Raw genomic sequence first — 288358 nt, 5'->3', positions numbered from 1 at the left:
TTTTAAATAGTTAAACCTGAATTAACTGATCTGTTTGGCCATGAAAAAGTTATGAATATCTCTCTGACCTCTTATCACCTTTTGAGCCTCATGGCTACTGTGCTACAGCAAACAGTTGGCTGTGTGTAGCTTCTTCAGTGAAAGCACCTAGACAGTGATGATGAGAGCAGTGTTGTTATAACACTAAACTCTATTATGTCATGCAATTGCTCCTGTGTTTTCACATGCGTCATGTCTTCAAATTAAGAGTTACAGTGGATTTAGTTTATCAGAGAGCATTGGCTCTGTGCTATGGGAAAATACATGTTGTGACGTTGGCATTATTCTTTTATATACAGTATGTGACAGTTGACGGTCCTGTCACTGAGCCTCCAATTGATCATGTGTCCTGGCTATTTGGCCAAAAAAAATATCCTTTTAGTCGAATGGTCAGCGTGCATGACTCTTACCCAGGAGACTAGGGTTCAAACCCCGCCCGGGCCGTCCTTCGTCCTGCCACATATAGTATAGCATATATAGTTTTTTTTATACAAGTGTTTCTTTTATTGCACTGACTTGAGTGGCACCTTGAATTTCGTCATGTTGAGGCACTGTGTTAAAGGGATACTTCACCCAAAATCAGTAATTCACCAATCATCTACTCACTGTCATGCCAAGGAGGGGTTTGGAGAACTTCATGAGTCAAAACGCTTTAGGAGTTCCAGGGGGGGTCCAGCTGGCAGCGGATTTTCATATAATGGCGGCGGATAGAGTTCACTTTTGAATCGCCCAAACCACACACTATGAAACATCCAGATACCTCCATACTGCTCGTCTGTACTGACCCAAGTGTCCTGAAGCCGCCACATGAAAAAGTTGTTTAGAAAAGAATAATTAGCTACTACTACCACAAGGCTAAAAACAGAGATCAAATTCATTTTTTCCGAACAACTTTTTCATGTGGCGGCTTCAGGACACTTGGGTCAGTACAGACGAGCAGTATGGAGGTATCTGGATGTTTCATAGTGTGTGTTTTGGACGATTCAAAAGTGAGCACAATCCACCACTCTATTTGCACCAACGACCGCATGTATCACCTCCTTCCCTCTGCTCCTGAACCCACCAGCCCTCCCTGCTTATGAACCAGCCTACTCACTATTCCCATTAACCTTCCCTGATCCTCCTGCTTTCCCTGTATATGACCCAGCCTGCTCACCAGAAGCAGCCTTCATCGTGTTTTCTTGACTTTTCCATCCCATTTCCCATATTTTCCCAGATTCCATGCTGTAAATTGTTTTTCATGTTTTCTTGGGAGTTTCTCCTCAGTCGATGTGAGGGTCTAAGGGCAAGAGGATGTTGTTATGATGCTGTGTTTGAGACAAACTGTATGAAAAAATGGTCTACTGCTCTATACAAATACATTTCTCTTGCTAGCAGTAAAGACAGTTGCAGTTGGTGTCTGAAAGTTAAAGGGGTTTTTAAAGATGTGTGGTAGAATAGGAGACAGGATATCAGTGGGGTCCTGTGCAATGAATACAAGCCAAGCTGTACAGTTTGTCATTGAGCTTGTTTGTTCGCCCAGAGACAGATGTTAGATCTTGAGCAGCATGCTGCAGGTGATATATACGCATGTCTGAGCAGCTACAAAGTGAACCACACACACTCCACATTATACCTCAGTCCTTTGTTTCTGTGAAACCTGAGAGTGGCCACGGAGAAAATTTCATTTTTATTTGTTCAGATTGGAGATTTGGCAGGGTGAGGTGAAGGCAAGTACAGTAAGTAATAAAAAAAAGTAGTGGGAGGTATTTGTATTTCCAATAATCATTGTTTACAGTATCGTCTGTGGAGTATAATATTGTTTCAGGAAAGAGACAGTTCTGTCGGGATTTTCAAACAACAGGTAGATGTTTTGAAGGCTGGAGGAATCAAATCCAAACTAAGTGCATGACCAGGAGTGATAAGAAAAGAAAGGAAAAACAGCTTTTATTAAATAGTTGAGCCAAATGGAGATGAGACAGTAAATTAAAAGTTACTCTTTGCTTCACTCTTAAAAGAGCTGAAATTGTCAGAGGAGTCATTTTGTGAATCGTGGGCATGTGGGATTTCTTTGCCATGGCAGCCAGGCAAAGATCAGTGATATCTGAAAGATTCTTGGATATTACAATCACAGGACATCTGCTGCTACTAATGCTGTGAGTCCCTCCCCCGAGGACTCACAGGGACTGAATATTAAGGAATGCGTGGTGACGGTAAGAAAACAGTGAGTGATTACTATATTTAAATCACGTCTAAGCTACAACTACTCCGAGGTTTGTGCTGGGAGAGGAACACACAGCGGGTAGGCAGCAAACACACACACAAGCGCATTGATAAACAAACTCATAAAAAAGTGACCTTCACAGTTAATATGCGGGTGACAGATGACATTCAACCCATGGAGCCCTAGGGTGAGCAGATCCCATAAAAACAAACGATTTTTATGTGAGACACTGTAGGAAAACCATTATCAGTGAGAGGTACTGTAGTCTAAAATGTTGATAGAGTCTAAGTTACTATACTATAAAATAAACACACAGACTGCAGGTTTCATTCATAATACTGGTGCTTTCATCCTTCAAATGCATGGAAGACACTGGTGGGATGTGATCTCTGCCAACATGGGAATTGAACCCAAATGCCCACTCAACCTTAAAGGGATAGTTCAACATTTTGGCAAATTGGCCCACTGCCATAATCCCTATAGTTTTAGCAGTAGGTTCGTTACCTTTAATTGTTGGTGCAAGCTCCGTTACCAGACAGAGTTGTTTTAGAGGTAAATACAGAGACTGCTTGCTGAAAAACTGTCCCTGAAGGCAACGCACATCATCGGTTTTGCATGAATTTACCTCTAAAACAACTCTGTCTCGTAACGTTCTGTTATTATCTCATAGCGTGGTGAATGTGCAGGTCACAACTTGTCCACCAGAGCGTTTTGGAGTTTTTGGATTGTGTATTTGATGAGTTTGATGAGGGAAACCAAGAAATCCCATGAGCCTCCGTAGCTTAGCTAATAATAGGTAACAAACCTACTGCTAAAACTAGGGATTATGGCAATGGGCCAATTTACCAAAATGTTGAACTATCCCTTTAACATCTGGAGTCACACTTTGCACAGACAGAGCTAATCTGAGAGACACATGAACTGCTCTCTCTCTGAACACTGACATGTAGGAGGTGTCAACCCGCCTGTGTGCATTCATGTTTTCTCATAATATGAATATATGTGAAATGTATTTGCTGTAATCAAAACGATTTGTGATTTGTGTCATTATCCCGAGGTATTATCAGAAAGTATAAAGTACGATAATAGTCTGGTGAAGCTGAGGGCTCAACTCATCCAGCCATAGCTCAGTAGGAAATGGGACTGACTCCCAAAAGTTTCTTTTCCAGTATAGTTATCATTAGATCATTATCTTCTTTACGTGCTCACCCACTCAAACACAATTATTTTACTTTTATACACACCCATGATTTTATTTTGACTCTTTTTGTTATAAATAGGCATTTGAATTGCTTGCTTTTTTATTGTTGTTGCTTTTGAATTTTTTTTTTTTAGGTGTTTTTTATAAGCCCATACAGTATATGGTTTTTAACCTCTCCTGCACTTACTTACTTCATTTCTGCTTTTGTAATTGTCCTTCTTTTTATGGTGCAAATAATAATAACTAACGTAAACTAGACTTTGAATAGGCAGGCTGAGGTTCAAATCCCAGTCATTATCCTCTACTCTGTTGCCGCAGTCAAAGAGATCTGTAATAGAGGGGCTTATTTTCTTTTATAAATAATGTGAAAAGTATTTCCTGTAATCACAGTGATTTGTGTTTTGAGTCATTATCTGTAGATATTATCAGTAAGTGCAATGTCCGATAATAGCACGGTGGATGTGATGGAGCAACACAACTGGACAGCTCGTTGGGAAATGGTACTGCCTCTGGGTTTAGGGGGCTGGGAGGAAGAAGAAGAAGAATGATGATGAAAACCCTGAACAAAGCAGAACACCTACTCACCCTATGGAGCCCCCATGTGAGACTCTGCAATCGCTGAAAGAGCCTTACTACACACACATACTACACACTTTGCAGCTACGTTTCTGCATCAGTAGCACCACCAGCACAAATACAGTTTTATTTACATGTCAGTTCCCTGTGAAAATCTGAATAAAACAGCCGACAGCTGAGGATTTCATAACGTCTGCCAGTGCACTGAAGCCACGATTCAATCTATCTTGATATTCAGTGTTTCAGCGCGTCTGTGTGCGTGCCAGGGTGTGTTGCAATTAGCCAAGAAAAAGTGGTTACTGCGTGGCCTCCAAGCTGAAAATTCATGTAGCTAATTATTTTCTCACAAGTCCTGCTGGACACAGACTCCTCGCAGCTTCCTGTGTGTGCGTTTTTGCAAATGCAGTACAGTATGTGTGTGTGTGTGTGCATTGTATGCAAACACAAATCAATAGAGAGACATTAATCAATGGCTGCATTGAAGTCTAATTTGCTAACAATGCATCACCCAAGACACATGAACAATGCTTCAAAGGAGCGCACATTATAGAACCAAATTATTGATTATTGTCTATAGATTTGTACCTCAAAATGTGCAGATTCAACATTTGCAAACCACACGCAAACATGAGCACACACACCAGATGAAGTCTACACCTCAACGAAAGCATCCAATTCCAGTGAAAATACGAATGCATGTAGCGCCGGGACAGTACATGTGTCTCACTAGCGAAACAAACGGCACTTTACAGAAGATGATGCAGCAGATTTCTCGAATGTTCCCTCACAAATACAAAACAACTGCGCTCCGTTTGATGATTAAGCTCAATAAAAATGAATAAACACGGAGCGCTGATGAGGAGAAACGCTGTAAATGTGTAAGTTGAGGCGGAACGACTCCTGTGATCATTGTTGAACTCTACTGTAAAGAAAAACAGTACGATCCATAAAGCAGCTTTTCTTGTGTAGCTGCAGGCTATAAAGTGCATGTGCTCTGTGTTTATAGGCCAAGCACGCCCATACAACAGGCCGAGGTGAAAGGTGGTTTGTATGGCTCTCTGCCTGATCAAAAGCCATAAGAACTTTTCTCTTATTATATTTCTCCTTTTCTTTATGGTCTGCAGTAGCTCGCTTTTGTATCCTGATCACTTTGCTGCACTGAAACGTGTTTCCTTTTTGGATTTCTCCTCGCAGCTTTCTGAGCTGAAAGCTGTTTTTCAGTCTGAACTCTCCGCCAGTCGAACAAAAGGTTCCTGCTGAGGTCCTTTTCACAGGGCATGGAAATAAGATCTCTGCCATTTTAAGTGTGGCTCCAATCAGTGGGGGTCATGTGTGACCACGGCTACGACACCTCCAATCTCCACAGCGTTACAAGACATGGCCCTTTTAGGGGAAATGGGAGGATGTTTTACAGATGATACAATCAAACATATCTCAAGGCATGATAGCTGTTTACATATGAGGAATAGTATGTGTAAATTATTGATATATTCAGACCATAAAACAGGGTCAGACCGGTGTTTACACAGGATTTAATGAAATAATTTAAAAGGATGGGACATACCTTAAAGGGATAGTTCAACATTTTGGCAAATTGGACCATTTCCATAATCCCTATAGTCATAGGAGTAGGTTCGTTACCTTTGATTGTCTGTGCAAGTTATTTTTAGAACGACAGAGCAGAGCTGCGAGCTGCTCAGAGCTACGCTACAGAGGCTAGTTGTTTTCAAGGCATATTCAGAGACTGCTTGCCGGAAAACTGCTCTCGACAGGAACGCGCATCAGCGCTTTTGCATTAATTTACCTCCAAATCAACTCTGTCTCGTAACGTTCTGTTATTATCTCATAGCGTGGTGAATGTGCAGGTCACAACTTGTCCACCAGAGCGTTTTGGAGTTGTTGGATTGTGTATTTGATGAGTTTGATGAAGGAAACCAAGAAATCCCATGAGCCTCTGTAGCGTAGCTCTGAGCAGCTCGTGGCTCTGCTCCACCGTTCTAAAAATAGCTTGCACCGACAATTAAAGGTAACGAACCTACTGCTATGACTATAGGGATTATGGCAATGGGCCAATTTGCCAAAATGTTGAACTATCCCTTTAAAACAGATGGGATTGGATTTTACTGCTTCTTGGAGGGATTATACCTTCACTCATGTATCAGAAATACTTATTTAATCTACATAAATGTATTGATTTATAGATAAAACCAAAGCCTGTGATGTCTCAGTTTGTCCTTGTATTTCTTAGACCTTTGGTTAAAGAATCGGTGACATTCAACGTTTCTGTCTAACAAATACAAAGCATCTCCCACCGAAGGTCATTGACAATACAGAATTAAATAATGTCCCTTTTCTACAAATGGGACAGTTGGAATCACAGTGGATTTTCTTTATTTCTATTTTTTTTAAAAGCCTGACATTTTCATTGCGAATAAGATCATGATCATTTTTTTCCCAAGCAATGGCACAGTCACGGTAACCTGGGTCCTGCATATTTAAAAAAAAAAAACGAGCCTCAATAATATACGTTTGGCAGTATGAGGAAAGACAAATTAGAGATGGAAATCATGTGCACAGACAGGCGGTGACTTTGGAAAGCTTTACTGCCAGTTTCAAAGTAGTTTTTTTCTTTCTTCCTGGAACTGTCTCTCCTGACCGTCCAGGATTTATTTTGATGGCATCTGTTGCATTATTATACCACACCAGTGTTGATATTAAACCAGGGGAAGATTGCTGGCACGTATGCACGCACATGGCTCAGGCGGTACAGTGGGTCCTTCACTAACCACAAGGTTGGTGGTTCGATTCCCGTCTCCACTGTCTGCGTGTGTGTCATTGTGTGTGAATGAGTAGAGCTGTGTGTGAAAGGGTGAATGCAACAAACAGTGTAAAGCGCTTTGAGTGATCCTTGAGACCAGAAAAGGATTATATAGGTGCAAGTCCATTTTCCATTTACTCAGGTCACAGAAACACATTAGTGACAATGGACAGCAATAATCAATAGTCACATACAGACAGTGTAAAATATACAGCATGACTGTAAATTAAAAAAAATATATCAAAAAGGTAATACAATCACCTAAAATAATGCTTCTTTAGAAATCAAATTAGGATCAGGTGAAGCAAAAATGAAAATTAGATCCCATTAAGAGTAACAGCAATCACATGCAGATGTGCCCTTGATTGGAGCATTTTAAGAACCAGCGAAGCTTTACTCACAACAGATGTCTTGAAACACAGCTGCACCTTCATCACTTTGCTGGCTTCTGTGACCCGCTCAGCCTGCCTGCCGTCACTTAGCTGAGTGAAACAAACAAACTGAACAGTCTAATGATATAAGAAATGGCAGGTGAATTTCGTGTCTTTTAGAAAATTCATCTCGTTTTCTTTATCAGATTGTGGTAAAGTCATATATACGTAGCTTTGGTGAAACTCAAGCTCAGTGCACAAGCTTTCACTGACCTGCTGGGATAATCTAAATAGGCTATTATCAATATTTCTGAAGGGTGATTAATAGATATTGGAGCTGCATACATTTGTAATCAGTAAAAGAATGAATGATCAGCTGATCAGTATAATTTACCGTCAGAGAAAAGGTGGGGAGCCTCTCGTACCTAAACTCAAAGATGATGTTATGTCTGCAAGTCTTAAAGGGATAGTTCACCCAAAATTCACATTTCACTCATTATCTATAAGGGCTGGGAGAAGTTTCAGAGTCCTCCGTGCCTTCTCTGAGTTACAGTGGGGCTCCGTGCAGCACTGCATGTCCATATGACGGTTGCGAACGGGCTCACTCTTCTTCGTCCAAAAAGACACACCAAAAACCATCCAAATACCTCCACACAGCTCGTCTGTAATGTCCCTCAGTGCAAATGTCAGTGCAAATCTCGCGCGACCCAGTTCACGGCTCCGCCGGTGTCAGGGCAAATCTTGCGCGATTTGCACTGACACCGGCACAGGCAGAGCAGTGAACTGACACACTGGGAGCTTCTGCTACAAACAAGCTTAAAATATAAACTTATTTAATTTTTTTCGGAACAATTTCTCATGTCGGGGCTTCAATACAAGAGGGACATTACAGACGAGCACTATGGAGGTATTTGGATGTTTTTTGGTGTGTCTTTTTGGACGAAGAAAAGTGGTGTCCGTTTGCTACTGTCATATGGACATGCAGTGCTGCACGGAGCCCCGTTGTAACTCAGAGAAGGCACGGAGGACTCTGAAACTTCTCCCAGCCTTTAGTCGACATGAGGATGAGGAGATAATGAGATTTGAATTTTGGGTGAACTATCCCTTTAATGCTCAATTCAGATCAGATTCTTTTGTTTGGCTGTTCACATATCTTTTAAAATGTGGTTTATCAGATCCCAGTGTGAACTTATTGTGGTTCTGCAAAACAGGAGAAATTAAAAAGAAAATCTTCAGATTCCTTCTTTTAGACCTAAAATATTAGGAAACTATAGGTCCAGGTTGAATTTGTCTGGGATTGTCCTTTAACGTAGCCTTATATTCCTTTATGAGTGTCTGTATTTTTGTGTGTGTGGCTGTATATGAGGGAAGCTGCAGGTAAACCTCAGGGGGGGTATGCGAAGTGAAACGCCACTGTAAGCTAAAATAAAGACAAAAAAAGTTTCTCCACATGCAGTTAAAATGCTTAGCCAGGAGAAACTGGGCTAAATTACTCAGTGGTAATAAAGGAAACCAGAGATACTGGGACAGAACAATTAATACACAGCAACAATTTTATTTCTATTTTTTCAAATCTCCTGAGAAACCCAGAAGCTGAAAGAAAAACAACACTTTTCAGTATCGTGGCAACATTCAAATATTTTTCCACGTCCATTTCCCTGTGAGCGGAGGTTCAAAGTTTATTGTTAATATTGGAAACTCACCATGCAAAAGGCCCAATTAGTAGCTGTTCTGGTGCGTTTGATCACTTCATAATATCACAGTTCATGTACAAAGCACAAAGAGGAGGGCTGGGAGGCAGCAGAGAGGTGCAGGGTAGAGATGGATGAAATGAAAAAGGAGGCAGGTGGAAACATGGAGCAGGTGCACGGAGCAGGTACATGGAGTCAGCTGAAATCTGGAAATGAAGATTGTGTAATATTAAAGCTGCATGATGATAACAGAAAATGAAAAAAAAAATGGTTAGGAAAAGTTTTTTAAGGATGTATTTGTAAGTTTAGTTAAGAAGAAGCTTTTGAGTTTAACATCAAACTTCACTCATTTTACTCACAGAGCATCTCCAGTGGTGGAAAACATTAGGTCCTACCACTATTTTGCATTGCTGATTATACTGAAACTAGCATGCTAACTGGCTAACAGGCGACCTATATGTGCCTTGAAACCACATGTGGTCAGTTTTATGCAACAGTGTATTAGCCTCAAGAGATTGACTTTCCAAATTTACAAATATAAAACTCAGAATTTTCTGGTTAAGTTTCAAATTTACAAGAAAAACATGGTTTAAACTCACAAATTTGTGAAAAACTTCAAAATTTATATTGAAATTCAATCACACAAGGAAATAAAAAAGTTTTAGTTTTAATTTTTTTTTTTAAATCAAGGACAATCTATGACCTACAAACTGTATTCATTTGCTGTTGTATCTCCTCACTAACTTGCATGGTGTAGCTGTAGCTTGGTGTCAGTTTTTTCTCTTGTAAATATCATTTCCACAGAAAACACTTTCCAGATGAGGACTGTAACCAGTGTGTGTGTGTGTGTGTGTGTGTGTGTGTGTGTGTGTGTGTGTTGTCGCTGTGGCTGTGGTTGTGGCTCTGGTCCAATAAAAACAGTAAATGTCACTAACCAAACCTCTGGTTGCTTCCAGGAGGACCAGCTTCAACACATGGGGACATACACAGCTAATTATTATTAACTGCTGTAGCCTATATACTCTTGGCTTTGAGGATAATAATAGGTATGTTAGCATTATAATTAGCCTGACATGCTAACGATTGCATCTTATGTAACAGCAGACAAACACACTATTTATTCCATCACTCTGATTTTTTCCTCCTTTGCTTTTTGATTTTATCCAGGCTATAAAAAACAAAACAAAACAAATAAAAAAAGACGCCAGTGTCCAAACTCTCAAAATGTCAAGCATCGCTCCTTCGCCGTTTGAACATGTGGCGAAATCATAAGCTTGACAGGCCTGCCATGCCTAGTTACAGTTACAAAGCTATGATATGATAATCGCTGCTCGGGGAGGAGGTTTAGTGAACATTCAATCGAGTCAATTGCAGTTGGAGCATGAGACAATACCATTGGTTTTAATGAGCTAAAATCTAAATTGTTCATAATCTGCCTCTGCTCTCTCTCCTCCCACACACACAGCACAACCACCCACAGCCCATCTTGGTTGTGTCTGTGTCTGCTAATTCTTGCCTCCTCTTTGCTTTGTGGTTGTATTAAAAAAAAAAGAAAAGAAAGAGAAAGTTCCCTTGTTTGTATTTATTGACAGGTTCAACAGTAAAGTGTCCTGATTTTTGCTCATGTGCAGCAACAACAACAGTCTCGATCTCCACAGACTCAGCCATGTGCTGGAGTATGTGCAGCATAGTGTGACGTCTGAGAGATGCAGGGAAAAGACCACATTGTTATATCCATCTCCTCCAGCAGACTAAACAAAGGCTACCAGCACTGACATTAAACAAACAGGATTTTTTTTTTTTTTTTTTTTTGGAGCAGTGAAGGTTTCTGATTGTGCTGATTGCCTCTGGGAAGGATTTATTAAGGACAGACAGAGGAACGGTGACAATCTAACGCTGTCCCCTGAAGAGAGGAGTGTTTGGACAAGGCTCGGACGGGGATTCGCCTGCAGCCCTACTAAGAAACAGAAGGAACAGCTGTCCTTGACACATACACTGCACACAAATATCTGCACAGTGCACACGGACAAAGACATGTCCACGGACACGTTCATCATGCACATGCACACTATGCTCAAACTAAGCCTGTCTATTATTGCCCGAGGGTGCGTTCTTTTTCTTTTTTTTTTGCAGGGAGTAATTCCACAGGATGGGCGCATGGAAAAGCCCACGAGGCCGACGCTCTCATATCACAACCTCACATCTCCTGCGCTGCCTGACAGGTGGAGATGTGAGTTTCACATTACGTATGCTCCTCGTATACGTGCCTTTGTTTGAACACAACCACTTTAATAGTGTGAAATCATGAATAGGAAACCTTCTCCTCCACCTAATGGCTCTACAGTATCTCTCAATATTCTTCTCTTTCGGTCCCCTGACCTCTCTCTATTTGTCTCTTTTCTCTTGTTTAAATAACTCTCCTCCTCCAGAGTCCTGCAGCACTTGTTAACATAGGAGGCCATTAAATGGGTTCATTTAAAAGAAACACCGCTTAAATCGTCTGAGAGCGGATAAATCAATGTCACATGCATGCATGGTCTTGAGGGAAGGGTTAAAGTGCCGGTGAGTTATGGCAGCCATTAGGGTTTTCCTATGAAGCGTTTCTTGCATATTGGCTTCTGTTGCTTTCACCGAAACTGTTAATTCTTCTCCTCAATCAGACTTTACACAAAGCTACAGTTGGTGCTTTCAAAATAATAAATATTTTCTGACAGTCGTTTGAATTAAGGGGCCAAATAAAACTAGTAGTATACAGAGAATCTTTAAATAACAAGCACGATGGGACAGTCATCTTGTCATCTTGGAAGTTTACTATAAAAATGATAATGATCTCTATTAGATGTTACATCCCACACATAGTGATTCAATCAGCTTTCACTGAAGCTGTTCACGTTGGCGAGCAGCTCAAATCTTCACTATGTATTACAGATTTTTTTTATGAAGATGTTCACCTCCCTCCCTGGAAGGTAAAACTTTATCAGGCATTGCAATATTTTTCAGCATCTGTGCCGCGGATAATTAGAAGCTTGTTGGGTTGAAGTGGAGAGAGAAATAAATTCTTCCTGGTGGTAGCTGTGGAAGGAAGTCTTTTTGTGAGGTGGGATCTGAGAGAGAAGCGACCTCAGGCTGATTCTTACATGGCTCCCAAAAACTTTACGACTACAGATCATGACCCTCAAGCGCAAAAAGCTTAACATCGGAGCAGTGATGTGTCTGAAACAGGAAACTGTATTACAAAACGTAGCCCTGCAACCACACGTCTATCACAATGCTCAGTAATCCAGGTTGGATATTTCCAGTATGAAGACAAAAGCAGCTGGACTGGAATAAATTGCTATATACTAGGAACACCTGCAACAGCTGCATTAGACCTAGAACCTCTAGAGCATTGTTTATAAGATGAGGGTCACGACCCATACAAACGATTGTGAGATGAATTGGAAGGATCACAAGGTGAACACACTATGCAAACAAGTAATAGTCCAGGAGGGGGAAAGAAAAAAATCAATCTTTAATGTATTTGATTCATAGATGTGCAACGCTTTAGCTCTGATGAAAAATGTTGGAGCGTTTCAGCGTGCGGTGGTGTTGTGGGATGGAGACGGGTCTAAGGCTACATTTTCAAGGTCTTGGTCTTGTCTCGGCAGTGGCGAACCAGCACTAAAAAGAGGCTCTGGCATTTTTGATAGACAGAGGCCACACATTACAAAAACACTACACATAGCAGTGACCATAATGATGATGAGACAAGAAAATGCATTGACCTCCAATAGCAGGATTTAAACGCACTGGACCATAGCACTTGAAGCTGAACTACCAGGTAAGCTATACACACTTAAAGCTGTACAGAAAATACAATTGAATTTGATTCCACTGTGGGTCTTAAGTGTAAATTAGTGTAAATTAGTGTAATAATTCATCTATCAGACGATGTAGGCCAAACTTTGTGCAAAATTCTATTTTCGAGTAAATCCGGGATGAAAGTGTGGTCATTTCTGAACACCTTTAACCCCATTTGTGTTCAGTATTTTAGAGTTGGCTGGCTGTAAACGGCTGGCCCCGACCGACCTTTTCTTTTCTTTTTTTAATGCAGTCACATCAGCATCTTCACACACCGCCACCTAGGTTGTGTCTTTACGTGGCCGTTGTGGCATTTGCCCATATTGCCATATGGCCATGCAGTCCTTCCCTGTGTCTCGGTCTCAGTCGAGCTGGACTGGATTCTCAAGAACAGTCAAGACCACAGCTGCAGTGACATCTGCAAATTTCTCTCTGCCACTCGCTCATTTTGGTTTATGTAATGTAATTCAGTAGCTTTAAGACAATTAAAACATTTCTACAAAAGTATATGCTTGTGTAACCTTCTGAAAAACTTGGTTGCACCAGTGCACAAAGTAGAAAAGACTTTAGCAGGTTCTGTGCTGTGTTATTCTGTGCAGTCCGTGGGGGGGTTTAAATTTGGCAGGAAGACGGACGGTCCAGTGGTCGTAGATTTGGAAAGATTTTTACTTCCAGATGGACCTGCTGCTCGTGACGTTGTTGTGCAATTAAAACAGCCCGAAGCCTGTACAGATGTTCCTCAGAAAACTGCAGAATCATAATAAAGGCAAAAAAAAAGAAATAAAAAAAGAAGTGTTCATCTTTGCCAGGCATGTTTCATGTAGTTTATTCTCTATCTCTCCTCCTGTATCTAATGCATACAGACAATACCCTTATGCAAAGCTGTTTTTGAAGCTATACCTGCAGAACTCACAGCATGTCCCTGATCTCAAACCCTGAAGCTGAAGACATATGGTGCAGAAATCCTGAATGTCCTTCAGGATTTCTTACATATATCATATTAATATTCAGACTGAGTAGCGCACAACACCGTGTGTTCATGTGAAACATAGGGGAAGATTGTGAAGGATCCTAAAATAAGGATCAGATTGGAGAGAGAGGAGACAAACGAGTGAAAGGAAGATCTGTCAGAGTCTCTCAAACACAAAATTGGAAAAAGATCATATCAAGATTGAATTAAAAAATATTGTAAGAACTGATTCAGGGCACGTTGGGTGCACAATCATAGTTTTTCATTTTTGGAAACAACTGGATTTAATTTCAGTCCACTCTCCCTCTCAGAAGGGGGCGATAATGCACCTGAAAGCTTCATGTCACAACAACACCAGATGAAGAAGGAAAAAAAAGGGCAACACCTGTGGTTGTGGGCGGGGCTAAGCTGCACCAAACAAACCAAAATGGAGGAAACCAGAAAGTAGAGGAGAAAAGAGGTCTTATTGAAGATCTTAAAAAAAGAAGAAGATGAAGATCTGTGTAACCTAGCTGCTCTGTGAAAGGGAAGCAGAGAAAACCCACTGGATCGGGACTGAGAGGAAGAAGAACAGCTGGAGAAATGTCAGTGTCAGTTTGTATGCAGAGCTGGATGGATTTCCTGCTTGGGCAACCATGTGCTGCTCGACAGAGTGCTGATCCCTGGAGTAGCTAGCTGTGATTGATTTTCTTTCTTTCTTTTTTTTTTTTTTTTTTAAATCTTCACCTTTTTCTGCTTGGATTTAACCCTAAATATTTCTTCTACTTCTTCGCTTTATTGGATTGGATATTTTCATTTGCCCAAAGGAACCATCAACAGTAAGTCTTTTGCTTTATTGGATTCTGCGTTAGCTTCTCAGACCTTTGACACTGTTTGGCCTTTAATTTACTATCCTAACAGTTTCTGCTGCTTCCCCGAACTGAGCCAAGCTGGCTTTTGCAAACTTGTGTTACTTTTTTTCCACAGTTATATTTCAATACAATATACATTACTCTCTCTGGGGTTTCTGCCAGTTTCTCATCTGCATATTTAGTTGGTTCGCATGAATCTGATTTATTACTTGAATTTGAGACAGAAAAGTGCTCAACATTTTTTGGATATTGGAAAACTCTCTACATTTATGTGCATATTCATAACTCCAAGCTACAGACAAACACACATTTCCTACACTACACCAAATTTAAAGGTGATCAATAGGCTATATGCAGATTAACTAATGAACATAGTGAAGCATTTAGCAGTTTTTAGAGCCCAGTTTCCCCCTTAAAGAGTTGGTAGAGACCAGAAACAGAACAAGACTCCAGATGAATGACTGTGTTGCTGTCTGTGCATTGTGGTTTCCATTGGTGTCTGTTGTGGCCAGGTTGGTTGTTTTCAAATGCATGTAGCTGTGATAATTTCAGTGGGATTGGATGATGCATGAAAAACAATCATATTGGATTTCTTAGATGAGGTGATGTATGACGGTCAGTTGGCCTGGTTTAGATCCAGGGCCATTGTGATGGCTGCCACTCCTCTGAGATGTATAGATCTACAGTATGATCACTTTTAGACTGAGTGAATGAACTCAAATGTACAAAGTTGATCTGAATCTGTGAACCATCAGGCGAAGAACAGCAATTTGCAGTGACATGAGATAACAATAATGAGTTATACATATAGCCTAGAATATGAACGGTATGTAAGAGTTTGATTGAAAAACTCCACAGATGATGTATTATGTTTTTTTTTGTTTCACTATTGGGTGGTTTCCTGTGTTTATGTCCATTGGAATAGACAGGAAAAAAGAGATAATTAAGTAGTTTAACTCTGTATTTTGAGTAGAAATCCACCATTTAAATTCTACACTGTTCATAATTGGCTTCTAATTGGATTAAAGACTAGAAATTATTGGGGGAAAAGACGCCTGGCTCTGTCTGAAGGCAACAACATCCACCTACCTCGACCTCTGGAGCTCACTAATTAATACCCCGTGTCTTGTTTGTTTAATCTGCACAGAAACCAAAGTGTAAAAGTGTCAATGTGATATTTTGTGAGGGCTCTGTCCTGGACTATTTTTTTTTTGGCAGCAAACGGCTACTTCCTAGAGTCTCTGGTGGTCGGATGCCAACTGCCAAAGAAATAGTCCAGTTAGTGGAGGATATAGCTCTTCTCCCCTCTTGTTTACAGCCTCTGTGCTAAGTGAGCTTAGCATGGAAACAGCTGCTTCAGCTTCTCGCTCACCACACAGATGTGGCGTCAATCCTCTCGCTTCCAAAACGTCAAACTGTTCCTTTAACTCGGGAAGTTACATGATTAGCAGCAAATGATGTGGGCTACACTACAAAAGACGAGTGGGCTTCATTCAAACGCACGTGCACGCGCACACAAACATGCATACAAACACACACACGCGTGCACACGCCACACACACACACACACACACATCCTCTGGTGAATATTAATGAGAGTTGATGCTTCCTAGTGGGATGACAGACTGTTTTCAACCCCCTTTGATCTGTATGCTGGCTCCCATATCCTCCATACACACACACACGCACACATATGCATGCACATACACATATACACACACACAAACAAACACACTGTCCCTTTGAACCCCGGCCAAGATGGTGGGTCAGGAGCACACAGTGTCCAAACAGGACAGGAAATGGATCTGGTCCATGCAGAAAACAGCTTCAACGAACTCCTGTGCACATGTTGGAGAGAGAGAGACAGAGACAGAGAGAGAGAAAGAGAGACAGAGAGAGAGAGAGAAGGAGAGAGAGACACTGAGAGAGAGAGAGAGATGGACACAGAGAGACAGGGACGAGGGACGAGGGGACAATGAGGGAGAAATGACAGCAGAGGAGAGTGTGATATCTGTCGAGCCTTTCTAGTACAGCTGCTGAGATTCTTGAGGGTTGACAGTAAACGCAGCTAAGTATATTTTGCGCGCATGCACAGTTTGTGTGCGAGTGTGTGTTACTGTATGTGTGTCTGTGTGTTTGCGCTGCTCTCGTGTGCACACCGCTGCAAGTGTTTGTGTACTTTTAACTTGTGTGTCTGCATGTATCTGTCTGTTGAATAGGCTTCTTGTCATTGACCTAAAAACAGTGTGAGAGGCTGCCAGTGTCGCTTAAATCCTCTTTTCTTCTCCATTCCCCCAGTCTCTGTCTTCTAGTCGGCACACACTCACACTCACACTCACACACACTAGTCGGTGTGTACGTGTGTGAGTGTTTCTCCGAGTGTGTGTGTGCGCACGCGTCAGTTGCTGTCTCTATTTAAACATCATACAGACTCACAAATGGCGTTCCTGCCAACAGAGATGAGAGCGTACTGTTCACAAAGACTCTTACTCTCCCACTCTATCTCTCTCCCACTCTCCTTCTTCAGTCCCTCCTTTATACTTTGTAGGTACCCATGGGATATCATTAGTGTTATTACTGTATTGAGATAAATGAGCGCACGTACGTCTCAATGTGTGCGTGCGCTTATACACATGTGTTGTTCCAGTGTGATAGAGGTGGTGAGATGCTGCATGTCCAAACCCACCCTGAAGGGCCGGGGATAATTACACAGTGAGACAGATTACAGTTGCTGCTTTCAACATGTCATGTGTTATGTTTTTTTTTTTTTTCTCTCTCCCCTGCATCCTGTGACTCCTTCCTTAAGGTCTAATGGCTCCATCAACAGAGTGTGTGTGCTCCTGTCTCTATGTGTTTTTGTGCTTTTGGCCCTGTCAGTGAAAGGTATAGGCTATAGAGCGAGGTGCTGGTGTCGTATTATAGCCTGGTAACGGCGGCGTGATGTTGCATCACCAAATCTCTCCTCGCAGGCTCAGGGTTCAGCATAATTACAGATGCCGCTTTCATGTTTTTTTTTCTCTCCGTGCGGCCGCGGCGAGTCTTCGCTGCCACCGCTGGCCTTTCGCTCCGAATCAAAGGAGACTTTGGTCGTCTGGGGTGGGGAGGTGGGGAGGGGAGGGGGCTGCAGAACCAGACACACATTGACACAGATTATACACACTTGAACTGTCCACACATGCACGCACACACAGAATTGTATGTACACTTTCATACTGTATCATCGATTTTGAGCCATAATCAGATCAGCTTTGTTCTGGTGGCTTCACCAGGATCATTTTATTCCTTCACCGCCTCAATATCATGAAGCATCTGAATGACATCACCCTAAGATTTTCATATACAGTGGGGAAAATTAGTATAAATATGAATATTGAAATATTATTAAAATATGATGATATTATTTCTGTTGATATTCTGTCTCTCTCTGTTGAAATAAACTTGCCTGTGTGGGGGAGCAAACTTACAAACTCAGCAGGGGATCAAATACTTGTTTTCCCCACTGTATAATGGTAATGATAATGAGGCAGATTAACAGCTCAAAGTTATTAGTCATTTACAAATCAACAAGTCTTTTATTTTCAGATGGAGTTGACAAAACCTGGCTTCTCATTTTTTATCTGGCAACTGTCAATTTTGGCAAAAAAGAGAGGCACATTTCTCTCCATATTTCCTAAACTGTAATTACATAGCAGCTTAAACCAACATTATTTAAACGAGTTGGTTTAGAGCAACAGCTGACTTTTAACTGTTCCCATCCTACTTGTTGTAAAACCGGGAATCCAGTTGTTGAGTGTTTTTTTAATGGATACTTGGAGGATGTCACGCTAAAAGGCTGAGGGTGAAGCTGCATGTCCCAGAAATGATGATCTCCATGGGAATAAAGAAATGCCAGTGCAGTGTAGATAGCGATGTAGTGGTAATCTATATTGTTCTTGTTCTGTTGTAACTTTTCTTCTTAAAGGGATACTTCATCCAAAGTCCATAATTCACCAATTTTCTACTCACCGTCATGCCAAGGAAGGGTTTGGAGAACTTTCTGAGTCATCAAAACGCTTTAGGAGTTCCAGGGGGGGTCCGGCTGGCAACGGGTTTTCATATAATGGCGGCGGATAGAGTTCACTTTTGAATCGTCCAAAACACACACTATGAAACATCCAGATACCTCCGTACTGCTCGTCTGTACTGACCCAAATGTCCTGAAGCCGCAACATGAAAAAGTTGTTCGTAAAAAAATAATTTGATCTTTGTTTTTATCCTTGTTGTAGCAGTAGCTCCCAGTGGCTCTGTTGATGTTTGTGCACATGCGCGAGATTTGCTGCGAGAATTTGTTCGTCGTTGTAAACCATTGGATGTTTGATGTAAACACGGAAGAACATCTTGCAGCAAATCTCACACAGCCACTGCTACTGCTACAACAAGGATAAAAACAGAGATCACATTATTTGGAACTCCTAAAGCATTTTGATGACTCTGAAAGTTCTCCAAACCCTTCCTTGGCATGACGGTCAGTAGATGATTGGTGAATTATCGACTTTGGGTGAAGTATCCCACAACACAAGACTCAATTACATGTTGAGTCGGCTTGGTGGCAACGCCGATGGTAAAAACAACCACGCTGCTCCACCGTCCACTCGTTTATTCCTTCAACTGAACTTTCACAGTGATATTTCCGCTTCCTGTTGCTTTGTTACAGATTTACGGAAGCCGTACACAACAACAACAACAACTTGAATATCTAAAAATATGTGAATGAATTCTGCATGAATATACAACAGCATTATCTGAAACAAAGAAATAATACAAATACAACAGCCAAATAACTTGTGAATGATAAATGGCACTTAGAAGTAAGATAATGTTGTTCCAGCATGATGCTGTTCGTGCTGTTTTCAAGTAGGCCTAACGTTATAGAAAAGACTTTGAGGTCTAAATGATCACTATTTGGTGTGACATTGATTATAGCTCATGGAGTGTGACCAACAGGCCAGAGCTGCCAGAATGAAACCTAAACCAGAGGAAAAGTCGTCATTTTCCCCTCCACATCAGGACAAAACCCGCAGAAGTGAATAGATGTTTTGTGCTGCACCACAAACGCAGAGAGAGAGACACAATGTAATTGCCAAGTCGTCCGCAAATAATGAACAGTGACTGCTTCATTTCTGGTTCAATGACACTATTGATGTTTTTCATGGTCAAATGGGCTCGATATGATTTACCTGTGTTATTCATAGTGTAGGTTTATTAGACTTCACTTCAAACAGCATCCGAAAACCATGAATTCATATTTATTTTCAGTTTATATGATCTTCGTATTGATGTTTTTATCAGTGGGGTTATAAAGAAGAAAACAAAAAGCTTTTTGATGAAAACTAATCTTTGTAGTAACGACACATTAATGATTACAGGCACACCGCAAACACACTGATCAATCAATTCCTTACTTGTTTGCTTGTGTAGTTTTGATTTTGTAAAGGTGGGTAAAAAAAGAAAAAAAGAAACCACACACACCTGCCAGACTCTCTGTGTGTTGGTTGTTTCCACATGCTGAGAGATCCAACTGGGGTTTTGACAGGAAGACGGGTTCAGTAAAACAGTTTCAGATTTTCTCCTCTCTCGTACTAAAACAGTGGATATGATGATGATTTTTTATTTTATTTCTCATATAGAGCAGCTGTGCTTTGGTTTAACTTTCCCACCTTTTAATTAACATACAACATGTGATCTACATAATCCCCAGTAACGTGGTCACAGGGGTTTAAAATAGCTCCACAGAGACTGAGTGTGACTTCCCTCTTTACCTCCACCATCTTCTCCCCTTCTTCTACCATCTGTCTGTCTGTCTGTCTGTCTGTCTGTCTGTCTGTCTGTCTGTCTGTCTGTCTGTCTGTCTGTCTGTCTGTCTGTCTGTCTGTCTGTCTGTCTGTCTGGCGGCGGCTCACTCTCAGCCCTGTCAGTGTGTTTCCCTGTCGGTGTCTGTTGGCATGACACTACTGACTGCAGGCTTGTGATGTGCACGTGTTTGTCTGTATCTTTCCTGCACAGGATGGAAATACACACAGCATGGAAAAATATGTGAATATACGGGACCTTGATAAATGTTGGTATAGAGAGTGATACAGGGATATTTTTGGCAACGTGTCATATATGATGGACACTTCTATATTGTACCATGCATACTGCATACTAAATACTTTGCTTTATATTCTTGCAATGGTAGTACAACTTGAACCTCATTCAGTTTGACCTTGTGCAACTTAAATGTTCAATGTTTGACTAATAATATCTTATTCATGGCCTTCATCAGTGGATGAAGATGTATTTACTGTAAATAAATACTTCATTTTCCCTTATAAATAAAAATAAAAATACTGTTTAATTATGAAGACATACAGTATATGTATGTATAACACCACATAGACACACAATCGCAATTATGAAAGCCTCACAGGAGTTCGAACTATTGACACTGCATCACTTAACATTTCAAATGATCTTTATATCGCCGTACAGTCACATTAAAGCCTATTTCAGACTGTTTTTAAACCTTGTATTGATCTCACTTACACTACTGATAAATGCTTCACGTGGGGGTGGACGTAAAGTGTTGTCAAGAAATTGATGTCGAGCGTTAACATACACTTGCATAACTGGTTCCATTATTATGCAAACGTGTTCGTAAATGTTACGGTGTAGCCCCAGCGGCGATGTGGAAATATATGAGCTGTGGTTGCTGTGGTTGTAGTACAAATAATTTCTCTGGTTTGCATTTATGTGCATAAATAATACATAATGTGCACATGTAGCATTTATTTGTGATGGTCCACACAGACTTGAGACGTACAAGTATTATGTATAATACATAATAGATACAGTTAAATCAGTTTCAACCATGTTACGCAATGATTCATTATATATGAGACACAGATACTGTACATATCTGGACATATATAATTATAAAGTATACAGTGATATGGTGTGCACACAGTGTACCTGACTATCTAATGGGCGCATGCCTACTCTTTACTGCTGTAATCCAGAAGGCACTTTTCACTCACTATTAATCAAATCACAGTCTGCAGAAATGAGAGTATAGCCCATGCAGTAATCCTGCAGTCAGTGAGATCATGTTTAATTAATGACGCTCAAACACACACACACACACACACACACACACATGATATGGTGAAAGTGAAGAGCTTAGACAGCGACTGTGACCTCTGATTATGGAGAAGACGCTGCTCAGAGGAGACGTCCGGTCAGTTTAGCAGCATTTTTGTTGCTCCGTCTTGTTTTGCTGGATCCATTTTTTGTTGTTTTTGTTGTTGTTTATTGTTCAGAAAAGTGGCCAAAGGTGGTGAAATATGTTGATGTGGTGCGACAGAGCCTGAGAGCTTTTAGCATTTTTGTTTTTTTTAAGCTTTTTGGGACCTCAGTCAGCAGCAAACCATCAGATCACTGTGGTCCGTCTCAGAGCATCAAAGAGCAAACTCTTCACCCCAGAACCACGACGCTCAACGATCGCACAGGGACAGAGAGAGCTTCTTCCCCCTTTATACAGCCACAGTAAAACCACAGCAACACGTCGACTTTCAGGCCACAGCTCTCACTTTTGACATCTGTCAAAGTCCCGTCTGCAGATTTAAACTCACAGCTGAGGCCACGACTTCCTGAATAGTTTTCAGGTGTTGTGAAAAAGTCGCTCTGTGAAAAGGTGGTGGAGGCAGAAAAAGGTGTGAAGACAAAACGTGTGACAACAAACTGTCACATCCACAACACCAGGGGTGCGAATAATTGTTTTTTTTTAGCCCAAAACAGGTTTCATCATGTGTTTTTTTATTTTATTCACAAAGGGTTATTCTTCGATTTGATCACCTGTATATTATCAGTTAGCTGGATAACTGAAATTATGCGAGTGTCCCTATTGTGAGGTCAAAAAGTGGATCGCAGACTTCAAATAGGAGTTCATCACTTTCAACTCTGTATCATGTGGATGCTGAAGTCTGATGTATGGAGATACATGTGTGTCTTTATTATTCAATCAAAAAGAAAGTTGATTTATACAAAAAATATATTTTCAATCAAAACAAACTTTACTTAAATAAAAAAAAAACCTTCCAATCACAAAAAAGTGTTTGAATACAAAAAATGTTGAGGCCCAAAAAAAATGCATTTGAACCCTTTTTTCTTTGATTGAAAAGGTTTTTTTTTTTGATTGAAGTGAGTTATTATTTGATTGAAAATATCTTTTTATTTAAATCAACTTTTTTTGATTGAATAATCAAAAAAACCATAATATGCCCCAAATAAAAAAAAGATTACTTTAATCCCAAAAAATATTTTCAATCAAATTATAACTCAACTCAATCAAAAAAAAAAATTTCTTTGATTGAAATGTTTTTTTTTTTTTATTGAAGTGAAGTTTATTTTGATTGAAAACATCTTTTTTGATTGAAGTGAAATTTCTTGGGATTGAATAATAAAGACATAAATGGATCTCCATACTGATGAGGTTTGAGATTTCCAATGTGCACAGGGGACGGGTTTGTTTTGATTCAATTAGATCTTTAAGACAAGTTTTCATATCGACATTGAAAAAAAAAAAGAGTTGAATTGATTATGTGTGTAAGCAGATGTACTATGTATTGGGTTGACATAATGTATAATCAATGTGAGGAATTAATCATTACACCTCTCATTAAAACACATTGATCACAAATAAAGTATTAGGGGACACTCAACATCACGCATGTGTAGAGTCAGATAGTGGTCAGTGATTATAGATGTTTTTATATCATATTTTCAAATTTCTTTTTGATACATGAAGAGATCTTCAAGCTTGTGTCAGTATGGTTTAGATTTTTTGCCCAAAAACTATACGGAGGGCATCCACATTGTTTCATTTTTATGTTTTAATTTCATTTCTCAGGTGAATAATTCCTTTTACAATTAACAAACAACATTACTGAGTGAGAGACATTTGCTTGTGTCGCCTCAATTTGCAGAACTCAGAGTTCCAGCTCATTATTTAGCTGTCAGGACCGCAAATCTGTACTGTTGTGATTCACTCTCAGTACTCCCATATATACAGTAGTGTTGGTTTTGGTTATATTTATTTAGATAAAAGCCCTAAGAACCCACCTGTCGTTCACCAAACGACCGATATTCCCTGAGAGAGCGAGAGAGCAAGAAATGAAGATTAAATGTTTGACTTGTGTTTGCTGGGTGGCCAGAGACATGATTTAAATTAAAGCTATGTTTAGCAACTCAATATCAAGTTAATATTGTGTTGGTTCAAAACATATTTTGCCTCGAGGTTGTGAAAAATAACATTACAGATTTAATTCTAATAAATTCTGTTTGAAAACTTTCCCCATGCTGCTGTTTTTTGGAAAAAAAAACCAACAACAACCTTTATTTTAGAGGAGAAACATATTCAGATTTAAACCTGCGGTGGAAAGAAGGTCTTATCACAACTTTTGAAGTTGATTTAGTGAATAAATCATGTAGCATCATTATCATGTATGTGAAGCTCTGTCTCTGTCCACCTGAAGACAGTATAAGTCCATTATTGATTCTTCTCTTAGCTCATGGTTTTGGTCTCCACCTGCTACCGGACAGAAACGTCTGTTTTTTGAGCTGTTAAATGCTGCACCAGCTACTCCCTCACTGTTTGCTACAACTGTTAGCTGTTCAGTGCACTGCAGCTGATACACCCTGTGAGTTTGGTGTCTGAAATTGGCTGCCCCGCTGAGATACGAGAGCAGTGAGAGTGAACCACTGCTGTAAAGGTGTGGGTTATAAAAAGCAAAACAATGAGCTAAAACAGTCGTTTTCAAAGTGAGGGCCGCTGCACCCCTCATATTGATATCTCATTTGCCATGCTCATCTTCCTAATTGCCTGTCAGTCAAAACCATGCCCTCATAACCTGTCATGAAGTGTTCACCTGGTTGCACTTAACATCAAGCTGCTCTACTCCTCAAACTAGCATGTAGTCGTCTAGTGCTACAAAAATGGACAGGTTTTTGAAAAGGAAAAGACCTGATGAACAGACCAGCAGCCCTGCTGTCGAAGACGAAGTGTGACGCAGCATAGCTTAAAGGGATAGTTCAACATTTTGGCAAATTCGCCTATTGCTATAATCCCTATAGTCATAGCAGTAGGTTCATGACCTTTAATTATTGGTGCATGTTGTTTTGAGATCTGCGGGGCAGAGACGTGAGCTGCTCAGTGAACACAATGGAGGTGAACGGTACAGGTCCCCTGTCCCTCATCAAACTCATCAAATACACAATCCAGCAACTCCAAAACGCTACAAAAAAAGTTGTGACCTGCACATTCACCACGCTATGAAATGATCATGTAACATTACGAGACAGAGTTGTTTTCGAGGCAAATACAGCTGGAACTACATTCCAGACACGGCGGAGTGATTTCAAAAGCACAAGTAGTTCAGAATATTTGCTTCATGTGTCGTAATGTTACATAATTGTACATGATTATTTCATAGCGTGGTGAATGTGCAGGTCACAACTTGTCCACCAGAGCGTTTTGGAGTTGTTGGATTGTGTATTTGATGAGTTTGATGAGGGACAGGGGACCTGTACCGTTCACCTCCATTGTGTTCACTGAGCAGCTCATGTCTCTGCCCCGCCGATCTCAAAACAACATGCACCAATAATTAAAGGTAATGAACCTACTGCTATGACTATAGGGATTATGGGGATAGGAGAATTTGTCCCTTTAAGTATGTCGCCTCAAGACCCTCTCAAATGAGAGCTTAAAACCTTCAAAAACTTCAGCTTTACTCTACTGTGACTGTTGTTTAGACAGTGCCCATCAATAAACAAATCTAAACAAATGTAGTATTGCACTATAGGAAAATCTATTAAAACGTTACTGTATATAATTTGTAGTAGGTCAGTGGGTTCGCAGAAGGGGGTCCCCAGCCAGAGGCTAATGCTATTCATGGGGGGTCTTGGCATGGAAGAGTTTGGGAACCCCACTAAAAGCTGCAGATGATCATTTTCTGTTGGTTTATTCCCATTATTCTTTAGAAAATAGCAACTTATTAAACATATTCGGTCCAGATCAATGGATGCCCACTGTGTGCAGGTCCCTGTCTGTTGTTGCCCCCCCCCACCACCACCACACACACACACACACACACACACACACGACACCTCTGCAAATGAGAACCTGCACTGTCATCTACTTGACTTTTTAATTCCATCAATAATAATGTGATGATTCGTTATGTATTCATCCCCCGCGGCGAAATTATCCAGCAGGTCAGATGATTTGAGGTCAAAGGTCGGCCTCTAACAGCGCCGCTGGAGCAGATGCAAATGATGTCCTATTATTCATAAACACCTCAGCATGGTGGGTCTGGGTCTGTGTCTTTGTCTGTCGTTGGTGGACATAGTAGACGCAGAGACAGACGAGAGGACGGATTTCTGCGAGTGTTTGTCGTCTCTTTTCTGTTTCTTCCCTTTTTTCCCTCCCTCCTCCTCCTCCTCTGACCTCATCTGCCTCTTTATCCCCCCTCTCTAATTCCTAATTACTCAGTCGTGCATTATAAGGGTCACCGGGGTATGGTTCACTCCAATGTCAGCCATCACCTACAGCCATATAGCCCCAGATTACAGGGTTTATATATAGTCTTTACATCCACTAATACGACATATGATGTAAGTCAGCGAGCACATACATCTGTGGATTTGTGCAATGTCTGGATAACAGGGCGCAAGACTCTGCGCAGGAGTTTCTACATGTTATAGAGTGCATGCACATACAATAGGTTAGTTAATATAGCCTATATGCCTTGCATTCATTTCCCCCCTCCTCATTTATCATCCTCTATGTCTCCGAGTGTACATTTGCATCTGTGCCTCTTCACTAAAGAGACAGTTAATCTGGCCGTGTCTGCTGGCAGGACATCAGGTTGCCCCATAGTGCATTTAGGCAAACAGCCAAGCTCAAATAACATTGGACATTGGGACAGTTCATCCTGGTAAGCTACTGTAGGTCTGCCCTCCCTCCCTGGAGCAGAGACCTGATGCATCCAACAGTAGAAGTATAGAAATACCCAGAAATGTAGATTCCCATCATAACAAAAACACAGTGTCTCTCCATTTCATTCTCCAAAGGAACTCCTATAGTCTGAATTTCACACAATTTCGTCAAGAACTTTCCCAGCTCATGGTTTGATAGTAGCTACAGCACTTATCTGGCTATCTCGCTCTCCAAAATGGGAAAGGATCTAAATCTAAATGACTGTCTGCAGCGCTTCAAGTGCAATGGGAGCCTCTCTCGTCGTCCTCTTTCTCTCTCTGCCTCTCTGTTTCTCTCTCCTTCTCTCTCCTCCACCGGAACAGCTGGCTGACGAGTCGCCTCAGTTCAGAGGAGAGAGGCAGCGACGGATTGAGGCTGATTGAGGCACATATAGAAAAAAGAGAGAGGGGACTGAGAGGGAGAAACTGAATTCCAGCGAATTAATCACCGTCTGTTCCACTATATGTATGTGTGAGATGATGAGTGTGTGTGTGTGTGTGTGTGAGATGGAGAGAGAAAGAGAGTCAAAGACAGTCAACTAGAGAGAGAGGGAGAGAGAGAGAGAGAGGGAGGGGAGGGGGGAGCGGAGCCTGACGCAGTGTGAAAGGCAGAAACTGAGAGGAGAGAGACAGAGAGCGAGGGAGACAGAGGAGAGGAGGCAGCACATCACATCAGGCGCCGTTTTGCATCCCCCCCCCAAAAAAAAAAAAAAAAAAATCTTGACGCGGGTGAATCGCCACACTGGCCGCTGCTGCTGCTGCTGCTGCTGCTGCTGCTGCCGCTGCTGCTGCTGCTGCGTCCACCGGTCTCTGCTCTTCACAGAGACCGCAGAGGAGACAGGAGCGAGCCGGGAGCACATCAGTGACAGAGAGAGACTAAAAAAAAAAAAAAGAAAGAAAGAAGAAGGAGAAGAAGGAAGAGAAACACACATATCAACACAGCCACAGATTCACTGCCAGAGGCAACAAGCGGAGCGTTTCTGTTTGTTTCTCTTTTCGGCCGAGGAGAAGCGGCGGTGTTCCTCCTCCTCCTCCTCCACGCTGGCATCTCATCTGGAGCAGGTAAAGTGGAAACGGGCAGCGGACATGTGTGTGTGGATAATATTGCGCACAGAGCTTCATGTGCCTGTATATGTGCTGTGTGTGTGATGGCTGGACTCGCGTTGCGTAGGCAACTTTGAATTACGCCAACAACAGCTCAGGCATTCCTGCGGTTCAGTCAAAATCAAAGACACTGAACCCATCCGTGTGTGTGTGTGTGTCTGTGCGTGTCTATGTGTGTGTGTGTGTGTGCGTGGAGAGGAATTTGCTGGTTGACTGTTCTCCATAGCATCCTTTGATTGCCTTATCTTCCAATCCTTGTGTGTCCATTGATAATGCGGGCGCAGATAGCTACATACATCCACATTTACATTATCGGCTCCTTGGGAACGTGTGCGGTGCTTGAACGTGCAGCTGCTGTGTGTGTGTGTGTGTTTGTGTGTGTGTGTGCACCCCTATGGCAGAGCAGCTCCGGGCATTTAAAGCTGTGTCTGAGACATGTCCCATGTTGTCAGCATTAAGGGTGGTCAGTCACTTGGTTATTCATTTAGTTTTTGTCCCGGGACAGGGCTGCAGGAGACCGGCGTGGTCGAGGTTTTCATGCCCGCATCGCGTTCCAGCGGGCTGGGTGTTCAGCACCCTGGACAGCGGCTCCACACGGTCCCGTTTGCATGCACTGTGAGAAGGGGGAAAAAAAACGCAGCCCTGTGAAGTGAAGTCTTCTTTTCCCTCAGAGATGTCATGGTTGTTTCATTTTTCTGCGTGTTTAATTTCAGATTGATCTGTGGAGGGTAAAACTTTAACGCATACTGCTCTGAAAAATCTACTGTAAGCTGTCAGGAGAAGGATGATGTATTCACTTAATAGCTTTTCAGTTAACCCATGCATCAATCAGAACATGCAGATCAGTGCAGACACCAGCAAGGGTGCTTGTGCATGCAGGAGATGGCCATGTGCACACAGGTGACACATTTGCAAAAGAATCACATACAGAATAATTATGATAAAAAAACAGCAGAAACCTCCAATGCTGATTTTTCTACAATTCAAGCATCGTGCGTTAGATGAAAACATTTTCCTCGCAGCTACAGTAATTCCCAGCCTGTGTAAGAAGCCTGCGCCTCATGACATGACAGGTAAACTGAACTTCATGTGAGAAATTGGTGTCATGCCCCTTTAAAGGGGAAAAAAAAGGTGAATAAAGGAGAGGAGGGAGATAATGAATGTAGATGCTTCCATATAGGGCAGAGGGGTCACCAGATGGTTTAATGAGCGAGAAAATGATGGCCTTTGCCGTCACCAGATCTCAGCTCAGGTTAAACACCTATGGGAGACGAAACGATGGAGTGACCTGTTAGACGGCGGCGCTCTCTCCACCGCCGTCCTCACAGCACAGTGAGGTAATATCATTTGGAGGAAGGGTGTTCATCCCTGCAACAGAGCTCCAGCTTGTGTAGGATCAATGTTAAGGGGCATGTGGTGGTGGTGGTGGTGGTGCAGCACTTTACCAATAAAGTTTATGCTGGTTTTCTCACCCATCTGTGTCTTTATCACACTGGAAGGCAAACTCCAGTCTGGCATGAACGCAGGCAGAGCTGTTACCCAGTGAAATCGTGGGCTGTGTGTGCGGCCAACGGCACAGCACAGGCCTGTTAAAAACGGTCTCGATGCGCAGTTAAAGCCGTGCTGTGGATGTGTGTGTGACACAAAAGTCGCTCAACCAGTTAAATTTTGGCTGCTGTGTCCTGCGCCTCCTGCCTACTGCCCCACTATCTGTTGTAACGGATGTTGTTGCCACTTTGTCCCATAGGGCATGGACTACTAACAGAGTTTTTCCACTGACTGACTCCAATTGTTGGCCGAGTGCCACAGAGGGAGAGAGGGAAAGAAGAAGAAGAGGAAGAGTAGGACAGAAAGATTGATAGAAATGAAGAGAGGGAAAAGGGTCCCTCTCCCTCCCTCAGCACCATGAATAGACATGAGGTAGCGCCAGTAAAACGGAGCACTTCCAATGACTCATTTTAGGGCATAATGCGTTTGAGTATGAAAAATGGTCGGCGGGGATGTTTTTCAAGGCCAGAGATCCTCGGTCACTGCGAAGACTTTAGTTGTCCCGGGAATTCATTGATAACTATCTTAGAGGTCGCTCATCTTGCTTTCATCCTGCATTAGTACTGCAGTGCTCGCTCGCTGCAGCAGCACACTTCTCCCGTCTCCAGAGTTGTAAGAGCAGGACACTTCAGATCGGGGGGGAGAGCTGTGGAAACAAAAGAGTCCTTAAAACCGTGGTTACCAAACTGCTCCGTTTGATTCTCGGCAGCTAAAAACTCCACTCAACGAAAACTAAACAAGCTCTCCCTCGCTCTCTAGCTGTCTGTACAAGCAGCTCCACACGGTGAAAGCTTTTTTGTGCTGCAGCAGCAGAAATGTCAAAAACGGTGAGACTCTAATGGTTACATCTGTAATAAAGCAGGTGCAGGCAACATTAAGAATCAGCCGTAATGAAAAGTGACAACTTTCCTCAACTGTGAAGAGGAGCTGCCAGAATGTCTGCAAGTACAAAATGAACCAAATGTGATGGTTTTAATGTCTGCAGTGTTGCTATATATGTGAACCTTCACCCTTCAGCTGCACGGGGGCATCTTTTTCTTTTTCTTTTTCTTTTTCTACTCTCTGTATCGTTTACCGCAGACCTAGGAGTGAGCTATCCATCCATGGTACAATCTCAGTACCTAGAGGCATCACTGTGGGGCAAGTTCTCCAGGAATACTAAAAGAAACACTGCTGTGTAATGGGAGATCCCTCCCCACTCTCCCATCCATTTACTGCACTTTTAGCCCCCCCCCCCCCTTCAGCTGCGTCTGCGAGGGAGCGACACGGAGCACGTCTCTGTTGAAATCCCAAGCTAAATTTTTAGAATCAACCCTCATCAGTTGTTATTTGTCAAAGCCCATCCATATTTAAGCAGAACCCAGCTCCCCATACTAAGCATGTTGGTTGGTGCACAGAGCCGGCAGTATGACTTGTCATAATGTTGATCTTTGTCGAGAAGGAATACCCCCGTGGTGTGGCGGCGAATCTGCATGCATAGTTAACGTGACGCCTCCCTGATGACTGGGGGATGAATGTGGGGATATTTTTATTTATTTATTTTTACTGTGCCATTGTTGAGGAATTGTCTACTGTTACATTTATTCATCGCTACAGAAACACTATCAGAATACAAATGAGTTGTAAACAAATCTTAGATCATGCAACTTGTCACGAGAAAAGTAGCCAAACACACACACACACACACACACACACACACACACACACACACACACACACACACACAGACACACACACACACACACAATAATCTGGTGTGACATTTTCATTCCACAAACACACCCCCGTGCCTGCTAACATGACACTCCGTATTATCGCCCCAACATACACGGCAGCACATATGATTGCAGCATCTGTGGCTATAAGAGGGTATAAGTGGGATGTAGAGTGACATGCAAACAGACAACGGGTATATGCACAAATGCACAGACGCGTAGGAACGCACATATACGCTGCACATAGCCTATACACTTCCCAGCAGCACAGGATGCATGCATGTGCTCAAGCTAGCACATGGATTAATAATGTACCACATTCCCTGCAGGAGGCTAGTTAGCATTTCAGGAAGATTGCACTAACACTAGGGAACTGTAATTAGGAAGTTATTGTTACAAGTTGCAGCTCAGACACACACACACACACAAACATGCACGGACACGCACACACACACAAATGCAGGCTCACAGTATGCTAATAGTGAGGATGGTGGGGGGTGTGGTTTACTGTCTGCTACTCTTAATCTGTGTTTTATTTGTGTTTAAATACACTTTGCCCTTGTTTGAATCCACGTGATACCTTGATATATATGAAAATATCAATGTCTGTGCAGAGATTTAAAGGGTCAGTTCACCTATTTTTCTAAAAACATTTTGTTAGTGCAGTTATTTTCGTCGGATATTCTGTGGTTTTGGGATGTTTCTCTTCATCTTGATTTATTTATTCGGTTATTTAAATCAATTTCACCTTTATTTAATCAGGAAAACCTTGCTGAGATTTAATAAAAAACAACCTTTTCAAGACTGTCCTAGCAGAGACAGGCAGCAGTAACTGAGTTAGAGATGGGTAACATTCAAATCACACAGTAAATCAGGAATAAAACAGACTTCTAAATTTAAAAACACACTTTATCCTAGAAATAACGTAAATGGCACCTTAAGTCAAGCCAGGAGCTGCCTCAAATACCTCAAAACATGAGCCACCAGCAAAGACAGCAACACAGTTCCCGCTGTACAATAAAACATGTGCAAAGGGAATATAGTTTAGTGGTGTGCACTGCATTGAAAAATCACAGTTATAAAACCCAACAGTAACATCTCCTTTCACAGTCTGGCTGTCAGAAGAAAGTAGTTCCACTCAGGAGTGTTCAAAGACACTCCATTCATCACATTACAATGGTGGCAGCAATCCGAAACATGGATCTCACAATCATTGATAAATAATAAAATCCAGACTCTCTGCACAAACACGGCGAGAGGTAAGTGAGGAAGTACATCTCCTGATTCTTGAGATGATGAACCGTAGCCTAGGCGTAGGTAATTCGCGGTCACAGATCCAACGCTCTCATAACCCCTGAATCTTACCTCATTCTCTGTGTTTGACATGGCGCCTAAACTTTCCAGGGCTCCGAGCTCATGAAATTTTGATTTGCTTCTTTTTCGCCGGGGAATCCTAAAAACTAGAAACGTTTCGGGTCTTGAACTGTAGTTTGAGGATTTCTGAGAGGCGGTGTCATTAACCAGAGCGTTACATTTTGAAACGATGAGACATCCTAACGGTGACCTCATACCTCATGTTCGCAGCGTGAATGATGAATGAGCTGCTTAATGTATGCTGACGCATGTCTTGCTGATGCCAGCATGCCAGAACTAGAGCTAATCCCAACCTAAACTCTCCAGCAAAGGTCTGACACCTTCTTCTTTTCTCTCCATATCCCCTCCCCTAACACCTTCTCCCCTCCTCTCTCTGTTTCCTCTCATCTCTCGCCATCTATGCCTCCATCTCTCCAAAACCGCCACAATGCACACACCCTATTCATGCAGCCCCTTGTATGTGTGTGTGTATTGAGTCAGCTAGTTTGTATGCCGGCTGCTGCTATACCAGCCTCTCTCTGGAAATCAAGGAGAGATCGTGGTGTGTATGCTGAGAGAGCGAGACGGAGAGGAAGAAAGAGCAAGGGGAAGAGGGAAGGGGAAGAGAGGGCAAGAGGTGGTTGAGACAGAAAAGAGAGATGGAGCGAGGGATAGGGATGCCACAGGGTGAAATGAAAAGGCAGAGGACGGAGGGGAAAAAAATAACAAAGAGTTGGGGGGGGGGAATGGAGAAAGCGTTCAATAGATGTTTTCTTCCCAGGCTGCTCGTCTCTATTCTGTTTCATTACCCCTGCCCTCTGTTCTGCAGACAGCACTGTCTCTGTGGCAGAGGTAGTTTGGAGACAATGTGGCCATGGCAGAGACTTGAAAAAACCCTCTCATGCTCTGTTCTGAGGTGCTCTTCAGGGCTAAGAGGAGAAATCTCTCTGGCTGTCCCATTAACTACTAGAGACTGGACTATTGAAATGGTATTACCTCCCCTGACTGAGCAGCTCCCTCCATTTCCCAACAAAGACATGTCGTTCAGACCCACAGGGAGATTGTTTTTTGATTGGTCTCTCCTCTCTCATCTTTCAGGGATCTCTCTGTTTTCTCTCCTCTTTGGTGACAGATTTCTCTAGGGTTTGGGTGTGATTTGTATCCCCTTTCCTGTTGCTTGAAATATACTGAGAGCCGCTCTGACAGAGATGATGATAGAGGAGCGGGGTGAAGATGATTCTCTCTGTTGGCTTACAGATAACTTTCACATATGAGGTACTGCTTGAATCCTGAAATGGTTTTATTCTCTGCTTGAAAATCTATTAGTGGGACCATTTAATACCCCACCTAGATGCTTCTCCTGCAGCCACTTGACAATGTTCAGCTCTGTGAAGAGATAAGATATAAAGACTTTCTATATTTGTGAACTTCATATTTAGTTTCACTCCTGGTTTTGCTGGGCATTCAGAAATGAAACTAGATCTTTTGCTAAACACCCTCCCAATTTTATAACTTAGAAAACTGGCAGTTGTTTTTCTCAGCGTGGTGAATTAATGTGCATGGAGCTACTGTATTTTGAAAGCAATGGTCTGCATCAAACAGCTGGGAAGGTTGTGATTCTTTTTTTAAAGGCATTCCAATACAAAAAATACAAAAAAATACAAGTGGAGTGGATTTGTGTGTCCACTGTAGCAGATCTAGACAACACGTCTTAACATGACCAAGCTATTCTCACGATACATGTGGCTCACGGTTGCACGCTAAACCAGGGGTGTCATACTTAATGTTGTGTTACATGTTATGCTAATGTATTGCATGTTGCATGTGATCTGCATGGGGCCATAAAAAGTGGTGGTCTGCAAAAAGCAAAACATGGCCAAGCGAAAGTGTATTTGGAGTGGATTAAATGCTGTGCAGCCTACGTACGGTACTGTAGCTGATGTAGGCAACATATGTTCGCATGTCGTATCTAATTAGCTCACTTTACAAACAGCTTCAAGCTAATCCTAGCATTTCATAAATGTACTTTGCAGGATAACAGATGTTGAAAGTACAGTAGCACTGTATATCCCAACAGACTGGACGCTATATTTTAAGATAACATTAGTGTCTGTCTTCCTGTTGAATTTGGGGATTTTTTTTTCTTCTTTTAACCAAAGTAACCACAACCAAACCTATTGTACTAGAAAGAGTCATTAGAATTCAATTAGTTTACCTAATGTTACACAAATTGAAAATAAGAAGATTTAAGCATAAATTCATCTAAACTCTGTCCTGGTTGTTCAAGTAGCCTATATGATAAACAGCCAAATGGCTTAGTTGTAGTTGTTATACTCATTATCTTTGATCATTTTATGGTTTTATTTGGTTCTTTATTAATAAACATGGGCCTCATTTGCTCGACACTGAGAGCAATACTGTTTTTTTTCTTCCCAAATGTCTCCTGGTACATTCAGTTGATCATAAACTGTGGAGGCTGCTGACTTTTTGCCTGGGACATAAAGCTTTAGCCTCAACCTTTTAGCACAATATCATTTAATGTGGCCATTATGTGCACATAAGACCCCTTCTGAAACATAAAAGTCAGCCAGAGAAGCGACCAATTCACAGAGCTCAAGGAACAAGTATTTCAAGAATTACTAAGAAACTTGATGGTAAATCTGCTCAAGATATCACTATAACCTGCAAACCTGCGGTATACGAGATTGAAAACTTTGACAAGTGCAACATAAACCGAGGCTAGTGAATAGTTAATGATGGTCAATTTATAGAAACAAGCAATTATTTTGACCGCATTCATATCTGAAATCTCTGAGCAGGGTTGGCGAGTAAGCTCTTTATGTCTTTCCTTTGGTGTTATGATGAAGGATCAAAAGGAATCACAGTGGGACTGCGGAAGCTACTTATGTGCATTTGTGATACATGCGTGAACTGGGCATCTACAAAGGGAAAAATCATATTTTTTGTGGTTTCAGTCTGTCAAGTCACGTCACATCAAGTTTGTTTGTGTAGCCCAATATCCTATTCAGTGTCTCAATGGGCTTTACAGGCCCACAACAGCAACGGCTTTGAGCCCGGGCTTTCTTAGAAGACAAGAAAAAAAGAAAACTCTCCCCAAAAAATGTAAGCACATGAAAAATGGAGCAAACTTTGAGATGAAATTTAAAAAGAGTCTACTTCAGGTGCTGCTACACTACAGTATGTATAGGAACAGCAGGAAACTTCAGATGTGGCCTATATAAACATGTTCTTGAATATCTCTACTTCAATTTTGTGTTTGTGTGAAATAGCTTGTGCAGTCCAGTTTGACAGGAGCTCGGGCGTGCGACACTGATCATGACATTACAAATAATCTGGGCACAAAGTTGAGGAAGGGTCAACTGTGCCCCGGCTCCAACTGTGCCACTGCAGTAGTTGGAAATGAATTGATTCATGGTGCAGGGCCACTGCTGCTGGTCTGGTCTGGTCTGAATGCAATCTAACTTTAGCAGTGACATTCACCAAACAGTGACATTTACTTACTAAGCATCTGAAATGGAGAGCAGCTCATAATCCTGTAATGAAAAGTAAAGTTGAGTCACAGTTTAATGTTTTTAGATGAATGATATCTGCTACATGGTAACGTCTCTCTGCCGGGTCTGAGTCATCCAGATCAAGGCTGTCGTTAAGTGCTAAAACTGCAGGCAACTGGACTCCTTTACGGGCCATAAAGGAATACAGTCCAGTTGATATCCTATATTACTATCTCCACATTATCAAGTATTCTTCTCTTCAATTTGACCCATAAGCTTGCTCTTCTTTAAAATAAATTGCAATGGAAATATGTTGCCAGATGTGATTAAACTCCCTCTAGTCGTTATTGATATATTTGCATTCATACGAATGTCAGGTTGCCATGATCTTGAATCAAAATGTACTCAGATCATCTTTGTTGAAGTGAATCTTTGTGACAGATCTGGAAGAAATGCTCTCAAGGTGGGAGGTCTTGAGATGTCACAAGAGGTCGAGTGCGTGTTCGACCTTTAGTCAGCTAAAACCTGGATCTGATCATCCTTGAGTACAAATGAACATTGATGGTAAATCTGAAGGGAATTCTCTGGAGGAAGTCCAAAATCTTTACAAGTAAAGGTGACTGTGATCTTTGACCTTCGATCACCAAAATCCAATCGCTTCATCAACTTCACTGTAACAGCGTAACGACGTGTGTGTCGGTTTCTGTTTGTAATATCTCAATGACACCTTGAGGGAATTTCTTCAACTTAACGGATGAGTTGGACAGTGCATGTGCTGCAAACACACACAACACACTCAGATCAGATATTGTCATGGCACACATCTTGTGGCCTCTAGAGGTGTCATTTTAGTCTCGTTTTGTTGCAATCTGTCCTGAAAGAGACTATTTTGTTAAGTGTTTCCCTATTGGTCAGTTAAGGTCATGTGCTCCTCTCCTCTTTTCTGCGACGTGAGTGCCTTGGAGAGCCTTTGCTTGTGTGTTTTTTCTTAAGCTGGATTTAAAAACAAAATAACTGTGATAATATAATTTGCTAAATGCTAAGCAAAGCTGAACGTATCTTATTGTTATGGATTGTGCATTGAGACTGTAATCAATGTAAATTCATTCTGGGTTGTATTTTTGTGAGTTACTAAAAGCACTGTAACTTTATATTCATTTCAGTTTTACAAAAAGGGATGGAAAGAAGAGTAAAAAAGGACTCAGTAAAGAAACGTAAACATATGTCCGACTTTCTCTAAATCCTGCTGTTATCTATTATGTCTCTTTGTGCGTGTATGATACACGCCTCAGGGACAGAATAGATATTCACCCATAATCTATCAATAATCACAGTTATATGATAATGGGAAACTCAGAACATTGCAGAAGTATTGCTGCCAAAGTGTTTAGTCCCTTTTGCTTCGGGGACTCCCGGCTCCTGTCAGCTCCTCTTCCTGTTTGCCTTATTTATCCTTGAGATGTGCCTCCGTCTTGATGGAAGTCCACCTGTGGCAAATTGAATTGAATTAGACTTTTGGGCCACTGATTGGCAATTACTAGACTTGATAGGATGGAGATTTGATTTGGGAATTTTAATACAAAACTGGCAACTGCAGTCCATAAACTTTAATGGTGTAAACTGATGCTGATATTTAATGGTGGACGTGACATTAACCGATTCTTACAGAGCTTTATTTATTTATTTTTTCTTCATGTTTCCACTCCACTGGTGTTGTGCTCTATGTAGTTTCTGTATCACGCCCCCACCCTTACCCCCCCAATACCCCCTCAGGTTTTTGTTCAATTTCGCTCTCTAGTTATTCACAAGCTTTGTGAAATCAGCCAATTGGCAATCACAACAGGAGCTAAACCATACAAACCTTTTGTCAATTAGTGCTCAGTAACACCAGGGGAAAATACCAGTGCTTGGCAGCCAAGTGTGTATGTGTGTAATCAGGGTGGGGAGTGTGTGCGTGCGAGCGTGCGTGTGTGTTTATGAGCGGATATGTGTATTTTGGTGAATTATTTAATGAGTCTATGAGTGGGTTGGCTTCTTCTTTTTATGTGCATGAGGGTGATGAGAGGTCAAGTGTGTGTGAAAGTTTATGTCAGTGTGGGTCTATAATCTGTGTGTGCTTGTGCGTGCATGTGTGTGTGTGTGCAGAGACAAACGAAATATCTCTCCTTGTATAATCCTCTAATTTCCCAGAGTGCCGTACATTTTATCCACTTTTTCTAGCCAAGTTACAGAGACACTTGTGTGTGTGTGTGTGAGTGTGGGAAAGGGAGGGAGTGTGTGCATATACTATGAGTCTGTTTCTGAGAGTAGAAACCAAAGGAAAGAAAAAGGAAGCATGAAAGAAACAGTGCAAATATCTGACAGCTGTTGGCAGTATGTACTCTAGGTGTTGGGTGTGTGACATGCTCTGTGTGTGTGTAGGTGTGTGTGTGTATGTGCTGAGGCATCTGTTGGCTGTTAAATGTGTGAGTGAAAGCAATATTAGGTGTATATGATTTAATAATGGTTGCCTGTAGTCAGCCTATTATTTCCTCCCTTTGTCACTGTCACTCCTCCGTCTCTCAGGCACAGAGACATTGTGTTGTGATGTGACATGTTGTCTTCAAGTATTTTCAGATTAGTTTTGTTTGGAGAGTTTTTACACAAAACCTCAAGAAAGCACACGCCTTAATTTCATCTCATCTGAGGAGATAAAAACATGCTGTTCACAGTTGTGAGTATTAGAGCAGCAGCCTTCCCGTCTGGAGCCGCCACCGACAATTTCTTCATCAATGAATCTGTCAGTTATTTCCTCAATCGACTAATTAGCAGTTTGGTTCATGAAGTGTCAGAATTTAAAAACATCTCCATCATTTCTTCTTTCTTTTTTCACACATCACATCTTTAAAATGTCTTGCTTTGAACAGTCCACTATACTGTTTATATAGAACAAAGACAAGCAGCAAATCCTCACACTGGAAAAGCTGAAACCACAGAAAATGTTCTCATGTTTGAAAATTAATCAATAAATGGGAATCAATGGGAAATGTTCTGCTGACCCACGAGTTGATTCAGACAGTTTTAATATCTCAGCTTTGATGAGGAGCAAAAACCCTCACAGCAGGACTAGAAAGGAAGTTAGAGTTAGATGGGTCGACTGACAACACTGTGGAAAACATGCAAAGCTACAGTCAGGCTGTTAGCTTAACCTAGCTTACAGCCTGAGTCTCAGTTCAGGCTGCAGCTATATTGAAGACTGATTGCATCACAGTGGCACGACTAAGGCGATAACTGTGGCCAAGGAATGCAGTCGTCTCTTTTGCAAAGAAAGAAGGATCCATTGTGGTCCAGCTTATTCCCAGGGTTCACTGCACACCAAAGAAGCAAACAACACCATTGACACATTGAGCCTTTTTTTTAAATTTATTTTTTATTTTTTACATGTAGCGATTGAGTTTTAGCTCAGTTTAACAGTTGTGGCTTTAACAAATGTTAAGGAGCTATAGCCTATGCAAGAGTTTTACCTCAATTAAACAGCTATGGAGTAATTGTGATGGTTAAATGACTTGTTGCAACCTCGGCTGAAAACAAACCTTGCAAGATCAGCGCCTCTAACCCGGTGTCCCAGCTCTCGTCTTGGTGGCACCACGACACAAACACGCCCTGTAATCCACAATCTCTATAAGACTACACAATATAGCTACACACTGTAAAACAAAACGTATATGATATAAATGTGGTTAGGCTACCCACCACTCCATGGGTTGTCTTCTCGTTAGCTTTGTTGAAAACAAATGCAAGTGGGGGGGACCATACTTGCATAGTTGCCCTTTAAAGACTAGAAACATGGAGAACAACAAAGGTAACAGAGCCAAAACCCACTAATTAAAATGCTGTATCCTTTTTTTACAGAAACAACCACTTAGCCTACTGTGTGTCTTGGCTGGGTACAGAAATGTAAGTGAAATTTTAAACCACAACAAGACAAGTTTACACTTTGGTTTTTGAACATCAGAGATTTTGTCATGGGCAAGTTTTTGTTTTTTTGTTTGGATCGAGCCAAGTGGGCTGTTTGCAGTATGCTAAGCTAAACAAACTAGCTGCCTCCAATTTAGCACAGAGACGTCGGCACAGCATTGATCTTCTAATCTCACTCTTGGCAGGGAAGCAAATAAATACGTTTCAAAATGTTCTCCTCCTTTTTATAAATAGATGAAATACAAATCTTGGATTCTGATTTTATTTTCACCCATCAGCTGGAAGTTTTCTTGTTAAACTAAAATTTAAATTTATGTAATCATTTGATAATTAAACTTGCAGCCAGAGTTTGTATCCGGTTTCAGCACCACGCTGACGCCTGCGGAGCTGAAACACTGGAGCAGGTTCAAAAAAAAAGGGAGAAAAAAAGAGCTCCGACAAAGGCAAAGAGTTTCTAAAACGTATCACAACAGCTCCGTGTTGGATATTCTCGAATCCTTATTTCTCTATCCTTCTCCTTAGATCTCACACAGACATGCATTACCATGACAACCCTGAGAATCCTGGGTAACGACAAACAAGCGGCGCTGTCAACCGCTCAGGACTGTTGCAGTAATTCGGAGCTACAGCAGGCATTGCTCTGCAGACAAACTTAACCAAGGCCCCCATCTTTTTTTTTTTTTTTTACCGAGATTACAATTTAGTTTGACTTGTTCCTTCTTTTCCCCCAAATATTTGGTGAGCAGTGCGCTACAAAAAGCATGTGCTACCTGTATCAGAGTGAATAATGCCTTGACATTTTTTCCATTTTCTGTGAATTCTTCTTTCTCTGCCTCTTTTCTGGGAGCACACACCGTCCAAATTATTAGGTGCCAAGATGTTACGAGACTGACTAGACTTTTCTTCTCTGCAACATCAAGCCTGTAAGTCATTAAATCTATCTGGTAGTGAAAGTCCGTTCCTGGCCTTGGTGAGAGCAGCTGACAAAACAATATAACACAAGGTCAACTCGGTGCCTGCTGTGCAGCTTTTCTGAATGGTTGTGAAAATTGTACGTTGGTTGTTCCTATAAAGGTGTGACATGTAAAGTGTTTATACAAAATGGAAATCTGAACGTCTGCTATTTCTGCAGCTGCTGTGCTGAAAATTTTGGAGAAAAAATGTCAAATAATTGTTCCAAGGCAAAACACATTTTACTGCAGTGGCTTTTAAAGGGGAACTATGCAAGACTGGTCGCTTTTTCACAGTTTTACTAACTCTCCTCCAGTTGTTTGAAGAATCTGGCGAGAAGGCAATCAATGGAGTAATCGATAATCGATATATATCATATACGTGTTACGATGTGTATATTTGTGTAGTCTTATCTGTCATAAACAAGACGTCGGATTATGGGGTGTGTTTGTGTCATGGTGCCATTGAAACAAGATCTGTATACTGATCTTGCACAGTTGGTTTTTGGCCAAGAGATGCTAGGTTGAAGCCAGAGAACCCTCTATTTTACCCATAACAAATCATTTAACCATCACAATTACTCCAAAGCTGTTCAATCAAGGTCCTCGACCTCTAGCACGAGAATATTTAATAAATAAAAATCTGAATCAGACTATATTTATTTTCAATGGAGGTAGAAGCTCTTAGATTCAGTGTTCTTTAAAAGGAGGTTAGTAAAAAGGTAAAGCAGAGTTCAAAAAACAAACATATATACGTATATCAGGGTTTTTCCTGGATGAAAATAAGGTGGTGGTGGTACCTGAAGCACCCTCCCCAGCTGCAGCGACACTGGGTTCGATTCCACCCAACAGTCCCTTTGCTGTGTGTCAGTTAGGGTTGTCACGATACCAGAATTTCAGTAGTTGATACCAATACCTGTGAATTTCCACGATTCTCGATACTAATTCGATACCACGATTAAAAAACAAAACAGAACCCATGTACTTTTAAATTCACTACTTTATTGAAAACTGTTTCAAACTGTCACTATTTAACATAACTATGCTTGAACATCTTTTTGCACAGAATTTACAGTAATCTGGCTGCAAATTCTCTATGCAGAAAAAACCCTGTAGGCTATATAGCCTGTAATAAAATGATTATTAAGAGCAAATAAAACCCACCATCGCTATGCACAGTAAAGAAGTTACACAACCAGAGCAACGAGCACATGTTACAACAGTATGAGAAAAGATTTTTCTTTGATTTGTGCTATATGTAGCCTACTGCATATAGATACTGTACAGCTACTATAACCCAAACGAGTGCTTGTTGCTACGCGACCATGGTGAAGAGTGCACTGCTGTTTGGACAACAACAGCTGGACAGAAGAAAGTTGGGGACAGTTGACACTGACCTGTTCAGACATGAAGATGAAGTAATTTAGGAATTTGAAGTCTGACTTGAATTTGTGAATCAGATATTTAGTAATGAATAATGTGAAACATCACCACTGCCTGACCTGTCGCTCTGCCCTCATGCCATCTGTGATGATGCTGCAATGTTTGCATGAATATTTCTTCATCATCATCATCATCATGATGTTGGGATGTCAGTGTATTTTGCACGCTGCGTTTTTATTTCTAAAAGCCTTCGAATGTACGAATCCAGAAAAGCAAAGAGTAACTTTAAAGAGCATAAAATAATACTGTGATCTCTATCTTCTATCATGCACATGAAAATATTGAGATGCAACTTTAGCTGCAGCTCGCCGATAAAAATCAGAGGAGCATATTATGGAGCATGAAGCAATCACACACACACACACACACATGGAGACACACAGACACACAGCAGCATGATGATGTCAGGACCAAAGTCACATCATCTTGGAGAGAAAACAGGCCAAAATCTCATCACAGCATCCTGAAATGAGATTACCACCCCAGCCTTGCTTTTATATAGAAGTCAATATATCATTCATCCGTCTCTGCCTCCTTCCCCTGCAAATTGTATTAAATCCCAGATATGTCCCTTAGAATCAGGACCGGATTGCTGGGTGGGGTGGTCGGGCGAGAGACACACACTGAGAGACAGAGGAGAGAGAGACGTGAGTGTTGGGGACTTTAGAGAGTGCAGAGCTTCTTTGTGCGTCACTCAGAGCGAACACAGTCAAGGACACATTGAGACGTGTAAACTCAAAATATCACACGCAGGAGTTTGTATCTGTTGTGTGTCAGTGTCTGTATGCATGTCACACGGAGCCGGGTGCACCATGGTGATGTCTCTATGCCACACACACACACACACACACATGGAGCTGACACTCTGAACAAAACTGCTGCACCCAAATCCCTGCACTCACATTGACTGCTGATCCACTAACTGGCCAAAAGTATTGGGACAGTTGTGTCCATGTACTCATACATGAAGGTGAGACTACGTTCACACAACAGGCCAAGTGGCTGTTCGTATTATTTTAAAAATGAGACCTGGATCAGACTGCAATGTGAACAGTTTAAGGCCCAGATGTGACCCTCCACACAGCATGATGTTTCTGGAAGTGAAAATACAAATATATCGATGGCGAACATGGAGACGATGCAAGTGTTTATAGTTTCTGCCCAAGTACTGATATCTGAGGATGTTACACATCCCTGTCGCGGAAATTTTGGTTCTGCCGTCCACCACATCGCTTAAACTCAGAGTTCGAACTGCTTCCATACGGCCGAAGATTCAGAGTTCCCAGGATGAGCCGGGACATTTTTAAGAGATCCTTTATTCCACAGGCCATACAAGCTCTGAATATGTCATGATTGTTTGACTGCACCTAGAAACCCCCTTAGAGGGCTGTTGTAACTGCTGCTGTTGTGGTCTATGCCTGTTTTGCACAATGTTTCAGTTCGTTTCTTGTTTCTATGGTTTTTTATGTGTATGCTCATGCTGTGGAGTGCTTTGATTTGTCTTGTGCTTTGTTGTCTTGGAGAGGCTGAAGACAAATTTCCGCTACGGTGGACAATAAAGTCTTTCTATTCTATTCTATTCTATTCTATTCTACTGTACTTATGAGGTCTAAAACCTTGTTGTCCCACCTCCACTGACTATCGACGTCGCTGCTGTTGTCCATGTTTGTTGTGAAGTGTCTCCAGTGCTCCCACCTGCGCATAATTGTGACGAATGTCAACCAAGAGTGACGTCAATGTCGCATTGAATAATGATACTGGTCGATTGCTGTTCAGACTGAGGTCGCATAAAAAAAAATCGTATCTATATCTGATTTCGAACCACAAAGTGGCCCAAATATTAGAGATATTGGTCACGTAAGGGGGAAAAAATCTATCTGATTCAGGCAACTTGGTTCGTAGTCAGAGTTAATCATTTGTGACTTTTTGCTGTTATCACACCTATAAGATGAACTTTCCATAATAACCGTAATAGATTAAGCAGAAAATCATCATAGCAGGTGAGCTGCAAAAGATTGAATCTCAAATAAAACGTAATCTGCTCAATGTTTCTAACAACTTATAAAAATTATGTTTTTCAGTAATGATTTGTCGGACTATCATTTTCTCAATTCATTTTGTCATCAATAGACTAAAATTTCCCCAAATATAAATACAGAAAGTGATGTTTTATCTTGTTTAAGTGTCAAATGTGTTTATTCATTTCCTGTTGATTAATTTATTGATTAACTAATGGCTGCTGGAAAGGTTGAGTCAAGGTTACTTACATTTAAATAAGAGACATCTCAATGTTTCTGTGTGTAATTATATTCAATAGCATCAATAGTAGTAGTTTGGAGGAGTTAGGGTTGTATCCTTTTCCCTAGTTCATGAAGAGACTCTGTCTGAAAACAACATTCAGAGTGAAACATCTGTTGGTCTCTGTGCCCAACCCTGCTGTTCATACTGGCTTTAAGAGCTCCCTGGTATGAGCTGATGTTAGGATTTACTAGTATGAGGAGAAAAAATAAAAAAAATAAAGTTTTTGTTATTATTCCTCCACCAAAGCTCAGTGAGAAAACAGACTGTAGAAGCCTTTTATTTGTGCAGAAACAGGACTCTGGGGATTTTGCCCACATCTCTTATGTTGGAATTGCATTAGGAAGGATTGGACATGCAAAGAGAGAGAGAGAGAGAGAGAGAGAGAGAGAGAGAGAGAGAGAGAGAGATGCTTAAGATAGACTTGGGGAGAGAAAAAAAAATGCAAACCTAATCCTTTGCCAACTGTGTACCAGGCGTTATCGCTCCACATCAGTGGTCGACCTCGCTAATGCTCTTGTGGCTGAATGGGAGCAAATCCCTGCAGCGACGTAGGTACCAGAGCCGGTGGAAAAGCCTTTTCCAGGGAGGAAACGGGGAAAAAAGGGGCGTGTGCGGGTGTCTGTGTTTGTATATATAATATACCTTTGACCATCTGGTGTATTTGATTTGATTAGTCTCTTGAGATTTGGGCGTATTTTATCCTGACCGACTATAAAAACCATGACAACAACAAATAGAGAAGCCCCACATGGCGGGGACATGGAGCTCGCTGTGTTTCCAACACAACCCCACAGGAAGAAGCAGAACAACTCCACTGTCCTTCCTTACACTGTACCTCATCACACAGCAGTGTGACTCACCCACCCATCCACCCCTCTCCCCCCTCCTCCCCCCCACTGCTCTACAGTTGCCAACTCAGCTATTTAGCTCACGTCTGCCCTCTCTGACCATGCATGGCCTCACCCCTCCCTTCTCTCCCGTCTCTCGTCCTCCTCTGTTCTCCTCCCTGTCTCCCTCTCTTTTGGCTTCTGCTGCTCCATAACTCCTCGCACAAACCTGCTCACGCACACACATAGGACACATACAGTACATATACGCGCCCACACTGCACACACACGTGCATTTAAGGCACTTTATATACTTAAGATGCAAATGCAACATAAAAGAGTGTCCTGATCAGCAAAAGGTCCCAAAGCCAATCACAGTAATGAGATCCTCTGGGACGTACAGGCACATGTAGATGTCTTTTCTTGCATATGATTGGGCTTTACTATGGGTATGTGAGGTTTTTTTTACTTTTTTTTTTGTGTGTGTGTGCGACTGTGCATGTGTCCTCATGTGTCATGTGCGTCTGTGTGAATGGAGCTCTCTATGACGGCTGAACAGTTGAGTACTGTCCGTCTGTCCACGTTTTCTACAATTAGAACTGAGTGACTGTCAGAATATTTGGCTGCTCTTCCTCCATCCTCAAAGCCCTTTGATGTGTGCAGCCAGCAGCTGTGTATCAACGGGCCGGGAGCCAATCAGAAGCCAACTAGGGCTCCTTCTACTTTGGCCCAATACCGCAAAACACTGGACTCCTTTGATTTGAGTGACATGATCCTTTTTTTTTTTTGCTTTCAGAAGATGATAAAATGGAACAGAAAGCAAGAGAGCCACTGTCGATCCATCCAGGAGTTTTTGATGAGTCTGTGTCCACATTGCCCACATCCAGGCTCTATTTATAGTGACGTGGCAGCAGGAGCCGCTCTGTAATGTGCATGTACAGTAGAGCTGCACGTTATTGCACAAAGTTACTGTACTTTAATCAGAGTCTGGGACTTTTTTCTCTGTAGCCAACTGTTCAGACTGAATGAGCCTCAGTGGTGTTGCAACAACATGGTAAAGCTACGAAATTCAAATCCTTAAATCCACAAGGGTCAATTGAAATCCCAACACTGTAAATGGTGGACACCACAACTAATGACCTCTGGGTAATGTGTAGACGATAATGTGACTCAAAATTCACACAAACTTGTTGATTTAAGTGGAAAAATGACAATTTAAACTCACTGATCAATGTTTATCGTCTATTTATTGCCCCGTTTTTATTGATATTTGGTTTTGTTGTGTGCCTTGGAAAACTGTGACAATCTTGTCATCTTCCACCCATCCTTTACTGCTCATCCTTATAGCAGACACACACTCTGGCTGACTTTTATTTATAAAGCTCTTGTTGGTCCAGTTCCTACTTACTTATCTTCTTATCTTCAGCTAGCCAAAAGTCACTCTGCATTGCTTTCTTGTGATGTCTTTCAGCTGTCTGTTCTTGAGTTGGGGTAAAGAACATTAGGTTATTAGTTATAACTTGCTCTAAAAAGACATAAAACTGCCTAATATTCCTCCGTACCAAGCTTTTCGCTCTACTTTAATTAACAGACAATGTGAAACCATTGAATGGTGCTATGTTCATTGAAAAAAAAAAATTTTTCAGTGCTTTTTCTTCACCTTATTCTGTTTAAATTGCTGCACTTTAGCTTGTAAATTATTTATACATAGAGTTTAAATGCTGTAATGTTTAATATTTTTAGGATGTACGCAGCTGCTTTCTTAGCTCTTCATTGAAAAAGAGATTTTCGATCTCAATGGGTTTCACCGGCTGCTGAAGTAATGAACAGATAAAACAGTGAGTGATTTGTCTGACCAGTGCAATGATTGATTGCAGAAGCATCAGCGTTTTTCTGCTTCGGTGGATCCAAATTTTTGATATGGTTGTGATTGTATCTTTTTTATTGGTGGATTTTAGGTTTGATTATTGGCATTTTCCATGGTTGTCTTCCTTCTGTCTTGTTAAAATGATTGTCTGAAAGATGGTGAGCATGACAGTGATCAAATTCAAGCCGCATTTAATAGAATATTCATACGAAAGTGTGGAAAGCATTGAGTAGAGACTTAACTCTTCAAAGCTGGTTGGTCCCAGTGTTAGGAGTAGCTCATTTGAAAATTATGAAATAATTATGTCTGGAATAATGAGCTTGTTAAACTGCATCAAGTTTAATTGTGAGCTGGCACCATTAGTGTGGTGGTGTAGCAATAGTAAAAATAGTAAAATGTACTTTTCCTTTTTACATTAAACAGATCTGAACTAAAAATCACATCCATTGTGCTTTGTATTCACAGAACAACCTATTTTCTCATGCCAAGTTTAAAACTCACAGAAATGCTTCCTATTCATTTGGACGTGTTCTCTGCTTGGCACAAAGACTTGATGCTCCCAAAAACCTGGAAACACACAATAATGTCTGAGTGTATTGCTAAACCTGGGGCACTTTGGTGAATAATGATGTTAACAGGGTCCAATAAGCTACTGAAGCATCCGCATTTCCTCAGAAGGACTTAAAAAAAAACAAAAAAACAAGCTAAGACCTTAAATGTATTCAGCTCTTTTACCTTGTTGATGTTGATGCATACACAGTAGGTAATATATGGAAACAGGCATTCAGAGTATATAAGTGGAAAATGTTTACAATAGCTTGTTGGTTGGTGTATTAGGGCATTCACATGACAGTAATATGTTATAAAAATTCAAAGTCTGTTTATACTTAATCTGCTCAACAATAACCACACAGGCCGTTGTTGTCCATCCGTATCATTGGGAAGATGCAGAAATGTAAAAATATATACAGTAGCTGTAGCTGTATGCTCAGCAGGCCAGAGCTGCAGCGGAGACAACATGATGTCATAATGTGAAAGGCATGGTTGTAAACAATCACGGCCAGTTTCATGCCATTTCATTAAACAGGCAGGGATATGACTTGATTTCTTGGTGGTGTACCTTTGCAGCCAGTTTCGATCAGTTCTGACAGACGAACGCTTCTGCAGATCAAAAAAGTCGACTAATGGATTTTGTCAGGCGTTGGTGTGAGCGGGTTTTTGCAGTTTTGAAGAACGTGGATTGGTTTTTATTGAGGAAAGTGCATCAATCGGCCCTTTTCCACTTTAACTACTCAGCTCTACTCAACTTTTTTAGTTTTTTTGTTTCCACTAAGGACACCTTCCTGGTACCTTGTATTTTTTTTGGTAACGACTCAGCCGAGGTTTCAAGTTCCAACTAAAACTTGACGTCAACAGACTGCTGGTCACTGATTGGCCAGAGTGTCGTCACTGGAAGATGTGAGTGCGACGTCCGATACGAGAATCAAACCGGCTATTTTTAAAAATACGCCGGCAACACTGACTAATGATCTGTAGGCTACTAAGACTGTTTTTGTTTTTTTTCATGCGTGTTAAAATAAAAAAACACACAAAACGAGACAAGTGTGTTTGGAGCTGATGAGGGGATCGAATAAAAAGAGCAAGACAGAGCAAGCGAAGACGCCCACGCCCACATTGAGGACCAAAAGTCGAGTTGAGTCAAGTAGAGCTGTAACTGTGTGGTGAAAAAATATTTATCAGGCTGAATGTAAATGTCCTGATTGCAGCGCCCCCTAGAGGTCAGGGAACACCAGATTTCATGAGCTGACTCTATATTTGAGCTTTCCAAACCGATGATATGATCTCACTTCCTGTTTGCCGGCTTTGCCACAGTTTTTGATGAGTGACACTTTGGAAACTGAAGAATCCACTTTTGTGCAGCTCGGTCTGACGATTGTCTGTAACAGAGCTGATGCATTAAGTACAAAGTCATTAGTGACTAAAGCTGTCAGATACGTGTCATGAAGAAAAGGTGAACAGCGCCGGGTTTGGAGGGGGATCGGAAAAAGGGCACTGACGTATAAAGTGGCACAAAATGGAGATGAACTGAGTTAATATTCCTCCAGTGTTCGGGGGCTCTGAGCGACTCTGACAGAAACAAATCTGTGACTGTTACTGCTCATCTTTTCCACATCATCTTGTATGTGCATCACTTTGAAAAGGTCAGTCGTTTCCTGTAAACTGACCTGTTTTCTCAACCCGTTAAGCTCACACTCCATCAGGCTCCTCGCCGTCTCCCCGCACGACCGGCAGACATATCTCCCGAACAGGTTCCTCCTAGGCCATCTGCCGCTTGTCACCAGTTGATTACCGAGCTTGTCTCCTTGCTTTCTTTCTTCTTTTTTTTTGTCTGTCACCTGGTTGCCACAGTAACGCTGTGTCTTGACCGGGAGAATCTGTGTCTGCCGAGGCGTCCTTGAGCAAAAGGGACTGACTTTTCCTACCAGCTCTAAATGAGGCTACTGCTCTGTAGCCGGAGGGCGTCTGAAAAGAGGATCTCCCCAGAGGGATAAACAGGGGTATCACATTATTGCTAATTATTATCAGTGGCCCTGATGTGCCGATGATGAACATCTGATTTAATTATCATTGAAGAGTCTTTTCTTATCAGACTTATCGCAGCACTGAGGTGCTAAAAGAGCAGGGAGATTAGGATGTAGAATCGGGAAGTGCTGTTTTCACAGTCCGGCCTCTAAAAACCTAAAAAAAAATAATCATCTTCAGATGGATCTTGTTAACTGATCACACAAAGCTTTGATAAATACAAAATCCTAAATGCCCAGATAAGTGAATAAATGCCAAAGCAATACTTCTAATATTTGTCTCCGTAGGTCCATAATTAGTCGAGGTACTCCGGAAAGAGAAGAGGGGGGCACATAGGTCGAGCTCAGAAAGACTGGCATTGCCATAGGAACCAGCTGCACCCACGCATTCATGGAGCGAAGGCAGGGAGAGTCACCGAGAGACGAGGAGAACAAGAGAGAGGGAAAAAGAGAAAGAGAGGGAGAGAGATGTGATGTCTTTGATGTGACTAGCAGCCCCAGGTCTCTAATCTCTTCCTTCTAAATATTTTTCTGCTTATGCGATGAGATTTACCCTCTTTTTAAAAATCTCCCCCCGCCCCTCCCTCTTCCATTTACATGTTCTTTGCATCCGTGACAGATGTCCTTGGGCAGAGTGAACGTGGAGACGAGAGTTGAGTCAGAGATACAGAACAGCAAGCGTGGTTTTTAAAACAAGAAATGGTGTCAGTCAGTGCAGTGCACCTCTGTGTGGAGGGAGGGAGGGAGGAGAGGGAGGGGATAGAGGGAGGGAGGGAGTGATAATACCAGCAGGGTGCCCTGAGCGGAGGAAGCCTTCAGGGAAGTAGAAATGCACTGTAGGATTTTATATGCATTGGACATGTGGTGGCCCATGTGTCACATCTTATCAGGCGGCCCAGAGTATCTTAGCAGCCGCCCCGAGTCCACTGCGTGATAGCTCTGTCTGTCACATTCGGTAGCTGTACTGAAATACTGCGCTGTCATTTTGTTTGGCTGAACATTGATCTCCCTCATCTCGCTCACAGCAAACCCATCAAAAAATCCCTTTTATCAAATCGGAGCCTCCATCATTTACTAACTAGGCCCCTGTGTGTGTTGCTTTTCTTTTAGCTTTATCAACATGTTTCCGTTACGGTACGGACAAAGTGTGGTTGTGTCTGTGAATCCAGGAGGCAACGTCTCATAAATTGCTGTAAAACAAGATGATTTTGGAGAGAAAGAGATTGTGAGCATTTGCTGTGGAATATATGGCACCAGGACTGGAGTCTATTGAAATGCAGAAACCCTTTTGGTAGGCTATCAATCGAAATATTGAAAAAGTCAAGTACTGAACGCTAACATCAAATGTCGGCATCGCATTTCTTGCATCACTTTCCTTTCATCTAATCTCTCATCTCTTTCATCTTATTTCGTCAATTTCTTGTCGTTTTTAACAACCTCTTTTCATGTTATCTCTTTAATCTCACTTGGCAACCCAACCTCATTTCTTAAACCTCATTTCTCTGTTATCACTGGATGTCTGTCTCTCATGAGGCCCTCGTTCCTCTATCTCGTGCCTCTAGCTCATCGAATAGCTTCATGCTTGTTTAGCTGTCTTCCATCCATCCATCCATCCATCCATCCATCCATCCATCCATCCATCCATCCATCCATCCATCCATCCATCCATCCATCCATCAACACATTGTGGTTCCTCAAAGGACGAGATGTTCTTTGACTGGGCCTCCTACTGTACCAGTTGTACAACCTCTTATTGAAGTCTGCCTAAACTACCTCAGCTGACTCTTAAAGGTTGGGTTGTAGATCTTATTCTGGATCTTTTTTTTTTTACTAATCTGATAGAAATCCTCTTAACGCCCGATTGCAACTGAGTAAATGAAGGCTTTTTTTTTGCCTGGGGAACGAACAAGCCTAAAAAAACACCATCCAATCATGTACAATGTCATGTTGTAGTCAATTGGACCGTGATGTGACTTGTGTATTTTCAAAATGTGGCCCGATAGAACCGATTTTCCAGGATCTCCAACCCTACCTTTAATGAGGACCGACTCCTTGCACTCTCCTCATATCCTCCTTACCCATGCAGTGCACCCAGCCAGCCTAGAAAAAATAAAAACCCAAACAAACAGCTCAAACATCTGGTTGGGAGCCAGCTGTCTTGGCAGATAAACTATGTACCTCAGAGTTGGAGCTGTGTTTATCTTAAAACTGTCCGAGTGCGTCCTGGAGTTCATGGTCTGATGAAACCAACAGAACCGCATCGTCTGCAAAGAGTAGAGGTCCAGAAACTGCCACTTCAGTTTCTCATTTTATTTCTGTATCTCATCCCTTTCATATTCATTTTTTTTAAAAAATCTGCTCTGTCAGTATTATGTCATCTTGTTACTCATTTCTCTAACTAGTCAATTTTTTTCTATTCCTGCTCTAATTTCTTGAATCTCGTTTTTCTTCTCACCTCATTTTTTATCTTCGTTTCAGTTGACACATATTTTTAATATAACTGATTTTTTGGTTTTATTCCTTGGTCTTATTTCTTATTTATCTAATTCCTTTTTCTTTCCCGACATCAAACTAAAGAGAGGCCATTTGTTTTTTTGTTTTTTTTAAATGTGTTTTCCTCATGATGAGAACGGTTGATTAATCAAGGAATCCTTTTGCAATCATTAGCACATTCATTTAATTTTTCTAACCTCATTCATTCAATTTCTTTCATCCATCATATCTCTATATTTCCTATTATCTCTCTTTTATATCTCATCTCATTTACAGATTTTATCTCATTATGTCGTCTCGTCCACACCACAGATCGCTTTTATCCAGCCGACTCATAAACACATGGTGTGGACGAGCTAAAAGTGGAGCTACTCCTGCACCCGACTACTAACACTTTATTTTTAAGTTGACATTTTCACGCAGCACACATGCAGTGACGTTCTGTGGGAAAGTAAAAAAAAAAGAGAGAGCGGTGAATGATAAGGAGGATACGAGAGGTCAGCGGGGATGATAAAGAGGAGGTTCGATGTTGTCCTGACGCCCGCTCTGACGGGACCATCTGTCAGACGCACCTATCACCCACTTCGCCCGCAGCCGCCTCACTCAGTGTCATCACTGCGGCCTGATGGATGGACTCGTGCGCCGTGTGTATGTGTCAAGACTGAGTCAACGGCAGAGTGACAGTGTGATGCGCCGGGTGAGACAAGGGACAGAGAGCGATCTGGGGGGTTTGTCATTAGATAATTGTGGGCATGTTGTTGGCACGGCACAACACACATGCTCCGGGGCAGTGTTGGCTATCACTCCCTCACTGCTTTGTTCTCCAGCTCCCTGTCCCCGATGCTGAGGAGGCCACTGCCTTTCCTTTCCTTCTCTTTCCTTTCCTTTTCTTTTCTTTTCTTTTCTTTTCTTTTCTTTTCTTTTCTTTCCTTTCCTCCTCTTCATTTCCTTTCCTTTCCTCCTCTTTCCTTTCCTCCCCTTTCCTTCCCTTGCCCTTTATTTGCGTTCCTTTCCGTTGCCTTGCCCTTTCTTTCCTTTCCTCCTCTTTCCCTTCCTTACCCTTTCTTTCCTTTCCCTTCCCTTTCCTTTTTTCTTTCCTTTCCTCCTCTTCCCGTTCCTTCCCTTCCCTTGTCCTTTCTTTCATTCCCTTTCGTTGCCTTGCCCTTTCTTTCCTTTCCTTTCCTTTCCTTCCCTTGCCCTTTCTTTCCTTTCCTTCTCTTTCCTTTCTTTTCCTTGCCTCCTCTTTCATTTCATTTTCTTGCCTCCTCTTTCGTTTCCTTACTTTGCCTTGCCCTTCCTTTTCCATTCATTTCCTTTCTTTTCTTTTGTTTTCTTCGCCTTGCCTTTTCTTTCCTTACATCCTATTTTCCTTTCCTTTCTTTGCCCTCTCTTTCCTTGCCTCCTCTTTCCTCTCCTCTCCTCTTTCATGTTCTTCCTGTCATGTTTCCTGAATTCAATTACGTAAAACAGATGTCAAACTTTTCCACTGAACTTTCGTGCACAAGCTTCTCTGCTCAGTGATTATACTTTTTGTCTGACAGTAGCTTTCTCTCTCTTTTTTAAAAATCCCTTTCCCCTTGAGGCTCAGAAAACGACAAAAACAAATATTAGGAAAAAGAGGTGGGTCATTTGTTTGTCATGAAAGACCCCAAAAAAAACACACACTCTGAGAAAAAAAAAACACATTGTTGAAGACGCCTACGTCACTTGACCACCTGAGCCTGTCGCCCTCTCAGGTGTCACGTTTCTGCCACCGCTGTTTATTCGAATCCCAATGAAACACCACAAGATCAAATTGTTCTACCTCATTAATTCTCCTTCTTATTCTCTTTGGCTCACCCCTCCCACCTCTTTTTTTACTTTTTTTTTTTTTACTTTTATCAAAATACCACATTCCCCACAGCTTCTCTCTCTCTCTCACTCTCTCTCTCTCCGTCTCATTTTCGGTGTCTAAACCTACCTCCTTAAAAGTGATCTATACCACCAGAGGGGTAATTTGCTTTAGCTCAAATCCTAGATGAAAGCCATTTTTCACCCAACAGAGTCAGGACGGCTACATATTCAAGTGCTAAGAGCAATATATTTCACAGAAAGGCGGCGCGGATGGGAGGAATAGTAAAGACCGAAATGGGGGGAAGGGTTCAGAAAAACCCACAGCTCATAATGTACTTCCTGGTATCGAGGACATTCTGCGCCACTTTTTCCTTTTTCTTTTCCCTACATCAAACAAAAGAGAGGCCATTGTTTTTTTTGTTTTTTTTAAAATATGTTTTCCTCGTGATGAGAACGGGTTAATTAATCAAGGAATCCTTTTGCAATCATTTGTGCAGGGCGAGAATAATGAGGAGGAGAAACACTTACACATGTATTATTCATTAGAGGAGCCATTTTATTTTGTGCAGAAATTTTAAAGCCCAGAAAGCAAAGTATTGGTTTGTCCTTTTTTTCTTCTTTTCTCCTTTAAGCCACTTTAAAATTGACTCTCTGTGACTGTAGTGCACAGAGGGTCCTGTAGGTCTTCTGTCTATACATATTGGCTTTCATTTCACGCTCGGCTGTAGAAATGTATAGACGACGAGTCAGAGTGAGGTCCAAATCACCCTGCAGCCCCGGGAGCAGCCGCTTTATACTGCTGTGGTGAAAAAGAGTTATTATAGCCTTCTCTCTTCCTGCTCCAGTATTGGCACTCTAGAGTGATGTTGGGCCAAATGACTTTACATATTTAATGTATTGCCACGGGCTGCAAGGCAACAGGCATCCACTCCTCACATCGTGCACCGCTCGCTCGCCTCCTAACAGCAGACCTTAATGACGCTGCTGGAGGGATCCTCAGCTGTGCCCAAGGCCTGTCCACATGCCATTTTTAAGGCTGGGCTGTGGTTTTTTAAGGTTTTAAATTTGAAATGAAAAGAACATTACCAGATGTGCATGTGTTCTCTGAGTGGCTGAGTGAAATCAAAGTGTTTTTTGCTTGTCACCGAGCGTCACGACTGAGCTTTAAGGCATGTGCTGCTCATTTGTGCTTTTGTGCTGGCTGGCAAATGATTGTAAATTGTCTGTGAGATTTTCACACCCCAGCTTGATTAAATCAGGGTGTGTGTGTTTTGTTTTTTAGCTCATTTTGTGTTTGAAGCTCAGGTCACATTTTGGTGTATATTGTTTCACTCTAAGATGTGCAGTGTTGGCATATGAAGAGTGTCATAAACACAGGACAGGGCTGAGGAAAGGATGTTATTAGTTTCTGCTTCTCCTATCTCTGTGCAGAAGATGAATATTACTTCGCTATCTGTCTGAAGGCGCTGCGCATATATATGTGTGTGTGTGTGTGTGTGTGTGTGTGTGTGTATTGAATCGATACACAAGTGTGTTGCTCATCATCACACTAGTGGTCCTTGACAGTTCAACATCTCACTCATCCATCTTTGAATTTCTGTATCATGCGTTTCCTTATCCTGTAATGCTAACCTACTGTAAGTCTAGCATTAACTTTAAAACCAACAGGAATATTTATTTTTATCCTCATGCTGCTAAACAGAAACATCTTAAAATACATATTGCATGAGCCCGGGAGAATACACTGTTTTCAGCAGTGTCATTTTTCTTCCATTTTTACCTGTGCAAACCCTCTCTCTGGTCCTTCAGTAAACAAGAGAACTGGACTTTTATTTATTGCCGTCACACATCTTTTGTAAACATAGGCGTTAACCCTCAAACATATGAATCTGATAAAAGATAGACTTACCAGAGCCTGCACGCTTTTGCATTTCTATAGCTGAGAAAATCCTCTTTGACTGCGTTTACACATACTTAAGACATTAGATAAATAGAGAAAAGCCGAGCGTAATCTGGTTACTTAAGTATGTGTAAACTAGAAACGTGGATTCTGTAATTGGGAGTAGGGGATTAGATAAATCTGATTTCCCCAGGTAGATTTCCTCCTGCAGAATGCTGATTTCTGTTGCGATTTTATAAAGGTAATCGGGATTCTAATTGACAAAAGACTGCAGGTAGGAAATGGTGGCAGAGTTGAGTGGCTGGATGAAAGAGAGATCATTACATGAAGTGATCTGTCCTTGTTTTTCTTTTTTCTTTTTTTGAAAGTGGCCTCTAGAAATCTTAATTGGCATCCACTGCTGTTCAGAAGCTGTGTCATGCTTCAGAAGTACATCACATCTATTAAAAAAGAGGTAGAGGGAACATCTCATAACCAGTTTACTGCAATGCATGTAACCTCTTTACCTGCATAACCTGATTACTCATGTTAATGCAAATACACATAAAGAGCTGGATGCCTGTCTCCAGTCCACATCCTTAACTTAAAAAGTTCTTAGTCTCAAGACTTCAGTGTCCTAGAAACGTTGATCAGTGTTGGTTTGATGAGATTTTGAAACATTTGTGGCTTCATCTGTGGCTTCGTTTTTAATTATACAAGCCTTACAGTTCTGTTGTAGCGCAACCAAACAAACCATGAGATGATTCATTGCATCAGATGGTTTCGTTAAAAACATGGACCATGCTTTTTTTCTGCAATCGTGATCTAGTTTTATCTTCAGCATGGAAGTCCAGTGGTCTACTTGCACACTTATCTGCAGTGAAGCCCCTCGTACGTACATGTTGGTATGTAATCCCAAACTTAGGAAGAGTAGTGTAGAAAACTGTGTCATCCATGTCAGGTTTTTATAGGGGACTGGACCCAAATTCAGACATGCAGATGGAAACGGGTGTGGTATAGACAGAAGATTTATTTAAAGGGGACATATTATGGAAATGTCACTTTTTGAAGGCTCTTTAACATATATTTGGGTGTTTGTCTTGCCTTCTGGCCCCCAAAATGTGAGAATTGACAAAAATATCTGTAATGTTCAGGCTCAGGCAACTAGGACTCGAATTTGCATAATACCACCCCTACCTGGTACCAGTAGAGGGGGCGGGGCAAGCAGTGGTTCATTTGCATTTAAAGGGACAGGCACTGAAACCAGTTGTTCTGAATAGGGCTGTTTTGAGAGTATGAAAATAGAGCTGTGATGTTTGGTATTTTGACCAAAGCATGTCACAGATATGTCTTTAAGACACCTGGGAACTATTTTAATTTGTGGAAAGGCGGCATAATATGTCTCCTTTAACTTGCAACTAAGGAACAAGAACATACTAGAGACACAACATCAACTCACAGCAGGTAAAAATGCAGGACAATGGGAAAACACACAGGTTAAATACAGAAGGGAGCGAGACACAGGTAGTTAACACAGGTGAAGATAGGAAATTCAAAACAACAGACGACTAATGAGTTTTAAACCAAATTATGATTAGCCTGCTTAAACAAGATAATGTATGTCATAGAAATGTTCATTATGCAGGTCTAGAAGAGTGAGGTTTTTCAGTCTGAAGGACAGAGAAGGAGCAGACAGCAGCTTCAGGTTCGACGGTGCTCTGCACAATAGAAAAAGGCAAGTGGCATTAAAGAACAATTCACCCTTAGAGACATGCATTGTTATTTTCAGCCATTAAGCTCTGATGCTTAGCACATTCCCAGAATTATTATGCGATAAAGTGCTGTAATTTACTCCCCCCTGCAAACCCTCATGTACCCTTTAGTTCAGTTTAGCAATGTCCTCCAGAGACACCAGTATGAAATGGTATCATTCAGCCGAGGATTATGCACTTCTATGCATCCCAGGAGTGAGATTTTCTGGTCAAGAAAAAACGTGAGAGCCCGCACCGTTCACAGATGAGGAAACGTGCCCTGTGGCTGCATCACAGTCTGGTCTGTCGAGGCTGCTCTTGCGAGAGAAGCCGGTTTTGATTTCCACTTTTATAGTGGGTTTTTGTAAGATCGCTCTGTGAGCCCCCGGGAGAAAGAAACCTTTGCTTTTAAATTCTGCATCGCTTTCATTACAAAAAAAAAAAAACCTGATGTCTCAGATAGCTGAAATATTTTTCTCCTCAGTTTGTGTTGACTATATTCAGGGCGTATTACAATAGAGCTCTTGCTGTAAATACGATGCAGTGTGAAGTGTGGAGCCCAGGTCTCATTAGTGCTCCTGTGGCTCTGCAAGATTTCCAAGAGTTACACGACAAGTAAGACTCTCCGACATGTGGGTGATTGCGTGAGTCTGCGGTGGAATACATTTTGGTTGAAACTTACCCCTCTGTTTCACTTCAGCACTAATCTGCTATGGTTTTCTGTTTGATTGTTTTGCCTGCAGTCTGATTGAATTTTCATCCATTATCTGGATTTTGAGGAGCAATTTAACTTCTCCTCAGCCACTCAGCCTCGCCGCTCACAGCCCTGAGCACAACACTATAGTAGCACATCGCTAAGTGTTGAAATTAGAGGTAACACAAAGTCACTGCTATACGGTATGTAATGTGCCGGCAGCTTACGTCATACGCTGCAAACTTACAGTGTGGCCTCAGCGCGTATTAGTCATTTGTTGTCTATTTCAAGACGCTCAATGTCACATTTTACTACAAACATTAACTTTATTAGTCAGAATCCCTTGAAAGCAGCAAGGGAAATAACCATGTTGTCTTCAGAATAACAAAAGAAAAATTATATAGAGGAAGTGCATATCTTGGCCAATCATATTCTGTATGTAGCAGTGGGTAAATATGTGAGTGGTTGATTGAATTAACTGTATTAATATAAACAATGTTTTTTATTTTATTTTATAAATAGATAAATAATAAAATACATAAGGAACATGTTTGTGCATGAATACAAAAGTGCCTTGATTCAGTGCACCATGCATCGGATTCGGTAGCCTACATGTTTTTATCAGTAATGCAAAGTTTCACACTCACCATTGCATCATGATGAGTTGGTGAGCTGGACTTCATTGACCAACGTTAGACAACAGCACTGGTTAAATTTCTATTTACATAGTGACACTGTGTGAGCTCCCAGCTCACCTCCGTACCCTCGTCTGCCTGAGCTCAGGCAGCTGTCAGCTACACTCCACCAGGTGGTTGCTTTCTTTTTTTTTAAACGCACTGTTAGTTTTCACAGATCTGGTATCAGTGTATTTTATTATGATTCACCAAGGACACGAGAAAATCTGCAGAACAAAATCTGTAATAGACTGAATTTGAATCAATTAAAAAACTTTAAGGGCATCATAAACAAGTGAAGCAGAGAGCCTACTACTGACTTTACAATCCCGTCATGTTGTATACGTGGTATTTTTTAGAGAAATAATGAATGAGACGCTGTTTTCCAAAATGCACTGTAAAAAATAGCCGAGGCCTCATGGTTGGATTCAAACTCAGTCCAGGTGGGAGTGATTATATTCTCCTCCTGAACCGCCTGAAGCCAGGACAAAGTTTTTTAATCATCCGTTTTGATGCGTTTTTTGGATCACTCCATTGTGGAGTAGCACTATGATCAGTGCACTCGGAGCAGTGGTGTCATCATTCTCCTAAATGTCCCCGTTAGCACAGCCCCCCCCCCCCATGCATACGGTGCTGCTGCTGTGTGATACGCCAGCAATTAGTTTCTCTGAATTATGTGTTGTGACAAGAGTCTTTCTGGAGATAATGCAGGTTGCTAAAAAATAAATGATTACTAATGGGAAAAGGATTTCTGTTGAATGCACAATTAGGTGAATATAATAACATCGTGGCATTCGATGGTTATGCAGCTCGGTATTCTCAGTCATCGCTCCGGTGCCTCGGCGTCGCTCGGTTTTAAAGGTAGAGGCTGACTCGTGTCCCCTAAAGACAGACAAAATGACAATGAAGAGGTTGTCCTGACTCACACACACTGACATCCCTCTGATGTGTATCTTTGTAAAAGACTGGACTCAGAAGACTTGTGGGGGAGGGGAGGGGGTTTCACAGTGAGACGGTTACATGCTGTTTTTCAGGCTTTGAATATCATAATGGAAGAAATTACAGAAAAAGATCTCACACATGAGTCCCCCTCTGTATGTCAGGAAATGACACTGATCTCAGTGACTCTGCACTTACAAAATTCAATCATTTTCACCTCAGTGTTCAGGTAATTTAACACATGAACATGGTTAAGACGGTATCAGTGAAAAAGCTTCATCACATTGTGTAACATGTGCACAAACAGCAGGTTCATTGTGCTGAGTTCTTTCTTTAGAAATCAATTTATTATGTGAATTCAGTCAACATTACTTTTCTTAATGTGAATAAACGCTCAGCAAACTGTGTTATCTATGGAGAATCTGGCCGACACACTGTAGCTTAGATCTGAAGGTAAACATTAGAATGATTGCTTTCTGGGAACATTCGATAGTTGTTAGACGACAAAGATGTCCTCCATTGTGTTTATTCTTTTCAAGAAGTTATAAATGATAACATTTTTCAGTCCAAATGGATTTCAAAGTTAAAAGCATATTCTTGATGAATGTGGTTTATCTTATGTATGGCATGGCACTGGATGGATAAAGTATAGCATCAATGATTGGATGTAGATTGTCTGATATGGAGCAAGAGATATGGCACTACACAGTAATCCTTTATGTGATGGGTGTCATTGGTTTAAAGAAGATTTTACTTTTGAACCATATTTGATGTTAAGACCTGCTGAGAGGTTGGATTTCCTTGTGGAAACCATAAGATGCCGGATAATAATCCTCAACAATACACTCTTTGTTTGACCTGTGACCGAGGTGATGAATACCAATATGTATTTGTTTGTCTTTTTTCTAAATATGAAGATAGAAAAGAGCTCGGTAGAGGTTCTATAGAGCAAATCCAAATGCTTTTTTAAAAATCTATAAAGCTTATATAATCTCATAATGTAAAGTTTCTGTTAAATTTGTTTAAACTCTTGAAGAAAATCGTGTTAAATGAGCTGTCAATATGCAGATCTCATTTCATTCCAGCTGCTGTTTGCCTTCAAATGTTGTCCTATTGTTTTGTCTCCTATACCCCAGGGAGGGGATAAAAGGAAATAAATGAAATGAACTTTATACTGCGATACAAGTAAAATGGAGGGAAGACGTCAGCTTCTTTGTTTTATTCTAAGACAACACAGCTTTTTTAATTTAAACCTTTTCCAGTGAGAGTGGAGCAGCGACTCCTCTGACCACGTCTGTACGTTTGTATAAACCTGTTTACTGCTGTCAACCAGCCTTTTGAACTGTGCATGAAATTTCAGCAGGAATATGACCCGAGGAGCAGCATTATGTAAATTTTCTAAATTTCAGGAGTAGGCACCTTTTAAATACAAATGCACCCCATAAGGCCTGAGTTCTGCTTTGTGCTCACCTCCTATCCCATAATATTCAATCCTCAAATCCCGATGGAAAACAGGTATATGAGATCCATAAAGTGTTTAGAAATATCTCACAATCATATACAGAAACACTTTAAAAAGCAGAAGCAATGCGACAAAACTGCCTGTAAATGACAATAAAGGTGAATTTACTGCTCTCAACCAGAGGCTAAAGACTTAGTGAGAGCATTATGGGGTTTGCTGGTTGTTATTACTAATTTAGAGAGTTGTTATATTGCTTTAATTATTGCACACCAGCAGAAGTAATTAGTTACATTACTCATATTTCTTTTTAACCCTGCAGCACTTTCTCTGTGTTTAACACTTACAAACATGCACACACATTAAGTGACTGTTTTTTAATATTGTGGCTCACTGGTGTGTAACTGTAGCCTGGTTTAACATTATTCATCATTTGTTTTCAGTCTTAATTTGTTTGTAGATTCAGTTATTTTCCACAGTTTTATCGCTTCACCCAGCCAAAAAAAAAAAAAAAATTACAGATTAGTCACAACAATAAAACCAGTCACTTGTTGTAATGTTGCTGCAGATCAGCGTGTGACACTCAACATGGTGGTTTAACAAGCAGTCTACAAAGTTATGTATTAAAAGCATAATTTAACTTAGCTTCAGGTACAGTGTACAACAACACCGTACAGATTCTGTCTTCACACTGTCCTACACACGCACACAAACCGACACAAACAGGTGCATCCTGATTGTCAGCTCATCCACAGTCCTGTCACCCGGCAGAGTGCTGATGCCGATGCTGGTCGATGCTGCGGATCTCTTAATATTCAGCACCAGTATCATGTCTGACCGGTGGCTACAGCTACAGTAACCAGCCAAGAAAACAACAACATGCAAATCAATAAGTGAGACAACTCTGGGGCATATTCTTTCCTTTTTTCACCTCAGGGTTAGTCGTGTCCCAGCCCGTCAGTTTGCACACATAGTCTAACACCTTCCTGGATCTGTGTATTTACTGTATTTATCTTGTTGTTGTTTAGTAGCTGCATATAATTACTGAATTTTAAAGGGATAGTTCAACGTTTTGGCAAATTGGCCCATTGCCATAATCCCTATAGTCATAGCAGTAGGTTCGTTACCTTTAATTGTCGGTGCAAGCTATTTTTAGAACAGCGGAGCAGAGCCGTGAGCTGCTCAGAGCCACGCTACGGAGTCTAATGGGATTTCTTGGTTTCCCTCATCAAACTCATCAAATACACAATCCAACAACTCCAAAACGCTCTGGTGGACAAGTTGTGACCTGCACTTTCACCACGCTATGAGATAATAACAGAATGTTATGAGACAGAGTTGTTTTAGAGGTAAATAGAGAGACTGTTTGCTGGAAAACTGTCCTTGATGGTAACGCACATCAGCGGTTTTGCATGAATTTACCTCTAAAACAACTCTGTCTGGTAACGTTCATAGTGTGGTGAATGTGCAGGTCACAACTTGTCCACCAGAGCGTTGTGGAGTTGTTGGATTGTGTATTTGATGAGTTTGATGAGGGAAACCAAGAAATCCCATGAGCCTCCGTAGCGTAGCTCTGAGCAGCTTGTGACTCTGCTCCACCGTTCTAAAAATAACTTGCACCGACAATTAAAGGTAACAAACCTACTGCTATGACTATAGGGATTATGGCAATGGGCCAATTTGCCAAAATGTTGAACTATCCCTTTAAATAATTGCATTACTGTAACATCACTTCCCATGCGTCTGACACTCCTCAATCACTGTCTGTCCTTTCTGTCATTTATTGCATTTCTTTCTTTCTTTCTTTCTTTCTTTCTTTCTTTCTTTCTTTCTTTCTTTCTTTCTTTCTTTCTTTCTTTCTTTCTTTCTTTCTTTCTTTCGTGTCTGCCCTCTCTCTCCTCTGCAGCCTCCTCTCATCTCCAGTGGCTCTCATCTCTCTTTGTGCTTCAAGTGTGTGGTTAAACAGTCCAGTTTTTATCTCCTGCAGGGGGTCGCGGGGTGGGGGGCTGAACATGCCTGTAGTTGGAGGTTAAATATCCAGATTTCTCTGAATGTAAATCACACAATGTGTTGTCTCTTTGTCCTTGTAGTGCTGTGACCTGAGGGAAGCTTTCTCTCTCTTTCCCTCTCACACACACTTTACACACACTTTCTGCAGGAGAAGTCAGCTAAGTGCCCCCGGTTTCAAAGCTCGGACCACAGAATCTGATGCCCTGATAGCTTCTGATCACCAGTTGTCTCCATCATCAGAGTGCTGACACACTCCTATATGCCCCAAGACGCCACTAACACCAGACTGGAGTGTGACTGAGAGCTACAGCACAATACACTTCAAACCAGCTCTGCACTCAGACGCTTTTTTTCCTGTTCTCCACTGATCTCCTCTTCTCCTCCAGCTTGACCCTCCCTTCCTCTTGTCCTCTCCTGTCCCCCCCTGTTGTGCGCTACCCGCTCCTTCCCTCTCCTCTACACTCCTGTCCTTTCACTTTTCCTTTTTTTACATTTATTTTTTATGTGCAGCACAACAGCTCATCCACCCACAACTCAAGACCCATCAGAGGGGACTTGTGTGTCTTGTCTCCTGTAGAGAGCTAAACAAAGAGAAGTGGAGAGGAAATCTGAAAAGTTTCTCTCTGTTTTTTTTCTTCCACAATTGAAAGTGGTTTGATTGGGTCCTTGTTCTTACTACAGTATGTAGCTTATGGTTTTATCTAGTGGTCCAGAGAAGCTGAGAAATGGATGAGGGGAGGTTAAAGTGGAGAAGGAGGAGAGAGGATGTCTGCTACTGGGTGTGAGGCAGGTCTGTCAAAGGATTTCATTTGATAATGATACACAGTACAGTATGCCTCCAAAAGAAGGAAAATGCACCTTGTTGACCATCTCATAACCTGTCAGTTTCTTTTAATCATGAACAACCTTGTGCAAACCATGACTGCTGCTTTCAGGAAGATCTTTAAAGGAATAGTTCACCAAAAGGAAATTCAATCAGTTGACTCACCCTCATGCTGAGGAATACTCCGGAATAGTTTTTTATTCCTCAAAGTGCATCTGGAGACCCGGGAGGCCGGTTCGTAGTCCAACGAAATCCTTATAGAGTCAATAGCGCCTGACACAAAAACGTCCATAAAACTACACAAAAACCTTGTAATCTTCCTCCATACTGCTCGTCCGCTGACTCACTCTCATGCTGAAGGGATATAATCCAGAGTTTACTTAAAACAACGTAATTTAGGACATTTTTACAGCCTAAACAGTCCTGTATTGAATTTGCCTGGGGCGTGTGAACGTCAGAGCGCATTACAGGACTGTTTAGGCTGTAAAAATGTCCTAAATTACGTTGTTTCCAGTAAACTCTGGACTATATCCCTTCAGCATGAGAGTGAGTCAATAATGACTGAATTTCATTTTTTGGTGAACTATTCATTTTTGGAAAAAACATGAAGCCTGTTCTGTTGTGAGAACTTGCTGAAACCTTGCAACACAACAGGAATTACGACGGCGACTGAGTGGCTTTGCAGAAAATGCAGGTGCATGAGGCTGGAGAGGAGGACAGGTCTGAGGCTGGTAGGATTTGACTGAACTGCCCAACTCTCACTCACACACACACACACACACACGACAGGATAGAAATAATTTACTGATACAGAAGTAGTGGGAGTTTGTAATTTTTCTTGGATAAAGTCGATTGAATCGTGAAAATGCTGTAGTGCAGACCAGAGTAATCTCTGACTGTGTGTGTGTGTCGCTCTAGTTGTCCGGTTAAGGACCTCTTGTAGCTGTGTGAGGGCGGCTGGTTGGGTCAGTGATCAAAGACGACTGGGCTCAGGCCCAGGAGCCGGAGAGGTCAGCGGGCCCCGGAGCCAGAGAGCAGAGCCAGAGATGTAGTTGGAACAAAACTTGGTCTGAGATTTCTAATTCTGGCCTGGTCCACAAAAAAGAAAAAAAAAACGTATGTCCTTCACATACTGTAAATAGAGCACATGACACACACACATGCTGTCAAATTAGCTGTGATGCTCATATATCGATCAAGCATATATTATGACCATCTGCCTAATATTGTGTTTTCCTTTTTGCTGCCAAATACACAACAAACTGATGCACTGTGTCCTCTGACACCTTTCTATCAGAACCAGCATGGACTTCAGTGTGAGCATCAGCTCTGTTGGATCGAACCACACATGTATCAATGAGCCTTGGCCCTGACCCCCGACTCTTTGGTTCCCTCCTTGGACCAACTTTTGGTCGATCCTGACCACTGCAGACCGGGAACTCCCCACACGAGCTGCAGTTTGCTAAGATGCTCTGACTGAGTCATAGTTTGTCCATTTTTCCTGCTTCTAACACATCAACTTTGAGGACAAAATGTTTACTTGATACCTAATATATCCCAACCAGTGCCATAATTAAGTGTTACTCAGTGTTATTCACTTCACCTGTCAGTGCTCATAATGTTATGCCTGATCAGTGTACTGTAGGGAAAATAAGTATTGAACGCGTCAACATTTCTCTCAGAAAATATATTTCTAATTGAGCTATTGACATGAATTTTTCACCAGATGTTGGCAACGGCTCAAGTAATGCACACATTCAAAGGAATCCAAACATTTATGTCCATAAATGAGGTAATGTGTAATAAAATGAAATGACACAGGGAATAAGTATTGAACACATGAATAAAAGGAGGTGCAAAAAGGTTTGGAAAGCCAAGAAAGCAGCTGCAGTCTATGTTGGCTGGGTTTAGTCCAAATTGACGCCTATGAAAAGGTTTCTCGTCACCAAGGTGTCACACAAGATGCGTCTCATGATAGGGAAAAGCAAAGAGCTTCTCAAGACCTTCAGATACTTATGCTGCTGAATGTACTGATGGCATCGGTTACAGACGTGTCTGAATGCACCGTTTTATCCATTAGTGCCATTATCCAGAACTAAAAAGAACAACATTTTACCATAAACTGTACAATGAGTAATGCACTCAACCGCCATCGCCTCTATCCATGCTCACCATGCAAGTCTATTGACGCGTACAATACTTAGGCTATTTTCCCTGCTGTATATGTCTTCTTACATATTATTACTTTATTATAGTAGAAACCCACCAATGACTTTATTGTATAGTTCATGAAGAAATGCTGCATAAAAACTCCAATCACCTCCATAAATAACCAGCGTGTAACCAGAGAGACTGAGACTGGACTCTGTCTGGATACAGCAACAGGCATTTTAATTTTAGTAAAAATCTCTGACGCTTTCTGTTGTAAAATCCTGAGCTGATCACACAGACTTTGAGGACTTATGCTGTGAAACTTGACTGGTGCTTATCCTGGACTTCCTGGCCGTATATACTGGGAGCTGCTCTGCTGCTGCTCCAGCCGGTCGTCTGCAGAGTCACTGCTGCTGCTGAATGTGCAGCCATTTGAAGCTCTGTGAGTTATTCTGGATTTCAACTTGTTTTCTTGGAGCTTTTATAGACTTTCATCTTTGTTTGTGTTTCCATCGTTGTTCTTCGTGTTAAAGCGAGTCAGCAACAGTCCACTCGCTGCTGGCTGCCATTGTGGTTAAACTATGATAAAGACGCCCACACATAAACGGTAAATGTGTGGGTGGAGCTGCTGGATCGAAGAGAACGTAGTTAGCTGGAGAGGGAGGCAGACATGAGGGAGATGATGATGGCCACACAGAACCACGGCTATACCGCTGTCTCCCACTCGTGCTTTATCACTCTCTCTCTCTTTTTCCATCTCTGATATTTAATATTTTCCACATTGAGCCACAGCTTCAATTTGTGCTGCAGCCCACTGGGGGGGGGGGGGGGGTTGCTGGTTCTCCCTGTGGCCACACCGACACTGCATGGCCAGAGCCGCTGTGTGAAGTGAGTGATGTTAATACTTGTGTTTATGTTTGAAAGTCATAAAACTCAGATAAAAGACATAAAACCTGCACATTATGACACAAAAAACAACCACAGAGCTGCAAAAAATTAACATAAAGACATAGATAACTAGAAAGAGCAGTGGATTTGATATGTATAGCAGCAGTGGAGGTCTTTACCTGCATGTCCATCTGCAGGGGCCCATGTTCTTGTAATTTATGTAACATCTTGTATTTTACCAGCAGTTTTTTTTTAACCCTACACCAATAGTTGTCAGTCATTTGATCTTGATAAGATCTTAATGGCAGATGACTGAGTGGTGCTCACTTGAATCACTCTCGCAACAGTACATTCACACTGGCTTTGGATGGTGACCAAAAAAAAGAGAAAGAAAAAAGGTCTTCCTGAATTGATGGCAGACAACCTTTTTTTTTTTTTTTTGCAGATATGATATTTGACATCTGTTTCCTTTGAAATAGATGGAAGTGGGAAAAAGTATTTTTGGGCCCAAACATTAATTAGCAGAAAGCTCATCTCATCAGAGATGGTGGTGGTGAAGAGCCAGCAGGTGGAAGATGGTGGATCCACTCTGGTCATGAAACTCTCGCCAAAATCTGCAGATGATGGCGGTGGTGACAGACTGAGTCCCAAAGAAATATTCAAAGCTTCAGTTCATGTGGAGGGGGAAACTGATCAGATTTGGCTGAGGGTGGAAATGCATCAGTGAAAACCAGCATCTGAAGGCAGCTTGAGAAAATAATTTTACATCAAAACCATCACAAAGATGATTTCAGATTGAAGACAGTGTAAAATGTCAGTGTTTGCAGAAAAGAACAAACAACAAAAAGTCCAGTTTGTGATCTGTTTACCAAATGCACAAACACATGTGTGGGAAGGCACACACACACACACACACACACTCTTTCACTCTCTCTCTCTGCCTCACACACACGCACACACTTATTAGAAAATGCAGAGTTGGCAGGGTGAACTAATTTATGCTTGAGTGCGGTTCAATTAAGGCAGATGTAAAGAACAGTTCCCCAGTCTCAGTTTGTGCAACCCTGCTAAATGCAATGCAGAGCACACACATCCTCTCTCTCTCGCTCCGTCTATCACACGCATACACACACACATGCACACCAATAGCCTTACATTACAGAATTACAGAGGGTGTTAGAAGAATTAATTGACTTACACAATGAGGCAGGAATTGTTTACTGAGCCATAGGATGTGTACAAACGCCATGGCAACAGTGACGACAGTGGATGCCGGAGCGCTGGAATGCGGCTGAAATCCTTCGTGACTGAACTACCGGTAGGCTGTGGCCTCAGAAAGTCAGAAAACGCTGGTGTGAATCTTTGACATAAAAAGCAGAAAGGAGAAGAAAAAAAAAAGGCCACAAGGAAATGTTTCCTTTTCATCAGCTTGTGTATGAAAAGCATCCAAATATCTGTATTGATTGAAGAGAGGAGAGGAGCTCAGGTCAGCAGCAGCATTGCACTAAACAAACTTAAATTCCAGATGAATAGATGGAGGTCGTGTCGTTTTATTATCACCTGTCGTCTTATTATTGACTATACCGGTTAGTTTTGTCAGTGCTTGTCATACTCATTCCATTAAAGGTCCCTTACTGTATAAAGGTGGATGCTCCTGTATTGTCTGGTTATAAATCCGTAAGTATTGGTGACACTGTGAAACCTTTAAAGCCTCAGTCCACACAGAGAAATACACACAGACTGCATTCAGAAACTGAGCTTTAAAAATGAGCCAGCAGGACTTCCTGTGTCTTTGTGATGTCACAACAAAGCAGTCACCAAGCCCCGCCCACCTGGATCCACCATCCCGCCTTGCAGGATTTGGTTTCTCTAAGCGTTTAGGCTCAGTTGGCTCTACTTATATTGATTTTTAGAAAACAAGCAGCCAATCAGAGGAGAGACTTGGAGCCTCCTCTATTCTCATTGGCTGACACCGACCTGTTGTTGCCAGGTCCAGACAGAAGCGTGAGAGAGGAGATGTAAAACCACAGTGAGCTGTTTTTTGGATTCTTTTAAATACAAATATATCTTCTTACGGATCAAAAACACACAAAAAAGCAGAAAATATGAGAGTTTATCAGAGCCACTGTCACAATTTCAGCCGACTGTTGTTGCCAAAGTGCCGCTGGAGGTTGAGTCATGTTGAACTTTGTAATCAGATGAGTGTGAGCTGCTGCTCAGGAGAACAGAGACGCTCTCTCCATTAAAGAGCCCTGCACATTAATGGTTCATAGATTTGGCTCCAACAGTCTGCATTTGATCTGCATATAACTGAGAATTAAATTAGCGTGGTTGTGCCTAGCAACCATTGGTGAAATGGTTCAACTTTTATTTTTTTCTTTGACAATTAAGTTTTAATATTTTAACAAAAAGAATTATACATTGAACAGAATGGAGAATTTTTTTAGTAGTATTGTTGAAAAAACAAAACAAAAAAATGTTCCAACTATAAAACATGTCTCTCACACATAAATTAGATTTATAAATGACTCAAAATACCCTGAACTTTATAGACAAATAGGAACCAGAACGAAATATTATAATAGAAGATCACATGGGAAGACCTGTCTGGTAACTGTTATAAAATAACCAATAATGGAGGAATTTGACTACAAAGTACTTTAATCATTGGACTTTTTTACTTTACTCTGAATGTGGAGAAGTCATAAACACATACAATTATCCACAACCATGCAGACACTTCTCTCGGGAATACCAGTGATGTAAAAGTTCTGGAAAAGAGGGAATTTAGACGCATTTCACTTGCGGATCCATTGTTATTTTTGTGAGGAGCTGAACCTGTGATGCAGATCAGAGCTGCAGATACTTCCGCTGATTGCAAAAGAAAATGACAACGGTGAATTGGAAAGATGCAAAACCACCAACCCGTAACGCAGAGAGAGCAGCAGCTGAAGCAGGTCTATGTATTGGAAAGTGAAAGTGGCTGCTTTTATGCAAAAGAGGACTTGTAATACACAATACCAGGTGTTTAACTGAGGTGAATTGTTGTAAGAAAACTGCGTTGTTCTAAAAGCCTGTCACTGAAAACATCACTGTTATATTCCTCTTTAATTGACATTGTCCTGCAGAAAATGACTTTCTTTACATATTCCTTCTATCTAATTCAATTAATCTTATTTGAGGGCTATGAAATCCTGCATCAGTCAATGTATTGTTCTGACAAAACAAGAATAATAACATAATATTAATCAGAAGCTCAGTAAATCTCAGTAATAGAGTGATAAATATTTAGTCTTGTATTGCAAACCCTCATCCTCTTCTCCTGTTTTCCCCCTTTCTTTTAACATAAATAATGTGACACAGTTAAAGTACGAACACTTCCCTCCACTTATTCTTTTCATCCATCTGCTTCCGCAGACTCGTATGTCCTTGTTATTGTACAGTTTTAGTTTTTCTAGGTCTTACTTAATTCCCTGCCTCGCGCTCCCGTTCTCTGTCTATCTCTTTCACCGCTCCCTCCCACATCTTATTGCTCAGAGCAAACAATTACTTGGCTTGTTTGAGATACTCTGGACTAAAATAAATCTGAATAAATGTGGGGATCTCAGACGCTATATAGAAATGTAATGCGGGTGAGGGAGGAATGGAAGAGGAGAGGCAATAAGAGGTATACAAAGAGGATGTCACTGCTGCTGAGCGTCAGAATAGCCCTCCCTGTCACTTTCTGCTCTCGCACACAAACATACAATCACACGATTATATATGTCCACATATTTCTGAAACAGAGCTTTGTTTTAAAGCGAAATTCATCCCCACAGGCGGAGGGGAAATAGTTTTTTTTTTCCTCCTGAATTACTAAAGAAAACATACAATCTTGTCAGACCTGAGGGCTTTTTGTTGTTACTGGGTTAAAAAAAAAAAAAAATCCCTATTCCTTGCTCTGCCTCTCCGTTTTATTTTCCTCCACGTATTCATATATTTTGCTTTACTGTAATTATTTGCGGATCTCCTCCAATCATCTGCGCTGGTCCATCATTTACAGTGACCTCCATTTGAGGGGCTGTTTTCCCAACTGCAGCTCTGCAGATCTTGGAAGAGATTTAAAGAAGCAGAGTGGATTTAAATTGCAAATAACGCCCTGCAGGACTCCTGAGGACGCACATGCACGATTAACTTAAAACATTTATGGAATTTCTGACTTTTATTTTACACTGTACAGTAGCATTGGAGAGGGGGAGAAAGAGAGAGAGAGAGAGAGGGGAGGGATGTTCATGGTAATGAACTGGATTAAAACCAACAGTATGACACTTTTATCACTCTGAGCCAGGAGAAGTTTTACGGTTAACAGCCTTTCATCCTCTCAAAAAGCCTCCATTCATTAGGACCTGACTGTACACATCTCAGTAAAAATGACACATAATGTGACAGATTTTCTTTGTTTTTTGACGTCTCCTTTAAAGATACAGTTTTTTCCTTTTTTTTCTGGAGCTTTTCTTGGGTTTTTATTTTTGAAGATTAAATCCATAAAATGATCTATATGGTGTTAAACCATCTCAGCGTAGTTTTACATCCTCCTCTCTCATACTTCTCTTTGGAGCGCCAGAAACAACAGGTCAGTGTCAGCCAATCAGAAGAGAGGAGGCTCTGGCGCTCTCTTCTGATTGGTTGACTCTTTTTTTTAGGCAGATTTCGGGTGAACACCCAGAGAAACCAAACACTGCAAAATTGGATAGTGGATCTATAGGTGGGTGGGGCTTGGTGCATGGTTTTGCTATACAGTAGCTGAGCCAATCAGAAGAGAGGAGGTTCTGAGTCTCTCCTCTGATTGGCTGACTGTTTTCTGAATGATTCATCATTATACTGTAAATATAGCAGATTGGTGCCTGGACCAAAACCTGTAAGGTTTGGTGTAAAGCTGAGGGTGGTGACAGCTTTGTTGTGACATCACAACGTTACAGAGATCCTGACAGCTCGTTTTAAGGGCTCAGTTTCTGAATGCAGGCTTTTCCACAGGCTTTTCTCTGTGGAGTAATAATATAGAAGCTCAACCTGCTCTGTGATCAAAGAACACATGGAGGTCTCACTTACCTCTCACACAATACAGCACCTTTAAAAGATATATAACTGCCGATCCATGTAAGATATAGATCAGTGCCGCAATTCAGTGATTCCTGTGAGTTCGTGTATGTGTGTGTGTGTGCGTGTGTGTGATTTTGTGCCGATAATAGAATCTTAATTGGTTGATTAGGGAGGATTAAGGTCATTGATTGGATAGAGCTCAGGGCTCACCTGCTGTTCCCTACATCTAATTGGTTGGCTAAATAACATTTCAGTGAAAGGCTGGGAGCTGCAGCAGGCAAGCGTTCACACACTTGTGCGCGCGCACACACACACACACACACACACACACACACACACACACACACACACACACACACACACTCACACACAACTGAGAGGGAAAAAGAGAGACAGATAAGAAGAAGAGCAAGAGATGAGGGGCGGGGAGAGAAAGAGAGAGACCTTTTACATCCAAGTGTCTCAGTCTTTCTGGAAGAACATAATATGGTCAATCACAAATCAGGGTGTGTGTCAGTGTGTGTGTGTGTGTGTGTGTGTGTGTGTGTGTGTGTGAGAGAGCACAAGGTGCAGCTGTTCAGTATGGACCGCCAGTAACCTGTGTCATCACACACACTCACATCGACACACACCTCACACACAGGGCGCTGTGTGTGAGGTGTGATAGCAGCAGCGACAGTGACAGGCTGTGGAAGATGAGACTAATAACTGATTGACATTCATGTCCTTGCAGCTGTTTGGACATGTAGGTATGGATTTTGTGAGTGCGTGTGTGAAAAAACACCTTGTGCACGCATGCCTGTGTGTAATTGAAATGTTAAATTTGACACAGTCGGTAGGCAAAGAGGACATATCAGTGCAAATGCGCCTTTTTTTTTCTGCAGGAAGCATGGCGCAGGCTGCAGGCTGTTGGAGGATTATTGAGGTGTCTGCTTGGCAGCTACAGCCTGTATCATTATTATGGGAGACCTTAATGATGGTGAATTATCATTACTGCAGAAAATGCTCCCTTGCACGGTAGCATGGAGGCACATAAACATCATATTCACACGCAGGGAATTGTAAATCCCACTCTAGATATTTCTAAAGTGCTGTGTACAGTCATGAACCTGCAGGAGCAGCAGCACAGAAGCAAATGTTGGAGCAGGAACTTAGTGACCTACGTTCTGTAAACACTGAATGATGATGACAACCACTTATAAGAAATTACAGAATATTTAGACACTACAAAACTCAATTTAGTTGACCCAGATGTAGTAATAGAAGTTAGAAATATACATTTCAGCAACATGAACTAAATGAACTAATGTCCACTTCCAAAGACCAGAATCTTTAATTGGAGATGAAGAGGGTAATACCTGACAAGTTTTGTATTGCACAATGGTAATGAAAATTAGAAATAAATAAACAAATGAAATGTGTCCCCACAATTATTCAGTTTGTTTTTTTTGGTTGGTTACCACAGTAACACATGCTCGGAGCTCCTTCGCTATCCTTAATGTTGTGAACTGGCCACCGACATGACAGTTAACCTGATTATTCATCTTTCATGCAGCTCATCATGCAAATACAGCAGTGCATAAGTTGTGTAACTGTGTCTGAATAAATGTTTCTGTTAATATGATGATGTAATATGATGACTCTGTCAATGATGTATGGTTTTGGAAGTCGCCAAAGATGATGAACATTGTTTAGTTTGTTTGTTTTCTGCCAAAAAATGCACAGATCTCACAGTGTGTCTACAGCATTATTCAACTTTTTTTATGGGTTACTTATGATCAAGTTTAACACAGAAACACTTGAATGACTGTAACATTACTACTAAATCTGAACCTGAACAATGTATTTTCGTCTTACTGATATCAAGTCATACACACGTCCATACACACACGCCAAATTTAAATTTTTCTGCTTTATCATTTGGTTATTTGCAGTTTTTATCATTTTCATCATGTCCACACGCTGAAGGGGGCGAGTTGCTCTGCTGTTCCTGAAGGCCATGTGCCATCCAGCTGTGGCTAACAACCCACATCTGTGGCGGGTGATATTTGAATTTAATCAGGACCAATTGCAATGTAAATGTATTTCTAGATAGGAAATTACTGAAATGCCCTTTTACAAAGTAATAATAATGAAAGATCCAGGAAAGCAGTGGACACTTCAAAAGTCTGTCCCTGAACATGTTTATCCACTCATTTGTTTCCCCAACTCTTATTAGATAATCTTGTTGACATAATTGAGGGGGGAAAAAATGGGAATTCAACTTTCTCTTGTTCCAAATGTTTCATCACTTCTCATTAGATCCAAACATGTGGGTGGAACTTTTTGTTTCCAGTTTAGTAAAAATCATTGTTGTGCTAATAAACTGACATAAATGATACCACATCACATCACACTCCCTGTTGCTGTCTTACTATGGTAGAGACAATAATTCCTAGAGCCGCCATCAAGGGATCTAAATGAGTATGTTTATGCAAAATAGTTGAGAAGATCTGGAAAAACATTTCTCCAGTAATTTGATATTAAAACACAACAATAATAAGTGTTTAAGCATGAACCAAACCAGTGCCTGCTGTGGCAGTTGTGCACTTTAAACAGCCGCCATCCAGCCAAACCACCTCCTGGCGACTCTGCTGCTGCTAATAGATGTAGCGCTTCATTAAATATGATGAAAAAAAACAAAAAACACATTGCCTCTGAACACGATCCAGCCAGCGATTACGTCGTCACCACCACAGTGTAATTGAGACACAGTCGAGTATATGAAACATAATTTCTTGGAAGGAACTGGAAGCTTTGCCTCTTTAAATACTGGCTCACAAATTACACGTCTGGGCTCTAATAACATGTAATAATGTGCAAGTTATGAAATATTGTGTCATGTGATATAATAACCTCACTGAATGTTCTTCTCCTTCTTCTCTCATTTAGATTCATTTGGACTGAACAGCTGACGTGAATGTCCTGTGTGCCTGGTGTCAGATGTGAGTTACCTCTTCATGATCTAATCTGATGACACTCTCTCTCTCTCTCTCTCTCTCATTTACGCACACACGCACTCACACACACACGCACGCACACACACGCATTTTTATGCACACACAGTCATTTACGCACACTACGAGGCACTGACCTTTTGGCCAATGGTCGTGTCATACTAAGTAGGGTGAGAGCACAAACCTGACTCAGCTGTTTAAGTGTAGCTATTTAGACACACAGATACACACACACACACACAAAGTGCAAGTGTACTGTGTGTGTATGTGTGTGTGTGTGTGTGTGGTGTCGGGGAAATGGGAGCCAGTAGGATGGTGGGCTTAGCATCATCCTCATTTGCCATATTGTTTAGAAGAAAGTACTTAAAACCAGATGGAGCGCGCTCTCTCTCTCTCTCTGACACACACACACACACACACGGATGCAGATGCATACACACACTCTGTCTCTTACAAATTGGGTATGCATATTTATAAGATGAATCACTGAATTATTGAATGGTTTGAAATGGAGCCAATGAAGGTGCAGCACTATGTGTGTGTGTGTACATAATGTACCTAGTATGTATATGTGAGAGTGTGTGTGTGTGTGTGTGTGTGTGTGTGTGTTTAAAAAAAAAAAAAAGCAAACGAGCCAAAAAATCTTGACACACCTTCCTCTGCAGGTATTGACGGCTTGATGTGCACAAAGACGCACACACACACACAGTATCTCTCAAGGTCTTTGCACTGTATAAGAACCGTTTTAATAATTCAGTGCTTCATTGTTTTTAAACACTTCAGTTGAAGTTTTAAACAAGTTACATTTTTCTTATGCTCAGAGGCAGCGTTCACAAAGTTCACACTCGGTCACAACGTTTTTTTTGTTTTTTTTTCCAAACCTCCCTGAACTAGTGGGGAAATATACTGATAACTGTACTTTTAGATGATAACATTATTACATTATACATATTGTAAAGGTACAAAGCTCAGATTCAGAGTCTTTGCTTGACCTCAAGGACTTCCGATCTGCGCCAGCGGCTTAGTAAAAATGCAGATGTGGCTACGTGACTGCGCCTCTCCACCCTGATCACACATCCTGTAGTATAGATTTCAATTGACAGGCTTCTCACACGAACCTTGAGCCTGTTTCAAGTAGTACCAGCGGATGGGTCAAAGCTGACATAAGCCCGATGAAGCCCACTGGGCAAAACGTGTTGCTTAACTTTTAATAATAAATCAGTATTGAAATGACCACATTGTGTGCGGTGGAACTCTTTCCTTTCTTCATGGACTCATTTCCTGACACCACCGGCACCAATGTGAGGATCTAAACTGCGCAGTGCAGGGCAAACTCCCCTTTCTCTTTACTGTTTCAAGTACGTTTACGTAGCTGAGTGGAGGTACGGTAGGAAACAACTGTGCTTCCTTGTCCTGCGGGGGCGGGGGGAATCAAAACGAGCACCATTGGTTGTCTCCATGTTTGTAGCTCCGACCTGTCAGATGAGTTGTTTGTATCTGCCCTTTTACTGCAGGGCAGGTGAGGTGCAGGCGCAGAGGCAGTCGGAGTAAGTGAAGGGAGCTTCTGTTTGGCTTCAGCACTAGGAGGATGATGGTTGTGTCTAATTTTACACTGTTGCCCATAAAGTTGGAATAAATTATAATGTTTTAAAATGGTCAATTTAACAGAAATGCATATTTAAGGGGATTTCATGCATAAGAAGAAGTCCAATATTACTCTTTCAAATGTCAATAATATCGGGTATGGTCACCCCTGACACCCCGGATCAATGTGTTCAGACGTCGTGGCATATACTGTACTGTCCACAAGCATGAATTTGTTTCACCTGGGTAACTGGGACTCAGCATTTGATCATTGCACGTGTTCAAAGGTGATTACTGATGTGTAGAAATATGAATAAAAATAGGAATGTGTCTGAAAACAACAATTATTCCAACTTTATGGGCATTGGGCAACGGTGTACACAGACCAGCACTGGATGTGCATTTGATGTGGTGCTAGAGGTCATATATAACAGTATATAGGGTGTCCAGTGTGTGTGTGTGTTTGCATGTGTAATAGTGACTAATCAGACTGAAAAGAAATCACCCAGAATGCATTGTGTGCATGGACCCTTTTGCAATTTTTTTCATCCAAAATACACTGTACATGTACGTATGTATGTGACATTTCTACACAAACTGTGGAATCTGCATTTACAAGCTGCTTATAAACTTCACTGTGTATGTTTGTGGGTGTTTTAGAAACTCTTTTACGTAAATACACATATTATATAGAAATATTTATGTGTGCATCAGAAATACATTTGTGAATTCCCTTTACAGACAACAAATATTTTTATTTGCGCTGAATGAAACTTATTTTTTAATATAAATTCCCATAATACATTTGCGAATCCGTCTGTGTGCATTTAATCATTTTGAGACTGATCTGACTCCATATTGCTGAGTTTGAAGTCCTGTCAGATCCCCGACTGGAGCTGAACCAAGTCTGAAGAGTTACGGCAGCAATAATTGAATCCTGTGTTATAAATATTGTGAAGTAAATAGCAGAAAATCTGTTGTTCACACAGTGTAGTAACCAGGCAGGAAAGTCTGCTTGCACATGTTGGATTGGCCAATGTGATGAAAAAAAAAGAAAAGAAAAAAAGATGATGAGTCAGGTTTAATTTTGTTCACCCCGGCTTCATCAAAGCATTGCAATGCATGAAGAGTTGTCTGGTGCATGAATGGTGATGTGATCTCTTCCTTTTAGACTCATCAGGAGGTATAAACGCTCACATAACTTGACCAGCTGCCCCAGACCAGCCGCCCTATTCTTAGCATTTTAATGAATACAACCCAGTTTGACATCTTTCTTATGAATCGCCCAGCTCTCAGACTCTTTTCACTATCCGCAGCACCCTGTGGTCGTCCCCCCCTCTGTGTTAAGTTGAGAGCACGCAAAAAAAAGTACGAGTCATAGTCATTTAAAAGCTCATGACAACAACAAGACACCGCCACATCAATCCAATTTGCATTTTCACATGATGGACAAATCTCAGCTCGTGCAGACCGCTAGCTGCTGCTGGTTGTTTACTCGTGGAGTTCATGAGACAGCACAGCTTGTACATTTTGATGAGAAATGAGCAGGATTCAAGAGTCATTAGCAGACGATGTGGGCTGCTCAGAAATCCACATACTGTATGATTCCTTAGCCCCAGGCTCAAATTTAAGGCCTCTTTACACTTGTAATCACACTCAAAAGGCCTGCGAAGAACACAGACACGGTATTTCATCCTGATCTCCTCTCACTCACTGTCCTCCATCGTCTGTGCAACGTTATCGTCTGTCCCCTGAGAGAGCCCACTGTTTGGTTTGTCCAAAAAAAGAACAGGCTTGAAGCACTTACATGCAAGGTAAATGGAGCATTGAACTAGTCGAGAGTAGAATGGGATGTTGTGCTGAACTCGGTTGGTTGCCATGACATCCGCAGCATCCAGCACCTGAACGAAACACTAGCAATTTCTTATTTCAGATACTTAAATGCAAGAAGTAGAAAAAAAAATTACAGCAGGATCTCAGGCTCAGGTGTTTCCTATAAGGTCGGTAATCAGATATGTTGAGTGCTTTATTTTTATTCTATTTTAATTTGTTTTATATTATTTTAATCTTATCAGTTAATCCATTAAACTTTATCCGTAGAGCACTTTTCATACAAGAAGCAGTTCAAAGTGCTTTACATGATAAAAATGATAAAATGATAGAAAGGACATTTACACATAAAGACATACACATACACACACATATGGATTCACACACCCAAAAATGAAAAACGCAGAGGAAACGCTATCTTACACTCAACAATTTGCAATTTGCAGCAGGGAAGAGTGGCTAAAAGATAAGATAAAATAGGTAAATTCAATAAAACTAGATTAAATTAAAAAAATGTAATTTAATTTTAAAAAAGGATAAATATATGTATACAGTAAAATATGGAGCATATCTTATCTTAATGTTCTTATCCTATCTTATTTTAGAAAAGTTCACATGAGAAAAAAAAGCATCTACAGGAAAAGTCTTGTTAGCAGTGACAGCAGATGTTTAGTCGACTGTGTCTCGTCGGGCCAGCAGCACAGTGCAGAATATGTGTGAAACTGTGAAGGGATAGAAATAGTTTGCTGCTGAGTCATACAACTTTTGGGTTGAGCACAAATTTACTGTTTGCTCAAGTTGAAATATTGTCAATGTAGTGGACTCCCCTTCACCCCAATCACACCGCCAAAAAGTGAAGTCATTTCCACTGAGCTCGGCTTCAGTGGCAAAAATTTCCCCAATGTGGTCTCACTTGTGGAACGTGTTGATTGGTTCCCATGTTTTTTAACAGAATTTATCATTTGCATATTCAACCAAACCAACCAAGCAGGATTAAAACTATCAAACCACAAACGATAACAGTGTATTATATATAAATTACAAACAACAAATTGGTGGAAAATCGCCACTATGGCAGCTGTGCCTTTTTTTAGGCTGTAACAGCCCATAATCCTAAACCAGCCAAACAGAGCCGTCTCCAAGGTTCATACTAGTTCAGCAGCTTGGATAAGTATTTTGGACCCCAAGCTGATGAGTGAATTATGGGAGGATAGTAGGATTTTAAAGTAAAAAAAAAAAAAAAATTCAGACGCTGGTTACAATCTGAAAACTGGAGTCATGTGCTGAGCTTTTTTTTTGTTGTTGTTGGGGGGGTGGGGATGCTATAGCTGCCGTTTGAATAAGCTGTAGCTGTCTGACTGTAAACAGCCCCCTGCAGAGAGTCTGAAGATGAATGTATCTTCAAATAAAGGAAGTCAATTAGTAAACAGTAGTGAAGCTTCTTTACTTTTCAATGACAGCTTGGGAAGGTGAGCCCTCACTGTGAGTTTTTCTTTCTCAGCCCCAAAGACAGTAACTTCATTTTGTCCTTATTTAATTAGAAGAAATATTGGAGCTTCCCACTCATTTACCTGACACACCTCGCATTTGAACCTGATGATATTGTTGCTTGGTGACACAGTTATGTATAATTGTGTGTCATCTGCATACATGTGAAAAGATAAGATAAGACTTTTATTGATCCCACCTCAGTAGCATAAGTATAAAATGCAAAGGTAAAAATAAAATATGAAAATATACAGTTTTATAGAAAGTATAAAAACATTAACTGGTTGACACGTTGTTGGGAGGCCCGCTGATGTAGGCCGACAGCCACCAACTAATACAAAGTAGGAGACAGTTCAGTTTCAATAATTTCCTGTAACTGTGTCACTTCCCAAACTCCTCATCCCCTTAGGAGACCAGCAGCAGCAGGTCTGATCTATACTTTCCAATTGGAAAAATGATCAAGATCACAAATTTCACCAATTCGTTGCCACATAGTCACTTAAATTTGTTACATATTTCAATATTTTACAAGATTCTTCATCAAAATTATGTTGTTGTTTTTCTACGACCCACAAATCAGGAAAAAGTAAACTTTATTAATGACCTGCTTCTGTCTCTGCAACAAACTCTGCCAATATTTCACAATAGATCTCTCTTCTTTGTTGCTTTCTAATTGCAGAAGTTTGGAGGCAATTATATGAAACCATTAATTCAACATTTCTTTGCTCAATAATAAAATGACTGTTATTATTATTTTACTGGTTTTGGAGGGAGAATGGAGAGAAGGGGTATTATAAGACTGATAGGCCCTTTGTACTGGGTTGATCAGTTATTATTATAGTGGATAAAAACGAGCTGCAAAATCAAAATGTATATGTATGAAATATTGTGTGTTATTATGTTATGACATGGACAAAAAGGATCATGACCACACCCATGCAGAAGACAGGAAGTGTCCTTTCATCCCATTAGTAATGCATTTTATACAGTATAGGACTCGATCGAGTTCACTGTCAGAGAGACTGAGCAATGCTCTGATCTGTCTATTAATATACTGTGATTAACCATGTCAAAGGCAGCAGTAAGGTCTAATAGTACAAGGACAGAGACTTAACCAGAGTCAGCGCTGAGATTAATGTCATTCAAGACCTTGATAGGAAAAGTCTCAGTGCAGGCAGAGGTGGAGTCTCAATCCAGACTGACAAATGTAAACATATCTATTTTCCTCCAGGAGGTTGGTGAGTCGTCTAAAAGCAAAAAAAAAAAAAAAAAAAAAGACTTCCTGAATGCTTTTCCTAATAAATAGCAGGGTTGATACGGGCCTGTATCGATTCACTAGTGATGGATCCAGATGAGGATTACTTTTGTTTTTTAAAGTGTTTTGAGGACTGCAGTTTCCAGGGCCTCTGGGGAGAACTTGAAAGTAGTGAACTATTGACTATGTGCAACACATCTGTTGCCAGGCAACTAAAAACCTTCTTTAAGAAATCTGAGGGCAGCAGATCAAGACAACACATGGAGGATTTCAGATGAGGAACTATTTTTTATTTATTTATTTATTTTTTTGGAGAGCTGTGAGATTTATGGCATCAAAATGAGGCGTAGCAGAGGAAACAGCGTGTGACTCCTGGCTCACACCTTCACAGCCTTCACTGTGTATCGCCAGGGAAGTGGAGTAGTAGTATTGATAAAGCAACTGTAGTAGTGTGTCAGATGACATTACAGATTACGGTCGAGGCTGAAACAAGCTATCAGTGGGACGTGACTGACAAGTGGGTTTTGAAGAGCGGCGGTGGTGAGGGGGGGTTGGAAGTTTCATGAAAGAAACCTTGAAAAATAGGTTTTTCTCACAGCAGACATTTTGATTTGTCATAGCCAGAAAAAAAAATGGTGTTACTAATAACATTAAGGACAGCACTCTGTGATCCGAGCGTCCCTGTGAGCTGCCACAGCGACAGGCAGCCAGCCAATCAGGGCAGGGATAGAGAGTTAAGCCATTAATTAATGTGATTATTGACACCTGTGCTCCTCCATTGTTTCAGTGTGACACTCCACAGCTTTTGGTTTTGCATTTTTAAAAAAGACAAACATGGTGTGAAATTGTTACTTCCAGTTCCCTGGCTGCTTTATAAATGGACTTTGCGGGCGCTGCCAAGCAGAACAGGTGGCTGCTTTTTGTGGTGTGTGTGTGTTTTATGACAGAAGCTCATTCACTAATGTTTCCGACTGAGTTATGTTTGGATGTAGTTTATTGTCTCGTCTGCCCTCCAACGTTCCTCCATACTGGATGTTTAAAGGAGCATTATGCGATTTATGACCGTTATCAGCGATAACCGCCTTGTAGCCAAGTACAGCAGGTGTGTGTGAAGTAAAACAGGTTGTTTGATCTTAATGATGTAAGAATTTAAGGCGAGACACTACAGGCAAAAACACAGTTTTTTCATGCACTGATCAATTTTGAGATTCCTTAACATGTATTCTTTCAGAAAAGTCAAAAGAAATGGTAGAAAACCCACATTAAGGTGGTTATTTTACTTCATTTTGTCGCTTTCGTTGGTAGATTTCTCCTAAATTCACCAAAAGTTAACAGCTACTGTGACATGCTGTGCTTGTTGTCTGATCCATGTCATGTCAGGTATCATTGTAAAGCTCTCTCTCTCCTGAACAATGATGTTGCCTCGAAAAATGGTGATTTCCCCTGTATCCGCAACAAATTGTAAAAGTACGATTGACATTAAAGCAGAAGTAAGTGGTCCGGTCGTTTTCGCTAATGCTGCGTTCCAGGCAGGCTTTTGAAATCGTAAATTACAGCTTCAAGTCACAACTTACGACTTTGTAGCGTTTCAGGCAACCCACTCGTGTTTTTCCGACCTGTTTTACCGGTGAAAGTCACTATAACGGCCACTCGTAACTTCCGACCGGTGAACTCGTACCAGATCGAACTGGTACCACTTCACGGTCGGAAAAATACGAGTTTCCTTGAACGCACCGTAACAGTCCTCGTCGCTACGTCACCACATTCACAGCGTCCCTTGGCTGCACACACAGCCCTGCATGCCGTTCTCTCTCCTCATTGGATAAAAACTGTAGGATACGATAAATGTTTTCTCCTCGGCTCAGAGCAGAGCAGAGTGACTGACAGACCCGTGTTTCAGACCAAACACTCTATGTAAGTGATTGCTGTCGGAAGATATAACTATTTAAGACTTATATTAACACAAATATATCACTTACTTCTGCTTTAACAATCTATGGAATTTTACAGTACAAGTCTTTAAAGGCCGTTTGCTCAAAATGAGTTTTTCCTCAGACTCTGAACCAGAAATCTCCACTTCAGCAACACTTACAGACCTTCCAGTTTTATCCCTTTCTATATTCAGAGGGGTTTGTTGATATATCATTCAAAGCCTGATTTATATAACATTTTACTCCTAAAAACATGGAGAAATTAGATTTTTTTTTTTAGAGCTGGTGACAGTATTTACTCATTTACAGAGTGATAAAAAGAGATATCCAAAATCCCCTCTATAAAAACTCTAATAGTCTCTAATATGTCAACAAAATAAAACAAGAATTTTAAAAGTAGCTTTATGCATTGTTCAGATTTCTGTTCTGGAAATGTATGTAAATTAATGCATATATTGCCTCATTTACATATTCAAACATACAATTTCACAAAACTTGTAATACAAAAAATATTTGTCTTAATCTAAGTGATAAACTTGGGAAGTTTCATGATGATATCTGTTAGTTAAATAAAACAAAAAACTTAAAAGTGAGATATAACGAAGCTGGTCTCCCACCAGTTTTTATAAAGTTGTCTGAGGATGTTTAAGTCTGAAACTCATCACAGCTTTGGTGCGCAAAGTAATTGTTAAGTCATTGGTATCGATTAAAACCCCCTGCAGATATATTAGGCTCATTTTATATGACAGTTAAATCTTACTCAGCCTCACCAACCGTACGTTTTCTAGTATTATACTGCAGCAGACACAAATGGAAATCCATAGCGCTAATATCGGAGATCCTGTATTGATTAGGATTGTTTTTGTGTGTGTGTCTTAGCCTCTCGTACTTTTAGAGCAGTGCCTATTTAAATGAATCCCTGCTGTTTTGTGTGTGTTAGTGACGTGTGTGTGTGGAAACAAACTCTGAGATATTAGTAGGATAATGTGAGTCGACAGATCTGGGAGAGACGAGAGCAGAGATCAGCATGAGAAACCAAGAACAAGACTATAAACACTTTGGGGGAATGAAGCCCTGGCTGTCGCCTCTGGATAAGTGCGAGCCTTGTTCCGTGTTTATAAGTTCAGACTCAAGTGATCAAAGAGTAACAGGTGGAGTCTTAAATTGAAATTGGCCTTTTAATAAGCAGCTGAATAACAACGAGGGCGAAACCAGCTTTGCGAATCTCAACATGCCTCCCAGCTGGGCCGACTCCATCATCGGAGCTGCTGGTGGTTAACGTGGTGACTCAAGTGTTCGTATTGGAAAAAAGCAATGACTCTTAATGCTGATAGTTTTATTTAGATCCATTTTAATGCTGTAATCACCAGAATGAACCAACAACTGTTCATTCACTTTTTTAATCATATGGAGTGTGGTATTACAACCTTTCCTTGGTAAAAGTATAGTTTACCACACTATGAGGTCGTGCAATATCATATTTTAGTAAAAGTACATAGTTTTAGCAAGTGATCTGCATAATTTCTTTTGGGCTGGATTGCTGATATTCCAGACGCATTAACATGTACTGAAAGCAGTATTTGATGTGGCTGGTCAAAGTTTATTTAGAGTTCAGTCAGAGAAGTCATGATTCAAATTGAAGCTTCATTATACATTTAGAGTTTGGCGTCTAGGCTCAGGTTCATCAAAGGATTTCATCGAAAATTTAACAGTATAAAAAGTGCGCCAAACTAAGAGAGTGTGTATTATTGTACTATGAGTGAGGCTTGTCACGTGAGTAAAGCGATGCTGCTCGAGTTTCCTGCCTGTACATTTGTTTAATGGCATTATGTGATGGTTTTGTTAGCAGCTATAGCAAATAGATACAGTAGGTGTTGTGAATTAAAAGTATAATAAGAAATGTAGTGGACTTGAAGTGTAAATACCTTGAGAAAGTAAATCATGCTTCTTTTCTGATGATTGGGGTGAAGTGTTTAAAGTATATATTTTACTGTTGAATTTTTGTGCAATTTAGTCTATTTTGACTAAAAAAAAAATCCACTGGTGTTCTCTTCACATAAAAATGTTAATGCCACCCCTGCAGGCACTCAATACAAGAACAATAAAACACTTGACACTGCAGGTGCTTGTATCAAATGGAATAATTTAGACCCTTTTTACAACCTGTGAACATCCCAGCAAAGTTTGAAAGTTTTTTTTTTTTTTCTAAATGTCTTGTTTACATATAACCACTGTTTGCACAGGGAACTCAACATCTAAAATAAAAAGATTAACTGTATAAACAGGTTTAATGTCGATATTAGTAGCTTAACTAATCAATTCACAGTTTATTCTCATGTGTTTGTATGTTTTTTTTATTCGTTGCACACCTTTACCAAGACTGGAGACAATGAAGTACTGACGAGACAGATCTAATCTCCAGGCAGGAACGTTTTCATACATTATTGACACTGAGTCTGTGTCTGTAGCATTAGCTCTATTCATGAGAGACAGATGATACAGCTCTCCTAATTGTTATGGTTCATATTCATTAGTATTTGTTTCTATTACCGGCTTAGAGAAAGTGCAGCAGCAGCAGCAGCAGAGGCTCGACTGTAAGTGAGCGTGTTGCTGCGCAGCTGCAAATAAACTGCAGAGGGACTTGAAGGCCGAGGACAGGTGTGTTTAGATGCCTTTTATTACAAAACGGATTTCAGGGGAGACTTATGGAGCGACAGCTCAAAGGTGTGTTTGCTGGAAATACAGGCGCGGCTGAACCTGAAGGCAGAGAGCAGCTAAATCCTTTCTAAGAGACTGTGACAATTAATGGTTGAGTTGTATTCAGCCTGAAAAATGCCTGAAAAAAAGACCTTCCAACACATCATTGATATACAGTAATTCCTCCTCTCTTAATGGTGTTAATTGAGTCCAACCTCGATACCACCTTGTTGGCCACACAAAGCATGTCTTACAGTATAATGTCTTCTTTTCGATTCTTGTTACTTTTCATCCATCTTGTTTTATTTCAAACCAGAAATAGTTTCTTTCAAAACCTCATAGTAGTTCACCTCATTTTTGTCATGGTCAGTTTAACTTATCAAACCTTCATGGCTTAGACACAAGAGTTACAGTGCCTGGTTAGATTTAGCGAAAGGTGGGAGTTTGGGTTGAGATGAGTTCTTCACTCAGTTCACCATCACCTTTACAATAGTTACATGTTCTTCTTGTGTCTAAAAGCCTTGTGTTCTGTACACCAACAACTTGTTGACTCTGTTAATCACAGACTAAAGTTATGACAGAGTCACTGCTGGTGGAAATGACAGGTATTCACTGATCCTATCTATCTGCAATTCATAAATATCTAGTGAATGAAATATTGTTGGTTCAAGCTCGTTGAACGTGATTTTGCACCTTTATGACCCATTTTGCCAATGAAACCAACTATTTGTGACTATTTGTTCATTTTTTTAATCTTGTAAAAGAAGACTATGATATAAATTTGGGCTGAGTGAAAAAAAAACTCTAAAAAAAAAAAAACCTCTACTCTCCCTGCACTGAGAAAAAAAAAACCTCTTACTTTCCGAACATCCCCTTTCCCCTAACATTTTTTGTTCACTGAAGAAAGATGATATGTTACTCGCCAAGAACAAAAAAGCAGAGAGAGCCTGAGAAAAGCTGGAATATCAGATAAACTCATTGGAGGTCGTTTTTCTTTTTACTTTTTTTTTCTGATTGACTTTTTCTTGCTGCTCTTTGCTGCCTGTGAGTTTCCCAGAGAAGATTTTCTTCAGAAGAAAGAGAAAAGAGCAAAGACCAACATCCTCTTTTTGCCTTGTACCACTCCTAACCTTAACCATCAAACTGTAATGGTAGTGCATGAATCATGCAGCATCCACTGTGGCCGCAGCATAAATAGTAACATGCAGACCATCAGATTCCCCCACGGACGCTCCTCAGAGATGCTCCGTGTTCACACACGCCTGCCAATGTGAAAAAAAGTTACTGATATGTTTCTGCAAACCGAGATGGAGGGAAAATTCCCTACGGTGCCTCCCTGCTCCCTCCATCCTCTCCTCCCTCTGTCCTCTGTCATGTTACTGTCGGTGCTACAAGTCTTTACTGCCATGCAGCGTTTCCATTATGTTTGTCTATTAAATCTGTGAACTGTGTGTGTCCATGTGTCTGTCTTCCTTTAACATCTAATTGCGCATCGGCCTGTTTCCTCCATTAGAGATACGCTATGTCAGATGTGTGTGTGTGTTGTGCTGTAAAGAGTTTAGCCATGAGTCCTGTCAAAACCTTAAGTAAACACACACACAGCAGCTCATTTGCAGAGGACGTTTGACAACAGAAAAGACAAGACAAACAAGGCGTGAAACATAAAAAGACGTAATACACTACAACTGTTCGGTGTGTGTGCGTGTGTGTGAATCCTTTTGTGTTAGTGTGAATCCTCTGTGTTCTGGCCTTATTTAGACTCATTTACAGTAAACAGATGAGTTAGAAATTCTGTTTATCTGGTGTCAGGGGGGGTGGAGGGGGTAGTTTGAGACGTGGGAAAGACAGAGAGAAGAGGCAGAGCAGCTCCATGCATACAATGATCTATTTATCAATTCCCCATCCTGTTTCCCTCCTCTCCACCCATCCTCTCCTCTCCTCCTCCTATTTCTCCTCCTCTCTTGACTGGCCTACTTGCTTATCCTCTTCAGAGCACTTTAAATTCAACTTAACAACACTTTTTTTTTCATTTCTTTTTGGCTGCCGCATCGCTCCTCCTTTTATTTTTTTTTATCCCCCTTTCATTTAATTTCTGTTCGATTGCTCATCTTCCGTGGTACAAATAAGATACAGTGGAGACAATTGGCTGCCTCTATCTCATTGCCGTTATTACTCCATCCAATGTGTGTGTTTTTGCGTGTGTGTGTGTGCAGATGTGTAGCAGTTTGTCTCAGAAAGAAAGAAGCAATGAGGACAATACAGTGGGCTGTAATAACCGTGGAGTTGTTGTTCTCAACAGTACACTGCTGCAATGCTTTAATTAATGTCTAAATATAGAGCCTTAAATAAATGCTTAGAGGCTGATTTGAAGAAATACATGCCAATTTCCTGTAGGCATATTGCTTAATTAAAAATGTTATTTTCAGAATTTAAGATTATGTCAGTCTGGAAAATCGGACTAGAAACAGGAAAAGCGAAACAGAGAGAGAGAAGAGGGAGATAAATTGTAAGAGAGGGCGTCTCGTCTAAAGTGTGAACTTATGGAAATATGTGTTTGAGAGGCTAAAGCCACCCTGACGGCTCTGTGAGGCTGCATGGACCCAGGGTGGTACAATATCCATCATCTTAGTTTACAGTGTTGCTATGCCAACACTGTGGCTCAGGTAGAGCGGGTTAACCGAGGTCTGTGTTTCAAATCCCAGGCAGCTCCTCCAGTCTGCATTACAAAGTGGCCTTGGGCAAAAATACTGAAATTCCCCCTGATGTATCATCATCGTGTGCGAGTAGGGGAGCGAAAAAAAAAAAAAAAAGCCAATATGTGTAGAGAAAAGTGCCGTACGACTGTGTGTGAATGAGTGAAAGTGGTTTCTATTGTACGGCTCTTTGAGCAGTCGATAGAAAAGTGCTGTATAAGTGCAGTCCATTTAGCACTGGCTAATTAACACGTAGCCTAATTGCTGCAATTTTTTTTGCAGGTTATGAAACAAATGAACTGGACAAACTGGAGATTTGACTGATATAAGAGCACAGGTCAAAGATGTTGACCTGATTATGGAGCAACAGGAAAAGAAGCCATGGATAATAAAGTGCATTTCATGTGTCAGTAGCTAGGCCTTCAGCAGCAACAGATAGCAATATGTCAGCTCGTCTGATAATCAGGTTGAATTTATCCGTGGCTGACATTATTTTTGAAAACGAGCAGTATTCTTTCAAAGTTTTAAAGTTTTTCCCATGCAACATGTTGAACTCATCCACTCTGGTCTTTTTCTCTCTTGTCTGTTGACACCGCAATGTGGCGCTACCAAAACACCCCAGCCTGCTTTTCTTATTCTGCAGACATAAAACAGACATGATTGACCCAACAAGAATCACAACACCATCATTTCAAAACTAATTTTGTCTGTCACAATTGCGCACTGAAACTGCCATTCATTGTATAGCTACTATATTTTTTTTGCATCATGCAGCTCTACTTTGTTCCTGTGCAAGATGATGCTGTTGGCATTCCTAATCCCCCCTATAGCTACAAAATCATTTGATTGTCTCCCCAGTCCCACAAACACAACACCAAACCTATCATTGAGCAAATCTGAGATTAGGAGATCAAGACAAATCAAACTACAGTGACCATTTTCATCAGTGCAGGGACGACAAAGTCACCCTATGCAAAACTTTGGCTCACTGTCTGATCCGTCTGTGGTGAACGATAAGATGGGCTATACATCAGGGTTTTAGCTATAGAAAATACTTGTTATGATCGTTTCATTGTTGTTTTTTTAGTGGGATTTGTTGACAATTTAAAAAATATTAAAATGTCTTGTCCTTAAATAAGAGAAATGTGTCAAAGGGGGGGTGTTGTGTGATGAGTTCGGATAGGCCATTTGATCCTCTAGCATCAGGACGTGACTGAGTGAGTGAGTGTCTGTGAGAGAGTGAGAGATGGAAAGAATGTAGGAGAGAGATGATAAACCTGCATCTCCTCATTTTCTGTCAGGATTGTACATCCTTCCTACAGTGGGTTTTGTTTTTGTATGAACAAACAGTAATCAGAGCAGGAAAACCCAGTGGGGGGGCAGAGAGAGAGAGAGAGAGAGATAGTGGGTGGGTGAGACTCAGAGAGTGAGAGAGGGTGAAATCATTACTCAGTGTGCTGCTGTTTGTGCTTTTCAGACAGAAAGAGAGAGGAAGAGGAAGAGGGAGGAGAGAGGGAGCAGGGGGGAGATTACACTGAAGGGATAACTCAAAGCTGATTGAGGGCCGTGGCGGGACTGGATCATGTGACTGGCTCATGTTGATATTATGGTGTCATCAAGATCATAGTTTGTTTCTCTCTAACACCCCTCAATCAGCAAAGCTGCTAAAAAGCATGTGTTCGAGTCGAGTGTATATTTAGCAACGCTGCGCCACTGGGTTCAGCCTGCAGTCGCACAAAAATATGAAATTCTCCACGGTACGGAGTAAAAACTGTGGACCTGAGGTGATTGGTACAGTCTCCTTTTATTGCCAAATCACGATAAGGTGCTGGCTACAAGTCTCAAACAGCTGGTTCATGCAGTTGAGCTCCGCATTTCCACCTTGTATAGCCTTGCATTTATGTCATCGAGATAAGAAAAAACAGTCATGCTAATGCAGGTGTGGGTGCACGCTGAAAACGACTCCCAGAATGCATCTGGAATGGAGATGATGTGGTCGCATCCTGCAGAAAACAACAAGTTAATTACACGCGGGACGTATTTTCCCAGCTGAGGAGAAGTCAGAAAATCACTTAATCCTTATAAAAACCTCTAATTGTCAATTTAAGACTTTGGTTTTGTGCTTGAATGCAACAAACAAGATACAAACAAGTGTCAAGTGAGGAGCTTTAGAGAGGCTGGTGGGTGGATTTTGTTACCTTTGGAGAGAGAGAGAGGCTGGTTAGCCGTTTTCCCTTGTTTCCAGTATTTATGCTAAGCTAATCTGAGCAGCTGCTGGCTCCAGCCATAGCATATTCACCATGCAGACCTGAGGGAGGTATTTATTTCTCGTTTCTCACTCTCCCGCACAAAAGTGAACAAGGATCTATCCTGAAATATTAAACTATTACTTCAACACCAGGTGTGAATTGCATGTTGGTGTCAGGTTACCGCTAATGGCTACAGGTTCATGTCCAGTGTAGCACCACCGGCGCTAACAGCAGTTTAACATTTAGGTATTGAGGTGCCTGTATACTAAATAGGCCTACTTAATATGAACATCCTCAGTGGGTTTACATAGACACTTTTTCCTCTTTCTGATTGAATTCATTCCGAATGAGTCTTTCAGGTTAACTAAACATGTTATTTATTCCGGCCTCTCTCGGTTTGGGCTTGTTTATTCTGATTGAGCTGTTTATATGGAGCATTTTCATTTGGTTTGGACGTCTAAACCGATCCTAATCGGAATATTTGGCTCCATGTTAACCCAACTTTATTATTTATTACTGTGTCCTTGTCTCCTTGAATGTTTATACAGTTGCGATGCCGCATTAGACGCTGGTTCACTGAACCAAACGTCAATATTTATTCGGCGCTTTATGGAAATGCGTCAATGGAGCACAGATTTGTACTTTTTTTTTCTTCTTTTTTTTCATCCCCATGAGATTTACTGGGCTCTGAAACTCATAAAGAACGTCAGTATATAAGAAGAAAAAAAAAACAGATTTGATGACACTTCAGATGCATCCATTCTGCTGCGCAAGAACCTGAGAAAAAGGGTGAACATGACACACCAGAACAGCACTGTTTATTTATGGTGCTGTACGTTTCTGTGTGTGTGTGTCTGTGTGTGTGTGTTTGGGAAGGTCCTGGCAGAATGAGCTACTGCAGCTATAAGGTGCTCTCTGTTTTGGGAGGGAGGAGAGGGGAGGGGAGAGGGGAGGGAGGGGAGATAGGGAGAAAAATAGAGAAAGGGGAGCGGGGTGACAGAGGGAGAGGTTGGTGTGTTTTCAGCTGATCCACTTCCTCCCTGATGTTGGCTCTCATTTGTCTTGGCTGGAAACTGAGTACAAGGTTGGAATACTGATGACTGTTACTCCACACTCCTCCTCTCCTCCTCCTTCCTCCTCCTCCTCCTTTTTCCTCCTCCTCCTCTCCTCTATCTACCTCTCTCTCTCATCTTCACCCTTTCCATTTATCCTCTCTACACATACTCTACATTCTGTCTGCTCAACTGATTTCCTGCCTCCTCTCTCTCTCTCTCTCCCTCTCCCCTTTCTACCCTCCTCATCTCTGCTCTCTCCCGATGCAGCTGCACTCCGTCGACCCAAATTTCCCTTACACCCCTCCTCTCCTCTCCTCTCCTCCTCTTCCTTCCATCCATCTCTCCATCTCTCCATCTGACCTCGCTCTACCTCTCCCGCTGCTCGGTCTATCACTTACTGGCTACATTATCCAGCTCCATTTTTCCTCCCTCTCGCCTCTTTTTATATTTTTTTTGCCCCCCTTCTTTCCTTCCACCCATTCGTCCTCTCATCTCGCCTTCAGCAGCAGCCCTCCTGCATCTTTCGCCTTGTCTCCTCTCTGCTCCAGCTTTCTGCCTTTCTCTCATTTAGCGTCTGCCTCCTGTCCTCCCTGTTTTGCTCTGCCTCCCGTCACCTTTCTGTTTCTCTTTCTGTCTCTCTGTCTCTTTTCTGGACCCGTGTGAATTAGTACCTGGTCTATGTGGGTCACGGGGGTGATGAGACGTGAAATCAGTGTGTTCCTGTGACACAGAGCAAAGGGAGAGCAGGAGAGGGAGACGGGAAGGAAGGAGAAAAAACAAAAGACTACAGAGCAGCTTTGACTCTGTGCAGGTGACATCCAGCCAGGTCTGTGAAACGCTTTCCTTGTAGTTTCCACATGTACAAGGATAAGAGTTATGAAAGGAAAAACAACATCATTTGGCATCAATTTGCCAACGTGCAACCTTGATTTTATGTCCTCTGACCTAAATTACCATATGGTAAGTCATTTGTCCCAACAAAAGATTATATACTTATACAAATAAGACTTTATTGACCGTGTCGCAGCAGAAGAATACAGAGGAAAACCTGCAGCAGGTGCACCGACCTCTGTCACGACTACTTATACGCGGCTAAAGGGATGCTTCGGGTTTTTTTGACGTGGGGTCACATATAGGTGGGTCATCACCTGCAGCATGCTCCCAGTCACGAGATGCAACCTGCAGACTTGCAGAGCATTGTTTTGCTTTGCATGGTGTCGCCTAAAACAGGCTGTAACAAACCAACATGTGTTTAAATCTTCACTTCATGTAGAATATTTTCATCAGATTATCTCTCTGTAAAACCAGCGCTTTCCTTACAGGCCCTGAACTACAGCATATTAGGCTACGGTAGTGCACCTTTGGAGCAGCAGGTTGAGTTCAGTGATGCAAAAAGCAACAAGGATGGATGGTTGAAGGTCAGAGGACTTGTTGGTTCAAACATCTTAAAATAACCAGTAGATTATGAGGATGTAGCTGCTTTTGAAAGGATCAAGCAATTTAGGTGGTGTGAGGCTAAGCCCTCACATTAGAGCTGCACGATATGCCAAAAAATATTGTATTGCAATCATATGGGCAGCCATGTGATTTCAGTTGCAGTTGTCATTTTTTATTTTCACTTCTTGAGATATTTTTGGGATCTCGTACTAACTGACCAAATGTGTCACTTTACATCTTGACAATATGATTCATTTAGCATGGCATATCTCTTGCAATCGACACTAATGGTGCTGACAATGTACGACAATGTTTTGACACATTTTGAAATTGCACTTTGGCCATATTTCAGTTTTGATTACGTAACAATTGAATGTGCACCGCTACGTCATATCACCTAAATGCCCATTTAAGAATCTCATACATTATAATTATATATGTTAAAGGTCCATATAGTTAAAGGAAAGTTAATAAAATGGATCCATATCTTGTCGAACACTGAGCTCTGCAGAGTTACTGAGACATTTATTCAGAGGCTGAGAGGATGTAAAGTAAAGCAGGGTGCATATATCCTGAAACTTCTCAAAAATTTGTCTCTGGCCGTTTCACATTTAGGACAATGGGAAGTGAAGCGCATTTCATCCTCGGTGTCACCTAAATTACCTCCTCTCCACACTCAGTGCTCCCTCGGAGACCAGGTTTTTCAGTGGCTCTCTCGCTCCATCTCTCACACTATTCAATAAAAAAATGACATGATTTATGAAATATGTCGTCAGTGTTAGACACAGAGGTGCAGAGGAGCAGGGCAGCTCGCCCCGCACTGAGTGACTCACATTTATCACCTAATGACCGAGCCACTGTGGTGTTCGACCATGTAAGTAGCATTGTTTGTTGTTTGTTTCCATTCATTTGAGCCTTTGTGGCGTAAATTGATTGATTGATTGTTTGATGGACTGGTTTATTGACAGAGCACGACAAAGTTGTCATTGAAGCAAATCCAACAAAACAAAGCCAAGGTTTGGTTTGATTGCCATGTTAACTACCCGAGGAAGAGCTTTTCTTTTTTTTTTCTTTCTTCCCCGGGATGATCTGTTGTCTCTCTGATGAAGTTTGTCACCGGCGGCCTCTCTCTCAGTCACTCCTCCCTCCTTCCTCATTTCGCCTCAGCAGCGCCAAACACAGAGCGGCCATGAAGGTTGTATCTCTCTCCCTCTCACATTTTTTTTTACGATCTCCGGGTTTATAATGAGCATCTGCAGCGGAGCAGTCGATGGTCCGCTGATGAGCAAGAGCTCATTTGTGTTGATCATTCGCTATCTGGATGACTTCAAAGTTGGAAGTCTCAATAGATTTTCCATTGATGGGAAGACGTGGTGGGAAATCTCCACAGCAGTGATGAGGGAGGACGTTTTCCTGAAAATGCCAAACCAATAAGTAAAAAGAGTGACGAGTAAGTAGAAGAAGAAGGCAGCTGAACTTTTGTCATCAGTTCACATAAGTTCGATTCAAAAAGTTTTCCTGCTGAAAGTGAATGAGACCAGTGACTACCCATGGCTGCCCGCATCAAATCCAAGTTCGATCTGTGACCATTTACTTAACGGTGTATTCAGACTCGTTTGGAGCAGTTGTTCCAAAAACAGGGAGCGTTTAACCCCAAAGATCGGTTGCTTTGGGCAGATGTGAACACAGCAATCGTGCTCAGGTGCAGGATAATAAAACAACTGGGCTGAGATCGCCAAGACAGGGGTCGTCTCGGCTCGCTTCCACATCCGTTCGTTTGCAGTGAGGACGTAATCAGCTCAGCAACCCACACAACACTGAGCTACTGATTTTCCATGGTTCTCACCAGGCCAAGCTGATTGTGTCGGGTCCAGGCTTCAACTGCGGGTCAGGCTGGGCCAGGGTTTAATTTCCAGGTCTGTTGAGACTTCTATTCATGTTTTTTTGTTTTTCCTCGGTAAACTCCTCCTCCTTCTGGGTAAGATTTCCGACCAATGAGAGAGCAGTCGGTTCGCCCATTGCCTTTGTTTACAACTTTGGACTGCTTGGGACTGTCACCTTGTGAACACAAACAACCCAAATGAGAAATGCAACAATTATATTGTTTTAGCCCCTGAATCGGAACGAAGCAAACGAGCCACATGTCTGAATACACCGTTAAACCCCGTCATTCAGACTCGTGCTCCTTGTCAGTCATGGTTTTCCTCAATAGAGGTGATGTGAAGGACATTTTCTCATTCCAGGGTCGTCACCCAGTGGTCACTCACTTTGTTTTCCTACAGCACAGGACAGTGTTGACCTTCAGTGGGTCACGTACAACAGAGGTTAGCCTACTATTTGGACACCTTTATGACTGATATTGCTGGAGAAACTTCTCCCCTCTATTGCTACAGTAACCAGTGTCTTATACATAAGGAGATAGGAGAAAAGTCTGGACCTGGAGAGAGTTGTCATAATCTATAGTTGTTGTTGAGAATTAACTAAATGGATTCTGGTGATTAACAGCAACTTCACATATTATAGGATAAAGTTGAACCTTATGGAGTATGATGTGATAAATTATGATGCAACCCTGTCATAAAGTATCTGTGATTATACTCAACACCCACAGTCATAAGAAGACATGTGCTATGGTTGACTTGCTGTCATTGTAGCGCTCTTCACTTTCTCCTGCCTCTCTTTTGATACATTTTTGATACCTGATACTCCATTATTGTGTTTTCTTCAGCTCTTGAGAATTTCAATCATCTGACTTAAAGCAGCTCCAAGCTACAGACCATGGTGCATGTAGCCCATTGCTCACATTTTATAAGATCTACAGGAGCAGGAAGTTGTGTGGCGGCATCCAGTTGATTATAGGAAAGTCTGTATTTGTATTCTGTCCACCTCATTTATCCAACTTAAGAGCTGAACAGAAAGGTACTGTATAAAGAAAATGAATTACAACCCCCCCCCACTATTGTTTTTTTCATGCCATTTTTTTTGTTATAGTTGCTGGTGCGTAAGGCTTTAAAAAATTGCATTTATTTTTGCAATTGTGTTCGTGCTTGTAATCAGGACAAGTTCATTTAGAGAGGAGTCTCGCGTCTCCCCCACAGGAGAGTCAATTTCCAGTTGATTTTAATCAGGAGAGGTAAACTGCTTTCAATTTAGTTTTTGGCTTTTCTAAATAAGTGTGATGTTCATTTTTGGCTGAGTTAAGTCATCTTCATTTTTATTCCAAGGTGAGCCTCGGCTTTAATTTAGTTGAAGCTTCACTTCTCTAATGAAATATACATAAAAATATTTTCCATCTTCCTTTGCTGGAAGGCTATCTATGCATCTAAATCGTTTTTTTTATGTGATGTGCCAACATTTAAAGACACGAGCCGCAGCTCAGTGACGTCTGATGTGCAAAAAAGTTACAGTTAATAAATGCAGCAGTGATGTCTCTTTCTAAAATATGATGAGATGATAAAAACTCTCAATAACTGTTTGACTGTAAAGAGACACAGAGTGCAGATGTTCATTTTGGTGAGCTATCGCTTTAACTAATGACGTGGGACTGTACATAATGTAAGTGCTGAGCCTCGTGCCGTCATAAATAACAATCCTCTGTGGTGTCATTCATCTACATGTACTCGTCCATTCTCTTTGAGATCTGTCGACTCCTCCGTACCCCCCCGACACACACACACACACACACACCCCTCCTCTGCCTCCCTCGGCCCCGTCTCTGTAATTCAGATTATTTTAATTCATATTTCATCCTTCGCTGTTTTATTCCAACTTAATCTATTATTCACGGCCTGTTTTAAAAATGTAACAGAGCGAAGGTCACTGATCCATGCTTACTCCTCCTCGCTGGCTCATGCAAGAGACCGCGCACGTCCACACACACACACACACACACACACACACACACACACACACACACATACACACACACACTTAACTGTATGTACACATACACAAACATGAAGAAACAAACACACCAACTCCTTAACACACACACATGCACGCACATGCACAAGGAAATGTCTGCAGAAATTATGCATGAGGCTCAAGGTTTCTCAGAGTGGCCATATGCAAGACGAATAGTAAGAGAGAGAGAGAGAGAGAGAGAGAACTGGAGAGAGAAGCAGATTGTACTGCCAACGAGAAGTGCATCAATCACTGGAGTTTTACCACCAAAACTCAAAGGCGAATTAAAAGGCAACACACACACACACACACACACACACACACACACACACACACTAACATATCATCTGGGTATTACAAACAGACCCAAACTTAAAATCCCATAACTTGTAACCCCAACCTGGCAACCCGGAGACACAGAGGTGCTCCACCTTTATCCTGCATGAAGAAGACATCAGAATCAGGTGCTTCACCAAAACAACACTCAGATACCAAGAATAGGCTTCAACAATCTCTAAGAATAATAGGAAAAAAAATAACAAAACAAAATTAAATGTTTACCTAGAGGAAAAAAATATGTCAGGATGTCAAAGCCTGAAGGGAAAAGCTGTTATTCTTTCCCTTTTCTTCTACAGTCCTGACTTTTTATAAGGTTTTGTTTGCAATGGTTTATTTTTCCATATTGTATTCAGTACATAATCAGCTATAATGTATGTGGTATCATGTGTATATTGTTATGACAAGGCCAGTCTCTGTCTGTTTTTCTTCCATTTTAGATTGTTTATCCATCAATGTCTTTATTAACCTCCAACAATAAGAAGGCAAAATACTCATTTCTAGAAACAGTGAGACGTACAGGCTTTTTAAAAATATGATAATCAAACATATATGTAATATCATAGGGATACATTTGAATATAAGAGAATGTTGTCTTTTGTTTGTCCAATGTCAAGTAGAAAGATACAGTATTTATATTTCATCTGAGCCAGATTCAACATACTGTGTTACTTAAATCTACATTTTCTGTATGCTGTATAAAGAGAGCTCAAATTTGTTCAAACAACGATTGTTTACCTTTAATTATTGAAGTCAAAGAGTTTGAGAGAGGCTGAAGATCCATGAGATGAAACCAGCACAAGCACACTCACACTCACACATACTGTACATATTCTATACATACACACCCACACTCGTGCACAGACTCACACTGAGCAGCAGATCATGCAGCAGTTAAATAGGATCATCAGAATAAATAATTTAAAGAAGTGAGTGACACGCCAGCAGCAGCAATCTTCTCCCAATGTGTGTTTCACTTTGAAGCCCACACTCTCACACACATAATGCACAGAAGCCATCGCCCCAGCTCCCCCCGACCCCCCCCTCCTCCTCCTGATGCATCTATGCACAGAATTCTAATTGCCTCCTTCACCAGCCAATTAAACGGCAGTATCTGTCACCATGACAGCTCATTAGCAAATCAGCATCCAGCTTTCAGGCAGTGCATGATCAGCCGTGTGTTTGTGTGTTATCCCGTGGATGCATGCGGTGGTAATGCCCCATAACTTTGCCCAGCCGAGCACTGACCCGACCCACGTGTGTGTGTGTGTGTGTTTATGTGTGTGTGTCTGGGAGTGCAGCTATTAGCAGGAAATGGGAATACTGTATGTGTGTGTTTCTTCTCCCAGCGACTGTGTGAGCCGATAGGCGAGAGAAACGGATGTGAGCTCTGATTCGTGGGGGTTTTGTATCTGCAGTCGCCTCTGAATCCATTTTCATTTGTTTGGGGGGAGAGATTGTCTGCATGCGCACCTGGCAAAACAGCAGCAGGCGATGCAGGGAAGCGGGTTTGACACCCTGCCAGACAGGGGAAGACCCAGCAGAGCATGCTGGGAGTAATGACTAAGAATAATTACGCTTTGCCTCATAACCGAAGGAGTTCAATTATGATTTCTCAGCTCTCACTGTATTCTATATTAAAATCCAAGTGAAATTGAATTGCAGTGTTTTCCCCCCACTACAGCATATAGACCTTCTTTGCACATCAGATTACAAAAACCACCTGTACACATCCCAGATGGAAAGGAATTAATATTTAGGTGTCACGGTTATGCCAACTCTCTGTGCACACAGCAGTTTGAAAGTCATCGCATGCACGGAGTCAGTGTTTCTGTTCTGTGACTGAGTGACAGTGACAGGACAAACAAACTCGACAACAGCAGTGACACAAAAACAGCCACAAACTGAACTGCAGCCCACTTTGGGAGGGAAGCATGGAAACATGGCTTTGTGAAGAAGCTTTACCAAACAATTATTCACCAGGGGGGGATGTTCACTGCCAACGTCACTGTGCCGCCTGGAGAGGAGTCAGCTGTAGCATTTGGAAGAGTTTGAAAACAAAGCTACAAATAACCACAACCAGCAAATGTTAACACTGTGGGTCAGCGCAAAGTTTAAGCTACGCTACGGAGGCTAATGGGATTTCTTGGTTTCCCAAGAAGATCAAACTCATCAAATACACAATCCAACAACTTCAAAACACTCTGGTGGACAAGTTGTGACCTGCACATTCACCACAGAGATGATAACAAAACGTTACGAGAGTTGTTTTAGAGGTAAATTCATGTGAAACCGCTGATGCACGGCACTTTTTCGGCAAGCAGTTTCTGCACTTACCTCGAAAACAACTCTGTCTCGGACCGTTCCGTTATTATCTCATAGCGTGGTGAATGTGCAGGTCACAACTTGTCCACCAGAGTGTTTTGGAGTTGTTGGATTGTGTATTTGATGAGTTTGATGAGGGAAACCAAGAAATCCCATTAGCCTCCGTAGCATAGCTCTGAGCAGCTCACGGCTCTGCTCCGGCGTTCTAAAAATAGCTTGCACCAACAATTAAAGGTAACGAACCTACTGCTAAGACTATAGGGATTATGGCAATGGGCCAATTTGCCAAAATGTTGAACTATCCCTTTAAATAATTTGAATATATATTGTTATTACTACTTTTATTTTTGCTATGTCTTTGTGGAATTGAGCACTGCAACATAACAGTTGTGGACATAACAGAGATTGAAGGACAGTGATTGGACAACAGATTGCTCCTTGGGAGTTGTAGTTGACGTCTCCACTTACACAAGCTGGTACTGCAGCCGACATGTGACTGTTACATATTTTATAGCACAGTTGTTCAACCTTTTAATCTAGTGAAACACCCAGGACAGTTAAATACCTTTAGAAGCGCTCACTGGCAGCAGTGGTCCTTGAGGCGTTTCCAAAAGGTGAATACTTCATTTCCATTCAGAGGTAACACAATGACACACAATGACAGTGTATGAGTGTTGGGTTTCAAACCCTTTTAGTAGTATGTTCAAGCTAAATGGAGCCTGGGTGAACATATTTTCAGAGCGTAGTTCGTGACTCGTGTCAGCTCCTTGAAGTTTGAGAACCTCTGACTAAAATAACTCCTCCCACTTCCCCACAGCTGACAAAATGCTGTCTGTCCCTGACTTGTAAGCTGCAATTACCAGCGCGAGTTCATTTACATTGTGTGTCCGTGTCCCAGCGCGCTCAGCTGTCAGTCCGCCCACTCCGAGGCTTACAGGCTAAAGATGCGTTTGTGACATGTGTCAAAAGACATGTTTTCTTCCTCTTTCTCTCGACGATAAAAACCTACTCACAGTTAATTTGAGAGACCGCCCTTGTGTAAAAAGCGGCGCCACAGGCTGTCTACGTCCGATGACCTTTAGTGTCTGTTGTAATTATGATCGGGGGAGGGGAGGGCGTGGGGGCAAAGGAGGAAGTTGGGTTGGATTGGATGGATAGAAAAGAAAAAATAAACACAGCACTGTGACACAGGAGATAGTTAATTAGTGGCTTTTATTGTCTTGAAATGTGTTTTGGACACAAGAGAATGTCACATGTTCATATATAGCACATCACAAAACACACAAGAGGAAAGAGAAGGAAGTCTATTTACATATAGCATAAATTTATATCAATACAGACACACTCTTCCTATTGCACATATACCAACATCATTAATCCTATTGCACTACCATTGTTTTTATTGCACAATCCCTTTATGAATCTCTCACTCACAGATCACTGTTCATTTCTGGTGTGATGGATTACATTTCTTTTATCCACATTTTGACCATGACGAAGGTTTTCTAACAGTTTTCCCCTAAGCTTGACCAAACTACACATCTCAAACTGTTTTTGGTAACCCTTTAATTTATAGGCCGCTAATTACATGATAATGTCAAGAAATAGCCTAGAAATAACGGTCAATTTCATAGTAATGCCATGTTTTTCATAAAGGCAAAAGATGACACATGCTTTCATGCTTTTTTGGGAAAGGCCATAATCTTTCTCCACCAAGTCCTTGCAAATGTCAATTACAATCAATCATTTCTGGGCTATTTCTATGCAATCAATCATTATTTCTTGGCTATATTTCTCGACCTTACTATGACATTGACCATTATTTATAGGCTATTTCTAAATGGCAACATTAAAGTGTCAGCAACATGTTAGAAAAGAAAAAACGTGACTTGTACGGCATGTGACGAATCAGAGGAGAGTATGTCACAGTCAGGAAGTGAACTTGGCTGTCTGTGTCACTGTTTACAAAAAAATTCTGGTAACCCTTTAATTTGCAGGCCGCTAATTATGTGATAATTTCAAGAAATAGCCAAGAAATAACAAACAATTGCATCATAATGTGTAGAAATAACTGTCAATTTCATAATGTTAAGAAATATAGCCCAGAAATAACGGTCAATTGCAAAAACTAGAAAAATTCTGGCCTTTCTCAAAAAAATTTAAGCATGTAAAGCATGTGTAATCTTAGCCTTTATGAAACACATATTATTTATATTATTTACTATGAAAGTGGCTATTTTTTGACATTATGACCCAATTATTTCTTGGTTATTTCTTGACATGATCACGTAATTAGCAGTCTGTAAATTAAAGGGTTACCCTGTTTTTTTTTTATTTTTATCACCATTGCTATGACAACAATGGGTTGCATCCAGAGTTGGAGGTTGTCACCTCAGAGTATCAGTGTCCAGCTCCTCGTTTGCATGAAACTTTTACAGACCAGTTGTTTGTCCTGAGAAAAACGTCCACTTGTTCCTCTCTGGGTTTGTTCTCATCGCTGTCCACGCCTCCTCCTTCACACTGATGTCTCTGTCCTCTCCTGGTAGGTGTTCCTCCCATCCTCTCTTTAGCTCCCTCTGGACAGACTTAGCTTCCTCCTTGTCCCAAAGCCCGGAGAGCTCTCTTCTTTCTATTTAGAAGGGATTTGATGGCTTTTGTCGTCCGGAGTTTGTCCTTTGGAAAACACTTTTTTGTTGGAATCTTAAGTGTCCACACAGGCACTGAAGTAATCTGTAATACCGTGGGAGAGTCCTTTGATGTCCCACAGAGCAGGTTTGAGCCTGTGCATTCATTAACAGTCCTGTAGACTGTCGAACACCCCTGAGACCAAACTCACAGCCTTAACGCGAACAGGTTTCTGCTTGACAGCAAAGAAGGATGAAGTCATGCTCTGGTTTTTAAGTGGAGGAGAGAGGCTGGTGCACAACGAGATTCGCACTCTGCTCATGCATGTGCGTGAATAAATGGGCGCTCTGGGTAAATTCAACAAGTTGCAAACACAGGCATTGATATGTTTTCCCCCCTTTAAAGTGCACATCTTTAGAAATAGTTGTTTATTCATGCATCCAACAGACATTTCTCATATAGTTTGCCTCTGGCTACATGATGCATTGCTCACTCTGCTTGTAGCTCTAATTTGGTCTTCACCAAGTCTCCATGAGGAAACATCTGGTTATTTAGCCACCCCACACTCAGCGATGTATAGAAGCTGGTTGCTAACTCACCTTCCTCTGACGTTGGTGATGAGAGTGAACCCAGCCACCGGATGAAAACAATGAAGTTGGGGGTCGTAAAATCAAAATGATAGCACAACCTGAGCTGTCTTGTTTTGAAGGCTCCTTGAAATGCAGCCGGCGAATCCTTGGTGGCCCAACCTGTCCCAACATTTACTGTGTGGTGGTAATAAAAGTGACATATCATCTGACAACAGTAACAGAGGGGCTTGATAAATGTAAGCATTCAGTTTCAGGTAACCTCTGGCCTTAAAGACCCCATGAACTAAAACATGTACAGTATTTTCCCAGCTTTAAACGGACAACAAGGAGTTTGTATTTGGTTATAAAACAGTATCATATTAATGTGGATGAATCTACGTTACCCACACTTGTTAATGGGTCCATTTTTGATTTGATTTGATTTGATTTTGTTATTATTATTTAGTGGTCGACTCGCCCAGCATTTCCTACTTTCGGTTTCGCGGACGCTGCCCGGCGGGTCATCGGAATAATGCCGCCGAATCACCGTTTATGGTCGGAACTACGACGGTATCTGATCGTCTTCGAACCTCCGACTTTCATTCTTGATTAATTTAAACGTTTTTGGCAAATGTTTTTGCTTTCGTCCATCTTGCAGCGGTCCAAGAATTTCACCATGCGCGCGGAGGCTCATGGGAAATGTAGTGTGAAAACACTTCCACTTTCCGAAACTCCTCGTTGTCCCTTTAATCCTGTATCTACATGTTAGTTGTTAATTTATTTTTCAGTTTAAACTAAATTCATGTTAGAAAAAGTATCATTTGAGTATTTTTACACCAAAATCAAGACATTTGATGGCTCATCCTGCACTCGTGGGCGGACCTAATTTTGCATCCAATTAAAATCAACAGGAGCCACGTGATGCAATAGTAAAGGTTGGCTTGATCCTGACGCATTGTGAAAATCCTCTGCAGGCCAGAACGTCCCGTTTGGATTCGACCTCTGCCGTCTGTGATGACCAACCGAAGGGCCACACACCTTGGTCGCTCTGCAGGCCACAGCTGATGAGCTGAAAGACACTAAAGCACGGAGAGAGAGAGGGGAGCTGAAGAGCCGGCTGATAATTCTCTGCGGGTGCAACCACGAATAAATCCTTTCACATTAAACATGGATTAAACATTTCATCCCGATCTGAGAGCAGCTTATATCCCATCCACCTTTTTTTCACTTCCGGCCTGATCTTGTTGTGTGTATATTCAACCAGCGTGTATGTACGTCGTGAAACATATATCGCATGGCAAATTACACATAGGCTAACACTTGTGTTGCTTAGTCAGGAGAGATGACATTCAGAAAGCTCAGACTGAGGCTGCTATGACCGGCTCGGTGCGCCCTGAGCTCGCCTCAGGCCAACTAGATTTTTATTTTTTTTTTCACAACAAATCAGATCTCCCACTCTGCAGACCTCCCACTGATGGAGACCAGCTGAGTCTGACTCACTCACACTGCTCCTGGGCTCAGTGGTCACCGTGTTTTTAGCCTTTACAGACACTAGTCTGCGAGGAGGATGACAATAAACACCCAGCTCCTCTCTCTCCCTCTCTCTCTCTCTCTGCTGTCCTCTCCATTCGCAGTCAAGGGGACTACAGAGGAGCAAACGCACTGCTGATGCATAAAGAATAGCTAAAGAGCACTGTGCATGTATGTGTGTGTGTGTGTGTGTGTTTGTGTGACAGTTCAGTAGTAGTTAGCTAATTTGCCAGCAGTAATGCATCAGAGCTTTAGTTTTTAGTTCTTTGTTTTTCCGCAGGCTCCTCATCCATCTCTCCACTTGTGTTTTCCTCTTTGTTTCTCTTTTGTTTTCCTTCTCCAGCCCTCTCTGTTTCCTCCTCCACTTCCTGCTGCTTCACCTGAATGATTCCCCTCTCTGTTTTCATTGAGTTTTTTTTTAACGTCAAATGAGGTAGATAATGGGTAGGTGGGCTGAAGCCAAAAACAACTTCCAGGACAAAACTGCTGTCGCCGTGGTTGTTGATGGTACAGTACAAGTGTTTATGTGTATGTGTGTGTAGTTTGTCTTCATCGCCTGCAGTGATTACAGAGCGTTTGTGATGAGAGACTGATCTCTCCAGTAGGGATCAGAGCTCGGGAGCTCAGGGATGTTGACTGAATATCTGACTGTTTGTTCTGTCCAGCAGGCTCATAGGACTGCATGGACACACACACACACACACAGAGGCCACTACACGTGTTAGCAGTATGATTCAGCTGTCAGTTACAATCAGCAGTTCAGTTTACCTGCAACGGCGTGCTGCTCTACCTATTTCAACTCAGGCATCCTCGCACTTCCCAGCATCCTCCTGTCTTCCTCACTCAGTCCCACTGTCCCCACTGGTTTTGTCCATCTTTACTGTCTGTCTCTTTATTGATTGTGCCCACAGCAACAGCAACAGCCGCAGATTTCATAGATTTAGTTAAAAGCAGTGACTGTGAGGCTGTGGACCTGGACTTCAGACCTAATGACTTGACCTTTGACCTGAGACTTGATTCCCTAAAGACCCGACTTGACTTGAAAGTAAAAAAAGCTTTGAGTTAAGAGTTGTTCTGGTCTCTCTCTGACCACACAGACCATTAAAGGCCAGAGCACTTGAACTTTATGCTTTCAAAGATCTGAGACATTTGCATCTTGACTTGCACTTGGCCTGTACTTTGGTTTCACTGTCGTTATCTTTAGTTTCTTCTTCTGAAGTGATGATTCACTTAAATAGAGCTGAGATGTGTCGGGGTGTGATAAACTATGGCAAGGCCATTCTGTAATGAAAGTGTACTGTAATTTAGAAATAAAACAGCAATACATAGAAATATTGAAACGTAATTTCCCATAATTGATTTTAATGATCTTAATGAGCTTAAAGAAAATGGGAGATACCGATCCAATAAATTCTCTCTTCGCTGGGGTTGGGTTAACCCGACCTGGATTACCCTGCGTTAGCCGCTAATGATGAAATATGACTCCAGTTAACTCCAAAATTGTCTTTTTTTTAATGTGGTGCATTGATTTTGTTGAGTTGGGGGTTGTGTAACTGCACCTCTGTTGTCAGGACTAATGTGCAGTCACTCAGGCTAAGATAGTTGCTACCTAATCCTGAAATAAACATTAAAGATGTAACTTTGTTTAAAGGGATAGTTCAACATTGGTCCCATGCCAGTCGTCAAACGGACAGGGGCCCCCTAAAGCTGCAACGACCTGCAGAGGGATTTAGGACCGACTGAACTCATTGGCCTCGGGGAATTCAGATCAATTTTAAAGGATCGAGAACGAAGATCTATTGACTCTTGTGTTTGCCTTATGTAATTTGTAATTGTTTATGCCATTTGTATAATTCTATGTGGTGTTGTTTTGCGAACTGCCTTCTTAGCCAGGTCACTCTTGTAAAAGAGGTTTTTATTACCTGGTTAAATAAAGGATAAATAAATAAAATAAAAATAAAACTCTCTGCCCCGTGGATCTCAAAACAACATGTAGCGATAATTACGAACCTACTGCTATGACTATACTAATAGGCAAATTTGCCAAAATGCCAAAACTATCCCTTTAAAGGTATTGATAGAGCTGACGGCTGAGAAACAAAAGTAAAGTGATAATTGAAGTAACACTTGAGTTTTGCTGCTCACTAGTGAAGCGCTATAATGACTTTAAATTCTTCATCTGAAGCTGTACTTTTTCTTGCTTTTCTATGTCTGACTGGTAATTTCATGACCTTGGCTGCACTGCGGGGCTAAATTACATGTATATGAGATTTTGATGCGTAAAAGCAGCTTAACAGACGACTAGAGCGGTCAGAATAGCGCTTGCATAAAATAAACATTCAGTCTTTTTACACTGAATGATCCCACAGACTGAAAATAATGAAATCAGCTCTAAATCTAATTCACAATTCTGCAAAGACGCTTGACATTTGGAAATGTGTTGCAGCCAGGAGAATAAAAATGTATGCCTCTTCTCACTGGGGGGGCCTGGGATACACAGACATAAAAGGGGTGGACAGAATAACATGAACAGATTAAATAACAATCCTGCAACTGTTCACCAAACTCTCCGCTGAGCAGCGATTATCTACCGACCGTAACTCTGCACAGCAGGCCTGTCAAACTTTGGATCTTGCAACATGTTGAAGCGCTGTGCATGGGGCTGTGGGACGAGCAGAGCAGATTTTGGGGGGTTGCATGCGTCTGTCTGCTCTTATGTTAACATGCAAACGCTAACCAGCACTTTGGTAAAGTGTTATTTACTAAAGCAAGGCGTACATCAATAGCTCACTGGATTTACCCTTGAGCAACCAAACTCATTGCTCCCTGGTGTTTGCATGTAATAGCAAAGCAGAAATACGACACATGTGATTTTCTAATGGTTTCCAAACCAATTACTGAATCAGCCTACATTTCTTAGAATAAATATTAATGTACAATAAAATTAGATGCTTATAACTGCAGCAGCAGTGTTGCGCATCATCAACTGATAGGGATGCTGACTTCTGAATATGGATATATCTTCTGGGTTTTGAATTTAACATGGATCAGTTTTAAAATGTTACTTACTAAACTGGGTTTTTCATCAATGATCCAGAAATGGGAAACATGAAATATAAAAGACTGTATATATTTTGAAAACTGCCTATTTTTTTTACACACATCTTCTTGCTGGTTGTAGTGTATATTTTTTATTGTGAGAAGCACTGAATCGGTGCTGACGCATCAGGCCAGGCCGTCTGTTGTGAAGCATGCACCTATGCATCGTCCAGTTTCAGTCAGATGAAGGTGTACACAAGCAGAAGAAAATCAGTTTCCAATAGCATCATCTGGGCGTCGTAGTCAGATTAACACGTTTTATATGCAGGTATAGACGGATTAAGGCTGTAATTCTTTTTTTTCAAGTGTCATGTAAACGTACTGACCCACGTCGAAGGTGTTCAGTCAGGTTTATTGTGGTCATCATTTGAAATTTGTTGCAAGTCAAGCATGAACAAAATAATAAGAACACTCTGCAGTAACAGGTAGGTTTCTGTCAGGGGGTTATTGCAGAGGCCTATAGTCTTAATGTTTCATCCACCTTCTGAATTATTGAGGTCCTTTTTTCTATCCCTTCAGCCTTATATACACACACACACACACACATAGAGCGAAAGACAGAGAGAGGGGTGTGCTTGTTACTTGAGGATGAGCAATCGTGTAGCAGAGAAAACGGAGAAGGTTGTAAACTCTCTTCGTTTTACGAGATTGCGTTTTTCCCTACGAGGCAGAGCCAAGGATTAGCCTTGGAAATGCTCTCTCTCTCTCTCTCTCTCTCTCTCTCTCTCTCTCTCCATCTTCCCCTCTCTGTCCATCACTGACTTGCCAACTGTCAGATGTTGCTGTCATCCTCAGCCGTGCCTTCATCTGTCTCTCTAATGGGAATCCCCCTCTGTTTTCTCTCCACACAGCCTTATTTCAACAATCCCCCGCTTTTCTTTCCTCCCTCTTCTGTCCTATTTCCCAGTCTATCTCTCCTCCCCCTCTGACACACATAGAGCTTTGAGGTGTCCTATTAATTGTGTTATATAAATCCAATTTTTATTATTATTTAACGAGCTTCACATTACTACAGTAACCAAGGGGGAGAGGAAAAGCTGAGTCCAAACTTAATTTCCACTCCTCAGGTATTTTCCTGATGCAGCCTACGTAGCTGCCCCTGTTTCAGACTTTTAATGTGGCAGACTGTCAGTCTGTGCCGCCGCCACCGCCGCCAGACGATTTTCAGATATTCCTCACCTTTGTCATTCTAACCACCCGCTGTCACCGCCCGCCCCTCCTGTTCCCCCCCTCCACCACCCCTTTTCTCTCTTTTTGATAGCGATGTGAAAAGCGCGCCGAGACTGAAGGCTCAGCTGGTACCGAGAGGTCCTCCATCAGCAAAGGTAAAAAGTTTTCCTCCTTCCTCCTTCCCACTGTCTGTTTCCCAGTCTGCTGTGTGTGTCTCTGCCTCTGAACACCAGCCGGGTGGGACGTCGTCAGCAGAATACAAAACGCCGCTTTAGGTCCAGACAGTGGGGGGCATGCAGAAAATATTAAGAACAAACTTAACTTCAACAGCATGCCTGCAATATCTCAACGCGCCCATGCACTCAAACAGTACGCAGCAGAGCGCAGAGTGTAACTCCTCTACATGTGTATGGATGTGTGTGAGTTGTCTAAGATTTAAAGTTTACATATAGTAGATGGTGAAAGTTTCTCTTTTGATTATAAAGCAGGAGTTCTTTATAAACAAATATCACAGTGGGATGTCCGCACCTGCAAACAAGATGTCAGGACTTCTCCACCTTAAAGGGATAGTTCAACATTTTGGCAAATTGGCCCATTGCTATAATCCCGATAGTTTTAGGAGTAGGTTTGTTACCTTTAATTGTCAGTGCAAGCTATTCTTAGAATGGTGGAGCAGAGCCGCGAGCTGCTCAGGGCTAGGCTACGGAGGCTAATGGGATTTCTTGGTTTCCCTCATCAAATACACAATCTAACAACTCCAAAACGCTCTCGTGGACAAGTTGTGACCTGCACATTCACCACGCTATGAGATAATAACAGAACGTTACGAGACAGAGTTGTTTTAGAGGTAAATGCAGAGACTGCTTGCTGAAAAACTGTCCCTGAAGGCAACGCACATCAGCGGTTTTGCATGAATTTACCTATAAAACAACTCTGTCTCGTAACGTTCCGTTATTATCTCATAGCGTGGTGAATGTGCAGGTCACAACTTGTCCACCAGAGCGTTTTGGAGTTGTTGGATTGTGTATTTGATGAGTTTGATGAGGGAAACCAAGCTATGAGACGGACAATTAAAGGTGACGAACCTACTACTAAAACTATAGGGATTATGACAATGGGCCAATTTGCCAAAATGTTGAAATATCCCTTTAAGCCATGCAACCTGTCCAACTGGGCAGGACTTGGGGTCTGCAAGTATTTTCCTGAATTCTGCTATATTGTTATTTGATCACACAACTGTTAGAAGATGTGTAACCACACTGAGACTGTTTTTGGTGTCTATGACCACAGGTATACAGTATATCTTCTTATGGATATCAAAACATAATATAAACATATGAGAGCAGCAAAACAGATGCAGCTTGGAGCTGTTCAGCGATAACATCATAGCTTGTGCATCAAGGTCTGTTTTCCTCAGTGCAGCAATATGAAATCAGCTTGGATCCGTTAACCTGTGAGGGAGGAGCCTACGGGGCTTATAGCAGCAGGTTAGCAGCTGTGTTTCTGTGTCGCGGTCCTCTCGAATTACCAAATGAATTCTTTCAAATTAAGGTAGTTAAATTGCCAGTTACTCATCTGGAAGCCGACCAGTACAACCACAGGCTGATCGGTTGGCCGCTGTGGAGCAGTTGGTGGAGCAGGTTGGAAGCTATAGCTCGAGGGAAACTCGGCAGTGGTGGTGATTCTCAGTCCAGGTTCATGCTGCTATAGTCAAGAAGAGGAGAGGATGTCACTGGGAGACACTGAGAATAAGCTCCCTTTATTAATTTCTGGAGATCTGGGGTTTTGGCAGCAGGTTAGTGACTTTCCACATTTGTCTGGTATATTTAGACTCATTAATTTAAATTTGGCTGCTTTTTTGGGGCACACTCAGGAATCTATTCAACAGATTGTTATACCTGAAAGTGTGGAAAAGACAGATTTCATGTTTTAAAGCAGTCATGCTGGGAAATAAAATGTAGAATTTAATATAACAAAGGAGTTAATAGTTAACCTGGTAAACAAAATATAAGATAAAGCATCCTTTATTTGTGCTTGGAGCTCTGGGCCATGATCGAACAGGTGACTGAACTAAACAGCGTTGTTTCGATGGTGGATGTTGTTTCAATTCTCCCCTTTTAAATCGTTCCTAGACATTTCGGCTGCTATCAGTTAGGTGCACATGCTCTGCTGTTTGTGTGTGTGTGTGTGTGTGTCTGTGAGTGAAGGAATTTTTCTTATTTTCTTGGTTTTAGCCCTCTTTTCTTATTTCCCTAGAGAATGGATCACTGTTTAGCTTCTATTATGACTCACAGCGTCCAGATGGAGCCATCACTGTCCTTCGGAAACCAAGGTCTTACAGATAAGGTGGTGAAAAGCATAACAGAGTGAAAACCAAATCCAGCTCCAGACAAGGTTGAATGACGTTAGGGCACGACACACATGGCGGTACATAGGTAAGAAAGGTGACTATCATGAGGTTTGAGTTACCTATAGAGTCTTACAACTGTAGATGTGCCATGTTTGGGAATTATGGCTGATAATTATGCAGCAATCAAATGGTAAATATGTAAAAATGTGAAGAAATTACAAAGAAATAACAGTCAAGGAAGCTTTCTATTATGTTTTTTTATTTTAATTTTAACCATTATCATTCAAGTGGTTGATGTAAAGTGCAACTTACATAGTCAATTTTAAAGGTGACTCTGTCTAAAGGTTGATACAAAGCCAGCGTTAGCATTGTCAGCTGTTCATTTACGAATTGAAATGTTCTGTTGAGCATCAATTTTTTTCTCACCAAGAGATGTCTTCAGCTGTGTAAAGCAGCAGCTGTCGTGATTTGCTTCTAATTGTCTCATTTTCATTCATATACTGATGTTAGCATGCTAACCAGCTAGCTCCAGCCTGGCCAGATCGTCTCATCGCTTTCCGATACCGAGTCACTGTAGCGTCCAGTCTGACCCGGAGAAAGCTCAGAGGACACTCTGCAAACGCAATGAACTCAGAGTTTAGCAATAGCCAAGTTTATAAGTGTCTCCTTTAATGATTTTTGCACCAGTAGTTTATCAAATAGAATAAATAAATCTCCCCCTTCACACCTGCCAGGCTCTGATATCTGCTGTGCACGAATAAAGACTATTAAACAGATATTTTCAGATCTCGTTATGATTACACCCATCACATCCCCAGTCTGCCCTGATCAATAATCTCTGCAGTGACACCTTCGACTCTAAACTGAACACCACGTCTGCACGGCGGGAGGTCGTCAGTCAAAACCTGGACTAATGACAGAGGCGGCTGAAAAAATCATAGTCTTCATCACCGAGGGGAGGGACGAGATAAAAACTGCAGTGAGCGAACATCATCATTACCATTACCGTCGTTCCATTGCTTGTATTGTCGCTGTGACCTTCATCATTCATCAGTGTAATCGCGACCATGATTATCTTCACCCTCCGCAAATGGGCGCACCATTGTCGCCCCGTCTGTTTTCCCTGTTATTCCCGTCGTCTCTGTGCCAAACGGCCGTCTCTGATCCTCTGGAGTCACATGTGGCCTCCTGCCCTCGTCTGTCAGCATTTACACACCAAATGATGTTTGACCAGGATTCAAGGCTTTTCTATTTCCATCTGTAATGCCTGTGTGAATGACCTGATTGTCTATACGCCCGTCTGGGTATATAATACGTGCGTGCAGCCTATGTGTTCGTGGTTGGGTAAGGTGTAAGGTGTAAGGGTGTAAGGTTGTGGGTAATGAGGTGATTTTTATTCGTACTCCTTGTCCTCTTGCCCTGTCAAGACCACAGATTCAATTTGTGTGTTGAGATAGAAAGAGAGTGATAGAGTGTGTATATGTGTGCGGGAGTGTGTGATTGAGAAAGAACGAGAAATCCCTGCCAAACGATTCTCATCTTTGAGCCCAGAATCAGAGATGGATGCAGAGATGAATGCTATTTTTGCCAGCCTGTGTGTTTACCGCTGTGTGTGTGTGTATGAGTGTGTGTGGGAAAGGAGATGGAGAGCTCAAATTTAACAACTTGGCAGAAGCTTGCGGAGCTTGTGAGAACGAGAAGGAAAGAGATAGAGGAAGAGATGAGAAGAGGAAACGGGGGCAGGAGAGACAAAGAGGTGGTGGTGAGGTGTGAACGGAGGAGGAGTGTGTGGAGCGAACGAGTGATTCTGGTGAAAAGTGGGAATTTCAGATTACAGGAGAGCAGATAATCTGACAGGAGAGACTGGAGCTGCTGCTGTGAAGCCCGGCAGGCAAATGAATAAATGATATACAAGCTCCAAAAACAATGCGTGTGCAATTTTCTACTTAGAAACCGGAATTTATTTAAAACACAAAAAAAAAAGGCTGTGATATTGTGTGTACCTGCATTTGTTCACATATACAAGGGCAGACTGCTATGTGAAATGGGATTTAGGTTTAAAGGACCACATTTGACATTAACAAATCCCCATCGTAAGTGGATACTGGTGCATGAACACATGAATGACAATAATGTAAAATACGTCTTGACAAAAGAAATGGTTGAAAAACAAAACGCCACACATGGATCGACATTTTACAAATGTCTTGACATCTGCACGGAGCCTGGACTCTAAATTTGCATAATCTGTTGTGTGGCACATAAATGTGGTGCATGAATGTGTTTTATGAACATAATCCAGGCAGCAATTATGTTTCTGAGCACAAAACAATTGGAGGAATAAATTAGCACCTTAGAGACAGGAGGCTCAAAGTCAAGTTATTGCAGAGTCATTTAAGAAATCTTACCCTGCAGAAATGTGTGCTACACCACAAAATGAGGAGCCATGACTTAGACTGGACTATTGTTTGAAAAACTAAAAGAAAAGGAACTAGTGCATTTCTAATTTTACCCTGGTGAGATCCTGGAACAATATCCTGTTCACTACTTCTACTGAGTACATTTAAAATGTGCAAAGTTTAAAAAAAGGTTTTAGGCACCAGAAACAAAAAAAAATCATGTAAATTACACTGAAAAACATCTTTTTTTGGAGATTAAGAAAATGCTCAACTCCAGGCTCTTCCACAGCAACGGAAGTAAATGAAGCTTTGATAGTCAATGCAAATAATTCCTACACATGTTGTTATTTTGTCTACCAATTACTCACAAAACCCTCTGATGCATGATCAGTGCTGCAGGATGTGGGCTGTATACTGGTATTAAAAGAGCAGAACCAGCACTAGTCTCTGTACTTAAACCCTGTGGAGCAGGTTTGATGGAACAACAAACAGTGGACGGATCAAAGATGTTGATTAGATTTAGTTTCTTTCCATGAAACCTTGTTATTTAGTTTAATAACAGTTGCACAGCCGGGAATCTTCTGGTAGTGCAAATAAATGTAAAAGCAACAAAAAGAGCCTGCATGGCAACAGCTGGAATATTTACATCTGCCAATTGGATTGATGCACTGAAAGCTATAAATGCAAACGTTGTTATAATGATCACTGACTTGACTCACGCTGGTAGAACATGAGAGAAAGCTGCGTCCAAGTCTGGGACGCACTAATCAGAGTGTTACCACACAGCAGTGTCACCGGCGGGTCAGAAACGCCACAGCATCACTTTAATCTTTAACCACGAGATCTCAGTTGAGTCTCATACAGTAAAAATGTGTCTTCTCCACAAGACTTGGTGCTCCAGCTGGAGTAAATATCTTCACTCATTGTCAGTCCACATGTGCAGGAAAAAAACAGGCATCAGATCATAAATTATTACCCAATCGTGAGCGATCAATCACGAGGTTGTTAGGGCTCACAGTATGTAACGGTGCATAATGATACAATGGCTGCTGCGGGGCTGTTAGCGGATGCTGACTCTGCAAGACTGAGGAGAGAGCGAGCCTTATTTTCTGGCGTGATGGTGATTTAAGTTTATGCTCAGCGCAGGTTTAACAGAGGTGTGTCAGCAGCACGCTTCTTTTTTTTTTTTGTCCATATAGAAAAGCAACACAACAAAACAAGGTGGAAATCAGATTTTAAAAAGGCGTGTGTTTAGAAAAGTAGTAGAAATATAAGATCAAAAGATCCTTTATTTCTTATATAAAACCAGCTGTTCTGTAACTGGATCACAGGCCCCTTTTCAAACTATGAATCAGTAAGTCAAAGCCACTTTATGAAAAAAAAAAAGTAGTTGTAAGAATTGGCTTTAGGTTTCAGGAATCTAAGAAAAATGACTGTCCATGCAAGTTTTCAGTTTTGCACACACACACAACTTTACATGCCTCGAATCCCCTGATTTATGCATGTGACCGACTTTCTCATCGTCTTTTCCCCGTCCTTAGAGATGGCAACTGAAGCCAAGATGAAGGAGAGTGAAGATTTTCCTTTAATATAACCCACATTCATTTGATGAAGAGAGAATGAAGTGTCCACGGGGCCGATACGATATCATTAAAGCCGTCTGATGTCTCTCAGGTTGAGTGGAGGCTCCAATAAACATCCAAATGAGACGAGTAAGAGCGCCCCCACCTCCACTCCCCCACCTCTCAGCCCGCCACCCCCAGAGCAGATCCATCTTGGTTTATTGATAATGCGCGGCAACAACAGCAGACACATTTCAGCGCTTAGCCGTCATCAGCGCCGCACTCCAATTATCCATGTGTCTACCTGAATGAACAGGTTCTCCGTGTGCCATTTGCAGACATCAATATATTTATGTCAAATGAATTACCATACCTGAGTGTAATTACAAATGAGACCACGGCTAAGACGATAAATAGCCTCTTATTTGTCCCGTTCGCATGAGTTTGGGAGGAAAATTAAGACCACATCTCGCATAAATACTGATTTAAAGATGTTGTTTCTGCATTTCTTTGCATACGTTTATTGTCTCTTTGGATTTCGGAGATGAGGACATTGAGATTTATTTCCCTTTTAACTTTTTCACCCCTTCCACCTCTTGCAACAGAGATGAATCTGTTTAAGTCTCAGTGTTATCAGGCTGTGTATTAGCTCAAAAGTCTTTAAAATATAGAAGTCTGTCAATGCAAGTGCCATCAAATACATATGAGGACGGTTTTTAAAAGACTGTGTGGGATCAGGTGTTGCAGCATTTGTCTTTCTTTATGGTGCAGAAAACTGCCTTATACTCAGAAACCCTTGATAAAATATTCATACAGGAAGCTCTTTTAAATATTTTACTGCACCAGCAGAATTTTTCTTGCCACCTGTTCTAAGAAAACTAGACTTTAATTACTCTGTGGCTCCGTACCAAATAAGAAAGTGGTCAAATGTGAAACTAAAATGTTCCTGGATTTCAAAATAAAAAAATTATTTATTTATTTATTTCTTCACTACTTTGCAGTATAATATCTTTTTTTGAGTGTGTGTGTCCATAACCACTGGTTTTCTGTTGGACATACAAGAAGATGCTGTAAAGACAAACTCTCAAAGAAGTAATGTGGACTTATTCATCTTTTTAAGGAAGCACAAAACAACAATTATTGCTTATTAAAATGTGTTGCTCATTAAAAAGAGATGTTTTAAATCATCTTGTAGAGGTGGTGACAACTTGTAATTTGAAATTTCATGTTACAGTTTTATTTATTTATTTATTTGAGTCATCAACCCTTTTACCTTTACTTTCTTTTTGTGAGTTATCATTTTGAGACTTTCTGTATTTCTCAATGACACTAATTATCTCCCATCTATTGTCCCAATTATCCAATCAGAACAGGGCCTATGAATAGATGTACAAACAGGTCATATCGTCTCCTCACTCCTGCTCTACTGTACACGTGAGCGCCTGGAGTTTGATCTTTTTTACAACGATCTTTATTTATGAAGCACTTTTCCAAAAGTCTAAAAATAAAAGTGTTTTCAACTTCAAAATATCACATCATGAAAACAAAGTTAAACCAATTACACATTCAATGGAGAAGTTACAACACCTGCACCTGCTTCATGTTGGAGACAAGCCAGTCGACTTCCCACAGGATCTGATCCGGAGGCGCGTGACAGTCGGCCATTCCTCTCCGTTAGCGTTCCTTGTTTGTTTGTATCGATTACACTAACGTCTCAAAAAATTAAGGTGGTAATGATGCGTTTATTCTGAAACGCTAAGCTTATAGTAGCGACGGCATCGGCGCCTCGTGTTTGAAGGAAGAGTCGTTCCGAGAAGATCCTGTCACCATCTGTGTGGTTCATTTGTCTCCACAGCGTGGCGGTGACAGGTGTAGAAGGAGAGACAGACAGAGCAAAAGACAGACGGAGAGAAGTCGGCACAGAGCCCGCTGACAGTTGAAAGAAAATCAAAATCAGCCACATAACTTCCCTCTTGCTTTATCACAGGCCCACACATCCACGCTGCACGTGCACAGACGCCTCCGAGATGTGACAGACGATCGTCTCGGCTACATGACACACGATGGAGAACAAAACTGAAAACAAACAAAACGAATCACAAAGTCTGGGGAGGGTGCATTTCATATGCAGAGGAAGTACCGGGAAACAAGAGAGAGGGACAGAGTCTAACAGATGGAGGTGCATGTTTGTGTGTCTATGTCTGTATCCGTATTTGTGCGTGCATGGGGGAGGGGGAGGGGCGATGGGTCGGATAACTTGAGAGAAAAGTGCTTCTTATCCACTGAGCTCTGCAAACAAGGAGAAAACCGGTGCACAAATAATATATAGCTACTCGGTGATAAACAGAAGTGCAGCTGCAAAGTTTCTGGCTCAGGGTTTTACCTTTCATTCACACCCGCACCCTGCACAGAAAACACACACATTTATTTTAACAGTTATGGTTTATTTTTGAATTAAAATCAGATTTCAAAAGAGTGTACACGCTCTGGGGCAACAAAGATTAGCCTCAAATAGCTGATTATCTGTGGGAAATTAGCATCTTTGCCCGTACGTGTTTGTGTCTTGTCCTAAAGCAGTCTAATTTGAATTCTTCAAATGTGAAATTTGCAAGGTGGGACTCGCACTCACATAAACAGACAGATGTCTCTTGGGATTATGCAAAAATGGTCACAAATCTGCAGCCTAGTCAGATCCTTTCCACCCAGCACCTAAAACCATATTAAATCTTCCCTGGTACATTATTTTGGTGAGCAAAAATGACTAATAGAATAATCCCTCGTCGTCGCTTTAGAACCCGACTCTAAGCTCATCACAAAATCCAAAACAATTCCCATCTGAGGGAGAAGAAACCAAAAATAAGCTTTGAAGATGCTGGGTTTTTTTGTGGTGGTGAAGGCAGGTGAGGTCGCAATGAATGGAAGGGCTCTTCTCCAGCACCAAATGGTGTTTGAGAGATAAATCCTGTGATAGCAGCTCTGAAAATGGGGGCTTCTTCATTTATGTATGTATATTTATATACCTAGCCATGTTTCACCACATGAGTATTCACCTGGGAAAAGCTCTTCTCTTTCTCCAGTGGAGTGTATCTGTGATTCAGGCAAATTCATTTGATCTGAAAAGCAGCTTCTTCTTGTTGGTGCAGTGTTCATTTGAACAGCAGTGGAGCTGCTAAACAACCAGATATTTCCCTCAGGACTTGGTAAAGACCAAAACGAATTCATCAGATAGGCCAGAGCATATGAATGTTAATTAATGCTAATGTTGTTTTCTGTTAGCTGGCACTGTTAGCTTATGGCCCTTTACCACTACACAGTTACAGCACTACTTGGCTCGACTCAGTTTTGGTAATTTTCCATTACGACTGAATACTTCATAGTTCTAGGTAACTTGCGTGACATAATAACAGCAGTTGCAGTACGGACCAGTGGACGCTGTGGCCTGTGTGTTTCTTAGAATAGTAGCTAGGTTTGATTCTTGTTGACATCACATTTTAGTATTGGTTTGGCTCGCTTGTAACATTGGCTGAGGCATTACCAAAAAAAGTGCCAGGTAATATCCCTAGTGGAAAGCAACAAAAAACAAAGAACAAGTAGAATTGAGTCAAGTCGAGTAGTGCTAATGATGATAACCTGTCTAATTTTCCCCCACATGCAAAACTGTCTTTTGCAAGATGAAGTAAAAGGCTAGGCGCACAATACCAAAAAGTGAAAAAGCGACTACAAGCAAAATATTATTTTTGAGGTGCAAAATCTATGCACTTGTCCCTTAAGTAAAATGAACTAAAAGTAGGCTATTGTGCAGGAACATGGCTGCGTCAGTGTTGTGTAGTGTTTTGCTGTTGCTGCATAGCTAATGTTTTGTATAAAGTCAAATCAAGGAGAAACCATATGTTCAACATCAAACTTCATTCCTTTACTCACCAACATCTGTCTCCAGAGGTGGAAAACAACATCAACACCACGTCCTTTTCTCTTACTGTAGTTAGTATGCCCGTAGCGATGTGGCACTGATCAGATATATTTATTATTGTGTAGATAAATAGTATTGTTTATTATTATATTATATTATTTTATTTCACACTGAAATGGAGTCTAAACAGAGGATAAGGAGCTATTAACGTAAAGTGCAAATACCCTCACTGTACCAAGATACATCTGCATTTTAATTAGCGCATGGTTGTGTTAATAATAGCTACATGTTCATACAAATAGATGTAAAGGTCACTTGCTGCTATACCAACTGGCACAGCGGTGCACACAATGCTGTTTGTGTGTGATGTGTTCATGCGTAGTTCTGAGATGCAATCGGGAGAACTGATAAAGCTGGATTTTCAGTACTCAGAGGAGGAGACTTTGTAATGGTCTGAATTACACAGGGAGTCACATGTTTCATGGAAAATGTGATACCTTGAAGATAAGAGCAACCTTTTCAAGAAATGTTGTGGATTTTCCTGGTTTTCCAGATGTTTGTTTGGAGCTGAAATGTGAACAGAAAACAGTCAGAAGATTTTTTTTGTCAAACACACGACAGGTTTCATCTTTTAATTAATAAATCTGTGAGCAGTTGGTTCATGAGCAAAAAAAAAGAAGAAAAAAGAAAGAAAACACTGATCCATGACAATGTAAATAATAAATGAGAATTATAATTTGATGGAGATGATGACTCAAGCAATAAATTTAAACAGTTGTCTTTTGCCTTTATGTTTTTTGGCTGTAGTTTTGATCACACTTGACAGATGTGTGAATTAATCTCAGACTCTGTCTTGTGGCTTTGTTACTCAACAGCCTCCGATTTCATGGATGTGCTTCAACTTCAGTGGACGAATAAAAAAGAGCAGCAGGCGTTTCAGTGCAGCTGATTGGTGATGAATGGGCCTCTTAATACGTGCATGTTCGCCAAGTATTCATTTACAGAAACATAATTCGGAGAATATGAAGAGGCAGACGTAATAAACGAGGAAGCGCCGGTGAAATACGACGGTGGTCAAAACAGATTATTAGCAACTTGTTGTGTCTGAGTTGGAAGTGTAATCGTGAAAATGAGCCACTGATGCTGCACCTCCTGCTCGCTCAGTGATGTCAATCAAACCGTGTGGCACTGCGGTGGACTGAGCAATTCTTCAGCATGCGGTATTTACATGAAGGCCGGTGGAGAGGAGCGATTTATTTGCTGATTTGAATGTAGAAGTGTCAGATTTTATTACTTTGGTAAATTGTTTCAAGTGTCTTTTCACATGCAGAGTCACTTTATATGTCAAGAACACCTCACTATCAATGAGTTATTTGACTATATTTTACTATGTAGACACAAGAGTCCTTACTCTTGTGTACTCTGTAACCTGGCTGCAGAGATTTGCTCCCATTCAGCCACAACATCTGTAGTGAAGTTGATCCTGGGCAATAAAGTCCAGCTCATGGTCAAAGAGGTGCTGGATGGAGGGTCGAGGTCAGGGCTCAGTACAGGACAATGAATCCTGTCTTTCATGTAGGAGTGCCCTCATAAATTGAGGTGTCAGAGTTATTACTCCATGAAACAGGTTTTCTTCCCTGAACTATAAAAACCAGCTTTAAACCTTTAAATATGATCTAAATGAACAGTTTCATGGTGAAAAGAAACCAGGAAAACTTGAGCTTTTGGTTTGTGGAGTCAAAGTAGTGTGATTTGTAGACACAACCACCCACTTCTTTCTTTTAGATCATCCAAACCAAAAGTCGCAAATTCAGCCTCTTCATTTACTTTCACTTAGACCTCAGTGAATAGACCGTGCCCTGAAAAAGCCTGGGAATGAAAGAAAAAAAGTTTTTACCTGCAACTTTTAAATTGCTGAAAGGCTGTGCATGGTTTGGTTCACTCTTGCAGTTGGGTTGGGAATAAAACAGTTTGTCTTCAAAGGCAGAAAATCAAATAACTTCAGATCACCTTTTAGGCAATCATATAATCAAAAAGGCATTGCAACAGAAATGATATTAAGGTTTCACATTGCAATGCAGCCCTGCTACCTATATTTACTTTAATTAAGATTTAATAGCCTTAGCATCAGACTGACATGTTGGAATAAGACCGCTGTAGACTGGTTAATCTCACACAGTTTATTTTTTTAATACACGTCTTGATCCAAATACTGAGCGTCACGCTTCCAAAATATGGAGTTTATGAGCTTAAACTATTTATATGATGTGAATGAAAGTTGAGTCAGGAGAATGCCACATGGACGTGAAGCTGTGCAGCAGAAAGAAGACTTTCTTTACTCTGTTGGATTTTTGTTGGCATGAATAAAACACTGAGTTTACTCTGGGGTTACACGCTGCTGTTCCAGAGTGGAGGATCTTCCCTCACAAACTATCTTTGACAAGTGCTGACAACAGCAAAGCAGCAACAGCCAAGTTTAGGCTGAGAGCTACACACACACAGCTTCGCTAATGATCATTAGCAGGAGAGCTGAGTGAATCCGTGTTCTTCTCCAACAGCCGGTCTCTGAAATCAAGGTCACCTCATCGCTGCACAACAAACAATACATTCACATTCACACACGCTTCACCAGCAGCGAGGTGCCGAGCTGTATAGAGTCCGACCACTGAGTTAAAGGGGGAGAATCTGCAACATCAGGCCGGTTGAGGTTGATGCAACAGAGCTGAATACAGTCATGAAAGAAGCAGCATGATCGATCAAAAGTATATACATCACTGTTGCTACATTTATACCTGGTGGAGTTTTCCAAATCGTAAAAATGAGACTTGGAAATAGTTGAAAACAACGCTACTCGGTCTGTTTTAGTTAGAAAGGAAATTTGGTAACCCTTTACAAGCCGCTTATTATGTGATAATTACGAGATAATGTCAAGAAATAGCTAAGAAATAACAAGTAATTGCGTAGTAATGTCAAGAAAAAGCCTAGAAATAGCAGTCAATTTCATAGTAATGTTTTTTTTTCATAAAGGCAAAAGATTAAACATCCTTTTTATGCTTTTCATTTTTTGGGAAAGGCCAGAATTGTTCTTCACCAAGTCCTTGCAATTGACCGATATTTCTGGGACATTTCTACACAATCAATTGTTATTGCTTGGCTAATTTTCTTGACATTACTATGAAACTGACCATTATTTCTAGGCTATTTTTATTATGACACAATTGTTTGTTATTTATTGGCTATTTCTTGACATTATCACATAATTAGCAGCCTGTAAATTAAGGGGCGGTGTTTAGCTCAGTTGGTAGAGTACCCGCCCCATATGTTGAGGCTACAGTCCTCACTGCAGGGGACCCCGGTTTGAATCCTGCGCCGAGCGGCCCTATCCTGCGTGTCATTCCCCCCCTCTCTGCCTCCCATTTCCTGTCTCTCCCTATACTGTCCTGTCCATTAAGCCCCAAAAATATATATATAAAAAAAAAAAAAATTAATTGTTAATAGTGACACCTATGTTCACTTCCTACGTAACTGTAACATACTCTCCTCTGATTCGTCACGTCATACACGTCACGTTTTTTTCTTTTCTAACATGTTGCCATTTGTGGTATTTTTATAGTGACTATAGGCAGAGCAGACAATCTGCATGAGGATTCCCAGTATAGCTGTCATGTGATGTGCGTTTCCAGGGATGCTGTATGGATGGAGATTATCTCTGATACGTGGCCAAAAAAGCTTCTTTTTTAAAAAAAAGTATTAGTGTGGACACAGTCTTTGGATGAGCTCGGCTCAGCTCCGTCACTCCCCCCTCTCCCACTCCTCACCCCCTCCCTCTTTCTCTCTCTTTCCTTTCTGTTACTGCTTGTGTTTGTGTGTGAGAGTGTCAGTGTGTATACACGATATATAAACACACATTTATCACATTGTGCTATTGCCGTGGCCTACTGCCTCCTTCTGCCTTTACAGCTTGTGTGTGTGTGTGTGTGTGTGTGTCTGCTGGGGGCTGTACATGCAGTGTCTTGAGTGTTAAGGCATTATGTTTACATGAAATCATGTTTTATGTATGTAACGCATGCAAACATTGTAGCTGTATTGCATGTCTTAGCAAATCAACAAGCTATGCATTAAGACTGTGTGTGAGAGAGAGAGAGGTGTGTGTGTGTAAGAGAGCGAATGTGTATCCATGTGTGTGTGTGTGCTGACGTGAATGTCATCTTTTTATTGGCAGATTCAGTGGAGCAGTGAACTTAGGTCAACAGTTTTTATGAGGTTTAGACAAAAGATTTACGGAGTCTCATTGGATTTGTTACACACTCTCTCTCACACACACACTCATACACACACACACACCTCTCTGGGTCAGTTCAATCACACGTCTTGAGTCACAGTTGCTGGGAGATAACCTTGGCGAGCTTTCTGTGGGTCTGTATGGAGTCGGATGGCGCTCCGGCCTGATGAGGTGTTGACCTCAGCTGTCGCCTGGTTGGTTCACTGCAGTTAGAAAGTGTCCAGTCCAAACCCACTCAGGTTTATGATGCTGTACCCCTATTGTTTGAATTCACTCTCCCTCATCAATCTACACTAAAAATACATTCTGTAATTACAAAGAGAAAATAGACTTTTTTGGGAAACTTATTATGAAGGGAAATATCAGATCCTGTCTCCCAGTATTTCATCCAAACGCCTTTGTATGGGATTCGTCTCTCAGGTCTCTCCAGAGATGGTCAAATGGGTCGCTCAAGGACATAAACAGAGTTGTCCTCTAACCGCTTCTGTCCAGTCTTGTCTGTGTGATCATTGTCCTGACATCCAGAGCTCCGTGGACCAGGTTTACTTTGAGGGTATCTGTGTACATTGCTCTGTTGCACTTTCCCTCAACCATGACCAGATCTGAGCTCCGACACCGTCCTCCCTCTGAGCTCTGCAGGCACTTTCCTCCTCCTCATGTTTTTTATTTATTTATTTATTTTTTGCTCTGATGTGCAGCTCTGACATCTCATACGCAGACATCAGTGTCTCCTTCCAAATGAAGGTGCGTATAGAAACATCTCTGAGAGGATCAAGAGAAGTGGGAGGCACCTGAGATAAATTGATCTAGTGTCATAACAAAGCGGTGGGCGGCAGTGGTTAGCACTTTTCTCTGCCTGTGTGGGTTCTCTCCAGGTTCTCTGACTTCATCCCACAGAGAAAAAAATAAATAAAAAGAAAACACATGCACATTAGGTTGAATGGTGACTCTACATTGCCTGTGGGTGTGAATGTGAGTGTTTGAGGTCGTTGTAGACTGGTCACCTGTCCAGAGTGTAGGCCTACCCATGCCCTTGGGACTATAGCTCCACCTTCGCCCCACACGACCTTGTATGGACCAGCAATATAGCCGATTGATTGATGGATGGATAGCAAAAGGTCTGAATACTTCTATAAATGTCAGATTTTCCTTTTACACTACTAAGTTAGGGATGTTTGGCTTTTGGATTCAATTTCAGAATGCACCTAAAATGCACTATAACCTTTACAGGTGAACTTAATTTAACCTTCTCTAAACTTTTGAATGCACATGTCCAGTTGTTTAATGTTTCAGTTCTTATTGAATAACATGCTGTTCTCTTACAAGGTGATAACCACAAAAAACACAAGCACTGATTTAGTGGTTCAATTGTCATTGAACCACTAAATGTTCTGGTTCAATGACAGTTTGTAGACAGTCCTCTTCTCCCTCTCCTCTCCACCATGTTCACATTTTGACATCATGAGACCAAGACAACACTTTGATCAAACTGATCAAGTAATTGAGACACTGAGATTTTTCTTGTGCTATAGCCACCACTGTTGTTACAGTAGCTTTTGTTTGAAATAAAGACATTACCATTGCATCCAAAAGGCTTTCATAATAGAATATCACTGTAGCATGAACTTTTTATAGGGATATTCTTGTCAAATATCCCTAACTTTTTGTGAGTAGTGTATAATAAGCTTGGGAAATAACTAAAATTCTCATCTTCAATTTGTTATTGTCAGGGAAAAAATGGTTTAAATGATACCACGATTTTACCTGCAACATAACAAACTGTGAAAAAATGTTGTGCTATAGCCACCACTGCTGTTAGTTTTTGTTTGAGATAAAGACATTACCATTGCATCCAAAAGGCTTTCATAATAGAATATCACTGTAGCATGAACTTTTTATAGGGATATTCTTGTCAAATATCCCTAACTTTTTGTGAGTAGTGTATAATAAGCTTGGGAAATAACTAGAATTCTCATCTTCACTTTGTTATTGTCGGGGAAAAATGATTTAAATGATACCACGATTTTACCTGCAACATAACAAAATGTGAAAAATACAATAAAAAACAAAAAACGAAGGGGTCTGAACACTTTCTGAATGCACTGTGGCTGCTTTGTCTCATGCCACAAAGCAGCTTTTCCCACACACACTCACAATACAAGTTAGGAGGTGGATACACTCTGTTTTTTTTTTCCCCCACCACGTCTCCATGCACTGAAAATAATGAGGCTGCTGGTTCCCATGATGCCTGACTGGCCTGGTACCCCTCCCCTCACGGCCAATGAAGTGGCAGACACTCGCTCATTACAGCTTAAGGAGGCATGGACACATCGATGTACGCACACACATACACAGATACACACACACACATGCACGGTCCGACTTCACCTAATGCTGATTTAGCAGCACATACCATCTGTCTAGAATGATTAACCTTTCCATCAATCACCGGTTCCCCCATTTTCCAGACACACATCCACAAAGCACGCACACGCCGATCGACTCACACAAGCGCCGAGTGTGTGAACACAATCAGATTCATATAGACATGAAATAAGAAACCCAGGATTTAGCTTCAGTGATTTTAAAGAAGGTCATTGGTTGTCTGCCACCGATACGACTTCAAGGCTCCGGACATCAATCTTAATTAGCTCCTTTAAAGGAAAGAGCTCCTACATGAGCACAGGATTATCAGTCAAGGTTAGAAAACAGCAGTACATACTTTACAGGGGGAGATTTCCAGATAATTTCATTTTGTCCGCTTGTGTTCAAACCGCACCGACATGGGTGCAGCTCTGTTGGAAACACACAAATCTGCTGCTGTCAGATACTGTGCTGCTGTTGCTTCATCCTCCACCGAACAACATCTGTGCTCCGGAGACTGAACGGGCAGCAGCAGCAACAGCAGCCGCCTGTTCTACAAGCTAGTTACCAATGTGACCTGGTTTATATTGCTTTTTAATCAGCAATATGAATTATTTCGGAATATTGATTGATTTACTCAGACACGATGATTAAAGGGATACTTCACCCAAAATCTGTGAATTCACCCACCATCGGTAGATGTTAACCGAGAGTGAACCTTCATACTGTATGTGACAAACATGGAGGTTAAAATGAGAACATCTTGGAAAGTTTCATATTTAAAGGGATACTTCACCCAAAATCGATAATTCACCAATTTTCTACTTACCATCATGCCAAGGAAGGGTTTGGAGAACTTTCTCATCAAAACGCTTTTGGAGTTCCAGGGGGGGTAACAGATTTTCATATAATGGTGGCGGATAGAGTTCACTTTTGAATCGTCCAAAACACACACTATGAAACATCCAGATACCTCCATACTGCTCGTCCGTACCGACCCAAGTGTCCTGAAGCCGCCACATGAAAAAGTTGTTGAGAACAAATTAAGTTGATCTCTGTTTTTAGCCTTGTTGTAGCAGTAGCTCCCAGTAGCTCTGTTGATGTGACATTTGCTGCGAGATGTTCGTTCGTCGTTATAAACCATTGGATGTTTGATGTAAACACGGAAGAACATCTTGCAGCAAATCTCGTGCAGCCACTAGGAGCTACTGCTACAACAAGGCTAAAAACAGAGATCACATTATTTTTTTCCGAACAACTTTTTCATGTGGCGGCTTCAGGACACTCAGTACAGACAAGCAGTATGGAGGTATCTGGATGTTTCATAGTGTGTGTTTTGGACGATTCAAAAGTGAACTCTATCCGCCACCGTTATATGAAAATCCGTTGCCAGCCGGACCCCCCCTGGAACTCCAAAAGTGTTTTGATGACTCCTAAAGTTCTCCAAACCCTTCCTTGGCATGACGGTGAGTAGAAAATTGGTGAATTATTGATTTTGGGTGAAGTATCCCTTTAAACCTTTAAACTTTCCAAGATGTTTTCATTTTAACCTCCATGTTTGTCACGTACAGTACCTGAATGAAGGTTCACTCTCAGCCTCGGTCACCATCTGCTGATGTTAGTTATTGTTGTCCAAACACTAGTAAGTGGACCTTGAGTTGAGATGAATTATTTATCAAACAGCGGTTTAATGCTCGCGGCTGCTGAAGGCTTGTTTATGTAGCTCGGCGTCGCGCTGCGGTTGTTGCTATGGTCACCTACGGCAAGTTGGGAAAAAAAGTTCATCAGCAGCAGCCCAGGTGGCAGCAACAAAATACTGTAATAATGTGTGTAGTTTGAGACACACACACACACACACACACACACACACACCACCCATCACCAACCCCATCTGCTGCTGCTGCTGACCACAGCGGCAGGTCAGCAGTGTTTACATTAGACACAATGGAGGTGTCGGTGGTAATTGCTTGTTGTCAGAACCTGATGACAGTTGTTAAATGTTTCCAGGGCAACAAAGCTGTCAATCAGATTTGATCATCAAACCCCCATAAAGCTGGAGAACTGACTCCGATTTATTAATAAATGTGTAATTAATGGGATTTTTAAAAGCTTTTTTTTTTGTCAGTGACTTTTTTCAGTCTCTATGATTTTCACCAAATCCACTCATTCTTTCATCCTGGTTAAACACTCACTGTCATTTACTCAAGGATGAGTTCAGATTAAATTAAGCTTGAAGGTTCCTTTGTTGTTCCCTAAAGCGTGTGTGTGTGTGTGTGTGTTTACATGTGCTGTATATGTACTGTACGTGCATTTCCTGCTGACGCACAACAATAATTGGACACATGAGCAACCACAAAGGCATACTAATGTGTCAAGCCTCGCCCGTGTGTGTGTGTGTGTGTGTGTGTGTGTGTGTGTGTGGTGCATTGTCCTGTTACATCACTGAGACTGTAGGTGCCCTGCAGCCACTGTTTGGGACTTTCATCCTCAAGGTTTAGTGCAGACCAGAGAACAATATAATATAATAATAAAATGGATTTTTGATAAAGATGCAACACATTTCGTGATGTTTGATGAAAGCTGAGCTGACGTGTTGTTGCCCACATAAAATCTCAAAAATGAGACAGCAACAGTATTTGTGAAATCTTTACGTAATATCAATGTGACTTTAACTTTTTGTTCATAACCTGAATTTTCTTTTCTTTCAAAGCTTTGTGATTCCACATAGAGAGCTGAGTCAGAGCCCCAATAAGGGGAAAGCTGAACTTTTTCACAGCGTGTGCAGTTAACTGACATTATGTTGTATGATTACTTTGTATTAAGAAGCCTCCAAATTGCCCGTTTGTAAAAATAACAAGTGAAACTTTGGACATTTTGCAGTAAAAAAAAAAAGTTTTTTAATGGCCGTGCAGCAGAGGCAGATGCTGTCATTTTATCCAGGTGGCTGGATCCCAGCTCTGGGGCAAAACTATAGGTGCATTATGACAAAAGTAGGTGGGGCAAAATGTTTCAACATTAAAGCCAAATCACCAAACAGAGACCGCAATGCTCCTGACACAAAGCAGGAATTAATTTAATTTAATTATGCTGCATCTCCTTTATTGGACTCTTGTCTACTGCAGTGAACTAACACGGTATTTTCCTCTTAATATTGTTGTAAGCTAAATCTACTATCAGGTCATCCAGGCTGTTAGCACACAGCGGGAGTCACACCAGAAGCAATGGGCTGGGTCGGTGGTCTCTGACCTGCCGGGGTCACGGCTCCTCCCGGAGGTCACCAGATGATTAATGGCATCAGAAAGGAAAACGGTTCATGTCCCGCTACACAGAATCATATTCACCATGTCAAGCCTTAGAGAGTTACTCAAAATAAACAGTCAACACGGTTAGGGAGGTGTGTGCAGGTTGGGGTAAGTTGTTTCATTTTAAAAAAGGAACCATAGTCTGTTTGCTTTTACGCTGTTATTGTTGCTTTATTTCTCTATGGAGACCCCCCTACAACAGAGGTCAGCAACCTGCGGCTCTTTCAGATATTTCTCTGCTGTGGTTCCCGTGGTTTAGAGAGGGCGAGCTCATGTTTTGGGAAAAAAAAGTGAATAAATAATGGCCAATTAGTTTTTTTTCTGTTGTTATAGTTATTTCTTTGGATTGAGGAACAGGCGGGGTATGTGCACGGGGATGTGCATGTTCATGTGCATTTGTTTTCAACGAAGCCGACCATAAGGCAATTCATGGGCAATGTTAAAGGTATAGTTCACTCAAAATTGAAATTTCACTCATTATCTACTCACCCTCATGTCGACTAAGGGTTGGGAGAAGAAGGCACGGAGGACTCTGAAACTTCTCCCAACCCTTAGTCAACATGAGGGTGAGTAGATAATGAGTGAAATTTCAATTTTGAGTGAACTATCCCTTTAAAAACAGATTGCAGATTACAGGGCCTGTTTGTGCTGTAGTGCAATAGACTTTATGCCCAGCTCCACTACTTCCTGAACTTAAACAAGCTCCTTTATTTCCTGTCTTACATTATTGGACTCACTAAATCCAGGTGTGTCCGACCATTGTTGTGACTACTGAGGTCGGAGTCAGACACATCTGGATTAACCCGTTTGTCCAAATAAAGGAGCTTGTTTAAATTCAGGAAGTAGTGGAGCTGTGCATAAAGCCTATAAAGCAGTTCATGTTTCTCGCAAGACGAGATCTGGGACGTCGGGTCGGAGGTGCTGATCTTGCAAGGTTAGTTTTCAGCCAAGTGACACTAGTGGAAGGCAGAGAGCCTCCATTCTCCCTATAACAAGCCATTTAACCATCACAATTACTCCGAAAATGTTTAACTAAGGTAAAACTCTTGCATAGTTCCTCTTTAATGGGGTTGTCACAAGCCAAATATGTTTAGTACAATCAAACCAGAACAGCTGGAGTAAATGTTTTGTCTGGTTGGATAAAGTTTTGAGCAGGACTACGTGAACCTCTCTGTATGACCTTCTTGCAGCTGAATATGAGATTCGAGTTGATTAAAATTTTAAAGCGAGCAGATTTTTTAATGTTGTGCTGTGACATTATGCGAGATTGACTAATTGGTAACTCACCTCTCTGTTCAGGTTTCACCTCTCCCACTGCGACTTCACATTTTGTCTCAGTCTCCCTGCTTCGGCTTCAAGAGCAACAACAACCAGAGACACTCAGTTTAGAAACCATTAGGTGAAAGCACAGTGATTTTTATCCCTCCTATTGTTTACAGTCTGTTGTTAAAGACGAGCTACGATGGAGTCTGAAAGTCAGTATCCATGACGTGTAGCACAAAACATAGCTTGTATGCTATTTGTAGCTCCACGGCCTCTGTGTGTGCGTCAATAGATCGCACAACTGTGAGAGAGAGACACACAAAAAAACTTTGTACTATGGCTCCATTATTTCCGTCATTTATCTCAATTGTCGCTCCCACCATCACAGCAGAGGTTGTCTCTATTTTTGTCAACACAGCGGCAACCTGGAGAGCAGGTGAGCTGCGCTTTCATTACGTCGCCTTTCCTACTGAAAATCCAGTCACCTACTCACCGGTGTCTGTCACACACAAACACACACACAGGCAGACACACACACACATAAGTAGACACTCACAGACAAAACCAAACACAACACAAGCTGACAGGCATGCAGGGAAATATGCGCTCATGGCAAAGTTACAGGTTTTATGAATACTTTTAACCATAATGTGTTTATCTGGAAGTGGCAGTGAGAAAAAAATGTGATTTTGTGTGTTTGAATGTGTGTGTGTGTATTTGGGCATGTGCTCAAAGGACACACTGATGCTGCTTTTATAACATTTTACAGTTGGCTGCATGTATCAAGACAGGAAGGAAATGAACAGCTTGAGGTGTCTGAGTGATGCCTCCTCAGCTGCTGCTAGCTGTGGGTGTGCGTTTTTGTTTGTTTGCGTGGGTGTATGTGTGTGTGTGTGTGTGCGTGCATGCTTGTGTGTATGTGTGTGTGTATGAGAGAGTGACAGATAGAAATAAAGAGAGAGCGAGAGATGCTTTCCACTATGAGTTATGGTATGTAGCCTTGGTCATTTGTCTGGTAAAGTTTTAAAGCCAAAACTTTGCAAAAGTTTTCAGACAGGCCATAACACGGTCCACCTACCAGAGCACATAAGCTCTGCTTTCTATTACTAAGAAATCTCTCTCTCTCCCCTGCACCCAGTCACTCTCTCAGTGCAGAGGTCCCATATTTTACCGCATGCTCTGAAGACAACAGATAACTACAGTAGTGCTGCTTGTTTTGGAGGAGAGAAAAAAAAGCCCATCCTCTTTCTTTCAGAGAGCTCTGGTGATTGTTTTCTGGATGAACATTGGATTGATTCACAGCAGTTTTTTTTTTCTTGTTGTTGTTTTAGCACCGTCTGTCTAAACAGATGTGGTCTTAGTGGATTAATTCACAGAAAATAATTCTTCTGAGAATTAAATTCTGTCAGACTGTGGGTTTTAAGACAGCTCTGACAAGTTTGTTGTTTGGTCTAACTGAACATGGGCCTCTTTCTGTGAAGGAGCCAGAGTGTAGCAGAGTGAACTATCAACCTTTTAAAGGTCCAGTAGTGTATAAAGACAAATTTCCATGTCTTGTTTGATTATAAATCAGGTCTTATCCTCTATTAATACTGAATGGAAGATCAAAGCCTCAATCCACAGAGAAATGCACACAGGCTGTATTCAGAAACTGAGCCTTAAAATGAGCCGTTACAACCTCTGTAACTTTATGATGTCACAACAACAAAGACCCAGGTCCAACCAACCTGGATCTCCCCTTCAACCTTGCAGAATTTGTTGTCTATGATTGTTTGATTGTACAATCCCTAAGAAAATATTCAGCCAATTAGAGGAGAGAATAAGAGCCTATACTCTGTTCTGATTGGCTAACTGACTTGTTGTTACTGGAGCTCCACAGGGAAGCTTGTGAGAGGAGATCTCAAACAACTCTGAGATGGTTTTCAGTTCTCAATGTCACATTTTTCACCTTAGCCAAACATGACAACTTTTTTTTCACAATATTGTTTTCCAGATTAACAGTTTTAGCTCTTTTAATGATTTGTGATGTACATAAAACATCTCGATTCTGTTGACATAATATGGACGCTTCTCTCGATTTTGACTCTCTGGCTCTGAAAAACCATAAATATCAACACTTTGACAATAGCTTGTGCCTCATTCATCACTGTAGTCAGGATTAAATGTCAAAACTGCCAATATAAACTCTCCTAAAACTTTCCGTAGTCTTCTGCTGTTGATCTGAATTGGGTTAGTATCCTCCAAAAATAGATAACCTTGCTGTTTACAACCACATTGATGCAGTAATATTGTATTCTAGCAGTGGGAAGTGTGGTTAGTCGTGTATTGGCAGAGCAATAAGTGTTTTGGAAAGTAGCAAGTGTACACATATCATCAACAGTGGGTAAAATGGATTATGGTGCGAGACTAGTTTGAAAGATTTTTCTGAACACATTTTTGGCCTGGACTCTGAGTCACCGTTAGGATCCATTGTAACCGCTGTGAATCCAATCTCACTACAGCTGTCATCCTCTGCAGAGAGAGAGGGAGAGAGAAAAAAAAGGTACAAACTCCTCCAAGCCACCTTTCAAGCCTTTAGGCTGAAAGGAGTTGATTCTCAAAAGTGGATTTTTTTACTCTTCTTAGACCACCTGATGTGTAACAGGTCACAATGACCACTGCACTGATGCCGGACGGACACACAATAGAAGATTTGTGCGGGTGGATTCGTGCTGCCGGTGTGTTTTTTCGTCCTGACAGGTGTATAAAGCCACGACTATTTGGAAATGAGTGAGTAACAGTAATGTTACCGTGTGGATATTGGAGACCATTAGTTTTGCATGTACACAATGTGGGAGCCTGACAAATCCTTTTATGTCAGAGAGTGTGCGTGCGTGGGTGTGTATGTTTATTTGTCTGGGATCACACATAGCTTTCAGACATGTTTATCTTCAACATTAGTGTGTGTCCGAGAGCGTGTACGTGTGTGTGTGTACTTCCGAGTGTGAAATCCCATTAAGCGTGTTAAAACCCTCTTTGGCCTACTGCCTGCTCAGAGAGAGAGAACGAGAGAGAGAGGGAGAGACAGACAGACTACATGCACGAAGTTATCACACCTGTGTACATGTTTGTTTTTCTGTGCAGGCCTGTGCGTGTGTGTGAGTTTGTGTAGCAGCTTTTGGGGGAGTGCTGTGTCAGGTGATGGTGCTAATATTCGTATGTAGGATACACTTCACAACACCAACGCTGTGTCACACTTGACACAAGCTTTACCTGTCTCTGGAGTCTTGTATATGGGGTATTGAGTGTGCCACCAAAACATGTAGCACTCAAACTCCTATTAAATAACAGTATAACAGTATAAATTCATTATTCAAATACTGAAATATATTACATTGCCAAAATACAGTATGTTGACAAGACAGTCTATTTTATTCTAACCCATGTACTGTAGAATTAAAGGTCCCATACAGGTAAATAAAGGGAGATTTCTATGTCTTTTTTGATTGTAAAACAAAAGTCTAGATGTAAAAGTATCAAATCTCCAGTCCACAGAGAAATGCTCACATCCTGTGTTCAGAAACTGAGCCTTACGACTTCTGTATGTTTATGATGTCACAACAAAGCAGTCATCACTAAGCCCCTCCAACTTGGACCAACCATCCAACCTCTGCAGGATTTTGTTTCTCTGAGTGTTTTACCTGTAATCTTACGTATATATATTTTTTTTTTCACTCAGAGCCTCCATTCTTCTGATTGGCTGACACCAACCTGTTGTTACTAGCTCAAGAGAGAAGCTGAGAGAGGAGATGTGAAACTACACTGAGATGATTTTTGACAAACACAGTTTATTCTCTTAAGGATCAATAAGGAAAAATTCAATGATCATTTTATCTTTTTTTTCCCAACTCGGATTTAATATAGTGTACCATTTTAGATTTATCTTAATAAGTTCATATACAATATGTTTTTACTGATCAATTTATCTGTAGCTGACAGTTCATTTTGACCATCAATATTAGAGTTATTCAGCTATTCACAGATTTAGCTTTAGGTGACTTGACAATGCAGAGTAAGATTTCCATCTCAGCCTGTGTGTCAGAGATAACAAAATAAAATCAAGGTCTTATTCCTACGTACTTTGCTGTGATTCTATTCTTTCCCTTTAATAAAGCCCTGAATCTTTCCACCTCTGCATGCCATTTTCTTTTCACTCTCTTTCCCCCGTTCTCGTCTTCTCGTCCTCTTCTCCTTCTTCCTCTTCCTTTCTCCTCTCTGAATACTAAACGCATTACGTAACCATACAATGCTTCGCCACAGAGGATCATCCATGGCATCTCACATGTTCACTTCTCTCTGCAGGGGAGTGACAAGTGGAGCACCGCAGGGCCGATGGAGCAGATTTATATCAGCCGTGCCTATTATTCTGGCGTAACCCCCACACTGCAACGGCAGAGACAGAGATAGACAGACAGGGACGACGCTGCTCAGCCGCTGACAAAGAGACAGAGATGGATGAGATGTAAAAGGGAAAAAAAAAAGGAAAAGAAAATTGTGCCATGATGGGAAAAGTGAGCGCTTGTATCAATAGTGTTGTTATTTTCCCACTTTGTCTCAGTTGCGGTCCCCTCACAACGCAGCAGTGAACGCCTCTCTCCCTCTGTCCACACCACAGGCTGGGTATAGCAAGGCAGTGGGATATTTCTATAATAGAAATGTCCGTCACGCTTCGTGTTTCCATATCTCTTATAGAAACGTCCATCATGCTGAGTCTGGACGTCAGCTCAAACCCCTCCCACCCTCCAACTCCTCACTCCATCACCACCACCACCACCACCACCTCCCTCTCGTACTTTTAAACCCCCAAGGCAGAGGAGAGGAGAGAGGGAGGGAGAGAGGGGAGGGGAGTGGAGGGGAGGGTGTGACAGAGGGCTTTCTTTCCCCTTCAGGGATGTGTGATGTTGAAGCCTTATTTCCGTAAGTCAATCACTCCAACGAGCGGTGGAGGGGAGGAGGGAGGGGGAGGGAGGGGAGGGGGTGACGATGGGTGAGGCCGGGAGTCAAAACAAATTACATCGTGAATCGTGTGGACTAGAGACAGACAGACAGACACACGCTGAGGAAGAGACGTAGTTGTACTTTGCCTGGGAGCTGCTTTTTGATCTGACTCTCTCCCTGCTTCACTCTTCTCTTCTCTTCTCTTCTCTTCTCTTCTCTTCTCTTCTCTTCTCTTCTCTTCTCTTCTCTTCTCTTCTCTTCTCTTCTCTTCTCTTCTCTCCTCTCCTCCCTCTCCTCCTTTTTCTATCCTCTCCTCCTCCTCTTCTCTTCTCTTCTCTTCTCATCTCTCCCCCTCTCCTCCCTTTTATCTCCTCTCCTCTCATCCTCCTCTCCTCCTTCTCTTCTCTTCTCTTCTCTCCTTTCCTTTCCCCTCTCTTACTTTTTCTCTCCTCCTCCTTTTCTCTCCTCTCCTCTCCTCTCTCATCTCCTCCTCTCTCCTCTCCTTTCCTTTCCCCTCTCCTCCTTTTTCTCTCCTCTCCTCTCATCCTCCTCTCCTCTCCTCTCCTCTCCTCTCCTCTCCTCTCCTCTCCTCTCCTCTCCTCTCCTCTCCTCTCCTTCCTTTTCCCTTCACTTCGTTTTACTCTGTAATCTAATCTAATCCAGATGACTCACTTTCATCGATTGCACAAATCTCATGTGTCATTTGTGCCTTGTGAAGTGCATGTGTGTGTGACTTCATGCACACCAGGAGGCGACTATGTAATGCGGTTTGATGTGTGACGTGACGTCCCAAAACGCTGAGAAAAAGATTACAGTAATTCTTCACAAGCTCGTCCGCAGTTTGGCGTCTCCGCGTCCTGGAGAATCAGTGAGCTTCACAGTAAAAAAAACAAAAAAAACACAGGTGCAGGAAACTCTCTGTGTTTTTCATATAGTTAAATATAAATTTAACCAGGTTACACCTTCAAAACATCTGCAAAAGAGACGGCACCAAGATGGCAGCGACATACTGTACATGAAGTTACAGATAAATAATACAGAGAGAGGAGAAAGTTGGGGACAGAGAGACAAATAGAGAGAGAGAGGCCAAAAAATAAATGAAAAAAAAAAAGCCAACTTATTCAGAGCAATGACAACTCCCGTGGATTCATCTCGCGCTGCTGCAACGAAAGGCTTTGAACTCCGGCACAGAAATGAGTTTCTGAATTTTCAAGCCTTTAAGCAGACAAATTTACACGATGAACTCAAAGCATCATAAAGACTGTCTAGCACATCTCTGTCAAGCCTCAAGGCAACAAAGAGGAAAAAAAAGAAAAACTGTACACTACTAACGTCCATATTTCTGTTACATAAATATCTAAATAATTTGGAAGCGGGCCTAAAATAGCCGTGCAAATCAACATACAGCATTAAGAAAAGCCGCGTGTGACAGCATTTGTAGAGTGGTGGTGAGGGGGGAGTGTCTCCAGAGTGAAATTGGGAACTTTTAGCAGGAAAATGTGAACATCTGACGCGTCTGATGTGAGGATATGATGTTAAATGATACTGTAGGTATTGTGCGCCTTTTTTCATTTTGATTGACATCTGTGGACGTCAGTGTTGCAGGGAGGCGGCTGATGAACGCTGATACAAGACTGAACTGTAGTGAGAAACTCACAATATAGTTACAGTAGTGACCTCACTCCATGTGGCTTTTTACAGTAAAAAACTGTTATAAAGGGATAGTTCAGGATTTTTGACGTGGAGTTATGTGAGGTGGCCTGCCATACATTGAGATCTGACCATGAGCACCAGCAAATAAGACACTTAAAGGGATAGTTCAAAATTTTGGGCAAATTGGCCCATTGCCATAATCCCTATAGTCATAGCAGTAGGTTCGTTACCTTTAATTGTCGGTGCAAGCTATTTTTAGAACGGCGGAGCAGATCTGCGAGCTGCTCAGAGCTACACTACGGAGGCTAATGGGATTTCTTGGTTTCCCTCATCAAACTCATCAAATACACAATCCAACAACTCTAAAACGCTCTGGTGGACAAGTTGTGACCTGCACATTCACCACGCTGTTCATACACACAGGTGCAGCTACTGCATGGAGAACACTGTATTAAAGTTGCAGTAGAATACACACTATTCTTCACATTTATTGACTATAAACACATTAAATTACTGTCAATATTAAACACAAAACTTTAAAATAGAGTTTTATTTCATGGAAGTTTTATGAATTATATCAGTAAACGACATCATAGCTCTTGTCCTCCTGTTTTTTTTATTCACCTTGGTCATCATTTTTTCTCTTGATGGCTCTTTGTGGGATGACAGAGTGTGTGATGACCCACAAACAACACACTACGGCATGGATCAGTGCTGTGTGTGTGTGTGTGTGTGTGTGTGTGTGTGTTGTTCTGTATATTAATGTGTTCCTGTTATTAATGCACTCATATATCTGCACAGGACTATAACCCCTCCTCTAAGTGCTGTTCATCAGTCACAGGGGGAAATAAAGGGATAGTCGTTTGTGTGTGTGTGTGTGTGTGTGTGTGTGTGTGTAGTAGTTGTTATTTATGACAACACAGAGACAATAAGTTTTCAGTGTTAAAGGACCTGGATGACAACATAAAGAAACCAGTTGTGAAGGTCACATGAGTTTTAAACAAGAAAACACAAAGGTTCAATCATGACCCATTCCACACACACACACACTCTTTTCATGCACGCACATGCATGCACACACTCTTTTCCTGTGCAGTGAAGGGTTATTAGCAACATATCAAGTGCACTTTAACCTCCAAATGAAGTGGAGGACATCACAGGTCAGGTTTACTTTGCTTCTTTACAACCTGTTATCTCATGTTTGTTTCCCTGCTTCAATTAATTGTTGTCACATTTTTTCGCCTTCTTAGATCTCAACAAACACTTTTAGTGAGGTCATGGTGTAAAATGATGATGAGGCTGGAGTGGTAACAAACCAGAGTTACTAAAATGCAGTTTCAAGTTCAAAGACAGATTTATGATTAGGCTAAATGTTGTGAAATGTAGCAGTTCATTTTTACAGGCTCAGTTATAAGGTTTTGAAATGCTAAATATATATTTATTAGATTTCTTACTGAGAATTAATGGGCAGATCAAGTTTCAGTAAATAGTCGATTAGATCAGCAAAAAAGACTGGAAGCAGGAAAACACGTAGCCTACACTTATATATATTATGCACATATTGAACAAAGTGTAAAAACATCATTTTCAGATTTCACAGGAATGTTTGTGCTGCACTTTGACATAACATCATGTATGTTTATAATTTCTAAACAACTTGCACAATAGTACCTCAAAAAGTGCACATTGTGTTTTGCTGGCTTGGCTTGAACTTTTGGCTACACTGCTCCATACTGCCCCCCTTGGTTTCCAGTGGTACTGCTATGTTTTGACCCGTAGCTATTAGGGGTGGGAATCTTTGGGTGTCTCACGATTTGATTTGATTCTGATTCTTAGGGTCACGATTCGATTCAAAATCGATTCTCGATTCAAAACGATTCGCAATTTTGTGATTTTTTGTCTGCTTTTTTAACACCCGACCATGTGAAAAAGTTGAATGACGATGATGTCTACAGACTATTATATCAGGAGCCATATTTTCCCCCAAAAAATGCACATCACATGTTGCAGATTTATTCAGCAGCAATGTATTTGAACCATTTTAAAGTAATTAAACAAGTAAGTAAAGTAAACATTCATTAGAGCATTTAAATTTGATCAGTTAACGTTAGTAGGCGGTTAACGAGCGTCTTAGCATCATGGCTTCCTACAACTCTGTGTATGGAAGCCTGTGAGGGCACGTATTGAGACGGAGGAAACGTAAATAAAAATCAATTTTTGAAGATTATGAATCAATCCAGAATCGTAGAAGATAAGAATTGCGATTCTTACATGAATCGATTTTTTTCTCCCACACCCTATAAGATCCAGACTCCGCATGTGTTTCTGGTGTGGAGCATAACTAAGCCTTTAACAGCATGAACAGCAGCACACGAGGCCGGTTAATAAGAAAAAAAACATTTCAAAGGAAACACAAGAGAAAGTGTAGAGTGCTTGACTTCAACCTAAGCTGCACAATCCTCTGATGCTGGTGTTTAATAACTCACACACTCACATATATAATGTCTGACCCTCAGGCAGATGTCACTTGCAATCTGTGAAGTATCAAACAAACACTTACTCACTCGGCAAAGGTGCAGAGAGAGAGAGACGCTTCAACCCTCCTCAACGGGAAACAGCATCTTTATTGTGTTTATAAAACCCAACTCTGCTCTCAGACCTCTCTGACTCACGCTGTGGATCTGCTCAGTCGCTCCATCCCCTGTATGACACACAGAGAGGAGACGAGCAGAGCATCGGAAACACAATAAAGATGTTGTTTCCTGTTGTGGCAGCTTCACTCTTCCAGTTTGTGTTGCAAGTATTGTTTTTTTGTTGCTGTTGCTGTAACCTCCTTAATTTATTGCAGTTAATTTCTCGGTGACAAGCTGCCGCCTCGCTGAGATTATGATAAATGAGTGTTTATGAAGATTCTCAGTCAGTTAAGTCTGAAGACATCTGGATTCATTAGGTCGGACGATTGCTGGACTTTGTTGTTTTGTCTTGTTAACAGCAGATAGATTTGGCTGCTTTTTTTTTGTGTGTGTGTGTAGCCTATCCGTCCAAAAAAAACTCACATACTTCATTTGTTTTCGTTGCACCACCTTTAGCTTTGATTTCAGCATGCATTCCCTGTGGTATCGTCTCAATAAGCTTCTGCAATGTCACAACATTTATTTCCATCCAGAGTTGCATTAATTTTTCAAAGATTCTCAATGGGCTTCAGGTCTGGACTCTGTGTTCACATTGGACCACGTTTCTTCCTTGAAGCTGATGGTTCCCCACTGTCCTTCCAGTTTTTAATAATGCGTTGGACAGTTCTTAACCCAATTTTAGTCTCAGCAATTGTTTTATATGCCTGATGCCAATAATTCGACCCTTCTGTAACAGATTAACATCTGACTGCATCAGTTAGGGTTAAAAGAGTTTTTGCCAGCTGAAACACAATCATCCATGCAGTAATTATCCAATGGGAGGCTCTTACCTATTAGCTTAGTTACATCCAAGTGGTGACTTTGTTTTTGGAAGGGCAGTGTGTGTGCTTAACAAAAAGTGGGATGTTGTGCAGAGAAACAGAGTATTGTGGCGAAGCTCAGTGCCCTGTTGTTTGGCAGACTGTGTGAGAAAGGTGTCGCACTGCTGTGTGTGTGTGTGTGTGTGTGTGTATCACACTGCTGTCAGCAAGCCCAGTTTTCTTCTTTTTTTTTAACACTCTCCACTTTTTCCCCCCCATATATAGGCTACTTTTCTCTGAACTGTGCACATGCTCATATACAACACAATATATTCTGAAGATGCGGCGGCGACCTTTGACGTCACAACCGTCACCCTCTGAGTGAAGCAAGGTCACACTCGACCTCAGTCTTCCTCCATATGACGGTTTGTTCCCTATAAATCTTTGAGTGTGACATGACTGGAAAGCGAGCAGGTCATGATGCTGAGTGCTGGAACATTCCACGTGGCTGTTTCCAGCAGCCTGCATGGCCAGCGCTGTGTGTGTAGATATCTGTGTGTGTGTAGATATCTGTGTGTAGATATCTGTGTGTACTCGCAGAGAGCGCAACTGCAGTCGGGGAAGAAGGCGATGAATGATGCAGAATGGGAAAGAGGTCGACAGACTCTTAACAGTTCTTTCTACGCATATCACGTTAGTTACTACAAGTGTATTTACTACAAAAAGAGGTCAAGTGCGAGTCATAACTGCTACTGTATCTCTTCTCTCTGCTCTCTGCTGCCCTACACTCACCCCTCCCTCCCCCCCTCCCCCTCCCGCTCCGTCTCCTCTCCTGGCCCTTCAGCTGACATCACTTACCTCTGTACAGAAAAGAGGTCAGGCACGACTCAGCCGTCTCTGGATGTAAACTAAACTGTTTGGTCTCCTCCTCCCTCCCATCCCTTCCTCTGCATCCTCGCTACACCCACTCCCCCGTCTCTTCTGTTTGTCAACAGTTTGTTTACCCGAGCTTAACCCTCGGTCAGCAAAACGGACATTTCCTGTGCATATGTGCATCTTGTCTGGTGTGTGTGTGTGTGTGTGTTTGTTTGTGTGAGTAGCTGGCAGCAGCTCCTAGCTCCTTCCTCTGGTGGCCCCCTAACTGGGTAGTTTGTCTCATGCTACGTGGGAGGAAGTCTCACCATCAATTATAGATTGTGCTGACTGGCTGGAAAAGCCTCTGCATGTGTGTGTGTGTCTGTGTACACAACCGCAAACACTCACGTATGCCACAGTACATCTGTGACGTTTATAGAAAGAGCCCAGATGAAACTGGAGACTCTGGGGGAGAAAACTCCACAAACTCCTGCTGATGTTTGTTGCAAATGAAATAAAAATCTTTTTTTTTTTGCCTGTTGTGGAGCTCGATGCATTTTTTTTTTTTTTGCAGGGTGGGGAAGCGACAGAGAATAACAGAAAATCTGGTTTTGATGTGACACAGAGTAAAACCAGTGCCAGAAGCACCATTATCATTATGATCCGTTTTACTGCTCAATGCAGGGAGAGTAATGTGTGATGATTTATGACGTGAATACAAATATATATAATATATAAACGGTTTGCCAAATCCTAAGCATTTCTTTTATACAAGGAGGATTATTTATACAATGATATTTGATATTGTTCACACACTCTATACACACGCTACAGTATAATGCCTGTAGGTATCGCTGCCTTCCTGAATCAAACAACATCGGCTGAGGTTGGACAAAGTTTCCCTGCAGACGTCTGTGACAGGTTTACGTTTGACTTGAGTGTATCAAGACAGTTAGAGGAGGAAACATCCGATACTCAACCTCGCATTTGAGTCTCAGTCAAATTTAACAAGACTATATCAAACTAATTGGAGCTGTTAGCACAGTTAGCATCTTTTATCTGTGGATTGTGATTGTTAGCTTGTCCCCAGCAGTGGTTACAGTAGCAGATGTGTTAGGTTGTCTCTGCTTCATAAATCTGCTTTTATGAGTCATTTATGTCCCTGGTTCACTGCGGTTCAAAGGAGGAAACACTCAGTCCTGGTGTTTACTGAGGGTTTTGCTCATGATATATGATGTATTTTATAAAAACACCATATGGCAACACTTGATTTTCACGAGAGGAGCTCTTGAAGATCATGTTAAAACATTTTTTACAGTTCCCACACCTGATTATGTCATAATCAGCACAGTTAGGGGAATGTCGTGGATATGGTAGGGTGACCAAACGTCCTCTTTTGCCCAGACATGTCCACTTTTCACGTCTTGTCCAGGGTGTCCGGGGGGAATGAATCTGTGAATATGTCTGGTTTTCATGGTTTTTCACAGGATGGTTAAGCCTGAACTTAAATTGATGGTGCACAATGAAGTCTGAGTCTTATCTGCAGTGACACAGGTTCGGGGCCAGCGGAGGTAGATTTTTCAATACAATAGTTTTTCTATCATTATTTTATTCCAGAGAGCTTATTTTATTTTATTTTATTTTTCTACCATCAGTAAAGCCTGGGAAGCATATCTGAATTTGTGTCTCTGGTTATAGAGAGATATTTTGTTGTATACTGTAGCTGAATTTTATATCCATACAGATGAGGCATACACTTATTGTACATGTATATATGAGGCATCTTTTTTGTTAATTTCAAGCATCATTTAAGTAAGTGTCCTCTTTTTTGGAGATCAAAATATGGTCACTCTATGGAAAATAACATTATGGTACAAGTTAAAACCGGATGTCATCTCACCATAACACGCATCACTTGCATACCACTCCTTCTTCAACTGTACATACTTTCATTCACTTCATCTCATTTCTACATACTGTAGCATTACTTTACATTATGTATATTCTTTTCTATTGTATAGGAATTCTTTTTCGTATTTCTCTATTTGTACTGTATGGGTGTTATCGTCTGCTTCTGAAATCGTCATTTCTCAGCCTGGGATCAATAAAGTATGTCTTAATCTTAAGCTTGATACTTTTAGGATCAATGTCAGTGATACTCACCTCTCTGGATCACTTATGGGTTCAAGTCTGACACACAGCCTTTTGCTGCACTCCACCTCCATATCCCCGATGTTCCTGTCTTTCCCTCGCTGTATCTAAATAAAGCCACAAATGCCCCAAAAATATAAAATTGATACTTCCATTAAGATTTAGCCCATTCACCAGAGGTCACAGCTACAGTAAGAGGCAAGAAAGATAACTTGAGGGGGGTGTCGATGGATCAATAAGAGAGACAAATTGCGTGTGCCACCAACGTGCTGGCGAAATATTAGAACTAATAAATTGTTGTGAACAAAATATGAAAGTAAACGTAAAAGAGATCAGTGACGTGACGTCAGAGGAGTTTTGTCTCGTTCACCCTCCACCTCAGATTAAAGGTGACACATCAGCACCTCTTCGCCTCGCCGTTCATCTGTAATCAATAAGGAAGGGAGCAGCAGCCAAGAGATGCTCATGGCTGGTGGAGGAGGAGGAGGGCCGGACCTCTTCACCTCCTTCACCTCTGTGATGTCACATCCTGTTTGTCGCTCTCACGGCCGGAGAAAAAGCCTCTCAGAGAGAAAGAAGAGAGAAGAGAGCCACTATTCTCGCAAATTCCCCAGACAGAGAGCCACTCTGCATCCCTCTCTCCTCCCAGCCTCCCTTTTTTCTCACAGTATCACTGCCTCTCTTTCTCTCTTCTCTCTCTTCTCTCTTCCCCCACCCCTCCCCCCCCCAAACATCTTTGCTCGCTGCTCTCTTGCTTTACTTTTTCCTCTTCCTCCTCCTCCTCCTCCTCCTCCTCGCCACTCCACAGCACTTTACGAGCCTCTTTCATTTCCCCGCATCCCTCCGTCTCTCCTGCTCCATCAGACATCAGCTGTTTTTCTCAGGAAGTGTTTTATTTAGAGCAGATTAATTAATTAGATACAGTATCAGAGCCATGGACATTCTTAGCCCGGGCCTATCGAGGCCCCAAGGCTAATGGTGTGGTAGGAAATATGTGTGCGCGCGTGCATGTTTTGTGTGTGTGTGTGTGTGCATGAACACAACAACAACAAGCTGTGTGTATTTTAAGAATTTGCAGTTGCTTGATGTGTACTGCACCAATGTGTGCATTAATTGGACTTGTCAAGACGGAAATGTGTGTGTGTGCATATATTTGTGTGTGTCAGGCCTTTATCCAACAGGAAGCGACTACCTCTGTCTCACCCAGCTGGTAACAGGGTTGTGTTTGTTGGTATCTCACCGCACCACTGTCTTTCATTAGCGCCTCTTTTCTAACACCCTCTCTCTCTCTCTCTCTCTTTCTGCCCCTCAGGGACGAGTTCTCACACCAAGTACAGACCAGTAAGTGATGAGGAAGAAAGAAAAGAGGTGCTTGTCCAATCAGACATGCAGATGGCCACAGAGGACATGAGCTCCAGCCAATCTGGCACCGGGACGACTTCCACTCGCCAATTAATACATAATAAATCAAATGTGACCCCCTAATTAAACAACTGATACAGTTTACTGAGACACGCATACTGCCAATGAAGTGATTCACACCCCACACCCACACCCACACCCTTCACTTCCTGCACTCATTTCTACTTTGGTAAATACTTTGATATCACAGTTTACCATGCTGTGACCACATCAAAAGCAGAGCAGACACACATCTGAAGGGAAAAGGTAAAACGCTGAGATAAACCAAACCCAACTCATTCCCCCCTTTTCAAATGGCGGCAGCAGCCTGCATGAATAAATGTTAGATGGCGAGCACCTCTGCACGGTTTTCTCCAATGGATATTGCAACGACCCAATCCCAAATGGCCCAGAGGAGCGGAGGACGGCAGAGACTGAGAAACGCGACTGGAGGTTCTTCATCGGCGGTCCTGTCCGGAGCCAGCTCCTTCCTCTGTTGGCTCGCCCTGCTGTCTATGATGCGGTTGCCAACGGTGACGGCCGACTGCTGGCTCATCGAGGGGGAGAAGGGCTTCGTGTGGCTGGCGATCTGCAGCATGAACCAGCCGCCTTACGAGGCCATCCCCGCCCACATCAACAGGTAAGAGCGCTCCGACTCACAGCCAGTTTTTCCTATGTGATTGTCTTTTTCTTTTTTTTTGTGCCTCTTTGCCAAACGTCTACAGTACTACAGCCTTCACACGTCTCTCAACAGCACCATTGTGGATCTGAGGCTGAATGAGAACAAGATACGGTCGGTCCATTATTCATCGCTCAGTCGCTTTGGCAACCTCACCTACCTGAACCTCACCAAGAATGATATCAGCTACGTGGAAGACGGAGCTTTCTCAGCACAATTCAACCTGCAGGTGAGTGATGATGATAAACCTCTGGGCATACACACAACACATACATACATATGCATCCGCTCTTCACACACACTCATGGATGCACTTTAATGCAGATAAACGCAGAAGAGGAAGGTTTTCAAGTGCTTTGATATGTTGATTGCATTACTGCTCTGCTGCTGCACTACAGGGGACAATAGATTTCTTTTTATGGGGTGAACCTGAGGGGACGGAGCCTTTTCCATCGCTGCCCCCTCCCTCTGGAACCCATCTGTATCTGCACACACCTCCCAACTTTCAAGACCATGCTCAGAACTCACCATTTTAAATGAGCTTTTACTGTAATATATAATTTTTGTGTTTTATACTGTTTTATTGCTGTTTTTAATCTGAATTCCACTCTGACTTTGCTCTATTTTATGATTTTTAAGGTGTAAAGTGTCTTTGAGCATCTGTAAAAGCGCTTACAAATACAATTTATTATTATTATCTGTGCTATATTTATTATCTTTTTACCTCACGGTTGTCAGCCTTTACAAACCAGTTAAGATTCCTGAGTTACAGCTGTGAGTACATTGTGACATCACAGTGAAGTTGACCTTTGACCGCATGGATATAAAATGTCATCACTTTATCATTTTCGCATAAATTTGGGTTTAATTGTATCATAATTAATGAATGAATATGTGAGTTATGGCCTGAAACCGAGTCACTGTGACCTTGACATTTGACCTTTTCATCACCAGTCTCTAAATCAGTTCATTTTTTGAGTCTGTGCCGAGTTTAAAGAAACTCCCTGAAGGCGTTGAGATATCAGGGGTCACGGGACTCGGGCATAAAAAATTGATCAGCATGAAATATATATTCCGACATATTAAAACCTCTGGAAATGTTTAAATAAGGAATAAATGGTGTGATTTTTAACCAGCTGCACCATTGAAACACTGCTGCCTTCCACCTCAATGCTTCAGCAGACTCATAATCTAATTACATAATACATAATTAACTCAGAGTATCAAACCTCTGCACCTGTTTGATATCGATCTTTATTTAGCTGCTGCGCCAAGCATCAAGATCTGTGAAGTAGTTTAGAATAAATTACCAGGTGAGATTTTTAATCCTAGAGACTGTGATGTGATATTTTAGTAGTATTTTAGTATAGTATTTATTTAGTTTAGAATAGTGATGTTGTTTTTGACTGAATTATATTTAAGTTTTAACAATATTTAGTTTGCAATCTCCCTCTCTGTCTCTCTTGACACAAAAAAACATGTTTATCTTTCCAGCTAAGATATTGTGGTGGCTTGAACCAGCTTTAGCCGCTGCCCTTTGTTCCGGGGGGTTTAGCTGTGGTCTTGCCTCGCTGAATTGAAAGCAATAACTGCGATCCCATGTCAGTCAAACACAAACTTTATTTTGCCTTCGGGCGCAGTGTCCACAAACCTAAACTTTGGCTTTCTACCAAAAAAAAAAAGATAACAAAGAGAAGAGCTGTCAAAAACATGACTGCTTCCCCCTGTATCAACAGAGCAATGTGTCCATTTGCTCCTTGTAACTAATATAAATATGTCTAAAACAGTTAAACCAAAACATTAAATAATATTAATATTATTAATCTTTACAAAAATTTTGAATGAGGCACTTCCATTTCTAATCAAAGAGAGGATTTTTTTTGAGATGCCATTGTGATGCTGCTAGCGATCTAAATTCGTCCATGTCTGCACACACAGATGGACACAGTCACACAAGAAAGACAACACCTGCTCATTACGGCTTCCAGAAACATTCAGGCAAAAGTGCTTGGCCAAACTTAGCTGAACGCAGCAGCCATAATGAACTGGCATGCTCACACATCTACCCCAGCTGCTGGAGCTGAGCCAGGAGGTAAAATGTGAACAAGACAGATCTGAGTAAATTCAGAACAGCACAGAGGCTTAGATCAGCATGTGAAACAAGAATTGTACTGAACCGTCGTCTGTTGTTTCTGTATGTTTTCCAGCTTGTAGTGAGTGATGCCTGGCGCCGAGCGGCTCTTCAAAGATTAGAATAATCCCACTTGTCTTTGTCTCCCCAGGTTCTCCAGATGGGCTTTAACAAATTGAGGAACCTGACAGAGGGGATGCTCCGAGGCCTGGGCAAGCTGCAGTATCTCTACCTGCAGGCCAACCTCATCGAGACTGTTACACCCAACACCTTCTGGGAGTGTCCCAACATCGAGAACATTGATCTGTCCATGAACAGGTACGTGTGGTGGAATATGAATGAAAAAAAAAGCTGTAGTGGGGCTAAAATGATTAGCAGCACACGTAGCAAATTTGTAAAGGCAATTCTAAGTCAACTATTTAAAAAAAATAAAAATTGTCGACTGGATGAATGGATAAATCTCCCCAAAAGTGGGGATTTGCTTCTTTTAAGCTTTTCTTTTTTTTTAATAACAGAAAATTGAATTTATCTACAGTTTAAACTGTTATTTGGACAAAACAACCAATCTAAAATTGCCACTTCAGGCTGTGGGAAATTTTAATTAACTTTTTAAACTGTCTTTTGACACTTTATATAGGAAACAATGCAATGATTAATTGATTATAATCACTGCAGCCTGAAGCTACACTTCTTGCTGCTGGATAATGGCAACACAATCTTAAAAAGTGGACTCCCAATGTAGAAACATGATGTAAACAAGCTGCACTGGAGTTACATAACAGAATACACATTTCTTAAATGCACCCAAAACATTAATTTTAAATGTCAGGCTGAAAAATCAAAGATCAAGGCCAGCTTTCTAAATTCACCAATCTGCTACTTGCGCTGGGCAAAACATACGGGGAAGAAAAAACCGCAGTGCAGAAGATACAGAGACACCGATGGTGTTCTCTGCAGATCATGATGCAACAAGCAATGCTTTCAATTAAAGTTGAGATCCCTACTTTTCTCTCTGTGGAAATCACAGTCTTGTTCTTCTTCTGTTGGATGTGTAATTGGTATTGATCACATCGCCCAAATGCAACAGCTGAATGGAGCAGGTTTAACTGTTGCAGAAAAGTAATTTGTGAGATGTTTAAGGCCATAAACTGAGGTCTGGGAGAAGACAGAGGAGCAAAATGCCTGTAGATGGTACACATCAGAGTCTATTTACAGGTCTTGGGGATCGCTACTCGCACATGAGAAGGAAAAAAAAGTTGTATAAAACCTTTTGTGGCTGCAGAGGGAGCTGCCTGCAGGCTGAGAGGCTGTGGCAAGAGTTTGCGTAAAAATGGAAGACTGGAACTTTAAACCTGGTGAACAATCTGTATTATATGAAGTAATATGAAGAATAAATCCAGAAATAAATAATTAAATGCCTAAATGAGAACAAAATAATTTCAGTTTGGTAATGGATAATGCCATTTCTGCTTTTATACTTATTTTATTTACACATTTAGATTTATTCATTTATTTCTGTTTCTGTTATTTAATTCTGTATTTCTAAGTCGGGAGGTGGTCAAAACTGGAAGCCATTACATGGGGTCGGGTTAAGGTTTGCTAGTGGGAGATTTCATAGGGATCATTGCCTTCCTATTGGTTTGCTTTAAACATTTTGGCAAATTGGCCCATTGCCATAATCCCTATAGTCATAGCAGTAGGTTCGTTACCTTTAATTGTCGCTGCAAGCTATTTTTAGAACGGCGGAGCAGAGCCGCAAGCTGCTCAGAGCTACGCTACGGAGGCTAATGGGATTTCTTGGATTCCCTCATCAAACTCATCAAATACACAATCCAACAACTCCAAAACTGGAGTTTTGCAGTGGTTTTGCATGAATTTGCCTTGAAAACAACTGGTAACGTTCTGTTATTATCTCATAGCATGGTGAATGTGCAGGTTACATTTTGGAGTTGTACTTGTACTTGCACCAATTAAAGGTAACAAACTACTCATAAGACTATAGGGATTATGGCAATGGCAATTTATACACTGTTGTTAATGCAGGTTTGTTGTGAAGGAAGAAAAATGCTTATTAAATTGTGTCTGAATCTGACTGTGTTTTACTGTTTAATTTGCCAGCAGCAGATTGTGTATTATTAAAGTACGTGAGTGTGATTTTCCCTCTGTGTCGTCCTCAGGATCCAGGTCCTGGATGGTAACCTGTTCTCGGGGCTCTCCAAGCTGACGACCTGTGAACTCTACACCAACCCCTTCAACTGCTCCTGCGAGCTCCTGGGTTTCCTGAGCTGGCTGGCGGCCTTCCCCAACCGGACCAGCGAGAGGATGGTGTGCGACTCTCCCGTGGGATTCTCCGGCTTCAACCTCCTGAGCCAGAACCCCCGCATGCCGACGCAGCGCACCGCCCTGCACGTGCTCAGCATCGTCTGCACGGAGGACGGCAGCAGCGTGACGCCCTTCATCTCCATCGGCGGCCCCGACTCCACCACCATGTCCCCGGACGCCGCCTCTCCCTGCGGACTGGACGACTGCGCGTCCGGGACCCCTCCCGACGAGGTCATCAGCTTCAGCCCCATATTCTCCGACAGCGGTCCGCTCATGACGCTAAAACAGGTGCTGCACTCGAGCGCTGTGATACAAGTCCAGATCCCCCATCCGTACAAGAAGATGTACATCCTGGTGCTTTACAACAACAGCTTCTTCACCGATATCCAGAATCTGAAAAGTCAAAGAGAAGACATCGAGGTGAAGAACCTAAAACCCAACACTGACTACACGTACTGTGTGGCCTCGATACGAAACTCCCTGCGCTTCAACCACACGTGTCTGACCATCTCCACCGGCCGGCGGGCTGGCCCCGAGCGGATAGCCAACCAGTCGTCGGCCACTCACTACATCATGACTATCCTGGGCTGCTTGTTCGGCATGCTGCTCTTCCTCGGCCTCGTCGTCCACTGCCTGAGGAAGAAGAGGATCATGGAGGAGAAGGAGAGGAAGATGAGCAGGATCCAGAGGACGCTGATAGAGCTCAAGTACGGAGGGGAGGGGGATATCGAGGGCGGCAGCGGGGGATCTGTTTCCCAGAAGCTCGGCGGCGGGGACAGTCTGTCCAGAATGCCGTACCTGCCTCAGGGTGGAGAGATTGATCCCTACAAGCTGCAGGAGGTGATAGAAACACCAGCCCACAAGCCGGCGAAACTCAACTACATGGAAGTCAGAGGCTCCGGCATTGAGAGGGAGAGGGAGCGGGAGAGGGAGCGGGAGCGGGAGAGGGAGAGGGAAATGTCACCGCAGGCTAATCCCCAGGGCTCAGTGGCGGAGATCTCCACGATAGCAAAAGAAGTTGATAAAGTTAACCAGATCATCAACAACTGTATAGATGCTCTCAAGTCAGAGTCCACGTCCTTTCAGCAGGGGATCAAATCCCCGTCTTCTGCAGGCGGAGGCGCCGTTTCCACCGCCGAGCCGCAGCTGGTGATTCTCTCGGAGCAAGGGGAGCGAGGAGAGAGAGGAGGCGAGTTCCTCTCCCCCGTGTACAAAGGAGGGAGGGGAGGAAGGGAGGAGCGGGGGAGGAGCTACCATCACTCTCTGCAGCGACACCACAGCATGGAGGCTCCTCCGACCTCCAAGAGGCCCAGCACCTCCTCCTCCCCCGGCTCCGCGCGCAGCCCGCGCTCCTTCCGCTCGGAGGGAGGATACCACTCGTCGGAGACCCGCTACATCGAGAGGACCTCGCCCGGGGAGAGGGGGGAGAGGGTAGAGAGGGGCGGCGGGGGAGGAGGAGGAGGAGAGGGCATCCGCACGGTCACCCCGGCAGCGGCCATCCTCCGAGCGGAAGCCCAGAGAATCCGGCAGTACAACGAGCACCGCCACTCCTACCCCGGCTCCCAGCAGCACCTCCAGGAGCTGCAGCACCACCCGCAGATGCTGCAGGAGCTGCACCACCACCCGGGGGGCCGCAAGCCCTCCGTGCTGGACCCCCTCACCCTCAGCAGGCAGGCCAAGCAGAGGGAGCTGGCCTACTCCCAGCTCTCGCCCCACTACCCGCTCTCGCCCCAGTACCACAACCTCAGCTACTGCTCCAGCCCCGAGGAGGACGAGGAGGAGGAAGGCCTGCTGTGCACCCCCACGCTGGGCCTGTGGGAGCGGTTCAAGCTGCACCGCAAGAGGCACCGGCAGGCGTCCATGGAGGACGAAGGCTACGTGGCGGCCGGACACGCCCTGAGGCGAAAGGTGCAGTTCGCCAAGGATGAGGATCTTCACGACATCCTGGACTACTGGAAGGGCGTGTCCGCGCAGCAGAAGGCCTGAGCCCCACGCCCCCCCCCCAAAACCCCCTAACCTCCCCCACCAACACACATACACACACACATATATATACACTCTGAAGATGGAGAAATAACACTGCACCCATGACGTATTGATACAGACAACACAGACTGATACATTCGAAAAAAAGACCTGTAAATACACACAAACACACACAACTTACAGGATCTACAGACTCAAACTGCACACACACAACACAACACAACACAACACTGGCTCACACTTTACACAAACTAAGCCTTTTTCTTCTGAGAACATTAAAGGAGGACCAAACTAATATATTCTATTGAACGACAAAAATCATAACTTATAGAGAGACTGAGTTACTTTTTGTAATGTAATGACAATTATAGCTCCGACTGATGTAGCTATTTGTACTAAGTTTTGAATGAAAAAAAGTTATAAAAAAAAAAGAAGAATCAACATTTAAGATTAACAAGAAACCTTAAAAACGTTTGCCGGGCGATCCATCCCGAACGCCTCTGATCTGACATCCCATCGGTTCAGATCGACCTCATCGAGGGGGCGAGATGGGAGGGTGTTGGGTGTTGTTTTTTGTATCGCGTCCTGCGATAACAAGCCACGAGACATCCAAGACAATTTTTTTTTTTTTTTTTTTTTTGTGGAACGAATCGAAATGTGAAACGTTTCTGGATGGGTCGCCCCCGGCAACAGAAGTATTCAACTGTGCTGAGAACGAGTAGGTAGCTCTCACCAGAGAGTGAGTATAATGTGCCAAATCAACCAAGGGGATAGTAAGAGCCCTACTGTGTACCAACGTCTCCTCGCCACTGTTTTTATATACAGAATTTAAAAAACCTAGAATGATATGTTGTTATTACTATTAATTATTCTTATTATCATTACTGGTCTTCTTATTATTATTATTCCTATGATCCTCATCATTGATATTCTATTATTTGAATATGGCATGGCTCTGTCGTGTGACTGTGTTTTGACTGTTTTCGGCCTCTCAGCGGGGAGGTCCACACCAACAGAGACAAACAGTACGATGGACAAGACATTTGAGTTTCTTCTTTTCTACCAAGAGGAATGTGCTCTCTGCTGAGCCACAAACAAAACGCGTCATTTCTCTTGGAAAAAAAAAAAAACCCACCGCCACCACCGCCACAACCTTCCCCCTCCCCAACCTTTCTCCTTGCTACACCTTGCTCCTCATCCTCCTAAAAGAGGGAAACGCTGTACAGACGAGAGAGATGAAGTTCTATATTTGCAACAGAGGTGACTGTTTTGTTTGTACAACATTGGGTTTTGAAATCTTTCAGACTTTTCAGAAACCAGAATCCCAAGTTAGTTACCTATATACCTGCTCACTTAACAATGGTACGTTTTTGATCTTGAAAATCGAACTAAGGAGAAAAAAAAAAAATTCTAATCTTCCTATGAATGTCTTCAATTCCCACAGGGGAAACATATCTGCACTGTTCAAAATCAAAAAACGACTCTTAGGAAAAAAGACCTAAAACTCTCAGCTTCCTTCCCGATACACTGTAGCTCCACTGTGTTTTATCAACAATTCATTCACCCCCAACCCCTCACCCCGACTGCACCCCACCCTCTTCCTCTTTCCTCCCATCTCCCAAGTTTTTTTTTATTCTCTTATGTTTTTTTTTTATTCCTCTGGTTCCACTGTGGTGCCATTGTGCCAACTTGATAAATCACAAAGAAGTATTTGAAAATGATTTTAAATACTAGTACTTACAGACCTCGTCCTCCTCCTCCACATCCTCGACACACATCAGTTTGCCAAACAGAAGAAACGATTTGCACAAAAAAAAAATAGACAAACGATCCACCACCATTGGCTCACTGCTCCCCCCCCACCCCTCCCCCCTTTCTCTCTCTATCCTCCAATCATTTCTAAAGACCAAAGTACTGTGGTAGTAAATTGACCCTTATATAAAACCCCACCCTCACCCCTCCTCCTCCTCCTTTTGACCTGCCCCCCCCCCCGATTATTTACCCACCATCACCCTTACAGTTGCTACTTTAGCACATGTAGACGCGTCGCATTCAAGTGTACTCATGCACACACACACACAACACACAGACACACAACTCCAACCACACACAGATGAATGTATTCTCTGAGAAATTAATACTGTTTTAGCAGCTGGTTTTTCTGTTTCTGGTGTATGAGCTGTATTCAAAACAGTGTCTTCATCTGTCTGGCAGGAAACTTTCATCAGACGGCCACTTGTGTTTCAGTATTGGAGATTAATGAGGAATACTTGGGCTTTTTCTAAAAACAAGAATAACGAAATAAGAAAAATCTGACCAAATTCTTCAGATTCTTCTGGACAACTTTTTTTTCCCCCTCTCGCACCCACGTGAACCAAATGTTGTCTTAACAAGACGCCCAAAAATGTTGCCGCTGCAGACGGCTTTAGAAGTTAAATAGTACAACTGGGGTTCTGCCTTATCAAAGGTTTTCAAACTGGGGAGAAAGAACAAAAAAAAAAGAAGCTCTTGGTATAGGAAGTGTTATAGTAATGTGATTAGTATCACTTGTGCGGTGATAAAAAAAAAAAGACTTCATGTATATCTGCAGGATCTTAAAACACTGGAGGCTGAACAGAGGAGGAAATGTGATAACAAACCTACTGCTGTTTATTACTATTTACAGAACTGTGCTACAACTACTCATTCAAGAAGACCGTGACCGTGGGATTGGAGTCGACGACATTTCAATTCAGTGGATTATTTTGAGTTTAACGAGCGGGCGCTGACATGGTGCTGACAAAAAAAAATGTATTAATTGATTACAAATTACAAAAAAAGGAAAACACAGCTCCACTTTGCTTTCTGAATTGAAACAGAATTGACTCCAACCCAGAGACGACACTGAAAAACTACACAAATAGAAACAACTGAAGCCGGCAAAAAAAAAAACAATGATAAAGTTTATCGGTGAATGGAAACACTGTATAAAATAATATTTGTTTTCTCTGCTATAATGAGTTCAGAATGCTCAAGTCATTAAGCCCAGTTAAAGCCATAATCGTGGGTTAGTGAAAATCGCCACAGCTGTTTGTAGCACTGACAAAAGCACATTGAATTGTGTTGTTAAAATAGGAAAATGAAAAGGCAAGTTTATTTCCTCCCCTCTTTCTGCAGCAGCTCCTGCAGCAAACAGCTCTGATCCAAAACGGAAACCGATGATGAGCCGCGGTTTGTTTCTGCATCACACGTCCCAGATTGTGGCTTTAACTAAACAACAGCCTTAAAACATTTGATTTTATTTGATCTTTTTAACTTTAGCATTGCTTTGAAAATCAAGAAGAAGTGGAGAAAAAAAACCTTGTTTCTTAACTTATACTTTCCTGACTGCAATTTTGTAATTGCTTGATTCTTAAGCCTCACTTGAGCATTCTTTGAGTAACAGTAATATCAATGTAGCGATGTATTAAACTACTGTTTTTTTTTTGTTTTTTTCTATTTTCCATTCTGTTTATGAACAATAATGGCCTGAATTTATCATGTGTCAGAGAGTAGCAGAGCTCAGACGACGAGGAGCCGGCGGTCGACGGCTGGCGGCGGCGGCGGTGACCTCCACCAAGCGCTGCTACTCTGTGAAGCGTGATGAAGAGAAACTGTGTTTTTTGAAAAACAACAATGCCTAGAAAGTGGAAGCAAATGAGAGGTCCTTCTGACTAGAGACAGAAACGACAACGGGGCATGCTGCAAAGGAAATCCTCAGTGGAAGTGAATGACTCAGGAGTGAGAGAGAGAGAGAGAGAGAGAAAGAGAGAACGAACGGAAGAGAGAACGTGAGAACGATCTGCCATAGGATTTCTCAGAGGCTTTCTTTATTTTCTTGTCAAAAGATTTAAAAATGAGCACAATAAAATAGCCTTTCTTTCACCGTCTCCTTTCCTGGAGAAAACACATGTATGCCAGACGTTTGAAAACACACTCAGGACGTTCACCTCGCATCTCAAACATGGCCGATCACTTCTGCTCGACTCAAGTGTGGTGGACGTATCACAGGAGCTGGATAACAACGACACTCAAAGATGGCGCCCAGTTATTTTAATGAGTGGCGCCCAGTTTAACGTCAATCCTTCATGAATCAAACTTAGTAAATAAAGAGATAGAGAGGGTAAAGACTGATGCTTTTTATAATGGTGGTCTATGGGGAATGTGCTTTTTATCAATAGTGTGAGTGTTTATCTGTATCCAGCTCTGCTGATATGTCCATAAATGCTTAAAGGGTCAGTTCACCCAAATCTTGTAATAAACATTTTCTTGCTTAGTCCCAGTGGTCTGCCTCTGAGATCTCTGCCTCCACCTGAAGGGACTAGATTTCATTCACATTGTTGGAAAAAAAATCATTTTAAAAATTCAACAAAAACATCTTTTTTCCCCCCCATAAGACTGTCCCAGAGAACACAGTTTGATGTTTCCAATAAAGAATCTCCGGTGAAAAATAGTTGATAGTGAAAGTTTTGAATTGTCCAGAGTATTGAGGACGCTGTGTTTCCACAAACACCAACCGACGGCGGCAATTCAAATAAAGCAGCAGAGTCATGCTGGGTTCATTCACCTGAGAGAGATTCAGTCAGCCAGTTACCAAACTAACAGATTTTCTCAGCGAGCCTCAGGCAGCTTCCTGTCATGCAGATGTGTTTGTTTTTATCTGTTCAGGTTTTTGAGATATAATAGTGCAGGATTAGATTTCAACAAGGCTACAGGTCTACAGCCACGCTATGGCTGCTCCGTGAGGCAGCAGCAGCACTACGGCTGTGTCTCAGTTCAGCGGAGGACGCATTTTAAAGGGGAACTATGCAAGTCTGGTCGCTTGTCCGCTGTTTTGCTAACCCTCCTCCTGGCCATGTGCATTTGTTTCTGGCCCGTAAAGTATAGCCTCCGAATCACCAACAATATATATTTTTTTTCTTACCGCAACATAGGGTTCACGTCATGATATTGTCAGTATTTTGACCATTAAAACTTCCATTGTAGTTTTCTTTGTTTGATATGTCAAGAGACTTTTGACTACAGTAAGTAACCATGGACAGCTCCTACATCATTACCGACACAGGATCACTCCGCTATGTCCCGCACGTTTATGTTACGGTGCTGATTTGTTCACAACGATACCGGCGAGAAATCAATCAATACAGCCGTACATTAGGCTATATACAATGTTACGACATAAACAAGAGATTATTGGCTACGGAGCGTGTTTGTGTCGCGATGCCTAGAGACGAGAGATGGCACACCTGGGGCGGCGGCTCTGATCTTGCAAGGTTGTTTTTCAGCCAAGAAACGCTAGGTGGAAGGCAGTGAGCCTCCATTCTCCGTCATAACGAGCTAAGAGTCATTTATTTAACCATCATAAGTACTCCAAAGCTATTTAATTTAGGGTAAAAATGTAGCAGTTAAAAATCTTGCATAGTTCCTCTTTATGGCCGATTTGAAGGCTCCTCCAAATCCAGTCTTCTGTTGCCTGTTCGAGGAGCACACAGTCCACCTATCCTTCGTGGCCTCCCATCATTGCCTTCATGGACATCCTCCGAAAGGTTAGAGCCCGTGAACTGGGACACAGCTTATGGTACAGCAGAGCCAACACTACTGTAGCATCCTCACACTGACATTTAGCAGGTGTAATATATGCACTGTTCACCAGGATGAATGGAAAATCATTAGTTGTACCAGTAGCTGGTACAACTAGAGGGATTTATGATACTAGAAGAAAAATCAAGAAATCTAGTTATTCTTATAATTAGCATTAGAGTCATAAGAAAAACTGGGAAACAAAAATGTCTGTAACAAAACTCACCAGATAAAGGAAAATGTTGACCTGCTGGTGGCGCGAGAGGAAATGTCAGGAGTTCACTAAAGTAAATTGGATGTTTTTTTCCACTTAGATCCATCCAGTAGTTGTTGAGGATATTTCTACCTGAACCAAAGGAGCGAACCGACTGACATGCTGCTGAAAAAGAAAAAACAGCTAAAAATTCAGCCGCAATGTCGTTGCAATAGACACTGTCACTCTTGAATAATCACCTTTTAATATGAATTGTTTTTTTCATCATGACAATAAAACAACAATATTTCCATTATTATTCCTCTGTTACATCAGACTGGAGGCTGAACTCTCAGAGGTTTGAAAACCTCAACAAATTAAACTGAGAGCGTCTGAACGATGAGCTGCTCCTGGAGGTTATAGAGAGAAAATTTGTTTTTTGTTTTGTTTTGTTTTTTTGTTTTTGTAATTTGGGTGAAGTAATTCTTTGGGCTGATTGCTCAGACGCTGACAGACACACACAACGTAAACAGCGTCCTTGTATCTGTCGCTGTATGTTGTTTAACTCTGTGCACACGATCATACAGAGCTGGGGATTTATTACTAATACTTGTAGTTTTATACCATCACACAGCAACATGAAGACATCACGATAATTAATCATTCAAATTGATTAATCCATGACTGAGTGATATTTGTGAACCGTTTTTTGGCTTGAAGTGAAATATAATCCTGTTAAATAAATTGCATAACTCATGTAAAAAAATATATATTTTTTGGCAAAACCAACCTTTTTTTTTTTTTTTTATGTCTCAGTCCAGACGATATCTGAGTCAATGTAAAAACAGGGGCCAAATTAGCTTTAGGAAAAGTTGGATGAACATGAATATTGACAAACCCCAGACACCCTCAAAAACACTGAGTCAAGAAAGACTTCAAACAAGGAAGAAAGTGGGAGAAAGAAGAAGAAAAAAAAAACGATGAGATGCCATGTTGGATTGGCACTGTGAATGAAAGGCCCTATTTAGAGCGTGTCCTTGGTGAAATGAATTGGGATGCTTACTTTGCTGAATTTTAATTGACAGCAGCGAGTGATTGGACCAAGTGAACCATCTAATGAGGAGTGTCTGGAGAGTGGGTATCTATCGCACGAGTCGAAACGTATTCTGATGTTTTGGTCTTGGACATGCCAAGAAAAAGAAAAGCTGCTTTTAAAAACAAAATAAGAGAGAAAGACTAAAAGAAAAATGAGAGACTTCTGTCGATAGCGCTGCTGGTGTAACCTACTTCCCCCACAATCACAGGATGTTTTGTGCCAAACAAAAGGTTTGACGTGGTTGGACTTTGAACTGTCAAATCTGGGCTATACTTTTACTTACTGTACACACACACACACACCAATGTCTACACGGTCACACCCTCCATGTTCATTCAGAGACATTTAGTGAGAAGCTTTGCTGTGCATGCATGAAGCAAGGTAAGTGCATTTCTCTGAACCACGAGTCAGCAGCTTTACTCTTTCACAGTTTCCTGTTTTAATACAGTCTGACACCGCCGTTACAAAAGAAGGATCAACATCCTAAATGAATCATGCACAAACACGACCGCTTATCCACCTGCTTCCTGTTTTATACAACATGGAGGGTTATGTCACCGCACAGCAGGGGGTAAGTACATGTGATCTATGAGTAATGGCATCAAACCTGTGAACAGCTGTGGGTCTATATTATGGGATGCGATTATTGTCAACATTAAATAGTGAGTAAGTACAGCTATGATACAGAAGTGAATAAATTACATAATACATGCAGAAATAACAGTTATAGTTAGTATATGTTCCACATTAATGCATATGTTTTTAAATTATAATACATTTGTCCTCTCAAAAATTGACTTTAATCCACACATTGTGCAATTCCTTTCATTATTAGCTATTTCATTTGATGTAATTCTCTGTATATGGGCTACAGTGCTGCTTAAAAGTTTGTGAACCCTCCAAACATGGTTCCTGTGATTGTGGCCAAATAATTCAATTTTGGACGCCCAGAAGGCCTCCGTTGTGTCCAAGTGATCTCTGGCAAAGTAAACAGGCAACCTTGGTCTTTCTTGAGAGCAGAGGTTTCATTCTACCAACTCAGGTTCAATTCAGGTTTTTATGACCAAACTATTGAAATAATTGTCTTTAAAAGTGGAAATTTTGCAAAAAGTGCTAGTCAGTACAACAGTAATACAAATACAGTAATATAATCTATTTGGAAACAATATAAAATTGGACATCTTATATTACTCTTCATTTTGGATCATCTTTAATATGCAAATACACATTTACTTTAATTGGATTACAGGTTTTAATGCAGATGTTTTATGACACTGACAATAATAATCACATTTACATAAACACAATGTCCAAGTTGTATGTTTCTATGCTGTGCCTCATCATGCAGACAGTCTGTCAGTGCACCTGCAATCTGCTCCTTTTAACACCCTGACAGTGGAGTGGTATTAAATTTTTCTTATCTGTGCTGAAGAAAGATTTAAAAAAAAAAAAAAAAAAAGCACGTTTCTCTCGACGTCTCCACATTTATGAAAATGATTGTCACACATGAGAGGAGCATGTAACTCCTCAGCTGCTCTAAAAACAGAATTTCCATTACCTCATTATCTCCACTGTGGATTTTTCTAATACGATTTATAGTGCAGAGATTTTGTACCCTCTCATCTTGCAGCAGCACAGTCAGGTGCACATGTAGGCAATGACACAGCTACAGTACAATAAAAAAATAAAATAAAACCCAGGGCCAGGGGCTTATCTCTCCAGGTGGAAGAGCCCCCCCTTTTTTACATTCACCACAGCAGAGGAATTCATGTGCAGGAGAACTATCCAATTCCTGCCCCTAAAACTGACTGACGGAAAATTGCAACTTCAGTGCGACACTGGCGAAGGTTCATTACTCCTTATCTTTAAACTGCTGCGGTACAAGTGGCTCAGGGGCCTGACGGTGGGTGGCTTCTATCAAGACGGAGCCACATTAAGAGAACATGTCCGAACAGGATCTTTTCATTATCCCTCCATCTCCTATCTGTCCCGCACAATTTTAACCAAGGGCAGGTGAGTTTTGGTATGTCTCCTCTGTTACATCATTTGTCTCGACAACCTCATTTTCCTCCCTTTGTGACGACTCGGATCTCACACAAACTACATAACTTCACACGCACTCTGAAGCAGGGGCGTTTCTAGACACTGTGGAGGCCCCAGGCAATACCCTCCCCCCTCCCCCCTCCCCCCTCCAAATTTATAAAAACTTCCTACTACAACTACAAATTAGAAATAGTTTGAACAGGGTGATATACTGACAGCAGAATTGACATTGGTATAAATGTTAGCATTTGACAAAAACTGCATGATTCTACTAGCCTGGGTTACCCATGCTGCCTTGCACGTGATTTTATTCGCTCTGCAAGTCAGCCTGGAAACCATGGACCCAATTTTTCCCTCAATGAGGAAGCCAGTCACAGAATGGTGGAAGGGGCAGCAAGACGATGACTACACACCGAAGCGACTTTGTTGATAGCTTGTCAACCCAACATGGCAGCAGACGATGTACCTTTCGATGCAGCGTTAGAAAGTGTTTTAAGTAGTTTAGACCGCAAGTTTATTTTGCGGTTTATTTTATCGGATTTCTGTCGCTTTACATACGTCATTGGGGATGATTGATACAATTGGCTTTAAGCTACGTACAGACGCCTTGATAGACATTTGGGGCGCCCAATAAACAGCTCTGTTCTTTCGTAAAATACGAAAAAATGAACAGTGGTTCCCAGACCGAATCTCAATCTACACTGAGATGAGGTCTGGTGTTGGCCAGGCTATGATTCTACTATGAATGGGAGAAAATAACATTGGCGTTGGCAGCAGTTATGCAGTGCATACAATAACATTGTGCATACTATGCCATTGGCAACATCATGTTGTCATTGATATGGACCAAAGTCAGTCGTCTCTGGGGGGTCCCCCCTTCCAGCTCGGGGCTCTAGGGAATTGCCTGGGTTGCCTGTCCTGCTGCAACGCCTCTGCTCTGAAGCATGGCAGGATTTTTATATATAAAGAGATTCAAATAGCTCAATTTACAAAACAACAATAACAACAAAAAAAAGAACTGTGAGATTTGATTTTTGTCGGTGAACTTTTAAAAGATCATATGTGATATTTACAGAGATGCACATAACCCGGTGGTGACGCGGGGCAGCTTATTAAAGAGCTCCCCTGGCCAGCAGAATGAAAGATCTCAGTCCGATACCCAGTGGGGCAGTGGGGAAAGGGCAGCCAAACAACTCCTGGTATTACTGCAGCTGGAGAACCTACATTAAGTCTAGTTGTGGAGCAGCACGGTGCTCGAGAGCTGCTCTTTCTAGACGTGGTCTTATCAAAAGCTGGAGTGAAACGAGCCTCCAGCTTCGCCTGCACGAGCACCACAGTCTGAAACCCCGAGTTAGTTGTCAGGCTCATCACAGCGCTGTCCGAAATATCTGTCTCTGTATATGTGTGTGAGCTGCCTGTCTCTCCCACCCTCCCTCCCTCCTTCCTCCTCCACCTCCTCCTCCTCCTCGTCACTCTATAGCTGTCCACGCTGTCGCCTACCCGAGCACAAAAAGAGGCCTCCCTAGGCACAAACAATAACTTCCCCCTCCTTCATTCTCCACATGGCATTTACAGTGACGCCTACGGCAGGAGATGGAGGGCAGCAGAGATATGAGGACAGAAAGAAAAGAAAAGAAAAGAAAAGAAAGGAGCAGGAAACGGAATTAAGAATAAGGGGCTAAGGAAGATAAAAGAGGACAGAAAGACAGGGCTCTTTGCTCATTTTCAGAGTTTTGATTTCACTCAGAGCCCTGGGGGTTGTCTTTGTGAAATAACCTCCTTTTAAAAAAGGGAATTAGACTCGCTGTCTCTCCCGAAGATCGCGGCCTAATGTGGGCCAGTCTCAGCTTGATAGAGAGAGAGGATAAGAGTAATAATGGGAAACATCCTCACTACTGTATTAATACATATTAAAATCAACCCACTAAAGGGAGGGCCCTAGTTTTTACTCCCAACACACACTCACACACACAAACGATAGGCTGCACGGCATTAATAATGTACGGTGTAAAGTGAGAAAAGGTCGACGCTGGCTGAGAGGAGAACAAACACAGCGACGAGATATCAGGTCAGCGGTTACACCGAGGAGCCAATCTAACCTGCTCCTGTTTAAATATGTTATGAGGCCGAATCGCCCCGGGAGCACGAGTAACTCTCCCAGCCTTAATCATTTTTTAAATCGCAACTTCATTTGGTTTAATTGCATTTCGTTTGAAAAACAAGGACATTGGATAAATAACTAGCGCCGGAGCACTGGAGAGACTGTTGACCCTGAAACTCTTGCCGCTTTCATTAAGAGAGTGTGTGCGAGGAGAGATTTTTGGGGCCAGATGTAGAAAAAAACAAAACAAGGAACCCAGACTGTGAACCGTCTAGAAAAGAATCGGCTTGAAAAGACAAACGCATTAGCAGAGAACGAGGCGGAGAGGACGGTCCAAGCTGGAAGTGGGCTAAATGACAGGTATTTTGTCGTTTAGCCCTCCTCAAACTATCTCACCTTCTCCAAATTACAGCACAAGGTGACACTGAATTAGCTAAAAATGGACAAACACACACCAGCATGCATTGCACTCCTGCACACACACACACATGCTTGGGCTCACAGATTGAAGGAGGCTAAGACGAGAGATCAAGGCAGTGCAAATTAAAAGTGCTCTAATTAGCCAAACTGCCACTCACACACAGCTCTGGCAGCCATATTGGAGTCTGCCTGGAGACCTGCCTGCTTTCCTGCGCTGTGCGTTTCCACCGGCCGACTCTCAGCAGACACATATACTGTACGGGAGTGAGGATTAGAGGCAGAGGCTGTTGAGAATCACACTTGCCAGACATTAAGCACCGCAAACCGCTCCAAAAAACAGAACAATGAACGGAGAGGAGATGTTTTAATGAAGATCCATCATCAGAGGGAGGAACTCTGCCCCACTACAGCTCCTTCAAAAACTCTGGCACAGACTCTCGAGTGCATTATTGCACCATTAGACTTGGCCAATTGTTGTGCCAGAGAATAATCATCAACGAGGTTTATGCCTCTGGTAACGGCTGGAAATATCTCAAAAGTTCAGATGAATAAATGTAAAATTTCTACATAACGGAAGTGTTTTGTTGAGGGAGGACACAACTGTTGCATTTTTGTATGTTTAGGCAACAAGAAATTATCCCAAGGTCAAACTGAAAGTGTGCAGTTTTTAACATGAATGCATTTTTTCAGTTATACAGTGGCAAGAAAGAGTGTGTGAACCCAGCCAAGCTGACACCAAAGCCATAACGCAGGATGTTTGGTGAGGTTAAAAAGAACAGCCAGTGTTGGACATGATACTTTTAAAAAGTAATTAGTTAGAGGTATTTGTTACTTTCCCCAAAAAGTGAAAAAAACTGACTACTAAAAACTTGTAAAAGAATATTGCGTTATAACGTTAAGGTATACCTTTTTATAAAATGCTTAAATATGTCAAATTACTTGAACTTGAATATGTTAAATGAATGAAACTGACACGTCATAGAATAAATCATTATTATTAACATTGTACACTTATCTACTGTACACTGCACTGCATCGTTGTGTGGGACAATGCAACAAACATCTATCAAATTCTATTATAAAACTATTATAGATATGATACAACAATTACACCAGTAACATTTTGTAATAAGTACACACTATTAAACATTAATTAAGCATTAATAAATACTGAATTCTTCATTTATAACACATGAATATTCATTAGTATGTAGTTAAAAATACAGTTAGTGCTTATCAATGATGAGTAAAACATTTTTAACTGTGTTTATAAACTACATACTAATGAATATTCATGCGTTATAAATGATGAATTCAGTATTTAATGCTTAACTAATGCTTAATAGTGTGTACATATTATACATTGTTATCCAAACAGCCGCCCTACTCTGCCTCTGATTGGTTTCTGATGAAATTTTACTCTACCTAAGCCAATCATCATCAGAGCCTGCTTGGGTAAAAGCCTTTCCAGTGAGTCAAATAACTACTAAAACTACAGCCGAATAACGGCGTTATAACGAGGGAAACAGTAACTTTTATTGTTTATGGGTCTACCATCCACAAAACATTGAACAGACATGTGGTGTCCATAGCAGGACATCGTGGAGGAAGCCACTGCTCTCCAAAATAAAAAATATCACAAATATCACACCTGAAGTTTGCCAAAGAGCAGCTTTGAACCCCACAACTCAACTGGGAAAAAGTTTTGTGAACTGATGAAACTAAGGTTGAATTGTACTTTTTCTTGCCACTGTATGATAAATGAGATAACTCCAATAAAGCTCCATGTGCTGCTTTCTATGTTCAGATTTTCCACCCAGCAAGTTCATCGCATGTAAATTGACTTTGACTGTGCACTAGATTGCTGCTGAGCTCTCTCTCAAATACCTCAAGATTTCAGATGGATTTCCCAGTTTATAAAGAATCTCTCACTTCACTCCCACGTCTAGAAAGCATGAAAATCAATTTGCAGGAACTTAATGTGCAGTGGAGTTCGCTAATCCATCACCAGCGACGGTTCTTTACCTTCGGGTTTTGTCAAAGCTGTCAAAGCTTTGTATTGTTGTTGTTGTTGTTGTTGTCAAGAGGTGAGGAGCACAGAGTGTTTTGACAAATCTGCCTGTTGGTGCTTTTAACACCAACACCAACAAGTGACTCTTCAGATTTGGTCACAGATCAGTAATTCTGTTTATTAGAAAATAAAAAAATACAATCATGACTCACACTCTGTCTCTGCTCGCTCATTGTAATTTGACTTTGTGAAAACATATTAAATCTTGGCCACAGAAAGTTTTCAGAGAATTATAAGCTCAGTTGAAGTATGCACAAACAAACAAACAAAGGCATTTAAGTCGTCAGTGTAATGAATTACCGACGGTACCTCAAGTTCAGTGTTTGCAGATGTACTGGGTTGCTGCTGCAGACTGAGGGAGGCTGGAAAACAACAGGAGCCTCGGAGGTAGAAAAATCAATTTGGTTTGGAAAATGGCAGCAAAAGTTTAAAAGTAAATACCTTGTGTAGCCAAGTGAGGAGGTGAAGCAGGTGGCGAGACGTGATCCATGGCACGGTTGAGGCGTCCTGAGGTGATTAAAGGGTTAAGAAAGAAAATAATTGATTTCTGCTCAACCCTAGCCCCGATGTCAAAGGTCATGGTTTGGCATTTAATGAGTCTCAGCCAGGTTCATCACTCTTTAGTGTCCCCTGGAAACACATCTGTCATGTTGTGTAAATTTGCAGAGCGTTTTGGTTTTTTGGCGTCGGAGAGATGCAGATGAACTTCTCTGTTGGGATCAGCAAAAAAAACATCATAGACAAATATCTAAATCAAAGTCAGAAGGCTTTATATAACACTGAAAAACCAAAAATCTTAATTTGAACATTGGACCTTATTGATGTCACAGTCTTAAAGGGATAGTTCAACATCAGTGCAAGCTATTTTTAGATTAGCGGAGCAGAGCCGTGAGCTGCTCAGAGCTACGCTACGGAGGCTCATGGGATTTCTTGGTTTCCCTCATCAAACTCATCAAATACACAATCCAACAACTCCAAAACGCTCTGGTGGACAAGTTGTGACCTGCACATTCACCACGCTATGAGATAATAACAGAACGTTACCAGACAGAGTTGTTTTAGAGGTAAATGCAGAGACTGCTTGCCGAAAAACTGTCCCTGAACTGCTCTGAGCAGCTCGCGGCTCTGTTCTGCCATTCTAAAAATAGCTTGCACCGACAATTAAAGTAATGAACCTACTGCTAAAACTATAGGGATTATGGCAATGGGCTAATTTGCTGGGCTAATTTGCCAAAATGTTGCACTATCCCTTTAAATATCAGGTTTCAGTTCCTCTCCCTAACAACTGGAGGTAAGCAGGTCACAGGTGAAGCAGGAAGTCTTAACTGTGGTGAGGTTCACATCCATGTCTGTGCTCATTTTGCCTTCAGTTGCTCCTCTGGTTGTGTTGCTTTGTAATTTTTCCAGGTTTCTCAACAATTAACCTGAAGTGTCAGATGTCATCATTCATATTATTCATAAATTATTCATGTTATTATTCAGCACAGGACAACTGCACATGAATCTAAGGCTGATGTGCAGCTGATAAACCAGAGAGTTGATTGATGATCAGTCGATTTAAGACTGGGTGATAAATCGATCACAGTCGATCATTTGAATTTATGCTTTAGGACACTGTATGCATATCCAATTTCACCTTATCTCAGGTAATTATTGCTCAGCTGCACCGCTGCTTCACTGACAGCAGCAGCACCAGCAGCAGCTAACACTACAGTTAAAAAGTAGCACATGAGCAGAATTATTTTCCCATAGGGTCCCAGTGGGAGGACAGAACAGCACAGATACAGCGGCGGTGCCCATATATACATCTGAAAAGTCTGTGTTTCGTAGTTTGTTTTTAAGGTGGGAAAGATCGATTAAAATTCTGCTTCGTCATGTTTCTTGTCTTGTTTGTTGTTTTGTAGGAATCTGGCTGCATTTCTAGTCCTCAGTGTGTAACTTGATAAACCCAGTGTTAATGTTACAGCCACAGTCACATAACACTGGCCCTTTAAAAATGTGATTAACTGGATCCAGCTGCAAAGAAAAAAGTCAGCAGTGAGTTTCCATTGCGGTCCCGCTACATGTAACTGTATATGTACACATGAACGCTTTCTTACACTTTGTGTTGCACACACCTGCCTCAGTGAGTACTGTACCACGCTGCTGCTGCTTCTGCTTCTGCTTCTGCTTCTGCTTCTCTGAGGGGAACCCACGGAAAAGAAACTCAGATCTGAACTAAAGCATGACAGCTGCTCCGTCTCCCTCTGTTGGGACTTGAGAGAGGGAGAGAGCAGGGGGGCTGGAGGAAGACATGGGAGAAAAGACTCACTTCAGAGACAATAGTGAGCTTCCTGGAAACAGGCAGATGGGAGAGTTTAGTGAGGAAGGTAGAGGCAGGAAGAAGAGAGGGATGAGACTTGAAAGAGAGAAATGACAGGTCCTCTCTATCCTCTTTTTCTGTCCCGGCTGAGGAATCTCCTGTGTAGTGGGGATATCTCGTCTCTGCAGGCCTCACTTACCAATATTTCTCTGCGGTGGGAGGAACAAAAAAAAAAAAAAGCTGAAGATGAAGTTGAAATGCCACGCCTATACTTTTTAAAAAATAAATTAAACATGCATGAGAATTGCTTTTAAAGATTTAGTGCAGCCTTGAAATGATTTCTGCTGCGAATTTCGACAACGCACCTTTCAAAATCGATTGTTTACTGCTTGATGAGGACTGGCGCCGTCCCCGCTTTTTTATTTTGTGAAATCTGATGTACATGGCGCCGAGTTATAAAGCTTAAGCCCTGGCATTTTCAACTCCACTCTGCCACCTCATTTATACTTAATGAGATATCAGGGGGTGTACTAATTGTTTTAGACTGAGAGATGATGGGCTGATGAAATAAAGATAAAGGAATGAATAAAAGAATGGGGGTGAGGAAGAGAGGATGAGGAGAGTTGGGGTTTTATAGGTAATGAAAGACAGAAATGGAAATAAGATGGATGAAAGCTGAGCTGCCGACGCTTCTGTTTTTCCCTCTATATGCAGAATCCGCACGGTGTGACATTAAAGAGATAGAGTCGCTGCTTTTATGTGATCAATATACATATTTTTAGACTGTAACATCACAGCTCCCATACTTAACACTTTACTTGTGTTTTATATTTTATGTATTGATAAATAGATATTGTATATTTGTAGGTTTAAAAACCAAAAATGATCACAATGTAGTTTGCCATCTCCTCTCACAGGCTTCTGTTTGGAGATCTACTGTAGCAACAACAAGCCAGTAAGCCAATCAGAAGAGAGGAGGCTCTGATCCTCCCCTCTAATTGGCTGACTGTTTTCTGAGTGATGGAATAAAAATATGGCAGGTAAAACACACAGAGAAACCAAATCCTGCCAAGTTAGATGATGGGTTTATGTGGGAGGGGCTTGGTGACTGCATTGTTATGACATCACAAAGTCCTAACAGTTCACGTTAAGGTTCAGTCTCTGGCTGTGTGCATTTCTCTGTGGACTGACCCCTGATGACTTCACAGTATTAATATAAAACCTAGACCTGATTTATAATAAAAAAAGAAGAAGAAAGAAATGGAAATTTCACCTCATACAATATAAGACCTTTAAAAAATGAATGGCGATTCAAACAGCCTCACTTTTCACCTTTAGCGAGGGGCTAGTGTATGAGGCCCCGTGGCCTCACTGGGCTACACAAATAGAAATGAAAAGACGAACTTTGCCTCCTCCACAGCGTGTGAGCTGAGCAGGTTTTAGAAGTTGTTCAATGTGCCTCTTCAACCACCAAACAAACTCTCCAGAGAGGGCAGCCATTCTTCTTCCCCATGTGAGAACCACCTGTGTTAGATGGCGTCCCCCCGGCCTGGTGTCACTGGCGGTCTCCATGAGCTCTTTTCACATCCCTCCATAGATATATACACTGACGCTGCTGTCCATTGGAACGATACGTCAATGCGGCCGCCATCTTGGGTCGGGGGAAGCTGTGTCTACTTACTGCATTGGTCAACAGAGGCAGAGGTCTATCAACCATTAAAATCGCCATAACTCACTGAACATTCAACCAATTTTCAAGCTGTTTGGTTTATTACAAATGTCAGACATATATTTATGATAAAACGACTTTAAAAAAAATAAAATAAACATACACTTACATACTCAGACACACACCCACATGCATACATACACTGAAATTTGTTCTACAAGGGTCTGACCGGGTCTGACCGCTTGTCAGACATACGTTTATGGTCAGGAACCCCGACCCAAGATGGCGGCCGTGTTGACGTGCCTGACAAGCCCGAATGCAGCATCTATGTGTATATAGCTATGACATCCCTCCACAAGTCCAAAACCACAGCTAACTGTTTTTGTCCTGGCCTCAAGTGGACTAATGGAGCCAAAAACACCTCCGTCTTCGGCCTCTATTGGGTTTCCACCAGCACACACACACACACACACAAACAACCTTCTAGCCACAGTTACAGTAAATCCTCACCTTACCATCACCCTCGGGATCGCCAACAGAAAGCGTCTCCATCCAAAAGAACTGGGATTCAGAGCAGCAGCTGCAGGTAGAAGTGAGCCCAGTCATCTCTAACTGGGAACGCTCCACCTCTGATTGGCTGCAGCTCCTTCCACACTGGTGACAAAGAGCCGATATTACACATCTCAAGAGCCAGTTTTTGGCTCTGCATATAAAAGGTGTCTTGTCTTCCAGCTGGCAGCTGAATCTGTGCACTTCTGCAGCTTTGGGGTGGGTGCTGGCTTCATGTTTCTGCTCCAACTACAAACTCTGCTCTCATGGGCCCTGCAGGTATCCAAGTCCTCAGGTGGAGCTTTGAACCGCAGTGTATTGCTTCAGGTGGCTGCATGTAAGACAATGAATCACGATCCTTGAAGTGTAGTCTGGTTACCAGATCCAATAGTTTGAAGGCTTTTCATGCATCAAAACACTGCAGTGGGTGATGTGAAGCATCTTTCATAGCACCAGTCACCTGATAAACAGACAGAAATATGTTCATGTTCATATGGTTAAAGGGATAGTTCAACATTTTGGCACATTGGCCCATTGCCATAATCTCTATAGTTTTAGCAGTAGGTTCGTTAACTTTTGCAAACTATTCTTAGAATGGCGGAGCAGAGCCGCGAGCTGCTCAGAGCTACACTACGGAGACTAATGGGATTTCTTGGTTTCCCTCATCAAACTCATCAAATATACAATCCAACAACTCCAAAACACCCTGGTGGACTAGTTGTGACCCGCACATTCACCACGCTATGAGATAATAACAGAACGTTACGAGACAGAGTTGTTTTAGAGGTAAATGCAGAGACTGGAACGTGCATCAGCAGTTTTGCATGAATTTACCTCTAAAACAACTCTGTCTCGTAACATCCTGTTATTATCTCATAGCGTGGTGAATGTGCAGGTCACAACTTGTCCACAAGAGCGTTTTGGAGTTGTTCGATTGTGTATTTGATAAGGGAAACCAAGAAATCCCATTAGCCTCCGTAGCGTAGCTCTGAGCAGCTCACGGCTCTGCTCTGCCGTTCTAAAAATAGCTTGCACCGACAATTAAAGGTAACGAACCTACTGCTATGACTATAGGGATTATGGCAATGGGCCAAAATGTTGAACTATCCCTTTAACTTACTAGGAATGTAAAATTGCTTTGTTACCTTGTTTTTAATGCATTGTATTGGGTCCCTCTCTCCCTCAGTATCTCCTTTCCACATGACACTGCTCCTTTATAAAGTCACTGTTCTTTGAATTGCACTTAGCTCAGCTGCTCACCTGGGACTCGGGGCCTTTGGAGAGCTTACCAGTGCCGTTTCACCTGACAACACAAGCATCCAGGATCACAGGGGGTGTGGGGGACTTGACAACAAAGCGGTGAGAGAGAAAGAGAAGAGAGAGACGTCAACATGTTCGACTCCATTTACATCCTCCAGTGTCTCATCGGCCAAGGATTCGATCTTTCCACGGTTACAATGTTGGGCTCCGAAATGAATATTCATCGGAGTGAAGTCAGTCTTTGAACAGTCGCAGATATAGGCTTCATCGATTAGCGTTTACATCGCAGCTTTAGAAAAGAACAGAGGATTCAGTGGCTTTATGTGGGAGAACAGTGTGTGCTGCACACAGCTTAGGTGAAAGAAACCCTCTCTATAGTGACCTATAGGTGAGAGCTGTCAGGTGTGAAGCAGAAGTGCTGTGTTGTTACAGAGAAAAAGCTGTGAGAGGTGGGAAAAAACCAACAACAACCCAAGGACAGTATGTGGCATGTACTATAGAGGAGAATATGTTTCCTCATGGGACATATGGCTGCACCAGCTGGAGTTCTTATATTGTTGCTGTGATAAGTGGCTTTATTCTCAGTTCACTTCCTTGCGTTTCTCAGCTTTATTGGATTGCTCCCTTGCTTCTTCCCCTCCTTCACGCCATGTTTATTTCTGCCATTTCTCTTTATCGCTGCCAAGAAATTTCCCTCCACTTGTCTCGTGTTTTGTACTCACACGACGACGTGTGAATGCACATAGGCCCAAGATCGTTAACTAAATCCAAAACGGGGGGATAACTCAGTGTGTCAGAGTTAAATTCACATCTGCAGACTTATTTGCGTGTTAATGACTTTTTCAGTGAGTTTCAACAAATATTTACATTTCAAACATTAATGCATCCCTGGTGTGTTTGTTTTTACTATGTGTGGGTTTTATTTATGTGTCCTATCAGCACTTTCTGACATAAAAACGTCTAATAACATTTTTCATGTAATAGACGAGCAGTGGAAAACAGAGTGTGTACCATCTATAACCCTGTGTTTATACAATATATATATTCTGAGGGGGATTTTGACATTTTCTAAGGTTAAAAAAATGAAAACCTGGTTCCTCATGGTTAAGGTGCAAACCACACAAGCACAGCGTCCACGGTTCGATACCCAGCTGGAGGTCACACCCCCGCACACCCTCCCGCTCTCTCTGCCTGCCCTGGTTTTTCCTGGCGCTCTCCCCTCCTCTCCATCACTTGCTGTATAATAAAAACAAAATGCCAAAACAGATAACCTTGAAAAAAAAAGAGAGAGAAAGTACCAAATGGTAATTTTAGAGGAATTTATTCAGACCAACCCACACACACAGGATTAAAAAACTAACACTTACACTGTAAAATGAATGTGTTTTTCTTTTATTCACATAACCGCCACTGCCTCAGATGAGTGACAAGGTAACAGGTGACTCAGATATTTATCGATGTTGTGGTAATTTCTTGCAAAGCAGCTGCGATTTTTCAAAGGAAAACATATGATTTGTATCTATGATATTCAAAATAAGTCCACTTTGTCATAATTATTTGTTCAGTTCTCTTCATTTTGTCATTTAAGGGAGCAATGAGACACCAGACAGCAGTAGACAAGAAAAAGACGCAGCACAGCCTGTTGCTCTTACTGGGAAATTATATTGATTTCTTTTTCTCTTCCAATTTTGAAGCAGTAAATGTGAATTTTGACAGAAGTCAAGTCTGTATTTTTCTGTGAAATGTTTCACTTTTTTGTCTGAGATGAAGCAGGAGAGAAACAATATCTGTAGCATAACTAAAATCAGACACAGATGGAAACTCGCTCCACATTTTTGATATATCCAAGGACACGGATAAGAAAAGGGAACAAAAGAAAAAAAGAAATAATAGTAATAATACCAGAAGCCACTGATCCTGTATTCAAATGGATTTCTCCAGCACAGTCTCTGGATTGACTCAGACTAGTTGTAGCCACAACCTTTTGTACGCGGCCCCCAGAGAGAGGACACAAAAAGGCAGAATGAAAAAAGTCAACAAAGCCTCAGCCTTGGCAAAGACCAAACACACACACACAGCACATTTACTGCAGCTCCACAGAACCACACAAACGGTTTCTTCTGCTCCACACTGTTTGTATTAACTCAGTGGGATAGTGTTTGTCAAACTCCCACTAGGAGAAAAAAAAAAAACACATGCTCCACATTCAAATATCAGTGGCTTCTGTGTGTCATTTTCATGACAACCATGTCCCTTTTAAGGAAAAAAAAAAAAACATGTCTGAAGGACTCGTTGATGAAATATTCAGCGTACAAATAGGTTTTCTGAGCCTTTTGAAAGCAAGATGGAAGTACTTCATCAAACAAAGTGCTCATCCTCCTCCAGCACCGGCGGCACCGTTCATATGTCACAGCTGCTGAGGAATCGTGGGACATTGTCAACACTTTGTAAATATCTTATGAGACAGAAAAAGAAGGAGAAGAAGAAAAAAAATCAGTTACATGCAATTAAATTCAAAACTAATCCTGGATTTAGGTTTTTAAAAAGCCGCCAATTTCTCTTCAGACGGTGGTTTGTCTGCTGAAGAGGTCGAGGGTCACGGCAGAGAGGAACGCTGGGATGCTCTTCTGGTGATGCAGATGCAGCGCCACCATCTCTCCCAGGGTTTTGGAGAACTCGGTCTCCATCAGCTGCATGCTTCCATTGGAGCCCTACACACACACAAACACACACAGATACAAACACAACCATAAACACACCGTCATCAAATAAGAATACACAATATCAAACAAAAAGACCTGGGTTTTCCACTACATCCATCTCCAGAGAGAAACTTTCAAAGTGAGGCAAGATCACATAAAGTTGTTATTGTCTACTGGGGATTGTCAAGTGTGTACGTGTGTGTGTGTGTGTGTGTGTGTGTGTGTGTGTGTGTGTGCATTCACAGCAGGGTGAAGGTGTCTAAATCTGTGTGGATTAATTAAAAGGAATGAGGAGCAGCTTGGGGCGATGGAGTGAAGGAGAAAGGGATGAGGGAAACGAGGGATAAAGTAATTAAAGCATTGCAGGGAGGGAGGAAGGTAGCGGTGGAGCAGAGTCCCATGACACGCTGGGAAGATATTGAGACGTCTGAGAGACGTTGTGTGTCCATGTGAGGAGGAAACACACTGATCTCTATTTGACAAGTACCATGAGAAGGATCTTGGGGAAAAAAAGAAAAGAAAATAAAGGAAGAAGAGAGGAGAATATAAGAAAGAATGAATGGAAATGACTCAATAGTGCACTACATTATTACCACATGAACACTTTATTACCGAAGGTCAGTAAATGTTCATCCACAGTGTGATTACCAGCTAAATTACCTTTCATGAAATATGATTAAATATGATTCTGCTCTGCACTATTATTTTGAAAATCTACTTTAGCTATAAGAAACTGAGAAAAAAAAAATCCAGGTGTTGGTACGCTACTAAGTTTATTTCCTGATGCAGATTTGAAAAAGTAAATCCGACTTGATAAACCAATTAGTGTGCTCCCTGACACACAACAGGCCGAGGTGAATTCAGCTGTTCGTTTCTGTGCGAAACGCCACAAATCTGCGATGGATGAGAAGGCGAGGGTAACTGAACTAATGACATTTGCTAGCTGACTGCACAATGCTAAACCGAGGCTAAACGCAGAGTGGAGGGGTAGCTCCAGAGACAAAGGCACAATGACTTTGCTGTTTCAGAGGGTTTTTCTGTTTCCCTCAGGAATGTGAATATGAGCTGCACAGGAATGTGGACGGACGGGGCTGAATGATTATTGAACAATTTCACCTGATTTATCTGTAGAATCTGGAAACGACTGAACACTTGGGTTCTTGGGTTATTTTTCTATCTTTATTTCTATTTATGTAATTGTATTAATTGTATGTGTTGCATGAACAGTATGGGATGCTCCAACATTATCTTGTTGCTGTTTTTTAACAATGACCATACAACTCTTCACTTGACTTGAAGCTGATATATTCTGCTTAAAGGGATACTCCACCCAAAATCGATAATTCAACAATTTTCTACTCACCGTCATGCCAAGGAAGGGTTTGGAGAACTTTCAGAGTCATCAAAACGCTTTTGGAGTCCCAGGGGGGGTCCGGCTGGCAACAGATTTTCATATAATGGCAGCAGATTGTGCTCACTTTTGAATTGTCCAAAACACACACTATGAAACATCCAGATACCTCCATACTGCTCGTCTGTACTGACCCAAGTGTCCTGAAGCCGCAACATGAAAAAGTTCTTTGGAAAAAACTCATTTGATCTCTGTTTTTATCCTTGTTGTAGTAGTAGCCCCCAGTGGCTGCACGAGATTTGCTGCGAGATGTTCTTCCGTGTTTACATCATACATCCAATGGCTGAACACTTGGGTCAGTACAGACGAGCAGTATGGAGGTATTTGGATGTTTCATAGTGTGTGTTTTGGACGAATCAAAAGTGAACTCTATCCGCCGCCTTTATATGAAAATCCGTTGCCAGCCGGACCCCCCCTGGAACTCCAAAAGCGTTTTGATAACTCCAAAAGTTCTCCAAACCCTTCCTTTGCATGACAGTGAGCAGAAAATTGGTGAATTATCGGTTTTGGGTGAAGTATCCCTTTAAATGGAGCCAAATCGTACTGTACTGTCACTGTGTTAAACTATGAGCTGATTACAGTCACAGCCTATTGTCTCCAGTGCGACGGGTCTTTGTTTATCTTTTGTTTTGTTGGCTTTTTCAAGTACTTCACTGCACTCTGGACTGAAAAATAAATCTGTGATGAAGCCTTTTATTTCATTCCCGCCCCCGGAGAACGATAACATCACATTCACTCTGATGCAGGCAAAGTCACCACTATCAAGATATAAATATATATATAAAAAAAAAAACTTCAGGAGGTGGGTGAGTTTGTCTGAGTCAGGTGACAGTGACACTGTTGTTTTTTTGTGTGTTTTGTTGCTTCTGATAGTTTACAGTAAAGAGCTGGGGGGAGGGGGAGAGTGGAGGATGATATGCAACAAAAGGTCTCCAGATGGATTTGTTGCGGTTATGTGCTAAGCATCTTAAAGCCCTCGGCCACCGTGACACTCCACTGTAGCTGCTGTTTCCCAGATTAAATGTGTATTTCTGTCTTTAATTGGGTCATTATCAAAAAGTTGCCATACATCATTGTTAAAAGAGGAAGTTGCATCCTCTGTTTTTAATGTATGAATAGATGGTGAGGTGGTTTAAAGAAAAAAAAATCTCTCAGGATAAAACAAATAGGTTTTTTTTTCCCTGCAGGGAGGTGATTAAGAGTCAAGTCCCAGAATTCAAAGCATCTGCTAATCAGTCTCCTCAGTTTGAGTAAGAATAATGTGACTTTCTATATCCATCTCTTACTTCAGTATCATTTAATGAACCAGCTCTGAGTGGAGCCACATCATCTGTGATCTAATAAATATGAGCCAAAGTGGGAATTACATTAAATAAAGGATTTAATCCTCTAAAGGAACTGAACACCAACAACATTTTACAATTTAACACACATGAAGAACGTGAATCTGAACAACTCACTGATACACACAGCGCTGAGGCCAGATCCTAGTTTATACTGAAACATATGACAGTCAAATAAGAAAAGTATAACACAATTTCCTTCTGAAAAATCAGAAACTGAACAGCTTTTACATCTTTTTGCCTTGGAAATAAGAAACTATAGTGCTGGTTCCCATATGAGCTGCCAGAAGGAGGAGATCAAATAAATTGCATCCCCTCTGGGAGCGATAACCACAGGAGATAACGCATCTTCAGTTCTTAATAAAAATGTACCACATGTCATGCGTGACTTCAAGTGAAGCTTTAAGCCAATTAGGGGCCAAGTTCTGTCATCACAGAGGTGGTTCCTGGTCTCTGCTACGGCTGCAGCCCCGCTCAGAAACCTGCAGCCGCCTCGCTCCCATAGGGTTTTACTGTCATGGGACTTGGTGACGTCATATATACAGTATATGTATATATACTGTATAGAGAGAGTGGCACAACATTGGGCATGCATCACATTGCAACAGTGGGCAGTGTGCAGAATAAACCTGTTTCCTGTTTGCAGCCTGTGACTCAGCTCATCAGGTGCTGCAGTAGGGTTCCTACACATTTAAAGTTTCAAAAAAAAAAAAAAAAAAAAAAAAAAAAATCCAGACCCTAATTATCAGACATCTCGATAAAATTTTTTAAATAATTTGTGACATTGAGTAATTAGATTTGTATCATGTAAATGCAATTCATTTTATTTTATTTTATTCATTGATTTTCATTATTCTGAATTTGTATGCCATTATGTCACCAAATTATTTCCAGGATGTAGCTAGGTACAATAGCACATACAAAATAATGAACCCAAATAACTTCAGATAAGACCAAACCCAGATAAGTATTAAAGCAGAAGTGAGCAGAATAATTGTGTTAATATAAGTCTTAAATAGTCTTCCGACAGCAATCACTTATATAGAGTGTTTGGTCTGAAACACGGGTCTGTCAGTCACTCTACTCTGCTGTAAGCCGAGGAGAAAACTTTCCTTGTATCCTACAACCTTTATCCAATGAGGAGAGAGAACGGCATAAAGGGGCGGTCCTCTCTGTGTGTGCAGCCAAGGGATGCGCGTGAATGTGGTGACGTAGGGACGAGGGCGGGGACTGCTAACTCAATCCGCTGACAAGAAGTTGGCCAAAACGACCGGATCGCTTACTTCTGCTTTAAGATAAATATATTTCCATACAATAGTTTCAGTATTCATACTTTTCCAGACCTGGAAATGTATAAAATCAAATTCCATACTTTTCAATACTTTTCATACTTGCGTAGGAACCCAGTGTTGTAGGAAGTGGATTTTCCTCTATTTGTGAATCATTGTAACAGTGATATTGCAAAAAAATCCACATCCTGGCAGATTGTTACACCAACCAGCGACAGTGTGACAACAACAACACCAACACACACCACTCTGCTGCCCGGCCTCATATTGATCATGTGGGAGTCGTGGATATCTGTGTACACGACTTAAATGGCCCAACAGGGACACATTCAGCTTGCGGACAGGTGTCAGTAAAAACCATTTATATTAGAAACATCTCACAACAAACATCGGTTCTGCTCCTGTGGTCTCGACTTCTTTCAAAATCCATCTTTCCTGCACCGGTCGCTGAAGGGGGAGAGAGGGAAGAGAGGAGAGGCAATCCAGAGGTTCTAATCACACCATCTTTCTTGTGACAACTTCCCATCTAACTGCCTCGCTCCGTGGCTTTGTTTCTCTGCCGCTCCCTGGTGTTTCCTTCCCCTGCGCAGCTGTCTGAAAGATATGCCATATCCTCGGGCTGCTGTTCTCTTCACACACACACATACACACAAACACGAGTGTGCACACGGCTCTAGAAGCTGCTGGGCCTCTGTGGGAACATGCAACACACACATCAAAGAAAAAAAAGAAAAAAACACTGCGACCAGTTACCATGGAGATCTCTGTGTCTGAAACACCTTCTGTCAAAGTTTGTCGTCAGAGCAGGCGCTGTGTGTGCTGGAGTGGGCGCAAACGTGTCTGTGTGTGTGCGACACAGGGTGGACAAGTTGATGAAAGTCCAAGATAACAGCCTCATTGGCTAAAAACACACACACACACACAAGCGCCCTCACGTACTATTTGTATTTCAAGTGGTCAAACTTGTAGACACACACAGGTGGCTGAGCAAAGGTTACACCAATTTACACAGATTACAAAAGGTTATGGACACAAAAAGTGAAGTAGCGGTGCTCTGGCTATGTGACCGAACATGGAGACACAATGAAGGCGGGAGTTGAATTCAAACTCTCATTTGGACCAGCCGAGCTCCACAACACTCGATTAAAGGGATAGTTCAACATTTTGGCAAATTGGCCCATTGCCATAATCCCTATAGTTTTAGCAGTAGGTTCGTTACCTTTAATTGTTGGTGCAAGCTATTTTTTAGAACGGCGGAGCAGAGCCGTGAGCTGCTCAGAGCTACGCTACGGAGGCTCATGGGATTTCTTGGTTTCCCTCATCAAACTCATCAAATACACAATCCAACAACTCCAAAATGCTCTGGTGGACAAGTTATTACCTACACATTCACCACACTATGAGATAACGGAATGTGATGAGACAGAGTTGTTTTAGAGGTAAATTCATGCAAAACCGCTGATGCGTGTTCCCGTCGGTGGCAGTTTTTCTGCAAGCAGTCTCTGAACTTGCCTCTAAAACAACTCTGTCTGGTAGCGTTCTGTTATTATCTCATAGCGTGGTGAATGTGCAGGTCACAACTTGTCCACCAGAGCGTTTTGGAGTTGTTGGATTGTGTATTTGATGAGGGAAACCAATAAATCCCATGAGCCTCCGTAGCGTAGCTCTGAGCAGCTCACGGCTCTGCTCCGCCGTTCTAAAAATAGCTTGCACCGACAATTAAAGGTAACGAACCTACTGCTATGACTATAGGGATTATGGCAATGAGCCAATTTGACAAAATGTTGAACTATCCCTTCAAACCTTTTACACAATCTTTAATATTAGCAAATTAGTAAATTAACATTCAAATTAGAAGGAAGTGCTTTAAAATTATGTATAAGTGTTTAATTAGTAATTCTTATGATATTGGTGCATCAGAGCTGGTGTATTAAACTATAGCTGCAGGGCGGACAATATATTTCATTTATAGAGGAGTCTACAATCATACTAATGGCTCTGTGAGGCGCAGTGGAGCCTTGAGCTGCGAGCTAACATACATTGACAACGCCATGACACTATCACTGTGACCGAGACACTAACATCTGCTAATTAGCGCTAAACACAGAATACAGCCGAGGCTGTCGTCTGTCATCACTTTATGGTCGTAAACTGGTCAAATTAAAAATTCTACGACACCAGAGGAGAAGTCAGGGGATCAGCGAACATATCAGGATCCATCCTCCACAAACCACAGATACCTGTTAACCAAATCACCTTGCAATCTGTCCAACAGTCAGTTGGGGCGAGAGCGCTGCCTTTCCCTTGAGAGATTGCTACCAGCAATGAAGCAGATGTAGTTGTACGTGGGAAAGAAAAAAAAAAAGTCAGGGAAATGATGAAATGGGGAAATCACAGTGTTGTGACAAACACTTGAACCAAGGCCGGTTTTCCTCGGATTGAAAAGAGACGAGTACGGCAGTAGAAGAACGACCGGTGATGGCATTAACGGAGCAATTATCTGATGACAGCTGTGTCGCAAACGTCTCAAACGGTGAAGGTTTGGGTTCGGCCTCTCAGACACTGCTGGTGTTTTCGTCCAAACTCAGCAGCACCGAGCGCCTCTCTGGGTCTTTGTGTGACAATAACTAAAATGTACTATTTCCTTCAGTCTAGAGGCGCTGCCAGGGAAATAGCAGATCTGAATGTTTGCAAAGGCAGGCTCTTTTGAAATCATGTACAGTTTCTCTATAGGTGATTCCTCCCCCCTTATAATGTCAAGCACTTGAATGTGACAGTAACGCAAACTCAAACCCATGTAGCTCTGAAGGGAAAGTTCAGGTCTGATGTTGAGTTCAGGGTTGAAATGAACATTTTAACAGATAGAGGTGGTTTGTGGTCAAGTGGATTCCCATGATGCGCAAAGCTGGCAGAACAGTGATTGGAAACGACAGAGAGTGAGGAAACGAAAGCGCTGGATGAACCGAAAGTAACCGTTTAGATCCCCAGTCAGTTTATCCAAAATTGCCTTTTTTGAAATTTGCTCTGATGTTTTCGGAGATGTGAAGAGCCGCTTCTGGAACCAGCGGGTCATCTCAGAGACGGTCGGCTGGTCAAACTCCATCATTATCCCGGGGAGAAAGCGAGCCGAGGAAATTACTTACAGTACTTAATTACTGTAACCAAGCATTGTCCGACACCACTCCCCCTTATCTAAATAGGAACTACACAAGTTGGTTTGCTATTTCGGTCGCTTTTTTTCCACTACAGAGCTCCCCTTACATTTTCTGACTGCATATTTTTAATGTCGTAAAAACTCACTGCTAACCTTCCTCCCTCTCCTCCCCTCCCCTCCCCTCCCCTCCCGGGCCATGTGCATTTGTTTTCAACAAAGCAATCTGTGGAATGATGTCTACAGAGTTGGATAACAGTAACAAGAGATCACAGATTACCAGGCGTGTTTGTGTTGTGGCGCCGTAAAGCAGTTCATTTTTCTCACGAGACACCGGGTCGGAGGCGCTGATCTCGCAAGTTTGGTTTTCAGCTAAGAGACGCTACGTGGAAGTCAGAGAGCCTCCATTCTCCCCGTATTAAGTCATTTAGCCATCACAATTACTCCAAAGCTGATTGATTAAAGGGATAGTTCACCCAAAATTCAAATTGCACTCATTATCTACTCACCCTCATGTCCACTAAGGGCTGGGAGAAGTTTCAGAGTTATCCGTGGCTTCTCTGTGTTACAGGGGGTCTCGGTGTAGCAGTGCATGTCCATATAACGGTTGCAAATGGATACCAACTGTCTTCGTAACAAAAAGACACACCAAAAAACATCCAAATACCTCCATGCTGCTCGTATGTCCAATTTGGACGAACTGGGAAGAGGAGCTTCCGCTACAAAACAAGCTTGAAATATAGACTTATTTCATTTTTTTCTGAACAATTTTGCATTTCGGGGCTTCAATACAAGACGGACATTACATACGAGCAGCATGGAGGTATTTGGATGTTTTTTGGTGTGTCTTTTTGTTTTACGAAGACAGTTGGTAAAAAGTGAGAAAAGTGGGATCATTTGCAACCGTTATATGGACATGCACTGCTACGCCAAGACCCCCTGTAACTCAGAGAAGCCACGGAGGACTCTGAAACTTCTCCCAGCCCTTAGTCGACATGAGGGTGAGTAGATAATGAGTGCAATTTGAATTTTGGGTGAACTATCGCTTTAAGGTGCAAATCTTGCAAAGTTCCTCTTTAAGACAGAGGGTTTTAATCCATGTCTGCTGCTGATTTTCAGGGAGTTTCCTTTACTTACTACCTTCAGAACTGAACAGTGTAAACCATCTATTGGATTGTTTCAGTGTCTAAAACATGTTTCTCTTTCACCGTGTTCACTGCTGCCTCTTCTAACCGACGGTGCGTTAATCTGAATCTACTCCAGATAACACACCGACTCTGATTATCTCATGCAACCGTTTGGCAAATAACCCCAACTATCCCTTTAATGATGCTTCCAGTGAGAGGGAAATAAGCCCTGATGTGATATTGTCAGGATCACTGCATGTACACACACAGTTTGAACAAGAATAATCAACTACCTGCACCTTTTTTTGCACTGAATAGAAATTTCCACAGTTTAGGTTTGTGTGTGTGTGTGTGTGATAACACATGTAATGACGTCATTTACCGCTTCACTGGATCCAGCTGGTTTTTACACCTCAGGTCAAAGTCGACAACAACAGATTATTAAAAGAACGTTTTTCCAACAAACTGTCAACATAATCACAATCTCCAAGAAAATACAGTTACACCAGATATCTTTTTATCACAGGTGAACGTGTTTCAGTTTGTAACCTGTGTAAAAAAAAAAAAGAAAAAAAGATTGTGTTTTGTAATGTTTATTTTCTCTTGGGATCATCTTTCTCAAGTCAGAATTGATCGTGCCGGTGCACTTCAGGCAAACCTGAGGTATTAAAAAGCTCTGCAACGAAGGCACTGATGAAATATTGAAAATAATTGATTGTCAGAAAGGCCTAAGCAGCTGACAGCGAAAGAACAAATAAAGCACAGATTTGATTTGACTCCTGAATAAAAAGTGTCGGAGCGTGCTCATTCAGGTGCTGTTTCTGTAAATGTTGCTGCACTCATATGGACTAATCTCCCTAATGAAGTACTTGGGCTGTAATATTAAGTGATTCTGTTCATGTACAGTAAAACACATCGTACCGCTCTGAAGTACAGATGGAGTGGTTAAGTTCTGATTTAGTAACCCATTACCAGCTTGTGATTAAAGTGAAACATCCTGTATTATACACGCAGAGGTCCTCTGGAAGGGCCATAACAGGGGGAAAAGCTTTTATTGACGCTTGAAAGGGAGGAATATTTTAAAACAAAAGTAACCCAGTGGGCTGCACGCTGCAACACTTGTTAAATTTATTCTCACGTTCTGTGCATAGAAAAAAAAAAAATCAAACAGCATTAATGAAAGGTCAGGGGAGGTTTTTTTGAAATCAGCTTTATTCAAATACTGACCTTATCAATGGTTATTTGCATATTCACTCTTCCCTAAAAAGTGTTTTAAACAATATCTGACCTTTATCAAAAACAACAACCTTCTGTTTACAATTGGAAACAACAGGACTTCCCTCATTCAGCAGCTGCTGGGTGTGGTTCAGGTAATGACAGGGTGACACCTACTTAAACGGACAGAGATGGAAGAAAACCGCCGTACGCTTCCAAATCAAAAGGTAAAGAATCCAACAAGATAAACCAGCACACAAGATTTAAGAAGCACCGACCTCAACAATGGAGAGAAGGAGTGCTATACCATTCATCCCCACTTTTCATTTGTCTATCCAATTAAAGGAAATCAATACTTGCTGGCTTGAGATGCAGGGCGGGGCTTTATAGTGACCTCATCCAACCGAGGAGCGGCGTGCTGCCAGAATGACAATCATGCTCCTCTCCTGATGCAGACAGAGTCGGTGGAGGAGTAAAAGGTGCGCGCTCATGTCCGCAGACGGATGAACCGAAACGCATGAAAGACTAGGAGGTGGAAACAAATGAGCGCGGCCTCCATCTTCCTGCCAACGCAAACAGAAGAGGCAACACTTCAACGTGTTGCTTTAACCCTGACCTTCAAATGAGTTCTGCCTCCACATTTGCCATTTGGTGTTTTTGTTTTTTTTCAGTCCAGCAAAGCATCAATACTGGTCGGCTCAGGGAGACGGGGCTGCTGGTGGTGAGGACTGCATTTTTCAAATGGTCCGGAAAAGAAATATTAAACTCGTATAATTTAAAGGGATAGTTCAACATTTTGGCAAATTGGCCCATTGCCATAATCCCTATAGTCATAGCAGTAGGTTTGTTACCTTTAATTGTCGGTGCAAGCTATTTTTAGAATGGCGGAGCAGAGCCGCGAGCTGCTCAGAGCTACGCTACAGAGGCTAATGGGATTTCTTGGTTTTCCCTAATCAAACTCACCACGCTATGAGATAATAATGGAACAAGTTGTTTTCGAAGTGAATTCATGCAAAACCGCTGATGCGCGTTTCCGTCGGGGCAGTTTTTCAGCAAGCAGTCTCTGCATTTGCCTCAAAAACAACTCTATCTCGTAACGTTCTGTTATTATCTCATAGCGTGGTGAATGTGCAGGTCACAACTTGTCCACCAGAGCGTTTTGGAGTTGTTGGATTGTGTATTTGATGAGTTTGATGAGGGAAACCAAGAAATCCCATTAGCCTCCGTAGCGTAGCTCTGAGCAGCTCGCGGCTCTGCTCCGCTGTTCTAAAAATAGCTTGCACTGACAATTAAAGGTAACGAACCTACTGCTATGACTATAGGGATTATGGCAATGGGCCAATTTGCCAAAATGTTGAACTATCCCTTTAATAATCGGTTAACATGTGTCGGTTATCGGTCAGAAAAAAAATCTAAATGTGCATCCCTAGTCGCCACTGTGTCATGATACGTATTATATCACCAGATTCTTGCCAATACAAACCCCTATTCATCTCTGGTCAATGAATCCCATGAAAAGACCAAAACCAACAATGAGCTGATCCTGATGAAAAGTGTTTCCTGTGCTGCGAAAGCCTGCAACAGCTCATTGCCTCGTGGCACAGAGCTCCACTGTCAGCTCCACTGTCAGCTATTAAAGATGCATCATTGAGCCACACTGTGGTGACATGTTTCATCATTAGGACGAACACGTGCGCTCAAGTCAATCCTACACACATCAACACTGATCTGAACACAGTTTCTGACAAATGTTTTCAGTTTCTTCTCTACTCACTCTTCAGTCTTCCCAGACTCGAAGTGAGATGCTTTTTTAGAAACACCCTCACTGTCCTTTACAGACATGTCATGCTGCTTCGCACAGGTCTCTGTGACTCCACTGCTCAGACAGAGGCCTCAGACTGCATGTGTGGACGTGACAGATGGCTCTATATTGAGGTGGCGACTTTCAGTTCACAGATCAGTTGACCTCTGTCTCCGTTCTCTACCGCTAATGAGGAGCCTTTTCTTCTCTGTCTCATCCTCTGTCTTGCTCTCTCCTTCCTCTGCTGCACAGATCTGTGTCCAGCAAAGAGACAGAGGCGCATTGAAATTTAAAAAAAAAGAAAAAGAAAAAACCTATTAAATTCTCATTTACACCTTTGCCTCTTTTCAGGTTGCACCTTTGCCCACCTCTTGCTCCTGCCAAACCATGGGCATATTCAGTATTCACACACACACACATCGCCATTCATCATCAAAAACAAACAATAAACAATAAACAATTCCACTGGATGGCATAGCACCTGATTGGTGGGGGCGAAAAAAAAAAAAAGCACAGGCAAATTAATTGAATAATCAGAAATATGCAGATGAATAGCTTTCAATTTAAATGCAGATTTTGGCATTTTTCTGCAGTCGGGAGGAGGATGTCAGTGAGCAGAGAGAGGGAGAGAAGGGAGAGTGTCTAGAAAAAATAATTAAATCAGCAGCTATTCTATCCATATTTATATTCTAATCACCTTTTTGTTTACTGTTTTTAAAGCGTTGCTCATGTTTCTAAGTAATAAATGCCTAATGACTACATATAGCTGACAGAGGACTACTTTGTCAGCGGCACTAATAGATACCTTCACTGAACGGCTGTGATCAGCCTGATTCTCACTGGCATAAATACATAAAACATTGAATTAGTTACAGCTGTCAGAAGGAAAAACACCTACAAACTTGAGATGTGTTTGTTGTTCGCAGCGTTTCCTGGGCAGTTTCTGGAGGAAAACTGGAGGAAACTCAGTATTTGTGGATTTGTAATTGAACGGGTCTAGTAACAGTGATGGTGGTTTAATGAAATCAAATGGTTTGTGTCGGAGAAAAATATACAATTCTGGTCCGTCACCTTTGATGTGTGTGATAAAATGATCATTAAACGAAAATGTACAGTTTTTTCACAGCTTCAATCCTGTTTCCACGTGTTAATTGTTAATTTATCTGTTGATATTTAGCAGATTCATGTCAGAAAGTTACTATCCGACTATTTTTTTTTACAACCAAATTGATGTATTGTCTCTTCCTGTGAAAGGATTTGAGACATTTGATGACTCATCCTGCACTCCAGGGCGTTAATGATTTTGCACCCAATTAAAATAGTTTCTGTGGAGCATCAGCTTCATCATGGGAATGAACCTGCATCTCTCTATCGCTACTATAACTGCTACCTTTAGCCCTATAGGCTCAAACATACTGTGCTAAGCTGCTTCAACTCACGTACCTCCAAAGAACCAGTTTGCTTTTCCACTGGCAAAGGGCCAGGTCAGAAACCACACTCCCCATGAAGGTGCTGCTCCTTTCATTGCAAGCCCACTACAGAGTTCTCAAATTAAGGGTCTGACCCACAGATGTTGAAGCCCAGATCTGACACGGCCTGTCTCACCAGCATTAATTCTCAGCCCGAACCCAACCAAAAAAACAGGAAACCACTTTGACATAATCGTAGCAAATGGAAACTACATTTTAACAGTGAGACGTTTTGATTCTGAATGAATGTTAGCCAACATAGCAGTTAAAGGGATAGTTCAACATTTTGGAAAATTGGCCCATTGCCATAATCCCTATTTTAGCAGTAGGTTCGTTACCTTTAATTGTCGGTGCAAGCTATTTTTCAGAACGGTGGAGCAGAGCCGCGAGCTGCTCAGAGCTATGCTACGGAGGCTAATGGGATTTCTTGGTTTCCCTCATCAAACTCATCAAATACACAATCCAACAACTCCAAAACGCTCTGGTGGACAAGTTGTGACCTGCACATTCACCACGCTATGAGATAATAACGGAACGATACGAGACAGAGTTGTTTTTTGATCTTTTTGATATGAATTAGCCAAATATTAACAGATAAATGAATAATTAACATGTGGATACAACTGGGAAAATACATTCATCACTTAATGGGGTCTTTAAGTGTCAAGGATCCGAGTGTGTGTTGACCACTGTGTCCTGGACTCTTACAGAAAACGCCGCTCAACATATTATTCCAAGTGAGGGGAGTTTATATGCAGGATGCATTTCAGATGGGACTCAGAGCAAAACAAACTGGGCCGGTAAACAAGATGTAGCTGTTGGAATTTAAAAGAGCTGAACCACAGGTGAGTTTTTTTCCCAAATTAAATCTGAATTGGCAGCGATGCACAGTTCGCTCCCAGACACATTTACTGTTATAAATGTAGGTTTGGCCAAATATTTGTATCACTAGACTCAGGCAGGCCGGTTTCTACCTCACATACACACACTGTGAAGAACTGTTCAGACCTGGTTTGGCCATTTCTTCATTCATTTTGTGGATGTGACACTTTACCTCTCGGGAGCCGTATTAACATTTAGCTGAAAGGAGCTTTGAGTTGTTGGGTAGGACATGTTGAGGCTTCTCCTGTACTTTTGCTTCCTGGTTTATTTATGTCTACGTGAACATGAATGAAGCATTAACATCACAATTTGAACAATGATGCAGGTTAGACTGAAAGTTAATCATGTTTATAGTGAGAGCACAATTTCAAAGGAGTGCAATTTACAAATAGCAAGAGCCACGATTTTAATTATATCTTTACATTATTAATAATGTGTTAATAAGATTGCATTGGAGGGATCACACTAATTAGACAACAGCCAATGGTACCATTTTGTAGTATGGCCAGTGCCCAGAATTTAATTTAATATGCGACAACTGTTATGGGGACAGTTTTCATTATGGCTAACGAAGGTGAAGATCACAGATAAATTATTGTTTACAGCTTGTTAAATGTGGGATAAACTTGCTCCTATAGGAGACTAATTAAGCTTATATTTAATTAAATGTTTTGACAACTGAATGGTTTAAAAAAAAAACATCCTGGAGTGATTTTCAGAATCAACACAAGGCGACTGCATCAGTTTATCTGATCTTATCCTGTGTGAGCCAGAATTAATTAATTTTAGAGTAAACTATTTAAATCATTACTCTTTAACAATGCAATTACAACTTTTTAAAATATTTTTATTAAAGAGTAATTGATGGATTTATGTAACCCACCTGTGCAGCAAACAGACAAACAACTCTGGACCAAAATTTCTACAACAAAACCAGTCAAAGTGTTGTTTTCTTTGGTGATGACAAGATAAAGTGGATATTTACAAGTCAAACACAAAGCCTCATAAAGTAGATGACCTTTTACAGTCTGTACAACAGCAGCACTGGGGATATTAACGGCATGAAACACTCCAGCTAATATGATACTGAAGTGCACTCGTAGCATTTCTCTTATCTGACCGTCTGGCGGGAAATGAAAAGAGAACTTCAAAATAAATGCCTCTAGTCAGTAAATAAAGGAACTTCAGATCGCTTTTATCCCTATTTTATTTGAATGGTCCTATATCAATTATTAATATCCCTGAATATTTGTGTTGAATGTCCATGTTGTTGTTGTTGTTGCAGTTACTTTGTTCTATTTTGAAGAACTTCAGTTATTATCAAGTGAATAAAAAAAGGTTATTTGGAGTTTAAAGTAATATATATGGCAGCTGGCTATATGAGCCACCTTAAGTAAAGGCAGTCTCATCAAATATTTATATTTTATAAGGACCTGCCACAGTTTGTGAGACTGTTGTGACTTGGCATGGTTACTGACTCGATCTAAGAGGAACAGACTCTAAAAAAGAGCGCACTGATTTGACTGTTTGTGTTAGTTGAAAAGATATTATCTCTGATTACACGACGTGAAGCCGCAGAAATTGAGTGAACGGTGTATGTGGCTCCTTCTTTAGTCAGCCGGTCCCCACTGGGTGGCTAACACCAGCTAACATTGGCTAGGAGGCCGCCTGCAGTCAGGCTGATACCTTGTGAATACAAACAGTTCAGATGAATGAGTGAGCAGGCTTTTCAGTTGATCCTCCTGTCTGTGCTCAAAGCGATCATCCATGTGGACGTGCTGCCCTTTCTTCAAGCATCTAAAACAGCAAAATGACGAAGACCTTGGAAGAGGTGCAGGTCCTTTTTTTTTTAAACCCTTGTTTGGCTGGAAAAATACATGTTATGTTTTAGTTGTTTTGCATTTGGCCATGAAAACAAATCATGGGTCCACAGATTTAAAGTGGAAATTTTGACATTGGAATTTCCTTAAAGTTTGCTCTACTCTACTCTAAAATATTTTACAATTGAGCCCATAATATGCACTCCACACTGTATTTGATTGAAGGTAACTAAAATGTTTATATGCCTTTGCCAATCAAACAAGTTGCAGGAACTATGGTCACATGAGTGTTGAATAATGGCCAGAAGTGTTTTCACAGAACACAATGGTGTCACAGTGAAGTTCACCTTTGACCTTTTGGATATAAAATGTCACAAAATGACATTTGAGTTCAATTGTGTCCAAATTACTGTATAAATTTGTGAGGTCATAGCGACCTTTGACCGCCAAATTCTGATGAGTTCAAGCTGAAGTCCAAGTGAACGTTTGTGCCAAATGTAATGAAACGGCCTCAGGGTGTGCATGACATATCACATTCACAAGAGCGTGAGGTCACAGTAACCTTGACCTTAACCAAAATCAGTTCACGTTGGAGCCAAATTTATAGAAATTCCCATCAAAACATAACTTTTCCAAGGAGGACACAGACATGTAGACCACCCAAAAATCATAACCCAGCCAGGACTGACGCCAGCGTTGCATATGTATTAAAAGGGAACTATGCAAGTCATGATGCTTTTTTCCTCTACGGAGCTCCCCCTACAGCGTTGTCTGACACCACTCCCCCTTATCTAAAGGGGAACTATACAAGATGGTTGTCATTTCGCTGTTTTGGTCGTTCCCCTTAAAGTTTGGGAGTGCATTTTTTCATTGTCGTAAAAACTTACTGCTAACCCTCCTCCCTCCCCCTCTGGCCATGTGCATCTGTTTTCAATGAAGCCGGCAAGAAGGAAATCCATGGAGCGATGTCAATCGATGTGAGATCAAGGATTCCCGGGCGTGTTTGTATAGTAGTGCCGTAAAGCAGTCCACGTTTCTCACGGGACGAGATCTGGGACACGGGGTCGGAGGCGCAGATCCTGCAAGGTTGGTTGCTATAGGTGGAAGGCAGAGATCCTCCATTCTCCCCGTAACAAGTCATTTAACCATCACAATTACTCTGTAGCTATTTAATTAAGGTAAATAATCTTACATAGTTTCTCTTTAAGTTCCCAGGATAATTTCCGAGGACAATTACACAACTTAAGTATTAACTGCACCATCAAGAATCAAAACAAATTTTGGACTTTGTGAATATTCAGTCAACCCCCCGCCTGTCTTTTGCACTGTTTTTATCTATTTATTTATTTACTTATACTTTGATTTCCAGGTGAATAACTGCCTGTGTGTGTTTTTTAATTGCCCTTTGGGGATAAATGAAGTTTTATTGAATTGAATAAAAGATATGAAATCATCTGCCTACAAAAATCTGTATAAAATCTAAATCTAAAAATCTGACCTTTTTTTTTGTCTTTCCACAAATCCCAAGTACCAAACAACAAAAAACCCTGGGCCTGACCGAGCTGAGTGAAACACAAAGTTATGATGACAACAGTAACGTGTGAGCCGCTGCGAGTCGGTGACAGGACCGGAGTGGCCTGCTCCTGCTCAGGAATATTCATGACCTCAGGTGGACTTGGCGTGTGTGGTTGTGATGTATCATGTTACCATGGAGACAGCAGACATATGTTCCCAACATCGACCGGAGGAGCTAGTGATGCCGACAAGTGCGCACACACACACACACACACACATCCAGCCTGAGGGCGAGCAGGACAGGAAACCGTCAGGAGGAATCAGAGTCAACAGTCTCTTCTCTCTCTCTGGGATTTTAACTTCAAGATTTCTCTCTGAAGGTTTAAGTACATCGAGTTACATCCACCGAAACGCAGTTAATTTATTCACTCCCGTATTCCCATCTGCCTTTGTGTTTATTGTTTATTATTGCTTTGCTCATGTTTATCTTCATAGCTATCAGCGATACATCAGCGAGTGTTTTGTTTCAGTCAGAGAGCAAAGTGAAATTCAGTCCCAGTCCCAGTAAGCCTTGTTTCCTTTTCCCCAAATATTTCAACACCCCCTCATCCATCCTTTTTCATTTTGTTCATCTCGACTGTCTTCTGCACATGCATGTTGTGCGCTAACACAAAACAAACAAGTGACAAAAAAAAGACAAAAAAAAACAATGAATGAGATGAATCTAAGAACTGATGTGTTTGATCAGGTTCAGCTAAAAATAGGTGAGTTACAGTACTTCAGCAATCATCCACAAATCGTCCTCCCTTTATTACAGATTGAACAGTATTCATGAACACGGCATGATGGGAGTTGGAGATGGGGAGCCGGGGGGTTTGGTCTCTTTACAAAATCTTGACAACATCTCAGCACCGCCACTGCATGACAGACTGGCATCACCCCTTCGCTTTGTCTGACATCGATTTCAGCCCCGAGCAACAACAGGGAGATGTTCGCCATTACAAGCCGGCTGTCCACCACCTTTCTTTTTTTTTCTTTTTTCCAATGGTTCAATGAGGACAGACATATACAGCAGCAGCATGTAGACGAGTGGAGAGAGAGATGCTCCCTGCATTTTTTCTTTTTTTTCAAAGCACTTTGCTTTTTATATGCACCGTCTCCGAGGAGAAAACCTCTGCACTGAACACTATATCATATCTACACACTAATAAGCATTAATTCAGCATTAGCAAATACATAATTCCTCCTATGTCCATGTTAATCAGTATGCAATTTATAAACTATAAATATATAAGCTTATCTACAATGTGTTTAATTAATAATTATATTTCCATACTACAAATGATGGATTCAGTATTTAGAAGTATTACTTTGATCAGAATACGTTATTTCAGAGATGTCAGTGGTTCATAAGATCATTTATAAAGTTTAAGTGAATCAGTAATTAACCAATTAGATGTACATTTATGCTGCACTTATGCACACAATGATTTAGATGTGTAGTAATAGTTATTGAGCGTGTTAGTAGATGTTTTATTAAGGGCTTTGCTTAGAGTTTACTTAATCAGTTGAATGAATCAGAGTGTTTATGTATTTAATGATGCTTAACTAATGCTTAAAGCATCAATAAGTGTTATCAGAATCTCTGCGGCTCCTATTTCTGGCCCCAAGTCAGATGGAGACTCATCGCTTTGGTAACTTAAAATAAAGGAGAAGTTTGTTTGGTCTGTTTTTTTTGTCTATCCATCGCTTTATGATGTTTATGATCCACTGGATAGAAGCTTCAACAACAAAGACGGAGAAAGAATCTACTGCCATAATAAAATACTTTGTATGGATGAGCTGGTTCCCACTCAGTCTGACAGTCGTAGATAAAGGAGGATGTGAGTATCATCTTCTCCGTCCATGAGCTGCGGTTCTGATTGGCTCACAGCAGCGCATTTCAAAAGGTTCAGACATTTTCAGCTCTTAAGTGCTCGGAGCAGCCGCATCACAAAATTGAAAGGCGTCTTCAGTGTCCTTACGAGGACGTGACACACGCTTTATGCACCTGTTGCTGCTGTTCAGATACATGTGCTCTGCAGGAAGCACTGGTGTTTTGTCAATGAAGTGTTTTGAGAGTCGCTGATTATACACAGGATGGTTCTCTATCTGTCCTCGTTTTTAAAATCAGCTCTATTGATATTTTTACACCCCACTGAGTGCTGTCAATAGCCATGTGGCGGGCAATGAGTGTTTTTTTCTAACAGCCATTCAGGATAAAGCGAGGACTCTCATTCCACTTTACTCAAAAATCAATTATAAAATGGTTAAAAAAGAAAATACAACACCTTTATCAGTCCTTATCATTCTAAGTAGCTGTCGCACTGTTTGCTACAAACAACACTCTTAACACTGGTGGTGACATTAAATCTGATAGGTCGGGAGGAAAAAAAGAGAGAGGTGCAGATAACAGGCTTATCGAAACCTCTGTGTCCACCGGCGCTGCTGGGCTCCACTGCACCGGCTGCTAACTGCTCCCATGGCTCCAGGCTTATTGGCCCAGTAGCCACGGGCAACTCTGACACCCGAGCCGTTGCTCCAAAGTTATTTCAAAATTAAGCTATAACAGACAAATGACTGAAGCGTTGGACCATTGATGGCTTACAATCCGTCTTACGCACACATTCGGAGGCAAACACACATTTGTGTGGCGTTAATCATCCCCAAGTGGCTGATAAAACAGAGACAGGTCATTAAAACTCGACAGTCTTCATAAACTGTACTTTATTAACTGTCCTTTTCCTTCTCCCACTCTCTCTCTCTCCCACACACACACACACACACACACACACACACAGAGACACACATTATTTTGGTTTTTCAGAAGGCACCACTTCATTGCTTCTTTAAAACTCTACCACTCCTCCGTTCATTCCTTCCTTTCCCTCCATCGCTCTCTGGTGAGAGGGTTGACAGTTAATTGGGAGTGTGTTTTAATGAGCTGGCCCTGAGATCCTATCTTCCATCTTCTTCATTAGGAAGGGAAGATGGGGGGGAAGCAGTGTCGAGAAAGTGAAGGAAGAGTGAGCGAGAGCAAGAGAGGAAGGGATAGATTAAATAAAAAAAGAGAAGAAAAGTGCAGTCGATTGAGAACATTAGAAGTTTTGAGCCACTGGTGTGGAGAAGTGCAGCTCTGCACGTGCACTTGTTTATTTGTTAATGAGCTAATCAATAGCAGAGGTGTGTGAGCCCAGCAGAGGCTGATTACTTTCAGAGATACACAACTTGTTGGACCTGTTTGTTTACACCTTTCCCTCTTGTTTTTTGTAATGCAAACATCACAGGTCAGTTCTCAAGTCTGTGTTGAGCTACGACATCTCACAAAGTTATTGTATTATGAAGCTAAAATACCCCAGAGGAAATGAAAAGAAAAGAAAACTTTACTTGTGTTACTCACTCTGCAGCGATTACATCTCTGTGCTCTGAAAAAAACGTCTCTATAGTCATACAGTAATGTCAGACTGGCTTTTTGGCCTTTGTGTTATCTTGATTGTTAAATGGGCAAATGTTAATATTATAAAACACGAGCCCCTCCTTCCCCTCTAAACTTCTGGAATAAAAATGTTCAAATAACTCACTTGCTCGCACAGCTAAGGTGTTTATCTCGCTGATTAGCGGAGCCTCATAAATACCTAATCACTGATGCTAATCAGCCCTCTCACCTAGGGGTGAGCTAAAAATATAAATGACATACACATGCTCATCTTAGGCTAATACACGCAACCATTTTCTGCACAGTTTCCCCGTCTCAGACATAATCCCGTCATCACAGACATTTTAACATAAAATTGCATTAATCCATTATTAATTGACAAACAATCATTTATCTGGTACACGGACCGACAACGACTCTGAGAGGCTTTTGCACTGAAGTAGTTCTTGTTTGCAGCGCTGTGAAAGAAACAAAGAAGTTTTGATCTCGCACCACTCAAAGTTGGTTGTTAACAGAAAACCAGCGGTTGAGCTTCAAAAACAACAACAAGCAAGTGCCGACATAATAAGAATCCGTCTGACTGTGAATTTTATATCAGTGCTCTTCAAAGTGTTTTATGATAAATATTGAAGAGGTGTGCGTCTTCATTAACCGTACGATGCTTCATGCAGCAATGAAATAAGTAAGTAAGGAGTAAGAGTCTCTACATTTACCGCATCATTATGTTAACATGCTGGTTAGCGCACAACTGACGCTTCAGACGCATGAACTTTTCTTTTTTGGCAGGGTTTGGGCCGAAGATATATGCAAATGATGTGGATTAGGTCGGGGCTGAGCTTCGACCACAAGTCAGGCCAGGTCAGGTTTTAATTTTCAGGCCCATTGGGACCTCTGTTGCATTGTTTTTTGTTTTTCCCAGGAAACCTCCTCCTCATTCTGGGTGAGATTTCTGACCAATGAGACCAATGAACAGTTGGTTCCTGCATGGCATTTGTTTACAACTTTGGACCGCTTGGGACTGTCACCATGTGAACACAAACGACCCAAAAGAACAATGCAACAATTTTATCATTTTAGCCCCTGAATCGGAACAAAACAAACGAGCCACATGTCCGAATACACCCCTAGGTTGAACATTTGTGTCTCTTCCAATACATCGCTGCTCTTGTATCTAATGTAATGTCATGAGGATTGAACCTCTGGTGACACTAAATAAATGTAAAAAATGTCCATCCAATAGCTGTTGAGACACTATTTCTGTCTGGACTGAGAGCTGACCAACATCATAAAACAATCCTGCTTTGTTGTTGTAATGATGCAGACTCAAAAAAACCTTTACGATGATGTGTTGCGTTGAACCAGACCTGCAGAGGTTTGTCATTTTTGAGGGTACAGTGTTGTATTTAGCTTGCACTACCAAGGCCTACATGTTAGAAGGGGAGTTCTGGTTCAGGGAGAAGGGGAAAGTAAATAGTAAGTCCTTACCACCATTGCCATAAGCTTTTTCTGGTTTTGGTTCCATCGGTGTGACTTGTTCAGAAGGTTTTTACAGAGACCACTGAGGTCTCATCTCAAAAACAAACACTATAAGCGGTAAAAACACCAAACAAAGCAGTGTCACATTTAAAATCAGCTTTTAGCCGATACTGGACAATGGGCATTAGACATCTGGGAAGGTTGTTGATTGTGTTTCTGATAACTAATTAACCAAATGTTCAGGAGGTTTTTTACCAGCAGCAGAATTATCCACAGACTCGTCCTTTTGTCTATAACTAACGGACCATGGGATTAAAAACCAGCACAAACACCAAATGAAGCAGTTTCACTTTAAAAATCACTGACACAGTTCAGCAGACACATTTGGCTAAAATCCCCCATCCAGTTAAAATACATTTGAAAACGACTAAGGTGTGAAAAGTGTCTCTGAAAAATGTGTCTTAAAACTGGATAAAAATCTATTTCAAGCTTCTGACAGGAAACCACGACGTGACCAAATGAAACAGACGTTACCATGATGAAAACACTGATTTCCTGGACTGAAAACATTTGGGATAATGTCAGTAACACGACTCAAAACAGGTTGAGTTGTTTGTTGCATTTTTATGTGGAAAAGTTACATTGAAAAACAATTACATGATAAAATCTCTATCAAACACTGTGTTTGGTTCCAGCTTTCTCTTTGTGAGGATTTGCTGTGTTTTCATTGTCAACTTTGGGGCTTTGGACTCTTATTTGCAACAAATCAAGACATTTATCAACTCCTGAACTTTTCTGATAATAAAACACTTGTCTCATTATTGCAAAAAAAGATGAATCAGTAATGAAAACAGAAATTAGTAGCTGCTTCACTCTGACCACACAGATTGAAGCTTCAATCGACATATTTCCTCTCAAGCTGAATCATATGTTTACATGAGTCATGATCAAATAACGATAGTTTCATTTTCCGTTTTCCAACAAAACCTTCAAATAGCAGCATTTGATGGTGCAGCTGATGCTTTTCCTCAGATGAAATAGGGGAGGAGGGGGGGAAATATAGTTTTTAAAAACAACATCTGAGCCGTGCTGGTGACAAGTACTGAATAAACAACACATTTCTTGCAGTTATAATTACCACTATCATCCTGTCTCTCTTCCATCCCCATTGAGACCCGGGCAGGACAGAATGAAAGCAATGGAGGATAAAAAATTTAAAAAAAAAAAAGCATCTGTGTCTGACAATTTAACTTGAAACATTTAAATTACCAAATTAAACCAGTCTTTTAAAAAGGCTGTGTGAATACAGAGGTGAAGGAATCATTTGAATGAGCGTGCGACATAATGAATGCAAGAGAGAGAAAGAGAGAGAGTGAGTGAGAGAGGGAACATGACAGCTGCAGGTTAAACAGCTTACACCATAGGAGGGGGATTTGGGTGCTTCTGCTAGAGGGGGATATTAGCAGGATTATCTGGCAACCCTGTTGCTGAGGTGAATAACATTAGAATCCTATTTGTAAAGACTTCTATGCTTCCTGTCCAAAATCCCCCATTTTCTCTCCACTTACTCCTGCCTCATCCCACAATTAGTCCACTTTACATTCTCACAGCACAGATTACACGTGCACACACGCCTCAACAGCATGTCATGCATGTTATGTATATTATATATATTGCATTGATGTGTGTGTGTGTGTGTGTGACTTTAAGTGTGGCTTTTTCACTTGTGTATGAGCATGTGCATGGTGTGAGTGTCATAGTCTATTAGTAGTACAGGCCTCTCTGCTCCCATAGGCCACCAGCCGTGTGTGTGTCATACACACTCAGACAGTGGAGAACACCCTGAATACTAATACTGGAGGTGTTAGCATCTGTTTTTTTTATGTGTGTGTGTGCGTGCATGTGTGTGTGTGTGTGTGTCTTTTGTACATCTGTATGCATGTGCACCCAGCAGAGTGAAGGGTGGTGGTGGGGGGTGTTGTGTGGTGAAGTGCGGTGTGACGGAGAGTGTTGAGATTGGAGTGAGTATGTGTGCAGTTGAGTGTGACAGTGCGCACTACGAGGGTATTACGACCGTGTGTGTACGTCTGTGTGTGTTTGTGTGTGTGTGTGTGCGTGTTAGTGTGTGTGTGTGTTCTATGGACGCACTCTGAGGTTAATAAATATTGACGGTGAATTATCTCCTCTGGCAGGGTCGCAGGTGGGTTCGATGGAGCAGATTGGACACACAAGCAAGAAATGTACGCACGCACATGCACACATTCATTCAAATCTTCCCCCATTGTCATGTTACTCGCCACTTCCACCTGCATTCAAGTGAGTCCTTGAGGAACGACAAAGAACAGTGGCAACCGTCTTCCACTTGACCACAATAATTAGCCTGCCAAGATAATAAAGCTGCCTCCGATGTCGCCCGTATGGATGCTCTGTGGTTTCTTTTCTAGCTAGAGGCTCCCTATCATACCACGACTCAACAACAACAACAACAACACGGTGATTAGCTACTGCTACACACACTCAGATCAGAGAGTAACAAGGAGGAAGATGAGGGAGGGGGGGCAGCGGGGGCATAAACAAGAAGAGAAAAGAGAGATAAAGGTGTAGAAGAAGGGCAGGGTGAGGAGAGAGGAGGACGGAGACAAAGAGGGAAGTGCAGCGGGAGCACAACAGGATGTTTTCACTGGGAAGCTACTTTAGGCTAAAGGTTTCGCTCAACAGCCGAGGGGACGGACAACAAATACAGTTTTTATTTAGCCCACTCAATGAGCGTATGGGGAGTGGTGATCGATTAATGCTGCCCGGCCCTGTGACACTGCCCAGTCATCACTCCCTCTCTCTCTCACACACACACAACCATTTCTGCACATTCAATACAAACAGCAGGAGAGTCTCTGTTGGCGTGGTGTTCCTCTCGCTGCATGGCCGAGTTGGACACAAAGCTATAACGTGGCGTAATGGTGCATAAATGTGGATGTGATGTGGGAGTGGGGGGAAGTACAGTAAAAATGGGTGTTGGGGGGGGTGGGGGGGTGTGGGGAGGGCGGGGGGCACCTTACAAGGTCAAAATTTGCACAGCCCTGAAGCATTTCATGTAAGAGCTGGTGACTGAGACAGGATATCAATCCTGATGCTGAGAGCGTTTCCCTTTTAACCTCGCGCTTGTGCGGTTGTGATCACTGTGCATATGCTTTGACAAACACACACATACACACACACATGCTGCCAGCGGCTCACAGCTATACCTGCAACCTGGTGTCTGATCCCAGCAGGTTGTGTAGGCAGAGAGGTGTGTGAATGTATGTATGTAAAGCTGAAACAGAAATATTGTGATACGGCTGTGTGTTTTTCTCTGGACTTCAAGGTTGTGTGACAGTTTCTGAGCCACTCTACTGTAACTTTTATCTCTCTCTTTCTTTAAATGCACCACAGTTATGTCACCACACATCGTATCAACATGTAAACAGTAAATGGATTTTTTTCTATTGCTATCAACCACTCCAAGTGATTTACAATGGAAGCCACGTTCACCCATTCACACACAGCACTTTTCTGTACACGGTGATAATATATCAAGGTTGGGGTTCAGTATCTCGCCCAAGGACATTTAAAAAAATGCAGACTGGAGAAACCATACCAGGCAGTAAGTATGCATCACTGCAAAAACTCATCTTACTGAGAATATTTGTCTTATTTCTAGTCAAAAATGTCATTCCTAGTCAAAGCAAATCTCATTATACTTAAAATAAGACTCATCACATTAAAAAATAGCTTGTTTTTAGACACTTTTTTACTTCTTTCACTTGAATTAAGTTGAAAAATCTGATAGTGGAGCAAGTTTTTCTTTCTTATTACAAGCTCAAAAGATTGTTCTACTCATTTCAAATACAAATGTGTTTGAAACAAGTGAAAATTATCTAAAAACAAGTTCATTTTTAGGTGATGAGTCTTAGTTTAAGCGGAAAGAGATGAGAAATGAGACATTTTGACAAGAAATAAGACAAATATTCTTGGTTTTGCAGTGTGTATGTACCTTTTTGAAGAGCAGCGAGTCGTCCATGTGCTCTGCGTACACCGAGGTGAGCCTGTACTGGTTCTCAGTGGTGATATCGATCTGGTAGCCGGTCAGGACGTAGCACACCGTGCGGAACTCCTGGATCTTTCTCTGAAACACCTCCTTCAGCCTCTGGTTCCTGAGCTCGGCGCTCTCCATCTGCTTACGTAGATCTGCAACACACACACACACACACACAGAGGTCAATCAGACAGTCTCATGTTGAGTGCATTGAGTTTTTACCGTCATCATGGGGTTTTGAGTATAAAGTGATGAGAGGGGGAGAATCAATTTGAAAGATTTTGACATAAAGTTGCAACAAACAAAAAGTGAAATGATTCAAATACACCGTTGCCCATAAAGTTGGAATAATTTCTTTTTCAGACACATTCCTCTTTTTATTCCTATTTATACACATCAGTAATCACCTTTGCAATGACTACATACTGAGTCCAAGTTACCTAGCAAACCTTAACAATTTGTTAAAAAACCTTAACAAATTCATGCTTAACAACTGTTCGGCACAATAAAAGGCAAGACATTTTCTACGTTGACCTTTTCCTGCTTTAAGTCTGTATGCGGTAAGTCCACGTTTTCAGAATTGGCTGTATAATCTTCAACCAAGTACCAAGGTTGAAAAAATCCTATTGTTCAACACTTCCAAGGATGTTTAAAGGAATAGTTCACCAAAAAATGAATTTGAATTTGCCTGGGGCGTGCGAACGTCAGAGTGCAATACAGGACTGTTTAGGCTGTAAAAATGTCCTAAATTACGTTGTTTCAAGTAAACTCTGGACTATATCCCCTCAGGACACTTGGATTGCAGCAGACGAGCAGTGTGGAGGAATATTAAAGGGTTTTTGTGTAGTTTTATATTTAAGTTTTCACAGTGATATGTTTGGTAGAGATAGATTAATAAAGTTAAAGACGTATAAAAATTAAATTTTATTCCAACAGTGTGTATTCTGCATGCACTGTGCGTCAGGTTGTATTTCTGTAACATCGCTCTCTCTGTGCACAAGCTTCTCTGGGAGTTCTCTGTTAGATTCAGGTACACATCTCCTCCTCCACAGAGCTCCAACACTACATGTTAAAACTCACTGAGCTCATGCAGCATAGATGGACAGCTCCATATCAAATATACACTGCCTGCAGCTCTCCATCTGCTCACCCAGGGACTACAAAACACTATAATGCTCAGAGTGGAGAGTGGCGACTGAAGCAGCGAGCGGCAGATTCCTGGCTGGGAGCAGAGAGAACCACTGAGAGCAGCAGCAGGATGGGGCTTGACTTTAATTTGGTGAAAATCAATTTGTGATAATTACTTTAATTTGAAGGCTTGATTTGAGAAGGCGCAGAAATTAGTTTGTCAGAGCAAAAAAACAAAAAAAAGAGAGACATTATGGACTGGCACTGTTTACAATGTTATCACAGCAGCAGATGTTAAAAGGGAAGACACATCCATGTGAGCCCGTGCAATTCTGCATGAATGTGATGTAACCTCGACAGGGTGACAGAAGGAGGAGGAGGAAGAGTGGTGGAGGCAAATGTTTCCATGATGTTGCTCTTCACTTTTAATGAGAAACTTTTTAAATGGCTTTGTGAACACAGCAGCAAACCAAAGTGTCTCCCCGTTGCCACCGGCAGGGCCAGTCATCAACAGTCATTTGACAGTTTCTAGCCAGGAAAATGTTAAAAAGCTTAGTTTTGGAAGCTTTTATCTGAACCCTGATGTCTATAGTGGAAGTGCAATTCTTCACCCCTCTTTCAAAATAACTGCACACACACACAGTGCTGAAAGGTGCCCTACTTAAAGAGCAGTGATACAAATTCAAACAACTCTGCTTCTTCACTAAAATCAACAATTGCCCTCTTGTTCCTGCTATTTAGTGCAGAGAAAATGCTACTCCCGACTATTTCCCATTTCTGTCAAAGTTACATTTTAGAAAAATGTTAAAAGAAAAGAAAAGAAAAAAAACTAACATGGGTAATAGAAAGAGCAGGAAGCAACACAAAGAGAGTGGGGGAAAAAAGGGACAGAAATGATTTAACCAAGGCTGAGAAAATGCTTATTTAACATCCCTGAAAAGCTCGATTTATTTTGTTGAAGGTCACAAAAGGAATTTCTAGTAGCTCAAATTTACATCTGAGTGTTATGCATACACACACACACACATAAACATAAACACACATTTGCAAAGAGCACTCAATAGTGACATTGGTGCTTTTTCATAGCCCAGACTTCCAACGCTTAACACTTTTATCTGTCGTTATTAACCAAGCAGATGAACTTAAGACTGTGTCAGTGCGTCTTGTCTGTGGGCCCGTCTGTCTCCCGGGGTAACTGGGCTCCTCTCGAGTGTCAGTCACCGCTGATAAATACTGTTTCAAGACTTCGGGATTGTGACAAAACTGTCAGCGTGTGACAGCTATCAAACTGCCCTCAAAATAGCTGTTAATACTCCAGTGACAGCGAGAAGTAGACACTGTTTAAATTCACTGTAACATGCAGACAATCTGACGTGGACACAGAGGGTTGTTTCCTCATGTGCATACTATCATCTACACGTGTTAAGTGTAAATTAATCGTATTCCAGTTGGAACGGGTTTTTAAACCAACTGTCAAGTTTTGAGGAAAAAGTTAGTGACTTTTGACTTTTGGCCTTAATTGGTCTCTGTGGGTCCGAGCTGTGCTGTCTCCTTAAAAAGCTGTCTGGGAAATTGGGAGGGAGCTTTTGCCAACTCGTTTTTGCAACTTTAAAAACTCCTAAAGTTTGCATTTTCAGTCGTTCATCTACACAGGATGTGGAAAAATGAACAAGAAAGGGGTAATAACATAAATCATCGACCACGAAGAACAGCAGGAGTTTAGAAAATGTCAGATCGACACAGGAAACAAAAGCGTCCTGACTTTTATTTATCAGATTTTTGAGGACTATTCAATTAAACAGGTAGAAAAGACGGTGATTTTACAGTAAAAAAAGGATTTTAAAAAAGCATCAAAAATCATGTAGAGGATGCACTAAAAGTAGGAGGGGAGGGATTATGGCCTGGGAAGATTTATCTGTGAGTGTTGAGGTTTACTTTCTGGCTACATCATGGACGACTGATGAAGTGTTTTAATGAAATAAAATGAAGCCCTCCAGCAGGATGACAGCAGGTGTACCAAGAGTTGAAACTCAGTATGTTCAATAATGGTCTCACTTCCAACTGCAGAGTAAAAGCCTCAGGATGCTTCTGAGAAGGAGCAAAAAAAAAAAATCCTTCATTCACAAAACGCAGTCATGTGTAAAGCTTGGAATAATACACAGCTCAATTCAGTGGTTTTAATTTAATTAAAAATGCTCAGTGAATATAATAAATGAAGGGATTTCTAATCTGGTGCAAAAAATGAGCCATATTAAAGAACAACTCCTGTCACTTTAATCCTAAATGTCATTTTGAATATGTTTTGTCATCATAAAGGTTTAAACACTGATTAAAAAAAAACCCTGTAAGGCAGAATTATATTTGATGTCTCTGGTTACACTGCTCACCTACACAACACTCACACAGCATTAACACAAAAATGAACTAAGCACAGTTTAGACAAATGAAAGTTTGGTGCATGAGCAAACGATTAAATGTGGAGAACTTTTTGCCTCGATTACGATAAATGACAGATTAGCATCATCATTGTCATCACCCCTTTTCACGGTCAGTCGTCAGAGTTCTTCTTCACATTTTCTTTCGAGGGTAAGACTCATTCTTGCTCTCTCTTCTTTTTTTTTTACACCACAGTGTTCCTCCGCTGACTTATGAGTAAGATCGGTTAGAGGGTCTAAATGTCGGTTTTGGTATATTTTGGGTTAATTGCCCTGTGTGGAGTAGTTTTAGTTTTTAGTATTTACACTAAAGGTTCCAGTTGTTTATAATCAACATGTTTGTGTCATGATCACAACAACTCAAAATCCCACAATGCCAAAATGGTTCTAACAAGTTCACTCAGAGATTGCCTTCAAAAGAGTGACTTTAAATTATGCATTGAGTTGCACGCATGACTCTTACAGTCAGGCTCTACCATGACTAAAGCCTGGTTTATGCTTTTGCATCAAGTCTGCCTGATGTCCACTTCCAAAAAATTCAAACTAAGCATCGGCACGACGCAGACCGCAAGGCCCGTGATTGGTCCGCTCCACTTAGAACGTAATTTCCAGCAGTTAGCTTTCCCAGTGTGGCCAATTTGCCCGTCCTCTGTCTTGCCTTGTTCAGTGGGAGCGTACAGACCGCCTCCGCAAACGTCTTCTCTGAATCATTTCCAATGAAAATGTTTGTTGTTCAACATCGATCAGCTCTGACTCCAAAAACACCTGTTTCAATTCGATCGCCATCATTCACTGAGCCCGGAAAATAAACAAAGTTTCGCAAATGACCACACACACACACACCCCTAATGCTATGTCGGGAATTGCACGCATTCCCTCGACGCAGAACTTCGAAACTGCAGGAACCTGCGTATTTACAGCCTATAGTTGACGCAGAAGCATGAACTACGCTTGACAGTGAGATTTATCAATGATTTAGTCATTAAAAGTAAAATCATCCTACAAAAACAATCTCTGAAAGGTTTAATCTTCATGATATGTATTAATCAATTCAAACTTTCCCTGAACTTCCCTTCTCCGTGTCCAACAAGTTAGTCTGTGTTCACTGGAAGCGAGGCTGGGAATATGGATAACACAAACACAAAGTCTCAGGCTACATCCACTCTGGTATATTTGATCACTTTTGTTACACTTACGCCCAGCGTCTTCTGCACTCCTGCAGAGTTTTCGGGCCTCTAACACCCCAGACTTTTCAGATGCATTCACTACAGTCACTGAATGTTCTGGGCCCTAAATAGGTTTCAGAAATGTTCAATATGTTTAAGCCCAGTAGGCCTCTCAGATCTGCAGGAGCTGGTCTGTTAGTGGTGCCAAGAGTTAAAACTAAATAGGGTGAAATGGCTTTTAGCCATTATGCTGCCCACTGCTGGAACCAGCTCCCACTGGAGAGGAAATCTGCCCAAACTCTAACTGCCTTTAAACGGAGGCTAAAATAAAAACTGCTCTACTCTCCTCTGCTTTCATATAATCTTTTAATCTTTGCACTTTAATTAGATATTATCCATTTTGTAATCTGTGTTTTTGTACTGACTTCCTATTATGCTTCTTTTTTATTTGTATGCTTTATGAGAAAAAGCTTGTTACACAATCACATTGCCCTTTATACAAAAACGGGAGATAATGATGATTGCCAAATTGTTCATTTAATTGTAATCAAGTTTGAAATAGTCATATCAACCAGCCCCATCACTAAGACATGAAAATTCATTCAGTTCTTGTTTGATACGTCTCCGCAGCACCGACCCTGGTCTGAATGATATAACAGCAGATATCACACATTAGGACTTTATTATCTACTCCAGTTTAAATTGAGCTCACTGGTTAGAAAGTCAATCATCATTTCACCTGGAAAAAAGAAGAAGTGCCAAGGAACAATGGGTCAAAGAACAGACAAGGAAAATTTAATGGCTGGGGGAAATGACAGCGAGAAGACGGGAGTGAAGGGAAGTGTAAAGAGGAAAATGAAAGGTGGGAGACGGAAGATGAGAGAGGGAGATGAGTTAGAGTGTCAGACAGAGTGAATGAGAGAGACAGAAAGAGACTGTGCATCACTCTGTAGCCCTCAAAAGACAAATTAGCCAACAGACTTTAGTGCCGTGCTGCCCTGAACTCCAATTAAATATTTAACCCCGTCCTAACTGCACTTCCTCCCTCTCGCTGTCTGTCACCTAAATGGACAAAGGCCTCGGTGACCTTCGATATCAATGAAGCCAATTGTCTACATTCTTTGGTTGAGGACCTCAGCCACTAGAGGGAGCAGGTTAACACCTCCTCTCCTTTGATTTTACCCATTAGACAGAAATATTAGATCAGAAAAGATTCAATGGAAATCAGTGCTGCAGTGGTGAAACAAAAGTAGAGTGACCCCTTTGGAACTGAAAGCTGGAAATATGGTCCGATCTTCAACAAAGCTACAATTATGAACAAACACAGGCCATTTTAAAAAGGTAATTAAAAATAATTGTACTGTTGTTGTCTATAATTAAAAAAAACCCAAACCAAACACTGACAGGCTGGAAAAAGTATGTCAATGGGGACTTGAAGCAGAGATGATTAAAGTAGCAGCTACAGAAGCACCTACTGTACTGTATATACCCTACTGGTCGAAGTTAAAGGTCGCAGAGCAACTTCTTTACTTGTTCAGGAAACCGAGGTTCATCTGAACATCGCTACAATACGTCTCTATAAATGTCCTGGGAGAACTTGATAGCTGCTTTAGAGCTCAATTTTACAGGAGATGAGGAGTCTGCATGAATCTGTTATTTCAGCACCATGGACAGCGCCACGGCTTTATGAGTGCACAGCACAGTGAGGGTGAGGACTGGAGAGGGAGGATGGACTACGAATACACTGGGAAATAAAGAATCTGTTAAATTAGTGAGAATCTTTAACAACCATAATAATGATCCATCAAACTTAAAGGGACAGTTCAACATTTTGGCAAACTGGCCCATTGCCATAATCCCTATAGTCATAGCAGTAGGTTAGTTACCTTTAATTGTCGGTGCAAGCTATTTTTAGAATGGCGGAGCAGAGCTGCAAGCTGCTCAAATATACGCTACGGAGGCTAATGGGATTTCATGGTTTTGCATGAATTTACCTCTAAAACAACTCTGTCTCGTAACGTTCTGTTATTATTTCATAGCGTGGTGAATGTGCAGGTCACAACTTGTCCACCAGAGCGTTTTGGAGTTGTTGGATTGTGTATTTGATGAGTTTGATGAGGGAAACCAAGAAATCCCATTAGCCTCTGTAGCGTAGCTCTGAGCAGCTCGTGGCTCTGCTCCGCCGTTCTATAAATAGCTTGCACCGACAATTAAAGGTAACCAATTTGCCAAAATGTTGAACTATCCCTTTAAAATAATATGAAAATGTCAACTGTGACAAAAAATAACACATCACACAGGGTAGAGAAAACTTTTCTCCCTCAGCAGACAGATAGGAAGGAGGAAGTTTCAACATCAAATCTATGCTGTTGCATCATGTCGTAGTCATCGCTTCAACTGTGGCTGCTTAAAATCTATAATGAAACAAGCAGGTCTGGGTTAGAGCTACATTGACTGATAAAAAACACACTTCCAATATTTTTAGTTTGCTATTCACAAGAGGCACGCATAAAGCTGAAAAGGTTACACACACAGTCATCTCAGTGAGCGTAAATATTCATCAGTCCACTAGTCAGACAAACTGTCAATAGATGATTTGGTTGTGTGGCCCTCCTCCCTCGAGGTGGACATCCAGCTAAGATGATTTCAAAAGCGCAGGGCTAGAATATTTAATAATGTAACAAAGAAACTCAGCAGAAACTGGGAAATAGAGGCTGGGGCGGGACAATGACCCTAAAACATCAAAGTCACTATCACAGAATGACTTCAAACGGAGAGTCCACCGGTTGAAGCGGCCCGGTCAGACCTGAACCCAGTGGAAGCGCCGCTGAGTGAGCTGCACGACCAACGCTTCAGAGTTTCCTCCTCTGATCAGGCGCTACCAGAAGAGTTTGTTTGAGTTTATTGGTGCAAAAGAAGCTTTGACCAGTTATTATCACTTCCATTTTTTTTCCCACCAGGACTGTTAAATATTTAATGGGTGTGTTCAATAAAAAGACACGACACATTACAGTAGCTTGTGTGATTTTTAGCTTCAGGACACTGCGTTTGTCTACATCTGTGACTAAGATGAAGATCAGATCACACTTTATGGCCAATTAATGCAGAAAACCAGGTCATTCCAAAGTTTTCAGGGCGCCCAAAACAGCGGGTACGTTACATAACACAAGTTTAGTGCTACAGAGTGTGTGCTTGTGCCGAGTGTGTCCTGCATTCATGTGTTCTGCACTGGTAGAAATATATTTTTCCTGTAATATTTGCTCTGCAGAGAAACTACTGTTGTTATTGAGTTCTTTTAAAGGGACAACGAGGAGTTTTGGAAAGCGAAGTGTTTTCATGCTACATTTACCATGAGCCTCCGGGCGCACGGTGAAATTCGGGGACGTCTTGCCAAGAATGTTTTCATTCATCAAGAATGAAAGTCAGAGGTTCGAAGACTATCAGATACCGCCGTAGTTCCGACCATAAACAGCGATTCGGCGGCGTTATTCCCATGACCCACCGGGCAGCGTCAGCGAAATCGAAAGTAAGGAAACGCTGGTCGGCTCGCCCAGCATTTCCACCATTAATTAAAATAACAAAATAACGAAAGAGACAAAACGATATATTTATCGAAAATGGAGCCATTAACAAGTGTGGGTAGTGTAGATTCATTCACATTAATGTGAGACTTTTTTATAACCAAATACAAACTCCTCGTTGTCCCTTTAAAAAGTATTAATAATGGTGATGGAAATGTGACGGACAAAGGTTAAGTCAACGCAACTGCCCTGTTTCCATTATTTAGACGGTTGTCGTCGGTTGTGTTGTGGGTCGGTGTGAGTCTGTGTTGTGTCTCTTACCCAGCACCTCCTTGGACGGCGGCAGACTGAGGCCGAGGCTGGAGCTGTGCAGGCTGGAGTCGTCCTGAGAGTGGACCAGGGAGCCTCCAGCGTCCTGCAGCGAGCGCACCAGATCCCTGAGACGCGCCACTTCCTCTCGCAGCGCCTCCACTTCCTGCTGGCGCTCTTGCTTGGCAACAGAAGTGGGGTTCATTTTGAGGTGAAGAACTCTGGTTTTGACCGGATCGAAGTCTCCCTGCGACAAAAAAATAAATAAAACAGGCACGAAGATCAGACGTCCGTTCAGTTGCAGTTGCTTTTCTCGCAGTCGGTTTTAAATTAGGGACGCATGACAGCTATCGGTACAGATGATTATCGGCCATACACAGATAAGTCCGATAATGACATTACTAGAGCCAATTATAATTAGCCAACATTGCCTTTATGTTTTCTCATTTTCAGTCTGTTTGCCCCCTGAGTTGATTTGAAACAATAATAAATGTTGATTTGTATATCTGCTCTTGTTTTTGATTACAGTAGTGATGTTGGTTATATTATTGTGTTAAGTCAGATGCAGATCTATAATGTTAAATTCATCTTTTCTCACTGCATCTTAGCCTATTTTAACCTCAGGTGTGTATATGAACTATATAAAATGTTATTAGTATTGGTTATGAGAAGCAGGAAGTTATCAGTGTTACCGTGCATCCCGATTTTAAATATGATCTTCTTGTTCAAAAGTCTAATTAAAAAAAGAAATCATCCAACTTTAAAAGACAGACCAGTGTTTGCTTGTACACAGTGGTCCAATTTAAAGTGATACATGACAGCAACAAAACCAGAAGATGAAGAAGATGGAGCCAGAGAAGTGTTTACATTTTGGCTTGGATGTATATAATATAATATAACAGCACAGTTGCACATTCATTTTCTGTCATTCAACTTATTAATCAATCAGTTGTATCATCTGTTAACCACTACATGGTTTGTAGCTGCCGTTATACGTTAGATTGAGATGCATCTACAGTCACATTATTTAGCTAGAGTGTGTAACTTATTAAAATCCATTTGTTGAAATAAGCTCCTAACCACATCTTAATGTGGAGAAATGCTGTCAGAGGCTTCTGTGATCCAGACTCATTGAACAATCAATCAGAGAAGGTTACGGTCGGGGGGAAGGGGGGAGGCAGGGGGGGCTTGGAGCTCACGCTGTCAATCAGTGTGTGAACACACACACTTCTCTCTCTCTCAACAAGGCTTCAAGCTAGTATTAGCCTCTGAAAGACCTGAGTTTGGCTGATTCATGGGGTAGCAGGCTGCTGCATGGAGCTGAGACAGTAGCAGAGTGATGGTGTGAGGTTATCCAAGTCTCATGTTAGCAGATTACCAATAACCTGCATATTATAGAGTAGTCAGATCATGTAGTCAATTGAAGTCTGGATGAAAAATAACACAAGGCGCTGAGGTATTGGTATCCAGGAGAGTGCGTCTCTCTGTCCTTCCCCACGGACCTTTTCTTTCCCCTCCGCTCTATTGATCAACAGCGTTTCAAGTTTACACACATAACTCACGCTCTTTAAGTGTGTGTGTATCCGTGTGAGGCTAAAACACATGGAAGCACTAGACACATCTGAACCGAGAAGTGAATCCAATCAATGTGCTGATGCACTTCTGTGAAGAGTATGACCAGAAAGAAAAAGTAAAAGTAAAAGAAAAGAAAGAAGGATATGGAAGAAAAAACTTGAGTAGACTTTGTTAATCATGCAGCCAGGAAGTTTTATGGAAACCATTAGTGTGTGTGCTGGCTGTGATTCAGAGGCAGGAACAGGGAGGAGATGAGAGGTGAGCACAGGCATCAAAGTGCTCTCAGAGAAATGAGTCCTTGCTTTCAATCACGACGACTTGAGAAAACTTGCAACATTTTAAATATTACGCACTTTGTCGCCATTTATCATTTAAGAGCTTATTCCTTTATCCATTATGTCCATTTAAGTGCTGCTGAGGAGTTTTGGCTGTAATGCATACCCATGCTCCTTTCTCTACACTTCACACTTTGCAAAACACAAGCATATTGCAATTTTTTTTAATGTAAAAAAAAAGACAGTATTATTTTTGGGGAACTTCAGGTAAAAACATTTAGGGCTGCAACTAACAATTATTTTCATTATCGATTGATCTGTAGATTATTTAAACGATTAATCGATTAGTTGTTTGGTCAATAAAATGTAAAAAAATGTTGAAAAATGTCAATCAGTGTTTCTCAAACCACAAAACGACGTCCTCAAATGTCTTGTTTTGTCCACAAACCAAAGACATACTCAGTTTATTGTCAAAAAGGAACAAAGAAACCAGAAATATTCACATTTAAGAAGCTGAAATGAGAGAATTTGTCCTTTTTTTCTTAAAAACTTCAAACTACTCAAACCGATAATTGGACAATCAAAAGAGTTGATGATTCATTTATTAATTGATTATTGTTTGATTAATTGATGAATTGTTGCAGCTCTAAAAACATTAGGAGCCAAGAGCGTTGACATAAAAGAGCTCAAACCATTACATATTGAAGGTCAGAGATTATACAACCATTTAATTTTAATATCTTAATGTGTATTTGATATTTCATGCTAGGGTTACAGTAGCTATGGTAACAGTTTAGTTATAAAGGCCATTACTAGGGGAACAAGGCGGACAGAGTTTGTGTCCTCCAGGTGAGTGTGTGGCTTTGAAAGGGAAATCTGGAAATAATTATTTTGTATGTTTGCTTTGATTGTGATTTTCTTTAATACTGAATAGTTTTACTGAGAAGGGACTTGTGTCCTCCAGATTCTGAAGTGCTTATAAATTGAAATAAATCAACACTGAATCGACGTCGCAGCTGTGTGCGTGTCCGTTGGAGTGAGATGTTCATTGCTGGAGTTGTTTTGACGATTGCAATTAATTGTTTGTATTCGTGCGTATACTGTGCTGCAGCTCATCTTGTCCAGGACATCCTTGGAAAAGAGGCTGTTAATCTCTATGGATCTTTTTCCTGGATAAATAAAGATTAAATAAATGAAAATGTCACCGTTAGTCCACCACTATCATCATCATCACCAATACAACACAGAGGCTGTTGGCTGTCACATGAACGTATGAGGATTAAACAGGAGTGTTGTTAACTGTATTTACATAAGACAAGATTTACTTCTCTTTCAAAGGCAAATGACAGAGATGACACAGTGAAGACAAACAAAAGATACAAACAAGTCACATCCTTCATGTTCAGGATGATTTATAAGCCTGATCTGTTTTCATTTTGTTGTCCACTGCACTGTTTTCTAACATCTAAAACATCTGGACTCTCAACAACCTTAAAGGGATAGTGCAACATTTTGGCAAATTGGCCCATTGCCATAATCCCTATAGTTTTAGGAGTAGGTTCATTACCTTTATTTGTCGGTGCAAGCTATTTTTAGAACGGCGGAGCAGAGCCGCGAGCTGCTCAGAGCTACAGTACGCTACGGAGGCTAATGGGATTTCTTAGTTTCCCTCATCAAACTCATCCAATACACAATCCAACAACTCCAAAACACTCTGGTGGACAAGCTGTGACCTGCACATTCACCACGCCATGAGATAATAACAGAACGTTATAAAACAGAGTTTTTTTTAGAGGTAAATGCAGAGACTGCTTGCCGAAAAACTGCCCCCGACGATTTTGCATGAATTTGCCTCGAAAACAACTCCGTCTCAAAACGTTCCATTATTATCTCATAGCGTGGTGAATGTGCAGGTCACAACTTGTCCGCGAGAGCGTTTTGGAGTTGTTGGATTGTGTATTTGATGAGGGAAACCAAGAAATCCATAGCTCTGAGCAGCTCACGGCTCTGCTCCGCCATTCTAAAAACAGCTTGCACCGACAATTGAATGTAACGAAACTACTCCTAAAACTATAGGGATTATGTCAATGGGCTAATTTGCCACAATGTTGAACTATCCCTTTAAGAATCACTTAGTGCATTAGCATTCATAGTTACTGTGCTATAAACAGTGATGCCATGAGCCCCTGGACGAAGCAGGTCTGCGGCTAAACGCTTGCGTAGGAGACGGCGAAGAGTGGGAGTTCAAACAAACAGCTTCATTTTCCACTTTCTGTATCTAAAGATATTTATTTTCTGTGTAACCTGTGACTGCGGTGACTGCTCTGCCAAAAATCTTCTCTGCAGAGGCTACGGGGTAATACAGTGGAGTTATGAGCATCAAACTGCCTACCTGCTTTATTTCCCAGTGTGCTCTCTCTTCGCACTGATGCACTGTACGCAGCACATAGATCACTGAACAAAGCTTTTTTCTTGTTCTCTGATGTAAACGGATCTGTCAGAGCAGGACTGACAAGTGGAAACTCTCTTTCCAAACCAACATAAATAATTTCACTTTGCTCGAAGCAACGAAATCATTCGTTAGCTGTTGGAAACATGTAAAGAACGAATCCTATATATATATTGCTGTATCAAATGCAAACAATTACAGTTTTACTGAATATTTTATAAACTGAAGTCGATAATGAAAAAGACTGGAAAGAGAAATATTTTAATAAATGTTTCATTATATCGATGCTGTTATGATAGCCCAACAAGATTCACAGCAGCAGTGTATGTATCCAGCAGCCTGACACAAGAATTACATAACATATAATAAGTGGTAAATACAGATGGATGTTGGCAACGAAAAGAAAATTGGAAGCTAATACTGAAACAGAAATGAGAATGTCGTTTCCTGAAAACATGATTTCCTTCTTTTGTTCCTTTGTTTGCCTCAGACTCTAAGGTTTCAGTAAATGAGAAGAGTCTATCTTAGCTTAATGCCAATATAGGAAGACACATACTGTACACACACAAACAGGAACACCAACACACAGGAAAGCACACAAACACACACGCAGGCAGGCATGCACATATACACACCAATCTGAGCTCTTGATTACTGGCTAAATTAGATTCCATATGCCCCCAAGCGACGGTTGCCAAATAAACTACAGGCGTGGGGGCGGGGGGCAAGAGGCGGAGGAGGAGGAGGAGGAGGAGGAGAAAGGGGATATGAAGATGGGAAATGGTGAAGGACATAGAGAGGAACACAGAGAAAACAAAAAAGGGTGGACGGGCGATCGTTGCCTTCAGCGTATGGGGAAAAAAGGCAACATGGACGGAGGGTGGAAGGAAAAAAAAGCCTCACACGCTTATAAATAACGCTTTGTATAATTTAAAAGGAACAGAGGGATTGAGGTTTCCAAAAATGAGAAGCAGAGGATGTGTATATTTATATCAAACCATTTCAACTGGACTGCGCAAACACACACACACACACACGTCACAGCCACATAAAAGTCCTGGTTTATTTTCTTCCTGCGTAGATCTTTTGAAGTTCTACATCAGCGTATGGCGAGTTTATTCAAGGATGCGTCTGTATGTGTGCGCTGTGGTAAACAGCGAGAGAAAATGGGAACGAGAGCCAGATAGTGTGAGACAGATATGTAGATTAGAGCTGTAAACCCGGTGCACACACACACACACACATATATGCACACACACGTACAAAAAAGAGAAGGAAGGTCCTCAAAATGCAGCCAACAGCTACATTCTGTCAAACAGTGAAAAACTCTTTCAAACACACTTCCTTAAAATTAGGTCAAGCGAACGAAAATGAGAATGATTTGGCCGTGGAACTCACATTTCACTTTTTTTTTTTTGGGGATGCCTGGACTGAGCCGAGGGGCAGAGATTTAATTGACTGCTCAATGGCAAAAAACAAAGAAAGTGCGTTTCTCTTTGACATTAAAGCACATCATTTTCACAGCGAGCCAAGAAGTAGCATAATATTCATTACGCTGGTTGAACCCTCATCAATAATTGAACCGAAAAGGATATAATATGGAAAAGGGCCATATCCTTGTTAGGGATGGGAACAGACTCTGAGCGCTAACCAGGTCCAGGTGCTAAATGATTAAAGACTAGATCGTCGATAAGCTCCGACATTATCGGTTCTGCTCTCTGTACTGGGAAAATTAAGAAGAGATTTCCAATTTATTATTGCTACATAACATTTATCTTGTGCCTTTTATCTCAGCAGCTCTGTTTCTGAGTAAGACTTGAGTCGATGATTGTATTTTCACCTTTATAAATCCTCTCTGTGGAGGAGGAGGTGGGGGTGCAGCAGCGCTCCCTGCTTTTTAGAGAACTACATGTTCAAATCTCTGGTTACGCTCGTTTCCGCCTGTGCAACAAATCTTTAGCTATGTAAGGTTAAAAAAAAAAACACAAGCAGTTTGGGCGTCCTGGTGGCTCAGTCCTCGCTGCAGCAGCCACGGGTTTGAGTCCAACTCGTGGTCATTGTGTTGTGTGCACGTCATCCTCTCTTTCTCTCTCTCCACAGCTTCCCTGTCAACTCTCACTGTCCCTGTCACATCAAAAGGCGGAAAATAAATAAACCACGAGAAAACTGTCAGAAGTCCAGCGTATACAAATGCAGAAATGCACAGTTTGTGACCCCAGTAGCTTATTTTTGATGCGTCGTTGCCCCAGGTGTCTGTATGCATGATGGAGTAAAAACCAAACCATACAAACATACAGACTTGGTTTTTGCAGTTTGCTACTAAAGCCTACATAAGAAAATTAATTCTGTTCATTTGTCTATATTATTCAGTATGGTTAACTCCCTTAACTCCTGTTAAGATCTTAACAATTCCTACTCTCCATCTATTTTACCGCACTTGCAGGAAACAATGGTACAAAAGGAAGAGAAATATATAAGATCCAGATCCACTGAAATATAAAACATGAAATCTAAAGATTTTCTCCGATAAAATGGAGCAAAGTAATAATTAGCTTTGGCTGCATATGTATGTCTGCATGCCACAAGAGGAAGCGGTGCACTATGTGGTTATAAATTATAATTCAGTTGACTGCTGCAACAACAGAGAACAGCCAAATTGCCCGGGTTTCAAAGTGGATGTAAGCAAACTGCTTAATATTACATTGTTTTAGTTGGCCTATTTTGTGTTAGTGTGTGTGAGTGTGTGTGTGTGTGTGCGTATATGGAGCATACTATTCAACACAGTATTTACAGTGCAGCAAGGTGGAGTGCCATTTTAAGTGCCCGAGGCTACGAATCTCTTATTCATAGAACAACAATAACAACACATCTAATGCCAGGGAGCAGAGGCTGTTTTTAAAGAGAGCATGAGGCAGAGGAGGAGAGCAACAGAGCAAGAGATCAAGAACATGAGAAAGAGAGAGGGTGGAGGGGGGGTAGAGCGAGATAGAGGGACAGTGTAAAAAAAAAAACAGAGAGAAAGCGGAGGGGGAGAAGGGGGTGGGGGCGGGTAGGGTCTAAGTCCAGGGAACAATGTCTGTTTTTAACTCAGCTGAACAAATCGCTCTGAAACATCCATTTATATACTCAACACAGCACTGACCACAGGGGAGACGTGAGTCACTGATGGAGCAGGTGACACAGCATCGGTGAGCGAGTGTGCATGAGTGCGGGAGCAGAGGGGCACTATCAGGAGATAATGAAGACAAAACGCACACGCGCACACCCTTAAAAACCACATGAACCGATAGAGGGAGGCTGAACGGACGGACGGAGGAGAGACGGAGGAGAGGCCTCTCTCACTGAGGCATTGTTATTATTATCAACAACAGACCACGGCTCATTTTCTTGGTTGGCTTCTTTCAGCCTCTCTCCTTAAGATCTGTCCTGAAGGAACCACAGATGCATTTAAAGGACCAGTTCATCCAAATTACAATCACATAATGGCACCGCATGCATGCATGGCCGTACAGATTTTGATATTCATCTCTGGGCTGTGTGTCGATTCATGCCCGACACGGCTGAGGTGAAAAACATTACTACGGGGTAGCAGTAAGCCTAGCTCTGTAGCAGGCAGCAAGGTCTATGGATCTAACTATCGACTGTCGAGGTCCAGCGCTTCACGTGAAGAAATGTAGCCCTTTGTTAAATTCATAACAATTTACAGATATGTTTCAAAGGAAAAAAATAAAAACAAACACTCACCTTGCTCTTAAGAATCAATATTACATTTCTTACCATCTATCCTTGGATTCATGAAAACCCAGAAATGCCCTACTTCATTAGAAGATGATCCATTGCCTTGAACAGTCTCTCTCCTATTCCTCTAAAAAAATATGTTCAATCACAAATATTTCCCTTTATTTCAATGTTTAGATCTGAAATAATTATTTCATATTTGTGTTTAGTTGCTGCCTTTGTGTAGACCACCAGTAGACGTCTACAGTTTTCCAATTACAACCATGTCTTCTGTTATCAAACCTAGACTGGTCATCCCTAGAGCGCTCATATTTTCTATTATGTATGCTGTGAGCAGCAAACGCAAAAATGAATTCACAATCTCAAAAATCTATGCATCTTTTAAAAATATATATAAATAGCAATAATACAGTAATAGTTGCAGTCTCAAAACACCTTTGTCTTCATATTGGGTCCATATATCCCTCTGTGGACTTTCCTATGGCAAAAGTGCATCAAGCTGTGTACGACGATCAATAAAGCAAACACTGATAACAACAGCAGTGCCATGTCCATTATAAAATATTTACAGCAAATACAAACTGAGGCCTGATCTGGGATGAGGAGGCTACAATGAACACAGGGCAGCTTCTAAACAGACGACTCAGGGCACCTCTGTTCATAAGACAATAAACTACTATGGATTAAGTTGAGTAGTTTAATGTGTGTTTTTTTTTTCCTGCAGTGGGAACAGTTTGATGAGAGGGAATCAAATAAACAGCCCAGGCAGATCAAGAGTGGTAGCTGAAGAGAAACAACATCCACTCTGCACTGAGAAAGTTTTGTTTGGTAATGTGCTTATCCCTATACAGCTTAGTTCAGGATACACATATCTGAGAAAGATCCGCAGTTAAGCTTAGATACACATGCAAAGCACAAGTGTATCTAAGCTCAACTAAGGACTAGGATGCGTTGTTATTTTGAGCTGCAGTGAGAAGAGGCAGGCCGACGTGGGCTGATCACATCTGGGACAAAAAGCAGGGAAAACAAGGCGTCAAGGTTACCTTCGAGTTCCCTGGTGTAAACTGCAAACAGGCGCAGGCCTTAAATATCACCAACATGTCACTGTGGCCAGAGGAGCCAACAGCAAAGATAAGTTACAGCATTTCTCTGCTGAGCAGCCTCAGGTTCATGTCTTCAGTTGGTTTCGCTGACACTGTGATGCTGAATCCCCAAATGAACAAAAAGGTCAGAGACAAAAGACTAAGGGACGGTGCACACGAATACGGGTTTGAGAGTATCTGCAAAAGTATTATAATGTTTTGGTGTTTCATTCGCATGTAAACTGTGTTTTAGGAGGCTAAAACAGGGTGGGTTAAATTCAAAATGCATGGTTATAGACAACCAAAACTTGTTTGTTTGTTTTAAAGGTTGATGTCACAGCGCCTGAAACGCACCCATTAAAGGGGAACTATACAAATCTGGTCTCTTGTCTGTTTTGCTAACCCTCCTCTCCTCCATGTGCATTTGCTTTCAACGAAGCCGGTGAAAAATCAATCCATGGAGCGGTGGGTAACGGTATTTATCATATATGATGTGCAGCAGAGACGAGAGCTGGGACACCGGGGTCGGAGGCTCTGATCTTGCAAAGTTGGTTCAGACAAGAGAGGCTAGGTGAAAGGCAGAGAGCCTCAATTCTCCCTGTAACAAGTTACAATTCATTTATTTAACCATCACTATTATTCTGAAGCTGTTTCATCAAGGTAAAAATGTAGCAGAGTTCAGGTAAAAATCCTGCATAGTTCCTCTTTAAATCGCCAGTAATCAATATGTTTGGACTGGCACGACCTCCAGTCAATGTTCTTGTGTTTAGTCAAGTTATAATGTTTGGTATTTGTACACAGCGCACCAGCTTTCCACTTCTCCTCCATTTTCGGTGTATTTGTGTGGCAGCGTTACAGCGCCAAAAACAGATTAGTTATCATATCAGTTATTGTAATCTTATGGCAACTGCAGAAGTAAATTTGTTTATTTGGAAGAAGATGCAAATGAGATCATGAATGAATGAGAGGGGGGGGGAAACAACACGATTAGTTGACTAAAGGCAAAACCTGACGAATCAGATTCAACTATGAAAATTCTTAGTCAAGGACAGCCCTGGTACACAGACATTTCAGTGCCGTTTTTATGGAAAACTTTGAGAATTAACAAGAAATGTGGAGAAGGCCTCATTTTGGATGGACTGCTGAGTTGACTTCCTTCTCCCTAACAAGCTGACTGAGGTAGAGGAGCAGCTGGTAGAGATGAAGAGCTTGCTTTTCTCACCATGTGGTATTAGCTCCAGAATCTCTGGTAACTCTCTCCTACAGAGACCTGAGCCTCGGGGACGACTGTGGTTACGTGAGCGGAGGGTGAGGTCGTGCCCAGAGAGCATGAAGGCAAAGGTCTGCAGAGGAGCAGCATCTTGGACCATGGATCACTGAGCTCCTCGGTCTCCTCCTCCTCCTCCTCCTCCTCCCTCCCTCTTACTGTAGTGTCTCGTCTTTTCAACATGGAGCCCAGAGCTGAGATGAAGACTCCCTCAGGAACAACTGGAATGTGAAACCCGTCATCCTCTTCCTCCTCAGACTAGACTGTCACACTGGACCATCTCACCTGTATGAACCCAGCACTGTTGTGACCTTTCTGGAGTCTTTCAGCTGGTAATTGGACTCACATGTGCTTGTTGCCGTTTGCCCTGCACAAGCCTGATGGGTTTTCTACCTGATACAGCCAAAAGGGAGCAGATGTGATTTATATACTGAAGAACAGATTATAACTTTTTACAGGTATAAAAGAGATGATTTGAATATTCCACTAAGTATTTTCCAGGAAAAAAAAATGCAGGAAGAAACCGTCCTTTTGGAAGCAAAAAGAAAAATCCTGTTTAATCAAACGTCTTGCACAATAACTGTCATTACTGACATTTCTCTCTCAAATTGCATCTTACACTGAGCAGTCTAGAGGGGGATGAGGCACTCGCCTCAGACGTCCTGAGTCATTTCACTGATTTACGGGATAAAAAAGCGAGCGGCGCAGCCATCATCTCTTCTGCTCAAAAGTCAGAAAGCTGTTATCAATTTTTTACTCTTCCCACCAATGCACAAAACTCCTTATATGGCAGACGTGGGATGCGATGTGAAGACGCACAGTATGGAGGCTCAGCTCAGTCGATCATATATTCACAACGCTGAGACACAAGCTTCGTGGTGATAAGAGAACGCTCGCAGGAGTTCAATACGAAAAAAAAAATGTTTAAGCCTGATGGTGTAGAAGACATCAACAACACAGAGACACTTCCTTCCTGCCCCATCCATCAGCTGATATCAAGATCAACCTGAGCTTAACCGAGATCCTCTTCAGCTTTACACAGTTTGGGCCTAAGCCACATGTATATAACTCAATAAAAGTGACAAAAAAAGAAGTACAGGGGAAAAGAAGAGGAGTGTGTGTTTCCTTATATGGTAAAATATTCTCATTATAAAAGATATCTGGTTACTTTATTTGAAAAAAGTCATATCATTAGTGGATAGTGGAGGAGATGTCGCAACTAGCCAATAGAAGAGATCGGTATCAGGCCCCCGGCCCAGGGATAATTTAATGGATTGTATTGGCTAAAGTAAGGCAGATCAAAATCCAGTCCCATCATTACTGTACTCTCTCTCTACACTCGTGTTGCAGCTGCTTTTAAATGCAACCAGGTTGTCCTGTGCAGCATCTAATGTGCACAATACATCCCAAAAAAACATCTGGTCTGACATCTGGTTGAAAATATTGATCACTTTTGTGTTCGCACAGTATAGACAAGGTTCCTTCAAGGAAATTGGTAATCAAAGTGGTGCAAGTTCTTGTCACGAGGGGGTTGTTGTTCTGTCGTGTCGTCTTAGGTTTCAACAGCTGTAAATCTGACCAACGTTATGAAGAGCAAAAATATCCAACAAAAAAAATTAAAATATCATTTGTGGCATCATTTGCCACGGTGCCAAAATAAATCTCATTCTCAGTATGAGGTTTATATTTTCATTCTCAATACTGGAAAGACAAAAAAAATAAAAAGATGTCAACATTGCCTCAGCCCCGGGGGGTTGATTGCTTTAAACATTTAGTCGTGTCTTCAGATGATTTCATTACTGAAATTGTTTTCAGGATTTCAAGACTAATAATACACAAAAATACTTGATTAAAAGCCGTATTTAGGTCAAATTGCACATGAAATGAATGTTACATCTCTACCACAACAACACAGCACCTTACCTGGACAACAAATGTGACCTACTCAGGTTAAACTGTCAACAGCACTATGTCTCTTTTTTTTCTAACTGGGAATTATGTCCAAACATAATGTTGCTATGGCCACATCAGCACATGCACAACAGAGAGCTAACGTTGATGCAACCCCCTTGCAACGGCTACAATTATCTCTGTCTAGACACTGACATGACAGCGAGAGCACAAAGACAAAGCACAGCAGTATTAAGTCCATCAGTGCAGCTGTTCTGGTCCGCAGTGCAACGAATAAAAAAAAAAAACGGAGCCAAACCAGAGGAGAGGTTGTGGAGCATGGACTCGTATAAAACTCCTGAGTCTCATGTTTTACAAGCTAACCTCAACTCCACTGTGTTTTTTTACGAGGACATGATGATCATGTCATGTCTCAGCAGAAGGAACACGGGGTCCAAACCACAGAGGGGCTGCTTAAAATAAGACACAACACGGCTCTTGACAGGTTCTGAAATCCTGTCTGCAATTAACATTATTGTTGTTAATAATGAGACAGGATTGAACACCGTGGGCTTTCAGCAATGGCCTTGTCAGACAAATCTCTTTACTATAATGGAAATCCCTTCCCAAAAAAAGAAAATTCAATAAAACTTGATCGTCAAGAATATTCTTCTCCAATCTACTTTGTCTCCATTTTCACCTACAAAGCAATAATGTTGTCAAGTCTATGTTTTGTTTCACTCCATCTATAAATGATAAATGGTTATACTAGTTAACTCATTTATAAAAGTCGTTACATTTACTGTTCTGGTGGAAGAAAGATGCGGTGAATAGGACATAATGTGTTTATGTTTCTGCTGTCACCAACAATGAATGTTTGGAGTAAATAGAGAGTTAGATAATTCTGCAAATAAAACTATGTTGCGAAATCTTGCAGTTGTAAAAATCAAAGAAAGCTGGATAACCTACTGACCTGACTTCACCATCCAGGATAAAGACCAACACTGAACTAGGGGTGTAACGATACATCGATTCAATGATCAACCAGTCAATAGCACTGATCCTACATGAAAACATTGATCAGAAATTGATACATATTTGTTGGGCGCTTTTATTTTGAAAATCCCCTGGTTTTCCCCATCTGTTTCCAGCCTAAGCAGCTAGAAAAAAAGGTCATCTACTGTCGTCCCTCTCGGGAATAATTCAGCAGTGTAGAAATATTGATATGATATTTAGTTGCTTTTTGTGGTTTAATCAGGAATGAAAGTGATTGAAATCATATATATATTGTCACATATTGATCACTGACTTGTGTGATATCTACAAATATCGAATTGTTGTCCATTGAATCGATTTTTACTCCCTGGCTTTCAACTCTGCATGAGACTCTGCTCTTGTTTTAGTGTTTTACGGTTTGCTTTTATTTATTGTTTTATTGTTTCTAATTGCTTTTAAAAACAATGAAACAACTACTCTACTGTCTGTTTTATTTATTTTATTGCCTTTAATTGTTTTATGTCTCTATGTACAGTACTTTGTTTTCAACTACGGTTGTTTTAAAGTGCTATATAAATAAAGTTGAGTTGAGATAAAATATCGTATTGTAACTTGTGATTTACACCCCTGCAGTACATTGGACTGAAGTTATTGTCAAGAATATGCTTGAATTGAGTTGCTGTTATACATGACGAGGTGATTTAGAGGTAAAAATGTCAACTGTAAATACACGTTAGATTTGAAGTACAGAGGTTGGAAAATCTGAATTTCCCAGGAGTGCCTCCTGACAGGAGCGCTGGTGAGGATGATTGAGCCCGAGTCCGCGGAGCGCAGTCTCATTACACTGGTAATCTGAGTGGTTGACAGTCACACTAGTCAGTATGATCTAAATATAAAGACAGGGTGGAAATGACGGCTTCTGCCACAGGAATGTAAAGCGCAAGTTGATATAATGAAAATCCTACTGTCAATTTATCGGAGCTTTCGGTTCTGTAAGTCGCTCAGGCCCGTTCGCTCAGCTCATTCATTTCTCCTCACAAATGCTTCCCTGTTCAGTCGCTCATCTCCGCCGCCCGGGCCTGATGTAGAGGTCTCTTGGTGTGCATTAGACCACGGAGGAGTCATAAAAATTAACTCCTAAGAACTGACCTGATCCATTGACCGTGCAACCTTGAAACCTGCGTGCACACACACACACACACACACACCTCCGCACTGGGTTGTCAATTGCCTTAAAAGTGGCGGTCATGCTTGAGAGCACATGGATTTCATTCACCCCACAGCTAAATGGAACCAACACGCTTGCCCACACACATTTCATTAAAGCGCCCTGCTAGACTTAGTTTGGCACAGTATGAGTCAGGGGAGTTAGAGGACCTGACTGAGATGAAACACACACACACGCGTTCACACACACACACACACACACATATACGGAGCCAACGCCTGAAAAGGGTACTACATTTATTACGCCGCTGTCCTCGCCCAAACTGTTCTGTCCATCCTAATCCCTTCAACAAATAAAAAGGAGGACTTTAAATCAGCCACAGGTTTCTACAAGTTTTCTATTGGACGCTGGCGCTGGAGTCACACCTGGGTCCAATTGTGTTTGAAAAACTGTCAGAAATGGGAAGTGTTTTGTGTGAATCAATCTAGCGCCGTCATACAGACGAGGCTCCTCTGCCCTTAGGGTTATTAAATTGGTTCCTTTGTGCCAGACGAGTGAATCCATCACAGGAAACAGTCGGAGGGAAATTTTCGCCGTCTCACCTGTAGGTTGTGTCTCTCCAGTCTCATCTCCAGGACGTTGTTCTGCTCCTCCAAACGCAGACGCTCTGCCTCCAAATCTTCAATTTTCTGCCTGGAAAAGAAAAAAAAACATGCACACACACTCACTTGTTTGTAATTAATACCCACCACCACGTAAAACAGCCACTACGCATATTGTTGACTCCATAGGTTAATCCCTTGAGAGGTTATGGCCGTTCCTCCTCATGTGAGGGGCCGGCTGCGTTAATCCACCCCGGGTAGAGACATGAATCTTTCATGTGCCAGGGTTTTTGTGATGTGTGCGCTAAACTACCTGAGTATGCTGACTTCTTCCTTGGTGGCTGAAAAGCTGCCGTCAGCTGCTGAGGCCTGCTGCTTCTTCAGAGCCTCCATCTCCAGCTCCACCTGGGACAAACAAAAAGAAAAGAAGACGATGGGCCTGTTGCATGAATGGCGGCCGGCCCGGCCCACCTTTTGGCCATGTGCCTGGCAAAAACCCTTTTTGCCTGCAGATAAATCCTGAGGACTCTCTTCCAGTGCGCTGCTATCTTTTCGGGACAGATATCCAGACAAACAGATATATCCTTTATACACCATTACACTGACTCATTTTCCCATTTCTATTTCACAGTGCCCTTGTTTTTTTTTGGTTTTTTCTTTCTTCCCCCCTCCCTCTAGTCCTTGTTTTTAGTCCGCCTGTGTCTTGGTTACTTTTCTCTCTGATCTCGTTCTCCTCTCTGCAATTATCCCTCATTTCCATTTGCACACCCATTTGCCTCTCTGTCTGACTGCATCTGTCCGTCTCTCGGCTCATCCTCACTCCCAGTCTTCCCAAGACGAATAAGTAATTACTGCTATACCAGACAGGTGGATTTCACACGTCAATACTCATTGCCATGGCTATGTTGATGTCTCCCTGGCAACAAGGAGCCATGAAAAGGGGAGAGATCGTCGAACGAGTGGTGAAGACATAAAAACAGAGTCACAGAAAATGTTTTAAGGGGCCTGGTCACGCCTGTCAACTCTTTGTTTTATCCTGGTTTTATGTCATATTTTGAAATGTGTCAATTGTTTTGTGTCTTTTCAATACATTTCACATATAATTTCTTCTATTTTATTTCATTTTTACTATTTAATGTCACTCACAGGCCACATTATCTTGATATTGTAACCTGGAAATGATAGTTTAAACACTCTGTCCCCATTAATGTCACTTGAGGACTCAAATACATGTTCACTGTAGCTCCTAAATAAGACTGCCCCTTTGAAAAGGGTTGCAGGACCAACACAGAGGCATTAAAGCATCTATGACTCACAGTGAGGAACAGCACATCTGCTGAGATAACAGGCGCAACTAAAAAGGTACTTGAGACTGCAAACTTGAGTAAAAGAAAAGATGTGATAGAAATAGAAGCAAAGAAAAAGTTTACTTAAGCAAAAACTTTCCAGCGCTCTTAGCGAGTAAAACTCTTGATGCTGAACTCTTCGCGACTACTAAGTGAACATCTGTTAATGCTAATGGTGGCAAAACTTAACATGTAGCACCTTTAATGTTAATGGATGAGTTACAATGTGTGTGACTGTTTTGATGTCACTAATGGCCCCACAGAATTAATATATTTAAATTTTCGCACTCTTGTTTGTTGTTTTTTGGGGTTTATGGTCAAATACGTCCAACACGCTGCATCGATTCTTCCGTATGACACAGACAGAAGCTCTACCAACACCATGCGTGGGAGTTTGTGTGTTAGTGTAAGTGTTTACTAACTGTTTGTAGCTGCAGTTTGAGCGCTCCGGTCTCTTCTTGGGCTTTGGACAGCTGGGCCTGAGATGACAGACGAGACAAAAGAAGGGGGGAAGTTAGAGAAGAAAAATGAATTTCTGTCCTTTCCTTCCTGATTCACAGTATTGACACACAGAGCAGCAGCAGGCACAGCCATACATTAACCAAAGACTGCAGTTCATTCAGGATCTGAAACACTGACACACCGGCCGGCCGAACAGCTTTCTTCTTCTTTTTTTTCTTTTTAACTCCAGTGTTGCTCACGATTCCCCCGTGAGCCACTGCAGCACTTTTATCACTCCATCAGTTTTAACTTGCCCACTAATTAAGAACACTGATTGTGTGGACAGGGAGCAGCTGAGCGTCACACATTTGCAGTGTCATTAGCTATGTGCAAAGTACCAGCCGACAACATGCACACTAAACCGGCCGACAACTTTAAATTCAATTAGAAATGTAATTGAATTCAAGAGTATTTTCATAACAATACATTTGGGTATATTGAGGGCAAAGTTTGAAATCTGTTGTGTATATAGAGCGATTCGGCGACGTCACCGGAAATCGAACGGCCGCCATTACTGCGGTGACAACTCACAGTCAGGCAGCTGTTGGCTCTGTGCGCGAAGCGGGCATTTGAATGCAAGTGGACCTTTTCTCTTCCCTTTCTCTTCTGCGAACATGTCCAGGAAGGCTGGGAGGACATGTGCCGTCCTCGACTGCTCTAATATCAGCAAAACACAGCCCCTTACTTCAGGAGGAGTGTCCGTGTTTAGACCGTAACGTTACGTACAGCGTGTCAACAGCAGCAGCAGCAGCAGCAGCCGCCAGCGATGCAGTCACAGCTGACCTGTACAACCTGGCTAGTTACCCTCCCTTCTCACCGTTACCTTCACATCGTGTGGACAGTCTGTGAATGTCTCACTGATCCCTTCAATATGATGTGATCATGGTCGTCTAAAAGCCGGTGTAAAATATGTCCGACCCATCCGGAGCTCAGGTAATTTTGACCATAAATCAGAGACCTGTAATTGACGTTTTTTCTGATCATCGGAGGCCAGCTGGTCAATAAAATATTCTTGAATATCTAAAACAAAGCAAAAGTTGTTGTTGTTTTTATAATCTTATTCATGTAGCCTGTCCACATGATTAAATATCCCGCTGCTGGCTTGCTAACGTCAGCACGCATAACGTACCGGTATGTTATATCGTTTATGATACAGTCTCTTATCTCCCTGTTACTCTAATCTTTCCTGCTAATCGCTCAAACAAATGATTAATTACTAAATGAATATTGGTATTCATGTAAGATACCTTAATCAGTTACTGGGGGGCACTAAACATCACAAATGCAGCCTATTTATGATGCTGTCATAGAGAATCAGTTTACTATGACTGACACATGTCACCGCAGCAATGGCGCCGCCGCAAGATGGCGGCATACACAAAACGTTCTCCGAATCGCTCTATAGAGGACATAAGAGGCTGCTATAAATACAGGTATATATGTGCACTACCTCCATCTCTGCATTGTGGCTCTGTGTCTTCTGCAGTATGTCCTCTGCTTCTCTGAGCCGCTTGCTGAGTTGAGGAGAGTATTCGGTTGGCGCCAGCTCGTTGTCGTAGGACTCCAGTATAGCTCGCATCCCATCACGCTCCTGTAACACACACACATTAAAGGGATAGTTCAACATTTTGGTAAATTGGCCCATTGCCATAATCCCTATAGTCTTAGCAGTAGGTTTGTTGCCTTTAATTGTCGGTGTAAATTATATTTGGAACGGCGGAGCAGAGCCGTGAGCTGCTGAGAGCTACGCTACAGAGGCTAATGGGATTTCTTGGTTTCCCTCATCAAACTCATCAAATACACAATCCAACAACTCCAAAACGCTCTGGTGGACAAGTTGTGACCTGCACATTCACCACGCTATGAGATAATAACAGAACGTACGAGACAGAGTTGTTTACATAGGGATTATGGCAATGGGCCAATTTACCAAAATGTTGAACTATCCCTTTAACATAACCATACCAAATGAAAATCCAGCCCTATACACATACATGTGCATATGCACATTTAAATGCAATGGAGAAAGAAGGAAGTCATGACATTACAGAATTTTGCGCCATCAGATGTGTAATGTCTGTGTTTATGTACGTGACTAAATTAGGAAGGTTTAAAGCTCTTTGATGTTTTTTCGGATTTCTCCCGTGTTACTTATGTACGGCTGTTTGGTGTTGGTAATATGACAGGCAAAATGCCTTTGTAAATGAGGAACAAAGTATGAGGCAGCTGTGCGTTTCACATCCGAGCTGCGACAAGAGAGGCTCAGGGTTCTGGTCATGCTCATTTGCATTTCTCTCCTCATGTAATAATCAAATCAAAGACAAACATCTCTGTAGACGAAGAATAAAGAATAAATCAAAACATTAAATCAGTGAGTCATGACAGAGCAATGTCTTTGCAAACAAAGCAATATAACATCATGCCGTTTCATCTCTCTTCTCTGAGATGGGATCCTTTAAAAATTCACATTTTTCTCCTTCGTAACACTGGAATGAAAAGAAAAGACGGCGACGTGCCCTCGACGCTGCTGCTCACTCTCTGTCCAGTAAATCAACACACCAAGTGGTTGTTTCTCTTGGCCAAGAGAGGATCAGAACCTCTTAAAGCCAACATCTTCACAAGTGTCACTCAGGCTGACACGCCGTCTCCAAATAGCACACGAGTCTCTGTCAGTCCGTGTCTCTGTGCTTGACGTGTGAGTGTTCATTCTCACACACACAGACACACACACACACACAAAAACATGCATGGCTTGGAACAGTTTCCCAAATAACAAACAAACATCTAAAGGAAAGTCAGACATGTGTGTTGGATTGAGGGTGACGGAGCAAGAAAACAGCAAATGGCAGCCGACTCTGCACGCCACGAACATTATAATTATGTAAATGCCCCTGAATCATGTGACTTTTTTTTTTCTGGTGTCGAAGCTTTATCTCAACTTGATCAAACTAATCTGCACGAACTCATAAAAGTGACAAATTCATGTAAAAACACAGGGAAGCTAAAACTTTTTTTTTCTGTCTAAATCACATTAGAACCTTTTAACCAGTAATTATTAATTACCAAGTTTAATTCATGTGTTAGGTTTGAAAAGCTGCTCTAGTTGCCAGGTGACAAGATGAAGAACAATCTGTTTAAAAACCCATTTATCAACGCGCATTCACTGTCACTGTCAGGACAGTTAAAAGGATGCACCCACCCTCCCTTCCCTTCACTGCACTGCACTGATCCACTATTATGTATTATGAAGTGAGGCGGGCGGCATTTCGTGGCAATCAGGCTTTTAATAAACACCTGACAAACAAACAGGCTACTTAGAGGAGGAGCATCCTTGAATTTTTGAAGGTCATTAAAAGCTCAAGAGTCTATTATTAACAGGGCTAATTAACAGGGTAAGACAAGACATTCAGGTTCAAGTCAGGTGACAGATACCAGAAATATGTAAATACCACTGTGGACGACTGTTGATTTAAAGGGATAGTTCAACATTTTGGCCAATTGGCCCATTGCCATAATCCCTATAGTTTTAAGAGTAGGTTCGTTACCTTTAATTGTCGGTGCAAGCTGTTTTTAGAACGGCGGAGCATAGCCGCGAGCTGCTCAGAGCTACGCTACGGAGGCTCATGGGATTTCTTGGTTTCCTCCATCAAACTCATCAAATACACAATCCAACAACTCCAAAACGCTCTGGTGGACAAGTTGTGACCTGCACATCCACCACGTTATGAGATAATAACGTAACGTTACGAGACAGAGTTGTTTTCAAATGCAGAGACTGCTTGCCGGAAACCTGCACCGACAATTAAAGGTAATGAACCTACTGCTATGACTACAGAGATTATGGCAATGGGCCAATTTGCCAAAATGTTGAATTATCCCTTTAATGTTCACTGTCTGTTTTTACAATGGCTCAATAGCACCTTGTAATTCCCGGACGTACAGGTCTATGAATAATGGGCTGTCAGATTAAACTAACCATGATTACCCTAATCAGATTCAGTCTGTGATTAGCCAGATCCAAACCAACATAATCCATTTTAAGATGACTGAGCTGAGTTTCTTAAAAAAAAAAAAAACCCTACTAAATGCTAAATCTTACTTAATTCCAGTTTATTTGTTTTGGCATTGAAGCGGCGTCAGTTGTCACACGACATTACACAACTGCCTAATGCGTAGACCCTGTGAGAACCGTTAAAAGGAGACGAGAAGAAGAAAGGCACGTCAGGAAGACAGAAGTACAAACAGAGAGAGGTACAAACACGTTTAGAGGTCAGTGTGTGTCAGTATGAGTGTGTGGTGTGTGTGTGTGTGTGTGTGCTACCTTTCCTAAACAGCAGGCCCTTTGGCTATTTACTGTCTATTACTGTGCAATGAAATTCACTCAATCTAAATCAAAAATCTGTCCTCTCGTCTCCGATAAAAACTCTCATTTAAAAAAAAAAACACACACACAAACAATCAGGGAGCAGGAGGACAGATTGATAAAACTATCATTACCGTTTTCATCATCTTCTTCTTTTTTTTTGTTTTTTTTTAAATTGCTTTTATGTCAACTGTTTTTATCTAATGCATGAAGAGGTGACTGGGCCTCTAATGGATCAGCGCGTGTGTCCCACTAAAGTGTATCAGAAACAAAACATCCAAACAGCAGCAGAAGGAGGAGGAAGAAGGAGTCTTACAGCAGAGACGGATGGATTCATTCCTGAGGAGGCTGGAGAAACCTGCAGTGTGTGTGTGTGTCTGTATATAATAAAATACACTCTCCCCTCCAACTGCTGTCAAGGTGCAGCTGAGCAAGGCAGTTGAAGGCGTCTTATTTGTATAGGTGTAATAATATTTTCAGGATTTGTTGGTTGCTGTCTTCTGTAAACACACTGTTCAAAGTTGGCCCCTCCTCCTGCAGCTCAACAAGAGAGCAAGAGAGTGAATGGAGAGAGAAAGAGAGAGAGAGGGCGGCTGTGATGATTCACAGCTCAGTGTTTCACAGTGGTTCAGACCATAAAGTATGAATGCATTACAGACTGTAAATAAAGATGGATGGAGCCACCGTGACGTCACCCACTGGGTTCTGATGAGCAGTTTGGATGCAGAGCGGCGAGCTGCTCCGGTCGTCAGCGTGTTGGTATAGCGCCTGACCCTGCCCGACTCCTGGCTAATACTAAACTGTGCAAATGGCACCGACTGACCAGATGCAGCAGCCCAGAACACAGCGAGACAACCACAAAATAGGATCACACAGGGCGGACGACAGGGTGTCTGCTGCCAAACACACTCAGAAGTGACACAGATTTTTTGTTTCTTTACAGAAACAGTATATTAATTCCCTTGAGCAGAAGAGAAATGTGGAGATCTGTTTATCTTAGCGCTCAAACAATTATAGCTGATCAATACAAGAAAAACTCGGACTCCATCACATCTATTGTATTAGGATACTCTAGTTTTCTAAGTTGCACACGTACAAAATGAACACACTGACTGAATGCAGTTTCCTGTCGAACAGCTGGTAGATTGATAGAGAAGTGTCTTTCTAAACACGTCCTCTGAGCAGCTCCAGGTTTTCAGTGTGAGCTGCTGTCGATAAATGACAAGACCAGATCGACATTGCCGTTGCTTTGAAGATGTTTGATGTTGAACTCAAAACTTTTTTTTTTTTTCCAACTGGTCAGTAAACAGCTCATGTAGCCAGGCTATAACTTAGCTTAACATTTAAAAATGAAAATACAATTTAACAGAGTAAACAAGCCACAAGCCAAACATATATAGTTGTCTCTTGATTAAAAGTCACAGTGACGTCATCTCAGTGTGCCGATTTTGATTTTCATCACGCTGCATCAGCACCTGATCACTAATATCAGCTCTGAGTGGGGGGTTAGGTTTGTCTAACTTGCTGTTCAGAAACAATATGTTCAGAAAAATCGTTCCTGAATAAAAGAGAGTAGTTTAAACACAAAAAACAGAGAATTCAACAGCAACTACAACGGACCATTATTCCCACCCACTGAAAGCTTGGTGGGGTGCAAATGGTTGAGTGGGTTCTCTGCCAAAACAGTCATATTTCCATCAGGCCTTTAGCTCTGCTTAGTTATGGTGGCGGCTCAGTGTGTGTGTGTGTGTGTGTGTGTGCGTGTGCGTGTGCGCGTGTGTGCGTTTGTGTGTTTGTGATTTGTGTACTAAGAGACTGAGCTTGTTGACCTAGGGAATTACACACACTGAGAAATCAATAGCGCAGGAAGGTCTAGTCCAGAACTGCAGAGAGTGGAGGGAGAGGGGGAGTCTGGGGGGGTCAAGACGGACAGATAGAGCAGTCACATGACGTCCATCGACCAAACAGAGGGAGACAGACGAGGGTAAAGGGAGATTAGGAATGCAGCGCTGGGCCTTGAGATGCAGACATCTACTAGGCTCTTTCAATGTTCACAGGGAGAGAGAGACGACTGGTGGAGGCGACAACAGCTGCTGGTGTGTGTTTGTGTGTGTGAGTAGGGATGGCGGGTACCGGATCCGGTACTTTTATTGGTACCGACCAAATTCTCACCTAAGGACCGAGTATCGATTTACGTGAAGTCAAACGGTGCCACATTTAGTACCTGAACGCACCTTCAAGTCACGTGCGTCAGTGAGAGTGGATAGGCTGGTCTATGGGAGGGTCTGTCTGATGCAAATATTATACTATACTGTACCTCTTACACTCACTCTCTCTTTTGCTCTCGTCCGTCATTTGAAATGAGCAGCGCTACCAAAAGAGCAGTAGGCTACCGCCAGCCCGTCGTTTTAAATCCCTGACTGAAAAACAGCCGTCATTTAAAAATGAAACGGACTGTTATGAGAATCGGTACCGTAAAATATTGGTACCGCTTCTCGTCGCAACAGTACCGTTTAAGTTAGTCCTCCTCATGTAATGAGAACACATCTAAACGAGGACAAAGTCTCCTCTTGTCAATACGTGAATATTCCCCGGTTCTCATCAAAGTCGTCACCTTGCAGAATTTGTGCTGCGTTTCAATTGTTTTTGTATTTAACCTACAGAGTTTCACACAGAACTTTCCGATGGCTGCAGCCAGAGTCTTTACATGTTTCTCATTCTGCCAGAGTAAAAAGAGAACATTTACATTTTTTCAGACAAGATGAACTATTCAATTTTTTTTCATTGAATGACTATTTGATTATTCGAAAATCATTTACCATCCCTAAAACATAAAATACTCTTAAAGGCTGAGGAGTTGTGATGTTTTTTGACTATTTGTTTTGACAAAATAACTTTAATTACCACACATACACACAAAAAGTACTGAAAACAGGTACCAAGTATCGGTACCGTATCGATTCAAACGTGAAAGGTGCCCATCCCTGTGTGTGAGTGTGGTGTCGTCAGCGTTCGGGCACCTTTGTCAGCAGCAGCACTCTCTTCTGCAGTCGTCGGACCAGAGCTTCCTGCGTCTCCCTCTTCTTCTGCTCCTCCAGGGTCTTGCTCCGCTGCTGGGACGTCTCGGCCCGGAGCTCGGCCTGCGAGCGCTCCACGCCCCGCACGCTGGAAGACCAGGAAAACAACGGAAAACGAGCCGATTAGCACCGAGTGTTCAGACAAATCAGTTTTGAATAACAACACCGAGCGCTTCCCACACAACTGTCCAGAAATGTTTTTTTGCAGAAGCGTTTTTGTGCCAGGTCTGATCAATAGGACAATTATTAATCTTGAGGACAATAATTACTCCACAAGCTCCCTTCACCTCACCCTCTGCCTCCCCCACCCACCCCCCCTTCTGCCGTTTGTAATATTTCATAATGAGCTCCATACGCTCGGCAGAAGAGAGACGCTCGTTGGCTAATGAAAGCTTTCTTAGCAGGGCTGAGCTGCAGCATGAATACACCAGAGCAAGCGCCGCTCGCCTCCTTATAGACATCACCTCTGCCTAAACAGGACGAGTTTAATTAGTGAGTTCCCTCTCTCTCACTCACAATCTCTCTCTCACACTCTCTCGCTCACACACCAGTGGTTACTGTCAGGAGTGCTATCAGAATCAGGACCAGTTTAATTAACTTTGTGACAATTAAGGACTTCTCAGAGATACGCTCTAATAGATACATGGGGGGAAAGAGGCATGAAGGCAGACGGAGTGAGAGAAAAAAGGTTTGAAGGCAGAGAGAGAGAGAGAGGGAGGGGGGATTGTGAGAAAGAGAGGGAGTGTGTGTTACCGGCTGTTGAGTGTGTAGTTCTGCTCTTTCAGAGCAATTTCTCTCTGCTGGATCTGAATCACCTCCCTGGACAGATCCTCTGGTTTCCTACAGACAGACATAGCACAGAGCAGTTAGCATACACACACATATGTCCACACACACACACTTGCATAGCAGAATAAAAAAAATCGATACGACTGCGAAAGCAAAAAGGATGAAGAATAGATGAAAACGACAGCGTTTACATATTCTTTTGTTACTCGGCCAGTGGGGAGCTGGGAAATAAAACGACAGGAGCAGCAGAGGGAGAGATGAGAGGAGGATAGTGGGCTAAATACTGGCCGCGGCTCCACAAAACAAACTCACTCCATGGGAGAGATTGACAGATTACAATGAGCACAAACACACAATGGGAAGGCCTCAACACAAACGGTCGCACAGCACAGACTCAGAGGCGGAAACGCACAACATGACCTCCAAACTGTAAAACCCTGTGTGTGTGCAGCCGTGAGTCTGAAAGACTTCTGCTGCCACCTACCTAGCAGCTAGAACCACACACCTGAGAGCTGATGCAGGAAACATCATGGGGTTAGTTAGTTTGATGCTTCCAAGGGAAAATTTAAAGGGATAGTTCAACATTTTTGGCAAATTCTCCTATTGCCATAATCCCTATAGTCATAGCAGTAGGTTCATTACCTTTAATTATCGGTGCATGTTGTTTTGAGATCGGCGGGGCAGAGACGTGAGCTGCTCAGTGAACACAATGGAGGTGAACGGTACAGGTCCCCTGTCCCTCATCAAACTCATCAAATACACAATCCAACAACTCCTCAACGCTCTGGTGGACAAGTTGTGACCTGCACATTCACCACGCAATGAAATAATCATAAAATAATAATAAACATTTCGAGGCAAATGCAGCCGGAACTACATTCTCGACACGGCTGCTGGGCGGAGTGATTTAAAAAGCACAACTAGTTCAGAGTATTTGCTTCATGTGTCGTAATGTTACATAATTAAACATGATTATTTCATAGCATGGTGAATGTGCAGGTCACAACTGCCCCGCAGATCTCAAAACAACATGCACCGATAATTAAAGGTAATGAACCTACCGCTATGACTATAGGGATCATGGCAATAGGTGAATTTGCCAAAATGTTGAACTATCCCTTTATGTGATCAAACCTGAGCTTTCGCCGCTAGACGGTCGGCGGCGGTAACCTGAGAGCCGACCTGGTGCTTTGACAGTCTAATAAGTGAGTGGTGTGACAAATTAGGTGTACGGAGGGAAAAGCGCTGAGCAGTCAAGGTTAACGTCAAGGTTGGAAAACCAGAGAATGCCCGTTTGAAAGTTGTCCGGCGTGGATTTATCGCCGCTTCCTTTGAGCCAGGTGGTGCCTCTCAGGTATGGAAATAATCTTATGACTAAAATATGAGTTCATGAATCATACGATGGAATCACTGTGCTACTCAAAGTAGGTAATTCCACATTGCCCCGAGCACAGAGGGATTAGCCTCCGCCTGAGCTGCTGTGAGAGGCTGCTCTTCTGTCGGCGTTTAGTTGGGTTTTTTGTTTTTTTGGGGGGAAGGGAGTTTGTGTTTTTGCGTAGACGATGGACTGGACTTGATGCTGCAAACAGTGGGACTCTGCGGGTGTAAATTACTGGACGAGATGTCATGAACAAGTCTTCAAGTGTGACCCTGTTAAGAGTAAACACACTGTCAGGGTTGGTGCAGTTTTCAGCACACACTTCAGTGAGTAGAGGAGCACAGTCCAGGGCCTTGTTGTCAAAGTGGTGTGTGTGTGTGTGTTCAACTTTGGGAAACAAACGAATAAAAAGGAGGCCACTCAGAAAACTAAACGCACAACTCCACTCTTACTGCTGTTTGCTTTTCAGACACGAGGAGATTGTGTTTTCTTTTTGAGACTTGACATCCACAATCATCTCAGAGTGAAACTCAGGCTACGTTATGATGTTAATGTTCGTATGCATCAGGGGCTGTCCACAGACACACACAGCTCAAACCTTTGCCAATTTAAAGACAATGTCTAACTTGGTTTCCCATGAATGTGGTGACTTATAACGTATAGTATTAAATCAATGTCTATTTTAATTTCCCCCGCCAGGTTTATGCCTGTAACCATGCTGATAATGAAGTGCTGCTTGCTGTGTGGAAGAGCTGCTCCGTTTGGTTTCTCACAGTCAATGAGAGAGATGTGTTTTTTTGTGATGACAATTTTGTTTGCAAAACTTGTAGATACTAAAGTAGCTACAAAATAATAATCTATGTATCAATCATCGGTTCATTATTAATTATTTTTAAATCATTTGACTGATTATAAAATGTCACAAAAAGTCAGAAAATTGTTCATCACAGTTCATCACATTTCCAAATTTTTCCATTCACTTGTCAAAAAACCAAAGATATTTGGTGTTGAATGATATGTCACTGAGAAAAACAGCAAATCCTTACAAATAAAAGGTTAAGTCAAATCATTCTTATTATTTTGGTGTTTTCGCACACAGTAATAGACTTATCTGTGTATTTATGTACCATAGTTATCGTGCATCCCCATTTTATATTCAGTCCCTTCTCTTTCAAAACTTGAGAGATTTGTGAGCAGGTCAGGTTTGAAAATACCAAAAATTAACTGCATGAAACCATTATTACACTGTTTTTCCAAACACACTGTAATAATAACCAGCTAACATGATCCCATTTAGCTCCATATACACAGAGAAAAACCTGAGACACACGTGTAGCAAACAGTCCAATTCTTGTCTTTAGCTTTGGTGAAAAGGAAAATGTCTCCACATACTGTCCCTTCAAAGAAGCCTAATTTCAGAAAGAAATATTTTCATTCTGTTTCTGACAATTTTCAATTGTCAACTACACAGAAACAGACATGAGCAGGCTCAATGTTATCAGACTGTGAAAACAGAGAAATAAACACCAGCATCCAGCCAAGTGCTGCTGGCAAATCCAGGCAGCGGCTGTGAGGCTGGTCTCCTCCAGCAGGCAGCGACATGGACTGTTGAAGGACGGGGCTAACGTCTGAAGACAAACTCCTCTCCAAACAGCACCACAGTGTTTTACTCCTCATTAACAACCGCTCCACTACATATTCTTCTCCCAACACTCATGACCAGCCCAAAACATCTAGTGACAGAAAAAGTTTCTAAACGTCGCCCGCTGGAGCAAAACAATGTATTAAGAATACAGCGCCTTGTAGTAATGAGAAACGACTCCCTGCTCGGCAGAATTAACTGATCAATAACATAAACACACACACAGACACACACACATACCCGTGTGCAAAAACACTGTAGTCCCGATATTTCATATTCCATGACAGAATAAGAAACACCCCCAAACGGGCAGTTTTGTTTTGGCATCAACATCAATTCAGTCGCTGTTGCCTTACCGATGATATTATAATTCTGTCACTGCAGCAGTCTCATCCATTTTCTTTCCACCATGATGAAGAAACCATAATGATCATATAACTTCATACTCTGTTTGATTTATTTCATCATTCTTTAAAAAACTTTCCTCATAAAAAACTTTAACAATTATATACCTGAGAAGATAATGACAGCTTAACAGCCTTTAAGGCAATCAGTGTCCCACTAATGCACAAATCTGCATTAATACTCATTTTCACTGAGTGCAGTGAAGGTGAACGGCCTGCTCTTACTCTGTTTACCTCTGGATCACAGTTCTTTGCCAGAGAGAAAGAAAAAACATCTTGAACCACCTGGAAATTAACTTGGACATTTATTAACCGGAAAAAAAAAAATGCCTTCAAGGACTTTGATATGCGACAAGCTTAATCTTTACTTTTCATTCAGTTGGCCCGTTTGCCGTTTTAAGTGTAAAACAGTTTTTTGTTTCCCAGGCAGTGTGAACACCTGACTTTAAAGGATTTCAGACTTTAACAACAACATCTACCCAGGAGAACAGCCGCCCAGACTTAAAGGGATAGTTCAACATTTTGGCAAATTGGCCCATTGACATAATCCCTATAGTCATAGCAGTAGGTTCTTTACCTTTAATTGTCGGTGCAAGGTATTTTTAGAATGGCAGAGCAGAACCGTGAGCTGCTCAGAGCTACGCTACGGAGGCTAATGGGATTTCTTGGTTTCCCTCATCAAACTCATGAAACACAATCCAACAACTCCAAAATGCTCTGGTGGACAAGTTGTGACCTGCACATTCACCACGCTATGAGATAATAACAGAACGTTACGAGACAGAGTTGTTTTAGAGGGAAATTCATGCAAAACCGCTGCTGAGCTTACATCGACAATTAAAGGTAACAAAACTACTGCTATGACTATAGGGATTATGGCAATGGGCCAATTTGCCAAAATGTTGAACTATCCCTTTAAACACTCAGAGAAGTGATGGACAACCAAACCAGAGTGTTGTGTATCACGTCCCTGTGATTTCTCCCGGGGTCTTTAATTAACTGTGGATTTCACAAACACCGTCAGGTCCCATCACATAGAACATGACACTGAAATGAAGCTTTGCATGAAGGAAAGATTTCATTTTGCAATTTAAAGCGTGTCCACCTTTTTCTTTGTGCCCTGCAGTCAGGTGTTAACACACACACACACACACACGCAGGGACAAATCAGATGTGCCGTGTGGATGTTTTCTATTTAACATTCTGTTTACATCACAGACGGAGTTAATCGTAGAGAAAATCCTGCCACTGTGTGTGTGTGTGCGTACGTGTATGTGCGCATGCATGCACTGGACAAGGGTGCAGTGTTTATAATCTGTCAGATCCGCTCCGCCGCTCATGAGGAAACATGCAATCATTCTCTCATTACCAGCTTTGACTGGATGAATTGAGACACACTCGTACGCAGGTATAACACAAAACACACACACACCTATACGCCACCGGTGGAATCGATCCACAGTGATGTGACACATTCGTTTGGAGGGACCACAGCTCCACCTAGTGGTACTTGGCGGTAGCACATATCATTCATTTTTCTTTAAAAATATTTATGTAACAAACCCATTAAAAAAAACATACATTAACCTCTCTTCCTCTGTCTCACAGTCACACATTCAGACAAACCCTCACATCATCTCACCTTATGTTGAGTCCAGTAGACTGTCCCAGGTTCTCCCAGGCCTGAAGCTTCTCAGCCAGCCTCTAAGAAAAGAAAAAACAATCATCAGTTTATATATCTGCCCAATACACAGAAAGCAGATCATGTTTTCACAACAACAGTCAGGTGCAGACACAAAGAGACATGTGCAAGTTAGAGATGGACTCCTACAATGCCCATCCCCCAAAAAAGTCACACAATCTTTAGCCTTTAGCTTTGATTACAGCACGCATTTGCTGTGGCATCATTTCAATAAGCTTCTGCAATGTCACAACATTTATTTCCGCCCAGAGTTGCATTAATTTTATTGATGATGGGAGAGTCGGACCTCTGTGCAAAGTTTTCTTCAGCACATCCCAAAGATTCTCAATGGCCAATCCACTATTCTTCCAATTTGTAATAATGTGTTGGACAGTAATCTCCTTAGATGTTTTATTTGCTTGATGCCAATAATTTGACCCTTCTGTAACAGATTAACATCTTTTCCACAACGACAGGATGTGTCTTCTAACATGGTTGTTTAAGAAATGAGACTGCATCAGTCTGGGTTAGATACAGTAAGTTGTTGCCAGCTGAAACATAATCATCCATGCAGTAATTATCCAATGGGAGGCTCTGACCTATTAGCTTAGTTAAATCCAAGTGGCGCCTTTTTTTTTCCATTATAGATCAAATGATCTATTATTTATATTTAGGTTTTAAGCAATGAATAGAAATGTAATGAGGCAGCATTACAATATTTTTACAAGCTGCTTTCACTCAGTTACATAAATATCACACAACAGAACTAAAACGCACAACTACAAAGTGTTAGCATCAAGAAAGGTCGGTCAAAAAGCTTAACGATATGTGTCAAGCTATTATATAAACACAATGGACTTCTTAAAATCTCCATTTTGTGTGAAAACATGTGAAACATTACAGTGATGTGAAATCGTGAATATCAATATGTTGTTCACAGCTCTACACAACTGACCTCTTTCTCCAGCTCCATATTGACCAGCTCTTCTTTGGTTTTCTCCATCCTCTCCAGCTTCCTCCTCAACCCCTCCACCTCCTCTTTCAGCAGGCGGCAGTTCTCTCTGCTCTCCCTGGATGGAGCAAAGACAAAAAACACACACACAAAATTGACTTCAAAGCTCTGGTATTCAGTGACAGACGTAGGAACGGCACGCTTGTGATTCCTCGCTGCGTTCACACTCTGACGCGATTTTAAAAACTTCATTTCAGATGTGCTGAGATCACGGGGACTGCATCTATGCATGCGCAAAAAATAGATTGCTGTAAATGATAAGGTTAGAGCAGAAAATTGGATAACACATTTAAAATATGTTGCATTAATCTGATTACACTAAAACCCCCAGATTACACAGTTAAAACGGGACCCGATGTGCTCGAGTGACAAAGGGCACAGAAGATGTACATCTCACTTCCTCTATTTCAGATGAATTACAGCGTCTTTGTGTTGCAGAGGTTAGCCAATAGATGTTATCAGTCGTGATGGATGGTGTCAATGATGTTACCTTTAAACCTGGCATTACTCTTCCTATTTCGGTTCTTTGCAGTTCACCTTTGTGTCTCATTCTGAAGAAACTTTTAGAAACCTGAAGAAGCAGCTAAAAATCCATATGCATGAAAAACTTATTTCAGCTTCACCGTGGGAACTACTTTTCCTTCTTCTTCACCTCTTCACAGTGTTTGCATACATACAGCACAACCCTGAACAAATTACGTGTCGTTTCTGGGACCCATTGTGAGGTGGTCACATTTAAAGCCTTTTTCATTTAGTGTTGATTTTGGCGGCCCCAGTGGACAAAAGCGGCAGAATGAAGACTGCATTTCCCACTGTCATGAAGACGTTTGTCTGGCCGTCACGTGTAGATTTGTTTTGGAAACGTCAGAAAGAAGACGGGACTTGCTTTTTTTTTAAGCAGCGTAATGTTTCTATTTGTATCGTTTCGTCAGTGGTCCGACCCGACCATGCCTTCCAGAGGTATAGAATTAGACTACTTAGAAATAGCGTATCTTCACACTGATGGGCTCATTTGCTGTTGTAGGTAACAGAGACACATCAGCAGAAACCAGAGACTTTTGCGTATCCAGTTAAAAGCTCCGTACAGGGGCTTTAATGTCACAAGGTTTGAGTCCATCTTTTTTAGTAAAGTGGAATAACACTCTGACACTCAAGTCTTTCCATATTAAACTTAAAAAAATTGAATTAACCTGAGAAAGGCATTATCTTCTCTGAGACGCTTCAGCTCCTTCTCCAGATCTGGAAGCCTGGCCACGTCCGACTTCACAGTCTTCACAATCGCAATGTCTTGCTCCTGGAAGGCAAGACGTGTCTCTAACTCCTGCCGACAGTAAAAAGAGAAATCATCAAAGAGAAAATTACAACAGTAAACATGTGTTCAATCAGTGCACGGAAAAAAACATTAGAGCCCTTGCCTTTGTTAAACGTCTTTTCACAATGAAACTGTTTCAACAGCGACCTCATGCCACAAGAGCAGCCTCAATGCTTCAAGCTTCAGTTCAGTTCTGTTCCGTCCGACTGCTGCAACCATTGTGTGTAATGTATTGTATTTGTACTATGCTTATCATTTGTTTTGTTTTGTCTTATTGTAATTTTATTTGTGGACCATGGGACTACAGATGGAGCTCTTGAGCTAAATCTGGCATATTTACAACAAATTATTATGTGTATGTTCATAAATAAGCAGAGTCCCATTACAAATAAACGGATTAATGAAAATGAAATTTTAAAAAAATGAAACTCTGAGACAACACTGTAAGTTACTGCAGCATACTGTACCTTAATCTTGATGACGTGCTCTGAGCAGGAGGACTGGGAAGCCTGGAGACTTTGGTAAAGCTGAGAGACTTCCTGGTACTTCCTGATTAAAATACCAATCAGACAGAAGTGTGTGGTCAGCATTTCTCTGATGCAATATGGCTCACTGGGCATTAGCATGAAACTAGAGCTAAGTAAGTGGTTGTCTGTGTGTGTTGTACCTGCGCTGTAAATCGAGCTGTTCCTGCAATTCCTGGTTTTCCAGGGTTTGAGTAGATATTGTCGAGTCTTTGTTTTGAATCTTCTGTTTCAGCTCTCTGATCTCATCCTTCAAAGAACTGACGGCCTGGGAACGGATTACAGAAGTAAGCCAACATTAGAAAAGAGACATGACCAGAATAGAAAAGTGTATGTATGAGAGTGGGTGTGTGTGTGTGTGTGGGTTCGTTCGTACCAGGTTGGCAGTGTTAAGTCTAGAATCTCGCTCCTCCACTTTCTTGTTCAGGCCCCCCAGGTTCTTACGGAGAGCACGGTTTGCCTCCACTTGCTCTGATAAGTTCTTCGCTGCCTCGGCCTCTCGCTCCTCCAACTTTTTAATCCGTCCCAAGAGCTCCTGATTCCTGTCAACTTCATGCTGTAGAATAAAAGTTTAACAAATAGGTATTTATGTAAGTCAGTATTTTCTCTGATGTTTGCAAGTTAATGTGAGATCTCCTATGAAAACTAAGGTGAGGAAAACCTGAAAACATCAGATTCCATTATCACCATGTGCCCTTCTCTATTACGTGAACATGTATGGATGCGTGAGCTATACCTCTAAGTCTCGTGCGCTGTCTGAAGCAGTCTTCTCCAGTTCAAACCGAGCGCGTTTGTGACTCAGCTCCATCTGTTTCTTCTCCTGGTCCAACTGAAGGTAGCGATTCTTTGAGTGAACCCTCTCCGCCGCTTCCAGCAGCTATATGGAAGGGGAAAGAAAACAAGAGTGTCAGTGCAAAGCGTGCATATGAATAGTGCCTCTCCACAACTTATCAATGATACTGTTAATTTATCTGTACATACGTCGATACTGCGTTTGTACTGTGCCTGCAGGTTTCCAGTCCCAGCGGAGTGGTCTGACAGCCGCTGAGGATGCTCTGGACGGCTGATGAAGGAGTTGAAGGACTTCAGGGTTGTCAACACCGTGGTGTCGTCCTCTAAATCCATTTTGAGGGTCTATAGTGTTTTACAGTGCAGAAATAGATTCAGAGGTTCAGATGAAGTGCACGAGACTGTAAAGATTTAACCACAGAGATGCAAAACAGCACAGCTTAAACTTTTCAGCTGTCAATGACAAATCAGAAAGGAGGACCAACAATGAGGTTGAGTCAAAGTTAACTGGCTATTGCAGATATATAGATGTACTCATCCTGATGGGGAATTAACAAGCTGCATTACGCATTTACACATCATCTTTCTGTTATTCAAACACATGAGTAGACTTCGTTATATTCACAGGATTTGCGTTACAAACTGCCAAACAGCCAGAAGTTACCACTGGATGCGATAGCTACAGCTAAGCTAACGGCTAAAAACAAAAGCAAACATTTAGTCGCGTAGTTACGTCAAATGATTATGGCACATTTCAGATTGTATCTCCGTGTTTAGCTGTTTAATCTGCTGTCCAGTTCCCATGTAAAACTAAGTTAACGTTACATGTTAAGTGTGATGATCACCAGTAGTTTCTACAGCAACTCGGTAGGTTGGTAGACGCTATCGAGCTAATAACTTACTGTGTTAAAAACCAGGTAGTTTTTGTTTAATGGCGTCTCGCTTCGAAGTAAAGCCCTCACCTCAGAGTTGACACGTCTGTGAAGAGGAGTCGGTCAGTTTCTGATAAGTTATCTTTGCTCTGCTAGCCGGTTTAGTTTGGCTTGGTTGCAAGTTGCTCTGCTGCAGCTGCACACACACATCACACACAGAAAATCCCTCCAGTTCAGCTCGAATGAGTCTTCGCGAGACTTCATATAGTATCGCGAGATTTACTTGACAGGATGATGATGATGTTGTTGCTGCTGGATGAGAATGGAGACAGCTTCTTGTTTTGCGAAACTTAACAGACTCGTTCCCCGTAGTGAATGAATAAAATTACTAAAGTTAAAAGTCTTTAATGAAGCTCAGGGATATTGATATATTTCTCAATTTTCATCATATTTCCATCAGTCTACTGCTTGTGTGCAACTTCAGACTGTAGTTGCATGGATAATCCCACAGAGAGCAGCATTGCTACAGTTTACACAGCAGTGTGAGGGAAAGTGGTTTGTTGGAGGTCAAACAAGCCATTCTTTCACCCCAATAGCATAATTTCATTGTAAATCTAATTTATATTCGCTCAACAGCAAGTTATGATTGCATCTTTAATAATAAAAAGCACTAGCTATTCTTATGTGAATAAACAGAAATTGACAATGTACCCAACAGCAGACTGATGTAGGCTATACAAAGCACTGATGGCAATTTTTTAATTGGGCGAACAAGGTTGGGCTGATGGCAGCAGTAGGTTATTGCTACTGGGTGATGTGAAATTACCATTTGGGCCACAATGCTTTAGCCCGAAGCTTTACAATCAATGTTTAAGTGGCAAACTGGAACAAACTATAGGCTAGTTGCTCCTAAGAGGAACTAGATTTACATTACATTTGCATTGACTCATCTGGTAGATGCTTTTATTCAAAGTGACTTGCAAAAGAATGTGATTTAGCAACACACAGCCTATGTTAATAAAACTCGTAACAAGCAGTGACTCATTCTTATGCGTCTGCTTTACTTCTGCATAAATACTTCATTTTGTCCCAGGAGGACAGTCATTTGACTGCTTTTGACAGACAACAGGATCAACTCCAGTTCTGTGACGTGATGTGACATGGTCTAATGACAACAGAAAACATAGAAACACCAAGGGAGAAGAGGCTCAGGAAGGACCAAAGCCTCACCTGGAGGATAAAGCGCTAAACACTGAGCAGTTGTGCCACCTTAACGCAAAGAGAAAACACAGAGTAGACATGACATCCAGTAAGACTGGGGTATCTTTTTTCTCTCATTTCTCTTTTTGCCTATAGTAATAATTGCCTTACTGTCTCTTCTTGGCCATTAACATCTTTATCAAAGCCTGGTTCACAGCAATGTCAAATTAGTTGTAATTAGTAATTTACCACACTAAGTTCCCAGTGGAGAGCGGCAGCAGAGCGGGAGGTCAGAGCAGTTGCCCTTGCACAGTAATATTTATGTGAGAAAAGAGGCGGAAAACATGAAATAAAAGCTAGAGGGAGTCACGAGGGGAGACTCTTTTTTTTAATGGTTAGGTGAGATGCAAGAGGGAGAGAGGGTGGACGGGTGTGATTTCGCCTGAAAAGGTCAGACAGAAGACATGTCCTCTTCAGGATGACACAGGAGACCCCTTTCTCTCTGTCGCTGTCTCTTTCTGTCTAATCCTTTCCCCCCCAAGAGTCCTCCGTCTGTTTCGGTTCACTGTCTTCATCACATTGCCCACCCCTCCCTCTCCTCTTGTCTCCTTTTCTTGGACCACGGTATCCCTTGCTTACTGGCTAATAACACTTTTTTTCCTTCTCAGTGTCTTTTTTTTTTATCTGTCAATGAGTGTGACTCATTCAACCCCCACCTCCTCCTCTTCCTCTTCTTCTTCCTCCTCCTCCCACTCCCACCCCTACCGTCTCTCATGTGTATTCTGTGGCTCTCCTCGCCGTCTCCACCTGCCCTCACCCTCCTAAGGTCGCCCTGAATAAAGCGATCCCCGGAAGATGACGTAAACACACACACACACGCTCACAAGATTAAAAAAAAAACAAAAAACAGAAAAACACATTCAGATGCGCATACACATGTTAGGCACACACACAGTGTACAGAAGTAAATCAGCAGAAGTGCCTGCAGATGTGCCCTTCATTGCCATCTGTTGTGAAAAATGTAAAAGCAGTTCACAGGAAGCCGTCTTGCACTCAGTGGCTTTTTGCACTCGCAGCATGTAGACACCACCACAAACATAAATACTATGCCAGTTTTTATGTTAATTATAAAGGGTTAGGCAGTTGACATGTAAATCCACATTATATTTTGTTACCTTGTCATGTTGGCAGAAGCATCAACCTTTTACATCTTTACAATTAACTACTGCTGCAGGATTGGTGTGGACTAGTAATCGGGATCTGACATAAGAAAAAAAAAGGTTTATGGCATCAAAGGTCATCAGGCAGTTTAGTAGAGCCATTAAACCCAGAGAACACATAATTACAGCAGACTATTAAGCTTTTCACATATTTCCTCATTGCTTCACTGCATATAAATGGCCTTTTTAATTTCTAGACATTCACATTCATGTCTCCTAATTGTGCATTCACATTTATTAAAGGGATAGTTCAACATTTTGGCAAATTGGCCCAATGCCGTAATCCCCATAGTCATAGCAGTAGGCTGATGGTATTTCTTGGTTTCCCAATACACAATCCAACAACTCCAAAACACTCTCGTGGACAAGTTGTGACCTGCTCATTCACCACACTATGAGATAATAACGGAACATGGAGTTGTTTTTGAGGTAAATTCATGCAAAACCGCTGATGCACGTTCTGTCAGGGGCAGTTTTTCGGCAAGCAGTCTCTGTATTCACCGCTAAAACAACTCTGTCTCATAACGTTCTGTTATTATCTCATAGCGTGATAAATGTGCACAACTTGTCCACCAGAGCGTTTTGGAGTTGTTGGATTGTGTATTCGATGAGTTTGATGAGGGAAACTAAGAAATCCCATGAGCCTCTGTAGCGTAGCTCTGAGCAGCTTGCGGCTCTGCTCCACCGTTCTAAAAATAGCTTGCACCAACAATTAGTAAAGGTAACAAACCTACTGCTATATAGGGATTATGGCAATGGGCCAATTTGCCAAAATGTTGAACTATCCCTTTAACGTCATGCTTGATTTCTAAGTGACAGGCATCGCCGTGATGCAGAACATACACCTTCTGCATGGGGAGGCTGCATGTGTATGTGTGTGAGGGCCCCTGAAACAGAAATGCAGTCGGTGAAATCATGACTCGCTAATCATTCACTCACAGCAGACAGTAGAGAGGTCACCTCAAGGTCATCCAGACACGAGGTGCTGCCTCAGTGACTATTGTGAAGACAGAGGAGGGACAGGGACATCGGGGAGAAAAGACGATATTACACAGATAAAAGAGAGGACAACAGGTGAGATTTTGTCACCATAATGGATCCAAAAAGTTGAGGGCAGAGGAGCATGGGGGAAAACAGAAGAGAGACGAGAGAGAATATAGACATGAAAAATGAAAAAAAGTGGAGAGACTGGCAGAAAACAACGGCAGAGATCAAACGAGGCAAAGGTTAAAGAGAGGAATCAATAAAGTAGTGATTTTATACTCCTCTAATGAACGAGGACAGAGTCGATAGCTGATTCAGGCTTCCAGTGTTCCTGTGCCTCAGGGATTACTTTAACAATATTAGTTTATGGGTAACGTGCACACGCATGTGCATGTACCTAGAAAACGACGACGGACAGACAGACAGACACGAGGGCATCTGATGGTGCATAAAAAAGCCACAATCAGAGAAGAAATGAAAAATAAATTGTACTTACTAATTAATGAAATGAGCAAACCCAGTGGAGCAGGAAAGATAGAGGGGAGGAGACGGATTTTTTTCCTCTCTTGGTGGTTTCTGACAGTCGACAAAGGCACAGGGCACATCATCACAAAACCATCAACTTTCCTCTGCATCATCCTAAATGTGTAAAAGTAACACACAGTCGTTTCAGAAGAAGCGTGTGTTATAAAAGATTGTGTGATGTCTGCATTATATTTCCATGACAGGCTGTCACTCACCTGTCTTGTGATCAATACTCTACCCAACAGCAAACTCCATTGGGAATCACTGGCTGTGTTAAAAGATAAGAGTTGTGTGCCGTGTGTGTTGTTGTCTGTCCACTTATGTGAGCTGAGACGGGACCAATTGTGCAGATGTGTTTTATCGGTTGGGCAGCTTGATTGGCATGGGAAAATAAGAAGCATCAAGGCGTTGGTGCAGCGGGCGAGTGGAGTAAGTGGAAGGGGAATAGGAATGAAAAAAGAAAAAAAACAACACATGCTCGCATTGGGAGAAGTAGTGAGGTGTGATGGTGGTGCTAAAAAGGTAGGATGGAGGGAAAAGACAGAGGTGGCAGAGGAAGTGGAGGGAAGAAAATGGAGCGTAGTGAGGAACGCTGAGAGCAAGCCATGGAAAAAGAGCTACAACACACATCCAGATAAGCAGCATTTCTAAATTCACTCCATATATGGAGCGATGTGTGTTGCGAATGTTGTACGGTCGGGTATACGCTGACACTGCAGTTCCACTCATTGGATTTTTAAAGGCTGATCCGAACGCCAACATCTACAGGATCAATAATGGATGATACGCTCATCAGTGGCCCTCAGGGTAATGAAATTCTTTTGGGTTAGGTAGCAACTGCTTACGTCGTAGTGATGATCCACCGCGCTTGTTCTTGAGCTCAGCTGTAGCCGAGCTCCGCTGCTTATTCAGCAGGAAAATAATTAAAGCAAAGGTCCTTTGGTTTCCGCAGTTAGACACAAATCTTAAAAAGAAAAAGAAAATATATATACTGCTCAAGATTGATGACATTAATATTGACAAACATCATCCAAAAGTCATGTCAAGCATAATAGATACTAATAAAACCCGACACTGACAGTTTTACTTTCCATAGTAGTTTCAACTGCAGACCACTGGCCAACAATTCATCCACTCAATATGACAGATTAATTTTGATTGCACTGACACAAACAGACTCAACAAGATCATCAGGAAGGCAGGGCCGTTGTTAGGAACTCTGGGGCCCCTGAAGGCCCCCACCCCCTGACTTTTCATCACCAATTTTTTCATATACTGTGTGTTAATATTTTTATTTGTTTCAACCAGGACAATGATGACGTGAGTGACAGTAACAGACAACGTGCTTGTCATTCTTATTTAATACTTCTCACTGTGTCTCATGAAACTTTTGGTTTTCTTGTTTCTAATGTCAGACCAGTGCATATTAATTTTCAACATGGGACAATCTAGTATTATTAAAATATGCTTTTTTCCCCCCGCTATTGGATCTATGTGTATTCTAAGGGGTGGATATTGTTTAATTTTTCAGTTTCTCTTAGAAACTTCTTTAATTCTTATGTATGTTACATTTCATTTTTCCATTTTTCCACATTTCCATGTTTCGATTTTTCTTTTGGGAGCTTGGTTTATAGCAAAAGAAATTTCCCTCTGGAGATCAATAATGTGATTCTGACAAAAATGCATCCGATGCATATATTAGGTATAAATTGGTTGATTTATGTGTAGCTCTGTCTGACATTGTCATCAGAGACTTTACTGCAGACAAACATCAGTGTGCATACAGCAGCTGATGTGGAGGGATTTGGAGGCCAACCTTTCTGTTACAGTACGTGAACAAACTATATTAACACGATAATGGAGACGTATTCTCTCACCAATTCTGAACTCATTAGTAGAAACAGATTGTGCGGGATTGGCAGTCATTCTCCCTTTTTATGTTATTGTTTGTTCATAATTACTGGGACTTACGGAAAGTGGAGGGGAGCTATGTTGAGATCAAACAAAGGACATTGTGGTTTTATGGTCTGTAGATTAACCATATGTCATTGAATCAGCATGTTATTGTTGTTGGGTAAAGAACGGCTCTCATGAACTCAGACATAACCTCCAACGGTTGTGTCTTATTACTGAAACAAGCATTTCATCAGCAGTTAGAGAGGCTATATGCACCGAGGCTCAGTGCATGTAATGTTCAATTCACCATATGTTCAAGTCAACACAACGACTCCCCCCTGAGTGGCAAACACATGACAGTCAACATCTGCCAAGGTGCACTGGGATGGAAAAAAGACACTGAAGACAATAATGTGAAGAGACTACAACAGAGTTGAATGCAGGCAGAATAAGCACCAACACATTTCTGAATGAAACACAATGAAATCAAGATATTGCTGCAAGTCTATTGTTGATTTTGATCCGTCTGACAAATATCCTATTAAACCCATGTATGTACTAAGGCTTCAATGTTTATATATGTGTGCAGTGCACTATCTGTCAGGAAAATTGATTTCTGGCCATAATCTCAAGTAAATCTCAGTTTTAAAAAAATCTCAGTAAAAGAAGTCAGCGTTTGTGTTACTGGGGCATCGTTGTGGATTTATGGCTTTGACTTTTTCAAGATATTGGTTAATTTGTCCCCCGGTCTCACAGATGGGTGTGTGCAGTAATATTATGGTAATTTATGTCAGCATTTATCCACAACTGTGGAGCTAACAGCAATTTGATTAACTCCGTCTGGATGCCTTTTTGTTTACTGTTCAACATTCATCTGTAACTTTTCATACTGACTTGGCATGTTGGCAAATTGATATTAGTGTGACCCCAGCAGAGGGCATGCTGCATTAGACTGGTTGTTTTACTACATGATGTAATACACAGATTCTATAGTCAAGTGTATTACTGTACAGTGCAGTAAATCTTATCTTCACATGATTTATTCTCCTCTCCTCTGTCCTTTAGTGTGCAGCTTTGCACTCCGTGTCAATGTAACTGCACTTAAAACGCAGTCTTTCTAGGTTTATGCTCAGTAATCAGTGAAGCCTCAAACATTTTTCTTCCGCCTTGTTCTGTGATCTACATAGGAAATGACTCTTTCGTCCATGACCTTTGTAGATCTGATAGCTTTGGTGGGATTATGTGCGAGTCGGATGGAGGGCTAACATCTCTCCGAGTCGCAAAAACAGGAGGGAGCAGGGAGTCAGCGTAGGAGGGGCCGGCTTCTGTAGAAGTGAGTCTCCTCATACCTCAGGCAGTCAGTTTCATCAATCAACACTTTTGCTGTATTGATTTTTCTTTTTCCTGCTCCTTCGTCATCCATGATGAAGACCTTCACCACGTTCGCCTTTGTGCTGAAACTTTACACGTGGAGGAGAGCAGCTTTACTTGCATGCAGCACACACAGCTCACCATCCATAGGCAATGAAAAAGAAAAGCTCTCATGAATGAAAAATTATCATGCCGCTGGTTTTGTAGAACATCTGGAATTGGATGTGGATGCACATTAAAAAAAAATGTAAAAAGGAGGATCCAGTCGCAATTTCAGTTGTTCATTAGATTGGGATCAATATGTGGCTGGATGGTTAGGATAAAATATTACACATCACAGTGCATAGAAAACAGAGGGCTACATCATAAAGAGAAATTAACATTGTTGGATTCTTCCAACTTGCATCAATATTAATGTTATTATTGGCTTGGTGATTTCTTCTGTGCTGACATGCAGGCAGATCCGTACATACAGCATGGTACAAGACGTATTAATCAATTGATGCATTGCAAACCAAGTAAAATATGCTTGGAACACAACATGTAGGCTACGTCCTCCCGCATACATTTTGCAGAGAATTAAACACTGGTTGGAGCAGGGCCAGGTGGGAGAGGCTTCCCAGGTTTTCAAAGGATGAGGATTAACGAGAGCGCAAGTAGAGAAGGTGAAGTGTCATGAGACAGTCATTATTCCATGTGGCCCGTTGAAAACTAAAATCAGTAAAAATCTTTTAAGCCCTTTGTGCCCCATTGCATCTTATCAAATATAAACCCCAGGCAATAAATCTTCTGGAAGTGAAACCACCTTCAGACTACATTTTCACCTGCTTGATCTTACCGTCACATCCAAATATTAAAGGAGCTGATATTGGCTAACATTAGCATTAGCAGCTGTTACCTACTTGAGAAGAAATGTTGTGAGTTCAGCATCAAAATTAACACTTTTACCCACAAAGATCTGGTGGAAAGCAACACCACAGTCAGTTCATAGTTAGACGTATCAGAATACCTCTTGTCTAACCATACTATGCATCTCAGTCCTCAAACAACCAATTTAAGTTACTTTTCAGGTTGTTTTACAAGACGTTTACAATGTTTTTTTGTCATTCAGGGGCAGAGATGGAGGGGGGGGGGGGGGTTAGCTTCAGCACCAAGGGGGCAGTTGTCGGTCTGAGAAGTGAAGCTCACTTCCGCGTTCAAAAAACTGCAATCCCCTCGGATTCCTCTGGGGGCTGGTGTCAGAAGGGAGCATTCCCCATAGACCCCCGTGTTAAAATCGCCGACTTTACATCCTCAATAAACATGTTAAAAGCCTGGTGTCAGAACGTTTTTTCATCTCAAACGATAGTTTCTACCCCCGCACACACTCTGAGGGGGGGTGAATTTTTTTTTAACTCTACAATTTTACTGTTATTAGGTTAAAATTCTGGCCAATCAGGGCGTGGAAACGTTGAGTGACAGGTCCGAGCAGCTCCGTGGACAGCTGCTTCGAGGCCAGTGGGCGGGTTCTCGGCCGGCCAATCCAACATGGCGCTGTTCAGGCCGCCATATTTGAGTCACAAAAACGACTCCCCAAAACCAATGGGTGACGTCACGGATGCTACGTCCATTCTTTTTACAGTCTATGTTCAGCACCTGTGGGTCGCCCGCATCATTATGCAGTCGTTGTGGCATTTGCCCACATTGCTCTATCGCCAGTGCGTCACTGTTTGTTTTACACAACGTTGCTTGTTAGCTAACGTGTCTTTATACAAAGCGTTTTACACATCCAGCAACAGTAACATTCATTTAGACTAGGGGTTTCAAGCTCATTTTAGTTCAGGGGCCAAATTCAGCGCAATTTGATCTCACGTGGGCCGGACCGGTAGCATATTAAGTTATTAACCTATAAATAACAAGAATTATAAACTTTTCTCTTTGTTTTAGTGCAAAGAAGTACATTACATTAAATGAATTATCCTTTTACAAAACATTTTATGAACAACCTGAAATTTCTTGAGAAAAACATGTGCAATTTCTGTCTTTAATGTAATTTTCACACTTGGCAAATTCATCCCGTGGGCCGGTTTTGGCCCACGAGCCACATGTTTGACACCCCTGATCTAGACCGACATGACTGACAACCTGATTAAAGTTAAGCTCAATATTCACTCTCCTTTTAGATTGGTTTTGGTCTCAACCAAAGTGTAGTAATCAACCTTTTTTGCATATATTGCCACTAACTGATTCACTCTCACCAGCTAATCACTAACGTTGTTGTGTAACCAGGACATTCAGGTGAAAGATCTCAAAAAGACTCAGGAGGAGGAATGACACAAGTGAACTGTCATTCACTGTGAGTTCATCATTCTGAGTAACATCCTGTCATATTACACAGCCATTTAACCAGCAGTTGATATAAACATATTGATGCGTGTGAAAATGCAGCTTTAAGAAAGTCTCAAAGGAAATTCTGTTTTTCGATTAATCCATGTGTGTGTGTGCGTGTGCGCGCGCGCGTGTGTTGATGCATTTCTGAGTGATGAACCACTTTAGCAGGCCAACAGTGAGTTCATTCATCATCAGCCCACTCCAGCACCTTTGAGGGCTTAAGAAAAGGACGGTTTTCTGTCTTCATCTGTTCAGTTTCATTCACACACACCAAGGTGAAAGAACCAGATGAAGAGATTACCTGAGTCCTCAACAAATGTGTCCTTTCTGTATCTCTACATTAACACTTCCTGTAGGCTTTCTCCCCTTTTTCTCTCAACAGAATGATAATTTCCTTCTGCTATTAGTTCTTTTTTTCAGTGAGAGAAGGACAGACTGGTAGCTACGATAAGTGGTAGTCGTACTACTTTATCTTCAGGGCTGAAAATCATTTTCAAATGAGGTTAGATACAATATGAACATCTACTCTCTTTAGATATTAATTATAGGTTCATTCAAGAGCTATATAGCTATGGTGCTTTGTGCATTTCTGCCTATTTGTCTGTCTGAACCACTGACTGAAAGACTGCCATGAAACTTTGTACAGACATGGAGGATGAGAGGAAGAATCCCTCTATTTACCTTGTGAAATATGTCAACATATCCAAGACAGATTGCTACGGAGTTATGTTCAAACATGACTATATAGTGTCTCTATGTTCACGTCCATTCATGTTTTTGTTTCGCACTGTGTTGATGTTGATACTCAGAATACTTTTTTGTTGAAAAGATACAGAATCGCTCGTCTGCCCCTTTTCAATTGTAACTTCAAAGCTCATTACATCTTTTGAACTCAAAGAACCCAGCAGTGATTTCATTACGTATGCCAAGGAGAATGTGTTCTCACCACGTCTGATTATTTGTTTATTTTGTCGGCAGGATCATGCAAAAAATACTGAATCGATTGGCACTGAACTTGGTAGAAGGAAGTAATATTGGCAAGGGAAGAAGTAGATTCGGATGATTCGCTTTTTTCCCTATGATTTCTGCTGTATGTTGTTTGACATTGGCCTTGACAGACATCTGCGCTCTCTCTGAGTGCTGCTCAAGTCGTAAATGTTTTATTCACAAGGTAAAGATTCACAATATTTTCCCTTTTCCTTCAAGATATTACATATTTCATAAGGTTTCATCAATTTCAGCACAGATAACTATAATAACAAAACTTTTCATTTAATCGACCTTTACTTTGTTATGCTCTCTAACATTGTGAGCGTACAGCAGCACATACTATCACAGCCACAGACAGGGAGGCTGCAGACTCTTGTCATGTAGCAACAACAACATAACAGACAAGAGTCTAATGTTGTGATGTATTTCATGACAACAAAGTTACACAGTCTGGTCATTGTGAAACACACAAAAGCAGCTCCATAGTCGTCTGTGAAAGCCTAGCAATCAAACTTGAACCAGCCCATCACCTTTCCTTTTCCCTTCAGAATAAAGCATTAACTACGTCAGTTTGTGTCACTTTTTTCAAAAGTATTTTCACATGACAGTAAAAGCCAGTGTGAGAAAAGAAATATCAGTTTTCATGTTTCATGTCTGACATTTATTTGGCCATTATTCATTTGCTTTTGTGCACTTTCACTTTCTCATTTCACCTCACACACCATGAATCCATTAAGAGCGGTCATGCCTGCTGAGCATTAATTATTACATATCAGGACATCACAGCGTGATCACACATTATCAAAGTCAATGGCCTATGGCTAGAAATTAAGGTGCAATGATGTTTTTTGCTCCATTTTCTTTCTAATTAGTTGAAGAGAGACACGTTTTCAACACAAACATGATATTATACAGTTATATATGCAACCTAAATTAGACTATAATATGTCAAAACAGGTCACAAACAAGTCTAGAAAGCATTAATAACAACAATACTTTTCAGTTCATTTATTTATAATTTAACTTTATTTATTCTACAGTCTACATTAATAATACACTGGAAACTACAAAGCACCAGAAACAGTTAAGTATCAGAAATGTTCTCTGATTGTGTTGCTTTAAATAAACCTGATATCCTGTGTCTGCGTTCGAAAGCGACAGAGAAAAGGGAAAAATAAATCAGTGAAATGTAAAAAAAAAAAAAAATTTTGTCTGAAAGATTGACCTATCTCACATAAAAGGCCTCTAACATTAGCGGAGGGGTGTGTGTGTGTGTGTGTGTTGCGTGTGGATGTGTGTGTGTTCAGAGGGGAAATAGAGCTTCATGGATTCCCTGTCTAAATGTGGATTTTATCTCCTGCAAATGTCTCCTGTAAAATGTTATGACAGTTTTTTCTTCTTTTTCTCCTTTTTTTTTTTGATTATGGTTCATTCCATTTCAATTATTCTCCCTCGTTATCAAACGAGCGCATGAACCGGCATCCAGTGTCTGTTCTCTTTAGTCAAAAGTTCATCAGTGATTATTTCTGGCAGCCACTGCTTGAAATCTGTCCTCTATACGGCGCTGTCAACTCTCCGCACTTCAAGCCGTGAATACTCAAAGGGAGCTGGTCATTCGACAAGGACAGGTGGTGGAGGTGTGAATGATGATGAGAGAAATTATTAACATCACAATATTTTCTTCCGGAAGCGAATACATTTGGACATAATGTGTATTCTGCATTCTGTGTGCCTGTTTGAAGTCTTTCCAACTTGTCCATTCAGCATTCACAGAGCTGACTGGAATAATATCTAACACCCGTGGGCTCTGGTTTAGTACCTGCACTGATTAACATGTACATATGAAACGGTAAATGAAACTGAGCACATTCACAAAAGTACTATACTCAAGTACAAAATCTAATTTCATGTGTATTTTCTATTTTAAACCACTCCTCATCTGAATGTCAAACAAATAGTTGAACAAAAAGCAGATGAAACAGATTTTACAGAACAAAATATTGGGAGTCCATAAAATTATATACTGTCACAGATTTAATTATCCAAATTATCTTACCTTCGCTTTTCCTGATCTATGAGGCAGCTGTATTTTAAGTATATTGTCATCTTTATTGCTCCGTCTTGGATTTATCGTCTCATAAAACACTATGTAACTTTACGAGGTGCTAAGCTAATTATCATTATCATTTTTCCAGTGATATATATTTCACAACTTCCTCTTATTAATATGTTCTCCATGAAGTCAACGTGTGATGACATGTGCAGGGCGGTGGTCCTGGTGATGTGTTGCTTCATGCTGTCGTGGTCCACAGAGAATAATGTGGCACATTCCTCTGTCAGACGGAAAGGTCATGCAGAGCACTGAAACATGTACTTCATGTGGTTAAAATGGAAAATCTATTTCGAGAGGCCGACAGAGGAGGGTAAAGGATATAGATCTCTTAATTGCTCTCAGTGTCCTTTTGTCATGTTCACCTGCTGTCAAAAGCCATTTCCAACAATGACTCCTGTGGCCACGATGTATAAATGTGTTTGATCTCCTTATTTCCTGTGTTAGGTTGCAACTGTTTGTTCGGCCGTATCATCTGTACAGTACATTGTTTAATTTCCGATTCATCTTCATTTTTGTCTCGCTGATGACATTACTCGCAAAAACAACAACAGGTTCTTGCCTCAGCAGGGATCCACAGTCGGTGCTATTGCACAAACCGTCACCGCTGTCATTGGATCTACTGCAGGTGCATAACGCTTTGTGCATTTGTGCCGTCTCTTTTCTAGCTTTGCTGCAAAGTGGTGCTGTCCATTAGCAAGTCAGCGTGTGCACAGTGAGGCAATCATCCACTTTATTTACACACCAGGCCTGTTTTGATATAAAAAATTTAAAAAGATGGTGAAAATAATCAATTTTGGTTTGGAGGTTGGGATGTGGTGCCTTCCTCTGCGTTAAGTAAAAAAAGAAAAAAACCCACTCACTGCCCGTCTCCCACTGTCTTTCCTGTCTCTGTTCTCTTCTCTGTCAGAGAAATGCACAATGATGCCATCACCGGTAATAATGTTTATCCCATTTCTACCCTGGCAACACAGGCTTGGCGAGTTTAAGAGAAGATACGGCTGGATTAACCTCTTGTGAATCCCTGCGGGGAAAAATTTCCTGATGGGCCCCTTTTAACCCCTGACCAACGGCGCCCAAACGCAGCGCATTATGTACGTACTCTGTCACCACCAAGTGCCCATTAAAACATTGGAGTGTGCATGGCAGCATTAACAGCTTTAAAGGTCCCACATTAAACAGTTTTCACATGTTTTATTTGAAGTGTTGCACCAAAAGAAGATATATCTGGGAGTTTTAAAACAAAAAAACCCACGAGAATGTAATTTTACATCATCCTCCCTCAGGCTTCTCTCTGAAACTCTAGCAACAGGTCAATGAGCCAATCAGAAGAGAGGAGACTCTTGAGTTTCTTTTCTGATTGGTTCACTGACAAGCAGATTTCAGGTAAACAGTCACAGAGAAACAAAGCCCTGCAAGGCTGGACAGCTGCAGCGACTGCTTTGTTGAGACATCACAACGTCCTGACAGCTCGTTTTATGGCTCAGTTTCTGAATAAAGGCCGTGTGCATTTCTCTGTGGACTGCAGGGCTTTGATATTTTCACAGTATTAATATTGAACCAAGACCTGCTGCATAATCAAAAAACGACACAGACATCTCACTTTATACAATGTTGGACTCTTTGCACAGAGACCCAGAAACTAACAAGCTCCTGTGATGAAAGTCCTCGAAAGACCCAGATTTTGGCCGTTTTCCCATTTTAGGATGGTGACCTTGAGGATAACTTTTGCAAATTTTTCAAGTTATTTAATTAATAATAGCCAATAACTGATAAACTACAGGTAATTGTGCATTGCATATGAAGCTGACTACATCTGTAATCCAGTTTTTCCCCTTAAACATTACAACTATTCAGCAGAAAATGCAAAATGCTCAGCACCACACAGTAATTAGAAGTTACAAAAAAACAATTTACTGGTGTGTGTGCATTTAGCCACAGAAGTTTGTGGAGCCTGAAACTGTGCCAAATGGAGAGTGACTACTGGACGTAAATTCATCAAGGAGACACAAAACACCACTCTAAATGAATTCTAATGATGTTTTTGTGTTGATGAACCCACCGTTTGCCGGCATATTCACCCCACTGACTATAAATTCACATCAGTGTTAACAACGCTGCTGCCAAGTGGCTGGAAATAATCAGTTAATGCATGTTTTTTAAAAGTTGATTTTAACAGAGTGCAGACCCAGTGCAGGTTTTAACATAATAATCCAGGACCAGCCTTGTTAAATATTTTACTACTACGTGACACAAATGACGATCGGGCAGCTGGTGGTACCGAAGCTGTATGTTGTCCTCCTGTCTGATTGCTGAAATGTCTTCGGGAAAGACAGTGAACCCCAAGGTGTTTCACTTGAAAGTCACTTTGGATAAAATCATCCGTCAAATCAATCTACATACACGTAAATGCGAATTAAATCAAATCACCAAAAACTGCATGACACACGGTGAACCTGGAGTTCTTGCCTGATGAAATAGGGCAAATAGCGAAATTATTTCTCCCAGAGGTCACCAGCCAATACATGTCTGGAGTGGATGGGTGCACAGGGAGCAGAGTGGAGAGGAGAGGAGAGGAGAGGGGAGGAGAGGAGAGGAGAGGAGAGGAGAGGAGAGGAGAGGAGAGGAGAGGAGAGGGCGGTGTTGGCTGTAGAGTCGAGGGTTGCAGTGGGAGTGCAATCCAACTTATTCCCATTTGATGGAAACAGTTCGTAGTGTGAAGTCTCTATCAAAGAAGGTCGCCTATACTTTACGAGGGTCACCTCTCCCTTCATCAGCCTCTACAACTTTTCATCTCCAGGTACCTCAGACGTGACCCAATCACCTTCCTCAGGGCCCCAGAAGACAAAAGCAGGACAGCAGCACTCTGGAGGCGTCAGGCTTTATGAGCTGTGACGGACTCCTTTCAATCCATCCTTTTAAATTAACCCAAACAATATATTTTACTACGTCGACGCACAATGACATCTTGCAGCGTAATTGGGTTTTTCCAAGAGGTGACAGCCAGCCCAGGCAGCACGGGGGCTGTGACGGATTCCTCTCAATCCCACCATCAAATTAACAACCAACAATCACTGATCATTTAAAGTGCTAATTCAGGTCTGCACGGGGAGGAAATTAATGGGCTGTTTTGAACTTGCCAATTAAACATGAAAGAGAGGGAAGAAAACCATTTTACCAAAGATGAGACACTTTTTTTGGTTTTGTTTTCGGAGACGTTTTTAAGCTATTTCTTTTATTGTCAATTAACCTGTTTGCCTCCAGCTTTGCATTAAGTTAGTTTTGTGTGTTTTACATAAACAACACCATACAGTAGTAGCCCAATAGGATTCATGGAAGGTAGGTATACAATCTTTGTCCCTAATGGCGCATTTACAACTCCTGGTTAGAATAAGTAGGGGAGAGTGGGGTAAGATGAGCCAGTGGGTAAGTCAGTGACCCCTTGTTTCTAGGAAACTATAGGGAAGAATTAGCATGTGACCAAATATTAGGGGGGCAGGCATCATTTCATGGAGTCTGTGAAGGTTAGAACCATGTGAGTAAAGTGGTTTAACATTTATGACCCAAAAATCATTTTTCACTCTCGCAAGTGAATTTCGTCGATCATAGGTTTTATGAGAATTGTGTTTAGACCAAAAGAGATGATTGTAAATTTGTTTTATACATGGGTTGTGGTATCTATGAGCTACAACATGAGGTAGTAAACTTAGCATGAAAGTGCACAATTTTAGCTGTGGGAGTAATAAACCCAAGGTAGCTGTGGGGTAAGTTGATCCATTTGGCCAGGGGTAAGTTGAGCCACCTATACGTCACTGACGTTCTACTGCGCATGTCGCCTGCAGAAAGAGAGCAGCAAGAGCCGTGATCATGTCTTTTTGTGCTGTTAGTTGCACTAATTGTTTTGATAAAAATAACAAAACACGCACATTTTACAGAATACCGTCAACTCGCACCCCTTTCAAGGCAAACGAGAGAGAAAATAGTACATTGGCGATTCATTTCGAGCAATATAGCGTGTTAGATACGTTGGTTTGAATGGTGATAAAGCTGTCTCACTACTCCCTCAATTCTCTAAAATTTGAAAAAAATGATAGATAATTTATGAATAAGGGGTGGGAGTAAATACATTTTACTTCTCCCCACTCCTTTTCGGATATAAAAAAAAAAACTAAAAAAAATTATCTTTATTTTCAATTATTTTATTTTATTGTGTTCATACAGTATGTCGTCTTTGCAAAGTTTTTATTTGTTATGTCTGTCCATTTCTGTATTATGTTTTATTTCTTTTAACATGTCTGAAATAAACTAAAACTAACTAACTAACTAACTAACTTAAGTTGAGTCACAAGACCACTTTTTTGAACATGCTATAATTTAAAAACAGTTAAATTTACACTCATTCTGTTAATTTGTAGGATGCAAAACATCCTGAAATATATGCAGATGTGTTAGTTAGGAACAAAACTATAATTGTCTTGATGTAGTGATCCTGAATACAAAAAGTGGCTCAACTTACCCCACTCTCCCCTACGAAGAACCTGTGAAAAAAAGCTAAAGCACACCCATCATACAAGATAATTTCACTCTTATTACTCTATCACACAGTGTGCTACTTGAAGTCAGGTTCATCTTCACATGTTCATTGGACAAATCTCTTTTCCTCATGGGCGCAGCTGTGGACATGAAGCCGTATTACTGTGACATATCTCAGTGGTGAATTTCTGGATTTATGAAGTCAAGCCCGTGGCGAGGAACCTAGTTGTATTCACCAGACAGCGAGCGGTCGCAGTGAGCTCAGGCCTGGTGAGGCAGATGTGTCCCGCCCGGTGAAATGTGGCGGCAGCTTAATTTAGATGGAAAACAGACAGACAGGCAGCTGCAACCCATGCATACAGTGGTCTTTATGGAGTTGGTAATCTGCAACTTCACCGTTTAGGTTCAGACTCAGCGGTCTCATCAACAGCAGACAGGCAAAGTTAATGAGCGGTGGCGGAGCATTTAGCCGCCGAGGAGTGAGATGTCTCAGGTGTTCAGGAATTAAGATCAGATTTAATTTGACTCAATATGATTCGATTCGATTAGAAGGCCCTAATTGTACCTACAGGCAAACTGAGACATTAACAGACCTTAGTCATTAAGTTGTTAATCACATTAATGACTTTCAGATGTCTGAATAGGCAAATGTTAACTAGCACACAAGCTTTTTATAAGGTAATTATGTCCTGCTGTCTTGAAATCAGGAAAGAAGAGTGTTCAAATTATGATTAAAACTATACAATTAATGAGCACACAGACATAATCATTTTATTTTTTTAACGGTGATCGCCCACTAATTTATTATGAGTCAAAATTCAGATAAGATTTAGATAAGACAGGAAATATTTGAATCATCATTATAATAATTAGAATTATACCAGCTTACACTGTGTGTTCATTAGACTTCCATCACTGTATTTAGTGAGTTTTTCAAATGCTGTGAGTAAACAGGCTTGTTGCCAGACACAAAAAGCTTTAGAAAATTACTTTCGTTTGGATGGAAGCCAGTTGGCCAATCTCTTTGAAGATTTCGGTTCAGGATGGTCAGATGTCTTATCGTCGCCTCCCTCTCTCTCTCTTCAGGCGCTGCTAAATATTCTAATATAGGTTTACAAGAAATCTGACTTTCTGCAGCAAACAGACCGCTGAGGTGTGAAATTACCCATGTGTTATTAATGCATTTAATTTTATCTGAAGTAACTCACTAATGTTGGAAAATCCCAATGAATCAGTGCTTGAAGATGTTTTCGGAGCAGCCTCCAATTTGTGAGACATAAACAGGGATGGAAAGCCTGTTGCCTGTTTCTACCTTACACTTCTCCTTCTTGTCTGGTAGCTATCAGCATATTGTACTGAATATTACTACTTGAAGTTTTCAAATTTCTGTGTAATGAGGTGAGTTGGCACAAAACTATTTAATTAAAACTTTGGTTAACACTTCAAAAAGGCCTCAAAAAAATTCACAAAACGGTCTGCTTGAGATTAATTGACAAGAAAACCTAATTCAGGTTAGGAAAAGATTTCCGTCTGGGTTCAATAATTCAAATGTCAGCGTCGACTCCTGGTTTAACAAAGTTGGTATTCAGTGAAATGTTATTCTTCTCTCTCTCACTGATACTGCTCTCATGTCGACACTGGAGATGATTAGCTTAACATAAAGACAAAGAACAGAGGTTTGCCTCTCTAAGCTAAATCTAATGCTCTAAAGTTTAAAATTGTGGGAAAAGCTTCAGAGAGTATTGTCTTTGTAAAGCAATGCTGACAATTAATAATAATACACTATAAGAGTGAATTGAAGGCAAAAATTAGTCACTATCAGAAAAACCAGGGCTGGCTGGTTAGCATGCTAACTTCAGTATAGGAAAAGGTGTGACCCTTCAATATACAGGCTAAGTATGAGATTATGACACTGTAATTTCTTAATAATGTTAAGGAATCACCAAGAAACATCAATCAGGTAAAGTTAGAAGTTGCTGTTATCGAAACTGGGGAATTAACATAAAGATATCTCTCTCCCCTCAGCCCACTGGGGCATAGCCTTTGTGATTGTTCCCTTGCCCAGCAGACCTCACCTCCTTTCAAATATTTCAGACACCTTTAAAGATGTTTTTTTCTACTTTTTTCCTTCCGCACATTGATCTTCTGCTCTTGCTGAATTGAATTATGTGACATATGTCTATCTGTAAAAGGATTTCACTGGTGATATTTACCTGAAACTATAGTGATTATATGTGCTTTTTACTGCATTTTAGGCCTACTACTTTTCGTATATGAGTGCTGATGATGCTCCTTTCAGGAAAGAAACTGGGTTTGTGTGTCAATGGCGGTGCCTACTGGAACCAGGTGTTTGAGTAACATGTGACCATGTGACCCATGAAGACTTGAGTCAAAATACGTTGGTTGTCCCGGATGTTAGAATAAAAGACTTCAGAGTGCCTCGGACTGCCTCTCCTTTTGGCTGTTTTTTACTTCTTTGTGACAGCCTGTTTCTCTGTTGTTCCCCCTTTTTTGTCCTGAGGAGCAGCACTCCTTGCTAAGATCCTTTTAACATAAAAATGTTGGGTAATTTTGTGGAGCAAAACTGAAGCAGAGTTGCAATAGTGAGTATTTTTGGCCCACATACAGGAAAATACAGAAAAAAAATAGAAGATACAGAGTATTTTTGACAGGCTGGTAGCAGGTGACACCAAGTGTCATTATTATAACTGTCAGCATGTGTGCACATTGTTGTTGTCCAATATAAACTCACCAGCCAGTTTCTTCCACATAGCCAAGTATTTGTAGTGTAATAAAACTACTGTATTTTTTATAAACCAAGAGGAGTGGTGGCCACAGTAACAGTTGTTTACCAGAGGTGAACATTATGCTGTGGAAATGTCATTTTGATTAACACATAATTACCCTACCACTGCCTGTCAAGTATAATGTGTGTTGTCTGGGTGGCTAAATAGTCATTTTATTGTAGGCTAATCAATTCATCACTATAATACAAGACGTCTCTTAGCAACAAATCAGAGACGCCAGGTTTCAAACAAGAATTTTAATTATAATATTCATGGCCACGTAATGTTCACATGTCATTTTCTGATCATGATTCAGAAACAAATATAAAGCTGAAATGAGTAAATGCCTTAACAGTTGCTATAGTGGAGAAGAGCCATAATGTCGAACATCTACATGCAGTCTGATAATATTTGCCAAGATAAACTACTGACAGTGCCAGGCCCAGTGAGGCCAAAGTAGCAAAACAGCCGTGTTTATTCAACTGAGTAATAGTCCATATTATCAGGCACGTGCACACATAGGGCCCAAGGGGAGCTCGAGCTCCTGCCCTTTTTGCCTCATATTAAAAAGTGCCCTTTTATGTGTTTTTGGATAATAAATAAATTCCTGTTTTGAATGGATGTAAAAAAAAAAAAACTAAACAAAAAAACGGCGGTATACAAATGCCACAGTTATCTATCTGCCGTATGCATTTCATTGTAATACCCTGTGTTGTGTGTTGAGCCTGAAGCCGCCTCTCTATCCGCTGTTTCTCTGCTCTGTCTCTCACGGAGGGGCGGGGAAGAGAGAGAGGAGAGAGGAAGGCTACAACCGCTGCACTGCCTCGTCGATAACTCCATGTGTGCTGCGCATAGATGAGACATGACAGTGGAGCGACTTTTGTGAGTTATGAATCCATTTATCTAACTTCCTTGTGGGGGCTGACAAGTCGCCTTCCACTTATTCAACAAGATTAAATACAAGTCATATTTCAGGAAATAATCCACTATAATAGTGCCTACAAATGATAGCTAACTGTCTCTGCTCACTGCCCTGAAATATTTGCTTATAACTCTGAAATTATTTGTTTGTTTGTATGTAGCTTCTTTTTAAATGTTTGTTTTGTTTTTTGTCAAGTTCTGCAGTTTTTCAATGGAGTCAGGCATGAATTAAATCAAATCAAATCAAATCAAAAGGAAAGTGCCCATTTGTGTTTGTTTAGCTGCTTGTTAGTAAGAGTTAAGAAACCCAACCCCCCCTCCTCTGTCTAACATCACCTGGATGTAGTGAACAACAGCAGCAACAGGAGGAATCACTCATCAGCTTGATTTCACTTATTATTTGAATTTGTTTCCAGATATTGAGTTTATTGTGACTTTGATGTTGCTGTTCCTACTGTAGAAACATTCACAGTAGCAGTCACAGTAGTCATTTCATGGTTTTGTCACATTTTAAATGTGTAGCCTCGCCTGTACTTCTAGTTTGCACTTGCACTCCCATGATTTTTTTTTGTTTGCCATGTTAATGTGCACTTTGGAAAAAATACCATATTAGCCTTTAGCCTACCAGTTCAGAAGTCATGACTCAGTTTTCGGGAAGTTGGGAAATTGGTCTAGGGCTGCTACGTCAAAAAACATTGATATCGGCATATTGATTGCAGTCCTATAGGCGTGCAGGCTTTCTCTACAGACTAAACAGTAACTGTAATTTAATTCATAAATTTATTAAGAATTGTTTTATTTTTTTTATTTAATTTTATTGAAAAAAACGTTGTAATGTAATATTGAGCCCCTGCTCCTCTATAATCATGTGCACGTCCCTAAATAATAGTCTGTGATTTCAGCTTTTTCATTGTGGGAGTATCACATTATTTTCTCTGTGTAACAATTGCACAATCCTGTTTCAAAGTCAAAACACACACATCTGTCCGTGTGTAGAAGGAAGAATAACAAAGCTGTGTTTGTGTTTCAGTATCCATGCCTGGTTCAATACACTCAACTATTCATATGAAATGCCTGGACAGCAGCAGGGGGTTCGCTATCATCCAATCAATCATCCCTCTTCATTGTAACATGCACCAGGAGTGAGCATCGAGCTCTGGCTCGGGGAATAATCAGTGAAAAAGAAAAGACACATTAAAAGCAACTACATCTTCTTGATCTGTGTCTATTAAGCTGCTTTGTTTACTGCATTTTAGGCATTTTAATGTTGAGATATGATCCAATATCTCTCACACTGAGGATGTTTACACCTGCAGATTTCATACCCTCTGGCAGTAACTAGAGCGAATGGGAGGGTAATTGAGAGTAGTTTTGCTCAGAGTTTATAATAAGATAATGATAAGCTGTTTGTAATGAATATTTTGATAATAAAACCAGGGTACATTGCATCAACAGAGGAGCAGGAATATATTAGACAAGAGGCAGGAATGAAAAATGAAAAAGTGAGGGATGCAATAAGCATGAAAAAGGTAATAAAATATCTGAGGATCCAGTGTCTGGTCAGGAGGAACACCGAGCTCAGGGTAAGATGACACAGTGTGAATCTGCCACAGATAGAGGTTTACCCCCTCTGAATACACAACAGCTGAGCAGCTACATTAAGAAAAAGTGATGATGCACGAGGCAAACAAAGAAACCTGGCAACGTCCCTTTAACAGACAACTGTTGGCATAAAGCTGGACGCGTCGCCAGCTGTCCTTGCCACACTCGTGCTATGGCAAATGAAACAACAATAACCAGAGGGAAGACAGTAATTAAAGGAATAGTTCACCAAAAAATGAAAGTCAAAAGAAGTACTGTAGCACAATAGCGCACAATCACAATACAAAGGTAATTTAACTGAAATATGTATGTGTGTCTGGCTGACGGCATTGTTGCAGAAGTCACAGTACAGGCAGGTTTAACTGTGTGACGGCTCTCCCACTGTGCTGGCACGCTCGGCTTTGTCGGCCGCACGTAAAGAAACAGTCCTTAATGTTTGTTTGAACTCAACATTAAAGGAATAGTTAACCAAAAAATGAAATTCACCCTCCCACTCACCCTCATGCAGATGAATAGTTTTTTATTCCTCAAAGTGACTATAAATATTCCTTCAGGACACTTGGATTGCAGCCAACGAGCAGTAAGGAGGAATATTACAAGGTTTTTATGTAGTTTTATGGACATTTTTGTGACTGGCGCTATTGACTCTCGTATAAAGTTTTCGTTGGACTACAAACCGCCCTCCCGGGTCTCCAGATGCACTTTGAGGAATAAAAAACTACTCCAGAGTATTCATCAGCATGAGGGTGAGTGGGAGGGTGAATTTGAATTTTTGGTGAACTATTCCTTTAATGTTGAGTTCACACAAACATTAAGGACTGTTTCTTTACGTGCGGCCGACAAAGCCGAGTGTGTCGGCACAGCGGGAGAACCGTCGCACAGGTAAACCTGTCTGTACTGTAACTTCTGCAACAATGCCGTCAGCCAGACACACATACATATTTCAGTTAAATTACCTTTGTGGTGTGCGTGTGCGCTATTGTGCTACAGTGCTGTACTTCTTTTGTGTGTGCGTCTTCTGCAGGCATCAAGGATGATGGAGCAAATTATTCCTGCTGTGCTGTACAGTTGTTAAATCCCACCACAAAGGCAGTACAAATTGTTATGCACCGTCTCCGCCTCTGGTAAGTTTTAAAAACGGGACTTCCTAATTTCTCTCTCTCACACACACATGCACACACACAGACACACACACACACACACACCTGCACAGGCTGTTGTGACTGTTAATAGTGCTATTTTTGGTCTGAGAGCAGCCTGGGGGAGGAAGAGTGAAAAACGAGAGAGAGAGAGAGAGACAGAGAGAGCGCGAGAGAGAGAGAAGCGGGCAGCAGCTGTCATCAGTTTTGACAACAGCAGCGAGTTGTTGGGATGGAAGACGCTCTGCGAGGGTCAACAAGCCGAGTCGGAGGGCTGGTGACACCGACACCGGGGCCAGAACCGTTCCAGATCAACCTTGTCAAGGCTCACCTCACCACTTTATCGAGCTGATTACACCCACTGTCCACAGGAATTACAATCTGCTAGAAGAGGGAGCTGCCAGCCTCCTCATAACTCCTGCATGCCATCCACCCCCTCCCCAGAGAGTCCGGGGCCGTCTGGCCAGACAGGTCACCTTCAAGTGGACGCTGACAACCAGTTCCCCGAAACGAGCACTTTTGGCCATTTCTGCAGAAGACAGAAGGCTGATGATCTCCATCCTGTTCCTGCATATTCATAACAACAGAGACAGTGATTAAGCAAAACAAGCTCTTTTTTTCTCTCTTTTTTTTCCATGCACACACACACTCTGCATGGGATGTGTGTGTTTTTTTGGCAGAGATCTATTTAAGGCATGTCCAACCTCTGCCCCCTCCTTTTACTGTACATCCATTCATCCATCTTTTAAATTGCTTCTGCCATTCACAGTAACGGGAGGCTCGATCCAAGCCCAGCACACACTGAGCAAGAGGCAGGTTACAACACAGACTTGTTGCTGGTTGTACACACTCTTTTTAGTCACTGCAGTGCTTATGTTTAAAGGGATCGTTCAACATTTTGCCAAATTGGCCCATTGCCATAATCCCTATAGTTTTAGGAGTAGGTCCGTTACCTTTAATTGTCGGTGCAAGCTAATTTTAGAACGGCGGAGCAGAGCCTTGAGCTGCTCAGAGCTACGCTACGGAGGCTAATGGATTTCTTGGTTTCCCTCGTCAAATTCATCAAATACACAATCCAACAACTCCAAAACGCTCTGGTGGACAAGTTGTGACCTGCACATTCACCACGCTATGAGATAATAACAGACCGTGACTGAGTTGTTTTCGAGGTAAATTCATGCAAAACAGCTGATGCACGTTCCCGTTGAGAGCAGTTTTTCATAAGCAGACTCTGAATTTACCTCTAAAACAACTCTGTCTCGTAATGTTCTGTTATTATCTCATAGTGTGGTGAATGTGCAGGTCACAACTTGTCCACCAGAGCGTTTTGGAGTTGTTGGATTGTGTATTTGATGAGTCTGATGAGGGAAACCAAGAAATCCCATTAGCCTCCGTAGCATAGCTCTGAGCAGCTAGCGGCTCTGCTTCGCCGTTCTAAAAACAGCTTGCACCGACAATTAAAGGTAACGAACCTACTGCTATGACTATAGGGATTATGGCAATGGGCCACTTTGCCAAAATGTTGAACTATCCCTTTAAGACCATTACAGTGACAATATATTTGGTCACAGTTCCATATTAGACTATAATACTGTATATATATGTATATACATGGTAATTTATTGCTGGATTTAAAGTATAGGAATATCTTATCTGAACTGTCACTGAGTTGGACTGTCATTTTATGATTCACTCATTTTTCATTTTTTAATCAACTATTTTTTTCATTTTTAATCATCTCATTGCATTGTGCTCTTGATGAGGTGAATAGCCACAGATTGTGTTTTGTTCACTTGTGATGAGGACACTGTATAGCTTTACACTCACATCATTATTTTAATTAACATAACTTAATTCAAATTAAAAAAGGAAAAATATACTCCCTCTCTCTCAAGCCTAAAAAGAAATGTTCACACACTGTGACGCACACGTAGTTTCATCCCATTGTGTCACATTCTGTGAGTCTGTGGTGAGTTCATGCAGTTGCACTGAACAGGACGCTGAACAAAGATGCACACACAAACACACACGCTGGCATGGAAGCACACGCGTAAATGGACAGTGAGAGACTCGCGTTTGACTCATGTGTAGTGAACCGATGATGCAATGTGTAAGTCTCCACCGGATCACGTCACTGAGTCAGAACAAAATGTCTTGAGATCCACAGTCAGTCGTGTTGTGTACATGTTTTGGGGCACAGCCATAAAAACACAATCAACAACAGTTGCATCACAGTCCTTTATTGATCTCTGACCATTCAGGCTTTGACATAATGAAAACTAAACTATAGCTCTCAGACTACAAACACATTGAATGGAGAAAATCAATGCACAAAGAGAAAGAAAAGAAACTTTCAATCACAACTAACAGGTTTTCATTCAGCAAATAGAGATGACTCAGACCTGCGGTGCTTTATGTGTGTGCATGAGCAAGTGGATGTAAATGAATTGAAAGCTTTGATGCCAAGATGGCTATAGTACACACTCTAGACCACTTACATGAGAACAGTTTCAGATGATTTTTAACATTACAATCCTCTAGACTGACATACACACACTAGATGATCCAGCAAGACAAACACTCCTGCTTTTTGTTGTAACAATTTCACACTGGCAATTCCCCAGACACAAGATCCCACAGAAACTTTCATGACTTTAGAAAGAAAACAAACAGAGAGGATAATCAACATTGTCAGGTGGCCGTCGGTGTGCAGCGCTGTTATATGCAGCAGAACACAACAAAAACAAGAAAAGGAATATGGCTGAGAAGACAGAATAGATATAAAAGTACTCAATATCCAGTTGGTGATGGTTTCCAATCCGCAGGCGTTTCCATCAGAGGCAGTTCAACATTTATGATTCAGGGACTCCAGCTCGAACTGCAGCATTATCACAACACACTTGAGGATTATTTTGACAAATAATTGTTTGCAACAAGCCTTGAATTGAAGGGAAAAAACTTTAATATTTTAACCCGATTCATAATCTTTTTCCTAAACCTAGCCACCCGCTGTTGGTGTTTAATACTGTAACCATGACAAACCCAGGTCTAGAAGCACGCCTGCGATCGTATTGTATTGTATTGTCGTATTGTTTGGGTTGGAGGGCTTCTTGTTGCTGTGCAAAACGCTGTTCTTCAGTCTGTTGTTAACTTAGGCTTCATGCCCAGAGGGAGATGTGACTCTTCCAGACTCACAGGGGTTATTTGCTGTACATAAACAAAAAGCCTTTGCCAAATTTTTCTGCCAGTGATGGGGTTTTTAAATATTCATTCTTGTCAGCTGCATGTGGAACAAAATCACCGGAGAGTAACTGAGCCAAATCTGTATTTAACTTAATTACTTACATCTACATAAACCTGTTCTCTTAGTGCCAAAACACAGATAATACTCAAGGGGTCAGACTTTAAAGGGGAACTCTGTAGGAAATCCATGGAGCGATGTCTACCGAGGTGAGTAACGTTAACAAGAGATGACGGATTACCGGATGTGTTTGTGTTGTGGCGCCGTAAAGCAGTCCATGTTTCTCACGAGACGAGATACCGGGTCGGAGGCTGATATTGCAAGGTTATTTTTCAGCCAAGAGACGCTAGGCAAAGAGCCTCCGTTCTCCCTGTAACAAGTCATTTAACCATCACAATTACTCAGAAGCTGTTTAATTAGGGTAAAAATCTTGCAGTTATTCTTTGAAATGTATTGATGTTCATGCCAAAGTTCTCAGCAACACAGTTGTATCATTATTTGAGATTTGATTTGTCTTTTTCCAGCCATCTGGGCTCCACAGTAGGTGTGTGATCACCATTTCCAAATCAGAAACTCTTCTCTGTTGCAGCTTCCAGTATGTTAATTCGATTCGCCATTACAGTCCTTGAATCAAATTTTTAGGGATTTTTTTTTTTCTACAACAAAGCCGATGTCCCTGAATTACTGTGAAAGGAAAATCTTCCTCATTTGCGTTTTAGCTGGGAGAAAGAAAAAAAACAAGAAAACAAACAGGAAACAGCTATTTCTGGAGCTCATTAGTCAGCATTACTGTATTATAACGATTGGCTGCAGCCAATCTCACCAGGTTGTCTCTTTCTTTTGGCGCCAAGTGGGGAAAAAAGAATAATAAAAAAAAAAAATTGTTGTTTATGCTTCACTTGATTTGGACGTGTATTGGAAATCGGTGACAGTATAGTGGCACAGAGCAGCGTGATGACAAGAGCCTCCGCCGTCTGGAGAGCGCTGCCCTTCACTTCAGGGTAGGGTGAGTCCATCAATGAGGGAAAAACCTGTCAAATGTTTGAAAAACAGAAAACTGCTGATTTTTATCATTCTTGGTATCAACGGCGTCGTCTAATAGACTGGCAAAGCTAAACAGACACATCGCCAGCAAATGCAGTTTCCATCTCAGCTGATGCATTTGGGGAAATAAGAAAGCCTTATCTGCCATTCTCAGGTTCATTTCTGATTGAGTGAGTGAGTGTGCGCGCGTATGTGTGTGTGTTTGTGTATTTGCGAGTGTGTGTGTGTATTTGCGCGTGTGTGTGCTTGAGCTGATGCATGCATTGGCAGGGGTTTGCTTTGCTGACCACTTGAGTTTTCCACTGTTCAGTACCCTTGACGCACTCATTTTACACTCTCCAAATCCACTCAGGGGCTTATGTGTGTGTGTGTGCGTGTATGCCAGTGTGTGTGCATTTGTGTGTTTATTGAGACTCTAAATGAGAGAGGGAAACAAACAGAGAGCTTAAAGGTTGACTGTCGGCTCGCTTATGGTCTTATGCACTGCTCAGCTCTGAATGAAGTGAATGAAGGCCTGATTGTATGTGTGTATGGGTATTTGTGTGTGTGCATATGTGTGTGTGCAGGGGAGGCGGAAGTGTGAAAATCAAGTGAGAGAGAGAATAATTATGTGATGATGCAGATTTGCGTAACACCTGAGGTAAAATATGTGGGAATGTGTGTGTGTGTGTGTGTGTGTGTATGTGTGTGTGAAGCAGTTAATAGACGTGTGAGTGCAAGATTGCAGGAGCTTGAGAGTGAGTGTGTAGAAAGAGAGAGAGAGAGAGAAGATAATTAAAGTGCAGATCTATTCACCAGTGGAAAAACACATTTTCCGTCTCCCGGTCAAAAGTTACGAAGAATTTTGAGTGCAATGCAGAAACCGGAGCTCCTTTATGCTCACAGGTTTTTTATTGCAGAGGTCTCACTGCCATTTAAACATTTGAACAGTACAGTGTGTGGACAGTTAAGTGATAGCTGTGTCACTCAGTCAGCGCTTCAGTCGATCACCGGGGAGGCTGAAACCACTCTGTTTGATGGCAGGAGGAGAAGCACAAATTGCTGCGAGTCGGTATTTTAGGCTCTTTGACGACAGACAGATTTGGCTGCAGTTCACCCGTCTGATCAGGAAACACTGAGCACAGTGACGCTGCTGGTAATGTTGTGGTAGCTACTGTGCAAAACAGGACGACTGAAGGTCTCTAAGGAGTAAATACTTTACTGCTTTTTCAACATAAAGATGCAACAAGACAAGATGTGATTTAGCAGGTGAACTCTGACATGTGCTGGAGCTCAATGAAGTCTGTTCAGTGGAGGTTTTTATAGTCGCCCTGTGTGGTAAGCAGCACAGGTGTACATAAATATACCCCACTACAAAAGACATGCCTTAGAAAAACATGTCTTACACAGAGGCGTTACAGCAGAGCAGGTACTTGCCTCGGGCCCCGAGCTGGAAGGGGGGCCCCCAGAGACGACTAACGTTGGTCCATATCAATGACAACATGATTGCCAATGGCTATGTACACAAAACATTGTGCATAAAAATGCACAGCGTTATTGTATGCACTGCACAACTGCATACAATGAGTTATTGCTTCCAACGGAAATGTTAATATCTCCCTTTAGCAGTAGAATAATGCATTTGGTGTCATGTTTTATCAATAAAACAAATCACAACTGTTCAAAATGTACTTTCTGCAAAAGAGCTAAATTTGTAACTCACACGAACAAGAAAAGAAACTTATGTTCTCATACCCTCACCCTTCCTCAAGCTTTTTGGTGGATGGAAAACTTGTTCTGTTTCTAGGTCACAACCTCTATTTCTTCTTCTCTTTTTATTACAGAGTAATATTTTTTCCTGTCTGTGATGTGCCACAAAAAAGATTGATTTCACATTCACTTCCTAAAGAAAATCCATTGGTGTCTTTATAGGATTGTAGAGATTGCAGTGTTGGTTGAATAAAAAAAAGAAGAAACAAAAGAGGCAAAGGTAAGATAAACATGTGTTGTGTTGACTTAATCGATATTTAACCAGTCTTCACCTGATGACAGTGTATCTGAAGGATGAGGATACAGGAAGTCATCCACAAAACAGCCTCGCTTATGGCAAAAGGAAATGTCAGGGTTTGAAAGTGACTGGACCCAAATGCAGACACAAACAAACACAGGTGAATGAATCCGAGGAAGGTTATTGAGGGATCAACAAGGGGGAAAACCCAAATAAGAGTCACACAAAACTGAAAATGAGTCTGCAACCAAAAGTACAAAACGACTCAACAACCAAAAAACCCTAAGGAAACACAAAAGATGAAAACACACTCGATTCTCTGGGAAGGACAATGCACTGGAGCACTGGCTTTTATAAACAAGGGGCGAGGAGAAAATGAGACATAGGTGAAACACAATAGGGCCAGGAAAAGCCATACATTTATATGAATTAGTCATTTTCAACTATTTTTTCACAGTATAAATTTAGACCGTGTGTGTAATATGTTAATTAATAGTCTGCATACAGTATGCGGCTCTATACTTTAGCAAACGTGTGTAAGAATTGGGAGCAGAAAAGTGCAAGATCCAGCACTTAAAGCAGCTTGCGAATCATTTTCTTCAAATTAAAAAAAAATAATAATAAAAAGAAAGAAAACTTAGAGAAGTTGCCCTCTCGGGCCTAAAACCAGACAAATCCATAAAATGTTAAGAGGGGACAATAAACTTCATTTAGTTGAAGCGAAATAAATCCAGGACATCTGGTAGTGGCTCCTTAATGGGTTTCCCTTCACCCTGTTTCCTCAGGGATCCTGAGTAAAGCATACACCTCGAGTAGAAACACACAAACACACACACTGGGCTGTAGAGCCATTTATTCTACATGTTCCTGATGGTATTTGGGCCACAGTAGTAACATGACTCTGATGTTGTCCAGTCCACCACTTGATGAAATGTTGTATGAACAACTACTGGATGGATTATTTATCACACAGTTACACATGGCGCCCAAAGGATGAGCTGTAATGACTTTCCTAATGCTGATCCCCAGACATTTTCCTATAGGCGCCACCGTGAGGGCGATACTCGGGCTGTAGTGCAACACTAACAGGTGGCACAGTGCTGCAGTGGTTGGCACTGTCGCCTCGGGCAAGAACATTTGAGGTTTAAATCCCCTGGTTACCTCCACAACAGAAAAAAAACAAAACATGCACACTAGACTTTGGCAACTCTAAATTGCCCAAAGATGTGAGTGTGTCAGTGTTGTTTGTCTCGATGTGTCGGCTCAGTGACAGACTGGAGACCTGTCCGACCTCACACTGTGTCAAATGAGATTGGCTCCAGCTGTCCCATGGCCATGTGAGTGGTAAAGCCAATTAATGGATGGATGCTTGGCTGAAGTAAAACGTCTACTGGGTCACAGGGTGTGAAGAAGGATCCAAAATGCAGACACAGACTCAGCACCAGGTACAAAGTGACGAGAAAAAGATTTATTAAATACAAATAAAACAAAGGAACAGCAGCAGGAATACTGAGGGTTAAAGGGATAGTTCAACATTTTGGCAAATTGGCCATTGCCATAATCCCTATTCTCATAGCAGTAGGTTTGTTACCTTTAATTGTTGGTGCAAGCTAATTTTAGAACGGCGGAGCAGAGCCGCAAGATACGCTATGGAGGCTAATGGGATTCTTGGTTTCCCTCATCAAATACACAATCCAACAACTCCAAAATGCTCTCGTTCACAAGTTGTGACCTGCACATTCACCACGCTATGAGATAATAACGGAACGTCACGGAGTTGTTTTCGAGTTGAACGCAGACGAACCAACAAAGGGCAAAGGAAAAACACTCATATATATATATATACTGTAAGAAGACTAGATGACTCACCTGATGGTGCTGCCCAATGACAAGGCGTTGTCACACGACTGCCACTGTGCGTTGCTCAGCTCGCTCCCTCGGAGCAATAAGCCTAGGTGCATGTTTTACTATAATAACCAAAACTTGCTCAGTTTTTGACCTATTTTATTAACAGTTGGGTTTGTTACGAACATCAGAAATGCAGTTACGATATGGCATACTTAAAATTTTAATTTTAATCATGTACTTTTTCTATGTAAGTAACATTATAGTAACATTTTGCAAATAGTTTAGCTTCATATGGACAAAATTTAACAGAGTTATGAGTAGTTCTTTAGTGCAGATGACTGGATCACCCACCTGACTGCGGCCAGAGTCAGACACAAGATGTCCGCCTGTGAGTCCAATCCACCCGCTTGAAAACACTGAGGTCAAATACACAAGGAAACAAGACACAGGTGGGGCAAACTACAAAATACAAGTGAGACACAAGAGGGGAAATACAGGAAGACGAAACATAGAACTTCAAAATAAAACAGGGATCAGGAGAGAGACCATGACATATTGTGCCTTTTCATGATGCATCCTCACCTTGATGTGGATACAGCTGACCATTTGATGCCAACTGCTGACTAAACAGCTCTGCTTCATTCCCAGAAGTTCTTTCGCTTTAATTTCATCACAGAAGTTTTAAAATACGCCCGTCAATATTTGTTTACAGCCTCCATCAGACACTGACAGTGGAGTTTTGGCTCCGCCTCTGCCCGCCGCAGCTGTCGTAGGCAAAGAGACTGTTCGCCAAACAAGCTAATTGATTAACACGTGCGTTTGTGTTAAAGATGAACAATTAGAGGCGCAGCTGGACGGAGCTGACTGACAGTTGATGATGGACAGCTCAGCAACACAACAAACATGAACATGGCCATGAATTCAAAGATACTCAGTTTACTATTGCATTAAATATAATAATCCAATTAGCGGGGATGAGAGATTACACTCGAAGCTGCCAAACGACTGAAGCCATTATCACAAGCTGCAACTGGGGCCAGCGCTTTAAGAGCTGGCTGCACAGTTGATAATCAGCCAAAGCCGACAGAATGCTTCCCATATTTTTAATTGTTTATAATTGTAGTGATAACGGTCCAATTTTTTCAGTCATTTAAAAGTGATGTCAATGTGGTTGAACGCGTTTACATTTTCACACACAGTCACACAAACAGGGATTTCACAACTGGAACAATTAAGCATAAATAAATTAATTACAAAAATAATTTAAGTTCTAAACACAGACAGACTTAAGTTCATATCCAGGGGTGATGGGTCTGTTTATTTGGTAAAATTACATTTGGCAGAACGATGACCTCCCGCTCGTCTGGTCAGATCTCTAATGTTACGGCTGAATGGATCTGGTTTTTGGACGGGATGTGATTGGGGAAAAGCAAGAACAGAAGTCTTTGAATTAAGGAAAGTATTACCCAGTGCTCATAAGTTCATGTCCAGCTTCTGCACTTTTCACCTTCCTGCCATGATGTGAAAGTCTGAGGAAGTTCTCTTTAAACGTGGCGGTGCATCTGCAGTCTCACTCAATATCAGCTCTGCTGTTTCAGTTTTTGCTTTTTCCAAAGGACTAAATCAATATCACAGCAGTGTTTGAGTCGGTACGAGAGTGATGGTGAAGAGTATATTATTAAAACACAAAAACAACTAAAACCACCAGGGACAGAGAAGAAACAACCAGATGACTGACAGTGGTTCATATCTAACTGCCTGGAGCTGCTGAGCAGCCATTACTGTTGAGGTCTGAATAAAACTGCTGCAGTCCTAAAAAGTGTTTGAGGAGAAAAGAGAGTTGAACATTTGTCAAAGCAATTTTAGAACTGCACTCTTTTCTTAAAGCACCCCAAATCCAAATGTTTTTTAACACTTAGGGGATACGCTTGGGATTATCAGTCTTATTTTTCTCGTGTTTTTTGGTCGTACAAATCACATATTTGGAATTGGTGCAGTATTGTGCAAGGCTGATGGCAACAACAAAAAAGCTGCTGCAGCTTAAACCAGGTATCAGCTCTGAGCTCTTTGCCTCCATCAACCAACAAAGTTTCAGGGACTAATGTGTGGTCCCAGTCTCCACTTCATGAGTTACAGCACTGAAAGATGTTTTGTGTGGTTTTTACATTATGACGTCACTGTGAAGGTTTTTTGGATTTAAACTGTCATCGTTTCATTATTTTATCTTAACTCATTGAGTGCCGCGCTCCTTTCCAAAGTTTTAGTCAAGTGTACCGGCAATTTAGACCATTTTTGACGATTTTTGTAGAGCCACAGCCACTAAACAACAATAACACAGACACACAGTGTCACAGCCTCTCGCAGCGGAACGTGATGGTCTCTCGGCCACAGCAGGTCGGGAACACCGGCCCCGCCGGTGGTCGCGGTCCTTCTGTGGTACGGGTCGGTGGTGCCGGCCTGCTTTGGCCCAGAGACCATCACATTTTACCGCGGGAGGACCTTGGGGAGGACACGGTGTTGCTCCAGATGAAGAGCGGGCGGGACTGTCGGCTGAGAGCTTCCTGTTTTGGCTCCGAGCTGCTGGAGCCTCGCGGGTGAGAGCAGAGCAGCTGCTGCATCCACATGCAGAACTCCGTTTGCAAAAGCCGAGTTATGATGAAAACTTCCAGATCATGAGCTGTCATGAGATTTTGATCGTCATCTATTTCAGTTCTGCTCGTCGTAGAGTCCCCAAATTTACACATAAAGGTGTGTTAAAGTGTCTAATTTCATAATTTAAAAAAAAAAGCAAAAAACGTAAAATTACGTTTTTGGCACTCACTGCATGGGAACGAAAAACTAGAAATTACGTGGTTGGCACTCAATGAGTTAAAGAGGAACTATGCAAGTCTGGTTGCTTTTCCTCTATTTTGCTAACCCTCATCCTGGCCATGTGCCTTTGTTTACAACGACGCTGGCGAGAACGTTATATATCATATATGATGTTATGATGTGTATATTTGTTCAGTTTAATCTGTCATAAACAATAGATTACGAGTAACAGGGGCGTTTGTGTCGCGGTGCTGCAGAGACGAGAGCGGTGGCCCCAATCTTGCAAGACTGATTTTCAGCCAAGAGACGCAATTAGTGGAAGGCAGAGAGCCTCCATTCTCCCTTGTAACAAGTTAACCATTTATTAAACCATCACAATTACTCCAAAGCTGTTTAATTAAGGTAAAAGTGAAGCTACAAATCCTGCATAGTTCCTTTTTAAGTCAGTTTAATTGTGTGTGAATCAGTGATTTATGAGCAAAGAAAAGTTTTTGTGAGGCTACAGTAACCTTTGAATTAATATCAAGGCCACACAGAATTAAATTCCCTCTGGCTGTTACTGATATATCGCATGTACTCGAATGTGAGATCACAGTGACCTTGAACTTTGGCCTTTGACCACCACAAAATCTAATCAGTTCATCTTTGTTCATATCATGTTGTTTATTAGAAATCTGAACAACAAATAGCCTCGAGTCGGACGGGGAGATATCACATTCAAGAGGTCAAAAGCATCTTTTGTGATGTCGCTGTGACCTTGACCTTTAAACTCTGGCCACCAAGTTCTTATCAGTTCATCCTGGGGTCCAAGTGAATTTCCAAAGTGAAAATTTCAGGGCATTACTGAGAGTCGTGTGTATGAGACAGACAGACTGATAACATCAAGCATTGGGCGGTGGCTGTCACCATGCAGCTTGAAGCCATAGCAACGGGGCGTTGTCAGCATCAAAAGTAAGTCCACCAAACCGGTTGTTTTTGCCACTGACAGGCTGACACCCCATTTTGGAGAGGACTCCCACAGAGATCAATCTCTTTTGTTGAAGAGAAAGATCCTCTTTGCTTGACCAGAGACAACAACAAATATTTCTAACTTTACAGAGCACAGGGGGCGGCTGGAATAACACTTCCTCTACTGCTGAGTTTGTTGTACTTTTACTTATCTGAATCCACCACTGAAAGTCACGACAGCAGCGACAAACATGAGCAAGAATTGTGATGTATGGCCATGATGATGCAGGTTGAGTTTCTTATTGCATTGCAAAGTCGCTGCATCGAATTGCTAGGTGACCGAGAAATTTTAAACTGTCATAACTGGTGCATCACCTGCCTGCAGTATGAGCGCGTGGCCCTGTGTGTTGCAGTTTTGTAGGTCCATCAGCCTGAGGCGGTGGCGGGGGAACAAGGTTTGACTCACCAGTAGCTTTAAGACTGACCCCTGCATCACCCTCGTGACAAACATCCTCCTGCGATGCCGATGGTGACAACAGCTGGTCTGGTTTTCGGCTATAGCCGGCAACAATTCAGGTTTTATTCTGGGGTACAAAATGATGCATGGAAAACTTGCACTGGCATCTGATGGGTGAGTTGCAGCACAGTATGAAAAGCACAAAAATAGGAAAAATGAATAATGGCTGAATTCCATTTAGCTGCACCAATTTCACGGTCCTGATATTCTGCCTGCTGACTCACTGTCACTCTGTTAACATCTTACTAGGACAGTCGAACAGGACGGGGACATCGTCTCTGATTAGTCTGCACTTTTATTGCTTTAATAGCAAATCTACCAAGGTGAAAGACTTGTATGAATTAGCGACGGTGTGCGTAACAAATCTGTCTTTGACACATCGACATGTCATAAGTGAATTTGTGTTTTAAAAAAATGGTTGAATAGCACTTTTTTAATGTTACTTGGGCATTTTTCCTTTAATTGACAAGATAGTGTAGAGAGACAGGAAAGTGGTGAAAGAGACTGGGGGAACGATGTGTAGCAGCACGCATCGACACGTTGGGGATTTGATCTGGCAAACACTGCACTGGGCATTACCAAAACGTGCTCTCACTCGATGACCGAGCATCCCCAATAGTAGTACTTTAAAAAAGAAAGAAAGAAAGAAAGAAAGAAAGAAAGAAAGAAAGAAAGAAAGAAAGAAAGAAAGAAAGAAAGAAAGAAAGAAAGATCAGAGGCCCAGACTGCAGATTGCACAATGCTAGACTTTGTATGTGCTGCAAAACATGTGTGTGCAGCAAATCCCTTATAAGTGTGTGTGTGTGTGTGTGTGTGCGTGTGCTTGTGTGGAGGGTTGCTGTGTAAAAATGAGAACATGGGAGCAGCCAAATAAAACATAAATATAATATATAACTACTGTATATATAAAACTTTGTCTCCTCTTAAGATAACATGAGTGATGTCACAGACTGTTGTGAAACACACAGTCTGCTATCAATGTTTAATTTTGAACCACGGTTGCTAAATTTTTTAGGCAAAAGGATCCGGACATCATGTCGACAGCAGAACATAGTTTCTCTACGAAAACACTCCTCCAAACTTCTGCAATGAGCCTCATCATTAAAAAAAAAGGAGGTGGTGTTTTTGGCTTTGCAAATGACAGGTTGTTTTCATCAGAGGTCTATCACCACTATGTACTGTACATTATTTCACAACATTGTTCTTTTTTTGTTGTTTTTTTTTCCCTTAGTGTGCAGTGCACCAACCCCTCTGGGTAAACCCGCCGGTGTTACATGGTAAAGAAGAAAGAGGAGGAAGAGGAAGAGAAACAGACTATTGTTGGCATGGATTCTTGCACTGGTACAGCAATGACCCAAGGAGAAAGAGAGAGAGAGAAGAGATGACCAAAGCGAAAGAAGAAAAGAAGGAGAGGAAGAGAGGTGGGAGGGGAGGGGGAAGGAAATAGGAAGGAGTACAGAGAACAACACAGAATGATGAAATGATGCAAAGGAAAGATATGAGTGGATCAACAAGACCAGATGTCTGAAAAAATGAAAGCAATCACAGAGTTGAAGTGCCTCATTATGAGTCCTCGGGATATCTGAAAATGTGGAATGAAATTGTATGTGTGTGTGTGTGTGCATGTGCATCTATGCGCATGTGTGCGTGTGTTCACATCTATGTAAGTGCTTGAAGAACCTATTGACGATTCAGATGCCTGCTGTGAACTCAGGTCGCTGCAGGTTACACATTTCATGCAGCAGCAAAGTGGCACTGCTGAAAATTTCATCAGTCATTTTGTCCTGAAGTCAAATACGGATATTATGTCGTACAGGAAAACAGACAAGAGGTTAGCATGACAAATACGCAGTGAGGTTTACATGTATATGGAGAGAGGCACAAGTAGACCCATTTTGATGCTGGGCTGAAAGTGAAATGATACAATAAAAACAAGCATCAGTAGCCAACGTGACTCCTCCCTCTCTGGGGATGAAGATATCGTCATCCAAGAAGAGGCCACCGTCGTCCGCATAGAAAGATTTAATCACTATATGAAAGTCAACTTCGTTTTCGTAAGCGATGTCCTTTCCTCTGATCGGACAAGTCTTTCCAAACAGTTCAAGGAAGCCAGTATCTGTACTGTTTCTTCACAATAGCTGTGACCCAGTTCAGGGGCCACATCCTGCAGAGGCTGCATTTGAAGAGCGGCTGCGTCACAGGAGTGTGACCGGGCTTTCAAAGGCTCAGCTTCAAATGCTGCCAAAGAAATGTGGCCTCCTTTCCCTTGAGCAACACAAGGCTCCAACAAGTGATTCACTGCATGCTGGTAATAGGAATAACACACCGATCAGACAGAACAAGTTATATGTAGTGATTTATCGGAGTATAAAAGCTTTATATTAAATTACTAGTGATTCAGAATGAACTCTTGACTGCTGAGAAACTGAGGGCCTTTTTATATGTTTTTTTGCATCCGAAAAGGTTACGTGTTGTCCAGGTTGCTAGGTGACAAGGATGGGCACAAACCATGAGTCGCTCCATAGGTCAGCGCTCGTTTCGGTTTCGGCCTTCGTTGTCAACAAAGACGACACCTTCATGGACGATGGCCTCAGAAGGATGCAGCTGCTGAATAGAGACGCAGCTAATGAGCCGTCCTTCCAAGTTACAGTAAAAGAAAAGGAAAAGAAGAAATACTGCATTGTGTCTTGTTTTCACAAAAGATCCATAAATAATATGTTAACATTTAAGTCACAGTGTCCTCTGCTGCCAGTGGAGTGATCTGTGTGTCGCAAGCAAATGGAGGGAGTGGCGTGATGCCCTATAGTCCACAGAGGCGGGAGGTCAGTCTGACTGGATGGATCAACATCGTGACCGGTCAGTGGTGGCTTCTTACATTCTTGACTTTGTCCCAATTCCTAATACTTGGTATTATTTTGTAGTTTTGGACATAAGGAGAATAAGGACACACTGCTGAACCATAAAACCCTTGTGCAACTTGTCTCTCCCTGGAAGGACATAGCAAACTAAAGGTAAGAGCAGATGATGAGGGAATTGATGTTGATTGGGTCACAAAGGGATTGACACCAAAACCTATTTATCCTTTGAACGTTTGTGGTTCGACGGGTTTTTCCAACTAGAAGAAGGAAACAGTTTTTGACTTGAATTGTAGCGGCTAAGCCAATAACGCTTTGAGCCAATTAGGTAGGGAACCTATTTGACACGCTTACTTTACCAGCTGCCAGATGAATAAAAGTCCACTTCGATTCTGGTTACGTTGCACAAGATTCATTTATTTTTCATTCACGCTTTCAAAATCAAACATGTTCTCACACACACACACACACACACATCAGCACGGTGCATGGTGCAGCATGGCGGTCAAAAACTGTTTCCCCTTCCTGGTCAGAAACACTTATCTAACCACAAAGGTTCTTAGGTTAAATGCCAATCAATCACTTTGCGACCCAATTAACATCAATTTCCTCATTATCTGCTCTTACACTAACAGTATATATATAATAATTTATTGTTGGAGGGCTGCATTCGCCACACGTGTCAAGAATATGTTGAGGAACAGCTCACCCAATCACATTTCTTCTTCTCTTCTCTGTGATTGAAGCTCCTGCCATTGGTGCCCCAATTATAAAACTATCAGTGACAGTATCACGCAGCGCAGCTCTATAGAAGTGGCTTCATTTGTTATGTATATTCTCCACATTTACATAGTTTTTCCTTTAATTCGTCGCTCGTCTGTAAATTGATTATGATGTTTCTGGGTGTGCATTTCAGGATGTGAGGAGGAAAGAAGAGGAGTGTGAGCTAGAAAGCAGACATGCAATTGTTTTATGAAGCCACAAAGACGCAGACTGCAACTTTAAGGTGAGAAACATTCAACATTAATAGAAGTTTGTTCAGAAGTAAAAATCCATAGGGAGAAAAAAAACCCTCTCTCTCATGAAACTTAATAACGTCTCGTCTCTGGCAGAAGTTGCCAAAAACCGTCGCTTGCATATGAGCCTGAACTTCACCCAAGGCTTCAACAAAGTGCTTTCATTTTCTGAAATCTATTAGTTAATTTTTCCACATGGTGAACAAGTAAAATTAAAATGCCCGAGTTGTTCTGCAGCCACTAATCAAATTCGCTGTGGAGCGATGTCCATTCGACAAATGTACAAGGAGACTGTCTTTTGGGGCAACTCCCTCCTTCAACTTATCTGTTAATTTGTTTAATAAAGGAAGGAGAGCTTCTCATAACCACATTCACATCCCCCCTTTAAGATTTAATCATGCCCGAGGGAAACAAGAGAAGATTGGACAAAGGATCTGAGGACTGTGCAGAAGTCTTTTATCTGTCTCTTCCGAGCCTCCCCGCTACTACGTCCCCTATTATCTTAAGTTCTTCTAAGAACAGCTGCGTTCAAGGTTCTTTGAAAATAAGTACCAATTCCTGGGATGTCTCGGCAGCAGCAAGAGTTAAAGGTAACCACAGACAAACTTGCACCTTTTTTTTCTTTTTTTTTAATGGAACACCAAATGCACATAATTGAGTACACATGCCCTTCATTGACACAGTGCAAAAACTCAGAGACAGAGAGAGAAAGACAGAAAGAGGTAGATGAAAGTAAAAGACAGAAAGGGAGTTGAAACACACAGTCACAGCGTAATGGCATTGAGATATTTTCTTTTTTTTTTCCTCTTTTTTTTTTTTTTTTTTACAAAGCAACCATATCCAATGACATAAATAGGACAGTTTCAACACAGTTTGATGCCTTGAGTGCTGCATCACTTCTACTTTCGCTGCGAGGACAAGAGTGTGATTAGCAGCTTGATGTCACAGCAGTTCATGCTATTCACCACCTCTGTCTTGCACACAACTGGAAGCAGCCTGAGGGTAGATTAGATTCTGTTGACTGTGTGCATGCATCTGCGTGTGTGTGTCTGTCTCTGTGTGTGTGTGTTTTAGTTCTTTAACCTTTAAAGCTATTTTGGCACCCTGTTTCTGTACTTTACTCAACAAGGCATGTGCTGGTTTAACAGGCAGTGTCTCTGCGTGGACCAATCCTCTCCTGTAAGCAAATAACCAACATCGATACATTCTTGTTTTCTCCTGTAGCGAGTCACAGCAGAGTCAGTGTAATTTTTGCAACAAATAAAGGGCCATTCCACACAAATATCTGGCATTTAGTGGCATCTGGATGTAAATAGAGGGATAGTTAGGGTTGATTTATTCAAGTTTTGTGATATTTGTCTCTCCAATCCGATTGATGTAAATGTAATTTTCCTTTTCATCCTCACTTCACCTCCAGCTGAGGGAACAGCCACTAATCAGAGCTTTGCAGGAGGGAGAGGAAGTGTGAAAAGCGTGGATAGATTTGGGGAGACAGGGTAACATTATGAGAGTTCCCCCTGTGATGTTTTTGACCACAAGCAATGGAGCAACGTTCGAGCAACCACTCCTCTTGGTGGCAGCGATGCAACCCAGCAAAGGCTGCAGGCAGCAGGGAAAAGAAGAAGCCTGATAGCAAGTAAACATGCAACGTAAACACTGCACGATTCAGTCTTTTCAAAACAAATCAGCTTTGTAAAGTGAAAACAGATTTATCGGGCTTCAAGGACACTTACAATATGCTTTGATTTTGAACTCTGCAGGGCACGTTCCCTCTTGAAAAACTACTACTCCACTACCTCCTAAAAATAAAACGACTGACTGGTACAGAGTGTCAGACTGAGGTGAAATGAGGTGAAAATTAAATGGCAATCCTGTCAGCCTGTTGTTGTTTCATTTCTAATTGTATTATTATTTGTATTCAAATTACAGCCACTTAAATTACATATTGCAGGTGGCATCGGAAGAGTCGGAGCGAATTGGACCAAAATTATCCCCAGAGTTAGAAACCACTTTATTATTATTATTTTGCTTTTCAAATTCCCTCTGAATGAAGTAACCCTGCTCGTCTCAGGCTTTAGGTTTAGCGCACGGCTTTCGCTTGCAAATGTGACACGAACCAAAAAAAAAGTTGCAAGAGCGATATCACACTTCTTTTTTTATGTGCAATTCAAAACCGCTACCTGTGTTCTCAGTTTTTCATTTTCCGCTTCAAATGTAGTCGATCTCATATTCCCCCATGAATCATCTGTGTGACTGCACACATCAGCAGCTGGTACTGCATATCTGCCTTCACAGGCGGCAGACAGCGATCGTGTTATTAACCTGTGAAGATCTGTCAGAAACTCTTTCCACGGACACTGACTTGTGACAAAGGGCTTTAACCTTTCTGTGTGCAACAAATACAAGCCAAACCATTAGCGAAGCGATATGAATATCTCAGCGGAAAGAAAAAAAAGAAAAAAAAACTCATCACACTCTACGTCCTGCTGCATTATTCGCTTAAGCAGATGTAAGACACAACTGTGACAAGCAGCTGTATCATTTTTGATGTGACTTGCATGGAATAGCTTCTGCAATCTATCTCTGTCTTGATAATAACTGACTTTTTAGCCCCAGGGCTACAGCAGGGTTCCCTCCCTCCACCTGCAATGCCTTCAAAAACCTGAACCCAGCGGTGCAAACATTGGTCCCGTGTCCGGCTGTGCCTTAGATCCCACAGAGACGCCACTGAAAAACACAGAGCGCGTCGTATAGACCTGGTCAGTTTATCCTCAACACAAACAATGGCTTTCCGAAGGGATTAACCCACACTGTCAACTGCAAACTGTGCATCTGGAGCTGCGTGTGTTTTTGCCGCCTGTAGGACAAAAAGGGGAAAAAAAAAAAATCCTCCCTGTTGATACATCAGATAATCTGTGGCCTTCACAGGCAGGTTATATCAGATGTCTCCTCCTCCCGGTCTCCTACCAGAGAGTAAGTTTCTGATGTTTTGCTTCTGTGCTGCCCAGTGGAACGGGAAGCGTTTCTGCCCGTGGTAATGTCTCTCTTATCAGCTGACAGACCATATATCCTGTCCCCCGAGTGCCTCCTCAAAGGCAGCACATCTATTTCCACAGACTCAATTCTTAAAGGTAACGATCCAGCGTTTTCATTCACCGAGTGTCTTCTCGTAGGCGGGACGTCCGCCGCTCTCTGTGTGGCGGCGTGCTGGAGCGCGTGGAGGCGACAGGGCAGCAAGGAGCCGTCGCACTCGCTGGGACTGGACCGGTACCAGTCGGAGATGCTGTGGTCGGACCCGGCTCGGCTGTCTGAGCCGCCTCTGACCCTCGGCCCCAATCCCTGGCTGCATGCGAAGCTCAGCAGCCTGGGGATCGTCGCCATGGATGCGGTCGCCGCCGCCGCCGCCGCCGCACCAGCAGAGATACGGCCGCACTCGGAATCTGTCACTTTGGTGTCGGCGATCACGGCGGCGGGCGACGCCACGGCCGCCGAGCTGGAGAACGAGGAGGAGCCGAAGAGAGCGGCGACCTTCTGGTAGTATCGCGTCCGTATGACCTTCGCCGAGCGGTACAGGTCCCCGATGAAACAGTAGCAGATGGGGTTCAGGCTGGAGTTGGTCAGGCCCAGCCACTGGGCGAACGGCCGCGTCTGCAGCAGCCAGGACGGCGGCCGCTGCTCGCAGTCGATCCACAGGTCCACCAGGTACAGCGGCAGCCAGGACACGGCGAACAGCAGCACCAGACACACCACCATCTTGGCGATCTTCTGGCGAGTCTTGAGGCGCGAGGTGTGCAGAGCTTGGCTGCGAGGATCCAGATCGGAAAAGGCGGATTTCTTCCCGCCCCAGAGCCGCCTGCCCGTCAGGAAGCCGATGGTGAGGTTAAAGGTCACCGGCAGGCAGTAGAGCATGACAAACAGCAGCACATTGTATCTGTGGAGGAGAAAAAAGGGGAGATATTAACAATGGAGAAAGCTTTTCTTCTCAAATATGATAGATAAGCATGAAATCTTTAATGTGTCTTGGAAGTAGCATTTCTCTTCTTTATCCCTTTGTTTGTGCTGAAACAGTAAAAATGACACACACACTTCATACTCCGCTATGTGGAACTGCCTGGTGAGTCAACCATACTTTTATTGCAGCAGCAACGTGCTCCAATTGAAGTTATGGATCGCCGTCTGAGTACGGATTTCAGAAGCACAAAGAGTTGTCTTCAAAAATATTTAATTTGCTACAACATTACAAGGCTGCCTACGACAATATAATAACCAACGACTCTTTCGTCTTTGGACTCCCAGGAGAATTAGATCTGAGGGTATCTGCAGATAATCAACGCTATTTCACACTTTGCAGCACAAAGTGATTCTCAGACAATAAAGCTATAACGGCGCAACGGGCTGAAAAGATTAGAGTACAGACTGTGGACAACAGGAGTCGTTCTGGAGACACGTGCCAAGCCATGATTAAGGAAAAATGAGACGGGGATTTTAAGAACCTGTCTCTAAACCTGTGCTTTAAGTACAAAATAGAGTTCACGTTGACAGCACGGATTTTAAATACCCCACTGGTTTGAGAGGCAAATACGTCCATACGTATGTTAAATCCAAAAAAGGCCCTGGCACAGCGAACTGGAGGAGGTGTCTGAGACAGATGAGGATTGATCACCTCCTGTTTGCTTTTTGTCGTCTTTTCCTTTTTACAAATTGCTCCCAGACTGTACAGATGAATGCGACGTGCCTGCCTGCAATGATATAACCCGTCAGTATTTTAAGTTTGCAATGATTGATGATGTATCAGGTACCACAGAAAGAGCATTCTGTAAAAAACATTAAACCGTGTAATGCAAATCTGTCTAGAAATTGGCTTCGTT

General features: G+C 41.6%; 3 protein-coding genes across 3 annotated transcripts in view; 1 reads left to right on the top strand and 2 right to left on the bottom strand.

The window, feature by feature from the left end:
* The first annotated feature begins 75372 nt into the window (after positions 1 to 75372).
* Positions 75373 to 152658, top strand: LOC146992194 (protein ELFN1-like). Its single transcript, XM_085784457.1, has 7 exons — positions 75373 to 75427; positions 109307 to 109370; positions 145029 to 145757; positions 145872 to 146025; positions 148079 to 148245; positions 150105 to 152266; positions 152308 to 152658. Exons 3-6 carry the CDS (start codon positions 145465 to 145467, stop codon positions 152233 to 152235), a joined length of 2745 nt encoding a protein of 914 aa, XP_085640583.1. The 5' UTR covers positions 75373 to 75427; positions 109307 to 109370; positions 145029 to 145464; the 3' UTR covers positions 152236 to 152266; positions 152308 to 152658.
* Positions 152659 to 172842: 20184 nt separating this feature from the next.
* Positions 172843 to 243831, bottom strand: mad1l1 (mitotic arrest deficient 1 like 1). The gene is made up of 18 exons (XM_085784442.1): positions 243667 to 243831; positions 242897 to 243049; positions 242652 to 242792; positions 242292 to 242471; positions 242059 to 242183; positions 241859 to 241940; positions 241270 to 241400; positions 240023 to 240137; positions 239029 to 239090; positions 233927 to 234013; positions 233117 to 233261; positions 227184 to 227324; positions 225655 to 225711; positions 224200 to 224291; positions 223887 to 223977; positions 208857 to 209091; positions 200244 to 200437; positions 172843 to 174248 (listed from the first exon to the last, which is right to left on the bottom strand). The coding sequence occupies exons 2-18, from the start codon at positions 243038 to 243040 to the stop codon at positions 174099 to 174101; spliced, it is 2172 nt and encodes a 723-aa protein (XP_085640568.1). The 5' UTR covers positions 243041 to 243049; positions 243667 to 243831; the 3' UTR covers positions 172843 to 174098.
* A 40306-nt stretch (positions 243832 to 284137) lies between these two features.
* The window catches only part of LOC146992192 (uncharacterized), a 6650-nt gene continuing 2429 nt past the window's right edge, over positions 284138 to 288358 (bottom strand). The window contains exon 2 of the mRNA XM_085784427.1: positions 284138 to 287421. Coding sequence (XP_085640553.1) covers positions 286413 to 287421 — 1009 coding nt within the window. The 3' untranslated portion in view covers positions 284138 to 286412. The remainder of the gene's footprint in view (positions 287422 to 288358) is intronic.

Source organism: Trachurus japonicus, chromosome 1 (assembly GCF_045865225.1).
Source record: "Trachurus japonicus isolate A0001 chromosome 1, Traja_1.0".
Taxonomy (NCBI): Eukaryota; Metazoa; Chordata; class Actinopteri; order Carangiformes; family Carangidae; genus Trachurus; species Trachurus japonicus.
The sequence above is the reverse complement of the archived record's forward strand: the minus strand, read 5'-3'. Positions and strand labels throughout refer to the sequence as shown.

Bases quoted from the DNA above. Each gene is read 5' to 3' on its own strand.
- LOC146992194 (XM_085784457.1), top strand. From the start codon at position 145,465: ATGGCGAGCACCTCTGCACGGTTTTCTCCAATGGATATTGCAACGACC. The intron at 145,758-145,871 runs GTAAGAGCGCTC...GTCTCTCAACAG, and splicing joins ATCCCCGCCCACATCAACAG to CACCATTGTGGATCTGAGGC. The intron at 148,246-150,104 runs GTACGTGTGGTG...TGTCGTCCTCAG, and splicing joins ATTGATCTGTCCATGAACAG to GATCCAGGTCCTGGATGGTA.
- mad1l1 (XM_085784442.1), bottom strand. From the start codon at position 243,040: ATGGATTTAGAGGACGACACCACGGTGTTGACAACCCTGAAGTCCTTC. The intron at 241,941-242,058 runs GTACAACACACA...TATTTTAATCAG, and splicing joins CAGCTCGATTTACAGCGCAG to GAAGTACCAGGAAGTCTCTC. The intron at 240,138-241,269 runs GTTAATTCAATT...TGCTCCATCCAG, and splicing joins GAAGATAATGCCTTTCTCAG to GGAGAGCAGAGAGAACTGCC.